This window comes from Calliphora vicina, chromosome 2 (assembly GCF_958450345.1).
Source record: "Calliphora vicina chromosome 2, idCalVici1.1, whole genome shotgun sequence".
Lineage (NCBI taxonomy): Eukaryota > Metazoa > Arthropoda > Insecta > Diptera > Calliphoridae > Calliphora > Calliphora vicina.
Window position 1 is genome coordinate 75,881,720 of NC_088781.1, and position 288,358 is coordinate 76,170,077.

At 31.8% G+C, this 288,358-nt stretch overlaps 1 protein-coding gene and 1 long non-coding RNA gene across 2 annotated transcripts; both read left to right on the forward strand.

The window, feature by feature from the left end:
• Positions 1-35,204: 35,204 nt before the first annotated feature.
• Positions 35,205-239,544, forward strand: LOC135950439 (probable transcriptional regulatory protein Nmul_A2722). Its single transcript, XM_065499983.1, has 4 exons — positions 35,205-35,699; positions 168,165-168,339; positions 234,472-234,567; positions 239,386-239,544. The coding sequence occupies exons 1-4, from the start codon at positions 35,233-35,235 to the stop codon at positions 239,494-239,496; spliced, it is 849 nt and encodes a 282-aa protein (XP_065356055.1). The 5' UTR covers positions 35,205-35,232; the 3' UTR covers positions 239,497-239,544.
• A 31,012-nt stretch (positions 239,545-270,556) lies between these two features.
• On the forward strand, positions 270,557-271,303 carry LOC135951112 (uncharacterized). The gene is made up of 2 exons (XR_010575954.1): positions 270,557-270,920; positions 271,025-271,303. It is a non-coding gene; the product is annotated as an uncharacterized LOC135951112 (long non-coding RNA).
• The last annotated feature ends 17,055 nt before the right edge of the window (positions 271,304-288,358 follow it).

Genomic DNA, 288,358 nt, shown 5'->3' on the forward strand with positions numbered 1-288,358 from the left:
TTTTCTATAGAAAAACACATTTTTGTATACAAAAATAATTTTTTCTATAGAAAAACACATTTTTGTATACAAAAATACATTTTTTCTATAGAAAAACACATTTTTGTATACAAAAATACATTTTTCTATACAAAAACACATTTTTCTATACAAAAATACATTTTCCTATAGAAAAATTTTTGTATACAAAAATGTGTTTTTCTATAGAAAAATGTGTTTTTGTATACAAAAATGTGTTTTTCTATAGAAAAATGTGTTTTTGTATACAAAAATGTGTTTTTCTATAGAAAAATGTGTTTTTGTATACAAAAATGTGTTTTTCTATAGAAAAATGTGTTTTTGTATACAAAAATGTGTTTTTCTATAGAAAAATGTGTTTTTGTATACAAAAATGTGTTTTTCTATAGAAAAATGTGTTTTTGTATTGTAACGATTTTTCCGATCTACCATTTATTCAACTCGACTTTGCTCAGGGAAATGGGGGGATCTTGGTAGACATTACACAATCTTAAAAAAAAAGTACCAGGAAGAATTTTACTGTTCAAGGAATCACATTTGTACCAAGATAGAATATTTTATACAATATGTGTTCCCATTATTACCTAAACATCAACCTTAATTTTCATCAAATTTAAAAATCAAAATTTATTTCATTATAAAAAAAATTGTAACATTTTATTAAAAAAAATTAATTAATTTTAAACAAAATTTTAATAATAAAAAAAAATTAATTAAAATTATATGAATTATGTTATTTATGTGTCATTAAATAAAAAAATTAGTGTAATTTTACTTACATACAACTAAGTGATCACTTCGCCGAATGTGTTTTATATGTTTTGTGGAAATATATATTGACAATCTATTAAATTAAAATTAAAAAAATTATAACACAATTAACAATATTTCAATTATTTAAATTAGTTAACAAACAACACATAGATTAAATTAATTATTTATTATTTAAATTATTGCAATTATATAGTTTACAATTCAAACATTTAGTTTTTAAAATTCAAAATTTGGTTTTTATTTTTGTTCGATTTTCTCTTTTTTTTATGGTAATATTAGAGTGTTAATTAATTATTATTATATATTTTTTTTTTTTGTTTGAAATTTTCTACATCGCACTTGATTTAAGCGTTTCTTATATGTAGTTGGAATTGATAGGAAACTTAGCGAACAATCACAAATTTAGTAACCACAAAAATGTTGACATTCTAGGAATTCCTCAATGATCCACCAATTATGATAAACTTTCTTGATTTTTATTTATTTAAATTTTCTTTTATAGAGTTTTGACTTATAATTTATATTCAAATAATTAGTTAATAAAATGTTTATCGTGTTAGATTTTTAATTCTTTTCAAAATTTTTCTTCGTTCTTTCAAAAATTAATTCTTTATTTTAATGTACAAAAAAAACAGATTTTATATTCTTTAATTCCAAATATAATTCACAAAATTATTTTTCGCCCACATTTTATTAAAATTTGTCCTTTTGTATAAGGATATATTTAAAATTATAAAATTCAATATATAAGTTTATTTTTCAAATTTAAAACAATTTTAATTTGTAAATTTAATTTTCAACTTCTTCCTTCCAAAAATTTTTCTCAACTGTCTCAAATTTTATTTTTCTATATCTTTTTTTTTTCAATTCTCTCAATGAAAACTAAATGTTTTCATTTTTACAAATTCAAAGTGAAAATTTTCAAAGTATATTCAATTTAAAGACAAAATTTGTTTAGTTCTTCCACACAGTATACAAAAATGTGTTTTTCTATAGAAAAATGTGTATTGTATACAAAAATGTGTTTTTCTATAGAAAAATGTGTTTTTGTATACAAAAATGTGTTTTTCTATAGAAAAATGTGTTTTTGTATACAAAAATGTGTTTTTGTATACAAAAAAGTGTTTTTGTATACAAAAAAGTGTTTTCGTATACAAAAATGTGTTTTTCTATAGAAAAATGTGTTTTTGTATACAAAAATGTGTTTTTGTATACAAAAATGTGTTTTTGTATACAAAAATGTGTTTTTGTATACAAAAATGTGTTTTTCTATAGAAAAATGTGTTTTTGTATACAAAAATGTGTTTTTCTATAGAAAAATGTGTTTTTGTATAGAAAAATGTGTTTTTGTACACAAAAATGTGTTTTTCTATAGAAAAATGTGTTTTTGTATACAAAAATGTGTTTTTGTATACAAAAATGTGTTTTTCTGTGTTTTTCTATAGAAAAATGTGTTTTTCTATAGAAAAATGTGTTTTTCTATAGAAAAATGTGTTTTTCTATAGAAAAATGTGTTTTTCTATAGAAAAATGTGTTTTTCTATAGAAAAATGTGTTTTTCTATAGAAAAATGTGTTTTTCTATAGAAAAATGTGTTTTTCTATAGAAAAATGTGTTTTTCTATAGAAAAATGTGTTTTTCTATAGAAAAATGTGTTTTTCTATAGAAAAATGTGTTTTTCTATAGAAAAATGTATTTTTGTATACAAAAATGTGTTTTTGTGTAGAAAAATGTATTTTTGTATACAAAAATGTATTTTTGTGTAGAAAAATGTATTTTTGTATACAAAAACAAATTTTAAAAATAGAAAAAAGTCGAAAAGTAGAGTTTTTGTTTCAACTATAGAACACTAATCGCCTTCATATATTTAATTTTTATTGGAAAAGGCTTATCAATAAATGTAGTAACCATAGAGAAATATACATAGAGCGGAAACTCTGCTGTCAAAGACCTAACTCAGTTGTCAAAAACCTAATTGGTGAGAATGTATTAGTAAATAAAATAATGTGAAAACAAAAACAACACTCGTATGTGTGATTATTTTGAGTAAAATTTTGGTTTGAGTTTTTTTTTAGTTTCCGCTCTTCTTGTTGTTTCTCTATGGTAGTAACCATGTATTTTTTATACCCGTGAAAAAAACAAACTTTTTTGTTTTCACTCATTTTGAAGAGAGTAAATAAAAAATACTCTGAGAATAATTTGAAGCAGAGACTTGAGTGGTTTCTGCTTTACAAACTGAATTTTCAGTGCTGCCAAGTTTAAATACACGAATTTACTATTTAATTTATATAAACCATCAATCAACATTGAATGCCCATTCTTCTTCATTTTTGTGCATGGGAGAGGATTTCGGCCTCTAACAAACTTTTATTCATTTTCTAACAAACTTTACAGTCACTTTAACTAAATTTTTAATTTATTTAAAAATTTATTTAAAATGATAATAAAAAATAAAATAAATTACATTTTTAATTTATATATTAAAAAAAATTTATTTTAAAAAACAATCATGTTATGTATCCTTCAAAAGCAAATAATAATGTTTATACAAAAAAATCACTCAAACGACTTTTTAGCCTATTGTTTAAAAATGGGGCCTTGTGCTAAAATTTGGAAAACGGGGCGTGATAGAGGAAGGTCTTGGCTACATTCCCCTATACTTGGTTTTTTCCTGTATGGATAGGCGTTCGAACAAATTTATCAAAAAACAGTTTTTTGAAAAATCACTCAAAGTTTTTGGGGACATATAGGGCAAGAATGGTTATTTGTGCCAAAATTTGGAAAACGGGCTGTGATAGGGGATGGTCTTGGCTACATTCCCCCATACCAAGTTTTTTCCTGTACGGATAGGCGTTCGAACAAATTTTTCAAAAAACTGTTTCTTGAAAAATCACTCAAACTATTTGGGGGCATATAGGGCAAAAATGGTTATTTGTGCCAAAATTTGGAAAACGGACTGTGATAGGGGATGGTCTTGGCTACATTCCCCCATACCAAGTTTTTTTCCTGTACGGATAGGCGTTCAAACAAATTTTTCAAAAAACTATTTTTTGAAAAATCACTCAAACTATTTGGGGACATATAGGGCAATGGTTGTTTGTGCCAAAATTTGGAAAACGGGCTGTGATAGGGGATGATCTTGGCTACATTTTCCCATACTTGGTTTTTTACTGTACGGATAGGCGTTCGAACAAATTTTTCAAAAAACTGTTTCTTGAAAAATCACTCAAACTATTTGGGGGCATATAGGGCAAAAATGGTTATTTGTGCCAAAATTTGAAAAACTGGCTGTGATAGGGGATGGTCTTGGCTACATTCCCCCATACCAAGTTTTTTCCTGTACGGATAGATTTTCTAAAGAAAATCTCATGTACAAGTAGAAAATCTAATGAACAACAAGATTTTCTTTATAAAATCTCATGTACAATGGGATTTTCTTTAGAAAATCTTGTACATGGGATTTTCTAGTTGTACATTAGATTTGCTTTAGAAAATCCCATGTACAACAAGATTTTCTATAGAAAGTCCCATTGTACATGAGATTTTATAAAGAAAATCTTGTTGTACATTAGATTTTCTACTTGTACATGAGATTTTCTTTAGAAAATCTTATTGTACATGGGATTTTCTAAAGAAAATCTAATGTACAACGAGAAAATCTAATGAACAACAAGATTTTCTTTATAAAATCTCATGTACAATAGGATTTTCTTTAGAAAATCTTGTTGTACATGGGATTTTCTCGTTGTACATTAGATTTTCTTTAGAAAATCCCATGTACAATAAGATTTTCTAAAGAAAATCTCATGTACAAGTAGAAAATCTAATGTACAACAAGATTTTCTTTATAAAATCTCATGTACAATGGGATTTTCTTTAGAAAATCTTATTGTACATGGGATTTTCTAAAGAAAATCTAATGTACAACGAGAAAATCTAATGAACAACAAGATTTTCTTTATAAAATCTCATGTACAATGGGACTTTCTTTAGAAAATCTTGTTGTACATGGGATTTTCTCGCTGTACGTTAGATTTTCTTTAGAAAATCTCATGTATAACAAGATTATCTAATGAAAATCCCATGTACAACAAGATTTTCTAAAGAAAATCCCATTGTACATTAGATTTTCTACTTGTACATGAGATTTTCTTTAGAAAATCTTGTTGTACATGGGATTTTCTAAAGAAAATATTGTTCTACACAAGATTTTCTATAGAAAATATTGTTCTACACAAGATTTTCTATAGAAAATATTGTTCTACACAAGATTTTCTATAGAAAATATTGTTCTATACAAGATTTTGTCATGTCGCCCCCTGAACAGTTTAAGGTTGCATTCAAAAGTAATGAAGGAAAATCAAAACATAGAATTATAATTGAATGCAACCTTGAAACAGCTGTTCAGGGGAACGATTGGTACGGGAAAAAGATGGAGAAAGGGCGGGAAAATGTTAGGAATGAGGGAACGGGTAGGATATGGAACAGGAGGAGGAAGAGGAAGATTTTTTTTTTGGGTTCGAGAGGTGATGAAGATGAGACGTGTTTTCTTTTTTATTTTTTTTGAGTGGTGTAGATTTTTTAATGATTTTTTGGTTTATGAAATTTAAAACACATACAACACAAATACACAAAATTTAAACAATTTTATACACAAAATACATAAAAAGAAATTTAAAACACATAAAACACAAATACACAAAATTTAAACAATTTTATACACAAAATACATAAAAAGAAATTTAAAACACATAAAACACAAATACACAAAATTTAAACAATTTTATACACAAAATACATAAAAAGAAATTTAAAACACATAAAACACAAATACACAAAATTTAAACAATTTAAAAAAAAAAAAAAAACAAAATACACAAAAAGAAATTTAAACACATAAAGCACAAATACACAAAATTTAAATATAAAAACACAAATTTAAAATACCACAGTCGCGAAAATCAACCCCCCTTAGAACACAAATACACAAAAAGGAAACATCACGATGACGGGAAGTTTTAGACGGACAGATTAGACCAAACCACAGACGGACATAAATCTCGCCCTGATTCTTAAAATTCCTTTGTGTGTTCCGGAGGACTGAAAATGAAGATGGAATAAACAACAAAAGGTAAGTGAGCTAATTTTAAGGCTGTAGGGTATATTTAGGGGCAAACCCATAATTATTGGGCCAAAGGTTTGCCATGGAAGAGGGTGGGCAGGCCAAGCAGCAAACATCCGCTGCGGCCAAGGAAGTAGGAAGTTGCGATGCCTAGGAATAAATCAGGGGGGAAAATTCAACAATAGGGAAATTTGAACATTGGATTTTTTTTATTTCTTTTTTTTTAAATATATATTATTATATTTAGAATTTTTTTTTGTTCAGAGGCTTGAGGGTGATTGGATGGTAGAATTTACGCCCTCTTTACCGGCTTAGCCAGGCATTGCCACCTTATTTTGAATAAGCGTTGCCATCCAGTCATCCTCCAAGGGATTTCCCAAAAAAGTCTCTGACAAAAAATGGTACCGCCCGGCATGTTTCACTGAGCACACGCCGACGGACGGCCATTGTTTGGTGATCAAAATTACAAAATAAGGGTAAGTATTATGGTTTTATTATTATAAGTTTTATTGTTTTATGTTTATTATGTGTGTTAAAATAGTGAGAAGTGAAAATAAAACAAAATATATAAAGGAGCGTGCTGAAGTTTAAATACAAATATTGTGTGTGTATGTACATATTAACATTGCGTGTTTACTATAATGTAGAGTGTCGGAATTCCTTGAATTTACGGAAGTGGACCATTAAAATGGAGTATAAACTCCAACGCAACAAGTGAGTATTAATTGGATCTAAATTGTGAACAAAATAGTGGAAAATTAATGAAATAAACAAAATAAAGGGTGTATGTTGGTATGTGTGTGACAGAGTCCTGTGTCGACTCATTCTAGTGGCGGCGTCTGATATAAAACGTTCGGCGGCGGCTCAGAATATTGTTTATATAGTTTAAATGTAGAAATTGAAATATACAATTACTCTATTTCCAAAAAGGAAAACAATATTCTTGGTTACTAACTCTCTTCCTTTCCTCCTTTTCAGATGGAAAAACCACTGCCTGACATAGGGAACAATAGAAGCTTGGCCATTCCCATCGACACTATAAGGTAAGTACCCAATAAATATTTCCTAAAGAATTTGTCTAATATAATTATATTTATTTCATAGGAATAGTAAGTGACCATTTTGACGTTTCAATAAAAACCCATACACGGTTTCCTAGCCTAATTCCAAGGGAATGGGTAAACATCAATCAAAGGCAAACATCAATTCTAAGAAAAAGAAATGCCCATGAAACTTGCCTATCCTCTGTTCCTTGACACCTCTTCATACTTGGTAAGCTTTCTACATCTCTATAAGAACATTAATTCATTTATTTATTTATTTAAACGGGATTTAAAAATTCCGTTTGTCGGGCCTGTCCTACAATTCGTCGGGAATTATTTCAACGCCTTAGTTATTAATCCGATCGATTTTGTTTTAGCTTCTTCAGGTTATATTTGAATTGGTACATTACGAAAATTTTTCAAAATTCTGTTTTACCAACTTTAATCTGACAACGTTTTGTGAATTAAAACAAAAGTCAAGTTATTGGTGAAGAAATTAACAGACAAATCTATAATTTAAATAATTAATTAATTCCACTTTTGTTTTTACTAAAAGTGTTTTTTCGTTCTACAAATAATGTTCATCTAACTTTTCCCGAATAAGCCAAATATGGAGTTATTTCCGTTTTCGATCGGGATGTGATCCCGTGACAGGGGGTCTAGTTCAAATTTTCGATATTAAAAATGTAGTTATTCCAAACTGTCATTCAACCAGGATTTTAGTTTCGAAGTATCTGAGGCATACACCTAAATTTAACATCTTTTGACCATAAATATTCGAGTACTCGGCTGTCACCTTTCATATACCCCTATATACGAATCTTATTTCATTCCCAATTTCTAATGCACAACTAGTCTAAAGTCTTACAAATACGTGATACAATCATATTACCAAATAGAGTCATTAGAATTATCGTCAATTTGTTTCTATTTTCTTTCCGAGATATTTTATAACCAATATTGAATTTATTGATTATGTTCTAGTTGCTATTCTATATTTCAGTTTGAAAATATATCATTACTTTCTGTACCTTTTTAATGAATCGACCTTATATCGTGATGGTGAGTTTGTATCATGTTATAAATCTAGATGTCAAAATACAACATTTTCAGAACTTTCCTTTTTCTTTTAAGACGAAAGAAATCTTATTACTTTTTCCTCTTTCCTTCAGAACTCAACAGCCATGCATTAGATTCCCACAACAGACATATATTCTTGGCTCTCAGTTACCTATCTAGTTGTCATCTATGTCAACAGCCCTCAGGAAATAAGATGGAGAATATATTCGGTAAGTGAAAAGTTTAATATACGTATCAATTAGTCAAAATTAGTGTTAATATAGGTCTAGACTCAGGTATTAGGGCAATTAGGAATTGTGTCATCTTCCTCCTATTTACCTTTTCTCTTATAAGAAAAAAAATATATATATATATTTACGCTCGTTTGAATACAACGCTTTTCCTAACTATTTCAATTGAGTAGCCCATCCATTAGTAGTATTCTTAAAAAGTAGTATTTAAACCTAGTGTTCGCTCAGCATTACTATGTGTACTATCTCGTCTACTTTATCCAGACTTGCTGTAAGATCGGACTCAGACTTCGTTATTGTGCTAGGTGACTAATGACTCCCAGTTACTTAATGGCATAGTTCCGATAGAACGTTAAAGGAGACGCACTTTTGGCACAATAACAGTTACTACGTAACTAGCTTAGAAACGTTAGCATCTGGTCTGGAAAAACGACGAAGTACATATATCGCAGTACATTATACTACTAATTGGGCCATTCAAATGAACGAGTTAGAATCTAGCGAATAGGAATTCAGATTTGGTTTGGTTCAAACTAAGCAAAATCTAATTCTATTCAATAAAACTAAAAATGAAAAAAAAAATCAATTCAATCAATATACTGCTAACTACTAAAAAAAATAAAAATAAACTTATTGTAATTCAGTAATTCATCTCCGCGAGATTTGTTTTTATAGCGTTGTAGTTCCAGATAACTAATACCTATAAGATTATACCCTAATGTCTAAATTCAATTTAGTGCTCTAATAGTAATAAAAAAAAGTACCTATATAGAAATTGAAAAAAAAAATGAATCCAAACTAAATAAAATATAAACAAAAAAAATTCATTTTTCCCTAATCTAATGTGAGGCTAATAATATAAAAAGAACTAAAAAGAAAAACTAAAACTACGAATATATATATATTTACAAATATATATATGAAATGTCTTAGGAGGCGACTACAGGGAGTATTATAAAGTATTAGAAAAACAAACTTTACAAATTCGAGTCAGATTATCAAGGTAGGTAGGCAAGACAATTTTCGCTAACGATGGCAAAAAAAACTCGGAAACGTCTAGATAAAGGTGGGTACTTATTGTTTGATGTCCTTTGCGTGGTAAACCCCGATTACTTTCCCCTGCAGGTCTTCTAGTTCATAGTAGCAATTCCCGACCGGACGAACAATACGACATTTCACGAATTTCTTTCCCATTTTGGCATTATATAGTTTACTGGAATCACTAAGAGTGAAATTGCGTCGATAAACTTCTTGACCTGCTCGGAAATTGACTTTGCGCGCGCGTTTATTGTAATCTTTTGCGCGGAGAGCGTAACTCTTTGACAAGTTTTCCCGTATTCTATCGCGTACTACTTCATTCTTCAATGGTTTCGGTAAGAAGTTTATGTCTGCATCTTCTAGCAATTCCAGTTTCTTCGCCAGCTTATACACGCTACCATGTGTGATCATATTCGTCCCAAACAATGCAAAGTAGGGAGTCATACCAATTGATGTGTGCACTGATGACCGGAGTGCACACTCTATTTCTGAGAGATGGTTGTCCCAATCTCTCTGGTCACTCTTTAAGTAGGATCTAATAGCTGCTAATATAGATTGGTTGACTCTCTCCGATGCGTTTGCCTGGGGCGAATATATCGCAGTTTTCATATGTATAACTCCGAACGAGTCTACCATATCCCTAAATTCCTTGGAAACAAATTGGCTACCATTATCGGACAAAATTACCTCTGGCACGCCGAATTTATGGAAAACTTCTGTCACTAAAAATCGAACGACATTTTTGTTATTAGCCTTCGACATGGCCTTCAGCAAAACGAATTTGGAGAAATGATCCAATACAATAAAAATAAAAGAATTACCGGTCTTGGACCTTACATATGGCCCCAAAAAGTCTATGTAAATCTTCTGAAACGGGCGAACTATTTGTACAACATTCTCGTCCATTGGTGGTCTCAAAATTTTGTTGGAAGGTTTATTTTCCTTACAGATCTGGCAGTTCATAACAAAATTTTTAACTTGGACTGTCATGTGTGGCCAATAAAAATATTCCCTTATACGTTTAAGGGTCTTATGATACCCTCCATGACTGGTGATTGGAGGGTTGTGAGCTTGGGCTATGATGTCGTTAGTTAAATCAGCCGGAACCCACAATTTCCACGAAAAATCTTCTGCAATATATGCTTCCGATGAAAATGATGGCGAGTCTAAATCGATGAACTGTGCGACTTCGGTAACTATCTCATCCATGTCGTAACGCGAGAGAGTGTCTGGTACGATATTCTTACTACCTTGGCGATGTTCTATATTGAATGTGTAAGATTGTAACAACAAACTCCATCGGGCTAATCTACCACTGAGCTCCTTGTTCGACATCAGCCATTTCAGGCTCGAGTGGTCAGTTATAACGGTAAATGGCATTAATTCAATATACGCCCGGAACTTTTTTATGGCCATTACCACTGCCAGACACTCTCGCTCTGTCACCGAATAGTTGCGTTGCGCGGGAGTTAGCTTTTGCGACATAAACGCGATTGGGTGTTCACCCTCGACCTCATCCTTCTGAAACAATACCGACCCGATGCCGATATCCGAAGCATCACATTGTACGAAAAAGTGTTTCGAAAAATCAGGATGACGTAAAACCGGAGTCGAGGTAAGTGCCGCTTTTAAATTATCGAATGCTTTCTTTGCCTCGTCCGGAAAAGTGAACGTTTTCGATTTCTTTAGGGTGTCGAAAATAGGGGTAGCGATCGTGGCGTAATCTTTAATAAAACGGCGATACCAGCCGGTAGTCCCCATAAAACCGCGCACTTGTTTGGGCGTCTTGGGATAAGGAAAATCGAGTATAGAGGATATCTTGGCTGGGTCAGGCTGTAATTTGCCTTCACCAACAATATATCCTAGATACCGAAGTTCCTTAAAACAAAACTGTGATTTGTCGACGTTTATTGTTAACTTAGCGTTAGATAGTAATTCCGCAACTCGCTCAAGTATGTTTAGGTGCGTGTGGTAGTCGGGAGAAACTATGAGCAAATCATCCAGATATACAAACACTCGATCTCGCAAGTCGGAAGGAATCACTTTATCCATTAAACGACATAGCCTTTGGGCTGCATTACACAGACCAAAAGGCATGACCGTAAAATGATAAAGTGGTCTCCCCGGCACTGTAAAGGCAGTTTTTTCACGGCTCTGCTTATCTAGTGGGATTTGCCAGAATGCATCTTTTAAATCCACACTAGATATGTAGTGCGTGTCACCCAGTCTGCTGAGCAATCCTTCAATATGCGGAAGTGGATAGGCGTCCTTTACTGTGAGTGAATTGAGCTTTCGTGCGTCTAAACAAAGCCTGTTTTTTGTACCTTTACGCACTAGCGTCACTGGATTATTCCAGGGGCTTTGACTCGACTCAATTACACCCATAGCGAGCATCCTATCCAATTCCGTATACATAAGTTTTTGCACAGCTGGTGAGACTGGATAATGTCTCTGCTTTACAGGCTCTGCGCCTTGTGTATCGATGTGATGTACTTCCAAATTAGTTTTCCCAAGTCCCTTTTCCACAAAAGATGGAAACTTGGCTATAGCTGCGTCTAATAACTTTCTGTCCTGATCACAAAGGTTATGCTTAGAAGGATTTACCGGATTTTCGCCCGATTCCTCGCTCCACAGCATATCATTTGTGGTCAGGCTATCTAAGTTAACAATAAGTCGGAATTCTTTCATAAAGTCGACGCCCAAAAACAACGCCCTCTTCAAGGTCGGTACCAGATAGAAGGTGATTTCCCTTTCTATTCTATTAAATCTAATCTTTGCTCTAAACCGACCTTGAATGGTATGGGACCTACCGTCTGCTGTCTTTACCGTCGCCGGATACCTACGTATCTCTACACCTGCCCTCTTCGCGACATCGAAGCAACCTTCCCCGAGAACCGTTACCGTAGCCCCGCTGTCTAGAAGACCCTCAATTTCTACCCCATTGATAGAAATACGGGTATATAACCGGGTATCATCGCCTTCGTACAGAGATACGTTTGCGATCTCACGTCTAAGTTCCCTTCTTTTTCTATACCGTTCCCTAGTCTTTTCTATCCGCGTTTTTCCGAAAATTCTCTTCCTAGTCTCTTCATACTCCTTAACTCTTAAATGTAATGGTTTAATCTCCCTAATTCTTGACTCTCCTGCCTTTTCGCTTAACCTAACTTTATTATTAACTAGAATATTAACGACCCCGTCATGATCTACTTTCCCTAGGCCATTAATATCCTCCAGTCTGCTCACTGGGCTGTTGGATTCGGACGCTGCTCCCCAGTTGTTAGCGGGTCCGATCGGCTGTTTCCCGTACAGCGTGGGCACTTCGGCGTTACTGTGTTGTCCATACCACACTTGAAACAGAATACCCGCCTGTTCGGGGATGGACAATCCATATAGCCATGGCCAGGTTGACGGCAATTCCAACAGACGTACCTCGAAGAGTGGTTCATAGCGTCTAGGTCCACTTCGGCGACTGGAGTCTCCTCATAGTCAATCTCATTCACCCTAGGCACATAAGCTCGGTTGCCATAAGTCTGTCTCTGGCTGTGTAGCAAGGACTCAGCTTTCTTGCATTCCGTCCGAAAATGACTTAACCCAAACATGCGGATGGGAAACACTAGCTGTGCCATCGAAGTCCGTAAATTGGTTTTCATTATATCCACCAGTTCGTTTTCACTGATGGGATTAGATTGTTGACTTCTTAGTCTGAGAACCGCATTATAGAAGTCCTCAAAGAGTTCTTGTGGGAGTTGTCGGCGGTCCATTATTTTGCGGTGAATTTCAATGTCGCTGTTGAATCGTCTGAAGCGATTGATGACTGCCTCTTTTAGTTCATCCCATGAGTGTATGGGCTGGAGACGCCTCTGCATCCAGTACCATTCAAGAGCATCACCAGATAGTAGTTGATGAAAATGCCTCAACACTTCCGACCAACTGTTCCCGTAGTCCTTACGCATTTCCTCCACTCTGAATACAAATTCTTGGGCACCCATAGTTTTTGCGGTGCCATCAAAGCTAACACCCCACTTATCTAACCCTGGTTTTCGTGAAACCTCTACGTTGCGTGGTGGTTGATAATATGGTGGTCTCGTCTCATATGGTTGGAAAGTGCTGTTGTTGTCTGGTGGCGGCAAATTTGACATATGTTGATTGGAATGTGACCGGTTAAACTGTCCATCAGGACGTATTGGTGGTGGTTGTGACGGAAAAATAGGCCTGACTGGAGTTTGAGTTGGGTAGATGTTTGGCGGTGGTCCTCTTGACAATGGTGTAGGTTGTTGGTTGAATTGAGGTTGTGTCGGTTGTAATGGAACCTGACTGCCCGAGCCCATAGATAATGACCTCAAACTTTCTGCCACTATCTGGGGCACGATCTCCCTAAGCCTATCTTCCATTGAACGCATTATCTCCACCTGCCTCAGTCCTACTGCTGACTCAATTATATTCCGGACATCTCCAGCTTGAGTTTGTATGTTTTGCTGGTTAGCTGCAGTATTGATACGGAACTCCTGTCGAACATTTTGAGCGGTGATGCTGCTATATTCGGGCGATGTGATGTTGCTTTCGACTTCTCTTTGGGGATTTGTGGAGTCATAAATCGGATTCAATTGCGCCGAGTTCGCGCTTAAAGCTGCTTGAGTTGCAGTGGCTGTTGTTATGGTGTTTATGCCCGTTGGTAATTCCGTGTTTCCAGCCCCGAGGATAGGCCTAGAGGAAGTCGAAGCAGAGTCGCGTTGCATCTTACTTGACCTAGTTTCTACCATTCTATAAAACTAAAAAAAATCAAAAGCTATTCGCAAACCGAATATAAAACTATTTCCTACTAACAGCAACCTGAAAAAGAATTTTATGTCTGTTACCGTAGAATTAGTTATAAAAAGAAAATGTATAAATTAAAATTTAAAGAAAAATATATGTAAAAAAAACAAATTCAAAATTTAAATATTTCTATAAAAAGAGAAATATTCAAACAAAATACAAAGAAAAATAAACCAATATAAAAAATGTATATATAAAAAGTAAGAAAGCCATGCAAATTCAAAATAATTTTATACAAAAATAAACTAATTTGAATAATTAGCAATTATATAAAAAAAAATACAAATTCTAAAAAAAATTTATATTCAAATTTAAAAACGTAAAAGCAAATTCAAAATATTTCAAAAAACAGAAACGAAAAAAAATATATATATATGTATATATGCAAAATTTAAATATTTCTAGCAAAAGAAAAACAATATTTAAACTAAATACAAATTTAAGTATTTAATAAGAATAATAAACCAATCTACATATATATAAATATATATATATATAGAAGGTATGAAAAAAAAATCAAACTCAAATTTAAAATAATTTGTAGAAAAATAGACCAATTTGAATATTTAGCGATTATATCAAAAATATAAAAATTTTGAAAATAACTTTGTATTTTAAATATTTTGTATTTTACAAAATGTTAAAACAATAAACAATTGAGATGAATACTTATCTTTTATATGTTAGTGAGCTTATTCTCAAACTGTAGGGATAAATTTTGCCACGGAAATATGATATTGACGACATCTAAGAATTTCCCAGGAGTCAAAACAACAACAAGAAAATATGAACGGGTGAACATGAACCGGGAGTTGAAGTCTTACATTTCCAGACTTTCCTGCGGATCGCTGTGTAACCACCCCTGAAAGAGTTAGTTAACACGACTTATCCACAAAAAGCCTGAAAATGCAAGTACTTCAACTTTATTCTATTGCTCTTTAATTTTTAATATATGTGTTTCTTGCATGTTGATCTTTCCTCCAGGACACTGTAGCTACCATTACTTGAATATTAATTCTATTGTAATGTGACTTACAAGTGCCCTTGAGAACAGACTAACAGCAAGCCTTTTTGTTTTTCTTCCAATAGGACCATCCTTTCCAACGTCGCAGATGCTGATTGACCATTATTGACCTTAGTCAGCATGACTTACGTTGAAAAAGATGACCACTATTCGACGAAAAGCAAAAAGTAAATTTATACTGTAAGGAACCCGAATTTCGGGCCCCCATTGTTGGGCGCCATTTTTTGTCAGAGACTTTTTTGGGAAATCCCTTGGAGGATGACTGGATGGCAACGCTTATTCAAAATAAGGTGGCAATGCCTGGCTAAGCCGGTAAAGAGGGCGTAAATTCTACCATCCAATCACCCTCAAGCCTCTGAACAAAAAAAATTCTAAATATAATAATATATATTTAAAAAAAAAGAAATAAAAAAAATCTAACGTTCAAATTTCCCTATTGTTGAATTTTCCCCCCTGATTTATTCCTAGGCATCGCAACTTCCTACTTCCTTGGCCGCAGCGGATGTTTGCTGCTTGGCCTGCCCACCCTCTTCCATGGCAAACCTTTGGCCCAATAATTATGGGTTTGCCCCTAAATATACCCTACAGCCTTAAAATTAGCTCACTTACCTTTTGTTGTTTATTCCATCTTCATTTTCAGTCCTCCGGAACACACAAAGGAATTTTAAGAATCAGGGCGAGATTTATGTCCGTCTGTGGTTTGGTCTAATCTGTCCGTCTAAAACTTCCCGTCATCGTGATGTTTCCTTTTTGTGTATTTGTGTTCTAAGGGGGGTTGATTTTCGCGACTGTGGTATTTTAAATTTGTGTTTTTATATTTAAATTTTGTGTATTTGTGCTTTATGTGTTTAAATTTCTTTTTGTGTATTTTGTTTTTTTTTTTTTTTAAATTGTTTAAATTTTGTGTATTTGTGTTTTATGTGTTTTAAATTTCTTTTTATGTATTTTGTGTATAAAATTGTTTAAATTTTGTGTATTTGTGTTTTATGTGTTTTAAATTTCTTTTTATGTATTTTGTGTATAAAATTGTTTAAATTTTGTGTATTTGTGTTTTATGTGTTTTAAATTTCTTTTTATGTATTTTGTGTATAAAATTGTTTAAATTTTGTGTATTTGTGTTGTATGTGTTTTAAATTTCATAAACCAAAAAATCATTAAAAAATCTACACCACTCAAAAAAAATAAAAAAGAAAACACGTCTCATCTTCATCACCTCTCGAACCCAAAAAAAAAATCTTCCTCTTCCTCCTCCTGTTCCATATCCTACCCGTTCCCTCATTCCTAACATTTTCCCGCCCTTTCTCCATCTTTTTCCCGTACCAATCGTTCCCCTGAACAGCTGTTTCAAGGTTGCATTCAATTATAATTCTATGTTTTGATTTTCCTTCATTACTTTTGAATGCAACCTTAAACTGTTCAGGGGGCGACATGACAAACCCCACCATTTCATTCTATATCCCTATAAACGAAATGGGAGGGGAATTTAATCCAACTTTTCTCTAAGTTTGTTAACTTCACATATTGAAACAAATATCCAAATAGTTTTGTTAACTTCACATCCATTTTAATTTTTCGATATGGCCACTCTTCTCTGTATTCACCATACCTCTTTAGGTAGGTTGGCAACACCTAATCAAGTCTTTGACAATTTTCTATAGAAAATATTGTTCTATACAAGATTTTCTTTAGAAAATATTGTTCTATACAAGATTTTCTATAGAAAATATTGTTCTATACAAGATTTTCTATAGAAAATATTGTTCTATACAAGATTTTCTATAGAAAATATCGTCATATACAAGATTTTCTATAGAAAATATCGTCATACACAAGATTTTCTATAGAAAATATTGTTATACTCAAGATTTTCTACAGAAAATATTTTCTATAGAAAATATTGTTCTACACAAGATTTTCTATAGAAAATATCGTCATACACAAGATTTTCTATAGATAATATTGTTATACTCAAGATTTTCTACAGAAAATATTTTCTATAGAAAATATTGTACTACACAAGATTTTCTATAGAAAATATCGTCATACACAAGATTTTCTATAGAAAATATCGTCATACACTAGATTTTCTATAGAAAATATCGTCATACACAAGATTTTCTATAGAAAATATTGTTCTACACAAGATTTTCTATAGAAAATATTGTTCTACACAAGATTTTCTATAGAAAATGTTGTTCTACACAAGATTTTCTATAGAAAATGTGAGATTTTCTAAAGAAAACCTTGTTGTTCATTAGATTTCTACTTGTACATTAGATTTTCTTTAGAAAATCTTGTTGTAGATGTGTTTTTCATTGTACATGGGATTTTCTAAAGAAAATCTAATGTACAACGAGGGATTTTCTAAAGAAAATCTAATGTACAACGAGAAAATCCCATGTACAACAAGATTTTCTAAAGAAAATCCCATTGTACATTAGATTTTCTACTTGTACATGAGATTTTCTTTAGAAAATCTTGTTGTACAACGAGATTTTTTAAAGAAAATCTTGTTGTTCATTAGATTTCTACTTGTACAACGAGATTTTCTAAAGAAAATCTTGTTGTACATTAGATTTCTACTTGTACATGGGATTTTCTTTAGAAAATCTTGTTGTACATGGGATTTTCATTGTACATGGGATTTTCTAAAGAAAATCTAATGTACAACGAGGGATTTTCTAAAGAAAATCTAATGTACAACGAGAAAATCCCATGTACAACAAGATTTTCTAAAGAAAATCTCATGTACAACAAGATTTTCTAAAGAAAATCCCATGTACAACGAGATTTTCTAAAGAAAATCTCATGTACAAGTAGAAAATGTAAGGAACAACAAGATTTTCTAATGAAAATCCCATGTATAACAAGATTTTCTAAGAAAATCGTGTTGTGCATGGGATTTTCATTAGAAAATCTTGTTGTTCATTAGATTTCTACTTGTACATTAGATTTTCTTTAGAAAATCTTGTTGTACATGGGATTTTCATTGTACATGGGATTTTCTAAAGAAAATCTAATGTACGAGGGATTTTCTAAAGAAAATCTAATATACAACGAGAAAATCCCATGTACAACAATATTTTCTAAAGAAAATCTCATGTACAACAAGATTTTCTAAAGAACAACGAGATTTTCTAAAGAAAATCTCATGTACAAGTAGAAAATGTAATGAACAACAAGATTTTCTAATGAAAATCCCATGTATAACAAGATTTTCTAATAAAAATCCCATGTACAACACGATTTTCTTAAGAAAATCCCATGTACAACGAGATTTTCTAAAGAAAATCTCATGTACAAGTAGAAAATCTTGTTGTTCATTAGATTTTCTACTTGTACATGAGATTTTCTTAAGAAAATCGTGTTGTGCATGGGATTTTCATTAGAAAATCTTGTTATACATGGGATTTTCATTAGAAAATTTTGTTGTACACCAGATTTCCTCAAGAAAATCTTGTACAACAGATTGTAAAAAAAAACAAAAACATTAATTAATTATTAGTCTTTAATAAAAATTCATCTTTCAGTTAAAAAAACACAACAAAAAATAACAAAAAATAACAAAAAAAATGAGATCATGGTGCTGCCCTTATTGCACCAACTGCCCCTGTTGCACCGGCTGCCCCTGTTGCACCGGCTGCCCCTGTTGCACCGACTGCCCCTGTTGCACCGACTGCCCCTGTTGCACCGGCTGCCCCTGTTGCACCGACTGCCCTTGTTGCACCGACTGCCCCTGTTGCACCGGCTGCTCTTATGGCCATTCCACAATGCGGGCACTTTGGAAAATTCTGCAATAAATAAAGTTAGAATAAAAATTCATTAAATAGGGTTTTAACAAACTTACCATTTTTTGTGCAAGCGGCCTTCCCCCTTCTTGTTTACACCATTCAATTAGAACTAACTGCCGCGTAAAATATTCTTGTGAAGTTACGCTCTTAACGTTGCCATACTTAATATTGCTATACTATTTATCAACTTGGCATAACTTTTATAAACTGGTTGCACAGAGTTGGATAACATGTGTTAAATGAGTCTTTATTCCCTGATTCAATATCATTGTCGAAAATTTAATTTTAAAATTATAAAGAACTGTTTTTAAGTATTTGTTTTGTCCAAACAATATTTAAAAATAATATTTAGGTATGGACGCCGAAGTAAAAAGAAGCTTCTGTAAATTTTGTTGCTATTAGGCTTCAATAGTTGAAACAAAAAGTCGACTTTTCGACCTTTTGACTATTATCGATTTTTAAAAGTCGACTTTTCGATCATATATTCCTAATATTTAGATTTAAATTTACAAAAAAGTAATCAAATTTAGATTACTAATTTGTCATGTTTATTATCAAGCACGATTCTAAAAGTTTCTACAATTCGAGTATATACCATATGTCTAAGGGCCTGATTCAGACACACGAAAGGAAAACAATTTTCAAATTTCTGTATGAAAATCACTGTTTTTAAATAATTTTTGAGTGATTTTCATACAGATTTATTTACATTTTAAAATTGTATTCCTTTCGTGTTTCTGAATCACGTCTTAACTTTTAGTTTTTATAGAAAAATGTTGGATTATTTGTCCAACTACATTTCAGTAAAATTTTCATCAACTGTATTTCAGATATTTCTAATTGTATTTCAAAAAATAGTTTTTTGAAAAATTTATTCTAACACCTATCCGTACAGGAATAAACCAAGTATGAGGAATTGTAGCCAAGACCTTCCTCTATCACAGCCGGTTTTCAAAATTTTGGCATAAATAACCAGTCTTGTCATATATGTCCACAAATAGTTAGAGTGATTTTTCAAAAAACAGTTTTTTGAAAAATTTGTTCGAACGCCTATCCGTACAGGAAAAAACCAAGTATGGAGGAATGTAGCCAAGACCATGCCCTATCACGTCCTGTTTTCCAAATTTTGGCACAAATAACCGTTTTTGCCCTATATGTCCCCAAAAACTTTGAGTGATTTTTCAAAAAACAGTTTTTTGTTCGAACGCCTATCCGTACAGGAAAAAACTTGGTTTGGGGGAATGTAGCCAAGACCATCCCCTATCACGTCCCGTTTTCCAAATTTTGGCACAAACAACCATTTTTGCCCTATATGTCCCCAAATAGTTTGAGTGATTTTTCAAAAAACAGTTTTTTTAAAAATTTTTTCGAACACCTATCCGTACAGGAAAAAACCAAGTATGGGAAAATGTAGCCAAGAACATGCCCTATCACGTCCCGTTTTCCAAATTTTGGCACAAATAACCATTCTTGCCATATATGTCCACAAATAGTTAGAGTGATTTTTCAAAAAACAGTTTTTTGAAAAATTTTTTCGAACGCATATCCGTACAGGAAAAAACCAAGTATAGCCAAGACCTTCCTCTATCACGCCCCGTTTTCCAAATTTTAGCACAAGGCCCCATTTTTAAACAATAGGCTAAAAAGTGGTTTGAGTGATTTTTTGTATAAACGTTATTAATTGTTTTTGAAGCATACATAACATGAGTGTTTTTTAAAATAAATTTTTTTTTAATATATTAATTAAAAATGTAATTTATTTTATTTTTTATTATCATTTTAAATAAATTTTTAAATAAATTAAAAATTTAGTTAAAGTGACTGTAAAGTTTGTTAGAAAATGAATAAAAGTTTGTTAGAGGCCGAAAATCCTCTCCCATGTACAAAAATGAAGAAGAACAGGCATTCACTGTTAATTGACTTTTATATAAATTAAGTAGTAAATTCGTGAATTTAAACTTGGCAGCACTTAAAATTCGGTTTGTAAAGCAGAAAACACTAAATTTTCTCTGCTGCAAATTATTCTCAGAGAGAATTTTTTATTTACTCTCTTAAAAATGAGTAAAACCAAAAAAGTTTGTTGGCCAGAGTTTGTTATCTTCTCGGGGGCGTATTTTTTTACACTCAGATATGGTTAAAAGTTGACTATATTCGAAAAGTCGAAAAAACTAGATATAAATAAAAAAGTCGAAAGATCGAAAAGTCGACTTTTTAGTATTTCGAGAAGTTCGACTAAATATTTTTAATATTGCAAAACATAAATAAAAAATAAGAAAAACCTTTCTAAAGCAAATAAATTTGTATGTTGAAAAAATTTTGCAGAAATAGTTTTTTGACAACTTTGTTCAACAAAAAACTGTAGACAAAAAAACTGGATATGCCAAAATGTAGGTATTATTGTCCACTATAACTGGCCATTGGCCAAACCCGGTCAGAAGTCCTAAATTTGGCCCCAGAGCCAAAAGAGTATATTGAGTGAAATTTTGAAGAAATAGTTTTTTGACAACTTTGTTCAACAAAAAACTATAGACGAAAAAACTGAATACATCAAAATGTAGGTATTGTTCTCCACTATATCAAGCCATATGCCAAACCCGGTCAGAGGTCCTAAATTTGGCCCCAGGGCCAAAAGAGTATATTGAGTGAAATATTGATGAAATAATTTTTTGACAACATTGTTCAACCAAAAACTATAGACGAAAAAACTGGATATGCCAAAATGTAGGTATTGTTGTAAACTATAACAGACCATTGGCCAAACTCGGTCAGAAGTCCTAAATTTGGCACCAGGGCCAAAAGAGTATATTGAGTGAAATTTTGAAGAAATAGATTTTTGACAACTTTGTTCAACAAAAAACTATAGACGAAAAAACTGAATATGACAAAATGTAGGTATTGTGGTCCACTATAACAAGCCATTGACCAAACCCGGTCAGAAGTCCTAAATTTGGCCCCAGGGCCAAAAGAGTGTATTCAGTAAAGTTTTTGAAATCTTTGTTCAACAAAAACCTATAAATGAATATAAATTAAATAGAAATAAAGAAGTGTAAATCTTTTTATATTATCTATTTTAATTTAATAAATATTTGAATAAATGTTTTTTTCACATTATCTTTTTATTTAGTTTGTTAAGTAGTTTGTTAACTCAAAAATCCTCTCCCATATATTAAAAAGAAGAAGAACAACACATTCACTGCAAATGATTAAATTTAAGGTGTTGCCATATAAATTACGTAAAATTATATGTACTAAGCATAAATAAACTTGGCTCCACTTCTGCAAAGCAAAAAACACTAATTTTTTTGGCCGCACAAAGTCTGCAAGAGAGGATTTTTGTGTTACTCTCTTCAAATTGAGTGAAACCAATTTAGTTTGATAAACTACTTTGTTATTTTCACGGCGATAGTAGATTACTGAATTCAGTGGTGTATGTTCATCCGATAAAGTGAAGTTGGCGGCAGTTACCTAGGGTTCTATAAGATGATTGTTCGAACAATCGACTTTTTGGTCGGAAAAAAGTCGAACAATCGATTATGTTATCTCAAAAGTCGAATAGTCGATAAAAGTCGAAAATAGTCGATAAAAGTCGAATAGTCGATAAAAGTCGAAAATAGTCGATAAAAGTCGAATAGTCGATAAAAGTCGACTTTTTAGATTGTTAAAAAAAATTTAATTGCAACATTATACTAAAACTATTGCAATTTGGTACACTTGCATTTTTTGTATTATATGCTAATATAAATAATAAATAAATGTTTATAAATTAAAGCTTTTTTCTACACAACATACATCTAACTATTATCGCCTTGATAAATTTCATTTTTGTTGCTAAACATTACAAAAGGCGCATCAATAAATGTAGAAACTATGTATTTTTTACAGGAAATGGTAAAAAGTTGAAAAAAGTCGAAAATAGTCGGAAAGTCGAAAATAGTCTAAAAAAGTCGAAAAGTCGAAAAAAAATCGATTTAACTAAAAAGTCGAAAGTTGGAAAAGTCGACTTTTATAAATTACCAAAAGTGGAAAGTTCGAAAAGTCGACCTTTTAAAAAACGAAAAAAGTCGAAAGTGCGAAAAGTCGACTTTTTGTTTCAGTTATAGAACCCTACAGTTACCAAGGCGAATTCATACAAGGTGGTGTTACAAAAACAACGATTGGTCTTAACAAATGTCAAAAAACCAAAATGAAAACTTAATATAGTGTAGATAATTTAATTATTTATGTAAACAATACATTTTTTGTTAATAAGCTTAGAATATATAGATATATAAAAACATGCTTTGACAGCTGTTAGAACCAAAAAGCGAAAAAACTCGACTTGGCAGTTACCAATATATGAAAAGGAGCCATTTTCAAAAATGGCTAACTTCCTTCTTTTTCGTTTGATCACTGGCAGGAGTTGGAAGGTTGAAAAATTCAGCCGCAGAAATCATATTGGAATTTACTTTTAAATTCAGCGTGGTGTAAAAAAATGTAAGTAGACAATCTAATAAGTGCTTTAACCTTCGCTTTATCAATACCCACCCGGGTGACCACTCGGTTTTTGTTAGCTTAATAATTTTTTTCATTTTGTTTCGATTTAAATAAAATTTTGATTCAATGGACAAATTTTAGAGTTCTATATTATTTAATAAAAACATTTTAAACTTTTTATAAGGTTTTTTCGATTTTTTAAAATTTTGTTCGTCGGATATATGTATAGAAGTGCAGTATCACCGGGGAGGGAATTGGTAAACCACGTACATAAAAAACCTTTGGTAAAGCCAAAGTTAATGAAGTTTGTTCGATGTTCTTATGGAATGAAAATTTTAAATCATTAAAGGTGCTGCATGTGTGTCTGATTTTCAAAGGGGAAATTGTAAGCAGACGTCAGCACTGGAATTTGTCGTGTGGCTAACAATTTTCATAGCCACTGGAATCTGTTACGTCGATAACAACGAATACAGCTGCTAGATCCATCTGTCGCTGAAAAAGTAAGAAGAAAAACGAATGCCAATATGCCATCAAATGACAAAACATGTGCTGCAGTATCACCACCATCAGTTGAAATAAAATATTCAAAGGCGTACAGGGAATATTCAAAATCGCAACACCAGCTAACAAATTTGCAGCAACACCCTTCGAAACTTTGTCAACAGTCCCTTTGAATCGAAAAACACCGGCGCATCAGCCTTTTTTGTTGAGACACACATCAGCCAAGAAGTTTAACATCAGTACATTCATCATCGCAGTACTTTTACATCAATGAATACACCAGAGCACATTTGTACCACCATTCCAACTTCAGTGGCATAACAACAAAGCCTTTAAATTTTAATAATCTTCCAACTACTACAATTCTAAATAAACACCATTTTCATAACATAGAATTTTTCGACCAACCAATTTACAAATTTCATCAATACACAATTGTCAACATCCCCATAACATAGAATTTTTCGATCATCAATATATAAATTTCATCAATTTTATCAACACACAAATTTCATCAATATAAATTATTGTCATCATTTTCATAACATCGAATTTTTCAACCAACATCTTTAACAAATTTCATCAATACACATACATAATTGTCACCATCTTCATAACATAGAATTTTTCAATCAGCAACCATAACAGAAGTCATCATCAATTTCAACAATATACAGATTTCATCAATTTCAACAATATACAGATTTCATCAATTTCAACAGCATATACAGATTTCATCAATTTCAATAGCATATACATCAATAATATTAAATTTTTGTGCACCATTTTTTTTTGGAATTCTTCATCCTCATCAGTAACATCTACAATAATATATCAACATACAACAATAGCGACATCTACATCCAAATATAAAAATTCATCATTCATCCATAGCCAGCTCTACAGTAAAGACCACAACCACCATTCAGATAAGTAATTTGTAGTGTAGTCGGTAGATTTATTAATTTTTGGGATTTTAGCAAATATTTTTTTTTTGAATTTTAAATAAAGTTTTTTTGTAAGTTTTTTTTAGCCTTTAAAAAAAAAACACACACTTATTGATTTTTTCCACGTATGTTTTGGGCATACAAGCCAAAAGTGAGTCTGTAGTAGACTCAGTACTACTTTTGATTTAGAGAAGATCTTAATCAAGGGAAGTATTGGAGACACTTTCAAAATTAAAATATATAACAACAAGATTAGACTACACAAAGATCTTACGGATTTTTAAGAACGTTTATGAAAAGTTTTGATTTAAAAGACATAAATTTTCTTAAAATTCTATAAAATCGTTGAACATATTTAAAATTACCTGATTTGTCGTAACATTTATTTAGATTTTCATAAAAATTACTCGATTTGTCCTAACATTTATATAATTTTCCATCAAATATACCTAAGCGATTCTAAAATATACTTGATTGTTTCTATATTTATCTGATTTTCCATAAATTTTAAATTATTTTATTACCTATTAAGACTCTCATTAATTTACAAGATATACTTATCTAAATTTAAACTTGAAAGAACAGAATCTCGAGATAAAATTTTGTAAACAGCAGAGACACAAACACTATATTCTTTCAAGCATAAAATTAGATATCAATTATATATATACATTTTATAAATATATTACAGTATTATATCATTATTTCATCATCTTATTTAAGAATACTTTTAATATCAACAATTTAAATATATATAAATAATTAAATGGCAGGTCCAGTTAATATTGTTAACAAATAGTTCGAACTTAGGGAATAGTTTGGTTAGCCTAATGGCTTAAGTCACCTGAATTGTAATTTTTTTTTAAAACTATAAAAAAATAATATTTTAATATATATCTTTGAATTTTCGATTGAAATTAAATATATGTTGCTAAGAATTTAAACAGGCTATAAAGGTAGGTATCGAGTGGTGATGCATTAAAGGGGTAGCCTTTAGAATTTTAATAGCTATCATGGATTAGGGAAGGGTATAATAATGGTAGGCGAATATTTCATTTTTAGAAACACTGGTACAAAATTTTATATCTTGTCGTTTTCTCTATTACTCCAACGTACCACCGCCCAAGCCCGACGAGCCTTAGCCGTGCACAATTACCAAAGTTGCCAGTGTGGTAGTAATAGCGAAAATAACACCAAAAGAATTCAAATAATCTGGCAATCTCCGTTGCTTGCTGGGGGAAAACAAAAATAAATTTTGAGAATTCTTGAAATCTTGGTTTGAAACGGGACAGTACAGGAAAAAAGAAAGAATGTAGCCAAGACCATGCCCTATCACGTCCCGTTTTCCAAATTTTGGCACAAATAACCATTCTTGCCCTATATGTCCCCAAATTTGTTCGAACACCTATCCGTACAGGAAAAAACCAAGTATGGGGAAATGTAGCCAAGACCTTCCTCTATCACGCCCCGTTTTCCAAATTTTATCACAAATAACCATTTTTAACCAATAGGCCAAAAAGTGGTTTGAGTGATTTTTCAAAAAATAGTTTTTTGAAAAATTTGTTCGAACACCTATCCGTACAGGATAAAACCAAGTATGGGGGAATGTAGCCAAGAACATGCCCTATCATGTCCCGTTTTCCAAATTTTGGCACAAATAACCATTTTTGCCCTATATGTCCCCAAATAGTTTGAGTGATTTTTCAAAAAACAGTTTTTTGAAAAATTTGTTCGAACACCTATCCGTACAGGAAAAAACCTGGTATGGGGGATTGTGGCCAAGAACTTTCTCTATCACTCCCTGTTTTCCAAATTTTGACACAATGCTCCATTTTTAAACAATATGCTAAAAATTGGTTTGAGTGATTTTTTTGTATAAACGTTATTTGCTTTTGAAGCATACATAACATGAGTGTTTTCTAACATAAACATTTTTTAATATAAAAATGTAATTTATTTAATTTTTTATTATCATTTTAAATAAATTATTAAATAAATTAAAAATTTCGTTAAAATGACTGTAAAGTTAGAAAATGTATAAAAGTTTGTTAGAGGCCGAAAATACTCTCCCATGCACAAAAATGAAGAAGAACAGGCATTCACTGTTAATTCATAAATATAAAAATTCAGTAGTAATGTGTGTATTTAAACTTGGCAGCACTGAAAATTCAGTCTGTAAAGCAGAAAACCAAGTCGAATTTATACAAGGTGGTGGTAGTTCTACAAAAACAACAAATGGTCTTTACAAATGTCAAAAAACAGAAATTAAAAATTAAACAAATATGTATTAAAACTAAATATAGTGTAGATAATTGAATAGCGAGGGCTTTACTTATTTATGCAAAATATAAATATTTTGTTAATTAGCTTAGAATATATAGATATTGAAGTATAAAAACAAGCTTTGACAGTTCATAGAACCAAACAAGCTGACTCCACCTTGTATAAATTCGCCATGGCAGAAAACACTAAATCAAGGTGCATTTAATAAGGTGCCATCGGCAGCACAGCTGATTATAGAAATAGCTCGCACAAATGTCAAACTACATATATAAAAAATATTCGCCCGTACGTCCGTATGTCAAACTCTATATATAAAAAATAAGTGAATTCGCCTGTATTTATTTCAATTCGCCACTGCTGCCACCTTGTTAAATACGCCTTGCACTAAATTTTCTCTGCTGCAAATTATTCTCAGAGAGTTTTTTTATTTACTCTCTTCAAAATGAGTAAAACCAAAGTAAATTAATAAAGTAGCGACCAAGGCGTATTTAACAAGGTGACAGCAGTGGCGAATTGAAATAAATACAGGCGAATTCACTTATTTTTTATATATAGAGTTTGACATACGGGCGTACGGGCGGATATTTTTTATATATGTAGTTTGACATTTGTGCGTGCTATTTCTATAATCAGCTGTGCTGCCGATGGCACCTTATTAAATGCACCTTGGTAGCGACCAAGGCGAATTCATACAAGGTGCTATCAGTTCTACAAATACAACAATTGGTCTTAACAAACGTCAAAAAACAAAAATGAAAAATTAAACAAATAAATATTAAAACTTAATGTAGTGTAGATAATTGTATAGTGAGGGCTTTACTTATTTATTTAAAAAATAAATATTTTGTTAATACGATTAGAATATGTAGATATTTAAATATAAAAACTAGCTTTGACAACTGTTAGAACCAAAAAGCGAAAAAAAAAATTATCAGCTGTTTGACTGACTCCACCTTGTATAAATTCGCCTTGGTAGCGACCAAAGCAAGGCGAATTCATATAAGGTGACCTCATTAGCCCAGCTGATCATCAGCTGTTTTGCCCAAACTGTCAAAATTGTTGGCTTGTTGTTTACTTTCTAGTGCGCGCCAAAAAATTTAAAAAGTGAGAAAAAGCATAAAGTTTAAAAAGTGATATTAATAATAATAAAATCAATTTTAAAATATGCGTGTGTGCACTTATTGTAAATTTAAATATCCAAAGGGAAGTGGAACTTTGTTCCGCGTACCTAAAGATGAACTAAGTCGGAAGAAGTGGATTGAAAGTTGCCGAGTAAATCTCTCGCCACACTCCCGTATTTGTTCCAAACACTTTTTGGCTTCCAGTATGGTGAAGGTTGGAGGCGGAATTAACCTCTTACCAAATGCGGAACCTTATATGGGAGAAATTCAAGAGTAAGTTAGACACCCACTTTAAAGTATACATATATGTTCATGATAACTTTCAGTCGATTAAGCGGTGTCCGTTCGTCCGTCCATAGCACAAGCTATTATATTGACCTAAGGACGAAGCCTATTGAATTTTGTTGTAATCGGACCATTATTTCTCCTAGCCCTAATAAATTACTTAATTATTCAGATAACCATACCAAATTTTGTGATGATCGGTACATAAATAGTTATAGCTCCCATATATGGCCCTGTTCCGTAAATCAGTTTAACAAGTAGTCAGCAGTTTAACGTTTTTTCCGTTTTTAAGGTGGTATCCTTATGAGTGGGAACATGGTATTAGGTATGATTTGTGCCTAAAGTCGGTATCCTTTCTCCTAATGTCGGAATTTTAAAGATAAATGAGTGTATGTTAAATTAAAGTTAAATCTTAATTTTGTATAAAATTGTCGTTATTCTTATTTATTAACCTTTTAACTCAAAAATGCCGACTACTGATTCATGCCGAACTTAGGAACACTTACCCAATAAATTCTTAAAAATGTTGGTATTCAAATAAGTATATACCTACATATATACAAAAGCCATGTCACCAAATTTTTTAACGATCGGTCCATAATTAGTCATAGCTCCCATATAAGGCACACTCCCGAAATTTTAATAACCTGTTTCACAATATCGAATGAAAGATTACGTTGGCATTCTAAGCTAAAGAAAACCGATTTTGGTTTTCCTAACTACACATTTATGTGCATGAATAAGTTTTCTTTCGATTAGAATACGAAAGCTTCTAGTTGTTTTTCCTCTGGCGGATTTGTCACGACGCTCCTTTCGTTGCTGGCGTGAGACATGCATAGAGCTTCTGGCTAAATTACATTGAGCCAATTCCGGCACAGCATTGGCCGTCGACATATCGGCTCCATACCGTTTATTTTAGGTTTTGAACGCCTTTGCTGCTTTGTTGTTGGGCCACTGCTGAAGTTGAAGGTCTATCAACAACGTGAACAGCACTTTTACTTCATTCAATACCCGATGATTCTATAAATTTGTCACTAGAAACTCCAAAATCTCGTCCACCACTCTGACCACTGACATATTTTTGACTTTGTTCTTTCATATTTCCGAGTAACATTTGGCGAAATGCTAAGAAATCATAGATTTTAAATTCGATGTTTCCGCTGTTTAATATTAAATTTCTTTTGTTCACCACGCGTTTGAACTCTTCATCGATAATATTACCATTCTCCACAAGAAATAAAACAATAAATAAAAATAAATATAAATCTTTCACTGGTTTGTTGTTAAATTCCAGTTTATTATTAAATTCGCCTTGCTTTATACACAGCTGTTTTTTTGACAGATTGGGCAAGAAATCAAAAACAAAATGTATGTTGTTTTTGTATTGTTGTACTTGTTGTAGGGATGAGGTCACCTTATATGAATTCGCCTTGGACCAAAGTAAATTAATAAAGTAGCGACCAAGGTGCATTTAATAAGGTGCCATCGGCAGCACAGCTGATTATAGAAATAGTACGCACAAATGTCAAACTACATATATAAAAAATATTCGCCCGTACGTCCGTATGTCAAACTCTATATATAAAAAATAAGTGAATTCGCCTGTATTTATTTCAATTCGCCAATGCTGTCACCTTGTTAAATACGCCTTGGTAGCGACCAAAGTAAATTAATAAAGTAGCGACAGTACTACAACAAATACAACATTTACAAAAACCACAAGCAATTTTGTGTTTGGTTTAAAAAAAATAGTCAGCTGTTCTACTGAGTCTACTTTATTAATTTACTTTGAGTCAGCTGTTCTACTGAGTCTACTTTATTAATTTACTTTGGTAGCGACAGTACTACAACAAATACAACATTTACAAAAACCACAAGCAATTTTGTTTTTGGTTTAAGGGGTGAGCCAGGGCACACTTAGTGACTGCATCACTACAACAATACAAAAACAACAGGTACTTTGTTTTTGTTAAAAAGTAGGTGAACTGTCAAAGTTGCCTGTTGTTGTTTTTGCTTTTGGGTTTGTTGTATTTTTCGCCACAACAACCACAAGTGAATTGACAATTCAAACTGAATAAAAAAAATTATCAGCTGTTTCATCGCAGTCACCTTTCTAAATGTGCCCTGGTGGTATCCAAGGTATATTAATTATAAGGTAGTGTTATCAGAACAGCTGATCGTTTTTTGCTACTATGTTCATTTTTCGCCGTAGTGCAGTATAAATGTCAAACATTGTTTTGCTGTTAAATTCGTTTATGTTTTAAAAACAATAATAATACTACACGAGATTAGTTTTATTTTTAAAAACATCAAATTAAATTACAAACAGATTCAAATTTATAAACATTTTTTGTTTAACAAAAATTCACTTTGATTTATTTGTGAGCTGTTTTTGACATTTTTCCCTGACAGCCAATTCGCCTTCAAATGCAGGCACAATGTCAAACTACATATAAAAAAAATATAACCAATTCGCTCGGTATTCTGAATTCGCCGATGACACTACCTTATAATTAATATACCTTGGTATTGCTTGTGGTTTTTGTAAATGTTCACCCCTATCGCGAATCAATATTTCACATGAAATATTTTCCCTTTTCCTTTTTTCGATCATCAACTTTGTTCACGTGAAAAAATTCCCCTTGTTGTGAAATTTTTAGATGGAATTTTGTAAACAATAAACAGCTGTTACGAACAAAATCAACTATTGTGAATGTAAAGTTCATCTTGATATTGCCGATAGCAATTTTCCCTTCGAGGGAAATGAATATTTCATGGGAACAAAATTTCACATGTTATTGCCGATAGGGGTGGTTGTATTTATTGTAGTACTGTCGCTACTTTATTTATTTACTTTGTTCGAAGCAATGAGAGAGTGGTTTTGAATGTCAAACTCCATATATAAAAAATGAATGAATTCGCTCGTATTTTCCTGAATTCGCCACCGACACCACCAATGCGTATTAAAAAGGTGAGTGCATAAAATCAGCTGTTTCTTAATTCGCTGTGGTTTTGTTTACATTTGTTATTGTAAATAACATAGTAATATTTTAATTCGCCTTGATTTTGACATTTACCGTACATTTTAACAAAAACAAATTGCCTGTTGTTTTTGCATTGTTGTATTTGTTGCCGGGACGCACTCACCTTGTTAATACGCCTTGGACACCACCTTGCAAGGTGCATTTAATAAGGTGCCATCGGCAGCACAGCTGATTATAGAAATAGCACGCACAAATGTCAAACTTCATATATAAAAAATATTCGCCCGTACGCCCGAATGTCAAACTCTATATATAAACAAGTAAGAGTGCTATATTCGGCTGTGCCGAATCTTAAATACCCTTCACCAAATTATACTTCAAAATTTTAAATATTTTTAGGTAAACAAATTTAATTTTTTTTCCAGTTGTTTTTTGAATTTTTTGGAAAAAAAAAATTTTTCGATTGTTATTTTAATTTTTTTTTTTTTAAATTAAAATTTTTTTTTTTTAAATTAAAATTTTTTTTTTTTAAATTAAAATTTTTTTTTTTTAAATTTAAAAATTTTTTTTTTTAAATTTTAAATTTTTTTTTTTTTTTTTAAATTTTAAAAAATTTTTTTTTGTTTTTTAATTTTTTTTTTTTTAAAAAAAAAAATCTGGTTCAAAATTTTTTTCCCGATTTTGACCCATTATAGGTCCAACTTTCTATGGTCTTATCTACATCGTTGCAAATGTCTTTGAAATATCTATCATTAGATATCCATATTGTCTATATTAATGTCTTAGTAATCCAGATATAGGTAAAAAAATAGGTCAAAAATCGAGGTTGTCTTGGTTTTTTCCTCATATCTCAGCCATTTGTGGACCGATTTTGCTGATTTTAAATAGCAAAATTCTCGAAAGCATGTCTGACAGAATTATTGAAGATTTGGATCCCGAAGATATCTGGGGTCTTCAGAAAACTGATTTCAACAGACAGACAGACGGACAGACAGACAGACAGACAGACAGACAGACAGACAGACAGACAGACAGACAGACAGACGGACATGGCTTAATCGACTCCGCTATCTATAAGGATCCAGAATATATATACTTTATAGGGTCGGAAATGAAAAATGTAGAAATTACAAACGGAATGACAAACTTATATATACCCTTCTCACGAAGCTGAAGGGTATAAAAATAAGTGAATTCGCCTGTATGTATTTCAATTCGCCACTGCTGTCACCTTGTTAAATACGCCTTGCCACCTTGTATATAAATTCGCCTTGGCCAGAGCATTCACTTGTGGTTGTTGTGGCGAAAAATACAACAAGCCCAAAAGCAAAAACAACAACAGGCAACTTTGACAGCTCAGACCAGGGCACACTTAGAAAGGTGACTGCATCACTACAACAATACAAAAACAACAGGTACTTTGTTTTTGTTAAAAAGTAGGTGAACTGTCAAAGTTGCCTGTTGTTGTTTTTGCTTTTGGGTTTGTTGTATTTTTCGCCACAACAACCACAAGTGAATTGACAATTCAAACTGAATAAAAAAAATAATCAGCTGTTTCATCGCAGTCACCTTTCTAAATGTGCCCTGGCTCAGACCCAAAGTAAATTAATAAAGTAGACTCAGTAGAACAGCTGACTATTTTTTTTACTTTGGTCTGAACTGTCAATTCACTTGTGGTTGTTGTGGCGAAAAATACAACAAGCCCAAAAGCAAAAACAACAACAGGCAACTTTGACAGCTCAGACCTTAAACCAAAAACAAAATTGCTTGTGGTTTTTGTAAATGTTGTATTTGTTGTAGTACTGTCGCTACTTTATTAATTTACTTTGCTCAGACCTTAAACAAAACACAAAATTGCTTGTGGTTTTTGTAAATGTTGTATTTGTTGTAGTACTGTCGCTACTTTATTAATTTACTTTGGGCCAGAGTTTGTTAACTTCTCGGGGGCAATATACTTTGCAAGGCGTATTTAAGGTGACAGCAGTGGCGAATTGAAATAAATACAGGCGAATTCACTTATTTTATATATATAGAGCAAAGTAAATTAATAAAGTAGCGACAGTACTACAACAAATACAACATTTACAAAAACCACAAGCAATTTTGTTTTTGGTTTAAGGTCTGAGCTGTCAAAGTCGCCTGTTGTTGTTTTTGCTTTTGGGCTTGTTGTATTTTTCGCCACAACAACCACAAGTAAATTGACAGTTCAGACCAAAGTAAAAAAAATAGTCAGCTGTTCTACTGAGTCTACTTTATTAATTTACTTTGATATAGAGTTTGACATACGGTCGTACGGGCGAATATTTTTTATATATGTAGTTTGACATTTGTGCGTGCTATTTCTATAATCAGCTGTGCTGCCGATGGCACCTTATTAAATGCACCTTGATACTTTGCTTAACTTGGGGGTTACACGATCAAGTTTTGCCTTTCAAGTTTTAATACACTCACACTTTTTTACTAATACACTCACACTTTTAAGAATTGAAACGAACTTGCATTCAATTTCACATTCAAGTTGGTGTTCAATTTTTCATTCAAGAAAACAGCTGATTACATTTGTATGTCCAATTTGTACTAAAATTGTTTTCAAGTTGCGTGCTGCCTACGTCACCGCTTTCAATTTTTATAAATTTTGACAAACAGTATATGTAAAAGACTATCAAGAAAAACTTGATCGTGTGGCTTCAGTGTAAAAGAAACAAAAGGTAGACCAAGGTGCATTTAATAAGGTGCCATCGGCAGCACAGCTGATTATAGAAATAGCTCGCACAAATGTCAAACTACATATATAAAAAATATTCGCCCGTACGTCCGTATGTCAAACTCTATATATAAAAAATAAGTGAATTCGCCTGTATTTATTTCAATTCGCCACTGCTGTCACCTTGTTAAATACGCCTTGAGGTAGACTTTGACAGATCAAACAACGTAAACAAAAACCAAATTGCAAGTGGTTTTTGTAAATGTTGTACTTGTTGTAGAATCGAAACCACCTGGTATATAAACTTACCTTGCCTCAAGGTGCATTTAATAAAGTGCCATCGGCAGCACAGCTGATTATAGAAATAGCACGCACAAATGTCAAACTACATATATAAAAAATATCTGCCCGTACGCCCGTATGTCAAACTCTATATATAAAAAATAAGTGAATTCGCCTGTATTTATTTCAATTCGCCACTGCTGTCACCTTGTTAAATACGCCTTGCCAAGGTGCATTTAATAAGGTGCCATCGGCAGCACAGCTGATTATAGAAATAGCTCGCACAAATGTCAAACTGCATATATAAAAAATATTCGCCCGTACGTCCGTATGTCAAACTCTATATATAAAAAATAAGTGAATTCGCCTGTATTTATTTCAATTCGCCACTGCTGTCACCTTGTTAAATACGCCTTGCGCCTTGCCTTGCCTCAAAGTAAATTAATAAAGTAGACTCAGTAGAACAGCTGACAATTTTTTTTATTCAGTCTGAACTGTCAATTCACTTGTGGTTGTTGTGGCGAAAAATACAACAAGCCCAAAAGCAAAACCAACAACAGGCAACTTTGACAGCTCAGACCTTAAACCAAAAACAAAATTGCTTGTGGTTTTTGTAAATGTTGTATTTGTTGTAGTACTGTCGCTACTTTATTAATTTACTTTGGCCTTGCCTGTTACATATATAAAACACTTCGTAGGGCGAATTTAATTGCGAAACATGTTGTCAATAGTTAGGATTTGTAGCGGTAATTTCTTGAAATTAAAGACGTTAAATATAGGACATTTATTGCCGGTAAAGAACGTCTCCACTGCTAAATATGCTCTTTTGGCTGGACATTCTAAATGGGCGAATATTCGTCATATTAAAGCTGCTAAAGACGGACAAAAAGCTACACTTTTTACAAAAATTTCTCGTCAGATAAGGCTTGCAATTCAGGACGGTGGAAGTGCGGATCCTTCTCTAAATTCACAATTAAAGAGCATTATTGATGAAGCACTTCGAAAGAATATGCCCATGGCCTCCATTCAAAATAGTATACAAAAATGTAAGCAGAGTAAAGATATATTAAAAAGATATAAATTGGATTTGCGATACAAGCAAAAGGTTTTTGCGGTGTGTATTATATATACAGACAATTACCCGGGTGTAAAAATGGATATGGCTACAGTACTAAGAAAATCAGGGTAAGTTTGAGAAATTGTATACATATATATTAAAGCATTGTGTTTTGGGAACAAATCAAGATCCCCGTAACAGTTTATATTTTCATAATTTTTTTTTCTGTTAATCACATTTTCTGTATTGCCGGCCTTCGGCCGGGTGAAGGGACTTTTAACTCTGGGGTTTATTGAACACCGGCTTCGCTAAAATCACTTCTTCTGTATATCAAAATTTTCTGAAGTACTGTCATATAAAATCAAAAAGGAATTTTTGGTTCACAATATTAATAAACTGCACCATATTATATATCATATTAAAGGTATTGTGAAGCACTATTCAATGATACCCATAACGATCAGTTTGTTTTCCAAATATATGAGAAATGTACTATTATATGTATTGACTTTAAATTCATATAACTCTTAAACTAAGAGAGAGCAGGCAAAAATATTAACGTTTCTGTGCTTCTAATTATGAGAGATATCAACACCAAAGAAATTATAAAAAGGCAAGCTGTTTCGCTGATCTTGATTTATACCGTGTTTTGTAACTCAATTAAAAATGTAAATATCTTCCATAATAAACTTCCGATTCATAATACGTATGGACAAAAACAAAATGCAATATTTGGTATGAAACATTTCGGAGCAAGAAAATGTTTCTCTTCCATACCTTTTTATAAACGTAAAGTTCGAATTATAATCAGTACATATTTGAAAAATAATATAAATATGTATATATTAAATTTCATTCATATAATCTTAGAAATACAACAAATTCTACTTTAATTTAACTTTAAGTCTGCACAACATTTTCTTATGATGGTTTTACATCAGTGTTCAGCACTCATGTCACAAAGTATGCTTATAGCCACCAGGGGACGAACGAGATCGCTTATTTATAATCAAAAAAGACACAAAAAATCAGAGTAAAAACCTGTTCAGGTTACAATAGAAGAATTAAAATTTTTTACTGATAATAGTAACTATTGTGGTATAATGGTTGACAAACGAACTAAACAAAGTTGTCAGTTTTATTGCCTTCTATTTCGGCTGCCATCGATAAACGACCCATACTATTTTAGAATTTATAGGCCAAGAAGAGAGAAATGTAAAAATAAAAATTTAAAATATTTCACTCTTCACACTAAAATATCGAAATATGTACAGTGACTTCCACAACTGTTCACAAAAATTTAATTTTTTGAATTTTCGCCCCTTATAAATTTCTCATGAATGATTAATGAAATGAATGAAATTTTAAATGGCAAATCAGTACGCGAAATTACCGAAAAACATAGTATTTCTATTGGATTTGTATCCAAACTTCGAAAAAAACTTGGCGTGTTTTATTAAAAAAAATAATGGTGGGCGAAAACAAAAATTGAATTGCCACACGAAGAGATTGGTGAGACGCCTTGTCGTATCAGGAGCTGTTGATAACGCTGTACAGGTCAATAAGGAAATTAAGGAGTCCCTTTAAATAAACGTATCCCATCAAACTGTACGTAGATGCCTCAAGGAATGCGGTATGAAGGCTAAAACCAAAATTAAGAAGCCGCTTATATCAGCAAAACACAGGGCTAATCGTTTAAAGTTTGCAAAAGATCATGTCAATTGGACTCCAGAGCAGTGGAAACTTGTAACATGGTCCGACGAAACAAAAATAAATAGATTATGTTCCGACGGTCGCATTTGGTTCTGGTATAACCCAAAAATAGGCATTACATCAAATAATATTCAAAACACATTAAAATATGGTGGAGGATCCCTAATGTTATGGGGTTGTTTTCAGGGTGAAAAATTAGGAATACTTAGGCAAATAAAAGGTATAATGAAAGCAGAGCATTATATAGACATTTTAAGTGACTCATATCTGCCTAGTTGGAAGTTTTTGGTTGTGAACCAGGCGATACGGTATTTATGCAAGATAATGACCCGAAACATAAGGCCAAGGTGACCATGAAATGGCTTAAGGATCATAATATTAAGTGCTTAGATTGTACCCCATATTCTAATTTAAATCCGATCGAAAATTTGTGGAATATTTTGAAAAAAAAAATTATGAGAAATCCAGTGCCACAAAATCTTGAAGAGCTATGGGCGGTTAATGAGGAATGGAGCAAAATAGAATCATTTATTTTAACAAATTTAAATAATAGTATGCCGAAAAGGATGCAGTTTGTCGTAAAAGCCAAAGATGGCCATATTAAATATTAAAATCAGGGTTGCGATATTCAGCTCTAGCAACATATTTCTTACATTTGACTATGCAATAAATATGAAATTATCTCATTTCATCACAATCAGCTAATATAAATATTCATACTGTTCGTTCGTATTACTATTAAAATTGCAATGCTAGTCTGCAATTTTTAGTAGCAAACACAATCTATTACATATCCACCAAAATATATGTTCGTGCTTTAGTAGCACACACAGTTTTTTGTCGTGCTAATATTGCACTCCATTCATTTTATTTTGTTGTGCTGGCAAACTTTTCTAGCAAAAATACACACTTCTGTAGTTGTGCTATAGCACAATTGACATTTCTGCAATTGATGCTATCAGTTGCTGTTCTTGATAAGTGCATAACAACATATCAGTAAACACACCCAATGTACAGTTGGGCAGAATCAAAATTTTTTTGAAATAAATCTGCCATTTCTAAACGGCTGCTCTGATCAGGATAAATTTTGACGCGGGCGTAGCCAAGGAGAATTCGAGTTTAAATTATTGAAATGGGCCCTACAAATGCCCCAGGGGCGGCGCTATGGGGGCTCAGAATAGGGTACCTTCGACATGCACAATTTTTAAACACGTCCCATTTTTTTGTTTCCCATTCGATTTCAAAGAGTTTTATATGTTTAGAAAGCGCTCGCCTATGTCTTGAAAAAAATGCTTGCGTGTGCTATTTATCTCTTATACTTTTCGAGTTATAGGTATTTCAAAATTGAAATTTTAAAATTTTGCCATACCTTGGTCCGCTTTTTTAAAAATATAGGTCGTACTTTTGTACCGAACGGGCTCGATTTTTTTTTGTTAGTTAGACAACTAATTATCAGTAATATACAAAATATTTCAGAGTAATATCGATTATAGATCCAAAAATAAACGATTGTCAATTTAAGAATTCAAAAAATAGTAGATTTTTGCTGCTTTTGTAACTCTTTTTTATTAAAAAAAAACTTTCTTTAAGAACATATAACAATTTTATGTTTTTTTGTAAGGTAGCTTTACAGAGAACATTTTGGTATAAAAAACATGTCCTATTTTTTGAACATGTTGCCCTTTCGTCCTGCGGAATTTGACCTATTTTTTGATAAAAATTTCAACTTTGGGCCACATGTTCTAAAATCCCAAAGTTGGGATCAAAAAACGGAAAGCAGCTTTAGAAACCTTGATGTGTTCCCCATTTATCCCCAAAGTATTTTCCCAGCCCCGAAGGAAATGTAGACCCTATGGTTAAAATTGTAAAAAATACCATTTTCGGGATTTTCGCTTAAATTTTTAGGAATTGTGGGATTCCTTTTGACCTTTTGAAAAGTTTTTTTACACTTTGTAATTTGGAATGACAAATTTAAAAAAACGTTGATAATTTCATTGAGTTTTGCTAATAAATAAAGATTTTATTACATATTACATATTTATTGAGTTTCTAAAACTTAAATTTTAATAGGATTGCAAATACATATTAGGAACAATTTGATCCACATTTTTTTTTCTTGTTTAGATATTTTATATATTTTTGGTCTTACAAAAAAAAATGCAAGTCAATATCTCAGTTAGATTCAAAAATATTTACACTAATGAATAATCGTAATTTCGTATTACATACTTGACAATAAAATAACTAGCAGCATCCAAATAGCCAAAAAACAAGAAATATCAATACAACCCTAGCAGAGCAACCAAAGAAATGTAAATTGCTGCCAGAGAAAATTACTAGCACAACAAAACAAAAACGAATGCTCACGCGCAATATTAGTTCGGCAAAAAAGTGTGTATGCTGCTATAGCACGAACATATATTTTGGTTGTTGTGCTACAATAACGAGTTGACAACTGGTTGTATCTGCTACTAGAAATTGCAAACTAACATTGCAATTTGTATAGTAATATATGAATAGTAACAGCAAATTTATATTAGCAGAGTTATACAAAATTATAATAGTAACTATATTTTTAGTATGCAGATTGATAAAAATGTATATTTACTGCAATTGACGGCTAATATAGTAGCAATTGTAAACCCTGATTAAAATATCCTTTAAAATATACATTTATGTTCAGTGTGACCATTTTGGCATTTTTGCAGCTAGATTTAGCATTTTTTTATTTTATTTAGCTGCAAATTTTCGATTTAGCATTTGGCATTTTTTTTAGCATATTTTAATAATTTGTTTAGCATTTTCTAGCTTCAATTTATTTTTCATTTTTACCCCTGTTACAATTAAAATTTGATTGATTGTAACCACAAATAAATGACGATATTACAACCCTTCTACAACAGACACGAAATGCTGTTAAAACATGATGTTTTAACAGCATTTCGAGATGTTAAAACACATGGCTTAATAACCTAGCCTAAAACGATGAGTTATACCCAACACTAACATCATTGAATTTTATTATTTATTTATTTTATTATTATTATTATTATTTATTTAGTAGTATTTTAAATACTTTATCTTATAACTATATAACATTTGATTAAAATTATTTTAGATTTTTATAGGCTCTGATATACATTATTTTTCACAAAAAATACACAATTTCTTTTAAATATGTTAATGTTTCGTTCATTTTTTACATCACTTGGTAATAAGTTGAATAACTGTAATCCTTTGTAGAATAGGCATCTCTTCATGGCATTATTTGTGGCTTTATGTATCCTAAAATCGCTGGCATTTCGCAGATTGTATGGTTGTACTTCGTTGACATATGTTAGTTGTTCTGTTAAATATCCTGGAGCACTTCCTATCTTCATTTTATATATAAAAGTTAATGTATTTAGTTGGAGTCTTTGTCTGATGTTTAGCCATTTTAGTGTTTCTAGCATAAATTGAATTGATGTAAACCTATTGCATTTAATTATAGTTCTCATATCTTTATTTTGTAGTTTCTGTAGTCTCTCTATTTGTGTATTTGTGCAGCATGTGTACAAGATTGTTGAACCGAATTCAAAATGTGGTTTGATTATTGTATTATATATATTTATAGCAGTTATTGTCGATATTTTGCTTCTTATTCTCCTAAAAAAACCAATCTTTTTTCCAATCTTTTTTCAAATATATTCTATATGATCTTTTAAGTTAATGTTTTTATCTATTATAAAACCTAAGTATTTTATCTTATCCACTTTCTCTATTATTTTATTATTAATTTTAAAAATTGTATTACTGTTCATGTTTATTTCCATTATTTTCGTCTTATTTTCGTTTAGTTTTAATTTATTCATTTTCAACCAGGTGTTTATATTTAATATGTCTTGCATTAGATTGTTTTGGCATTGTATTTCATTTTCGGATTCATTAAAAATTAGAGTATCGTCCGCGTATAGCACTATTTCACATCTGTTAAGTACGTTTGGCATATCATTTATGTAAATAATAAATAGTAGAGCTCCTAGGATCGATCCCTGTGGAACCCCATATTCATTATTTATTTCGTTCGATTTAATATTGTTTACTTTCGTTATTTGCTTTCTGTTGGTTAAATATGATTCAAACCAACTCAGTTCTTTATCTTCTATTCCGTATTTGTAAAGTTTTAGCACTAGAATGTTTCTATCTATAGTCTCAAAAGCTCTTTTAAAATCGAGAAAAATTGCCATAATTTTGTGGTTTTTGTTAATATTTTTCCATCTATTTATAACATAATTCACTGATGTTTCACACGAAAAACTTCTTCTAAACCCGGCTTGATATTTTGATAATATATTATTTTTTTCTAAGTAATCTTCTAGTTGTATCTTAACAGTTTTTTCCAGAATTTTTTCACATAGTTTTAATGCGTTTATCGGACGAAATTCTTCACATTTATTTGTTTTTGCCACCTTTTCAATTGGTGTTACCATTGATGTTTTCCAATTTTCTGGAAAAATTCCCGTTTCCAACGATGTATTTACTATTTTCAGTACAACATCTCCAATTAAATTCCAATTATCTAAGATAATATGAATATTAAATTTTTAAAATCTTGTTTCTTTTTTAGGCTTTTACACATATTTTTAAGTTCTATGTTTGATATTGCACGAAATTTAAATTTAACATTTATCACAGGTATTTCATTTAAATATTGAACATTTTCTATATTATCTCTAATTTCCTTAATACTGTTCACAAAATATTCGTTAAACTGGTTCGCTATATCACAATTGTTATTATATTCTATATTGTTAAATATCACAGATTGTATCACAGATCGGTTTTTCTTTAGGACTAAGTCTTTAATGTTTTTCCACATTTCTTTTTGATCTTTGGTTTTGCTTATATGCCTGTTAATATATGTATTTTTTTCATTTTCAAGCTTTATTTTATATATGTTTCTTGCCATTTTGTAGTTATTCCATGCTGCATATGTGTTTTCGGCTTTTGCGATATTATATTTTATTATTTTTTCATTTTTTAAACGTTGTAGTTGCCTATTAAACCATTTATTTTTTAAACTATTCTCATTTACTGTCTTCTTTACTGATAGTATTTTTATTGCGTTTTCAATAGTTTCATCAAAGATATTTACATTATTGTTCAGATCTTGGCTTTCATCATAATTTATTTCATTCACTTCTCTTTGAAATCTATTTTTGTTGTATTTAAAAAACTCTATCTCTTTTTTATTTGAATGTTTTCTTTTCTCATCGTTTATTGCGATTTCAATTATTTCGTGATCAGATATTTTATTTTTTTACTATTATTTACTTTCATATTTATTTTATTTGTTATAACATAGTCAATTATTGTTCTTGAATTACGTGTTATTCTTGTATATTCTGTTATCACTTGCTTTAATCCATTATCATTAATGATCTGTTCTAACTTCTTCTTATATGCGCTTTCTTTGGCCCAATCAATATTAAAATCTCCTGCAACAATTATATCCTTTGTTTTTTCACTTAGTTCTTCCATTGTTTCCTCGAATACACTCAAACCTCATTTTATGCGATTAATTCGTTTCGCAAAAAGTCGCATAATTCAAATTCGCATAAAAAAAAACACTAGCTCCATACAAAAACCACTAATTGGTTTTTCATTTAAAAAAAATCGCATAAATCCAAATTAAAGAAATAAAACTCATACAAAAACGCATATAAAAAATCAACAAAAATTTTATTAATTCACTAAAGTAATAAAAAAATAAAGCAAAAGAAAGAAAACAATGAATAAATAACACGAATTTCAAATAATGATTAAAATATATACATTTCTAAAAAATAAAAATTATATTACAAAGCAATTGAACTAGGATTTATAAATCAGAATCAGAATTGCTAAAAAATTCTAAAACGCTTGCATCACTAGATGTAAATGATATATTATTATCATCTGGAATATCATCATCTCCATCAATAGAAATATGTTCAATATGTTCAGGCGAAGAATTTTCAGGAGCTGTATTTTTTTCTTTAATTTGGAAATATTTTGTCACTAATGTTTGTGATTTCTTTTTTAATAGTTGTTTATACAACTCTTGGTATCCTGAAAAAAGATCGCCAAGTCCGCGTTGGAGCTTTATTGCTCTCTCCGTATCGGGGTCAATATTAAGAATTTCGTTTTCTAGAATAGCCACTTTGTTAAGAATTTGAAAAATTTTTTGGGAAGTAAGAGGTTCTACAGTTTCCTCAACATTATTTTCGCACGGATTTTCTTCAATATTGGTTGTTAAATTAATAATGTCTTCATCAGACAATGGTTCTTCTACAAGTAGTTCTTCTAAGTCCTGATTGTTAAGTGAATCAAATCCTTCACCTCCAATTTGATGAGCTAGGCTTAAAATTTCATTTGTTAAAGCAGATATTTCATTTTCATGACCGTTTCCAACGCAATTTGGCCATACTGCTTTCCAGCATGCATTAAGTGTTTTCGGCTTTATTTCTGATATGGCGGAAGCAACCTGAAGTATACAATCAAAAATAGAAAATTTCTTCCAAGCTTCGTTTAAAGTTAAGTCTTCCTTTTCAATTTTATTCAAAATGACTTTGTATGTGTTTTTAATGTAATGTTTTTTAAATGTAGAGATAATTCCCTGGTCCTGAGGCTGAAGAATGCTGGTAGTATTGGGGGGCAAAAATTCAATTCGAATGTTCGGATGTTCCAAATGAGGATGTCCAGGTGCGTTGTCTACAAGAAGCAAAATTTTGAATTCAATGTCCTTTTTTTTTGCATAAGATTCAACTTCAGGTACAAAACATTTGTAGAACCATTCAGAAAATATGGCGGATGTTACCCAAGCCTTATGGTTTGCCATCCAGTGAACAGGCAAACATTTTAAATCTTTGCCAATAAGAGCTCGTGGTTTTAAAAATTTATTTATAGCTAGCGGTTTTAACATTTTGTCTCCCGAAGCGTTGCTACATAGTAAAAGGGTTAATCTTTCTTTACTTGCTTTAAAACCTCTTGCTTGTTTTTCTAATTTTGCAATATACGTCCTACTTGGCATTTTTTTCCAAAAAAGGCCTGTCTCGTCAGCATTGAAAACTTGCTCTGGACTGTACCCTCCACTTTCAATAATGTTTTTAAATTGCTCGGGATAATTTGCGCAGGCCTCCTCATCGGCTGATGCTGATTCACCTCTAATCTGCACATTGTGTAGATTTGTTCTTTTTAAGAATAGTGTCAGCCAACCATTGCTTGCACCAAATTTGGAAGTAGAAGCCTCTGTCAGTTTTATTTTTTCATAAAATACTAAAGCCTTTTCTTTTATCATGTACCCACTGATTGGTACTCTTTTCCTTGTTAAATCATCAATCCAAAGGGCGATGCAAGATTCCATTTTTTCAATTGTCGTATCTCTGGAATAAAATGTATTTTTGGATGATAACTTTGTTCCACAAATGACCGACTTTCTGATGCTCTCTTCATTTTTTTTAATCGATCTTATTGTTGACTCCCCCAATTTGTATTCCTTCCCCAGCGCAGTGCATTTCGCTCCTTTTGATAAACGATCCAAAATTTCGATTTTTTTCTCTAATGAGATCGTTTGCCTCTTTTTATTTTTCTCCATAACTATAAATATGTATCTAAAAAAAGGTTGCAATTTTTACCATAAAAACGCTCTTTGTATTTTTTTTATAAACTTACATTGCTCAAATAATAAATAAAATCCAATTTGTTTTATTAATTTTCAGTTATATAAAAATATCACTTCTTTAAATATATGTATAATATTTTTCGTATTAAAAACGGTATTTCCCCACAAATATATATAAAAAACAGAGTTCTAAGTTCAAAATAGTTTTTCTAGCGCCGGCGCGTAATTTTTTCAGTGTTGCCATTTCACATAGAAATTGTAATGACTAAAATAAAAAAAAAATAATTGTGAATTTAAAAACCGCATAAATTCAAATTCGCATAAAAAAAAATCGCATAAAACGAGGTTTGAGTGTACTTCGTAAAATTCTGAATCTTGACTGCTAGGTGATCTATATACAGCAGCTATTATCATTGAGATTTTCTTGTATTTAACAGTGTATGCACTTATCCAGTATTTCGAATCACATACCCTTTCTTGTAATAAGTTCACTTGCCATTCTTTATTGAAATATATGATTAATCCACCTGTTCTCGTAGAGTTTGACAATGTTGCAAATTAATGATATCCTTCTAATTGTATTTCATCTTCATATACTCTTTCTGTTAAATGAGTTTCCGTTAATATAATAAAATCTAGTTTATCCGTATTTGCAATTGCTTCCAACTGATTAAAGTTGTTAGTTAGACCTTGTATGTTAGTGTAAATTCCATGTATACTCTTTAATTGTTAATCCATTAAACCCATTCTTCTCTTTTTTAACTTTAATTTATTTTGGTACACCGGACATTCTTTACTTATGGTTGCATGATTCTCGTCAAGTCCCAAATTCAGCCTCTTATTACTTCTGATACAGTTAATGCATTTATTTATATATTCTTTATTACATTCCTTTGTTTTATGGTTTCCATTACATCTAAAACATACTTCATCATTTTTACAGTCCACAGATTTATGATTGAAACCCTTGCATTTAAAACATTGTATTATTTCTGTTCCATCAAAAACTCTACATTTCTCCCATCCGACGTTGAGCTTTTGAGCCGATACTATTTTTGGGTATGTTTCACTATCAATTTTTAATTTTGCGTTAAATATGGTTCTATTATTTCTCTTAATTTCATACACTTTAATTAGTTCAATCTTGCTGTTTTCCAAAATCTGATTTTGTTTTTTTAATTTTTCAATCAGATCTCTATCTTCGTATTTAAAACTCATATCAGTTAAGACAATAGACATTTCGATCTCATTTGGGACTTTTATGTCATAACTTTCACTCATTTTGGTTTCAATCGCGGTTTTTATTTTTTCTCTTTCATCTATATTTTCACTTTGTATCACTAATGTACCATTTTTCCTATTTTCAATGTTTGTTATTTTAAAATTTACCGGATCTACTTTTTTATTTAAATCGTCTTTCGTTTTTTCAATTTTTTGTTTTTCTTTTGGTTTAATTATTAAAGGTACTTGATTTTTCACTTCTGGCAATGCCATGTTGGTTTTCAATGCGTCAGAGAATGATAACTTATTTTGTTTGACATTTGTTTCTTTTATCACCTTTTTTATTTCGTTACACATCCTTACATTTGTTTGTTCTATATTGTTACACATTTCTTGGCTTTTGTTTTCATTGTCTTTTATAGTACCGTAGAGTTTTTTAATTTCATATACGTTTTTTTCGCAAGCTTTTTGTGTATTATCAATTATTTTAAGTCTTTCTTCATATCGTTTTTCTATTGCCTGCAGTAATTGTTTGATTTCATTTTCATTTTGTCTCAGTGATGTTTCAAATTCCCTTTTATATTCTTTTAAGTTTTGTTTATTTATTCTTACACCATCTTGAATTTCACCCAAAACAAGATCAACATTTCTTATATACTGCATGCAATCCTCACAAATAAAACGTACAAAGTTATTGGATTCCAGCACCCCGATAGAATATTGATCTATACCCGAGCATTTCTTGGTGCAGTGATATATTTTTTCGCATACACCATTGCATCTTATTCCCGTTTCTCCTCTTATTACTGACTTGCATGCACTGCACTCAGTCATTATTAAGCATTAGTTTTTTGTTTTTTTATTCACCAGGAAATAAATTGTTTATTAAAATATATCTTCCACGTATATGTTTATGGTTATTTAAATGTTTAATAGTCTTTTTTCTATTTTTAAAACACTTGTATATATTTATTTTTATTATTTTCTTCAGAGCTTTCGTTTTTGCTTCTTATCGTTTCGATCGCTTTGTTCATATGTTTGTGTTAATGTTAAACATTTCATGCCAGTTGTAGAAGATTACCAAAAAATTTTTTAAGTTTAAAATATTAACTTTTTTGCTGTTGACAATAGTTTAAAAATAAATTATATGAAAATTTCAAAGAAAAAATTATAAATTTTTCAAATGATGAAATTACAACTTTAGAATTACAATGGCAAAAATTAACTTCATACGAGGGGCAAAATCAGAAGACAACTATTGAGTTTTGGATACAAGTTTATGAATGTTTATGAATGCTGTGAATGAAAATCCCTTCAAGGAATTGTCCAATTTTGTTATGAAATTTTTAGTTTTGCCATTTCGTAATGCAGAATTTGAACGGTTATTTGGCGGAATGAATCTTTTAAAAAATAAAATAAGAAATAGAATGATATTAAATACAATGAATTCACTCCTCTATATAAGATGTGGATTGAAAAGATTGAATAAATGCTGCCAAAATTTTCAAATAACTAAAGAATTAATCCAAAAATGTGATACAAATATATATACTATTATAACAGAGCCCTCAGAAAGTGAAGAATCCACTTTGATGAAGTATTTAATATGTAGCCAAAAGTTATTATTTTTGTTTAAACTAATTTATTTGTGAAGTCCAAATGCAACTAAATATATAAAAAAATATATCAAACATAATTTGTAGAAACAACGGTACAAATAGTGAAGAATTTCTTCATAACATTATTAAAACAAATTTTAGCATTTTTTTTGGCATTTAAAAATCCATTTAGCATTTTTTTAGCATTATTTTGGATAGGATTTAGCTGGAAAAATTTTTGAGACCTGTACCGCAATTCTGTAACTTTTTATACTTTCCTACCGATGTCGTTAAGTAACGAAAACTATCGGTTGCTTTAACGAATTTAATATTCACTATTTGAAGTTAACGATATCTCTCGGTAATAAATTTTAACGACGAATATAGTTAAAAATATAAATGTCAATATTTTTAAAATTAAAAAATTAAAAAATCATAAAAATATTTACTATTTTTTCGTGTTTGCAGATAAATTCGTAGTCGTGTGAATAAATAATCGCATTTATATATAAAAATCAAGCATCAGCTCACCCAAATATGTTCGCGAAACCTACTGAAAACAAAAGAACAAGAGTTTGTTTCTAAAAATAAAAGTAACCCAGTGTAATACATATGTCTATGCCACCACAAGTGACATTAATTCAGAATTAAGATATGTGTTGTTATAAGGACAGTCGACAAATTCAGATGAATTTCCTTCTTAGAATACTGTCTTAAAAACGATTTTATAACTTTTATATAAGTTTATAATCGTATCACATCGCCAAAAATGGAAATTGAATATAGGGATAAACATTATATACTCTACAGCAGCGAAATGCAATGAGCTCTCAAATGAGCTCTCTTGTTTTTATTTTCACATGTACGCAAGCACACACATTGTATAAAAACAGTCAGTCTCGCATGAGCATTGATAGAAGCAGGTTGTGTTACGCTTTTATGCTTGTTTATTTCATTATTTCAGCTAGTTGTTTTTGTTTTTGCCAGAGAATAATTCTCAACTCGTACAACTACAATATCTAAAAACTGTAGTGGTGTGAGTTTGCATTTCGCTGCTCTACAGAAATGTGTTAATTATGGATATTAGCCCCAAATAAAAGTTGCTCTTAAAATTCAAATATTATTTTCTAAAATTAATATAATTGGTCAATTCACAACGTATCTTATCATGTCATATTGTCCTAATATTTCACAGTGGTTTGTATTGCTTTTCAAAATAAATATAATTGGTCAATTCACAAGGTCTCATAATGTCCTAATATTTCACAGTGGTTTTTATTGCTTTTCAAGCTAAAAAAGTCCTAAAATAATACTACTATGTATGCTATGTTTATTGTGTTATCGTAACCAGCCAGCAGAGACCTGCGCCGAATGCCTAAGAGTCGGTTAAGCCGAGCCGCCAAGACGAGATATGTTAGGACATTATGACAATATGACTGATAAGAGACCTTGTGAATTGACCAAATATATGTCCAAATTTGTCTTAAAGAGATAATAAAAGCATGTTAATTTTTATATTAAAAACCCAAATCAGTCCGTATCTAACAAACACAAAAAAGTTGACCAACCGTACTTTCAAAAAACAACTTATTTCGAATATTTATGTTACAAAACTAACTCCTAAACAATTATCGTTATGGCTTAACTAGAACATTTTATTTGTCGTTAACCTACCGACAAATTTCGTTATCTACCGACTATTTTTAACGAAAATATTCGGTAAAATTTAATTCGGAATATCTCTTAACGATAAATATTTGGTTACTTAACGACAAAATTTTGTCGTTAAAAAGTTACAGAATTGCGGTACTGGTCACACTGTTTATGTTTAAGGTACAAAAATGTTCATAAAATATGTTATATGTTTCTTACAACACTTTGAATCAAATGTTGTTTAGTTCAATTTTTTATTATTTATTTTATTATTTAATATGTAATAATTTCAAAACACAATGAATAAAATTTTTAAGTTCCTACAAATATTTATAATTCAAAAAAGAGAATAATTTTGTATTTTTATGAACAATTGTGGAAGTCACTGTATGTACAGTCAAGGTGCATAAGTCTTCGTGCATACCCAAAATTTCAGATAACCGCGAATCAAAGTCTACTAGGTAAAAAGTTATTATACCAAAAATATTTAATTACATTTGAATTAATGTATCAAAACAAAAATGTTTAATATCTTCAGAATATAAAGGTAAATAAAAGTCCGGAGTACTAGATCTGTTTCCGATAACCGACCGATTAGTATTTTGCCCGTTTTTTCAAAAATATTGGTAATTTTAAGATTAAAGGTTATCAGTCTTTAGAGTAGTTGCAGTCATGTAGTTGCAGTCATGTTAAGTGTAACTGATAAAATTCGTGAGAACTATGATAGAGAAAAATTATCTTATAATTTTTGGATTTTTCAAAGGCGTATGACTACTTGTCATGATCCATTAATTAACAAATTATTTAACAAATTTAATTTTTCCACTTCAGCATGTCGTCTTCTCTCATTTTTAAATGGTCGTAGACAATTTACCTCTTTGTAATTTTTCCTTTACTATGAATTGCTTAGGGAAATACCGCAGGGATCCATTTTGGGACCAATGTCATTTATGGTATATATTAGCGATTTGTTCGATAATATAGATATTGAGACGACTCATATATTTGCTTATGATGTTCAGATCGTAAGTTCTTGTTGTCCTGGCAATGTCGATAGGTTTGTAATTTCTTTGAATAAGTGCCTTCAACGTATTAGTACATATTGTTTTCATAACTACCCAGCAGTTCGAGGAGACAGTACCGAACTAGTGATTTTACCCATCCTTTAGGGTGGGAGCTAGTTACTTTGATAGCCACGTGACTAGTCATTTTAACACTGGCATGTCCTAGGCAGGGGGTCAATTGTCTCTTTTTGATTATAATGGGACTGTCTAATAGCTGGCAACGCATTAGACTCACATACTGGTTACATAGCGTCAGTTACCTTACTAGCTTTGTAACTGGATACTTGATCAGCTACTTGACTAGTTATTTTAACACGTACATGTCCTAAGCAGGGGTTCAATTGACTCTTTCGATACAATGTGACTATCTGATAGCTGATCGAAAGTAGTCAAAGCTTCTGGTGGGTAAAATAAAGTGCAGTACAAAAAAAAAGTATGAAGTGACTTCTCCATAGGTTACTAAGAGACACTAAAGTGACTATTGACTTCATGCTATATTACAGATACTTAAGCAAAAATAAAAATAAACTGTATGAGAATTATATCAACACAATTTGTATAAAACCAGTTTGTACGAATTACTCACAAAACGTGTAAAGTGACTACACTCCAGATTACTTAGAGACACTTAAGTGTCAATTGTCTTCACGCTAGATTACTTGGGATGTATAAAGTAACCAATTGTCTTCTCTCTGCACTACAAAGTGCTCACACGTGTCAAATGACCAAAATATATAAATTGGAGTTAGCCAAGTGATAAGACATTTGTGACAATTACTGTCTTTAAGGGATACATTGACTACTTGCTTAACTGCTGGGTATATTTTACTTTCAACACACACATTTTTAAAATATCATACGATAAACAAAAACAAAATCTACATGGATGATCGCAGTCGTCAATGTTTACCAGCAAAGCATACGAAAGTGTTGTTGCTTTCAATATGCGTGTATTCAGTGAAGAACAACAAAAAAAATAATAAGACAAAGTTGTTTGTGTATTTTGTATTGCTAGTGCTGAGTGCTCTAGTGAGTATACAAAACACACAGCCTATAGCTAAGAGCAATTACAAAAGAGTACCAAGAGTATAGGGCTTGGGCATGACCAAAGTAAATTAATAAAGTAGCGACAGTACTACAACAAATACAACATTTACAAAAACCACAAGCAATTTTGTTTTTGGTTTAAGGTCTGAGCTGTCAAAGTTGCCTGTTTTTGCTTTTGGGCTTGTTGTATTTTTCGCCACAACAACCACAAGTGAATTGACAGTTCAGACCAAAGTAAAAAAAATAGTCAGCTGTTCTACTGAGTCTACTTTATTAATTTACTTTGGGCATGACTGGTTTAGGGCAGTGATCAGCGTTGCCACTCATAAAATATTTTTCCTACCAAATTTCTGATTAAAAACTACCAAAAACTACCACAACCCAAGGTATATTACAAGGCGTATTTAACAAGGTGACAGCAGTGGCGAATTGAAATAAATACAGGCGAATTCACTTATTTTTTATATTTAGAGTTTGACATACGGGCGAATATTTTTTATATATGAAGTTTGACATTTGTGCGTGCTATTTCTATAATCAGCTGTGCTGCCGATGGCACCTTATTAAATGCACCTTGGTATATTAATTATAAGGTAGTGTCATCGGCGAATTCAGAATACCGAGCGAATTGGTGATATTTTTTTTATATGTAGTTTGACATTGTGCCTGCATTTGAAGGCGAATTGGCTGGCAGGGAAAAATGTCAAAAACAGCTCACAAATAAATCAAAGCGAATTTTTGTCAAACAAAAAATGTTTATAAATTTGAATCTGTTTGTAATTTAATTTGATTCGTGTAGTATTATTATTGGTTTTAAAACATAAACGAATTTAACAGCAAAACAAAGTTTGACATTTACAAAATGTAAACAAAGTTTGACATTTATAATGCACCACGTCGGAAAATGAACATAGTAGCAAAAAACGATCAGCTGGTCTGATAACACTACCTTATAATTAATATACCTTGCCACAACCTACCAAATTTCAAATATTTGAGAAATTCTATTTGGATTCGTTTCAAAATTAATAGTTAAATTAAAATAATATTAATGCTGTTATAACATTACCCAGAGGATGAATATTATTTAATTACACTACAATCATAAATATGTCACACCTAAAAATTGAGTGTGAATCGTTTCATTATTCACCATAGCTCCCATATAGGGCCCACACCTAAAAATTACTTTAACTTCTAAAAGTGTTGGTATCCCGACAGAATTCAACACAAATTAGTTTCATACAGAAATAAATTACGCGTCTTAATTTCATGGCGATCGGTACATAATTGGTCATAGCTTCTTCTCAAAATCACTCACGAAAATAAATTATTGAAATTTTAAAAGAAAAATGTATTTGCCAGCACAGGCTATTACTTATTACTTCTTTTAACATGACTACGCACAATTTAAATAATATTTGTTATAATTTGGAAGATTTAGAATATGGGGCATTTCATGTCAAGTGAACCAACTTTTGAAATCGATGTCTTCCGATCGGGATGAAATTTGCACCAAGGTTAGCTCTATTGGATAGTAACTCAGACACAATTTTTCAACAACATCGGTCGAGAACTCTCTGAGTTATAGGGGGTAAAATTTTGACAATTTGGTCAAACAGGGGTTTTTTCTTATCCATGTAACTTATTACCTATTGTTCTTAGCAAAATGTGTCCCAAATAGTATAGATAGCTATTTCTTCGATCTTTCGAAAAAAAATATTTAAAAAAAAAAATAAAAAATTTTTAATATTTTTTTTCCGAAATCAAAAACTTTTTTGACTTTTTTTTAAAATGGGTCCTTTTATTTTGATATTTATTTTGATAGATATCCCACTCGCATCCCACTAAGCGACCAAAAGGGTCTTCAAGGATAATATCTAAGCTTTTGTTTGACCTAAAAAAAAAGATTAAAAAAGGGTCCATTTTGAAAAAAAAAGTCAACAAAGTTTTTGATTTTGCAAAAAAAGTCAAAAATTTTATGTTTTGAGTTACAAAATATTTATTTTGATAGATATCCCACTCGCATCCCACTAAGCGACCAAGTAGGTGTTCAAGGAAAATATCTAAACTTTATTTTAAGAAAAAAAAAAAAAAGGACCCATTTTAAAAAAAAGTCAAAAAAGTTTTTGATTTCGGAAAAAAAATATTAACATTTTTTTATTTTTTTTCGAAAGATCGAAGAAATAGCTATCTATACTATTTGGGACACATTTTGCTAAGAACAATAGGTAATAAGTTACATGGATAAGAAAAAAACCCCTGTTTGACCAAATTGTCAAAATTTTACCCCCTATAACTCAGAGAGTTCTCGACCGATGTTGTTGAAAAATTGTGTCTGAGTTACTATCCAATAGAGCTAACCTTGGTGCAAATTTCATCCCGATCGGAAGACATCGATTTCAAAAGTTGGTTCACTTGACATGAAATGCCCCATATGTAAATTAAATTGTTCAAGAAATCTTGAAGCAGCAGAACAAAAAATTTTAAGAAAAATAAAAGTATTGCGAGCCCTTTGGCATTTTTTGAACTGAACTCTACGAAATACGTACACATTTACCTGACTAAACTAAAAATTTAAGACAATTCTGTCTTCATATTCAATTTTTCATAAATAATTTTATTATTTTGGAGTAACATAGTTTTTTTGTTATGATTTTTATTATTTTGTTCTTAAAAATTCTTATTCAAAAACCTACCAAAATACGACAAAAATCGGAACAAACCAACCAATCTACCAAAAGTCAATTTATTAACTTAAAACTGCGAATTTTGGTCCAATTGGACCAAAGCGGCAGTGATGTTCATCCCATAGTCCCGGTCCACACTGTGAAACATTTGCTGCAAAACATTTTTAAATTCTCTTTTGAAACTGCATTCGTGTCCAAACAGTGAAGTTTTTGCTTTTCAGTTTTTGACATTTCTGTACAGTACGATACGAACGAATAAATATGGATGACATACTCAACAAAAACTTCATGTACATGAAACAAAGTTCCCTTTTTCATTCCTCTTTCCCCTTTCATCAACAAACTCAAATGTTTTGCAGCAAATGTTTCACAGTGTGGACCGGGACATACAACAATTGTTTAAAAAATTTAAACACATTTGTTACGCTCTTTTAAAGAGCATAATAAATGTCTCATTTATTTCAATTACAATTGAACACATAAAAACAAAGTTAAAAATAAATAAAAAATTTGAGAGTATTTCGGCCGTATAATGTATGTTTTTTCATTTCCTTAAAATTTAAATTATATTCATTTAATAAATTGGTTTTATTTGCCAAAAATTATAAATCAAAACTTTCTTCATTTTGTTATTATTTTAAGTGTTTGACATTATGTTTGCTGGGTAGCTCTCTCACAAATACATCTTCATTTTTATTTTTGAACACCATTGGTTTAGGGCATAGAATAAACGCATAGAACGGAAGGAGAGAGTAAAATATTACTCTCTTTTCACACATATGGGTGATACAAAATACATGCAATACATTCTCATGAATTAGGTTTCTGACAACAGATATAGGTTCTTGGTTCGCAGTTACCTATCTAGTTGTTGTCTATGGTTTAGGGATTGAATATATTGACAGCAGTTTGAACTTTGATAGTCATGTAGCTTTCGTGACTTACAGGGTGTATATTATATTGAGAAACTTGTATAGCGTTGGATTTGTTTGCCCTTTATTGTTTGAAAGAAAATAGCGCATTCACTTCTTATGTCATCTTGTGATAATTTGACAAAACTTCAAAAGTGTATCGTATTGTGAGATTTGGATATAATTTGGGTAGAACTGGTTTCTTCATATGTGCTTATTAGACCGTCTCACTTTTCATTTTTGTTCGAAATTCCTTTATGAACATCGATTTTGTTAATCTACTAAAGAACCAAGAATTTTGGTGTATAACACTTAAATATTGATGAACGGGAAGTGGTCTCTCAAATAGTTTTTTCGTGATTTAGGCAAAATGCATTTTTTCCAAAAAATTAAAAAATATTGCTTTAGTAATTTGCATCTAACTCAAGCGGTTCTTAATGGATTTAAACCTTATTACTTGTTAGAAAGCTAATTAAATTTCCTAAATGTTTCTTAAAGCAACATTGCTATTTTGTTAGATGGTTTTTTATTTATAGCATTACAAATTCAGATTTTCAAATACGAACTTATAATTTTTTTTAATTTTAGCTTTTCTTTTCTTATATAAAAATTTGACGGGGCAAAATTTGTATATTCTGTAAATGCAGTATGGTAGACAATTTTAAAATAAAGATTTTGGTGTAAATAACAGTAGCATTCTGTTAAGAAAAACTGCACTTTTAGTTGAAATGATGAAATGACTAAAGTTGTTTATTTGTAAATTTCCTTCAATTTCATAAATACATTAATATAAAGTAAGAAGATATTGAGGTTGGTTTTTTATTTTTTCAAATTTGCTAAAATTGTACTTTTGTTGGAGTTTAGATGCGTTTTGTGAAAATGCTCGATGACTTGAATCAAATCATTTTGCTCACTGTTTTCCATCACTAGTGTGTTGTTGACGATTTTTAGAAGGCCAATTGCGCGCTTGGACTATGTTAAGCCAATCGCCATTTCACTTAAATTTGAACCTTTACGAATACTTCGCCAGATGTCAAGAATTTCACCCGCAACACTGCGACTAATTTTCTTTATAGGCTAGTTTGACACATTTTTATTATGGTTCCTACATACAGTAGCGAGCACAAAAAATGCAACGTTGAGTAAAATTATCTTTAAGTGCGGTAATTTTAAAATAATGGCGGCCAATTCAAAATATTTCTTTGGTTTATTAATTCCTACAGTTATAGATGCCTATTATCAATAACATTATGTAAATATTTTTAATTAATGATATATTTTTTTGTCATTTATTAAAATGAGTGCGAATTTCATGGGAGCAATAAAAATGCAACAGCATAAATTTTAGTGTATTTATTTAAATTAAATAGTAATTCTTACAAAAAAAAATCTTAAAATTAATATTTAGTGGCGTAGCCCTTATTTTTTATGACCTCCTGCAACCTAGAAGGCATAGAGTCGACTAAAGCTATTAATGTGTTAATCGATATTTTCTCCCATTCACTTTTCAAAATTTCTTCTAATTGCGTCTTATTTGACGGATGTTTCCTCTTAACTTTCCGATCTAATAGCTCCCATAGATTTTCTATGGGGTTTAGATCGGGAGACTGTGATGGCCAATCCAAAACATTGACATCATTGTCGCTTAGAAAGTTTCGAGCTAAGCGACTTGAGTGCTTTGGATCGTTATCCTGTTGGAATATGCTACTAGGAGGCATTTTTTCCCGCAGATGAGGAAGCATGTGTTCTCCAAGGATTTCACAGTACTTCTTGGCGTCCATTTTTCCTTCGATTTGAGTTAAGGGACCTACACCATCACGGGAAAACGCACCTGTAAATACGTGACGTAAAATCAATTTTTTTTTTTTAACATATCTTTCCCTACCCCACACCATTATTGATCCACCGCCATGTTTTACGGTTGGAAGTTGATATCTTGGGGAATATCTCTGTCCAGGCGGTCTTCGAACAAAATTTATCCCATCGGAGCCAAACAAATTAAATTTGCTTTCATCGCTCCATAAGACTTTAGCCCATTGTTCATTTGACCAATCCTTGTAACGTTTTGCAAATTCCAGGCGCTTCTTTTTATTGATTGCACTGATAAGAGGTTTCTTTGCGGGTCGTCTCGCATGCAAATTAGCCTCTTTCAACCTACGGCTAACAGTGTGAACTCCTATAGAGACTCCCATTTGCTCATTTGCAAAATTAGCAACGTCTACTGCGGTCTTTCGTGGGTCTTTTTTAACCAGTGCAATCATCTGGCGGTCTTGGCGAGAGGTAGTTTTTCGAGGATTACCACTACCTGGTTTCCTTTCCACACTATTTCTCAAGGAAAATCGAGATTTAATCCGACATACGGTGGATTGATTTACACCAAAGAGGTGTCCAACTTCACGCATGGATTTTCCTTCCTCTAAGGCTTTAATGATTGCAGTTTTGCTGTCAGCTGACAGCTGCTTCTATTGCAAAACACATGTTGTATAACATATTTAAGAAATTTTCAATTATAATTAAATAATTAACTTACTTTAACTATTTTTTTATTATGTTGCATTTTTTTTGCTCGCTAAAAATTTGCACTTTTTTCACTAATTCAAAAATATTTAACTTTTTATAGCAGAATTTGAAACAAACTGTGGTTACTTTGAATACTTATAATTGAAAGAATAAACAGCAAAAGAAAATAGATAAATTAGTTACCGTTATTTTGAAACAGATGTTATTAAAGATCATATGGCCCGGTGTTGCATTTTTTGTGCTCGCTACTGTATTACACAATCTTGTTTTGATGAAGTGCAGACATATTTAACAAGTAAATATAGAATTCAAAATAATTACTTTTCATCATTTCAACTAAAAGTGCAGTTTTTCTTAAAAGAATGCTACTGTTATTTACACCAAAATCTTTATATTAAAAAGTCCTACCATACTGCATTTACAGAATATAAAAATTTTGCCTCATTCAATTTTTATATAAGAAAAGGTAAGCAAAAATTAAAAAAAAATTATAAGTTCGTATTTGAAAAACTGAATTTGTAATGTTATGAATAAAAAACCATTAAACAAAATAGGAATGTTGCTTTATGAAACATTTAGGAAATTTAATTAGCTTTCCAATGCATGTAATTAGATTCAAATCCGTTAAGAACTGCTTGAGTTAGAGGCAAATAGCTAAAGCAAGATTTTTTAATTTTTTGGAAAAAATGCATTTTGCCTAAAAAAATGAAAAAAACGATTTGAGAGACCACTTCCCGTTCATCAATATTTAAGTGTTATATACCAAAATTCTTGGTTTTTAGAGTAGAATAAGAAAATCGATGTTCATGGAGGAATTTCGAAAAAAGTGCAAAAACTGAGACGGTCTAGTGCTTATGTTTTAAGGTTGTAATTTTGATGATCTTATTAAAATGGAATGTTTAATACTTTTTTATAAATTGAATAAGCAAAATACACCATTTTACCACACTGAATATGCAGAGGTCATTTCAAGTTCGAGTTATTAATCTATGGAATAGTATTATACTGTAACGACGTGATTTTTCACCTTTAGCTGGGGTAAAGCTCTCGGCTTCCAGGGTTCGTTACAAAATTTATGTGAGAAAAAAAAACACCGTTTGTTTTTTTTGGTAAACGTTATAATACGTATTTTATTCTTATATTCAAATCTTAAACTAACTGTTTCCACACGCGACACTGACGGTAACACACTACACTCTCACAACAATTTGTCTCTACACCAGGGCAATAGTGGTGAGTATATGGGGGCTTGGGTAAAACCACAGAACGTCCCTTATATTCACAGGCCAATTTATACTAGAGCTGGCGGAAATAAAATGCCCTCCCAACCTAATATAAATATGCGACGACTGGGAATGCTCGAGGATCGGGTAAAACCTCTTGCACACTTTATTAGGTATTACCTAGTCGCTGGCCACTTGATTCGACGACAGGAGGTGCTTAAAGATTGGGTAAAACCTCTAATCTTCTTGCTCACTTTATTTATCTGACGGAAGTAAAACTCCACAACCAAATAAATAAGGTCTTACCTTGTCGCCGGCCACTGGCTAACTGACTTCTACTGTGCAAGTTCACTCCTTTTATAGTGCAGCAGACAACATAATACAATACACATACACACACACGTAACGTATACTATACATAGTTGTTTTAAATTATGATCATGGTAGAGTTGTATCTTATCGTATTATTTCTCTTATTATTACCCTACTGAACCATAGATGGCGCTTAACTAAAATGCAATAAAACTATGGCAGTGGTGGATAATAATTAGTGTTGAAAACAAAAAAATATAAATTAATTCTCATGTGAGCCAAAAACAAACACATGACTTTTGGTCGTCACATTACCTCCCTTCTTATCTTAGAAAAAATAAAATATCATTAGCTTATTAGAGTGCAGAGTTTGATTCAGCAGACTGTATTCGATTATTAATCCTTGGCATGTAACCATCAGGATCTTCTATCAACGCCGGAGTCTCCAGACGATGTTCTGTTGTTACTATAGATTTTATGGGTGTCGTTGATGAGAGACACTGCATAGACGTTGCTATTGATGAATATAGGTACTGTAGATGATGTGGGTGATGATATGGATGATTGGTGATATACCGTCGTCATCAAAGAAAATAATCCGCCATCTTTTGGCTTGTTGCATTGATGAAGGATTGATGACATTTTTTTTTCGGGACTCTTCAAATTTGTCAGTCATTCTCACCTTTTTTTCTTTTTATTTCTGGTGTTGGTCTAACAAAGAGAAGAAAATAAAAAAAAATTAAAAAAATATATATTACAACAAAAATTGATTTATAAATTTAATTTATATATGGTTTCAATTCACTGATGTGAGCTCTTCTATGTTCGTTATTCTTCCAGCCTTTGAGTTTTACTATAACAGGTGACACAAATTCTTCTACGAGATATGGACCTCCGAATTTTGGTGCGAGTTTTGCTGCAAAGTTTTCATTAGCTTTTGATAAAGGATGTTGTCGAACCAGTACCAGGTGTCCTATTTTTGGTTTCCACGATCGACGACGTAGATTGTAGTAGCGTTGTTGTTCTAGCGACGTATTCAACAAGTTTCTTCTAACTATGTCGAAAATCTCTTTCAGTTCCTGGGCACGATCATTTGGTTGAAGATTATTAGCTCCGGTTCCAACAGTGACTTCATCGTAGAAGGCATTTGGCAGTCGGGGTATTAATGGCTAACATGATTTCGGGCAAGAACTCATCCCATTTATTATGCTGATGATCAGCGAATTGTGCGAGCATCGTCTTGATTGTACGATTTGTGCGTTCGGTGGGGTTTTCTTGTGGTGTGTAAGGTGCTGTGAATTGTTGTAAGACGCCAAAGTCTGTAAGATATTTCCGGAAAATACGTGACGTGAATTGAGTGCCGTTGTCTGTGATTATCATTTTAGGCACTCCATATCTGGCGATGATTCTTTCTCGAAATGCTTTAACTAGACTTTCGGATGTCGCCTTTCTGAGTGGTACTAGCTCACTCCATTTTGAAAATCGGTCAACAAATACAAGCAATATTGTACATCCGTGTTTTGATCTGGGTAATGGACCCACAAAGTCGGCACAGATTGTGGCCCAAGGCTCTTCGTGAATCCGCGTTAACATCTCGCCAGCGGGGCGTTGTTGACTCACTTTATGCCGTTGACAGGATTCACATCTTCGTACATAACGACTCACGTCTCGGAACATTCCTGGCCAGTAGTATCGTGTGGCAATTCTATTGCTTGTCTTCCTTATGCCAAGGTGACCAGCCGCTGGTATGTCGTGGTTTTCTGCCAATATACGGTTTCTTATAGGACCTGCGACACAAAGTTTCCAGGGATTGGAATCATCATCGTTAACATTTCGTGGAAAATGTCGGTAGAGTTGACCATTAACGATGCTATACTCGGGATGTTTCTCTGGATGTTCGCGTACATCTTGCATCCGCCTGTCTAACCATGGACACGTTTTAGGGTCTTCTTCAACACTAGAAACGTTGAGGGTTTCACGAGGTTGTCGGGACAGGGCGTCAGCTACAACGTTTTGCTTCCCCTTCCTATATTGAACGGTAAAGTTGAACTGTTGGAGTTCTAATGCCCATCTGGCTAGACGTCCAGTAGGGCTGTCAATTGAGTTCAACCACTTAAGAGACAGATGATTCGTTATGATTATAAATTGATATCCCTCTAAATAGTGCCTCATTTTCCTAATGCCCCATATTATTGCTAGACATTCCTTTTCGGTGGCGGAGTAATTCTTTTCCGCGTTGTTGAGATGCCGACTAGCATAAGCAATAACTCTTTCTGTTCCATCCAGTTCCTGTGTTAGAACCGCTCCAATACCGTAATCGCTTGCGTCAGTTTGTAAGGTGAAAGTTTTGTTGAAGTCAGGACAGGCCAACACTGGTGCAGTTGTTAATCGTTCTTTAAGTTCCTCGAATGCTAACTGCTGTGCTTCTGTGCTTTTTGTAAAATCTGGCACAAATCTCCTATACCATGATGCTACTCCCAGGAAACGTCGAATTTCTCTTATGTTACGTGGAGGTTTCATTTCTTTTATGGCTGCTACTTTTTCGGGGTCGGTTCGAATACCATTTCCGCTGACAACATGGCCGAGGTATTTCGTTTCGCGTTTAAAGAATTCGCACTTTTCAGGGTTAATCCTTAGGTTTGCTAATAATAATCGACGAAAGACTTCTTTAAGATTTGATAAATGTTCCTCTAATGTTCTATCAGTCACTATGATGTCATCCAGGTATGCAAAGGCGTGTGGCTCCATATCTGGCCCAATAACACTAGCGATCTTTGAAATGTCGCTGGGGCGGAGTGAAGCCCAAATGGCATTACGCGCCATTGATAAAGCCCACGTCCAGTTACGGCAAAAGCAGTATACTTTTTACTGTTTCTTTCCGTAGGAATCTGCCAATATCCGTCTTTTAGGTCGAGGCTTGAGTTTAGTTGACGATAGTCCATACATACTCTCCAATCTCCATTTTTCATTTTCGCTAGGGTAATGGGAAAACTATAAGGGCTTTTTGATGGTTCTATGAATCCTCGGGAGATCAACTTATTTACCTCCGCATCAATAATAGCCTGCATGGCTGGGTTTCTTTGGGCGTATCTAATTTTTATGGTACGATCATCTTTCATGATTATTTTGTGTGTGGCAATATTTGATAAACCAGAGATACTATTGAATTTCGGGAGTTCGGTTTCCAAAAACGTTTTAATTAAACTTTGGGTCTCAGGGCTATGTTCTGGGATTGTTCGATGTCCACTTTCTTGTTGAGTTACAAATTCCGCTGGTTCTTCATTGGTTTTACACAAATCTTGTGATGAATTTTTGAACTCACAATTAAGGGATAATCCGGCGCAATTAATAGTGGTATTGAAGGTTCGTAGAAATTCTAACCCCAATAATATATCTTCGAAGAAATCAGGCATTAAATAAAAGGTACACTTTTTCGTTTTATTCCCAAAAGTGACATTGAACTGAACTCCCTCCGTTATTTGTTTTCGCGCTCCATCAGCTAAGATTACTTCTAGGTTTTTATTAACTTTCAATAATTCGCCTTTGAATTGATTCACGAATTCAGCTTTCATAAAATTTCGTGTAGCTCCAGTGTCGATTGTAGAGGTTATTAATTTATTCTCTATTATTACTGTTGCGGTTATTCGGGTTTCTTCACATTGTAATGATGTGTGGTTTACTGAGGATTGGTTATTAGGGAGGTCGGCGATCCTCAGTTCTGTCGTCCTCCGAAATGTTTTTCGAAATTTCTGGAATTGTTGATACCTCTATCAGTCTGACGGCCACTAGCTCCATGTGGTTGGCGGTTAAGGCGTTGGTGTTCGCTGGAGGTCGTAGAATTGGTTCTCACATAGGAATTATCGTGGTTCTGTTGGGATGTTGTTTTTATACTCTCTAAATCTTCGGCTAAGGTTATTAGTTCGTTCAATGTTGAGAAATATTTCCTTCGGACATACCATTGATAATCGGGGTGACTATTTCTAAAAACTCGTTCTAATTTCTGGGATTCGGTGAGTTTAGAATGTCTCATCAGATTCTGCAAGGATAAAACATAATCTTTAAAATTTTCATTCGGCCTTTGTGTACGATTTTTAATTTCATCGTCTAATTTTTCAAAGTATCTCGGAGGCAGGAAAAACTGACAAAAATCAGATTTAAATTCGTCCCATTTCGGCCATGCCTTATTATTATTCCGGAACCATACAAGTGCTCGACTGCATAAAAATTCAGGCATAATTTGGGGTAATTGGTCCAAAGTTATACAATACATTTGAGATAATTCTTCGATGCGTTCGATGAATTCCAAAGGGTCATGAGCCCCATCATATTTTACTCCCCACTTTCTTATCTTCTCGATTATAGCGGTTCTGGTCTCGGCTAGTGATGTTTCAAACGTTTGAGTGGCCACATAATTATTTTCACGTCTATGTTCTTCTTTCACGGGTGATTTACATTTGCTCGGCTCCAATGGTACAACTAAACTTGCAGCTGGTGAGGACACTGATGCTTCATGTTTCGTCTGAATCTCCATCAAACGTTTCAATTCCGCTTCGTTGTGTTCCATGCCAATAAATTTGGCCCATCGCCTTCGAAGCTCGTCTACACTACCGTTCGGATCGAGGTTAAATTCGTTTAAACACGACATTAAATCATCCCGTCTAAGGGTATATGCCCACGAAGCTTTTAGCATCACGATTAATTTTTTTATTTCAAGTTTTTTTATTATTTGACACGGAATGTCCACTTGTTTTTTTTTTATAAATTTTTTTATAAATTTTTTTCAGTTAGTTATTTTATAGTTATTTATTCTTTTTTTCACTTTATTGAGACAATTTTATATAGTCCCTACTCGGGCGCCATTGTAACGACGTGACTTTTCACCTTTAGCTGGGGTAAAGCTCTCGGCTTCCAGTGTTCGTTACAAAATTTATGTGAGAAAAAAAAACACCGTTTGTTTTTTTTCGGTAAACGTTATAATACGTATTTTATTCTTATATTCAAATCTTAAACTAACTGTTTCCACACGCGACACGACACTGACGGTAACACACTACAATCTCACAACAATTTATCTCTACACCAGGGCAATAGTGGTGAGTATATGGGGGCTTGGGCCAATTTATACTAGAGCTGGCGGAAATAAAATGCGACGACTGGGAATGCTCGAGGATCGGGTAAAACCTCTTGCACACTTTATTTACTTGACGGAAGTAAAACTCCACACCCAAATAAATAAGGTATTACCTAGTCGCTGGCCACTTGATTCGACGACAGGAGGTGCTTAAAGATTGGGTAAAACCTCTTAACTTCTTGCTCACTTTATTTATCTGACGGAAGTAAAACTCCACACCCAAATAAATAAGGTCTTACCTTGTCACCGGCCACTGGCTAACTGACTTCTACTGTGCAAGTTCACTCCTTTTATAGTGCAGCAGACAACATAATACAATACACAAACACACACACGTAACGTATACTATACATAGTTGTTTTAAATTATGATCATGGTAGAGTTGTATCTTATCGTATTATTTCTCTTATTATTACCCTACTGAACCATAGATGGCGCTTAACTAAAATACAATAAAACTATGACAGTGGTGGATAATAATTAGTGTTGAAAACAAAAAAATATAAATTAATTCTCATGTGAGCCAAAAACAAACACATGACTTTTGGTCGTCACAATACCTTATAATGAAAGAAATTTTTCTCATAGTTTATCTACAGTGGTGGTCAAAGCATATGCAACTAGCAACAGAATTTTACTAAAGTTGTAAAGCTTATAATATTTTTTTATTAATGCTTTAAAAATAAGAATATAAAATTTAATTCAGAATTTTTTGCATTAAAAAGAAAAAAATTAAAAAAACTACGTATGGGTTAATATATCATTGGCCAAAACATATGCAACTAATTGCTTCGAACATTTATGTCTATAAAACTTAATATTTGGTGTCAAATCCTCGGGGTCGTTATCGTACGGAATAACTCATCGAAGAGGCACATTATTATTATTATTATTATTATGTTTATTAGTATTATTAATACTTTTATTACAAAATTGTATTTCTCTTAACTCTATAAAAATCCAATTACATTATTTTTAACAAATTTAACACACTCTTTTCTAAATATATATTCATTTGTTTCAGATTTTACGTTATTCGGTAATGAGTTATAAAGTCTAAGTCCTTTGTAGAATAATGATAACTGCATATTTGTTCTCATGGCTCTCTGTAGTCTGAAATCATCGGCATTTCTCAGACTATATGGTTGTAACTCTCCCACATAATTTATTTGTTCGCATAGATATGCTGGTGCTTTCCCTCTTTTCATTTTGCGTATAAATAGCAATGTGTTTAACTCTAATCTGTTTTTTATATTTAGCCAATTTAGTGCGTTGATTTATATGATTTATAGATGTATATCTATTGCATTTTAAGATGGTTCTCATTGCCTTATTTAGTAATTTTTGTAGTCTTTCTATTTGTGTGGTTTTAAAGCACGTATATAAAATTGTGGAACCAAATTCAAAATGTGGTTTTATTATGGTATTGTAAATATTTATTGCTGTTATTGTTGATATTTTGTTTCTTTCGTTTGAAAAAACCAATTTTCTTGGCAATTTTTTTACATATATAGTCTATTTGCTCTTTGAATTTCATTTCTTTGTCTATTATGAAACCAAGGTATTTTATTTGTCTTACTTTTTCTATTGTTTCTCCATTTATTTGAAATATTGCACTACTGTTCATATTTATTTCTATTATCTTTGTTTTATTTTCATTGAGCTTCAATTTGTTCATTTTTAACCATTTAGAAATATTATTTATATCATGTTTTAAATTACTATGACAATTTTCTTCACTATCACTCTCAGTAAATATTAAGGTATCATCAGCATGTAAAATATATTCACTTCTCTCCAGTACATTTGGCATATCATTTATGTATATAATAAATAATAATGCACCTAGAATGGAACCTTGCGGAACACCAAAATCATTTTCAATTGGATATGATTTAACATTGTTAATTTTAGTTTTTTGTACTCTATTTGTTAAATATGATTGAAACCAGAGTTTAAAATTACTACTATATTAGTCAAAAAATTGCAAAAAAAATCATAATTTTACATGAAAACTGCAACAAATATTTAACAAGATAATATTTCATTGTATACATACTAAAAATATAAATACTATTTACGAATTCCATATATGCACAAGCTTCATGGTAGAAATATTTGTCGCAGTTTTTCCAAAAATATTTTGCCTTACACAATATTTTACGTTGCAGCTAGAAGACAAAATGAAAAATTTTCATTTTTAAAACTTTTGCTGCCTAAATATATGTATATTTTTGGTTAGCAAAAACAAATGAAATTGCTTGTGTATAATATACAAAAAATTACTACAAAAACATCATACATGCAAACAAATTGCAGCGTGAAAACCATAAACTGCAAACGATATGCGCAGTGAAAAATTCAAACAATGAAAATATGGAAGATGCTAAAAGTAGACTGCCAAACCATACGAAGTTGAAAAATGTAAAATACGAAATTGTGCAAAGTAAAAAATGTTTAAAGCGAAAATGTTTATTTTTAAAATATTTCCGCCGCATATATGGTTTTGTTTTGCCGCATATAGTCATTGAGTAGAAAAATGTGAAAAAAACTATGAAGTTGATTTGGGTGTACAAAATAAAAAATTGTATTGAAATGTGTGTTAATAAAGAATTTTAGTGCAATAAAATAGAAGTTTTATTTTTTGAGGTATGTAATTGTATGTATTGTGCAAGATAAATTAAATTAAATAAGATTCTGGACAAAGGATAGCTAGCGGAGAATTTTTTGATTGATTGGCTTTTTTAATACGAATTCAAATGTATTCATGCTGGTGGTAATAGGAGTCCAGAAAAATTAGTAAGAAAAAAAATAATTTTGTATGTAAAGCGGTTAAAAAAGGATATATAATGCAACAACAAAATGTGACAACAACAGCCAAATACCATAAATAACAGGATCATTCATTTTATGAATAAAATCTATCATAATAAAGTGTTGTACATTCAAATGTTTCCTTTCGTAAAATTTGTAACAGGAGAACAAACAAAAAAATAAGCAGCATAGAAAATAATTGTGGAAGAACAATTTTATGTGTAAGATATAATGCAAAAAAGGCACAGGTATAAGTACAACAGGAGCAAAAGGAAATTAACTGCAACAACATCAACTTATACACACAAGTAGGTAATTATGATATAAATTTGCTGTATGTGTGTACATACAACAACAATTTATGCAAAAATCATAAACAAATACATAAATAGGTTCAATCGTGATCGTGAGTGATTTTGTAGCAGGAGAAAAAAGAATAAAGAGGAATGATAGAAAATGTAAGCATCAACAAAAGAAAGGAAAAGAGTTAAAAAGGGATAGAAAATGCAACAACCAGATTATGGAAGGACACATGCATGAAAGCAAGAATAATTTATCACTACAAATGAATACAAAGAGGTTATAAATAACAGGAGATACGAAATTTAAGAAAGTTCCTGAAAATATAATTCTGCAATGAAGAAAATTTTACAAGTGAGAGCGTAAATGATCGACTTTGTTTGTATTTTTAAATGCTCATTCATATGTATCCATTCGTAGTATTTCTAACAGGAGAACAAAAAAACAAATAAGCAACAGAGAACAAATTATGCAACGAAGGCACAACACATTTTTTACATAGGCACGAGTGCAGCAGGAGAAAAAGGAAATACAACAACAACTACTTAACTACTACCTCAAGTAATTTCGAAATGCTACTGTTGTATGTGTGTCCTCTAGATGCATAAAGCAACAACAACACATTTAAAAAATAGGAACAAATACAAAGCAAAGGAATTTCTAGACATGTGGTGGAGTACCGTTGCAATTAATTGCATTTTGTTGTTTCTTTACTGTTAATGTAGAAAATTAAAAAGTCAACAACAACTTGTGCAATCTGAAATGCAAATGAGTATGATTGGCTGAGCGTTTGTAACAGGAGTAAAATAAAAAAAGTATAGAATGATAAAAAAATATGTATTGTGAAGGATAGGAATGCAGTGAAAGTACATTCAAGAAGGTTATGAGCAAAGGATAGCGGATGATATTATTATTGCATTGTTTGTGTAGAACTGATTATTGTTGAATACCGTTACAGATCATTTTTTATTACGCATTTTGGTTTATTTTTAGATTGAGGAATTTTTGTCATGTGCACTGAGTTGTTGTTTTTTGTAAAGGATTTTTGTGCGTATTTGTTTTTTATTAAAATAAACGGTATTTTTTTGTACACTTGTACAAATTTTGTTCCAAATTCTATTGTTTTAGGATACTCGTATACTGAAGAACTGAAATTCTTGTGGTCTAGAAAAATAAATGCTTCTAGAAAGAATGCTATTTTATACATATGTATGTTTATGTACAGTGTAACAAAAAACGAATTTTTAGGTGAAATTAGTTTTTCATTCATTACATTTTTTTTGCAAATGATAACACCAGGCATCAAAATTGATAAAAAATAAAAGATGAACAACTACTACTCTATTTTATGTTTATCAAACAAAAAACTAACATTTTGTGAAAATGAATTCACTTAATTGTAAATAAATTCGAAAGAATCCTCAAATTTTTATAACCAATATCTCATTTTGTTCCTATTACATGAGGCTTTGCGATAAAGCAATAAATCTGAACAATTTCATTCGTTTTCGATTTTTCATAATTTTTTTAAAAACCAAAAAATAGCTATTGTCACGTAAAAAATATATTTTTTGCTTCAATTTATTATTATAACTTCAAAACTACTGAGCCGATTGAAACACAATATATAAGCGGATATTAAAGGCTATGCAAATCTCAACTTTTCAAAGTTTATTATAATAATAACTAACCCTTTTTGAGTTATCATTATTTATGTGGAGAAACGTCTAACAAAATTTATAGTTTTACTTTAAAATTTTTTAAAAAAAATCTCTTTATAGAATTGAAAAATTTTACCATTTTTGTACATACATAGCCATGGTGCATCAAATTTATATAGGGGTTATTCAAGCCTTTTTATGCTGTTGACCTGGGTTATAGATGTTATATAAAATTGGAAAATCCCAAAACTATTTTATATATACATTTTTATTTAGTTTTTGTTGCATTTTATTACTTTGCATGTTTTTTTGCAGGCTTTTTTAAAATTCCAGTTAATTTGAGTTTTTGGGTATTTTTTTCAATTTTCTCAGAAATGATAAAATGCAAGAACAACTAAACAAAAGCGAATATTGTTAAATTTTTCCTATTTTATCAATTACACACAAATAATATGTTCTATGTTAATTTATCAAAAAAATCCTAAGTAAATAGTTTTGTGATACACTGTATGTAGATTTTGTTGAAAACTTTCAATTTATTAATGGTATTGTGGAAGTATATATCGCACTTGATAAATAATTTGTTCGATAATTCATTTTTTATAAGAAGACGAAGTTTCTCAACTACTTCAGACAATAATTTTTTTGCGTTGTCAGCGTTTAAAGAAAAAATTTTTTCGTCATTATTTTTTAAAACTGTGGAAATTGGTTTAAGAATATTTCGCATGTTTTCACTATTTAATACATCGAACGGCAAACCATTTTCAGTAACTAAACCAATATATGATCTTATTATTTCAATTTTATTGATTTCAATTTTTGATTTAACAAGCTTGTTTTTTTTATTGGATTTATTCACATTTTTTGTTACTTCTAATTTATGTATGTTTTTTAAATGCGATTTTAAATTATATTTTCTGACATTACTTCAAGTTTTCTTGCATATTTTACATAAAACTTTATCAGACACAGCACTGATATCGAAATAATTGTTCATATCTTCCATAATTGTTTCACTAAAAGTTTATAATTTTTACGGTTTTTTCTTTGTCAAAATGTTTATTAAATAAAAAAATACTTTTATCGTTGTTGGTAAAAAAAAATCAATGTCTAAAACTTCTTACATGTGAACTTCACTACATCTATTACACAAATATACTCGAACTATGCTCGAGGCTGCCTTTTATACTCCTACTCAATTATTTATTCATTACATCAATATTACAAATATTCGCGAAAAAAAATAACGGACACAATGACAAGTGTACAAATAATAAAAAACAAATACGCACAAAAATCCTTTACAAAAAACAACAACTCAGTGCACATGTCAAAAATTCCTCAATCTAAAAATAAACCAAAATGCGTAATAAAAAATGATCTGTAACGGTATTCAACAATAATCAGTTCTACACAAACAATGCAATAATAATATCATCCGCTATCCTTTGCTCATAACCTTCTTGAATGTACTTTCACTGCATTCCTATCCTTCACAATACATATTTTTTTTTATCATTCTATACTTTTTTTATTTTACTCCTGTTACAAACGCTCAGCCAATCATACTCATTTGCATTTCAGATTGCACAAGTTGTTGTTGACTTTTTAATTTTCTACATTAACAGTAAAGAAACAACAAAATGCAATTAATTGCAACGGTACTCCACCACATGTCTAGAAATTCCTTTGCTTTGTATTTGTTCCTATTTTTTGAATGTGTTGTTGTTGCTTTATGCATCTAGAGGACACACATACAACAGTAGCATTTCGAAATTACTTGAGGTAGTAGTTAAGTAGTTGTTGTTGTATTTCCTTTTTCTCCTGCTGCACTCGTGCCTATGTAAAAAATGTGTTGTGCCTTCGTTGCATAATTTGTTCTCTGTTGCTTATTTGTTTTTTTGTTCTCCTGTTAGAAATACTACGAATGGATACATATGAATGAGCATTTAAAAATACAAACAAAGTCGATCATTTACGCTCTCACTTGTAAAATTTTCTTCATTGCAGAATTATATTTTCAGGAACTTTCTTAAATTTCGTATCTCCTGTTATTTATAACCTCTTTGTATTCATTTGTAGTGATAAATTATTCTTGCTTTCATGCATGTGTCCTTCCATAATCTGGTTGTTGCATTTTCTATCCCTTTTTAACTCTTTTCCTTTCTTTTGTTGATGCTTACATTTTCTATCATTCCTCTTTATCCTTTTTTCTCCTGCTACAAAATCACTCACGATCACGATTGAACCTATTTATGTATTTGTTTATGATTTTTGCATAAATTGTTGTTGTATGTACACAAATACAGCAAATTTATATCATAATTACCTACTTGTGTGTATAAGTTGATGTTGTTGCAGTTAATTTCCTTTTGCTCCTGTTGTACTTATACCTGTGCCTTTTTTGCATTATATCTTACACATAAAATTGTTCTTCCACAATTATTTTCTATGCTGCTTATTTTTTTTGTTTGTTTTATTCATAAAATGAATGATCCTGTTATTTATGGTATTTGGCTGTTGTTGTCACATTTTGTTGTTGCATTATATATCCTTTTTTAACCGCTTTACATACAAAATTATTTTTTTTCTTACTAATTTTTCTGGACTCCTATTACCACCAGCATGAATACATTTGAATTCGTATTAAAAAAGCCAATCAATCAAAAAATTCTCCTTTGTCCAGAATCTTATTTAATTTATCTTGCACAATACATACCTCAAAAAATAAAACTTCTATTTTATTGCACTAAAATTCTTTATTAACACACATTTCAATACAATTTTTTATTTTGTACACCCAAATCAACTTCATAGTTTTTTTTCGCATTTTTCTACTCAATGACTATATGCGGCAAAACAAAACCATATATGCGGCGGAAATATTTTAAAAATAAACATTTTCGCTTTAAACATTTTTTACTTTGCACAATTTCGTATTTTACATTTTTCAACTTCGTATGGTTTGGCAGTCTACTTTTAGCATCTTCCACATTTGAATTCGTATTAAAAAAGCCAATCAATCAAAAAATTCTCCGCTAGCTATCCTTTGTCCAGAATCTTATTTAATTTAATTTATCTTGCACAATACATACAATTACATACCTCAAAAAATAAAACTTCTATTTTATTGCACTAAAATTCTTTATTAACACACATTTCAATACAATTTTTTATTTTGTACACCCAAATCAACTTCATAGTTTTTTTCACATTTTTCTACTCAATGACTATATGCGGCAAAACAAAACCATATATGCGGCGGAAATATTTTAAAAATAAACATTTTCGCTTTAAACATTTTTTACTTTGCACAATTTCGTATTTTACATTTTTCAACTTCGTATGGTTTGGCAGTCTACTTTTAGCATCTTCCATATTTTCATTGTTTGAATTTTTCACTGCGCATATCGTTTGCAGTTTATGGTTTTCACGCTGCAATTTGTTTGCATGTATGATGTTTTTGTAGTAATTTTTTGTATATTATACACAAGCAATTTCATTTGTTTTTGCTAACCAAAAATATACATATATTTAGGCAGCAAAAGTTTTAAAAATGAAAATTTTTCATTTTGTCTTCTAGCTGCAACGTAAAATGTTGTGTAAGGCAAAATATTTTTGGAAAAACTGCGACAAATATTTCTACCATGAAGCTTGTGCATATATGGCATTGGTTTATAGTTTGTATATTTTCAGTATTTGTGCACATTAATATGAAAACGATTCATATTTATTGCGCAGTCGGTAGTCAATTGTAAAAAACGTTTAACTAATTTTAAACCCTGATTGAAACCATCTTAGTTCAGTGTTCTGAATTCCATACATATAAAGTTTTTTTTTATCATTATTTCTCGGTCTATTGTCTCAAATGCTCTTTTAAAGTCTAAAAATATTGCCATTATTTTATTGCCTTTTTTTATATTTTTCCATCGATTTATTACGTAATTTACTGTTGTTTCACATGAGAAATTATTTCTGAATCCCGATTGATATTTTGATAATAATGAGTTTTCTTCCATATATTTTACTAATTGATCTTTAACCACTTTCTCTAAAATTTTTTCACATGTTTTTAATGCGTTTATTGGTCGAAATTCTTCACATCTTTTTGTATTTTTAATTTTTCCAATTGGAGTTACCATTGTTTCTTTCCAACTTTCTGGAAATTCACCACTCTCTAATGATTTATTTATTATATTTAATAGTGTATTACCCACTAAGTTCCAATTATCTATTATAATTTTACTCGATATTTTGTTATAATCTGGTTTATTATTCATTTTTTTTATTATATTACTTAATTCTAAAATATTTATTGCACGAAATTTGAATTTTTGTGTTACTGGTTGTATATTATTTATATATTGCACTTTTTCGATGTCTTCTCTTATATTTCTAATACTGCTTACAAAATAATTGTTGAAGTTGTCTGCTATTTTTTTATTATCCTTATATTCTACCTGGTTAAATATCACAGTTTGGTTTTTTCTAAGCACAAAATTTTTAATTTGGTTCCACATTTGTTTTTGGTCTTTGGCATTGTTTATTTTATTGTTTATGTATTTATTTTTTTCATTTTGCAGTTTCACTTTATATAAATTTCTAAACGATCTATACGTTAACCACGCTTCATTTGTATTTTGGAATTTAGCTATTTCATGTTGTCTGATTTTATGAATTCTCATTATTCTTAATTCCGTATTAAACCATTTATTGATGTTATTTTGTTGTACTATAGTTTTTGGTCTTTGGCATTGTTTATTTTATTGTTTATGTATTTATTTTTTTCATTTTGCAGTTTCACTTTATATAAATTTCTAAACGATCTATACGTTAACCACGCTTCATTTGTATTTTGGAATTTAGCTATTTCATGTTGTCTGATTTTATGAATTCTCATTATTCTTAATTCCGTATTAAACCATTTATTGATGTTATTTTGTTGTACTATACATCTTTTAATCGTACATTTGTTCACCGTTTCTTCAAAACATTTATCTAGCTGTAGGGCTTTCGTATTCAAGTTATCATGTTCATTTCTATCTATTATTGCACTTAAATGACTATAAAATAAGTTCTTATTATATTTAAATGTCTCTTTGTATTCAGTTTTTTCTTTTGGGTAGTTTTTTGATATTTTAATGTTTATATTTAATGACTCATGGTCCGCTATATTGTTTTCTTCGCTGTTTTCTACTGTAACATTTCCACTATTTGTCAACACGTAGTCTATAATTGTTTTTGATCTGTTTGTTACACGAGTATAATTATTTACTATTTGTCGAAGACCATTATCATTTATGCTATTTTCGATTTTGTGCTTATAGTAACTATTTTGTTTCCAGTCAATATTAAAGTCTCCACTAATTATAATATCACAGTTAAGAGCACAGATTTCTTCTAATATTGCATCAAACGCTGTACAAAATTCGGCCTCACTACAGCTAGGGGACCTGTATGTTGCACCAATTACTAAGTGTATGGTATGATATTCTACTTTGCAAATTAATATCCAGTATTTTGAGTCTTAGATTTTTTCAAGTATTTTGGTCATTCTCCACATTTTTTTAAAGTATATAATCACACCTCCAGTTCTTCGGGAATTTGATAGAGATATCATTTGTTCATAGTTTTGCAATATTATTTCACTAACTTCATTTTCTTCAGTAAAATGTGATCTGTAAATCAGTAAAATGCGAAACATCCAATTTCAGCCATTATTTCGATTAAATTAAAGTTATTTATTAATCCTTGAACATTTGTGTATATTCCACGTATATTCTTTGGTTGTTACATATATAAACCTAAATTCCTTCTCTTCATTTTCAATTTGTTCTGGTATACTGGACATTCTTTATTATTTGTTAGATGATTTTCATCTAAACCTATGTTTAGTCTGTTGTTCATTCTCACACAGTTTATACATTTGTTTATTTGTTCATTATTGCATTCCTTTGTTTTGTGATTCCCATGGCATTTCAAACAACTCTCTTGGTTCTTACAGTCTTTCGCTATATGGTTATATTCTTTACATTTTAGACATTGGACCACTTCTGTTCCATCGAAAACTCTACATCTTTCCCATCCCAAATTTACTTTTTGTGCAGTTATCAATTTGCTGTATGTATCATTGTCTACTATTAGTTTTACCGTGTATATTATTTTATTATTTATTTTATAATTATATTTTTGTATTATTTTTATTTCACCATTATTTATTATAGGATTTTGTTTTCTTAATTTTTCTATTATTTCCGATTCTGCATAATCAAATGTGATGTCCGTTATTTTAATTTTTAAATCTTTTTGACTGGGCACCTTAATTTCGTAATTTTCATTTAATTGATTTTGTATTGCATTTCTTATTTTCTCTCTTTCTTCAATATTTTCGCTTTGTATTACCACTGTCCCATTTTTTCTGTTTTCCACCCTAGTGATTTTTAAATTTACCGAATCAACTTTATTTAGTTCTTCTTTCGTTTTCTCTACACCCTGTCTTTCCTTTGGCCTTACAATAATTGGCACTTCTTTATTTTGATCTGGCAACACTATTCTTTTTTTTACTGATTCTGCATATGACAGTTTGTTTTGTTTATCGTTTGTTTGATCACTTTTTTTATTTCATTGCACATATTGACATTCTTTTCCTCAATTGATTTACATATTTCTTTGTTGTTTTTTTCTATTTCATTTACATATCCATATATTTTTTGTATTTCTGTAACATTTTTTTCACAAGATTTTTGAACATTTTCCATTTTTTTTATTCTTTCTCCAAACCGACTTTCAATAGCTTCCAATAATTGTTTAATTTCACCTTCATTTTGGTTTAATGATGACTCGAATTCATGCTTATAGTCAACCAAAGTTTGCTTATTTTTGATCACTTCATATTGTATTTCTTTTAAAACCAAGTCGACATTATGTATATATTGAACACAATCATCACACATAAAACGAATAAAGTTGTTTGCTTCTAAAATGTTTGATGAGTATTGGTCAATACCAGAACATTTAGTGAAGCTATGATATGATTTATTACATACTCCCATGCATCTTATTCCTGTTTCCCCACGAATTGTAGTTTTACATTTGCTGCATTCAGCCATTCTGAGTGGCTATAAAACAATTTATATAATTAAAGAAAATATATGATCTTCACTTAAAGTTTAATTATATTTCAGCACTTTTTGATATTTTTTATAGTTTTTAATAGTCCTATCTATTTTTTTAACTATTTTTTTATTAATTTTTTTATATTTTTAAGAGCTTATAAAATTTCGCTTTTTTCGCTTTTGACGTTTACACGCATTATCCTCAGAATTTGGAAGCATTACTCTTTCCAAGATGTCTCTATAGATAAATCCATTATTTCATTAATTTTGAGAGATGGGCCATGATACCATTACGTTGCATCCTGCATGCTTCACCGACGTTTTCCCTACGCGCAAAAAACCGCTTATATCTAAACGTAATCAAAAGAATCGTTTGAAGTTTCCTATTTAGCGACGAATCCGAATTTAATATCATCGGAAGTGATTTCATGTGTTACGTAAGACGACCAGTGAAACATGGAGGATGCAACGTAATGGTGGGCTGTTTTTCTGCTGCTGGAGTTGCAGAATTAGATACAAATTAGCTTATGCACTGTTGATGTCGCAGGTATTATATGGACTTGAAGTTGTTTGTGGTACTTGTGCTGTGTACTTGAATATAATCAGACGTTTAATTAATGCGGTTGTACGTTTTGTATACAATATTCGACGTCGTGAACATATCTCGTCCTATGTTCTACGTTTTCTTCACTGTTCTTTTCATGATAACTTATCGTAATTTGCTTTTCTTTTATAGAGTCATTAAAACTTGCAAACCACTTCCATTGTATAACTCTTTTATGTTTACAAGATCCACTAGGAACCAAACCCTCAAATTTTAATACCTAGAATATCATCTTCTTTTTTGGAAAAGTCTTTCTTAGTTCACATTGCTAGATGGTGGAACATTTTACCACATTATTTACGCACTTTTTCCCAATCTAATAATGTTTTTAGACTAAAACTCTTACCCCCATTTTCTCAATCTCTGGTTATTTTTTATCGTGATGATAAACTCACAGTTCTCATACAAAAAAATGTTAATTGAAGGTTTATCATTACGAAAAACGATAACCAGATATTGAGAAAATGGGGGTTACAATATTTTTTGAATTCTGGAATTTAATTTAACTTTCTTGGTACTATTTAATTATATAAATTTGTTGCTGAGTTGAAAAAAAACATTAATGTCTTTCATTATTTTTCAATTGGTATATATTTATTTTCGACTTCTGAAAAATTAAAATTTTGAGTTGTGTCACTTTTGAACTGGGTCACAGTGGGAGAAAACCCTAATTTAGTGGAATTAAATTCGTATCTTCTAAACGCTTGGCCAAATTTATTTCATTTATATGGAAATATTGCAGACAAGGAGGTAAGCTAATATAGTAATGCAAAATGGGTACTGCTACTTCAGTAGAATGAGTGGGAGAGGCTGCTAAACTACACTACCTCGGAAGAAATTCTATACAATTTTCAATTGTAAGAAATTATTTTAATACATCTTTCAAAAAATTTAAATTTTATAAGTAATTTTATTTATAGCAAGTAACTATTTAAATCTATAGATTTTGGAGATTTATCCTATTGCCGGCATAGGTCGAAATATACATTTAAAATTAAACTTTTTTTAGTTTTATTAATAAGTTTATTTTTAAATACGAATAACAATTATTAGTTATGAAATGATTTTATTTAATTATTATAAATAATTTAGTTATAATTAAACAATGAAATAAAGAGTAATTAAGCTAACTAAACCTTGTTACAATTTTGTGAATTTTTATTATGAGATTTTTAAAATTTATTTAAATTAGTCGTCTTCAGAGTCTGATGAATCACTAGAAAGTAATGGATCCAACAAAAGTTGCCTAACATCTTTCGATAACGGTTCCACTTTGTTATAGCTTGCAGATGAAGTTCTGGGGAATGTGGATATAACACAGCGTTAAAACAAATATATTAATATTGACATAAAACGCTTTGCAAATGTTATATTTTAATCTAAACAAAGCACTACCATATTTAAAAGGACTCATAATTTTATGTCGAATTTGGTATATGGGCAGTTGTTTTTAGCAACTTGTAAGTAGTTAGAATTACAAAAATTTAATTTTAATATAATGTAATTACCAATAACACTTCTTATATACAATCTTAAAAAAATAAGGAACAAATTTAGTACGAGATTTCTTAAAAGAATTATATAAATTCACCTCGCACTTTTTCGCAGCTTAATTTTTCACCATATGTAGTCTATAATATAGCCTTGATATTGGTAAATAAATTAGGACTGCATCTCACAGCATTAGTAACTGGCAACCTTCCGAAAATTCAAAAAAAAGGACGCTTTTATTTTAATAATATTATTAAATAAAAAAATCAAAACAACAACTAAAAGACAAATAAGCAAAGAAAATTCTTTGTATTTTTTTGAACCTTTTTTATGCATTGACTATTAAATAAAGATCAAGAGTGTTAACGAAAGTAATTACAAATACTCTTTAATGAGTCTCTTTAACGAAAACAGTGAGCGAAGGTTAAGTGTAAATGGCAGAAATGCATACGTTACAGTTAATGTAGATGAAAAAAATATAAACAAAACAAACAGAAGAATAGATGACAACTTGTGTTTAACCGCCAAACCTGTTAACCGTGCTCGTTCTTGTTCTCCCGCATTGACAACAACTAAAGGCCTAGTTAGTTTGTACGTTCCGTTCCGAATCAGCTGTTTTGTTTTTAGCATACGGAAAGTTGTGTATGTCGTTTGTTTTTCTGTAACGTTGCCGTTCTGTTGCGGATGAATCTGTTGAAAACAGAATTTTGTCCGCAACGTTAAGTGACAGCTAAAACAGCTGCCAACAATATGAAAGCAGTGGTGCCATTTTTGAAAGGGAAATATTTATTATTAACAAAAGAATAAAAAATATAACATTTTTTTATGTACTATGTATGTAAAAAAATTAGTTTAAATTAAATCATTAACAAAAAATATATGTATGTATGTATTTATAAAAATGTTCACAATAATATGTTGAAGGTCTAAATACAAAAAACACTAAAAATAGTAACAAAATCACCAAGATGGTTTTTTGGTTATTATTTTAAAAACAGCTGATACGATCTTACGGAAAAACTAACTACAATATAAAAGCATTCAGAACGGCACAGAACAGAAACGTTACAGAACGCAAAGACTAATGGAGCCTTAATGATTGTCAAACGAAAGAAAATTCAACAGCTATTATAGAAGAGTTACCAGAAAATAAAAATATTTTATCTATGCCTGAAAGTATGCTAGCTATATCAGCTTCAGATACTCTTTTTACGTAATCCCAATCAAGAAAGGCACGATTCATGAAACTAAAATACAGGTCAATAGTGAAAACGATTATAGAAATGTTGTAACATATTTTGAAACTCAAAAGAAAAGTTTTTACACTTATCAGCTGAAAGGAAGCCAAGGTCTACAAGTTGTAATAAAGGGTATTGACTGTAATGTTGAACCACTCGAAATAAAGCAAAGCTTAGAAGATAAAGGCTATAAGACAAAAAATGTGATAAATATTAGAAATTGCGAAAAAATACCCCAACCACTCTTCCGTGTTGAACTTGAACCCGGTGACATAAACCTGAAAAAAAATGAAACAAATCTCATATATAACCTGTAGTGCGATTCACTAACTTTTAACGAACCGACAATCGTAATGTTTATCGACATAAATAATCGCTTGCAGTAACGATAGTGTGATTCAGTAATTTATTTTTAACGATTGTTGGAGATATAACATTTCTGTCTACGTTATAAAAGTTAGTGAGTCGCAGTAAAGTACTGCGATTCACTAACTTTTATAACGATAATCGTATCGTTAAAATAAATATAACGAACATTTATCGAATTTGCTATTCAGTAACATTTTTAACGACATTCGCTGTCGGTTGAAGTCAGCTGTTACTTTCTGCAGTTTTTCTTTCGTTATGTTACCGACAATAATTTAAGTTGTGTTTATTTAATCGCTAAAGTGTATTTGCAATTTTTTCTTCGTCATCTTCATCTTTTGTAGCTGGAACTATCGTAAAAATAATGGAAACACATTTTTGTTTACTTAACTTATTAATATTTACAATAAAATATAAAAAATATGGGAATTTGACGATTATAGTACTACTAATTATTCAAGTACTTATTTTTGTTCGCGATGTCCCAAAAGTAATCCTTTACATTTTGGCAGGAAATAAGTTGTTTTGTTAGTAGAATTATTTATAAAATTATGTATTTACTAAAAAAAATAAATAAAAAAAATGCAAGTCGCAGCCAAGTGTCGAACCAACAACCTTCCGATTGCTAGTCAACGTTGTACTCACTACACCACTGGTTAATTATTTCATTATGTGTCAAATAATGGTTTTCTACTTTTAGCTTATTTTGATATTTTGTAGACAGAGATGTTATATCTTCAACAATCGTTAAAAATAAATTACTGAATCACACTATCGTTACTGCAAGCGATTATTTATGTCGATAAACATTACGATTGTCGGTTCGTTAAAAGTTAGTGAATCGCACTACTGAAGTACTTATTGCATCGTAAAATTACGGTAGAAGAACCACACAAACGATTTGGCCCCGTCCAATGTATGAATTGCCAAGAATATGGACACACAAAGGCATATTGCAAATTGCCACCAGTATGTGTCATTTGCGGGGAGTTGCATAACACATCCCAATGTAACAAATCCAAAGATGATCCTAAAATAAAAAATGCAGCAATTGCGGAGGTAATCACACAGCAAACTACAGGGGTTGTCCTGTCTACTGAATTGTTAAAAAATCACAAAGCCAGAAACCAAAGATTTTCCCCGCTCAGCCATTAAAAAACAACAATTTTAACTACCCCCCGTTGCAACAAACATATGACAACAAAGTAACATATGCAAATGTACTTAGAAACAACCAAACTCAGACGCAAGTCCGTCAACTCCAAAACGAAAATGTGAACCCAGAGGTAAGAGAGCAAACGCCAATTTTCAATTTTACCCGACTAGAATCTACAATAGAAACTCTTGTGCAATCGGTAAATAACTTTACAAACTCAATGAGTGACATGATGCAAGAAATGCTTAAGATGCAATCAATGTTATTGCAGGCTGTGCTTAACAGACCATGAACTGCCTAAGAACATGTTTTTGGAATGCAAACGGCATACGCCAACACAAAAACGAACTCGAATATTTTTTAAGAAACCAACAAATTGATGTAATGCTGGTTTCTGAAACTCATTTGACGTCCAGAAGTTCATTTCGAATAAATGGATATGTAATATATGACACCAAAGATCCCAGAGGTAGAGCATGCGGAGGCTTGGCAATTTTAATAAAAACTCGAATCAAACACTACTTTATGTGTGATTTTTGCGAAGATTATCTTCAAGATACTACAATCTCAAGATACTATACTCACCCCCTAGATTTTCAATTACAGAAAGTCAATATAATAGATTTTTTAAATCACTAGGCCCCGTTTCCTGGCTGCTGGCGATTATAATGCTAAACACACATTCTGGGGATCACGACTGATTACCCCTAAAGGTCGTGTTTTGTTCGATACAATTTCTAAAATGGATTTGAATGTGCTTTCGAGCGGCCAACCTACTTACTGGCCTACTGACCCACGAAAAATACCGGATATTATAGATTTTAGCGTGATGAAAAATATCCCTAGAGAAATGATTCAAATTGAATCCTCGCTGGAACTATCTTCAGATCACTCACGCACTATTGTTACTTTATTGAGCCCCCTAGAAATTGTATCCGCGACTGGTAATTTAGCGATGGCAGGCACAAGAATAAATTGGCTCAAATATAAAAAATACCTCAGTACACATTGCTCGGAAAACATACCGCTAAGAACACCAGAAAACATCGATCACTATCTTATCAATTTCGATAAAAATCTCAAACTGGCTGCTCAACATGCTACCCAAACCCCCAGACAAATCAGATATAATAGAATTAATTCTACAGATGTCGAACGGCTCTTAAATGAAAAAAGAAGATTTCGCAGAGAGTGGTAATTGCACAGATCCCCCCAACTAAAATCGAAGCTTAAAAGATTGTATAAAAAGACTTAAAAAGCTCTTGGAATTTCGAAAAATGGAATCATTGAATAAATATTTAGAAAGCCTGGACGCAACCCCGCAATCGGATTACTCATTATGGCGAGCAACAAAAAGTCTTAAAAGACCCGTTATATGTAAGTCCCCCTTGCGAAATTCAAGTGGTGGTTGGGCAAGAAATGATACTGAAAAAGGGAATCTGTTAATCATTTAAAAAAAGTATTTACACCGAACACATCAAACGAAGCAATTGAGTTACCACCTGTTGCAACCCCATTTTGGAGCAGCCGTGCCCGTACTACGTTTTGATATTCGAGAGATCGAAAATGCTATTGTTGATTTAAATCCCAAGAAAGCGCCTGGTATGGACAAGATCAGAAACAAGATGCTTATGGAGCTACCCCGGATAGCAATAACAATAATTCTTTTTATTTTTAATGCTATATTACGACTTGAATATTATCCTCCAGAATGGAAGGTTTCACTGGTTACCATGATACCCAAGCCGGGAAAAGATCACACAAAAGTAGAATCATACAGACCCATCAGCCTATTGTCTAATGTATCAAAGCTATTTGAGAAGATACTAATGAACAAGTTGTACCCGATGGTTACTGAAAACAATTGTATTCCGAATCATCAATTTGGATTTAGAAAAAAACACAATACTATCGAACAAACCCATAGACTTGTAAATATGGTGAGAAAAGCGTTTGAAGAAAAGAAATACTGTTCCGCACTCTTCATCGACATCTCTCAAGCGTTTGATAAGGTATGGCATGCTGGATTAATATACAAACTGAGTCAAAATTTACCCGCAAACACACATAAGCTGTTGGAAAGCTATTTAACTGGTCGAACTTTTAAGGTTAAAGAGGGAAACTTTTTAAGTACTGCACAACCCATTGAAGCTGGAGTCCCCCAAGGCAGTATCCTGGGACCTTTTTTATATTTGATATATTCGTCTGATATGCCAACTAACAATCGCATTCATACATCAACATTTGCTGATGATACTGCTATTCTAAGCATTCATTAAAACCCTAGCATTCATTAAAAAACAAGCGTCTCGATACTTACAAAACCACATATTTGAATTAGAAAAATGGTTAAAACAATGGAAAATTAAAGTCAACGAGCAAAAATGAACACACATAATATTTACATTGCGTAGAGAATCATGCCCCCCTATTCATATCAATAACCAAACAATAATTCAACAATCGGAAGTGAAATACCTCGGAATACATCTCGATCGTCGCCTTACATGGAAAAGTCATATAAATGCAAAGTTGACTCAAATGAAATTGAAATCAATTCAAATTAATTGGCTTATTGGCAGAAACTCTACGCATAGTTTAGATTGTAAACTTCTACTTTATAACATGATCATAAAACCGATATGGTGTTATGGCATACAGTTATGGGGCACGGCCTCAGCGTCAAATGTAGAAAAGATTCAAAGACGCCAAAACAAGTTTCTAAGAATGATTACAGTTAACCCCCTGGTATATCAAAAACGCGAATATACACAAAGATCTTAACGTGCCCATTGTAAAAACTGAAATCTCGAAAAATGTACAAAAATATTTAAAAAAACTTGAAGTTCACCCAAACCCGCTGGCCCGCAACTTATTAGATAACCATGGCCACACTCGATTAAGAAGGAGGGACACAGCAGACCTAATCTAGAAGGAAGAATGCCAATTTAACCAAAACAACCATGAATACAAAATTGTTTCGTCCGGCACTGGCTGGACTAATTAAATAATAATTATTAGATATAAGATTTGAACCACTTATTGTTAGTTCATTAAATAATGAAGATACAATAAATAAATGATGAAAAAAAAAATTTCTGATTTACCAAGCCTCATATTCCATTTACATAAAAAAACAACTTAAAGAAAACCTTGTACTATCCTGCTTAATAACAACTTTAAAAACAATTCTTCATAAAAAAATTTCTGAAAAATTTTATACATTTAAATAGTTGTCAATACCAAACTACTGAAGTTATTAATAAATGTTAAATGTTTTTAAGTAGAGCAACAACTATAGATTGAAACTACATAACAATAAATCAAATATGCGAAAGTTTTTTTTTTTTTTTTTTTTTTTTGCGATATATAATTTATGAAAATATTTGAATGAATTTATTTTTGTAGATACATTCTTGTATATGTACAGTTATGGATTTTTATATACAGTGTCGGTCAAAATAATAACACCACAGAAACTTAAAGCAATTAACATGGGAAATATTTTTATTTCCATAGTATTTATTTATTGGTTATCTTAAAGTTATAAGTAAAATTTTAAGAACTTATATGTAGTTATGACTACTATGGTCTTAAGCAAGTATTGCTTTATAAATAAAAGATAAATTAATACAAAATATAGATTATTACATATGTATGTTTAATTTTTAAATATGTTTCATATTTTCAAAAACTTTATAATTATAATTATGTTTTCCAATGATGGATTAGAAAGAATGGAAATTGGATCAGTATTGAAGAGGTTTCTTCGAATTGTTTCAAATTTAATACATGTTTTCAAAATGTGTTCTATTGATACAGGATCAATTTGACAGAATGGGCAGGTGTTTGAAATATCGGGTCGGATTATATGTATGTGTGTGCAGAAGGTGTGTCCAAGTCTTAGTCTTATAAATTTAGTACATTCCTGATAGCTGATATGTCTGGTTAGGTTGAAGTTTAGATATTTTTTAGATTTGTCCTTTCTTGGTTAATGGATTTGTACCAGTTGGAGGTTTTAGACCATGAATTTCATTGATGTGTCCAGGAATCCATATTAATTTTACATTTGGGTTTTTAGTCAGAAAGTCTCAGACATATTTGGAGTAGTAGTTTGTGTTGTGTAAATTACTATAGCCGATAATGAGTCTGAGCAAATCATAATTTTTGTTGTTGTATCTCCAATGTGTTTGATTGCCTCAAATATTGCTATTATTTCAGCAGAGAATATTGTCGAATATGAGGGGATTATGGAATTTCTTATAATGGAATCGGAGGTAGTAACACTGTAAGATGCATTACCATTATCTTTGGAACCATCTGTGAAAATAAGTTTGTAATCTTTATGTTTCGCTATTATACATTGGAAACATTTTCTGTAAGTAGAGGTAGGTGTGGACGATTTCTGATAATGTTGTATTTAGGTTATTCATATGTAGGTGCCATGGTGGGTGTGGAGATATTGGGCTTATTTTTTGTGGTTTAATTGGTATGTTATTTTCTCTAGCAAAGTTGAAAATGTGACTAAGTGTTGATTGGATTTTGATACGGTTTGGTTTAGTCGAAAGTTTAGAGCATATTTTGAATATGGAAGAATTTGAGCTATTAAGTATATTTTTCAGTAGATTGAATGTTATGATGTTTCTGTTTATTTCTTCAAAAAATATGTGAATTGGGGTGGTTTTAAAAGCTTTTAATGAGATTCTAAGTGCAGAATTTAGAATGGTATTGATTTTTTGAAAGGAGGATTTATGTGAGATGCCGTATAAAAAAACCGAAATTAATTTTAGATACAATGAATTGTTAACCGATATTAAGGAGTAAATATTACAGTTAAATTTTCTATTGGATATACATTTTATTATGTTCAATCTTTGTGTCAGATCTACCGCAATAAATTTTAAATGTTCATTCGAATTGTATCTATTATTAAAAATAATGCCTAATATCTTCATAGAATTACAATTTTCTATCGTAACAGATTTGGAAGAGATAATAGGTTTGCATGATTTTTTCCTACAAATGTGTAGATGTTTAGATTTTGACAGTGATAGTTTAGCACCTGAATATTTACACCAATCTTCTATTTGGGTTATCAAGGGATTAATGTCGATGGTTCCTTTTTTTTCTTTTCCAATTTTCTTAATTAAATAGAAATCATCTGCAAAAGCACAGAAGTTGTATTGTTTAATTGATAAACGATTGTTGCTTAGTCTATTATATGAGATTAGATAGAGAATGACTGAGAGTGGTGATCCTTGTGGGATCCCATTGTGCAGAGGGTATAATTTAGAATGATTATTATGTAATTTAACTCTAATTTGTCTTTTTGATAGAAAATTTAGAACGTGTTTTATTATTTTTGGACCCAGTAGCTCGTTTCTGTTGGTTTCTAATAGTTGGTGAATGACGGTGTGTATTCCTATTTTATCAAAAGCTTTTGCGAAATCTGGGGATAAAATTGAAGAGTGATTTGAGGATTTATTTCTGAAGCTAGGTACTCTGTTCAAAATTTCATGCAAAATGCTGTCAAACTACATATAAAATATTTGGAATGAAATACAGTAGTTTTGACTTACCTGCCTTTCACTTAAGAGCATTTTGCATATAAGTGCACAAAACTTGTGTTTTGTATATTTATTTACCAAACTCCATATAAATTCGTTAATTTAAGTGCATTGTTGATACCTGCACATTTAAGATAAGTGCATAATATTTTTGGAAGTTATAACTGGTTTTCATGAAAAAAATTTCATTTAGCTGCATAATACAAAATTAAATCAAAACAAAATAAGGAAAATAGGATTTTGAAAAAATGAGAAGTTTGCAACTTCTTAATAATTTGAAACGTAGCTAAAATAACAAATTTGTCGTTATGTTTAGACGGAAAAATCACAAAGCTTCATGTAAATTATTTGCCGTTAGCTTCTTTTTTGGGCAGTAAACTTAAATGCACTTACCAGCATCAATAAGCACGTAAGTGCATTAAGGTTAACTGCATTTTTATCTTACCTGCACAAAATATCGTGCATAGTTGGTTGTGCAGGTAAGTCAAAATTACTGTATATGCGAAATAATTTCGCAAAAGCAGTACTCTGTTTTTATTGTGGAAAACATGTGAAATACTCTGGCAACCTTATTTTTCCACACGAAATATGCAGCACTTCTTTCGCACGAAATTAAAACTAACAGCTGTCAAACAGCATATAAAATTTTTCGCAAATATGAACAGAGTACTAGGCTTGAGGTGAAGTTGAAAATAGATTTACTTTTAGATATTTTCAATTCTTTTCTGAACTTAGCAGCTGCTCTTTTATAATTAATTATGTTTTCTGTGTTAATATTTCTTTTTAATTTGTTGCATAGCTTATTTTTCTCCTTTTTTAATTCCTCTAGGTGTTTATTCCACCAGGGGGTTGTTTTTGTAATTGTAGGATTTATTTGGGGAATTGAAGAATTTGCACTTTGCAGAATTATTTTCTGTAGGTTAGAGGCTTCCTTATTGATATTATTGCAGAATGGACGTTCATTGTCGAATTTAAAAGAAAGCTCCTGAAATTTCTTCCAGTTGGCTTTATTAGTAATAAATTTAGGTCTGGGCTTAGAAATATTGGATTGGGATGCGATAAAAAGTTTAATAATGATTGGAAAATGATCACTTCCATATAGGTCGTTTTCAGTTTTCCAGTTAGATTGTATTTTTAAGTATGCTGAACCAAAAGAAATATCAACGTTTGTGAATGTGTTGTGTGCTGAAATGCGTTGGAGAACCATCATTGAAAATAACAAAGTTGGATTGGGTGATGTAATTTGCTAATACATTGCCTCTATGATTGTCAGTTGTAGAACCCCAAATAGTATTCCAACTATTGAAACCACCTACTATAAGTACGTTATTTTTAAAATTATCAAACATATTTCTTAATGCATATAAGTCAAAATTCTTGGATGGAGGAATATACGAGTTAATTATGGTAAATTTGGTTTTAGCTTGAATAGTGACACCAATTGAATCAAAAATGTTAGGTAGATTAAACGGGGAGAATTGAAGGAGTTATGTATTAGAAGGGCAACTCCGTAGGAGTGAGTTTCTGTATTTTTGAAAAAGATTTTATAGTTTAATGGGATCGGAATGCCAGAAAGGGAGTGGAAATGAGTTTCCTGAAGAGCTATTATTTTTGGATTGTGTTTTTTTTAGTAATAATTGCCGAGTAAATATGTTTTTCAAAAATATCGAATGCGATAAAAAAGTACTCAAAATGTTAAATAGGCATATGTGCGTAAAATTTTAAGACTTTTAATACTATTTTGCGAAAAAATACATTACTTACAGTAAATCTATAACTTCTATAAACATTTTGTTCATAATTTCTTTGTAAAAAATTATAATCGTGCATGAAAATTTGACAGTAAAAATTTCTCAAAAATGAGTTCTCTGAGGGATCTGGACACTGTGACCAAATCCTACTTCCTCAAGGAATAAAACCTAGTGGGGAATGAAGGTAATGAATAGTGCTATCAAACTGCATTAACTGTTTTTCCCAATTGTATTTGTGAAAAATTATATTCAAACAAAAAAAAGGGGAAATAGTACAAAATTCACATACATGAGTTCTGTGAGGGATGTGGCCACTGTGACCAAATCCTACTTCCTCAAGGAATAAAACCTAGTGGGGAATGAAGGTAATGAATAGTGCTATCAAACTGCATTAACTGTTTTTCCCAATTGTATTTGTGAAAAATTATATTCAAACAAAAAAAGGGAAATAGTACAAAATGATCATACATGAGTTCTTTGGGGGATGTGGACACTGTGACCAAATCCTACTTCCTCAAGGAATAAAACCTAGTGGGGAATGAATTGTATTTGTGAAAAATTATATTCAAACTAAAAAAAGTACTTTTTTTATCGCATGCGATATTCTTCACACACATATTTTCTGATAGGTAATAGCACACACAATATAAAAATTGCATTTTAAAATATTTCCAAAACATCAACTTTCTAAAACTAATGAATAAAATTTGACTACGATGGTGTACGATTTTAAGTGACATTCACTGTAGCTGCACCCGTATCTAACAGACCACTCAATTTTTCACCAAAAAGACTCACTTCAGCATAAGACATTATCTTTCTCAAAAATGCTTTCTATTATATCTCCGTTTCCGTTTTACATGTGACTAATAATTCCTCATACGCTTAGTTGACCTATTTGAAGTTATACTTATTTCTTGAACGAATTTTCTTATAATTACTCATACGTATATGGAATGGTATTATGGGTTTAAGTCTGCGTTCGTTATTGTTTTGAAAATTATGGTTATTATTAGAAAAAGATTCGTAAGGAGTAGATTTTAGTCTGTGCTTGTCGCACGATCTGTTTTCTTCACAATTATCTGTCTGCGTGCACTTGATTGTGCACTCGACGATAAGTTTTTTGATGGTTGGCATTTTGGACAAGTTTATAAACAAAACAAAAAATATTTCTTTCCGCCATACACTCCTGATACCTATGCCCTGTTTTCCTACAGTTCCAGCAGTTCAAACCCAATTCGGAAATGTCTACAACATCTTCCGGTTCTTCGTGTTCATCATCATATAGCTCTGATACCTATTTAGGAAAAACTAAGGGTCTGTGAGCCAAATTTCTTTTACGAATTTATTTTTCTTTATGATAACAGTTCCGACTTTCAGTGGGATATTATGAGGCGGTAATCGCTGTAACTCGGTTGGATACTTGACGACATCATCTTGGGAAGTAGCGAAATACACCGAATTATACGTCATCAATGCGACAGCAATTTCACTTTGAATATTAAACGTCAATTCGTCGACATCAATGTTTTTCGCAGTCTATATAGCACTTTTGCTCAACCAATCATGATTTTTGTAATTTTGTGCAATGTTTGGAAACACCTTTCGGATGAATTTTTATTTTGATTCGGTGAATGCGAAGGGAAATTGAATGCAGCCGGTCGAAATGTCAACCGGGATTTTGCCGTTGCCAATGTTCAGTAATTGTTTGGAAAATAATTCTTCAGATTGATCGTTTTGCAGCTCGACACTCATGTTCACATTCAATTCGAATTTCTTGACGTGTTTCCACAAAACGGATAACTTTAAACATGCTTTAAGTTCATCGGTTGGCGTTGACCGTGGAATCACTGGCTATGTTTGCCGAAAATCGCCTGCCAACAGATTTATAGCACCACTAAACCGGCTTTGATTGTTTTGTTAATCTTACAACATATTGTCTAATGTCTCCAAAGACTTTTTATGCGCCATTGTACACCCATACCAAACGATCAGTTTGCTTTGCTGCAAAACTTTGACCATCGCACTGTTCTTGGAAATGTTGCATGTGGGATTTCCAACAACGTAGCTGCAGTGCAATATCATTATGCGAGCGTATCGTTGCCAAAATTAACGACGCATCTGATGCAAAATATCATCACACATGGTATCTTTGTGTTTGCTCCACAAATCAGTTGGTTTGGATTGGAAGCATGTTGAGATAATTATCGAAAACAATATTCGTATTTGATGAGCATTTGTCGAAAGTACAGATTTTCCGAGGATGTATTCCCAGTGAGTATCATTCTCTAACAATTGTTTCACACAATTCACCATTTATAGTTCGCAAATCTTGGAATGATGTTAGGCCAAGAACGTTGAGTAATAGCAAACGCGAATAGAAACACTCATCGTTTCTTGGATGGACTGTGTAAATGCGACCTAATACATCGGTGACCAAAATGGGGGAAACCTGGAACTGAATTCCCTTGTTTCCTCCTTTGAAATTTCTTTGACGATTGATTCCAACTAAGTCATAATTTCGGCACAATTCAAAAAATCTGGTCAATGCTGTAGATGGCGGTCGATCAACAGGTTGTAATACATTCTCCTCAGTAAAGTACACTCTTTAACTATTTTCCAGATGTACGGCTAAATGAACAACACTAGGATGTTTTTCATGAATGACAAATTAAAAAATGCGCAAATTGCTTTTTTGCTGCTAACATAGCGGCCCATTTGAAATTGAGTGATTTCATCGTTGGAATTCTTAGCACTAACTCAGCCATGTCACTGCCTTTGGTTACATATTTGCAGATTTATTTGATAAGTGGGCGAATTAGTAGTCGTGAACAATTTTTCTTTCTGTAAAAAACTATTGTGGACTATTGAGAACATTAAAAAAAAAATTACCAAAATATGCGTTTTTAGATATATCGAAAAAAAGTGGGCGTGGTCAATTTTTCTTTCAGTAAAAACTTAAATTGGATTTCTACAAACCTTTCAACAAAAAATTAGGCATATCGGTGCAGTCGTTTTCCAATTTTATATAAATCGAAAAAAGTGGGCGTGGCCAATTTCCAGCCGTTCTCAACTGATGCAATTACCAACGAACGACACACAGTGGGGGATCTGAAAAAAAAGTGCAAATAAATCTGTACTTCTAAACGAATAGCCCGATTTTAATAAAATTTCCCATGGCTATAGAGTAGGTGTTGATAAGTTGGGCTTATATATATTTTTTATTCACCCACCTGGTCTGATTTTTGGCTAATAACGGATCTAATTCTTTCCCGATTTTCTTGAATAATAAATAATTAATTTTTTGAATTAACAAGACATTTATTAATAATAGTAAGAAAGAATTGTTTAAAAACCTCTACTGAGTCAAAAGTTATGTGCATTCAAACTCAAAAAAATAAAAATGTAGTTTTTTCGCCATTTTTTTCGAAAAAAGTACTTACATTAATTTTAAATTATACAGAAAATAAGTAAAAGATAAAGAGTGTATTTATATTTTTCTGAAAGACAACACTTCGGAAAATATTATAAAAGCATTTGGGGCATTGTGGCTCGGGCCCCATTGGTGTTATAAGCCTAAATTCAAAACTAAAACTCTATAGCCATGGGAAATTTTATTAAAATCGGGCTATTCGTTTAGAAGTTACAGATTTATTTCCATGTTTCTTTTCAAATCACCCACTGTGCGACATTTGATTTTTATTTATATAGATTAAATAAATAAAAACAAGTAACAGAGCTACAGTATCGGCCATAACTAAAGCACCCCCTCAGTGAATTTTTTTCATATTATATTTTCTACAATGGCCCATAATCATAGTCAGAAATAAAGAATACTTTAAGAGAATTAAACTCGACTTTACTCAAGAGTGGACTTTAGGTCTATCATAGACAAGTTATCTGATCTGAAAAAAGAAGTGGAAATAAATCTGTAACTTCTAAACGAATAGCCCGATTTTAATAAAATTTCCCATGGCTATAGAGGAGGTGTCGATAAGTTTAAGTTTTGAATTTGGGCTTAAACAACCAAGGGGGGGCCATATATAAAAATCTTTCAAATCGGATCGCAAACAAAAATTTGGCATCATTTTTAATTTTTGATATACCCGAGGTGCCCACTTTGGGGCATTATGGCTCGGCCCCCCCCCTTGGTTGTTTAAGCCCAAATTCAAAACTTAAACTTATCGACACCTCCTCTATAGCCATGGGAAATTTTATTAAAATCGGGCTATTCGTTTAGAAGTTACAGATTTATTTCCACTTTTTTTTTCAGATCCCCCACTGTGTGACGTTGAAGTCGACTTTAAATATAAAACTAGCTGAAGCTGTTATTAACTCGTTTAACAACAGCATCAGCTGTTCTTCACCAAGTAAAAAAGATCGGCATAAAGTAAAAAATGTTTAAGTTACAAGATATTGGTAGAGATTTTGCAATTATTGAACAGTTATCAATAGAATTAGTTCCAAAATATTCTAATTATGATATTCATCTTATATATTTCATTTTTCCACTACAAACAACTTTTTTTCTGTAGTTGTCCCGGTTACTTTTATTGTTTACGTTTTTTGGATTTTTTTTTAATTTTGTATGTCAGCTGTTCAGCGTTGCCACTTGTCTGTTTTTTGTTGTATATTGTATGAAAACATTTTCTACATTTGCGGTGGCACCCAGTTAAAGTCGGTTCAATTTAAAACATACTTTAATTTTGACTATAGATGCAAAATAATTAAAAGCAGGTTTTTATTTTAAAGTTGTTTCTAAAAAGAACCGACTTTAGTGTTTGGCTAATGTTTTAAATTTCGATTATGTATTATTTTCATTTGTTAATATGTTTATTACACTGTGCATCAAATTTCGGGTCATTAAATCTTTCCCGAATGAAACCAACGGGAAGTGATAGTAGAACATCAGTAGACCAAAACCCCCAAAGGGTTTTAAAAAGTTATATCGTATTTTAAAGTTATGCGCCTTTAAAGTTCAGCTTTTTTGAGTAAAAATTTTTCATATACATATATTTAATTTTTAAAATTTAATCACCCCTATCGGCAATAACATGTGAAATTTTGTTCCCATGAAATATCCATTTCCCTCGAAGGGAAAATTGCTATCGGGAATATCACGATGAACTTTACATTCACAATAGTTGATTTTGTTCGTAACAGCTGTTTATTGTTTACAAAATTCCATCTAAAAAATTCACAACAAGGGGAATTTTTTCACGTGAACAAAGTTGATGAACGAAAAAAGGAAAAGGGAAAATATTTCATGTGAAATATTGATTTGCGATAGGGGTGAATTTGTATTTTTTTTACATAGTTTATATAAAAATGAACTACATTATATATTTCGAGGTCTTTTCTGCTCTGGTGGACGCTCTGTAGAACCAGAATTTGAAGTAGACAAATTTTGTAGTTCACTTCCTGTGTTTTCTTCTCCTTCATCATCGTAATGCAAGTTCTTGCTCCACCAACAAATTTCCGCTAATACAGCATCGGGAGACTTTTTTCCTCGATATCTGCAAAATTTGTGTTAAAATGTATTGGGAGAAAAAAATATATGTATATTAAAAATTACCTCATTTCAAATGGCATTGCAAATTGGTGGTACTGTTCACCTTGTTCATCTGATTCGGTCGCTAGTTGCTGACCGAAGTAGTCTAGATGATGATGTAGGCATTCATCATTGCGTTAACAGATCTCTGATAGCTGTCAGACCTATTTTAACCCAACAACCCGCCAATAACCTCTTTGATTGATTGCCAAGCAATCAATTCGTTTTTATTTAAAATATCAAATTCCTGATCTTTGACCAGCCTGGACCATTCACAACACCTAAAGGAAGAAAAGTTATAAAAAAATATATATTTTAATCAAGAAAAATATATTTATTTTAAATGTTTTACCTTCTTTTAATTTACTTTCAGTGAGTCGGGGGAAAGTAGTGTAAACTTCATCCCTCTTAACCACAGTTTTCAGAAAACTTTTTACTATACCGAGTTTTATATGTAATGGTGGTAATAAAACTTTGTCTTGAGGTACCAGGGGATCTTTAATGGCGTTGGCATTCGCATGTTTGCTTAATTCCCTACACTTCCATTCATGATTTGCAGACATCACTCCTTTTTAGAAACATTTTAGGTTTACAAGATTATATCAATAAATATTTTAAACTTTTTAACTTTTATTCCAGTTTTTTTAATAATATTTTATTCTGATTTGAAAATTGTTTACGCTAAGAGTTGCATTTCTAATATTGATTTGAGTTGTGTTTATAGTAGAGATGCATTTTTTGCACCATAACCGTTAAATTTAAATAAATTAAATTGTAAAAATACAAGTCTAAAAGTATTGAGTAACTACTTTTGAGTATTGAGTACTCAAACAATATGGCAAATACTCGATACACGATACCCACTACTCAATACTTTTACAGCAATATTCAGCAATTCTCCAAAAATTGGTAATTGCGTATCTAAGTACCAAAAACTATAAAAATAAAAAAATAAATCTGCAAAAAGTGTTAAAATTAATGAATTTTAAGTATATTAGGACTAGAACATTCAACTAAAATTATTTTATATAAATATTGACTTACTTCAATAGATTATTCATAAAATATATATGAACAATTTTTACTCAAAAAAGCTGAACTTTAAAGGCGAATAACTTTAAAACACGAGCTAACTTTTAAAAACCCTTTGGGGGTTTTGGTATACTAATTATCTACTTTCATTTCCCGTTGGTCTCATTCGGGAAAGATGTTCTTGTTGCACAGTGTTATTGATAAACAAATACTTTTAAAGTTAATCTTTCAATAAGTGGGAACTTAAAATCAAAAAATATTTGAAGGTAGAAAATGAAACGGACAAAACTAAAACACCCCTTGATGGATATAATATAACACTAATTTTAATTACTATTTTGTTGCAAATCCTTTGCATTGAATGACACAAGCACATCACTTAGGCATAGAAGATATTAAATTTTTTAATCTGTCTTGCAGTATTCCTTCCCAGGCTATTTTAACGGCTTGAAATAAATCGTGAAAATTTCCGATCCTTGAGTGTAGTGTTCTGTCGTCCGTCGCGTCTACACGCATTTTTATTTTGTCCTCAAATAAATGTCGTGATCCGTCCAATATTGATAATATGTACTTATATTCGAATGTGTCTGCGTCGAGTGTCGTCTGAAAATAAATAAATTAAAATATAAAACAAATCTACATTAATTAATTACGAAAAAATAAATAAAACATCTTTAAAATATGCACAAACAAATAGAAACAAAATTAAATACAACAAAAAAAATAACAATAAACAACAAATGCTTTAAAACAATTACAAATAATCCAACATAAAATCAACGAAAATAAACCGCTAAAATACACAAACAACAACCACAGGAAAACAATCAACAAAAAAAAAATATCCTCTCAGAGAACAGTGTTGATACAACAGCAATAGTGTTGGCACTACGGGCCGTTTATCTGTCTCAATGACCAGATCAGGGCTTTTATGGCCTCTCGTCATTGTGTAATTATTTGCCCGTCCTAATTGTCCGTTTTTTCCTTAATCCTTAAATTTTTATGATATTTGTACAATTGTATTAATTGTTGTTTGACTGTTTGGTGACGAAGGTATAACACTGGTCATTAAACGAGTCTTAATAACAGCAATTAATATCATTGTTACTTATATCATAGAAATAGACACTTTATTTGAATTTTCTGAATATTGAAATGACAGGTAGCTTCCGGATTGACTTCTGCAATATACGGGGGTTACGATTGAATTTTTTCTCCGTTTACGCCCATGTTTGTTTCCATCGGCCGGATGTTTTCGCCTTATGTGAAACGCAGGTATCCGAGAATGCTAATCCACAGGATTTTCAGATACCTGGGTATCACTTTCTATCGCTTTTTAACTTTCATCGGGGTATTGCCATGTACATACGCAATGAAGTCGTGTACCAGTACCAGCAATCATTACGTGCGTATGATGTAGAATTTAACTGTCTCTGGGTTAAGTTCAAAATCAGGACACACTGTTTGCACTTCGGGTTTCTTTATAGAAGTCCAAATGCGGGAAGGGATATTACTATATCTAGCTTCGATGTCCTTTCCGATTCCATATCGAAGATTCTTGAGAGTTGTCCTAACAGTGAAATTGTTGTTGCTGGTGATTTTAATGTTCACAACTCTTGGCTTCTCCATTCAAGTCATACAACTACAGAAGGCCAATATGTTGAACTATTCGCGGCGCACAATCACCTTGCGCAATTAGTGAATGAACCAACGCATATTTCATGCGTTGATGGGCACCAAAATAAAACCCTCGACCTTTTTCTAACTTCACACCCTGACAAGTATGAAATAGATGTTTTTGCAGCTCTCGGCAATTCAGATCATTGCACCATTTCCGCCTCCTTTTCGCTCTCTGAACTTCGTATCGTTTCATGACCAGCTACGAAACGTTTAACTTTTATTTACGAAAAGGCTCGTTGGGCTGAGCTCAACGAGTTCTTTCGGCAGTTTAATTGGAAACTTTGTTTCTTAGACAATAGTGTCAATGCCACGGCGAAAATGGTGGAGAACATATTTATGATGGGGATGAAAAGCTTCATTCCATCTAAGAAAATTTCGATTAAAACTATGGAAAAATCCTGGTTTTATCAGAAGTGCAAAATTGCAATCAGATCTAGAGAGGAAGCATTCAGAATCTGGCGTAACAACAAAAATGCCGAAACTGATTCGCTATGCAAAAGGGCGAGATCTTCGTGTGCCAAAGTGCTGAGGCGTGAAAAATCTCTACACGAGCAGTGCCTTCGAGCCAAAGTTCTTACTGCTCCCCGGGGTAAGAGCTTTTGGTCATTCGTTAAAAGAATTAAGGATAATGCTAGTTCATCAATTCCTACACTTCCATTCACTGACCCGGTTGATAAAGCTAACCTTTTGGCTGAATTATTTTCAAATAATTCGAACTTACCGGAAAGCAATCAACCACTACCCGAGCTCGAAAGAGTATCAGTTACTATGCCGGATATATTCTTTCGCGCTCGCGCAGTTAAAAGGGTTTTAGCGGATCTCAACATAAATAAGTCTCCTGGGCCTGATGGTATACCAGCACTGGTTTTGAAGCAGTGTTCTTCGACGCTAGCTCGTCCATTAGCTAAACTTTTCAGCACTTTATACCGTGCCGGCAAATTTCCAGTATGTTGGAAGGTTGCTAATGTAACGCCAATTCCTAAAAAGGGAGAGGCTAACAACCCTGAAAATTATCGCCCAATAGCAATTTGTTCTGCACTTTCCAAAGTTATGGAGAGTATGGTTAACTACCATCTTGTGAAATATTTAGAGTCCAACAATTTATTCAGCGACCGGCATGCCGCGGCAGTATGGCTTTCGTAGAGGACGCTCTACGGGAGACTTGCTAGCCTTCCTATCGGAAAAATGGTGTCGTTCCATACACCGTTTTGGTGAAAGTAAAGTGGTGGCTCTAGATATTTCTAAAGCGTTTGATAGAGTATGGCATGGTGCGCTTTTAGCAAAACTTATTGCTTTTGGTAATAACTTCTGTCGATTTATATCGAGCTTTCTCAGAGATCGCACTATACGAGTTGTTATAGATGGAATTTCATCAAACGAGTTCAAGATCAATTCAGGGGTACCGCAAGGCTCCGTCCTTTCTCCTACTCTATTTCTATTCAATTATAGACCAAGCCTGTCGGAGATTGGGGCAATGAGGCAAAATATGAATGATACGCTCAACCAAGATCTTGTGACAATCTCTGAATGGGGTTGTGCGAATAGAGTCGATTTTAATGCGCGCAAGACTCAATGTTGTATGTTAACCCACAAAAGCACAACAGATCCTGTTGCTCCATCTGTTTTTATGGGTGGTGTAAATTAAGGTTGACCCCCAATGTATGAAAAAATTTAAAACTCATCTGTTTCAAAAACGAAGGGCAGTTTTGTGTGAGGTTAGGATAAAAAAAATCTGAAAAAAATTTCAGCTCGGTCGGTTAAAAATTGGCGTTCCGCACGGGGGTCAAAGTTCGTGAGAACGCAATTGGTGGTAAATGGATAGAAAAAGGTGCATAACTACTCAGGAGTCACCCCTAGGTAGGTAAAATGTATGAGCAACCATTATTTTTCTAGAACAAACATACCATTGACCTTTTAGTTGTTCTATGACTTTTATAAACATACAAACTGTGACAAAAAATTAAAAAATAACTGTAATTTTAAAGTAAATTTATGAGCTGTGAAAGTGAATAATTCTTCATTTAAATTAAAACTAACAGTAGTTCTGGAAAAAGTGAGTACAAAGAAATAAAACAATTAAAACTAAAACCTAAATTTTTCAATAGAACAGGTTCGCATTTGAATTGCAATGGCATCATCAACGACAAAAATTAATTTGAGATCGCAACAGCATTACATTTATTTGATTGAATATGTTATTCCGCAGCTGTTGGGATCAAAATTGCCGTCTAAAAAAGAAGTTCTTGGTGTATTTTTTTTTCACACTCGTACACTAAAATTGGAAGTGCGAAAAAGTACAACAATGGCTTCAAACGAAGTGCTCCTTTTCTGGAATAAAGCACGAATTCCGACCCGAGACAAGTCTTCGGTCATAAAGCAAATTGAGAAGCTGTACCAGAAGTGGAGGAAATTGAACAAGAGCTCAACAAGAGGAGGAACGTCGCATAAAGTAAAAGAGGATAAGTTTGTCGAAGAATTAGACGATCTCTTAGATATTGCTCATGTTAATGCACTCACCACGATTAAAATAGAGGAGGATAAAAAGTTTTTGCTTGCACAGAGGAAAAAAGGCCGCCCAGGCAGCATGATTGGCATTGACATGGCTCTTGTAGGCATTGAAAAACGAAAATTGGAACGAGAAGAGGCAGATGAACGGCGATTACGAGCAACTACTAAAATTAATACCTTAGCAATGGGTACAGTGCAATTTACATCATCTACCGAATCGTCAGGCAATGTTGGCGCTGGTGGAATGGAATTGGAAGTGGACGCTCTACCGTCGGGTTCGGAAGTTGTTGTTAAAAGAGGAACACAGTTATTTATCAATGAACGGATCGTTTCTGCTTTGGATAAATGCATGATATCTGACCGAAATGCAATGCATTTAATGGCTGCAGTAGCTGAAGGACTTGGTCACAACGTATCAAATTTGGTATTAAATCGCTCGTCAATTCGAAGATACCGTACTGCAAATCGACAAAAAATCGCTGATTTTGTAAAGGAGAACTTACATGTAAGGTTACTTTTCTTATACCAATTTAATTTCAATACTAATATAAATATTTTATTCCATAACAGTTGAAGGCAACAGCATTTTTTGTAGTGCACTGGGATGGCAAAATACTGGAAGACATTACAGGAATGAATAAGATTGATCGCCTTCCGGTTATTGTAACTAATGGCGAAATCGAACAAATATTAGGCGTTCCAAAACTAGATTGTGGAAAAGGCAAAAATATTGCAGCGGCCGTTTATCAACTACTGGTAGAATGGAACCTTTCGAAACGAGTTCAAGCCATGTCTTTTGACACGACATCATCAAACACCGGTGAATTTGCAGGAGCTGCAGTTTTACTTGAACAGTTATTAGAGAGAGATTTGATGCATCTTCCATGTAGACATCACATATATGAATTGGTGCTAAGAGCAGTGTTCGAATAAAAAATTGGAAAAACTTTTGCTCCAGATGTTTCTCTGTTTCGCCGTTTCCAGCAGAATTGGGAAAAAATCAATCAGAATGCATTCGAAACTGGAGTGAGCGATGAGATCGTTGCTTCGAAATTAATTACTGCTCCAGATGACATCATTACTTTTTGCATGGTCCAACTACAGAAAAGACAACGTCGTAACGACTATAAGGAACTATTGGAACTGGTTGTTTTATTCCTTGGAGGCGATTTTGGCGAATATAAGTTTAAAGAATTCATACCTATTCACCACGCACGATGGATGTCTAAAGCAATTTATTCACTGAAAATATTTATGTTCAGAGACCAAAGGCAAAGTCACAATTGGATGGAATTCGAGATGTCTGTGTGTTTATTGTTCGTATGTACGTGAAAGTCTGGTATCGCTGTACTGAAGCTGTCAAAGAGCACAATCAGGACTTCAACTTTTTGAAAGCACTTCACTCATATGCAGACTTGGATAAGAATTTGTCAAAAGTAATGGTAACAAAGTTTATCAGACATTTGTGGTATCTGGCGGAGGAGGCTATAGCTCTCGCCTACTTTGATTCAGATGTTTCGTGTGACATAAAACGAAAAATGTTGGCAATTATGTGCATATATGATGGAAAAGAAATCCTTGAAGAAAAAGACAAGGAAGTTCAACTTGAAAAAGATGAAGAAACTGATGAAGAAACTGGAGAAGAAACTGGAGAAGAAGATGATGATTGGGATGAAGATGATGAAGGACCTATCCGAAGCATGAAAAAAATTGCGGTTAATTTTGCAGAAGTAACTGAGCAATTTTTGCCGAATGACTTGAGCGCTTTCGTAACTGTGAAAACTATAAACTTTTTTCTACGCTTCAACTTGCCGCATTAATTTATACGATATCCGCCGGAAACGTGGCCACAGCGCGAAGATTATCAGCAAGCACTAAAAATTGTTGAAAAAATTCAGGTAGTAAACGACACCGCTGAAAGAGGCGTGAAAATGATGGAGGACTACAATAAAATATTGTGCAGGAACGAAGAGGAAAAGCAATATTTGATTCAAGTTGTCGGTGATTATAGCAAAAAATATCCGAGTTTTGAAAAAAGAAATTTAATATAGCATAACATAATTATTCATAAATAACATCAATAAACTAATTTATTTTATTTAATAGTAATTGTATATATTTTTTTTCTATATTGGAAAATTTTCGTGAAAATTCAGTGGTTTTGTATGGGGACCCCCTGAACGGTTGGAGATAGGGGGTATGTTTGTTCTAGAAAAATATTGGGGGTACGAAAATAATGGGGGTTGCTCATACATTTTACCTACCTACGGGTGACTCCTGAGTAGTTATGCACCTTTTTCTATCCATTTACCCATAATTTCGTTCTCACGAACTTTGACCCTCGTGCGGCACGCCAATTTTTAACCGATCGAGCTCAAATTTTTTTCAGATTTTTTTTTATCCTAACCTCACACAAAACTGCCCTTCGTTTTTGGAAAATCGAAAATAAATAATAAGGTCCACCTTAGTGTAAATATTAAGGAATCAGAAGCTCTTGATGTTCTAGGCCAGTAATGTTCACGCCATACAACAATTGTTTGAAAAATTTACACACATTTGTTACGCTCTTTTAAAAACTTTTGTTCATTCATCGTTTAGCTCTCGATGAAAACACATGCGACGGACTATCGTCATTTTTTTCAGACATTTACTAAGCATTGTTGTTGGTTGTTTTTGGACGAAGCATAGCAAACACAAGCGTTTCAATTGCAATTGAACACAAAATAACAAAGTCAAAAATAAATACAAAATTAAATAGAATTTAGGCCGTATAATGCATATTTTTTCTTTTCCTTAAAATTTAAATTACATTCATTAAATAAATTGGTTATATGTGACAAAAATTCTAAATCTAAACATTCATTATTTTGTTCTTATTTTAAATGTTTGACATTATGTTTGCTGGGTAGCTCTCTCACCAATACATCTTCATTTTTATTTTTGAACATCACTGTTCTAGGCATGAGTATTCAGTGCGATGTCCGCTGGACAAAACACATTTTTCGAGTGTCGAAAGAAGCATTCAAGTGCCTTGGTTTTCTAAAACGGTGTAAGAAATACTTCACTCCATCTGATCTCATTACTATTTACACCACTTATATCCGACCTAAAATGGAATACAACTCTCATGTGTGGGCCGGTGCTTCGAAGTCTATTTTGGAGTTACTCGACCGCGTACAGGAGAGGGCGAAGATGCTTATCGGTGACAGTAGGGTATCCAGCTCTATTGACTCACTGGAACATCGTCGCAATGTGGGTTGTGTTTCACTGTTCTACCGATACTACAATGGTATGTGCTCTGCTGAAATTAGGGAACTTGTTCCCGAAACCCGTAGATCTTTACGCAACACACGCTCTTCGGCAAGGGCACATCAATTCGTTGTCGACTGGACAGTAGATCGCACAACACTTTACAGGGAAAATTCGTTCTTTAGCCGTACTGTCCGTATGTGGAATAAGCTTCCTCCTGAAGTATTTCCTGTCACTTTCAATATAGGAAAATTCAAATCAAATGTTCACAAACACTACTCCCTCTATCCTCCCTACCATAACCTATTTTCCTAGTTCCAGTGCTGGTCCAAGAAAAAAAAAAGCTCCCTTTAAGTAGCATCTCTTCACTGGCATAAGGCAACATTACATCTTTCATTATATCACGGTACATAATATGATCCATAATCCCATTAATTTTATGAATTGGCCCAATTCCTTGACCAGAAAAGCAAGGAATTGGGCCAATGTTTAGTTGTTCCTTTGCAATACTTAGGATTCAGTCTTTCTCCTTTTGGTCTGCGTACACGCCTTATTCCATCGGAACTTTTTAAGTTGTATTTGGATTCTTCAGTGAACAGTACTGTCTTCCATTTTTGGACACTCTAGTCGATGTGCGCTTTGGCAAACTCCAGTCTAGCTTTCTTGTTCTTAGCTGATATAAAGGGTTTTTTGCTGGTCGTCAACTGAATAATCCGACGGATTGTTCTTTCGCTAACGCATAACCTTAAACTTGTTCATACTTGACTAGATTAAGCTGTAGGATCTTTTTGTATTGCTCTTTTGATCAAGGAATCATAATATCGTGTTTTTTTGGCGGAAGTACTCCAGAATGCACCGTTGATATGCGACCAGTCTGCAAAAACTTTAAAATGAGCCTGAAAAAAACTGATCTGTTAATTGAATATTATTTACTCAATTCATGTCGTGATAAGCCCGTCTTCAAGTCCTCAATAGCTTTAATTTTAAATTCACTGGAGTACTTTTTCCATGCCATGGTTTTTGTTATAAGAAACTGTATCAAACTTAAATTATACACACTACGCCTTCCATTATTTGTATCTTCTGGAATTTTTAAATCAGTCAGTCCCGTCAACTCAATGCAAATTTACAGTAGCGTAATCAAATTTTTAAACATCTTATAAAAAGGTGCTTTTGTTTTTTTTAAAATTAATTGTTCATAAAATTATCTTTTACTAAATGAATGTTATATGAATATTAACAATATAAGCTAATAATATTGCTACGTTTTAACCTTTTTAAAACGCTGGTTTATTTCCTTTAAATAAACCGGATACTTTTGATTGCAAATAAAAGCCGTTTAGTAGTTTAAAAATTGTAACAACTCTTTATTTCTTTAAAATGTACAACAACAACAGAATTAAATAGACACACAATGTTTTTTTATACACGTTTATAAATTCTCAGAATTACAGACACAATTTATAATGTACACGAATTTACTTGAAACAAACACAACACACTTTAAGGCACTTAGATGATGTTTCTTCGAAAAGCGTCTCTGATCAACTCAACTCACGACTGCAACCTCTGCCACTATTTATAACACTGCATTACCATCTAGAAAGCTCTTTAACTGTCAAAGTTCGAATATTCTAGATCATACGCCATCTGTGGTGTACTTTCTACAATGTTCTTTAACTGATTATTCGAACTCGAATACAGCGTTGCCAACTTACAATCAAATCAACTGAAAGCTTTTATTTAACAATGCCCACAGATATGTTACAGTTTTACAGCACTGTTACTTGAAAGCATTATGCTACTTTTAAATCAGCCGTTAAAATCGTTATATTTGAATTCAAGTACAATTTCGTAACACTGCCCCCCGCTTAAGCCTGTTCGTCCCGAATAGGCATACATTCACTTCTCCCATAAGCAGCTAGTCGTTTCAGATGTTAAACTTTAATTCCCGATATCGGTCTTCCACATTTCCGTATTCTATAAACCATGTCGTCCAATTTCTTAATTACCCTATGTGGTCCTTTGCAGTGATTCCTTAATTTGGATGACAAACCCTTATTACATTGTGAGCTATATCTGGTTTTCATTTGGTCATTTGTCATTTTAATTCGGCTCCGAACGAGTTCATGCATTTCTTTTTCTGCTGAAGCACCTTCACCCATCTTGGAACCCGGCCTGATGATCTTTTCTCTGCGGGACAGACCAAGCACTCCAACAGGAACCATTCCGTCGTTGCACTGTTCAACGAGGACCTCCATTGTTACATGGCCACTTCTCACATCCGCTGGTTCCAACACCAACAAACCATAATCCTCCACTTCCTCACGGGCCCATACCAAATCCTCTGACCGCGGTGGCAACCTTTTGTGCTCAACAAAAACTAACTTTCTTACTTGAGACTTGCTCTCATATCCGACGTCAAGGGGTATTTTAACATTTCGCCAATTCATGACTTTTTGTCCCATATCCAAAGTAATACTGTGACTAATCATGAAGTCTGCACCAATGATTACTTCGTCCACAATATCGGCAACAACAAAGACATGATTTGCGCTAATACCACCAATAGTTAGTTTTACATTAACTTTACCATGGACAGCGGCAGGCTCTCCAGTAGCGGTGCGTAGACTTACATTGCAAATTGGTTCCATCGATTTCTTTACTAAATCTGTTCTGATGATAGACTGCGACGCTCCCGTGTCCATAGTAAGGATGTGCTTCCGACCGTTGATGCACCCACTAGCAGTAAGATTGTTATTTTCCTGCTGCAGTACTGATATGGAGATGGTAGGGCCATCAGGTGTGGGTGTCAGATCCTGTCCCTCAGTGCTAGCTCGCTTTAAAGGTGGCTCCTGTAACACTTGATGATTCGCCAGCTGGTTATTTCTTGATGGTGAAACATATCTGATTCGCTTTCTTGGTGCTCTGCAGTCTCGCTGAATGTGACCCATTTTTCCACAGTTATAACATTTAACTTTGGCTTTAGTTTGTCTCTTACTTAAAGCCTTTAAAACTGCCTCTTTTAATTCCTTTAATTCGTTGACCATACTTCTATCCTTTTCAGCGACAACCTCGATTTTCCGCACATTACACACCTGGGGCTTTGAAATTACCTTTGCAGTTTCTTGTACCAGCGCGAATGAGACGGTTTCAAAGAATGATGACTTTGGTGTGGCACATACCGCATATTTTATCTCTGGATCGCGAATACCATTCACAAATGCCTCTATCTTCAAATGCTCCAAAATCGGATGGTTCTCCCCTGGATAAATAAGCTGTAGCAAACGCTCGATTTCCATCGCAAAATCTTGTAGCGTCTCATTGGCATTCTGCACTCTACCACGCAATTCCATTCGGTATAATTCTTTTTTATGTTCGCCACCGTACTTACGTTGTAGCGCATCCATTATGTCATCATAACAATTTCTGTTGCTTGCTGGCACGCTTTCAAGAACTACTGCTGCATTCCCTTTTAAGGCCAATATCAATTCTATAGCTTTTTCTTCATTGTTCCACATGTTTCTAATGGCAACTGTATCAAACTGGAACTTGAAAACATTAAATGGTGTGCTGCCATCAAAACTAGGGGCCTTTATTCTACTCGATGTTTCTGAAATAACTCGCACCGGTCCATCTTGGCATTGAAGATTATTAACCTTTGTTTCTAGGTCATGCAGTTTTTGATCAACACCATTTTCTAAATCTGACACCTTCTTGTCAATACCATCCACTCTGCTGTTAAAAGCTTCAGACATTTCCTGAATTTTCTCATCTGTGACTCTAGATGATTCTTGAAATTTCGCTTCCATTTCAGCTAGGAGTTTCTCGTTGTTGACTTGAACTTCAGCTAATAATCTTTCATTGTTGACTCTAGAAGTTTCTTCAAATTTCATTTCCATTATTTTATTTTCTTCTTTAACTTCAGCAAGAAGTTCAGTTTTAACCTCCGCAAGCTGTTTCGAATTTTTGTTCAATTTCGCTTCCAGGTTCTCGTTGTTTACTTTAGAAGTTTCTTGAACTTCTTGCTGCCATCATAGCAGCAAACATTGTGGATAAATCCATGCTGTTTGTTGTTGCACGGGTAGAAACTTCCATTTCTGCTTTATACTCAAATTCGTAGGCTCCGATGTCAATATCTCGCCGCTTGAATTCATCTATGAGCCTCTTCTGCAACTCTGCTTTGTTACCTGCAGTTGGTAGCTCCAACTTACTCAGTTCTTTCTTGAGTTGTTCAACTTTTAGTTCCTCAAACTTCATGCTTATTAATTTGCAATCCCACTTCTGACACCAATTGTTACGTTTTAACCTTTTTAAAACGCTGGTTTATTTCCTTTAAATAAACCGGATACTTTTGATTGCAAATAAAAGCCGTTTAGTAGTTTAAAAATTGTAACAACTCTTTATTTCTTTAAAATGTACAACAACAACAGAATTAAATAGCCACACAATGTTTTTTTATACACGTTTATAAATTCTCAGAATTACAGACACAATTTATAATGTACACGAATTTACTTGAAACAAACAACACACTTTAAGGCACTTAGATGATGTTTCTTCGAAAAGCGTCTCTGATCAACTCAACTCACGACTGCAACCTCTGCCACTATTTATAACACTGCATTACCATCTAGAAAGCTCTTTAACTGTCAAAGTTCGAATATTCTAGATCATACGCCATCTGTGGTGTACTTTCTACAATGTTCTTTAACTGATTATTCGAACTCGAATACAGCGTTGCCAACTTACAATCAAATCAACTGAAAGCTTTTATTTAACAATGCCCACAGATATGTTACAGTTTTACAGCACTGTTACTTGAAAGCATTATGCTACTTTTAAATCAGCCGTTAAAATCGTTATATTTGAATTCAAGTACAATTTCGTAACAATATATATACAAATCAGAATTCAAAAAAGCATTTTTTTTATCAAAAAAATTATGTTTTGAAAAAATCGGCTGTGCCGAATCTTATATACCCTTCACCAAAGTATACCTTAATATAAATACTAAATACAAGACCTACAGTGATGAAGGTTTGTGTATTGAAAAATAAAAAAACAACAACAAACAAATGTATTTATATACGTCTTTACTCATGCAAAACATTTCATATACCAACAACATGAAGAAAATCATAAAACCGGACAGTCATATGTATTTACACTACGACTGCTCAGTGAAAACTAACCAAATAAACAAAACAAGTCTTGCACAATTGTATGTTGAAAAAAAATAACAACAATAAAAATAAACGAAACGCACTCAAATACATACAAATTATGCATGCGTGTAGTGTGACCAGGTCTCAAACATTTTTGCAGCTAAATCCTATCCAAAATAATGCTAAAAAAATGCTAAATGGATTTTTAAATGCCAAAAAATTGCTAAAAAAAAATTTTAATAACATTATGAAGAAATTCTTCACTATTTGTACCGCTGTTTCTACAAATTATATTTGATTATATAAATAAAACCACATCGAACTCAAAAACAAAACATCATATATAAATACATAAAACAATTATGGACAAATGTAGCATATAACTGAAAAGAGAAACCTTTAACAATAGGATGCGTTTAAGTAAAGCATGCATATTTTCCTCCGGCTCTGGCTCGTCGGCTAACGGGTGTGGGTCAATGTACTTAACGCGAGTTGTAATGAAGACCACAGAGAAATATAATTTAATTGCATGCAAATAGTAGGGTAAATAACTTTTTTTAATTAAAGAGATAAGGGCAAAAAGTGAATAAAATTTTAAGAATTGAAACCATGATCATCAATAATGCATAATCCAATGTTATTTATTGCTGGATGATCCCTACTATATTCCATTGCTACTCAACTCCACTTTGCCTTTAGAATTAAAACATTTAAAATTTATAGATACATGATTTCAGTTTTTATTTTAGAATAAATAACAAATATACTTGTATATAAGAACTGTATCAGCATAATTTTTAAATTCAATATAATTTTCATGCAAAAACATTTTCAATATAGTAAATATATAACAACTAATTTTAATAACAGATTATTTAAAAAAAAATTGTAACAAATTGAATTCCAAGAAAAAATTAAAGACAAAATTGGTCTATGTACCCTGTATTATTTTTAAGATTCACGAATATGTATATAAAACAAAATTCGAATTAGGATAGGTCAGTTTAGAAGAATATAAAAAGAAAGGAAATGTGAAAGATCAGCAGACTAACAGAGTTGTAGACCAAAAAAAAAAAATAACAAATAGTATTACCCTTTTGTTATTTTTTTTTAGTGTGATTAATTAAACTTAAAGATATTGTAGAATTACAAAAAAAAAATAAATTTACCTTAACATTCTAAGTGTTGAATTATCAATTGTTTTTTACAAATTCACTAATTAACATAATAATTTTTTTTCTTTTGGTAGCATTTGATTTGGACCTTTCTATTAATATAAATTGAGTTTTCTACTTATTTTCTTATTATTTTATATTGATTAAATCTTTTAATTTTTGTTGCTTTTCGTATACAATTTCACTATAATTTAATTTATTTTTGTTTAATTTGTTTTAATTTTCATTCGCTTTTATTTTCTATTTATCATCTTTTCCTCAAATTTTTACATCTATCACATCACTTTAACTTTATAATTTTTAAATATATATATTTTCCACTTATAATAAGCGAATTAAAAAGGGTCGGGATATTTGTACTTTATAATTTTATTATTACACGTATTGTTCCTTCTAGCTCACATTTATAATTAGATTAAAACGAAAATGCCCAACCCAAACATGGTTGATTTTCTTAAAGCCTGTTTTCTAAACCAGGGTTGTTATTTATAAAAATGAGTATCATGCAGAGTTGTATTTTTAATTTTTATTTAATCTCGGCCGACCTGACAATACAATCGACCTCGATTGTCAATATTGTTCCAACAGTTCGTCATCTAAAAACTCATAATCCTGATATTGACTAGTGTTGCCTTCAGAGTTCCCTTCAATATTAAAATAATCCCTAGGTTCCAACCATTTTCTTAAACGGCTAGAATCAACAATGCCTTTATACGGCATTTGTGTAATTTGGCAATTTTCAGTATCAGTTATTTCATAACGGTCATTACCCAACTGTTTCTGAATTACATATGGCCCACGATATTTTGGTATTAACTTTTTGTTAACACCAACTGACGTATCGACATTCTTCAAGACTACTAAGTCTCCCACTTCGAATAACTTGGCTGGTTTGTGACGCTCATTAAAATATTTTAGGTTGTTTAATTGAGACTTCTCAATGGATTCGGATGCCTCTTTCCTAATTAAGCTCAGATCTTCTCTTTCAGTGTACATATCCTGCAAATGTTCCGTCAATTCATCGATAATTTCGCCCCTTTGTTCTACCCCAAACAACAACCTACTTGGTGAATGCCCTGTTGCACTGTGAACTGTGTTATTAATAGCAAATTCAACTTTTGACAATTTATCGACCCAATCGGAGTGTTCAATGTGTTCTGATAACTTAGCCAACATGGCCCTTAAATCTCTATTTACCCACTCCACTTGACCATTCGACTGAGGCGATGCTATAGAAGTTTTTACATGTGTTATGTTGTGTTCTGACAAATTGAATTCGATAGACGTAAAACATGTACCGCGATCACTTATTATTCGCCGTGGCCTACTATAATTTTCAAAATATTTGCGCAATGCACAGCACGCTTCCTTTGTTCCTGGGGCATTAACCGCATATAATATTGTAAATTTTGTAAATGCATCAACCACTACCAGAATATGCTTTCGTTTGGATTTTATTGATGGCAAAGGGCCAAAGTGGTCAATATGCAGTGTGTCAAAAGGAATAGGTTTTTTTTCGATATTATATAAATTTCTTTCATTTTTTCTGTGTGGAGTCGAGTTAAAAATGCACTTAAGGCAATTTCGTATAAATTTGTTTAACTTATCTCGCATATTTGGAAACCAATAGTATTTTTTTATTTGCTTTATACACTTCTCAATACCTACATGACCGTATTTCTCATGAGTTAACCGCATAATGTTTTCTTCTAGTTCAACAGGAACATATAATTGCATTTGTCCTTTAGGGCCTAATTTAAAGACTAAACCGTTGTCTAAAACATAATCAACCAAGTCTCCTGCTTCCAACTTGTTTCGAATAACTTGTATATTCGTGTCCCTCGTTTGCGTAACCTGTATATTCATATCAATATCATCTCCCTCAATAATAGCAATAACGGGTGTACGACTTAATGCATCAACGTGTGACATCAATTCGCCTCTACGGTGACGAATAGTGTAGTCATAATTTTCCAATTCTAACGCCCATCTTGCTATTCTTGGGTTAATCAGTTTTTTACTCAAAGTCGCTAAACGATGTAAATAAGAGTGTTTTTATGGTTATATCCGATGTCACAGGTCTAAAAGCCGATGTAACATCAGTAAAATCTGATATAAGCGACATAAAAACAACAATGATCGATTTAGCTAATAACATAAATCAAAACAACACACAAATAAACGCAAACATAGAAACTGCCCTCAACACAATAACAAATACCCTTACAAACCTTACTGCTCAAGTGAGCGAATTGTGCGAAAGCAATAAAGAAAAAGATAAACAAATACAAGACATGGATAAAAGAATAAACAACCTGGAACAACAACTATTAAACAAAAACATCGAAATAAAAAACATAACAAACCAAAATGTTCCCCCCACCGAAATTGTTAAAAAAATTGCAGCATCAGTAAATGTTGAAATCAATGATGTAGATATCAGTAACTCGTATAGCTAAAAAAAATCTCAAAAAGTTATAATAGAGTTCAACTCTTTAAATAAGAAAAGGGAATTGATGAGTAAGATTAAGCGCCATAGAGTAGAAAATCAAATAATAAATAATGACAGTAACGAAAACAACTATATCTACATTAATGATCATTTAACAACACACAAACGCCGTTTACTCTGGCAAGCAAAAACAAAAGCCAGAGAGTCTGATTGGAAATATGTGTGGGTGCGTGATGGAAATATTTTTGCCAAGAAAAATGAAATATCCAATCCTATTATAATCAACAATACTGCTGATATCGAGTTAATTACATTAACAATTTAAACCCAAAACTAAATTTTTATAATAAATACACTTTTGCTAATTTTTACTCTTTTTTTAATTAAAAAATGAACCAAACACAAAACCAAACACTTGAAAGTTTTTCTCACATTAACACATCTCTTTTAAGTTATCCCACAACGATCTTTTATATGAATATTCGTTCACTCCGTAAAAACTTTACACCCCTCATGGCAAGCATGCAAAACATAATTAAAAACATCAAATTTATTCTTTTAGTAGAGACCAACATAACCGATGCCGAAAATCATATTTATAATATAGATGGCTTTAACTCTTACTTCCTAAATAGAGATAGTAGAGGAGGAGGAATAGCTATATACGTAAGGGATAATATTATACACACAAATGTCTCTTCAACTAGAACTTGATCAAATAATAAACAAAATCAAAAACAAGCAAGACATCATTATTGTTGGAGATATGAACATCGATATACTCACACAAAATATCACAACAACAAAATACATGGAAATGATATCTTACGGACTAGAGAGCATTGTAAATAACTGCACAAGAGAAGATCTAAATAAAAAAACAAGTACATGTATAGATCATGCACATGTAAGAATAAACAAATCAACAACAACAACACATGCATCAATAGTGAGAACAAATATCTCTGATCACTACTCTTTGTTTTGTTGTGTAGATGAAGGTGTAGCAAAACAAAAAGAAAAAAACCAGGATACGGAAAACATAAATTTTCAGGATGCGCAAATAAACAGTTTTAAAGTAAACAAACATATTCAAAAAACAAACTCGAACCAAATTATTGAACAAAACTTAAGTGCACATGAATATTTTAATAAAATATATAAAACTTTCAATTATATTTATGAAAACTCAAAAACAATTAAAAAATATAATAAAAAAAGAAAATCAAATCCGTGGATTAACGAAGATTTAATAAAAGGTTGCGAAATACGGGATAAACTTTATAATAAATATCTTAATAATAAAAATAACAAAAAATATGAAATTGAGTACAAGAAATTCAGAAACTCTTTAAACAAAAAATTAATTTATGCTAAAAACAGCTATTACAGACAAAAATTTATAGAAAATAAAAACAATACACGAGTTACATGGCAATTAATTAATGAAATCACGGGTAAAAATGTAACCAACATAGATAAGACTATAATTACAAATTTTAATAATGAAAACGTGTACAACTTAACTAATAATTTTGCCAAAAGCTTTAATGAAAATGTTCAAAAAATACTCCACAATTGTAATATTAAAACAGAACTCCGCAAAACATCAGTACAAAATTCAATGTATATATCAGTTGTAATGAAGACCACAGAGAAATATAATTTAATTGCATGCAAATAGTAGGGTAAATAACTTTTTTTAATTAAAGAGATAAGGGCAAAAAGTGAATAAAATTTTAAGAATTGAAACCATGATCATCAATAATGCATAATCCAATGTTATTTATTGCTGGATGATCCCTACTATATTCCATTGCTACTCAACTCCACTTTGCCTTTAGAATTAAAACATTTAAAATTTATAGATACATGATTTCAGTTTTTATTTTAGAATAAATAACAAATATACTTGTATATAAGAACTGTATCAGCATAATTTTTAAATTCAATATAATTTTCATGCAAAAACATTTTCAATATAGTAAATATATAACAACTAATTTTAATAACAGATTATTTAAAAAAAAATTGTAACAAATTGAATTCCAAGAAAAAATTAAAGACAAAATTGGTCTATGTACCCTGTATTATTTTTAAGATTCACGAATATGTATATAAAACAAAATTCGAATTAGGATAGGTCAGTTTAGAAGAATATAAAAAGAAAGGAAATGTGAAAGATCAGCAGACTAACAGAGTTGTAGACCAAAAAAAAAAAATAACAAATAGTATTACCCTTTTGTTATTTTTTTTTAGTGTGATTAATTAAACTTAAAGATATTGTAGAATTACAAAAAAAAAAATAAATTTACCTTAACATTCTAAGTGTTGAATTATCAATTGTTTTTTACAAATTCACTAATTAACATAATAATTTTTTTTCTTTTGGTAGCATTTGATTTGGACCTTTCTATTAATATAAATTGAGTTTTCTACTTATTTTCTTATTATTTTATATTGATTAAATCTTTTAATTTTTGTTGCTTTTCGTATACAATTTCACTATAATTTAATTTATTTTTGTTTAATTTGTTTTAATTTTCATTCGCTTTTATTTTCTATTTATCATCTTTTCCTCAAATTTTTACATCTATCACATCACTTTAACTTTATAATTTTTAAATATATATATTTTCCACTTATAATAAGCGAATTAAAAAGGGTCGGGATATTTGTACTTTATAATTTTATTATTACACGTATTGTTCCTTCTAGCTCACATTTATAATTAGATTAAAACGAAAATGCCCAACCCAAACATGGTTGATTTTCTTAAAGCCTGTTTTCTAAACCAGGGTTGTTATTTATAAAAATGAGTATCATGCAGAGTTGTATTTTTAATTTTTATTTAATCTCGGCCGACCTGACAATACAATCGACCTCGATTGTCAATATTGTTCCAACAGTTCGTCATCTAAAAACTCATAATCCTCATATTGACTAGTGTTGCCTTCAGAGTTCCCTTCAATATTAAAATAATCCCTAGGTTCCAACCATTTTCTTAAACGGCTAGAATCAACAATGCCTTTATACGGCATTTGTGTAATTTGGCAATTTTCAGTATCAGTTATTTCATAACGGTTATTACCCAACTGTTTCTGAATTACATATGGCCCACGATATTTTGGTATTAACTTTTTGTTAACACCAACTGACGTATCGACATTCTTCAAGACTACTAAGTCTCCCACTTCGAATAACTTGGCTGGTTTGTGACGCTCATTAAAATATTTTAGGTTGTTTAATTGAGACTTCTCAATGGATTCGGATGCCTCTTTCCTAATTAAGCTCAGATCTTCTCTTTCAGTGTACATATCCTGCAAATGTTCCGTCAATTCATCGATAATTTCGCCCCTTTGTTCTACCCCAAACAACAACCTACTTGGTGAATGCCCTGTTGCACTGTGAACTGTGTTATTAATAGCAAATTCAACTTTTGACAATTTATCGACCCAATCGGAGTGTTCAATGTGTTCTGATAACTTAGCCAACATGGCCCTTAAATCTCTATTTACCCACTCCACTTGACCATTCGACTGAGGCGATGCTATAGAAGTTTTTACATGTGTTATGTTGTGTTCTGACAAATTGAATTCGATAGACGTAAAACATGTACCGCGATCACTTATTATTCGCCGTGGCCTACTATAATTTTCAAAATATTTGCGCAATGCACAGCACGCTTCCTTTGTTCCTGGGGCATTAACCGCATATAATATTGTAAATTTTGTAAATGCATCAACCACTACCAGAATATGCTTTCGTTTGGATTTTATTGATGGCAAAGGGCCAAAGTGGTCAATATGCAGTGTGTCAAAAGGAATAGGTTTTTTTTCGATATTATATAAATTTCTTTCATTTTTTCTGTGTGGAGTCGAGTTAAAAATGCACTTAAGGCAATTTCGTATAAATTTGTTTAACTTATCTCGCATATTTGGAAACCAATAGTATTTTTTTATTTGCTTTATACACTTCTCAATACCTACATGACCGTATTTCTCATGAGTTAACCGCATAATGTTTTCTTCTAGTTCAACAGGAACATATAATTGCATTTGTCCTTTAGGGCCTAATTTAAAGACTAAACCGTTGTCTAAAACATAATCAACCAAGTCTCCTGCTTCCAACTTGTTTCGAATAACTTGTATATTCGTGTCCCTCGTTTGCGTAACCTGTATATTCATATCAATATCATCTCCCTCAATAATAGCAATAACGGGTGCACGACTTAATGCATCAACGTGTGACATCAATTCGCCTCTACGGTGACGAATAGTGTAGTCATAATTTTCCAATTCTAACGCCCATCTTGCTATTCTTGGGTTAATCAGTTTTTTACTCAAAGTCGCTAAACGATGTAAATAAGAGTGTTTTTATGGTTATATCCGATGTCACAGGTCTAAAAGCCGATGTAACATCAGTAAAATCTGATATAAGCGACATAAAAACAACAATGATCGATTTAGCTAATAACATAAATCAAAACAACACACAAATAAACGCAAACATAGAAACTGCCCTCAACACAATAACAAATACCCTTACAAACCTTACTGCTCAAGTGAGCGAATTGTGCGAAAGCAATAAAGAAAAAGATAAACAAATACAGGACATGGATAAAAGAATAAACAACCTGGAACAACAACTATTAAACAAAAACATCGAAATAAAAAACATAACAAACCAAAATGTTCCCCCCACCGAAATTGTTAAAAAAATTGCAGCATCAGTAAATGTTGAAATCAATGATGTAGATATCAGTAACTCGTATAGCTAAAAAAAATCTCAAAAAGTTATAATAGAGTTCAACTCTTTAAATAAGAAAAGGGAATTGATGAGTAAGATTAAGCGCCATAGAGTAGAAAATCAAATAATAAATAATGACAGTAACGAAAACAACTATATCTACATTAATGATCATTTAACAACACACAAACGCCGTTTACTCTGGCAAGCAAAAACAAAAGCCAGAGAGTCTGATTGGAAATATGTGTGGGTGCGTGATGGAAATATTTTTGCCAAGAAAAATGAAATATCCAATCCTATTATAATCAACAATACTGCTGATATCGAGTTAATTACATTAACAATTTAAACCCAAAACTAAATTTTTATAATAAATACACTTTTGCTAATTTTTACTCTTTTTTTAATTAAAAAATGAACCAAACACAAAACCAAACACTTGAAAGTTTTTCTCACATTAACAAATCTCTTTTAAGTTATCCCACAACGATCTTTTATATGAATATTCGTTCACTCCGTAAAAACTTTACACCCCTCATGGCAAGCATGCAAAACATAATTAAAAACATCAAATTTATTCTTTTAGTAGAGACCAACATAACCGATGCCGAAAATCATATTTATAATATAGATGGCTTTAACTCTTACTTCCTAAATAGAGATAGTAGAGGAGGAGGAATAGCTATATACGTAAGGGATAATATTATACACACAAATGTCTCTTCAACTAGAACTTGATCAAATAATAAACAAAATCAAAAACAAGCAAGACATCATTATTGTTGGAGATATGAACATCGATATACTCACACAAAATATCACAACAACAAAATACATGGAAATGATATCTTACGGACTAGAGAGCATTGTAAATAACTGCACAAGAGAAGATCTAAATAAAAAAACAAGTACATGTATAGATCATGCACATGTAAGAATAAACAAATCAACAACAACAACACATGCATCAATAGTGAGAACAAATATCTCTGATCACTACTCTTTGTTTTGTTGTGTAGATGAAGGTGTAGCAAAACAAAAAGAAAAAAACCAGGATACGGAAAACATAAATTTTCAGGATGCGCAAATAAACAGTTTTAAAGTAAACAAACATATTCAAAAAACAAACTCGAACCAAATTATTGAACAAAACTTAAGTGCACATGAATATTTTAATAAAATATATAAAACTTTCAATTATATTTATGAAAACTCAAAAACAATTAAAAAATATAATAAAAAAAGAAAATCAAATCCGTGGATTAACGAAGATTTAATAAAAGGTTGCGAAATACGGGATAAACTTTATAATAAATATCTTAATAATAAAAATAACAAAAAATATGAAATTGAGTACAAGAAATTCAGAAACTCTTTAAACAAAAAATTAATTTATGCTAAAAACAGCTATTACAGACAAAAATTTATAGAAAATAAAAACAATACACGAGTTACATGGCAATTAATTAATGAAATCACGGGTAAAAATGTAACCAACATAGATAAGACTATAATTACAAATTTTAATAATGAAAACGTGTACAACTTAACTAATAATTTTGCCAAAAGCTTTAATGAAAATGTTCAAAAAATACTCCACAATTGTAATATTAAAACAGAACTCCGCAAAACATCAGTACAAAATTCAATGTATATATCAGTTGTAATGAAGACCACAGAGAAATATAATTTAATTGCATGCAAATAGTAGGGTAAATAACTTTTTTTAATTAAAGAGATAAGGGCAAAAAGTGAATAAAATTTTAAGAATTGAAACCATGATCATCAATAATGCATAATCCAATGTTATTTATTGCTGGATGATCCCTACTATATTCCATTGCTACTCAACTCCACTTTGCCTTTAGAATTAAAACATTTAAAATTTATAGATACATGATTTCAGTTTTTATTTTAGAATAAATAACAAATATACTTGTATATAAGAACTGTATCAGCATAATTTTTAAATTCAATATAATTTTCATGCAAAAACATTTTCAATATAGTAAATATATAACAACTAATTTTAATAACAGATTATTTAAAAAAAAATTGTAACAAATTGAATTCCAAGAAAAAATTAAAGACAAAATTGGTCTATGTACCCTGTATTATTTTTAAGATTCACGAATATGTATATAAAACAAAATTCGAATTAGGATAGGTCAGTTTAGAAGAATATAAAAAGAAAGGAAATGTGAAAGATCAGCAGACTAACAGAGTTGTAGACCAAAAAAAAAAAAATAACAAATATTCCCTTTTCTTATTTAAAGAGTTCAACTCTTTAAATAAGAAAAGGGAATTGATGAGTAAGATTAAGCGCCATAGAGTAGAAAATCAAATAATAAATAATGACAGTAACGAAAACAACTATATCTACATTAATGATCATTTAACAACACACAAACGCCGTTTACTCTGGCAAGCAAAAACAAAAGCCAGAGAGTCTGATTGGAAATATGTGTGGGTGCGTGATGGAAATATTTTTGCCAAGAAAAATGAAATATCCAATCCTATTATAATCAACAATACTGCTGATATCGAGTTAATTACATTAACAATTTAAACCCAAAACTAAATTTTTATAATAAATACACTTTTGCTAATTTTTACTCTTTTTTTAATTAAAAAATGAACCAAACACAAAACCAAACACTTGAAAGTTTTTCTCACATTAACAAATCTCTTTTAAGTTATCCCACAACGATCTTTTATATGAATATTCGTTCACTCCGTAAAAACTTTACACCCCTCATGGCAAGCATGCAAAACATAATTAAAAACATCAAATTTATTCTTTTAGTAGAGACCAACATAACCGATGCCGAAAATCATATTTATAATATAGATGGCTTTAACTCTTACTTCCTAAATAGAGATAGTAGAGGAGGAGGAATAGCTATATACGTAAGGGATAATATTATACACACAAATGTCTCTTCAACTAGAACTTGATCAAATAATAAACAAAATCAAAAACAAGCAAGACATCATTATTGTTGGAGATATGAACATCGATATACTCACACAAAATATCACAACAACAAAATACATGGAAATGATATCTTACGGACTAGAGAGCATTGTAAATAACTGCACAAGAGAAGATCTAAATAAAAAAACAAGTACATGTATAGATCATGCACATGTAAGAATAAACAAATCAACAACAACAACACATGCATCAATAGTGAGAACAAATATCTCTGATCACTACTCTTTGTTTTGTTGTGTAGATGAAGGTGTAGCAAAACAAAAAGAAAAAAACCAGGATACGGAAAACATAAATTTTCAGGATGCGCAAATAAACAGTTTTAAAGTAAACAAACATATTCAAAAAACAAACTCGAACCAAATTATTGAACAAAACTTAAGTGCACATGAATATTTTAATAAAATATATAAAACTTTCAATTATATTTATGAAAACTCAAAAACAATTAAAAAATATAATAAAAAAAGAAAATCAAATCCGTGGATTAACGAAGATTTAATAAAAGGTTGCGAAATACGGGATAAACTTTATAATAAATATCTTAATAATAAAAATAACAAAAAATATGAAATTGAGTACAAGAAATTCAGAAACTCTTTAAACAAAAAATTAATTTATGCTAAAAACAGCTATTACAGACAAAAATTTATAGAAAATAAAAACAATACACGAGTTACATGGCAATTAATTAATGAAATCACGGGTAAAAATGTAACCAACATAGATAAGACTATAATTACAAATTTTAATAATGAAAACGTGTACAACTTAACTAATAATTTTGCCAAAAGCTTTAATGAAAATGTTCAAAAAATACTCCACAATTGTAATATTAAAACAGAACTCCGCAAAACATCAGTACAAAATTCAATGTATATATCAGTTGTAATGAAGACCACAGAGAAATATAATTTAATTGCATGCAAATAGTAGGGTAAATAACTTTTTTTAATTAAAGAGATAAGGGCAAAAAGTGAATAAAATTTTAAGAATTGAAACCATGATCATCAATAATGCATAATCCAATGTTATTTATTGCTGGATGATCCCTACTATATTCCATTGCTACTCAACTCCACTTTGCCTTTAGAATTAAAACATTTAAAATTTATAGATACATGATTTCAGTTTTTATTTTAGAATAAATAACAAATATACTTGTATATAAGAACTGTATCAGCATAATTTTTAAATTCAATATAATTTTCATGCAAAAACATTTTCAATATAGTAAATATATAACAACTAATTTTAATAACAGATTATTTAAAAAAAAATTGTAACAAATTGAATTCCAAGAAAAAATTAAAGACAAAATTGGTCTATGTACCCTGTATTATTTTTAAGATTCACGAATATGTATATAAAACAAAATTCGAATTAGGATAGGTCAGTTTAGAAGAATATAAAAAGAAAGGAAATGTGAAAGATCAGCAGACTAACAGAGTTGTAGACCAAAAAAAAAAAATAAAATAAGGGTAATAATATTACCCTTTTGTTATTTTTTTTTAGTGTGATTAATTAAACTTAAAGATATTGTAGAATTACAAAAAAAAAAATAAATTTACCTTAACATTCTAAGTGTTGAATTATCAATTGTTTTTTACAAATTCACTAATTAACATAATAATTTTTTTTCTTTTGGTAGCATTTGATTTGGACCTTTCTATTAATATAAATTGAGTTTTCTACTTATTTTCTTATTATTTTATATTGATTAAATCTTTTAATTTTTGTTGCTTTTCGTATACAATTTCACTATAATTTAATTTATTTTTGTTTAATTTGTTTTAATTTTCATTCGCTTTTATTTTCTATTTATCATCTTTTCCTCAAATTTTTACATCTATCACATCACTTTAACTTTATAATTTTTAAATATATATATTTTCCACTTATAATAAGCGAATTAAAAAGGGTCGGGATATTTGTACTTTATAATTTTATTATTACACGTATTGTTCCTTCTAGCTCACATTTATAATTAGATTAAAACGAAAATGCCCAACCCAAACATGGTTGATTTTCTTAAAGCCTGTTTTCTAAACCAGGGTTGTTATTTATAAAAATGAGTATCATGCAGAGTTGTATTTTTAATTTTTATTTAATCTCGGCCGACCTGACAATACAATCGACCTCGATTGTCAATATTGTTCCAACAGTTCGTCATCTAAAAACTCATAATCCTCATATTGACTAGTGTTGCCTTCAGAGTTCCCTTCAATATTAAAATAATCCCTAGGTTCCAACCATTTTCTTAAACGGCTAGAATCAACAATGCCTTTATACGGCATTTGTGTAATTTGGCAATTTTCAGTATCAGTTATTTCATAACGGTTATTACCCAACTGTTTCTGAATTACATATGGCCCACGATATTTTGGTATTAACTTTTTGTTAACACCAACTGACGTATCGACATTCTTCAAGACTACTAAGTCTCCCACTTCGAATAACTTGGCTGGTTTGTGACGCTCATTAAAATATTTTAGGTTGTTTAATTGAGACTTCTCAATGGATTCGGATGCCTCTTTCCTAATTAAGCTCAGATCTTCTCTTTCAGTGTACATATCCTGCAAATGTTCCGTCAATTCATCGATAATTTCGCCCCTTTGTTCTACCCCAAACAACAACCTACTTGGTGAATGCCCTGTTGCACTGTGAACTGTGTTATTAATAGCAAATTCAACTTTTGACAATTTATCGACCCAATCGGAGTGTTCAATGTGTTCTGATAACTTAGCCAACATGGCCCTTAAATCTCTATTTACCCACTCCACTTGACCATTCGACTGAGGCGATGCTATAGAAGTTTTTACATGTGTTATGTTGTGTTCTGACAAATTGAATTCGATAGACGTAAAACATGTACCGCGATCACTTATTATTCGCCGTGGCCTACTATAATTTTCAAAATATTTGCGCAATGCACAGCACGCTTCCTTTGTTCCTGGGGCATTAACCGCATATAATATTGTAAATTTTGTAAATGCATCAACCACTACCAGAATATGCTTTTGTTTGGATTTTATTGATGGCAAAGGGCCAAAGTGGTCAATATGCAGTGTGTCAAAAGGAATAGGTTTTTTTTCGATATTATATAAATTTCTTTCATTTTTTCTGTGTGGAGTCGAGTTAAAAATGCACTTAAGGCAATTTCGTATAAATTTGTTTAACTTATCTCGCATATTTGGAAACCAATAGTATTTTTTTATTTGCTTTATACACTTCTCAATACCTACATGACCGTATTTCTCATGAGTTAACCGCATAATGTTTTCTTCTAGTTCAACAGGAACATATAATTGCATTTGTCCTTTAGGGCCTAATTTAAAGACTAAACCGTTGTCTAAAACATAATCAACCAAGTCTCCTGCTTCCAATAATAGCAATAACGGGTGCACGACTTAATGCATCAACGTGTGACATCAATTCGCCTCTACGGTGACGAATAGTGTAGTCATAATTTTCCAATTCTAACGCCCATCTTGCTATTCTTGGGTTAATCAGTTTTTTACTCAAAGTCGCTAAACGATGTAAATAAGAGTGTTTTTATGGTTATATCCGATGTCACAGGTCTAAAAGCCGATGTAACATCAGTAAAATCTGATATAAGCGACATAAAAACAACAATGATCGATTTAGCTAATAACATAAATCAAAACAACACACAAATAAACGCAAACATAGAAACTGCCCTCAACACAATAACAAATACCCTTACAAACCTTACTGCTCAAGTGAGCGAATTGTGCGAAAGCAATAAAGAAAAAGATAAACAAATACAGGACATGGATAAAAGAATAAACAACCTGGAACAACAACTATTAAACAAAAACATCGAAATAAAAAACATAACAAACCAAAATGTTCCCCCCACCGAAATTGTTAAAAAAATTGCAGCATCAGTAAATGTTGAAATCAATGATGTAGATATCAGTAACTCGTATAGCTAAAAAAAATCTCAAAAAGTTATAATAGAGTTCAACTCTTTAAATAAGAAAAGGGAATTGATGAGTAAGATTAAGCGCCATAGAGTAGAAAATCAAATAATAAATAATGACAGTAACGAAAACAACTATATCTACATTAATGATCATTTAACAACACACAAACGCCGTTTACTCTGGCAAGCAAAAACAAAAGCCAGAGAGTCTGATTGGAAATATGTGTGGGTGCGTGATGGAAATATTTTTGCCAAGAAAAATGAAATATCCAATCCTATTATAATCAACAATACTGCTGATATCGAGTTAATTACATTAACAATTTAAACCCAAAACTAAATTTTTATAATAAATACACTTTTGCTAATTTTTACTCTTTTTTTAATTAAAAAATGAACCAAACACAAAACCAAACACTTGAAAGTTTTTCTCACATTAACAAATCTCTTTTAAGTTATCCCACAACGATCTTTTATATGAATATTCGTTCACTCCGTAAAAACTTTACACCCCTCATGGCAAGCATGCAAAACATAATTAAAAACATCAAATTTATTCTTTTAGTAGAGACCAACATAACCGATGCCGAAAATCATATTTATAATATAGATGGCTTTAACTCTTACTTCCTAAATAGAGATAGTAGAGGAGGAGGAATAGCTATATACGTAAGGGATAATATTATACACACAAATGTCTCTTCAACTAGAACTTGATCAAATAATAAACAAAATCAAAAACAAGCAAGACATCATTATTGTTGGAGATATGAACATCGATATACTCACACAAAATATCACAACAACAAAATACATGGAAATGATATCTTACGGACTAGAGAGCATTGTAAATAACTGCACAAGAGAAGATCTAAATAAAAAAACAAGTACATGTATAGATCATGCACATGTAAGAATAAACAAATCAACAACAACAACACATGCATCAATAGTGAGAACAAATATCTCTGATCACTACTCTTTGTTTTGTTGTGTAGATGAAGGTGTAGCAAAACAAAAAGAAAAAAACCAGGATACGGAAAACATAAATTTTCAGGATGCGCAAATAAACAGTTTTAAAGTAAACAAACATATTCAAAAAACAAACTCGAACCAAATTATTGAACAAAACTTAAGTGCACATGAATATTTTAATAAAATATATAAAACTTTCAATTATATTTATGAAAACTCAAAAACAATTAAAAAATATAATAAAAAAAGAAAATCAAATCCGTGGATTAACGAAGATTTAATAAAAGGTTGCGAAATACGGGATAAACTTTATAATAAATATCTTAATAATAAAAATAACAAAAAATATGAAATTGAGTACAAGAAATTCAGAAACTCTTTAAACAAAAAATTAATTTATGCTAAAAACAGCTATTACAGACAAAAATTTATAGAAAATAAAAACAATACACGAGTTACATGGCAATTAATTAATGAAATCACGGGTAAAAATGTAACCAACATAGATAAGACTATAATTACAAATTTTAATAATGAAAACGTGTACAACTTAACTAATAATTTTGCCAAAAGCTTTAATGAAAATGTTCAAAAAATACTCCACAATTGTAATATTAAAACAGAACTCCGCAAAACATCAGTACAAAATTCAATGTATATATCAGTTGTAATGAAGACCACAGAGAAATATAATTTAATTGCATGCAAATAGTAGGGTAAATAACTTTTTTTAATTAAAGAGATAAGGGCAAAAAGTGAATAAAATTTTAAGAATTGAAACCATGATCATCAATAATGCATAATCCAATGTTATTTATTGCTGGATGATCCCTACTATATTCCATTGCTACTCAACTCCACTTTGCCTTTAGAATTAAAACATTTAAAATTTATAGATACATGATTTCAGTTTTTATTTTAGAATAAATAACAAATATACTTGTATATAAGAACTGTATCAGCATAATTTTTAAATTCAATATAATTTTCATGCAAAAACATTTTCAATATAGTAAATATATAACAACTAATTTTAATAACAGATTATTTAAAAAAAAATTGTAACAAATTGAATTCCAAGAAAAAATTAAAGACAAAATTGGTCTATGTACCCTGTATTATTTTTAAGATTCACGAATATGTATATAAAACAAAATTCGAATTAGGATAGGTCAGTTTAGAAGAATATAAAAAGAAAGGAAATGTGAAAGATCAGCAGACTAACAGAGTTGTAGACCAAAAAAAAAAAATAACAAATAGTATTACCCTTTTGTTATTTTTTTTTAGTGTGATTAATTAAACTTAAAGATATTGTAGAATTACAAAAAAAAAAATAAATTTACCTTAACATTCTAAGTGTTGAATTATCAATTGTTTTTTACAAATTCACTAATTAACATAATAATTTTTTTTCTTTTGGTAGCATTTGATTTGGACCTTTCTATTAATATAAATTGAGTTTTCTACTTATTTTCTTATTATTTTATATTGATTAAATCTTTTAATTTTTGTTGCTTTTCGTATACAATTTCACTATAATTTAATTTATTTTTGTTTAATTTGTTTTAATTTTCATTCGCTTTTATTTTCTATTTATCATCTTTTCCTCAAATTTTTACATCTATCACATCACTTTAACTTTATAATTTTTAAATATATATATTTTCCACTTATAATAAGCGAATTAAAAAGGGTCGGGATATTTGTACTTTATAATTTTATTATTACACGTATTGTTCCTTCTAGCTCACATTTATAATTAGATTAAAACGAAAATGCCCAACCCAAACATGGTTGATTTTCTTAAAGCCTGTTTTCTAAACCAGGGTTGTTATTTATAAAAATGAGTATCATGCAGAGTTGTATTTTTAATTTTTATTTAATCTCGGCCGACCTGACAATACAATCGACCTCGATTGTCAATATTGTTCCAACAGTTCGTCATCTAAAAACTCATAATCCTCATATTGACTAGTGTTGCCTTCAGAGTTCCCTTCAATATTAAAATAATCCCTAGGTTCCAACCATTTTCTTAAACGGCTAGAATCAACAATGCCTTTATACGGCATTTGTGTAATTTGGCAATTTTCAGTATCAGTTATTTCATAACGGTCATTACCCAACTGTTTCTGAATTACATATGGCCCACGATATTTTGGTATTAACTTTTTGTTAACACCAACTGACGTATCGACATTCTTCAAGACTACTAAGTCTCCCACTTCGAATAACTTGGCTGGTTTGTGACGCTCATTAAAATATTTTAGGTTGTTTAATTGAGACTTCTCAATGGATTCGGATGCCTCTTTCCTAATTAAGCTCAGATCTTCTCTTTCAGTGTACATATCCTGCAAATGTTCCGTCAATTCATCGATAATTTCGCCCCTTTGTTCTACCCCAAACAACAACCTACTTGGTGAATGCCCTGTTGCACTGTGAACTGTGTTATTAATAGCAAATTCAACTTTTGACAATTTATCGACCCAATCGGAGTGTTCAATGTGTTCTGATAACTTAGCCAACATGGCCCTTAAATCTCTATTTACCCACTCCACTTGACCATTCGACTGAGGCGATGCTATAGAAGTTTTTACATGTGTTATGTTGTGTTCTGACAAATTGAATTCGATAGACGTAAAACATGTACCGCGATCACTTATTATTCGCCGTGGCCTACTATAATTTTCAAAATATTTGCGCAATGCACAGCACGCTTCCTTTGTTCCTGGGGCATTAACCGCATATAATATTGTAAATTTTGTAAATGCATCAACCACTACCAGAATATGCTTTCGTTTGGATTTTATTGATGGCAAAGGGCCAAAGTGGTCAATATGCAGTGTGTCAAAAGGAATAGGTTTTTTTTCGATATTATATAAATTTCTTTCATTTTTTCTGTGTGGAGTCGAGTTAAAAATGCACTTAAGCCAATTTCGTATAAATTTGTTTAACTTATCTCGCATATTTGGAAACCAATAGTATTTTTTTATTTGCTTTATACACTTCTCAATACCTACATGACCGTATTTCTCATGAGTTAACCGCATAATGTTTTCTTCTAGTTCAACAGGAACATATAATTGCATTTGTCCTTTAGGGCCTAATTTAAAGACTAAACCGTTGTCTAAAATATAATCAACCAAGTCTCCTGCTTCCAACTTGTTTCGAATAACTTGTATATTCGTGTCCCTCGTTTGCGTAACCTGTATATTCATATCAATATCATCTCCCTCAATAATAGCAATAACGGGTGCACGACTTAATGCATCAACGTGTGACATCAATTCGCCTCTACGGTGACGAATAGTGTAGTCATAATTTTCCAATTCTAACGCCCATCTTGCTATTCTTGGGTTAATCAGTTTTTTACTCAAAGTCGCTAAACGATGTAAATAAGAGTGTTTTTATGGTTATATCCGATGTCACAGGTCTAAAAGCCGATGTAACATCAGTAAAATCTGATATAAGCGACATAAAAACAACAATGATCGATTTAGCTAATAACATAAATCAAAACAACACACAAATAAACGCAAACATAGAAACTGCCCTCAACACAATTACAAATACCCTTACAAACCTTACTGCTCAAGTGAGCGAATTGTGCGAAAGCAATAAAGAAAAAGATAAACAAATACAAGACATGGATAAAAGAATAAACAACCTGGAACAACAACTATTAAACAAAAACATCGAAATAAAAAACATAACAAACCAAAATGTTCCCCCCACCGAAATTGTTAAAAAAATTGCAGCATCAGTAAATGTTGAAATCAATGATGTAGATATCAGTAACTCGTATAGCTAAAAAAAATCTCAAAAAGTTATAATAGAGTTCAACTCTTTAAATAAGAAAAGGGAATTGATGAGTAAGATTAAGCGCCATAGAGTAGAAAATCAAATAATAAATAATGACAGTAACGAAAACAACTATATCTACATTAATGATCATTTAACAACACACAAACGCCGTTTACTCTGGCAAGCAAAAACAAAAGCCAGAGAGTCTGATTGGAAATATGTGTGGGTGCGTGATGGAAATATTTTTGCCAAGAAAAATGAAATATCCAATCCTATTATAATCAACAATACTGCTGATATCGAGTTAATTACATTAACAATTTAAACCCAAAACTAAATTTTTATAATAAATACACTTTTGCTAATTTTTACTCTTTTTTTAATTAAAAAATGAACCAAACACAAAACCAAACACAAAACCAAACACTTGAAAGTTTTTCTCACATTAACAAATCTCTTTTAAGTTATCCCACAACGATCTTTTATATGAATATTCGTTCACTCCGTAAAAACTTTACACCCCTCATGGCAAGCATGCAAAACATAATTAAAAACATCAAATTTATTCTTTTAGTAGAGACCAACATAACCGATGCCGAAAATCATATTTATAATATAGATGGCTTTAACTCTTACTTCCTAAATAGAGATAGTAGAGGAGGAGGAATAGCTATATACGTAAGGGATAATATTATACACACAAATGTCTCTTCAACTAGAACTTGATCAAATAATAAACAAAATCAAAAACAAGCAAGACATCATTATTGTTGGAGATATGAACATCGATATACTCACACAAAATATCACAACAACAAAATACATGGAAATGATATCTTACGGACTAGAGAGCATTGTAAATAACTGCACAAGAGAAGATCTAAATAAAAAAACAAGTACATGTATAGATCATGCACATGTAAGAATAAACAAATCAACAACAACAACACATGCATCAATAGTGAGAACAAATATCTCTGATCACTACTCTTTGTTTTGTTGTGTAGATGAAGGTGTAGCAAAACAAAAAGAAAAAAACCAGGATACGGAAAACATAAATTTTCAGGATGCGCAAATAAACAGTTTTAAAGTAAACAAACATATTCAAAAAACAAACTCGAACCAAATTATTGAACAAAACTTAAGTGCACATGAATATTTTAATAAAATATATAAAACTTTCAATTATATTTATGAAAACTCAAAAACAATTAAAAAATATAATAAAAAAAGAAAATCAAATCCGTGGATTAACGAAGATTTAATAAAAGGTTGCGAAATACGGGATAAACTTTATAATAAATATCTTAATAATAAAAATAACAAAAAATATGAAATTGAGTACAAGAAATTCAGAAACTCTTTAAACAAAAAATTAATTTATGCTAAAAACAGCTATTACAGACAAAAATTTATAGAAAATAAAAACAATACACGAGTTACATGGCAATTAATTAATGAAATCACGGGTAAAAATGTAACCAACATAGATAAGACTATAATTACAAATTTTAATAATGAAAACGTGTACAACTTAACTAATAATTTTGCCAAAAGCTTTAATGAAAATGTTCAAAAAATACTCCACAATTGTAATATTAAAACAGAACTCCGCAAAACATCAGTACAAAATTCAATGTATATATCAGTTGTAATGAAGACCACAGAGAAATATAATTTAATTGCATGCAAATAGTAGGGTAAATAACTTTTTTTAATTAAAGAGATAAGGGCAAAAAGTGAATAAAATTTTAAGAATTGAAACCATGATCATCAATAATGCATAATCCAATGTTATTTATTGCTGGATGATCCCTACTATATTCCATTGCTACTCAACTCCACTTTGCCTTTAGAATTAAAACATTTAAAATTTATAGATACATGATTTCAGTTTTTATTTTAGAATAAATAACAAATATACTTGTATATAAGAACTGTATCAGCATAATTTTTAAATTCAATATAATTTTCATGCAAAAACATTTTCAATATAGTAAATATATAACAACTAATTTTAATAACAGATTATTTAAAAAAAAATTGTAACAAATTGAATTCCAAGAAAAAATTAAAGACAAAATTGGTCTATGTACCCTGTATTATTTTTAAGATTCACGAATATGTATATAAAACAAAATTCGAATTAGGATAGGTCAGTTTAGAAGAATATAAAAAGAAAGGAAATGTGAAAGATCAGCAGACTAACAGAGTTGTAGACCAAAAAAAAAAAATAACAAATAGTATTACCCTTTTGTTATTTTTTTTTAGTGTGATTAATTAAACTTAAAGATATTGTAGAATTACAAAAAAAAAAAAAATTTACCTTAACATTCTAAGTGTTGAATTATCAATTGTTTTTTACAAATTCACTAATTAACATAATAATTTTTTTTCTTTTGGTAGCATTTGATTTGGACCTTTCTATTAATATAAATTGAGTTTTCTACTTATTTTCTTATTATTTTATATTGATTAAATCTTTTAATTTTTGTTGCTTTTCGTATACAATTTCACTATAATTTAATTTATTTTTGTTTAATTTGTTTTAATTTTCATTCGCTTTTATTTTCTATTTATCATCTTTTCCTCAAATTTTTACATCTATCACATCACTTTAACTTTATAATTTTTAAATATATATATTTTCCACTTATAATAAGCGAATTAAAAAGGGTCGGGATATTTGTACTTTATAATTTTATTATTACACGTATTGTTCCTTCTAGCTCACATTTATAATTAGATTAAAACGAAAATGCCCAACCCAAACATGGTTGATTTTCTTAAAGCCTGTTTTCTAAACCAGGGTTGTTATTTATAAAAATGAGTATCATGCAGAGTTGTATTTTTAATTTTTATTTAATCTCGGCCGACCTGACAATACAATCGACCTCGATTGTCAATATTGTTCCAACAGTTCGTCATCTAAAAACTCATAATCCTCATATTGACTAGTGTTGCCTTCAGAGTTCCCTTCAATATTAAAATAATCCCTAGGTTCCAACCATTTTCTTAAACGGCTAGAATCAACAATGCCTTTATACGGCATTTGTGTAATTTGGCAATTTTCAGTATCAGTTATTTCATAACGGTCATTACCCAACTGTTTCTGAATTACATATGGCCCACGATATTTTGGTATTAACTTTTTGTTAACACCAACTGACGTATCGACATTCTTCAAGACTACTAAGTCTCCCACTTCGAATAACTTGGCTGGTTTGTGACGCTCATTAAAATATTTTAGGTTGTTTAATTGAGACTTCTCAATGGATTCGGATGCCTCTTTCCTAATTAAGCTCAGATCTTCTCTTTCAGTGTACATATCCTGCAAATGTTCCGTCAATTCATCGATAATTTCGCCCCTTTGTTCTACCCCAAACAACAACCTACTTGGTGAATGCCCTGTTGCACTGTGAACTGTGTTATTAATAGCAAATTCAACTTTTGACAATTTATCGACCCAATCGCAGTGTTCAATGTGTTCTGATAACTTAGCCAACATGGCCCTTAAATCTCTATTTACCCACTCCACTTGACCATTCGACTGAGGCGATGCTATAGAAGTTTTTACATGTGTTATGTTGTGTTCTGACAAATTGAATTCGATAGACGTAAAACATGTACCGCGATCACTTATTATTCGCCGTGGCCTACTATAATTTTCAAAATATTTGCGCAATGCACAGCACGCTTCCTTTGTTCCTGGGGCATTAACCGCATATAATATTGTAAATTTTGTAAATGCATCAACCACTACCAGAATATGCTTTCGTTTGGATTTTATTGATGGCAAAGGGCCAAAGTGGTCAATATGCAGTGTGTCAAAAGGAATAGGTTTTTTTTCGATATTATATAAATTTCTTTCATTTTTTCTGTGTGGAGTCGAGTTAAAAATGCACTTAAGGCAATTTCGTATAAATTTGTTTAACTTATCTCGCATATTTGGAAACCAATAGTATTTTTTTATTTGCTTTATACACTTCTCAATACCTACATGACCGTATTTCTCATGAGTTAACCGCATAATGTTTTCTTCTAGTTCAACAGGAACATATAATTGCATTTGTCCTTTAGGGCCTAATTTAAAGACTAAACCGTTGTCTAAAATATAATCAACCAAGTCTCCTGCTTCCAACTTGTTTCGAATAACTTGTATATTCGTGTCCCTCGTTTGCGTAACCTGTATATTCATATCAATATCATCTCCCTCAATAATAGCAATAACGGGTGCACGACTTAATGCATCAACGTGTGACATCAATTCGCCTCTACGGTGACGAATAGTGTAGTCATAATTTTCCAATTCTAACGCCCATCTTGCTATTCTTGGGTTAATCAGTTTTTTACTCAAAGTCGCTAAACGATGTAAATAAGAGTGTTTTTATGGTTATATCCGATGTCACAGGTCTAAAAGCCGATGTAACATCAGTAAAATCTGATATAAGCGACATAAAAACAACAATGATCGATTTAGCTAATAACATAAATCAAAACAACACACAAATAAACGCAAACATAGAAACTGCCCTCAACACAATTACAAATACCCTTACAAACCTTACTGCTCAAGTGAGCGAATTGTGCGAAAGCAATAAAGAAAAAGATAAACAAATACAAGACATGGATAAAAGAATAAACAACCTGGAACAACAACTATTAAACAAAAACATCGAAATAAAAAACATAACAAACCAAAATGTTCCCCCCACCGAAATTGTTAAAAAAATTGCAGCATCAGTAAATGTTGAAATCAATGATGTAGATATCAGTAACTCGTATAGCTAAAAAAAATCTCAAAAAGTTATAATAGAGTTCAACTCTTTAAATAAGAAAAGGGAATTGATGAGTAAGATTAAGCGCCATAGAGTAGAAAATCAAATAATAAATAATGACAGTAACGAAAACAACTATATCTACATTAATGATCATTTAACAACACACAAACGCCGTTTACTCTGGCAAGCAAAAACAAAAGCCAGAGAGTCTGATTGGAAATATGTGTGGGTGCGTGATGGAAATATTTTTGCCAAGAAAAATGAAATATCCAATCCTATTATAATCAACAATACTGCTGATATCGAGTTAATTACATTAACAATTTAAACCCAAAACTAAATTTTTATAATAAATACACTTTTGCTAATTTTTACTCTTTTTTTAATTAAAAAATGAACCAAACACAAAACCAAACACTTGAAAGTTTTTCTCACATTAACAAATCTCTTTTAAGTTATCCCACAACGATCTTTTATATGAATATTCGTTCACTCCGTAAAAACTTTACACCCCTCATGGCAAGCATGCAAAACATAATTAAAAACATCAAATTTATTCTTTTAGTAGAGACCAACATAACCGATGCCGAAAATCATATTTATAATATAGATGGCTTTAACTCTTACTTCCTAAATAGAGATAGTAGAGGAGGAGGAATAGCTATATACGTAAGGGATAATATTATACACACAAATGTCTCTTCAACTAGAACTTGATCAAATAATAAACAAAATCAAAAACAAGCAAGACATCATTATTGTTGGAGATATGAACATCGATATACTCACACAAAATATCACAACAACAAAATACATGGAAATGATATCTTACGGACTAGAGAGCATTGTAAATAACTGCACAAGAGAAGATCTAAATAAAAAAACAAGTACATGTATAGATCATGCACATGTAAGAATAAACAAATCAACAACAACAACACATGCATCAATAGTGAGAACAAATATCTCTGATCACTACTCTTTGTTTTGTTGTGTAGATGAAGGTGTAGCAAAACAAAAAGAAAAAAACCAGGATACGGAAAACATAAATTTTCAGGATGCGCAAATAAACAGTTTTAAAGTAAACAAACATATTCAAAAAACAAACTCGAACCAAATTATTGAACAAAACTTAAGTGCACATGAATATTTTAATAAAATATATAAAACTTTCAATTATATTTATGAAAACTCAAAAACAATTAAAAAATATAATAAAAAAAGAAAATCAAATCCGTGGATTAACGAAGATTTAATAAAAGGTTGCGAAATACGGGATAAACTTTATAATAAATATCTTAATAATAAAAATAACAAAAAATATGAAATTGAGTACAAGAAATTCAGAAACTCTTTAAACAAAAAATTAATTTATGCTAAAAACAGCTATTACAGACAAAAATTTATAGAAAATAAAAACAATACACGAGTTACATGGCAATTAATTAATGAAATCACGGGTAAAAATGTAACCAACATAGATAAGACTATAATTACAAATTTTAATAATGAAAACGTGTACAACTTAACTAATAATTTTGCCAAAAGCTTTAATGAAAATGTTCAAAAAATACTCCACAATTGTAATATTAAAACAGAACTCCGCAAAACATCAGTACAAAATTCAATGTATATATCAGTTGTAATGAAGACCACAGAGAAATATAATTTAATTGCATGCAAATAGTAGGGTAAATAACTTTTTTTAATTAAAGAGATAAGGGCAAAAAGTGAATAAAATTTTAAGAATTGAAACCATGATCATCAATAATGCATAATCCAATGTTATTTATTGCTGGATGATCCCTACTATATTCCATTGCTACTCAACTCCACTTTGCCTTTAGAATTAAAACATTTAAAATTTATAGATACATGATTTCAGTTTTTATTTTAGAATAAATAACAAATATACTTGTATATAAGAACTGTATCAGCATAATTTTTAAATTCAATATAATTTTCATGCAAAAACATGTTCAATATAGTAAATATATAACAACTAATTTTAATAACAGATTATTTAAAAAAAAATTGTAACAAATTGAATTCCAAGAAAAAATTAAAGACAAAATTGGTCTATGTACCCTGTATTATTTTTAAGATTCACGAATATGTATATAAAACAAAATTCGAATTAGGATAGGTCAGTTTAGAAGAATATAAAAAGAAAGGAAATGTGAAAGATCAGCAGACTAACAGAGTTGTAGACCAAAAAAAAAATAACAAATAGTATTACCCTTTTGTTATTTTTTTTAGTGTGATTAATTAAACTTAAAGATATTGTAGAATTACAAAATAAAAATAAATTTACCTTAACATTCTAAGTGTTGAATTATCAATTGTTTTTTACAAATTCACTAATTAACATAATAATTTTTTTTCTTTTGGTAGCATTTGATTTGGACCTTTCTATTAATATAAATTGAGTTTTCTACTTATTTTCTTATTATTTTATATTGATTAAATCTTTTAATTTTTGTTGCTTTTCGTATACAATTTCACTATAATTTAATTTATTTTTGTTTAATTTGTTTTAATTTTCATTCGCTTTTATTTTCTATTTATCATCTTTTCCTCAAATTTTTACATCTATCACATCACTTTAACTTTATAATTTTTAAATATATATATTTTCCACTTATAATAAGCGAATTAAAAAGGGTCGGGATATTTGTACTTTATAATTTTATTATTACACGTATTGTTCCTTCTAGCTCACATTTATAATTAGATTAAAACGAAAATGCCCAACCCAAACATGGTTGATTTTCTTAAAGCCTGTTTTCTAAACCAGGGTTGTTATTTATAAAAATGAGTATCATGCAGAGTTGTATTTTTAATTTTTATTTAATCTCGGCCGACCTGACAATACAATCGACCTCGATTGTCAATATTGTTCCAACAGTTCGTCATCTAAAAACTCATAATCCTCATATTGACTAGTGTTGCCTTCAGAGTTCCCTTCAATATTAAAATAATCCCTAGGTTCCAACCATTTTCTTAAACGGCTAGAATCAACAATGCCTTTATACGGCATTTGTGTAATTTGGCAATTTTCAGTATCAGTTATTTCATAACGGTCATTACCCAACTGTTTCTGAATTACATATGGCCCACGATATTTTGGTATTAACTTTTTGTTAACACCAACTGACGTATCGACATTCTTCAAGACTACTAAGTCTCCCACTTCGAATAACTTGGCTGGTTTGTGACGCTCATTAAAATATTTTAGGTTGTTTAATTGAGACTTCTCAATGGATTCGGATGCCTCTTTCCTAATTAAGCTCAGATCTTCTCTTTCAGTGTACATATCCTGCAAATGTTCCGTCAATTCATCGATAATTTCGCCCCTTTGTTCTACCCCAAACAACAACCTACTTGGTGAATGCCCTGTTGCACTGTGAACTGTGTTATTAATAGCAAATTCAACTTTTGACAATTTATCGACCCAATCGGAGTGTTCAATGTGTTCTGATAACTTAGCCAACATGGCCCTTAAATCTCTATTTACCCACTCCACTTGACCATTCGACTGAGGCGATGCTATAGAAGTTTTTACATGTGTTATGTTGTGTTCTGACAAATTGAATTCGATAGACGTAAAACATGTACCGCGATCACTTATTATTCGCCGTGGCCTACTATAATTTTCAAAATATTTGCGCAATGCACAGCACGCTTCCTTTGTTCCTGGGGCATTAACCGCATATAATATTGTAAATTTTGTAAATGCATCAACCACTACCAGAATATGCTTTCGTTTGGATTTTATTGATGGCAAAGGGCCAAAGTGGTCAATATGCAGTGTGTCAAAAGGAATAGGTTTTTTTTCGATATTATATAAATTTCTTTCATTTTTTCTGTGTGGAGTCGAGTTAAAAATGCACTTAAGGCAATTTCGTATAAATTTGTTTAACTTATCTCGCATATTTGGAAACCAATAGTATTTTTTTATTTGCTTTATACACTTCTCAATACCTACATGACCGTATTTCTCATGAGTTAACCGCATAATGTTTTCTTCTAGTTCAACAGGAACATATAATTGCATTTGTCCTTTAGGGCCTAATTTAAAGACTAAACCGTTGTCTAAAACATAATCAACCAAGTCTCCTGCTTCCAACTTGTTTCGAATAACTTGTATATTCGTGTCCCTCGTTTGCGTAACCTGTATATTCATATCAATATCATCTCCCTCAATAATAGCAATAACGGGTGCACGACTTAATGCATCAACGTGTGACATCAATTCGCCTCTACGGTGACGAATAGTGTAGTCATAATTTTCCAATTCTAACGCCCATCTTGCTATTCTTGGGTTAATCAGTTTTTTACTCAAAGTCGCTAAACGATGTAAATAAGAGTGTTTTTATGGTTATATCCGATGTCACAGGTCTAAAAGCCGATGTAACATCAGTAAAATCTGATATAAGCGACATAAAAACAACAATGATCGATTTAGCTAATAACATAAATCAAAACAACACACAAATAAACGCAAACATAGAAACTGCCCTCAACACAATAACAAATACCCCTACAAACCTTACTGCTCAAGTGAGCGAATTGTGCGAAAGCAATAAAGAAAAAGATAAACAAATACAAGACATGGATAAAAGAATAAACAACCTGGAACAACAACTATTAAACAAAAACATCGAAATAAAAAACATAACAAACCAAAATGTTCCCCCCACCGAAATTGTTAAAAAAATTGCAGCATCAGTAAATGTTGAAATCAATGATGTAGATATCAGTAACTCGTATAGCTAAAAAAAATCTCAAAAAGTTATAATAGAGTTCAACTCTTTAAATAAGAAAAGGGAATTGATGAGTAAGATTAAGCGCCATAGAGTAGAAAATCAAATAATAAATAATGACAGTAACGAAAACAACTATATCTACATTAATGATCATTTAACAACACACAAACGCCGTTTACTCTGGCAAGCAAAAACAAAAGCCAGAGAGTCTGATTGGAAATATGTGTGGGTGCGTTATGGAAATATTTTTGCCAAGAAAAATGAAATATCCAATCCTATTATAATCAACAATACTGCTGATATCGAGTTAATTACATTAACAATTTAAACCCAAAACTAAATTTTTATAATAAATACACTTTTGCTAATTTTTACTCTTTTTTTAATTAAAAAATGAACCAAACACAAAACCAAACACTTGAAAGTTTTTCTCACATTAACAAATCTCTTTTAAGTTATCCCACAACGATCTTTTATATGAATATTCGTTCACTCCGTAAAAACTTTACACCCCTCATGGCAAGCATGCAAAACATAATTAAAAACATCAAATTTATTCTTTTAGTAGAGACCAACATAACCGATGCCGAAAATCATATTTATAATATAGATGGCTTTAACTCTTACTTCCTAAATAGAGATAGTAGAGGAGGAGGAATAGCTATATACGTAAGGGATAATATTATACACACAAATGTCTCTTCAACTAGAACTTGATCAAATAATAAACAAAATCAAAAACAAGCAAGACATCATTATTGTTGGAGATATGAACATCGATATACTCACACAAAATATCACAACAACAAAATACATGGAAATGATATCTTACGGACTAGAGAGCATTGTAAATAACTGCACAAGAGAAGATCTAAATAAAAAACAAGTACATGTATAGATCATGCACATGTAAGAATAAACAAATCAACAACAACAACACATGCATCAATAGTGAGAACAAATATCTCTGATCACTACTCTTTGTTTTGTTGTGTAGATGAAGGTGTAGCAAAACAAAAAGAAAAAAACCAGGATACGGAAAACATAAATTTTCAGGATGCGCAAATAAACAGTTTTAAAGTAAACAAACATATTCAAAAAACAAACTCGAACCAAATTATTGAACAAAACTTAAGTGCACATGAATATTTTAATAAAATATATAAAACTTTCAATTATATTTATGAAAACTCAAAAACAATTAAAAAATATAATAAAAAAAGAAAATCAAATCCGTGGATTAACGAAGATTTAATAAAAGGTTGCGAAATACGGGATAAACTTTATAATAAATATCTTAATAATAAAAATAACAAAAAATATGAAATTGAGTACAAGAAATTCAGAAACTCTTTAAACAAAAAATTAATTTATGCTAAAAACAGCTATTACAGACAAAAATTTATAGAAAATAAAAACAATACACGAGTTACATGGCAATTAATTAATGAAATCACGGGTAAAAATGTAACCAACATAGATAAGACTATAATTACAAATTTTAATAATGAAAACGTGTACAACTTAACTAATAATTTTGCCAAAAGCTTTAATGAAAATGTTCAAAAAATACTCCACAATTGTAATATTAAAACAGAACTCCGCAAAACATCAGTACAAAATTCAATGTATATATCACCTACAAACGAGATTGAAGTGTACGGTATTTTAAGAAGTCTAAATATCAATAAAGGCGCAGGAGCAGATGGGATCAGGCCAAAAGATTTAAAACACAATGCCAATATTATAACCACATTAGTAACATCATTTATTAATACTTGTATCTACAGCGCGACAATACCAGACCTACTAAAAACATCTATAATCCGTCCAATTTACAAAAACGGCACTAAAAACGATTATAACAACTATAGACCTATATCAATTCTCCCGGTTATCGAAAAAGTCTTAGAGGAAATAATAGAAAGTAATAGCATTAATAGAAGCAACAACATCAGCCCAAATAATAACATCGGTACCAAGCTAGGAATACTCAACGTCAAAAGTATATATTACACCACACTTTTTAATGAATTTTATAAAGACGACAGATTCCTAAAACCACTAGACCATATATACAGCACACGACTTCGTACTGAAGGAAGATACAAAGTTGAGCGCTACAGAAACAACTATGGCAAAAACACCTTAGCCGTTATATTACCTACAATTTTCAACAAGTTACCGTTATATCTACTTAATATAACTAATATTTATAAAAGAAAATCATTATTAAAATTACATTTTATATCCTCGCAATGAATTTAAACATTTTAATATCTAAACATAATATGTATATGGGGCATTTCACGTCAAGTGAACCAACTTTTGAAATCGATGTCTTCCGATCGCGATGAAATTTGCACCAATGTTAATGTTCTATTAATATTAATTAGTAATTCGGACACCATTTTTCAACAAGATCGGTCAAGAACTCTCTGAGTTATAGGAGGTCAAAATTTGACATTTTGGCCAAACAGGTGTTTTTTTTATCCATATAACTTATTACCTATTGTTCTTAGCAAAATGTGTCCCAAATAGTTTAGATAGCTATTTATGCAATCTTTCGAAAAAAAAAATTAAAAAAATTTAATAAAATATTTTTGATTTTTTTTTTAAATCAAAAATATTTTTGACTTTTTTTTTTCAAAATGGGCCCTTTTTATTTATTTTTTTTTATTTTTTTTAAGAAAGCTTAGGTCTTTTCCGAAGCGAATTTTGAATTTTTTTGCAAAATCAAAAACTTTGTTGACTTTTTTTAAAAAAATGGACCCATTTTTTAATTTTTTTTTTGCTCAGAAGAAAGCTTATGTGTTTTCCTTTAACACCCTTTTTGTCGCTTAGTGGGATGCGAGTGGGATATCTATAAAAAAAATGTTTTGTAACTCAAGACATACAATTTTTTACTTTTTTTTGAAAAATCAAAAACCTTTTTGACTTTTTTTTTCAAAATGGACTCTTTTTTTATTAATTTTTTTTTTCTCAAAAGAAAGCTTAGGTCTTTTCCTTTAAAACCTTTTTGGTCGCTTAATGGGATGCGAGTGGGATATCTATCAAAATAAATGTTTTGTAACTCAAGACAAATGTTTTCAAATTGAATTTTTTCATATTTGTGTGTAAGTGTTTCTAAAACCTTAAAAATAAAAACCACAACAACTGACCGATAATAGCCACTGGAGGGGTGCAATATGAGGCCGACCGCTATTAATTTTCCACCCCCAAAATTTGTCTGAGTTTTGTATCTTGCGGCTTTTTTAGTCAATCCTAGAGGTAGTTTTCAGCGCACGTGATTTTCATTGTTAAAATATCAGGTGCCCCAGAAACAAATTTTTGGAATCAAGTGGAAATATTTTATGGCCCTTCTCCGAAGTACCAGTTTATTTATTATTTTATGACATTTGACTTTAAGAAGTGGGTGGAGAGGTAGAAGTTGACAGGTAGGTTATTTATATGGTGGTTTATTTTTATTATTATTTGTAACATTTGGTTAAACTAGGTACTTTAGTATGTAAGCCCTTCTTGACCCTAATAAAAGATTTTAGACTCATTCATTAAAACGTACTACCTATATGATCTTAAAAAACTATTTATTGTCATTCTGAAGACATACGGAAATCAGTTTTTTAGAAACAGCGTTAAAGTTAAGACGTGTGTTATTTACATAAATACTTACAAAATTCAAAATGTCTACGACTTCTAAAAAGGCTAAGGTTGAAAATGAAATTTATTCGTCTTTTTGTTTTAATCCCTTTAACAAAATGAAGCACAGATCATCAGATATGCGAAATATTTCCGACGGCTTATTAAAAAAATTCCCTACGCTGTCAAAACGATTGAAAATTTGTGGATCATGCAGGAAAGAGCTCGGAAAGTTGAACGAATTACCGAATTTGAATAGTAATGAGCCTTGCGTTGAAGTTATTCCAGATGAAGACAAAAGTAATTCCGAGAATGAAGACAGAACTGTTGATGATGGTTATTCTAACTTTTCAAATTCAACGAATGAGTGTCGAAACCAATACCATAAGGATGCAGTAGAAGTTCTTGAACAAATAAAAGAGAAATACAAAACGTCACAGAGTGAAGCTGAAAGAATTCAACTTCTCACGCTTGCTCCAAGAACATGGAGTTCTGCAAAAACAATGACTGAGTTTGGAACGTCTCAACGAAAGCAAGAATTGCTAAACAATTGGTTGCTGAGCATGGGATTCTCACACTCCCAAACAAAAAGAAGGGAAAAACTTTGGAGTGCGATACTAAATCTCTAATAACTCAGTTTTATCAGCGAGATGATATGAGTCGCCTGATGCCAGGGATGAAAGACTGGATGTCTGTACGAATCGATGGCAAGAAAGTTCAAATGCCGAAGAGAATGGTTCTCTGTAACCTGAATGAATTATTCGCAACATTTCAATCTGAATACGAGGATGTCAAAATTGGATTCACAAAATTTACACAACTGAGGCCAAAACATTGCGTTTTGGCAGGAAGCAGCGGAACTCACACAGTATGTGTTTGTATTTACCATGAAAATGTTAAATTGATGTTGAAGGAAATCAACTTAAATTACTTAAAAGATGATTCATCAGAAGATTTACACCATTACCGCGATTGCCTTAAATTGACTATGTGCCCTAATGCTACAACTTCTTGCCACTTAGGTGAATGTTCGAATTGCCCGGAAACCACATCCATCAAAGAAAATTTAATCAACTCTTTTGATCGAGAATGTATTGAGGAGTTAAAATTTGAATCTTGGCTTCAGACTGAAAGATGCACACTGAGAACCATAATTTTAAATGTGGATGATTTTGTGGAAGAACTGTGTAGAGGATTGCTAAATTTGAGAACCCATGACTTTTTAGTCAAAGAGCAATGGTCATTCTTCAAGGACTTGAAAACACATTTGAAGTCTGGTGAATTCATTATTTCATTTGATTTCGCAGAGAACTATAAATATGTTCTTCAGGATTCCATACAAGCATTCCACTTCAATAACGACCAAGCAACTATATTCACAGTAGTTATTTACTACATGAAAGAAGAAAACCTGGAACACAAAAGTATGGCAATCATATCCGACGATTTAAAACATGACACCGTTGCAGTTTATGAGTACCAGAAGATAATACTAAATTATCTAAAATCAAAATTTACAGTAGAAAAGGTATACTACGTTTCGGACGGAGCTCGTCAACATTTTAAAAACAAAAGTAGCTTCGCAAATCTTACAGCTCATGAAAAAGATTTTGGAATGCCAGCTGAGTGACATTTTCATCCTACTGCTCATGGTAAAGGAGCATGTGATGGTATTGGAGCAAACCTCAAAAGAAATGCAGCGAAGTATAGCCTCCAGTGCTCTCATCAAGATCGCATCTTAGATGCGACTGCTTTATTCCATTGGGCAAAGAATTATTGTAAAGAAACTAAAATAGTTTTTAGTAGCAAAGAGGATCATGAGGAAACATTGAAAACACTAAAGAGCAGATTCGATGCTGCGGTAACCATCGATGGCACTGCTCAATACCATGCTTTCATACCGCTTGTCGATGGAAGACTCAAATTAAAAAAGTTTTCTGCATCTACTCAATGCGATTTCTTTCCAAAGCCAAAAAAGAAGCCAGCAGCGAAATCAGTAGCTGAATCTAATAACGCCAAGAAAGGATTGACAAAAAAAAAGCAGCTAATAAAGGTGACAAATAAGGAGGATAAAAGTATGGATATTTGAAAATTTAAAAACTTTATAAATTAAGTGTAAAAATAGTTATTATATAAATTGATCTATTGTGATTAAGATTAAATTTTACTAAATTATTCTTTTTATTATTATTATTATATATTAAATTAATTATTATTACAAATAAATAACAAAATTAAATTATTCAACATTTCCATAGAAAAAAAGTGATTTTTATTCTTGAGGATAACATATTATGGGTATTACAGTATCGAGGCTATGAAATTTTAGTTGGGTATGTTACATACCATCGGAAAGGCTAATGTGTCTAGTTTCTCTGCGTAAGTTTAATTTTTAAGGTTTACACACAAATATGAAAAAAAATAAAATAGTGCAAATTTAAAAACCTTTGTCTTGAGTTACAAAACATTTATTTTGATAGATATCCCACTCGCATCCCACTAAGCGACCAAAAAGGTTTTAAAGGAAAAGACCTAAGCTTTCTTTTGAGAAAAAAAATTAATAAAAAAAAATTCCATTTTGGAAAAAAAAAGTCAAAAAGGTTTTTGATTTTTCAAAAAAAAGTAAAAAATTGTATGTCTTGAGTTACAAAACATTTTTTTTATAGATATCCCACTCGCATCCCACTAAGCGACAAAAAGGGTGTTAAAGGAAAACACATAAGCTTTCTTCTGAGCAAAAAAAAAAATTAAAAAATGGGTCCATTTTTTTAAAAAAAGTCAACAAAGTTTTTGATTTTGCAAAAAAATTCAAAAATTTTAAATCTTGAGTTACAAAATATTTTTTTTGATAGATATCCCACTCGCATCCCACTAAGCGACCATATAGGTCGCTTAGGAAAAGACCTAAGCTTTCTTAAAAAAAATAAAAAAAAGGGCCCATTTTGAAAAAAAAAGTCAAAAATATTTTTGATTTAAAAAAAAAAAATCAAAAATATTTTATTAAATTTTTTTAATTTTTTTTTTCGAAAGATTGCATAAATAGCTATCTAAACTATTTGGGACACATTTTGCTAAGAACAATAGGTAATAAGTTATATGGATAAAAAAAACACCTGTTTGGCCAAAATGTCAAATTTTGACCTCCTATAACTCAGAGAGTTCTTGACCGATCTTGTTGAAAAATGGTGTCCGAATTACTATCCAATAGAACTAACATTGGTGCAAATTTCATCGCGATCGGAAGACATCGATTTCAAAAGTTGGTGCACTTGACGTGAAATGCCCCATATATATTTTTTAATAAAATTATTTGAGTCCATATTTTTATTTTTGTATCCTGCAGACAAGCCGAATGGCTTCGCGGGATTAGAACTAAGTTAAATATGTAAACTAATTTTTTTAAATGAAATAAAATATTGAGCCCTCGTTTGGCGTTATTAAAAAAAAAAAATTGAGTTGCAGTCAGTTACTATTGTAAATGAAATTCCCTCCAAATATAGTCGAAAACGCTTCAAGCTATATATAATCGCAAGAGTTTCTAGTTCGAAACTATGATATTTAGATTCAGCCTCCGAAGTACACTTTGAATAGTATGCAACCGGATGAAACTTTGTCTTGCTGTCTTTGCATCAGTACAGCTCCAAAGCCCTTTGCACTGGCATCATTATGTAGCTCTGTATCGCGAAGGGGGCTATATACAGCCAACACAGGCCCACTAACTAATTTATGTTTTAAAGTAAGAAACGCTTTCTCACATTCATCCGTCCAAGTAAAAACTGTATTCTTCTTTAAATCTGTTAACGGTCTTGCTATTCTAGAGAAATCAAAAACAAATCGACGGAAGAATGAAAACAACCCTAATCATCTTTCTACTTCGTCATGATCTGCTGGTATTGGAAACTCCTGGATTGTTCTTATATGGTCATTATTAGGGCGTATACCGTTTTCATTTACTCGATAACCCAAATAGTCCAGTTCGCGATACGCGAATTTGCATTTTCTTAAGTTTAATTTTAACCCAGCCTCCTTTAATGCCAGTGTTGCCAATTCATGGTGAGCAAAAAGGGCTAAATACTTAGAAAAAAAAGGCTAAAAAGGGCTAAAAAAAGGCTAAAAAAGGGCTAAAATTTTTAATTAAAAAAATACATACATTTGACACAAAAAACAACTTAGAATGTTACATTTGCCCATGCCGAATAGACAAACAAAAATGTATGAATATAACACACGTTCAAATGCAAGAAAATAAGAATATTTATTCCTGTATGTTGATCCTTAACTTTAAAATAACTTAATATGGGGCCACACGTATATCATATGCCGATGTTTTTAAAGCCTCGTATTTATCACCTGACCTGCAAATTGCTCCTAGGCAATTTTTTTTATATGAAAGACAAATTATGTATAAAGTAATCCTTTGTGATAACTTCGATGGAGAATATTTTGATAAGTGAATATATGGCAAATATGCCTCTCATGTAATGCAGAAAAAAAATATTCTAAAAATTATACACGTCGCCGGACAGAAATGATTTTCATTGGCAATAACATAAATTTTGCCATTAGTTAGTAAACATATCAAAACTAAGGTAGCCAAAATATGTAAACATAAATATTTAATTTAAATTTGGAAAAAGTTAATTTTCTATATTTGATCAGATACAAATGATCATACCTAAATTATTATCGATAATGAACTGAATTTTTCTTTCTAAATTGTTTGGATTGTAGTCTTTGAAAACGGTATACTACATGTCATGTGTTATAAAATATTTGTTAAAGTACTATATTTACCTCAATAAATCGCCCAGATAAAGTAAAAAGTATTCTCTTTAACCCTATATATGATTTTATAAACGCCCGGACTCGAGCGTAAAACATTAACATATTTATTAACAATTTTTATTTAAATAACGTACATTTTCTCTATATTAGTTATGGCATGTTTTTAATGTATGGAAGGTCCAACCATTTGTATGTGCTTAAATTGTTTACTGGTTCAACATTTTTAGTTAATTTTTGACATAATATCCCTGCCAATTTTTTTGAACTGATTTTACTAATTTTCAACAGCAAAAATTTCAGATCATTAGAGTAAATATATAATTTTCATTAGAGTAAATATATATGGCTAAATGAAAATAAAAAAGGCTAGAAAAAAGGCTAAAGGCTAAATTAATTTTTTTGTGGCTAAACAAGATTGAAAAGGGCTAAATTGGCAACACTGTTTAATGCACTTAACACCTCAGTGCTTTCACCGGCACTTGGTGAAAGCTATTTTCTAGGTCAAGAGTTGAAAAAAAATTTGTATTACCTAAATAATCCAAACAGTCTTCGATAATGGGCAAAGGGTAATTATCCTTCAACGTAAGTTTATGTAATGACCGGTAATCGACGCACATTCTCAAATCTCCGTTCTTCCTCTTCACCAATACAATCGGGGATGCGTATGGAGAGTCACTAGGGCGGATTATGCCATCTTGCAATAATTGCTCTAATTTAAGTTTTACCTCGCATTTCTCGCGATATGAAAGTCGACGAGGTCCGCAATATACCGGTACGTCATTAACTAATCTGATTTCCATATAATAATCTGTCGGTTTCCTAATGTTATATATTTAAATAGTTACTCTTAATAACCGACTTTAAAGAAAAAGCATCCACTGAGCTTAATTTAAAATCGACATATAATTCATTTTCAGTCTCTACCACACAAACTATTTGCGTTAATTCTTCATATTCTCCGTTTTCTTCAATAATTTCTAAATCACTTATAACACAACCGGACCCTGCCACTTCAGAAACAATTGTTTTATTCCCATTTGAAAATTCTGTTAAGCATTTACAATTACTTTTGTCACATTCATTAAATTTGTCGTATTCGTTTTCACCACTTTTTACATAAAACGGTAATATACTTAATAAATTAATATCATCTTTTTTGATTGGAACCTTTACTACTTCCTGGGGAACTCTGTACAAATTAAACATCATAAGCGCACTGATAGTTTTCTGCGTTGGATTTTTATTTACATTTTTTAAATTAATTTTTACATGTTTATCTTTAGAGTAACATAGCCTTATTTGGCATAATTGTATATTTAATTTTGATAAAAGGTCACGCCCAATTAAAAACGGCACAACAGCTTCATCATCTGGCAAAATAAAAAAATTATGATTTACTTTTTTATTTCCGAAAAAAATTTCACATTGAACACAACCAAACATACTTATATTCTTATTTCCTATACCTCGATATGACGTCAAAATTTTTACATCATCAATTAAAAACGGTACAAGAGATTTTCTTACGCAGCTAATAGGGCTACTAGTGTCAAACAAAGAAAAAAAATGTATTACCTCAGTGCGCTTATCTTGTTTAATGAAGGCAACACTTACCATTTGGAATGTATCTACAGCCCCATCTGGATCGGCATCGTTTATTGCGGCAGTCAACCCCTTCTTTTTTGGACAGTTCTGATGGAAATGCCCTACCTCAGAACAGACAAAACATGAGTTAGCTGGACGCTTTGGTTTTGGGCATCTGGTAGTGCCCGAACTGGGTGCAGTTGTAGCAGCGGACTTCAACTTCAGGTATTTTAACAGCAGCCGTTTTCGGTTTGTAGATCGCAGTAGCACTGACCGCTCTAGTCGCTGCGGCCCGAGCCTGTTGACGTTTTGGTTCGTAGCTGTCCATCCGGTCAATCAATTCATTGATAGTTCTGGCTCCATAGAGGCGAGTAATTGCATTCGAATTATCCGGTATGCCATCGATTATAAAGTCGACTAATTCCCTCTCCTCTATCTCAGCTTTCGCAGCAATAGACTGCATCGCCACTACGTAACTAATACATGACTCATTCTGTTTTATTGTTCTTAACCGCAGTTGTTCATATATTTCGTGTTTTGATACCTTGCGGTCAAACAACGCCTCCAAACTTGCCTTCAAGTTTTTGTAGTCTTGCAGTCCGATGTTGCTTGGCCGTCCCTCCCAACCGGCGACGAACTCCAACACACTTTTCTTTCTCAGTATACGCAGCAGAGTTTGTGTAGTCTTCGAACACAATGAACCATTTTTTTATATTATAATGGTCATCCCCAGTAAACAGCGGAACAGCAGCGTCAAGCTCTGCTAAATGGATGACCGGAGGGTGCTGATTGTAAATTTTCCTCCAATGCCCGTATCTGTTCTTGCACTTTCAACATTTCCAAGCGCAGTTGTAAATTTTTTAGTTCGTCCTCGGCAGCAACCCTAGTAGCGGAAGCGCCATCATTTGTGGTTTCAGGCACGTTTGTAGAAAAACTTCTGGCATTGGGCACGTTTACGGCAGACACGAATGTAGAATAACATTTAACAGCTGGTAAGTTGGCAGCAGGCGCATCAACATCAGGAACATTGACAGCAGGTAGTTCAATAGCCGCGGCTTGATTGGCAAACGTGTTTACGGAGAGCACGTTGGCATCAGAAACTTGTAAATCGTTTAAAAATTTACCGGCAACTTAGGCATCATTGGCTATTTGATTTTCTGCCAGGCCATTATCATCAGCCAAGTATTCATCATCCTCCTTAGCAATTGTCTCATATAGGGCTTTGAGTTGGCTCAACGTGGCAGACTCGGGGAAATCGACGCCGGCTGCAGCAAGCGCACTCATAAGTGCTTGGCGACTTGGTCGCAAATCCATTTTTATTTTGTCCATCCTTTAATTTTTTCACTGGTACAACAGTTGTATCCCACACCTGATTTTATAATAAGCGAATTGAAAAGAGTCGGGATATTTGTACTTTATAATTTTATTATTACACGTATTGTTCCTTCTAGCACACATTTATAATTAGATTAAAACGGAAATGCCCAACCCAAACATGGTTGCATTTCTTAAAGCCTGTTTTCTAAACCAGGGTTGTTATTTATAAATAGGAGTATCATACAGAGTTGTATTTTTAAGGTATGAGTAGCTAGATGACAGATCACTACACACTATAAATTATAATTTTTTTTACTACTTTTTATTTATTCTTTTAGCATTATTTAAATTTTTAATTTTTTTATCAAACGAATAACAATTTTTTTTCCTTCTTCAAAACTAACTGTCAAAAATATAATAAAGAAATTTTCAACTTACTTTTGTTACAGTTTAGTCCATCGATGAATGGCTATTCAGCAATGCATAGCTTTATGTGATGAAGGGTGGCAAATTATAAAATATATTCTGATGTGATTGATGATTGATTTTTGTTTTCTACTTATTCCTTATTTTACATATACTGCCAGCAACATGTTTTTTTTTTTATTTATTTATAATAATTCACAGTTTACAATCGAGCCCATAAGTTGGCCATATATGATCGCTTAGACTAACAATTGATGATTATACTCAGTGTAGATTAGAGAATTTTTAAGGAAAAGAAAGTAAAAAAAAAGGAAATAAAAGTGAAGGTAAAAGGATTTAGCAGCATTTCTTATTGATAACCGTCTGCAACATTTTTGGTAATTCTAAATTTTTTTTAAAAAAATAATATTGGAAAATATTTAAATCAATTTCACCATGGAGTTTTAATAAAAAATGACAATAAGATACTTTATACTGTAAAAGTACACTGAATCAATTAAGTCTCCGTACAGAAATACTTGTAATATAAACTAGCAATTTATGGTCACTTTTCAATACATATTTAAAAATTTTTATACCATTCAGCTTCGTGAGAAGGGTATATATAAGTTTGTCATTCCGTTTGTAATTTCTACATTTTTCATTTCCGACCCTATAAAGTATATATATTCTGGATCCTTATAGATAGCGGAGTCGATTAAGCCATGTCCGTCTGTCTGTCTGTCTGTCTGTTGAAATCAATTTTCTGAAGGCCCCAGATATCTCCGGGATCCAAATCTTCAACAATTCTGTCAGACATACTTTCGAGAATTTTGCTATTTAAAATCAGCAAAATCCGTCCATAAATAACGGAGATATGAGCAAAAATCCGAGACAACCTCTGAAAATTTCATCAAAAAACACAATGTATTGCATGCTTTGACAAAAAAGCAACAAAACGTATGGTTGGATGTGCAAGCTTTGCGTATTTTGTTTTATTTTTGTGTTTTGTTTCTTTTGGCGTTGTTGTTGTTTTTTATACAACTAAACGTTTGTTTGGTTGTGTGTTGGTTTTTTAACAAAAAAACAACAAAACGTATGTTTGGATGTGCAAGCTTTGCGTATTTTGTTTTATTTTTGTGTTTTGTTTCTTTTGGCGTTGTTGTTGTTTTTTATACAACTAAACTTTTGTTTGGTTGTGTGTTGGTTTTTTTGACAAAAAATCAACAAATCGTATGTTTGAATGTGCATGCTTTGCGTATTTTGTTTTTCTTTTGTGTTTTGTTTCTTTTGGCGTTGTTGTTGTTTTTTATACAATTAAACGTATGTTTGGATGTGTGTTGGTTTCATTGCCTTGCGTATTTTGTTTTTGTTTTTTCTTTTGGTGTTCTGTTTCGTTTGGCGTTGTTGTTGTTTTTTGTGTTCTTGATAAATTTAGGATGCTGTAAGCTGAAAGTGGGCAATGTACATACATACCTATATACTAATTATAAAAATAATAATGCATCCACAACAAAGGTGAAGGGTATATAAGATTCGGCATAGCCGAATATAGCACTCTTACTTGTTTTAATTAATTTTATAAAAAATTTTATAAACTAGAAATCAATATAAAAAAATACAAACATTTTCATTAAAAACATAAAAATTTACATAAATTCAATAATTGTACTAAAAGTATCACCAAAAAAGTCTCCGTACAGTTGACCGTTTTAAGGCAAGGAACCCCAATATTAAAATTAATTGCATTTAATATGTGGTAGGTCCTCCTTTCTGAGCAATTGCAGCATTTAAATGGCAGTGCATGGAATGGACCAGCATTGTTATCTTCCATTATAACGGTTTTTAGCTGATCTTTACTCGATATATTGTGCTGCCGAATCTTTCTTTCCTGTGTTATATTTACCATCAGTTGAAAAGTAACTGCGGGACAAGAACTTTTTTTAATATTTATACAGAAAATACACACTACATATCAAGTGTGTTTCGTTTACTCAATATTCTTTACTAGTTTTACTGTTTTTTAGTAGTTTTTTCAAATTCGCATTTTCACAAATATAGTAAAATGAAACATGTTTTTTTTTAGTAACATTTAGTTTTTATGTGCTAAATTCCCAATTTAATAATTGATAAATTCACTTAAATCTATTCTTGGTGAATAAGCTAGTTCCAATGCGCATTTAACTGGTTGCTTAGGCCAGATCATCTGTAAACCTTTTCCCAAAAGATTTTAGGTAAACTAATGATATTATACAAAACACAAACACACTATTAATAAAAATATCGAATCTTAGACAAAACATTTACAAGTAACAGTGATGAATAAATGTTAGTGCTTTTATTACTAACTTTATTATAATTCACTAATAGAGATTTAATTAATGAATAATTATTAATTACGGATAATTAACTGTATGAGATATACAATTAGATTTATAGGAAAAAGATCAGAGGCGATATTTTCCTAAAATAAACGAGAGAAACCAGGGATTGGTTGTAGAGGAGATATTTGGGATAAATTGTTTCTTGGGAAACACGAGATGGGGAATTTTGTTTCTTAGGAAACACGAGATGGGGATAAATTGTTTCTTAGGAAACACGAGATTTGGAGAAGTTGTTTCTTAGGAAACACGAGATGGGAATAAATCTTATAGGGCAAGATAAATAAAATGATTCCAATTGTAGTTAGATTTCAATAACTTACATGTTATTTAATACTTTATTTAAAAGTTCTGAGTTATGATGAGTGTGGAGTCTTCTGGTTGAGATGTCCTTGCTTGTTCAGCGGCTAATCGGCAATAGTTATAAGAACTTAACTTAATTCAAATGGAAGTTCTCAACCAAAAGACACGTTTAAATATGATGAAAAATTCATTTTACATTGTGGAATATGAATACAAAAAAAATCACATTAATTCACAATAATTCCAAGGCTGGGATTACTATATAATTTTATAATAAAACAAGTAAGAAAGTATTGTCGGTCAAGACCGACCATATAATACCCTACACCAACTAAATGAACAACAACATTTTTCTTTTAAAATATCAATAATTTATATCCGTGACTGATTTTCGGAAGTGGGCCTTCTATGGGAGCTATGACCAATTATGGACCGAAATTAGGTCATGTGATTTATGTCTATATGAAAGTTAATTTTGTTTAATTTTGTGTGTATAGCAACATTTTAAGAGATTTATGTACATTAAAGTGATTTTTGGAAGCGGGTCTATATGAGAGCTATGACTAATTATGGACCGATCGTAACAAAATTTGGTGATATGAATTTCGTATATATTAAACTTATTTGGAGCGAAATTTCTGGAGATACATACAGTGTTGGAAAAAATAATATGAACGAATGCTTTTTTTCAAACTTTTTAAGTATGTTAGTCAAATTTAGTTTTGTGTAAAAAAATTTATATGCAGTTTTGTTTATCAGACATACAGCATAAGAAAAAACATAATCATTGCTATTTTCATCTATATATTAATTTATTATATGAATAACAATCTATTGAGTCAATATTTTTACTGGAAAAAATAATAGAAACGCGTAAAAGGATTCAACTTTTCGAGGCACATCTTTATATTTTTTGTTAAAAACTATCTTATCTTAATATTTAGTTGCTCTACCTTTGTTTTTCACAAGTTTATTGCATCTGCTGCTCATGGAATCAGCCAATTTCTATGCAAACGTCCTTGTCAATGTCAAATCACACTTCCTGGATTTGTTCCCATAATTCGTGCTTATTTTTCGGACTGAAACCCTCTAGCTTCCTCTTGAGCACTCCCCAAAGGTGTTTCATTGGGTTAAGGTCCGGTGACTGCGAAGGCCATTCCATGAGAGGTACTTTGTTGACAGCAAACAAGTATTTTGCCAATTTTGAGGAGTGCTTGTGACGGCGACATGAAATAACACCCAATGAAATAACGTCCAATTAGGAAAATGAAATAAGTCCCAATAAATTAAAACCTAAAAAAATGAAATAACTCCCAAATGAAAAAAAATTAATAAACACCCAATTTCAATGAACTAACTCCCAATTAAAATTACAACGTAATTCCCAATATTTGTCAATTCTGCGATTTTTTTTACAAACTATTTCTCGCCTGCGGCACTATTCTTTTTTCCATTACAAAACTTGTCTCTGTAAAGTAGTAAACCTTCTTTTCGTAGTACATGTAGAGCACTGTATTTTTGTATAATGATTTTTTAAGCTTAATTGTTGTTCAGTAATAAAATTAGTTTGAAGTCAAAGTTCAAAGGTTTTTTTAAAAAAAAAAAACACAAACTGCGAAGCGTTTTGCTTGTCTGCAGATACACCCAGAGTCTATGGCGGGAATCGATCCCGCAACCCTCAGATTGATAGCCCAACACTCTATCGTCTAGTAGTCCAATTCTAATGCTATTCTAGTTGTAACACAAGTTTTAAAACTCTTAAAAATTTGTCAACAAAGCATTTTTATGAAAATGAAATAAGGCCCAAATAAATTGAAATAAAGCCCAAAAATATTTTATATGAAGTAAACTCCAATTTTTTTTCGTTTTGAATTTACTTCATTTGGGAGTTATTTCATAATGAAATAATTCCCAACTTAAAAATGAAATAAAGCCCAATTTTAAATGTTTCCAATTTTATTGGAACTTATTTCATTTTCCTAATTGGGCGTTATTTCATTGGGTGTTATTTCATGTCGCCGCTTCTGACTTCTTCTTATGCTGTATGTCTGATAAACAAAACTGCATGTACATTTTTTTAAACAAAACTAAATTCGACTAACATACTTAAAAAGTTTGAAAAAAAAGCATTCGTTCCTATTATTTTTTCCAACACTGTATATAAATTAAGCATTTATGACCGATAAACTCCAATTTTGGGAGGACATTTGTATGGGGGATAGGTGAAATAATGGACCGATTTCAGCCAGTTTCAATAGACTTGGTCCTTGGGCCGAAAAAATTATATGTACCAAAATTGATCGAAATATCATCCAAATTGCAACATGTACTCTGCGCACAAGGTTAGGTTAGGTTCCATGGGTAGCCACTCTTCAAGCAGCTCACTTGGATCCATTCTAAACTGATCCCGTTGTGATACCCAGGGGGTAAACATCTTGGTATTAATTATACGTCCGTTGTTTCCAGGCTAAACCAACCAGATTTTCTGATGAAAGAGTAGATTCGACTAAGACTTATCCTTGATAGCTCATCTAAGCATGATAGGAATGGTATTCCGAAGATGCGTTCCCTCAGGTTTATCAGAGCCGGGCATTGGCAGAATAGGTGTGACACCGTCTCATCCTCTTCTTCATTATGGCAGCTCCTACAGTAGTCATCTCCTAGCATGTGTCCCAATTATACAGTGTCCTGTAATGAAGGAGACAATTAGCCTTATTTGCTCACGACGAAATTCCATAAGTAGATTCGTCCTGCTGGCATCATATACGGGCCAAGTAGACCTCGTTATAACACAGGAAGACTCATTGGCCCACCTGCTTTGTGCAGATTCATATAGTGTCCGCTGAACAGCCATCTTGCATATAGCAAGGGAGATACCAGAAAAGGGGTCGATCTCATCATCATCCATCATCGCACCCATTTTGGCCAGTTCGTCAGCTATACAATTACCCTGATTACCATATAAGCGTTATCCTAGAATGTCTCGCTATCTCATTAAGGGATACCCGGCATTCCTCGGTTAACCTAGATGTCGTAAAGACACCCGCTATTCCGTTAACGGCAGCCTTGCTATCGGTAAATATACATATATCACCAGATATTTGATAAAACCTCAGCCAGTTGGATGCACGTTTAATGGCCGTAATTTTCGCCTGAAGAGCCGTACAAAAGTTAGGTAGCCTGAAATAGGATTTAATCCCATAGTTCTCAATAAAGAAACCACCACCGACCCTATTGCCCTGCTTTGAGCCATCAGTAAATACCCTTATGACATCATCAGGGGGTAAGAGTCCGCGCTGCCATGAATCCCTATTCGGGATCTTAATATGGAAATGCCTATCGAAAAATGGTTTTGCGATGCAGTAATCGACATTACTATGTAAGTACCCATAGTAGTTCAGTATCTTAGAGTGCCCATGATCTTTACCAGACCACGAACATCCAGCATTCAGTCTCACAGCAGAGTTGAGAGCCATTTGTATCACCATCAAATCAACTGGTAACCAGTTTAGGATAGTAAAAAGTGCCTTAGAGGGGGTAGTCCTTATAGCGCTTGTAATCAGTATCGCAATAGTCCTGAGAACTCGTTCGACAGCCTTACGGTGAGTAGCATTATCCAAGGCGTGCCACCACACCAACACTCCATAGAACAAGATGGGTTTAACAACTGCTTTGAAGATCCAATTGATACCCTTCGGCATAATACCCCAGTTTGTACCAATTGCCTTCTTACAGGAGTAGATGGCTACATAAGCCTTGTTAATCCTGTTTTGAATATTCAAATTCCAGGACAGTCTTTTATCTAGAATGATGCCAAGATACTTCGCATTATCTCTAATCTCAAGACGGATTCCATTCAGTCTAGGTGGTCTGAAGTCATCGATCTTATACCTCCTAGTGAAGAGAACCAATTCCGTTTTTTGTGGGTTCACACTAAGTCCACTTGAAATACTCCACTCACTCAGTGTACTTAATGCTGATTCCATACAACTAGATATTGTATCCAGAAATTTTCCAGATATAAAAACTGCAACATCGTCAGCATATGCGACTGCCTTGATCCTTCTGTTGTCCATCCTGTGTAAAGTACGCTTTGTTTGTAGATCTTTGTCTTAGACCGGCATCCAGGTGCCTATGGTCTTCAATACGCCAATTTCCGAATTTCTTCGAAGAGCGTAAAGTCCCTATACAATAAAAGACGAGTCTTTGTATATGGTTTAACAAAGTCTGATTTTATTTATATAATTTCGGGGTTTATATACTATATTTTAGTATCCCCTCTCTTATTCTAATTAATAATCTATCTTAGTCTAATCATAATTCTATTTTCCTATTGGCTATTACATTTGAGTGATATTTAGTGCATGTGAGTGTTTTGTGTGTAACATATGTGCAACATGACACATTGCACTCAAATGTACTTTACATTGTTTATATTATTATTATTATTATGTAGGTGTATAGCGAAGTGTGTTGGTACACTACACCTGATCAACAGGGAATTCATAGCCAAATTCCACAGAAGTGGTGATAATACACCCCCCTGCGGGGTTCCACGATTGGCCACTTTTAAAACACTTACACCACCTAAAGTAGCACAAATGACTCTATAACCAAGTATCTTTTCGACTAGTCGGCGAACACATAGATCAATTCCCAGTTCATCCATCGCAGATAGGATGGCATCGGGCCTAACATTGTTAAAAGCTCCTTCAATATCGAGAAAGGCAACAAGTGAATACTCCTTATGTATTAGCGACTCCTCAATGGAGCCAACTAGCGAATGTAGAGCTGTTTCCACAGATCTGCCTTTGGTGTAGTCATGTTGGGATTTAGAGATGAGTTCCGACGGAATGGTCATACGTCAATCACCCTTTCTAGGGTTTTCAGCAGGAAGGATGCAAGACTAATTGGCCTATAATCCTTTGGTTTAGTGTGAGTCGCCTTACCACCTTTAGGAATGAAGACTACTCTACATCTCGTCCACCATGTGGGGATATAGGTCCATCTAATACATGCTGTGTATATGCTAATGAGCCATGGTACAACTATTTCTTCGTTCTTTTGAAGATCAGCAGGAATAATGCCATCCGGCCCAGGAGATTTAAACGGGTCGAAGCTTTTGATTGCCCATTGGATTCTATCCCTGTTTATCGGAACAGAGTTATCACCCGGAGCAGCAGAATCGACAGCCCCATTCACAGTCTCATCATCGACTGGAAGGCAACCTGGAAAATGAGTATCTAATAGGACCTCAAGTGTTTCCTTACTATTCAGAGTCCATCTACCACAGGGTTTATGAATATAGCTTGGTACAACCGGAGAGATTGATACAATTTTACGTAATCGGTTAGTCTTAGAGGATCCTTCCACGCCGCTACAGAAGTCCCTCCAGGCTTTCCTTTTCGCATTCCTCGTAAGGTTCTTAAAGTGGTTCACTGAGGACTTATATTCCGGCCAGTTACCCAGCCTCTTTGCCTCGTTGAACAATTTACGACACGCCCTTCTTGCGTGTGCAATCTCAGGGTTCCACCAGGGAGGCTTATTCCTACCCCTGCAGATATTCGGCTTACAGGCCAAATTAGTAGCTGATTGGAACGCTTCTGTAAGTGGCTCAACTGCTACCTCAATATCGTCCCTATTTTCAATAGTGGGCGGGTTTGGTAGAGACCGAGAGAGTACATCACTCTGCAACTCCCAATTGGTCTTTCTCCTATTTAGAATGGTATTATCACTCCTATATGTTACACTAATATTGAAATCAATATATAGATGATCAGAAAAAGAGCAGTCGCCGGAGACAGCACAATTATTAATCTTGTGTTGGTGTCGCTGCTACCCCATACAATGTGGTGCGAGTTAGCGTCAGCACAGATAACCAAAGGTATCCTGGACTCATTCGCCTTTTTCACAACACTACGGACATCATCGTTTGGTGGATGCTCCCCGTGGTCATGCGCCATGTAGCTGGATTTCAGCCATAACAAACAGCCTTCATTAGTTTCCCATGAGACTGCTACTGTATCTTCATTGCTGTAATCAGACAGAATGAAGATTTTCAAAGAGCTTTTAGCCATTATACAGGATCTAATTTTACCTGCGCCTTTAGCGAAGTAGAGCTTATAGCCCTTCAGACATAGTCCACAGATGCGATCCTGATGGGCCCAAGGTTCCTGGACCATGACTAGCTCCTCCCCGTTCTGAGCAATTCGGAGGAGCAGTGCAGCTGATGCTGCTTTAGAGTGGTGAAGGTTTATCTGTGTCACCCTCACCATGCTCCATTTTTACAATAGTGACGTCGGCGTCCTCCTGGTCAGAATTCAGGAGGGCGTCCTCGTCCACCACCTCATCCATCCGTTCAAAGAATGTACCAACTAGTTCGGAGACTGAGTTGGTATCTTCAGTGACGGTTGGATCAGTGGCGTCATTGCAATCCATGCCCTCTTCCGAGAGCATGGGCTTTACATCACCTGAGGAGGTATCGCCTTTGTTGTCGCTACGGTAGACACGCAGGATGATCGTACCAAATCCATAGTAAACCTTCCCTTGTGCCTTCCTTAGCGGCCCCAAGGAGTCCTTATTCAGGACAACGATCGCTTTTCTTGAAGAGCCCTCAGCGTCCGTAACCTTAACAACTTTCCAGTCTTGAGTTGGAAGCTGTGGGTTACAGCACTGAAGGATCTCCAAGATCTCCTCCGGGCTAGATGGCTCAGCTGGTATTTTAGCTATGGATCTAGGCTTTCGGGGTATCTCACTCACAGATAACACCTCAAGCCTAGGCCAAACCTCACCCAGTGATGCGACGGCAGTCTTTAGTAGCAACGATGAGCGTTCATCTACGCAAGACATAAGTTTTACGTGACCCTGGTACCAACCAGCGTCATCGCATTGTGGAGGAGTGCCTTGGTTCTCTTTGAGAACTTTCCAAAACACCCCTACCAGTTTTTGCTTCACCATATCCCAATTCAATTGAGATATGGATCCGTCATTGGCACTCCGGTCGATAACCGCCCTGACAAGACTGTCTTTGACAATCTCGCTAAAGGACTTAGCTAACGACCTTTGTGTCGCTTTGGGCCGTTTAGGTCCCGGTTGCTGGCTCTTGGCTGCTGTATCCTCCTCTGAACGTTGCCGTTTAGGCCCCGCTGGTAATTCAGCAGAAGGAGGAGCGGTCTTGAGACCAGCAATATAGGCTTTCGCCCAGGAAAGTGAAGCTTGTTGCTCCTTAGTGAGATCCTCGACTTTTTTAGAGCCAAGTGCCTCAACAATGCGGTAAGCGGAACGCCTGGTGGTAGCAGCCCTTCTAGCAGGGTTTTTATGCCTGGGGTTAATTTCAGAGCCGGAATTGGCCAGGGGTGATGCGTCTTCAGGACAGGAGAATTCCTTCACAAGACCTGAGCGCACAGTTGGCATATGGGAAGCATCCGTGAGGGGCGACTTAGTCGCTTCCCCCTTAGATGCACCCGAAACAGGGGGTTTAGCCGCCTTGGGCTTTAGCGGCTTTGGAGGTACTTGGAGAGAAGTCCAGAGGTACCTCGCCGCTTAGGTCACTACCACCTATTGCTTTAGATTTTTTACAATCAGCCAATCTGGGTATGCCAGATTGACCTCTTGCGACACCAGTAGCATGCAGACTAGTCTGGCCCGGTGTGATCACCTGACTAGCCTGAGTTGCAGTAGCATTCGACTCACCACAGCCCGAAACCATCGCTGTGGGAGTAGGGTCCCCGGAGATTATGAAGCCCCCGACCGGGTACATGGGGCATGGCTTTCTTTCCTCCATGTGTCCTGATGGACAATTAATTGCATTTTATACCTGCTGCCAGGTGTTGAATTAACTGCCGCCCCATTGGAGAAACAGACGTAGACCACCAGCCGCCCAATATGGGAAACAGACGCTGGTGGATTTCGGACGGACATTAAAGAGTCCTTACGGACCAGCCAGACTATCCACCTTAACCACCCCTCTCAATGAGGGGAAAATGGTTCGATGGAAAAAGCGTCTGATAGCCGCCCCAGAGGAGAACAGACGCTATCAGACAAAGGGGGGAGGGTAGTTCTTAGTATCATGCTCAACGCGTGCCCTTCTGGAATGGGAGACCCTGCCAACTCAAGTTAAACTCTCCCCTCCAGCATGGCCAACACGAATCATCGCACTTAAGCTTCTACATCGCGTCAAGATGACTACCCATCGTAGAGGAAACTACCCATCGTAAAGGTTTACATGGACAGCCAGCCAGACGGACGGACATCGTTTAATCGACTCAGAAAGTTATTCTAAGTCGATCGGTATACTTTAACCCAGATATGCCGACTGTACTACATGTAGTACATGTAGTTCTTGTTTACAGGATACGTCACGTTTATCAAAATACCATTTTTTGTTGTTCACATACTTAGTACTCACCATTATTTTTTGCTACTATTTTTGAGTTATTGAATTTTTAGTTTGTGATATTTTCAAAATGCCCATATTTAGTCATTATGGACATATCTCGTTTATACTGAAAGTAAAATTTTGTACATTTACAAGTGAATAAATACTATATTTTTTTGGAATTTATATTTATGAAGATTAGCTTGATTGTTATATGCATTAATGTTTCATTATTGCGTTTTAGCTTTTTTCAATAAATTTTTAAAAAACTTTAATTGCACTGTTTTTTATTTATCATTTGCTTACAAAATAATATAAAAGTACTTTTAAAATTATCAAGCTCAAGCCGTCGGCATATCTGGGTTAAGGTGGGTGTTAGACCAATATTTTTGCGCGTTACAAACATCTGCACAAACGCATAATACCCTCCCCATTGTGGTGGTGTAGGGTATAAATATCAAAATTAAAATAATGCTTAAAGTGTTACTACCATAGACAACAACTAGATAGGTAACTGAGAGCCAAAAACCTAAGGCCCGTTTTCTCAAAGTATCGACAAAGTGCCTGTTACTAAATGTCGACATAAATTTATTAGGTCCGTTAACAATTTTGGTTTTCTCAATATACCGTCATTTTCTTTTGTTTGACGTTATAGGGAATGTATAATAGAGAACATACTTTCTAGTAATTGTGCCTTGTTCTGCCATGACTTTCAATATAATATTGCTATTGAATTTCAACAACTGAAATTGTTAATAAATATCTAAAAGAAATTGCTGATATGAGTATTAAAAAAACATATTCAATTAAAAAATTATTGAAAATTAAAATCATATTTCAAACAAATTTTTTCAATTGCTTAATAACTGTTACCATTTTTTTCTGTGTAGGAAGAAACATTTTTTTTTACTTTTTTTAGAATAACTTCCAGGGTCTCCTAATTTTTCAATAACAATATTTTGCAAAGTTGTAGCTTCGGTAAATCTGAATAACTCTTGTGAACATATCAATGCAATCCGAACATATCTAGGCATACTAAATAGCTGTCAAAAATCACTTTGTAGCTTAAAAATTTTAGTTTTTTACTAGTTTTTAACTCTTAAACAAAAATTGTTTGTTAAAAATGTATGTTCGAGTGTATACTTCTCTATTCTGCTGGAATAACGAAGAATGGGCAAATCATTATCGGTATGACCCGGGCGCATCACTTTATCCAATCTTGATCACGCAAGACCGGCTTGATGCAAGATATGAAAAAACATTAAAATTTTTTAAAGTGGGCAAGGTTTGTGGAGCTTCTGAAGAGTAAATATAAGCTTTTTATATAAGTTTTTGATATCGGTGGAAATTTGACTTGGAGATTGACATTTTAGTGAAATGAATTAATTTTGTGTTTTCTCGGACGTCATTTACCTTAAAAACTAACAATATTTTAAAATGGTGATTTTCCATCAAGAAAAATAAAAACTTTGAATTAATGTAAAATTTGAACAGTTACAGACATCGCAATACAATTTGGAAGTAATATAGATCTAAATGTTCTTAAGTCAATGGCATCATTATTTTTGCCATTCTTTGTATTTAGTATTAGTATTGCCATTCTAAAACGGGGAAAAGGTGTTCCAAAAACTGATTTTTTTTTAGAAAATAGCCCACTTTAACGTTATTTGCAGTATGATAGTATGTATAGTTTTGTATGTATATAAACAACATATAGAGCTATACAAATATGATGATTCTTTGAGGATCGGTGCTTTGGGTTTTTAGAATTTTTACTCAAACCTAAAATTTTGTTTCAAAATTGCCCAAGTTTGAATAGGGCTGGGGGTTACAATGTCCGCATAAGTTAGTCAAATTTTACTTTATACGTTTTTGCATTAAGTTCTCTTTCCAGATCATAAAAAATTTATATAGCCACGAAGAAAATTAGTTTTTTATAACAGAAAAAATATGGGGACTTTTTGGGAAAAAACTTAAAAAACACACGCATACAAAGTTGAAATATATAAAAAGAAGCTCCAAATTTGGATGCGTGTAACTCTTTATAGAGACGAAATAATTGTTATCAGGTTTGTTTTATTTTCTTTAAAATTTTGTCACAAATATACGTCGTATAAAAAAACAAATTTCGACCTTTCGTGGGCCCATCATATATAAAATACAAAAAAATATCGAGCTAAATTTAAAAAAACATTCTCAAGGACTTTCTATATTCTAAATTTCAGCTTATTCGGATAATAAATGGCTTTTTGGCGATTTTTTTTTAAATGTGTGACATTGAGGGTCCACCCAATGATCGCCATTCCGAACACCTCAGCCGAGTAAATAATACAACACAACATAGAAGTGTGGACTTGATCATACTATTTAAACAAAAAATCATTGTTATAGCGTCAAAAAAAGTAGAAACGAAAATTGTTAAGGTACATAGTGATCTTTATGTGCTATTTAGAGTGACTAGACACGTTCAGAATGTATTGATATGTTCTCAAGAGTTGTTCAACTTTACCGTAGCTACAACTTTGCTAAATATTGTTAGTGAAAAATTAGGAGACCCTGGAAATTATTCTAAAAAAGTAAAAAAAAAATTTTCTTCCTATATTTTTTCAACAAAAGTGCATGAAAAAGCTATTTTTTGGAAAAAAAATTTAATGAAATTTATTTGGCGGACTCTTATATTATTGGCATATAAAGTTAAGCCGTACCACACAGTCTGAATTAGCTGTTAACCAAAAACTGATGACACCTTTTTTAGTCGCCCCACTGATTTTCAGAAACTTTGGGGTCCCATAAAATAAAATCGGTCACCAAAATGGACAAACTGAGTATAGGGTTTTACTACCCTTTGGTAGTAGAGTCGAACCTATATAGTCATGATCGTGTGTTTTGTTCACTGTTGCACTGTGTACATTTTAACGTGCATAATGTGTAGATTATGGATGGCAACCGAACTTCAGTTGCGTTGCCAGAGGGCAACCACAAAATTTCTTGTTGCCATTTAACAACAGAAAATTATGCTGCCAGTTGCGAAGACAAAAACTCAAACACAAGTAAATACGGATACATTTTAAATAAAAATTAGCTTTTATTTTAATTTTTCTCAAAATATGTTAATTTTTTTCCCTAAATTTCTTGTTCAAGTGGCCTGATACACATTAATGGTCTGGCGAATTTTTAATAACTTTAACATTTTTTAACCAAATTTTGTCATTTATATCTCATTACAGCGATAATTACGTACACATTTCGATTATTTTGCATTCAATTGCAAAAGAATTTATATAGAATTTTTTTTCCAAATTTTGGCGATAACACAGTTTTTGGGTCATTTTGACCCAAAGGAGATACAGGGTTAATTTCCAATTTTTTTTTAATGTAATATTCATTAATATAAATAAATCTACATATTTCCCCAGCAAACATTTTGTGAATTTTTGTAATGACAACTAGTTATTTCATGCATTATTTTGTGGTGGTTACCCAGCACATTATTTTATTTATTAGAATAAGTACTTATTTTTATACAGGCTGCTAATGAACTTTTGCATTTAGCACAGCTATCTAGTGTGTTTGACTGGAAAACAGGAGGTTAGTGGTTCGCCACCTGTCAAAGCCATTATTTTTTTTGTTCATATCATATTCATTTATATGCTGATGTTAAAACTATTGTTAACTTACAGTAAAATAACTCGTACATGGAGCAGTGAGTTAGCAGCTTGACTATCAAACATAAACAAATAATGTGACTGTTCGATTCCCACACAAGGCAATATTTTTTGTGTTTTTTTTTAGCTACATATTCTTGTTGCGAATTTACTACTTATTTCTCAACTGATTGAAAGTACATTTGTAAGCTTGACCCATGAAATTTTTAAAAATCTCGAACAAAGATAAGTAGTGTTTCAGTCAAATAATAAGTAGTTATGCCTTGGCTCCAATATTACTTGCTGGCTTACTAAGTAAGTAAAGTTTTTGCTGGGTCTAGAAAACAATGCAGAAAGTTAACGAGTTTCACCTATTTATTTCAAATACATAAATAGTAAAATTTTTGAAATTTCAGAAATCGTTGTCCGATTTGGCTCAAATTTTCAGCACTTAACTTTCAGGCCTAGTGTCACAATCTAAAAAAAAATCGTCTGTCACTCTAATATACATACAACTAAACCTTTGTTATACCCTTCACCTTCGTGAGAAGGGTATATATAAGTTTGTCATTCCGTTTGCATATATATATATACTGGATTCTTATAGATAGCGGAGACGATTAAGCCATGTCCGTCTGTCTGTCTGTCCGTCTGTTGAAATCAATTTTCTGAAGGACCCAGATATCTCCGGGATCCAAATCTTCAACAATTCCGTCAGACATTTTGGTATAAAAAACATGTCCTATTTTTCGAACATGTCGGCCCTACGCCCTTTAGTTTTAGAAACTCAATGAATATGTAATAAAATCTTTATTTATTAATGAAACTGAATGAAATTTCAGCGTTTTTTAAGTTTCTCATTCTAAATAACAAGGTGTAAACTTGTCAAAAGGTCAAAGGGAATCCCGCAATTCCTAAAAATTGGAGCGAAAATCCCAAAAATGGTATTTTTTACAATTTTAGGGATAAATAGGGAACACATCAGGGTTTCCAAAACTGCTTTCCATTTTCTGATCCCAGCTTTGGGATTTTAGAACATGAGGCCCAAAGTTGAAATTTTGATAAAAAATAGGTCAATTTCCAAGGGGCGTAGGGCCGAAATGTTCGAAAAATAGGACATGTTTTTTATACCAAAATGTTCTCCGCAAAGAAACTTTATAGAAAAACATAAAATTGTTATATGTTCTTAAAGAAAGTTGTTTTTTAATAAAAAAAAGAGTTATGTCACCTTTTTGTCCAAAAAACAGCAAAAATATACTATTTTTTGAATTTTTAAATTGAAAATCTGTTATTTTTGGATTCGTAATTGACATTGCTCTGAAATCTTTTGCATGTTGTTGGTAATTTAGTTGTCTAACTAACAAAAAAATTCGAGTCCATTCGGTCAAAAAGTGCGCCCTATATTTTTAAAAAAGCGGACCAAGGTATGGCAAAATTTTAAAATTTCAATTTTGAAATGCCTATAACTAGAAAATTATAAGAGATAAATAGCACACACAAGCATGTTTTTTAAAGATCTAGCCGAGCGCTTTCCAAAAATATAAAATTCTTTGAAATCGGATGGGAAACAAAAAATGGCACGTGTTTAAAAATTTTACATGTCGAAGGTACCCTATTTTGAGCCCCCATAGCGCGGCTTCGTGGATTATTTGCAGGGCTCATTTTAATAACTTAAACTCGAAAAATTCTTGGCTACACCCAACTCAAATTTTATCCCGATCGGACCAGCCGTTTAGAAATTCCAGATTTATTTCAAAAAAATTTCGATTCTGCCCCACTGTGTGTTGTGTGTTGAAATCAACTTTCCAAATCCCCTAAACAACTTACAAACATGATTGATACATCAAAATCTCCGGAATTTTATTAAAATCGAGAAAATTGGTCCACAAATGGCCGAGATATAAGCAAAAACCCCAAAAACCCATGTATTTTGTTAGTGTTTCATGAAATCATGTACATATATAATCTTATATATAAAAATAAGTGTACATTTTGATGTCACCACTAACTGCGAAAACGGGTCGACCGATTTCAACTAAAATTTCAGGGTACGTTGGGGTTGTAGATGGTTTATTTGAAGTTTGCACGAAATCGGCATAGTGATTCCGGAGATATGGCTGGACCGATTTTTATCAAATTTTCAGTGAATCTTCAGATTTTTGATATTCGGTCTGTGGGCGGAGGGGCGTGGTAAAATCAAATTTTTACACTATACCGCTAATGACACTATACATAATGATTTCAAGATCATTAATTGTGGCCAAACTTTTGCAAATAAAAAAAAAGTTAAAAAAAAAATTGCCAAAAAATTATTTTTATTTTTTCATTCGAGAAATAAATGCTTTTTTTCATTCCCAACGTCAAACAATGCTAAATTTAATTTCGTTGCTTAACATCATTCTAAAAATTTTAATTCACAGTGGTATACTCTTAAACGAATGATTTCGTGTAACATGTCCGGTACATACCAAATTTTCATATCGTTCGATAAAACAAGTAGGCCGCTGTTAACATTGTACTATAAATGTGCTTTTATATTATCAACCAATGATAAACAAAATTTCCGAAAGTACAACTAATATGGTAAACAACGTCGACAAATCAGATTTCGTTCCCGCCGAACTTCTGCCAAATGCAAATGAATATTCAATCCGTTGTCGACAAGTCTTACAACCAACTACAAACATTCGGATTGGCTGTGGGAACGTGCAATTTTGGTACCAAAAAATGATGATGTCAACAAGCTCAATGAGCAAATTAATTGAAACTGACTGGCGAAACAACATACAAATTGATTGACACAGTAATGAACGAAGAACAAGCCTCAATTATGCTACTGAAACATTGAAGGCGCCAAAATTATGCAAAGGAACACGATTGACCATCAAAAAATGTTCACCAAATTTAATTGAGGCAACAATCATCGGTGGCAGATTAAAATTCGAAGACGTAATGATTTCACGCATACCAAAGATTTCCAACGACAAAGCATTAGGCCAATCGTTGACTATTGCTGGCTTACATTTGGAAAATTCATGTTTTGTATGTGGTTTGCTCCCGAGTAAATAAAATAAAGAAACGTATATCCCCTGTCCTTAAGATGAATTCATAAATATAATATCCCATTTGCCTTAAATACATCCGTTTCTTTTTTAAGTGCATATCATGCCACTGTACTTATTACAACTTTGTCAAATGACCACCTCAGTGTTTCGGATGCGATGTCAGGTCGGGGAAGTCCGTGCTGTTTTTTGTCCGACACTGTATATTCAAATCGAGATGCAATATAAAACAGAATTATTGTAAGGGCCAGCAACGCGGACCGGGTTCAGCTTGTAGCATAATAAAAAGAAAACAAAACTTTAGTTGTGTGTATATATGTATGTATGTAGATGTGTGTAATACACATTGAGTATATTCACCAATTACATTTTGTTTCTTTGTAAATCTTATTCTCTAACAAAATAGAGAGAGTTTTTTATAATGAGTTCTCATATGAGCAACTCTATCATACGTAAACAGCACAAACACCCAAATATTGTTGTTGGGTAGAATCTACAATGTGGAATGAAATGAGAATTACAAATCAAACGCACGCGTGCATAATTTGTATGTATTTGAGTGCGTTTGGTTTATTTTTTTTTATTATTTTTGTTGTTATTTTTTTTCAACATAAAATTAAGGTATACTTTGGTGAAGGGTATATAAGATTCGGCACAGCCGAATATAGCTCTGTTACTTGTTTTCTTTTTATTATGTTATTATATACATATGTACATGATTTCATAAAACACTAACAAAATACATGGTCTATTGGGTTTTTTGCTTATGCCATTTGTGGACCGATTTTCTCGATTTTAGCAACCGAGCCGGAAGAATTATTGAGATTTTGATGTATAAATCATGTTCGTAAGTTATTTATGGGATTTGGAAAGTTGATTTCAACATACACACGGACAGACGGACATGGCTATATCGACTCCGCTATCTATAACGATCCAGAATATATATACTTTATGGGGTCGCAAATGAAAAATGTAGAAATTACAAACGGAATGACAAACTTATATATACCCTTGCCACTCATGGTGAAGGGTATAAAAATAGATATTTTGATCAGTAAAGGGAATTCATGGTCTAAAACCTTTAACTGGTACAAATACATTAACCAAGAAAGGATAAATCTAAAAAAATACATAAAGTTCAACCTAACCAAACATTTCAGCTATCTGGAATGTACTACATTTATAAGACTAAGAGCTAGTTTCTGGGATAAAGATAATCTACATTACTCGTTTAAACCTAGTTAAACTAAAAATTGTGTTTCTCACTTACTGTCTGTCTGATTAAACTAAAAATTGTGTTTCTCATTACTGTCTGTCTGTCTGTCTAATAATATAAAATTCACAAATTGAAGAGAGGAAAGCAATTAGGAATTATGAATTCCCGTATATTACGCTAACCTATAAATTACAATAATTAATAATTACATTAAATAAAATTCCGATGATCATAATATTAATAAAATTATTTTAGTGCTACTATTTTAGATGCCAATCACCTTTTTGAGGAAATTGGGCTTGTGCAAGCAGTAATTGATAAATCACGATTGCAACATGTTAATGACCTTGAAGATGTAATTACGGAAGACGCTATTAAGTTTGGTGCTGAAGAAATTGAAATTTTGGATAAAGAAAATGGTGTTGTTAATGTAAGTATAATTAAATAATTGTTGATAAATTTACGACTATATTAGGAACATAAAAAAAATCGGTATACAACTGGTCTGTAAGGAGATTACCGTTCTGTTTGGCCAGTATCGTCAGTATGGTTTCCACCGGTCTTACGGGAGATAGAACCCACACTGTCACTATTGACCTTAAGGGCAACCCAAGGGTGTATATCACTTCCAGGACTAAGTTCGACAAGCTTGCAATTGAGACCCTTAAGTATTAGAAGGAAAAAACGACCAACCCAAAACTGTATTTACAGGACCGTAAATTCTTTAAAATTTAACGAAACTGACAATAACAAGCAAACGGCGCACAGTGGCTCATTGTCGTTTTTCATCGGCCAAAACTCTGTAACTTTTGAACCGATAGAGATATTTTAGAAATTTTTTTTTGATGGACAGATAACTTCTTGAATTTTTCTCCAGTTTTAATTTCATTAAAATCGGTTCAGCAGTTGATAAGCATAAGTTGAACTTTTAATTTTTTTATAGCATTTAGTATGAAAATGCGGATTTTTTTATTTTTAGCATCAGCTTTACTTATAAAAAAGTTGTAAGCTGATAAAAACAAGTAAGGAAGTATGTTCGGTCAAGCTCGACCATATAATACCCTACACTAGAATATATTTTCGTGAATGATTTTCGGAAGAGGGCATTATATTGGAGCTATGACTAATTATGGACCTATCGCCATGAAATTAGGTAGTGTGATTTATGTCTATATGGAAGTTATTTCTGTTGAATTTTGTGTTTATAACATTTTTAAGAGATTTAGCTCGTTAAAGTGATTTTCGGAAGCGGGTCTTATATGGGAGCTATGACTGATTATGTACCGATCGCCATGAAGTTAGGTCGTGTGATTTATGTCTATATGAATGTTATTTCTGTTGAATTTTATATTTATACCAACATTTTTAAGAGATTTATGCTCGTTAAAGAGATTTTCGGAAGAGGGCGTTATATGGGAGCTAGGACTAATTATGTACCGATCGCCATGAAATTAGGCTGTGTGATTTATGTCCATTATACATGCCCTTAAAAAATATATTTGCTTTGGATGGGTCTTATTTTGTTCATTAGTAGCTAAAACTAACTACAGTACGGCTCAACCGAAAGGAAATCGAGGTTGTTGCGATATTCGAAATGTTGCAATAAGCAACCACTAATACGCTATTATTTTTCATTCTTTTTTTTTACAAAAACATGCAATTTAATTAACAAAAAGTAATTAAGTCATTTATTAAACATAACAAAGTAAAAATAAATGGTGTATATATTTTTTTGGTAAATAATATTTTTTTTTTTTTATTAATTCTTCAATTACATAACCGAGCCCTTAAGGGCCTTATATGGTTAATAAAAGCTACTAACTATATAAAAAACTACAATTAACAAAAATATATACATTTAAATTTAAAGTACTATACATAGTAAATAAAGTACAAAATAAGTAATCATTAAGATTTGAGATCAATAAATAGTAAAAGTGAAAACAAGCCATAATGAATGCTGGATAAGATTCTTATTGTTTTTCATTGCTTAACAGTACATAGTATAGTTTTAAATAATCTTTATAAATCTGTTACGCGTTAAGATAAACATGCGATTCTGCAAGTTCTAATAATTTTAATTTTAATTGAGGAAGTGTATAAGAAAATTTTCTCAATTCTCTCGGTAAGGCATTCCAAATTTTAGATAAACGAATTTGAAACGATTTCTGAAAGCAGTTCAAGTGTCTAATGGGAAAAATTATCTGAGTGTTTCTGATCGAACGAGAAAAATTAAACATGCCAACAATATACCCAGGGTAACCTTTAACAATTGATTTATAAAAAAATAATAGCATCCTAATACCAATAAAATCATCAAAAGATGATCCAAGGACCTTATATATATGCTGAGTAACATGATCTCGTATTTTCAAACCAAAAACGTAACGGATAATCCTGTTAAAAATCTGTCTATATTTTCTTAGTATCTGGGCCCCTGTACCCGAAAATACTTCGGCGCAATATAATATATGTGGCATTAAGACAGCCGAAGCAACTCGTCTTCTGATTGAGCAAGGTAAATGAATATTTAGTGAATATAATCTTTTTAATATAAATGATATTCGGGAGGATAACAAATTGAGATGTGGAGAAAATATTTTATTTTAAAAAATAACTGTGAATAAACAGCCAAAATTCATTATGAGAGCAGTGTCGTCGTGAAAGTATTTTTTAGGTGCCTATGATTTGGTAAATAGTTTTGAATTACGCTTCTGATTAAAAAAACAACCAGAATAAATAGAGAATAGAATAACTTCTGAATAATATTACATATGAAAAAAAAATAAAGTTGCACTTAAAGACTCTAATGTTAAAAAATAGGCTGTTGCGCTAGTCGGTCAGTTGCAATAATAGGTAGTTGCACAAATCGAGCCCGTACTGTACTGGAAAATTTAAGTGCATTCGGGTAATAATGGTACTTTTTTCAATGTGTTTACTATTGAATGGCATTAAAATTTTTGAAATCGGAGTTAACAAAAAGTTGGACTATTGATCGATGAAATTGAGAATGAGCCACCGTGCGGCGGTTAACTAAGTCTCTTAATATGCACCAGCATAAAAAATTGAATATTGAAACGAACCCAGCACTTCTAGAAATAACCAATTTCAATTACTTGGCGACGACAATTCAATAAATTTGAGAAACTGAAAGTTGGACACAGAAACGAACTAGGGATAGTGAGGAATGAAAAGTGTTTTATTAATAAGACAAATAAAACCATCCGAAGACGTACAATGGCTTCTATCGTTGGGAAAAAAATGTGCAATACCGACGAAGAAGGAAAAAATTCCCTATGTTTAAATACATTGCTGATGGAGAGGAACAGCAGGAGATGGACAGATCAAAATTCACATGGATGGTGGAAAATCATGTGAACAAAGGGACATTAGGAAAAAGAGAAAGATGTATATGCAAGAAACCTTATGAATAAAAATAAGACCATCTACATATATTCTGAATGCCGATAAGGGAAATGTCACAGTGGCCATAGAGAAGGACGATTACGAAACGAGGATGAATAATATTATTGGTGACATGATGACATCCAAAAGAATGAGTAAGGATCAAACATCTTCACTACAGAAGAAAAATAATGACTTGGTAGAAGAACTCCGTAAATGTAATATTATAACATTTATAGAGAAGAAAATACTGAAAACTGACACGGTAATTGCTCCAAGAATATATGGGTTACCGAAAATTCATAAAGTAAGCTTTCCTCTAAGACCATTATGTTCTATACAGAAACTCACAGAAAATTTCTGTGATATGAGATATGAATAAAATACAAAAAATACTTAAGAATAATGCATTTCCAGGTAATATTGCAAGAAATTTAATTAATAACATTAAAATGGACGAACATAATAACTCTGATAAAAAAACGATAATATACAAATCAATGATATATGTACAGTGGCTCACAGCTTATTTCGTGCATATTACTTTTTATAAAAGATATCGTTATATTTTAATAATTATCTTACATACTAAAAAAAGAACACCGACAAATATTTCAAAATATGGTATTATTTATTGTATTTACAAAAAAAAAATTAAAAACAATTCATTTATTAAAAATATTTAACATAAAAACTAAATTTCCAGAAAAATAACCTCACAGCTTATTTCGAGCACATATTAAATTACTAAATTTTTAGTGAAAAAACCAATTTTTTTAAAAAATTGTAACTCGAATTCAGGGTGCTTTCAGACATATACGATATAGTTTTTGAATCTACTAGTCCCAGGCTACTTCCACTCTGGCGGTGACCCGATACATGTCTTCTCTAAATTTCCCAAAAATTCAATTGAAAATTACACATTCTTGATAAATGGAAATTTCAAGTGAATTTTTGGGAAATTTAGAGAAGACAATCGGCTCACCGCACAGTGTATTATATAAGGTGTATTCATCTCATAAATGATTTTTGCAAATGATTGAAATTAACCATACAACAACTTGTATCGTAAAGTTAAGATGTCAAGCAATAATTATTTGCAGAAATTATAGTTCTTATATCAACAGAAGTATTCGAAAATGGCGACAGAATAAACAACTTTCCACTTCAAAGATTTGGGGAGTTAAAATTATACCTTATTCAAGGGCGTATTTTTAATATTTATAATTAATTTTTTCAAAATTGTTATACCTTGTTGGAAATAATATCTTGTCCAGATTCTATATTTGTAAAGAGTTTTGTATATATTGTTAGCAGATTTGAAATTTATTCATTTAAAATATATAATGTTTTTTGGCTTACATACGCATCTTTGACTAGGATTTTAACTATTGGCGCCGTTTGCCGCCGATCTAGTTTTACCATAGAATTAAAGCTCAACTTATTAGCTAAAACATATATCAAAATTAGCTGCCTTTTGCTGCCTATAAACAAATGGCATGCAAAAATGTTGAGCAACTCAGAAATTTAAGAAAAAAAATTATAAACTTTTTTTGATTTTAGTTGCTTTTCATAGCTTATTTTGTTATGATAGGTTATACAAATTTATAACTATATATAAAGTAAATTTAGTTCTTAACAAAACAGTCTTCTAATTTTTTTAACCGGATGAAAATTGTAAGTTATTCAACTTTTAATTAACACCTTTTATAGTATTTTCTCTCTCAGCGCATATGTATAAAAAAACAAAAAACTAAGTATAAAAAAAAAAATTTGTACAATTTTTAATTTACAAGGTAAATTTTTTCGAAATACTTTAATAACTATTTCTCATTTTTGTCTATATAACATTATCTTTAAAACACTGTGCAAAAAAAATAGGTTTTCATAGAAGAAAATTAAAATAACTATTGTTGAATTTGAAAAATTTCGAAAAAAAATAAAAAATTGCGAAACTTTTTATAAAAATATACATAATTTCATGAAATATTCAGACATTTATGAAGGATTAATTCTCCATAATTGTTATAATTTGAAATCGGTCTAAATGGACTCCAAAAGTATGTGAGTTAGAGGTACTATAGTACTATTACTTTTATACAAAAACTCCAAAAAAAATCAAAAATGTATTTTTAACCTTTCATATATTAAAGCTTAAAGTTCCACCTATTTAACAACAGATAAATCTTACTAAAATCCTCATTCATTCAAGTGTTAGAAATTTTTGATCCGAAAATTAACAAAATTTTCCACTGTGCACCGCCAGAGTGGAAGTAGCCTGGGACTAGTAGATTCCAAAACTATATTGTATATGTCTGGAACCAGCCCTGTATTCCAGATAGAATTTTTTGAAAAAATTGGGTTTTCACCAAAAATTTATGAAATATATTGAAATTTCAAGTGAATTTTGAAGAAATTTAGAGAAGACATGAATTGGGTCACCGCCAGAATGAAAGTAGCCTGGGACTAGTAGATTCCAAAACTATATCGTATATGTCTAAAACCAGCCCTGTATTCGAGTTAAAATTTTTGATGTTGGTGTTTTTTGTATGGAATTTTCAAGTGAATTAAATTACACATAATGCATTTATGTAATTATCATTATAATGAGATATAAAAGACATAAATTGGTTTAAAAAATGGTATGTTATTAATTCCACAGGCCATTAACGTGCATTAGGTCACATAAATATGAAATGTTGAAAATCGTAACATATTTTTAGAAATCTATATATATAACGTTACTCTTTTATATATATATAAAAGAGTAACGTTACTGACTGACTGACTGATTCATCATCGCACAGCCCAAACGGCTGAAGCTAGAATCCCGAAATTTTAACTGTGGGTTCCTCCCTCCCCAAAACGATCCGATAAGAAGGGATTTTTGGAAATTCGAACGTTTAGGGGGTAAAAAAGGGTAAAAACGGGTAAATTCGGTAACCTTATATCTTCAAAACTAATAAAGATACAAAAAAACTTAAAATAGCATGTTACTCCATTTCAAAAATAAGCTGACAGGTGTTTCGTACTTTTTGGAAATTCGAAACTTTTAGGGGAGAAAACGGGTAAAAACTGTATTTTGGTACTTTTTTTTGCACCCTATGTATCTTTTAAACTAATAAACATAGAAACAAATTTTAAATCGTATTCTTTAACTAACAAAAAATAAAAAATATAACTTTGGTACTTTTTGGAAATTCGAACCTTTAAGGGATAAAAATTGTGTTAATTTTTGGTACTTTTTCATAAAATATGTTTTTCTATAATTTGACATAGACATACGAATATTTTATTATGAAATTTATTTTATTACATAAATTTATTTGAATGAAATTGTACCACCTCAATGGGGATAAAAAAGGTACCAAAAAGGGGATAAAATCGGGAAAATACATTATATTTGAAATTAAGCCAATATTGATAATTTTTTTAACGTTGGTTCCTGGATTCATACAAAAATTAACTAACAGGGTGTTATTTGGAACTCGAGTACCAAGGTGTATATTGGGCCAAATCCGGGTAAACAGTTTGGTACTTTTTTTAAAACATATTTATTCTTGGGCACATTAACACAGATTTTAATATTTTGATACATGCCTATAGCATAAACAATTTTGGCAAAATGGAATATTTTTAAATTTCAAACTTGAGGGGTGTTCAAGTAAGAAAAGGAAAATTGGTACTTTTCTCCTAATGGTACTTTTTTAACATTTTAAATTATTTCAGTTATCGAGATTAAAGTTAGCTGATATGTATTTGAGTGAAGTTAGTGTTAGGAATAGGGGATAATATTTAGGTACCAAAATGTGTGAACTGTACTATAGGTACTTTTTTGTTCTTCTAATGGTACTTTTTTGAAATTTCTATAATAATGGACTTAGAAACATGAAATTAAACATATATGGTACTAAGTGAGTGAGAATTCTAGGGGGAGACTTTTTGGTACTTTTTCTTTATTGGAATGGTACTTTTTGTAATTTCTTCACCAATGAACCTAGAAACATGAAATAAAGCTTATATATAAACCGAGTGAGTGGGAAACCACAAGTGTGGGTTTTTTGGTACTTTTTCTATATTCTAATGGTACTTTTTTGAATTTTCTATAACTATGGACTTAGAAACATGAAATTAAGCATATATAGTCATAAGTGAGTGAGAATTCTAGGGGGAGACTTTTTGGTACTTTTTCTTTATTCTAATGGTACTTTTTGAATTTTCTATAACTATGGACTTAGAAACATGAAATTAAGCATATATGGCCCTAAGTAATGATAATTCTAGGGGGAGACTTTTTGGTACGTTTTCTTTATTCGATTGGTACTTTTTGTAATTTCTTCACCAATGAACCTAGAAACATGAAATAAAGCTTATATTGAACCGAGTGAGTGGGAAACTACAAGTGGGTGCTTTTTGGTACTTTTTCTATATTCTAATGGTACTTTTTGAATTTTCTATAATATAATGGACCTAGAAATATGAAATTAAGCGTATATGGTCCTAAGTTACTGAAAATTCAAGCGGAACTTCATGGTACTTTTTGTTTATTCTAATGATACTTTTTTAATTTTCTATAGCAATGGACTTAAAAACATGAAATTAAGCATATATGGTCTAAGTGAGTGAGAATTCTAAGGGGTGACTTTTTGGTACTTTTTCTTTATTCGAATGGTACCTTTTTTAATTTCTTCACCAATGAACGTAGAATCATGAAATAAAGCTTATATGAACCCGAGTGACTGGAAAACCACAAGTGTATACTTTTTAGTACTTTTTCTATATTATAATGGTACTTTTTTGAATTTTCTATAACAATGGACTTAGAAACACGAAATTAAACATATATGGTCCTAAGTGAGTGAGAAGTCTAGGGGGAGACTTTTTGGTACTTATTCTTTATTCAAATGGTACTTTTTGTAATTTCTTCACCAATGAACCTATAAACATTAAATAAAGGTTATACGGACCCGAGTGGGTGGTCAACTACAAGTGGGTGCTTTTTGGTACTTCTTCTATATTCTAATGGTACTTTTTGAATTTTCAGTAATATAATGGACCTAGAAATATGAAATTAAGCGTATATGGTCCTAAGTGATTGAAAATTCAAGCGGATACCTCATGGTACCTTTTGTTTATTCTAATGGTACTTTTTTTTAATTTTCTATAGCAATGGACTTAAAAACATGAAATTAAGCATACATGGTCCTAAGTGAGTTAGAATTCTAGGGGAGACTATTTGGTACTTTTTCTTTATTCGAATGGTACTTTTTGTAATTTCTTCACCAATGAACCTAAAGCCATGAAATTAAGCTTATATGGACCCGAGTGAGTAGGAAACCACAAGTGGGGGATTTTTGGTACTTTTTATATATTCTAATGGTACTTTTTTGAATTTCCTATAATAATGGACCTAGAGTTTCCAAAAAATCGAAGAATTTCAAAACCGCGGTTTCGGTTTTAAAAAATTAAAAACCGATCGGTTTCGTTTTTGTGATAATTTATTAAATCTTAAGTATTATAGAAACAAAATTAGTTGATAATATATGAAATGATATACAAATCTAAATTTCAAACTTGACGGGTTATGGTTTAGTGAATGCGAATTTAAAAGTGATAATCAATGGTACTATTTCCTTATTGCAATGGTACTTTTTGAATATTTTATAATAATAAACCTAAAAATTTAAAATTAGGAACACATTTTGCATTTTCTATAATAATGGACCCAGAAATATGAAGTTAGACATTTACAATTAGATTCACAAAGTGGGACTTGATAGTACTATTTCTTTCTTCTAATTGGGGTGGCGAAGCGCACCGGGTCAGCTAGTATTCCAATAAATGCATATTTTTACTTTAAAAATATCCGAATTTACTTGTATATGAATTCTGGTAGCATAACGTTAACTACCCAGGAAAAATTTTGTGGATTTTTGTAATGACCACTAGTTATTTCATGCATTCTTTTGTAAGGAGTGGTGGTTACCCAGCACATTATTTTATTTACTAGAATAAGTACTTATTTTTATGCAGGCTGGTAATGAACTTTTGCATTTAGCACAGCTATCTAGTGTGTTTGACTGGAAAACGGGAGGTTAGTGGTTCGCCACCTGTCAAAGCCATTCATTTTTTTGTTCATATCATATTCATTTATATGTTGATGTTAAAACTATTGTTAACTTACAATAAAATAACTCGTACATGGAGCAGTGAGTTAGCAGCTTGACTATCAAACACAAGCAAATAATGTGACTGTTCGATTCCCACACAAGGCAATATTTTTTGTGTTTTTTTTTTAGCTACATATTCTTGTTGTGAATTTACTACTTATTTCTCAACTGATTGTAAGTACATTTGTAAGCTTGACCCCTGAATTTTTTAAAAATCTCGAACAACGGTAAGTAGTGTTTCAGTCAAATAATAAGTAGTTATCGCTTTGCTCCAATTATACTTGCTGGCTTACTAGGTAAGCAAAGTTTTTGCTGGGTAACTAATTGTATTTAAATTCTTTATAAATTTTGTTAAACAAATTTTATTTTTTAAATGTTGAAATTAAAAAAATAAATAAATTTTGTTTACCTAAAAATAAATCCAATTTTTATTTAAAAGTATAATATGGTGAAGGGTATATAAGATTCGGCCCAGCCGAATTAGCTCCCTTACTTGTTCTTGGCATCTTTATTAAAAATATTTACATATAATTGTTTTTTTATTTTATCAGCTGACTCAAATTTGAAATAATAGCTTATGAGAGTTGCCCACAGCAGTCATATTTTTTCGTGTTATTATTTTATGACATACGACTATATGACTACCGTGTGAATACTCTAATTAAATACTTTTGGGTTGATTTTTATGAAATTTAAGCAAAATATACACATATGGGCAATTCCACGAGAATAGCTACAACGACTGAAAAACAAAAACCCTTGAAACTTTTTTTCAAGATGATTTGAATAGAAGAAAATAATAAAATGTTAAAATGTGAAAGTATTTAGATCACATTACAACATTTTAAATACAAAAATAATAGTTTAAACTGATTATATTTAATTTTTTAAGTTTTAGGTATGTTTTAGGCTAAAATTGCGGCGAAAACTAGGCTCCCAATTAGCTTGTAGTATGAAATGAATTTGACTCTGATTGTTTTTTTGCTATTGTCAAATTGTTTATTGAAACCGAATGTATATTTTTTTTTTTTTTTTAATAAATATTTTATTTATTTTTCTTCAATTTATATAACCAAGCCTTAGGGGCCATTAATGGCTAATAAAAGCTACTAAATAAAATAATTAAATAAACAATACTGTATTAACTCAAAATTTTAAAATTTTCAGTAGAGGGCAAAAACTGTTTGTAATTACATTTTAAGAGAATTTGAAAATCCGTATACATCATAGTAAGCAAATTCCATTTGAAAATATATTTACATTGTTTTTCTTTAAAATTTTTGCAATTATTGCAAAATATTTTTTGAGTTAATACCATTTTTCAGGAACTTCTCGATATTTTTTTGTATTACACAGTACAACATTTTTCAGTTCATTGCTTTGGGACTCAATTCCTACAATTGCACGTGAAAATAGCCCCAAAAATAAGAACTTCTGCATCATTAGTTTTGTCAAGTTGGCTGCCGTAATAATTTAATGGCCATACGAATTTTTTTCCTCAAGGTGGATTTTTATCACTTTTTCTATATTTTAGCACGGTTATATCTCGTATACCGTACGGAATATCACTTTTGTGGCTGAAGCAAAGTTATAGATATTGAATAGTAGAAAATAAGTACGGAACATATCTACCCGAAAAAGGTGCATCCAGTGCGTTAAAAATCGCAAAAATGCCCATTTTTTTAATTTTTTTTAAAAAATTTTTCACCATTTTTGTTCAATAACTGGATTACAAATCCAATTATGGACCGATCACCATGAAATTAGGTCGTGTGATTTTTGTCTATATGAAAGTTATTTATCATGAATTTTGTATGTATACCATCATTTTTAACAGATTTATTCACATTAAAGTGATTTTCGGAAGCGGGTATTATATGGGAGCTATGAATAATTATGGACCCATCCACCTTGAGGAAAAAAAATTCGTATGGCCATTAAATTATTACGGCAGCCAACTTGACAAAACTAATGATGCAGAAGTTCTTATTTTTGGGGCTACTTTCACGTGCAATTGTCGGAATTGAGTTCCAAAATCATGTGTTGTACTGTGTTATTTTATCAACAAAACAGTATAAACTCAAAATACAACCAAATTTAAATAAAACAAATTGATTATTTTTAACTTGAAAAAAGTCTCAATTCAAAATAATACAGTTTTTTATGAAAATATACGATGTATTTCTGAATTTTTGAATTAACTCAAAATAATACCTTTTTGTTGATACAAGGTAGTCACTAATTATCACGAAAATGGTCTCAAATGTGATTTTCGAGATGAAAGAGTAATCGGAATACTTTGAAATTTTTACAGTAGATAGATATTGATGTTGTTAGTTGATTTCTTGCAAAAAGTGAATTTTTAACAATTTTGAATTAATACAGTATTGTTGAACGAGTGCGATATATTGTTTTATTATAAGAATAAAATAATAATAAATTTCATTTATTATAAAATCATCCAAAGATTGTTTTTATTTAAATATGACGGATTATAAAAGAAAAATATTTCGTTTAGTGCCATGGTAGGCATTCATATTGTTCAGGTTACGATGATTTTCGTCAAAAAACCCAAATGTGAACAAAAGAGCGTAATAGAGCGTAAAAATACACACAATTCATTCAGTTTCTTGATGTTGTTGTTGTTTTTTACCCAAAAGAGCACACAAATTAAATGCCTCTTTTTGCTTACCAATGGTTTAGTGTAAGAAATTAAAAGAAAACATTACGCCTCTCAGGATATGAACATTTTCACATATGTATTTCTACATGTACCTCAAAATGACTTCCGTTTTATGTCACGTACGATATACCCTTATTTCGCTCAATATTTTGGACAACAATATTTAGAAAGAACTTTTTATTATTTTAAAATATAGTACCCTCTGAATGGAACATAAAAACCAAATTATTTTTCAGATACTCTTATTTTTGCAAAATCTATTCCACTATATATGCGTACAAATGTCACGTACGATGATATGGAATTGCCTATATGTAAATATAGTTTTCGAAATAAACCCCTAGCCCAAAATTAAAAAAGTAAAAATTACTCCAAACTTTTAATATCATAAAAAAAACATTGCAAATTTTATTATTTTTACTAAATTTTGACATTTGATCTGGCAACGCTATGCCTGGATAGAAGTGTGTAAATATTTGCTGTCATTGAAAATAAACTCTTAACCACAAAGTATACAGAGGCGTCAAATTTGACAGTTCAAAAACACTAAAATCAGCTTCTTTTGAAATTGATAGAAAGAGAAAACAAATTTGCGGTTTAATACAGACAGTGCGTTAAAACAAACAACTATATAAATAAGCACAAAACCAAACCAGTTGAAATTGTTTCGAGCGAAAGAGACAAATATATTTTTTTTGCCGTGTCGCCTCTGTATACTTTGTGCTCTTAACTATAACATAAATGAGAATTTTATTAATTATTCGGATATTAACAATAATTATTGGATTGCTTTTAATCTTTCGTTAATTTTAACAACCTGGTTCTTTTTAAATATTGCTGATTGAAGTTGTTGCTGAAGTTGCTGTTGTTGTAGCTGCTTATTGCTGTATACATATATTTTTGGTGCCATTTTACCTATTATTACCTGTTATTGTCAATATGCCTGCCCAGAGAACCAAGCCGATCGGCTGAAAATCGGCGGCTAGCCGCCGCTGGTAAATTTTTCATTATCACGCCGCCGCCGACTTGAATCGGCTTAAAAACTGAGCCGGCTCAAAGAAAGCCGCCGATTATCATCTGCGCCGCTGAAACCAATTATGTGTTTTATTTTACACATGAATATTTTTGGAACAAATCAAGATCCGCGTAACAGTTTATATTTTCATAATTTTTTTTCTGTTAATATTCACATTTTCTGTATTGCCGGCTTTCGGCCGGGTGAAGGGACTTTTAACTCTGGAGTGTATCGAACACCGGCTTCGCTAAAATCACTTTTTCTGTATATCAAAATTTTATGAAGTACTGTCATATACTGCGAACATTGCCGTTTCTACCGATAATAATATTATTGATTTCAGTACATATAACAATGCTATTGATTCTTTTTCGTTCTCTTGTATTAATCAAGATGAACTATTTGATGCAATTTGTAAGATTAAATTAACATCTGTTGGTACTGATTCTATTCCTATTCGCTTCATAAAATCTATTTATCCTCATATTTCTGATATTCTTATCCATCACGTCAATACGATCTTGACCACATCAAAATTCCCTTCCATTTGGAAGACTGCTCGAGTCGTCCCAATTCCGAAATCTAGAACAATCCATTCACTTGATGATTTAAGACCTATATCAATTCTACCAGCTTTATCTAAAGCTGTAGAACACATATTAAAAGACCAGATACTGTTTTCTGTACGTGAATTTATTACTCCATCGCAATATGCTTTCCGTTTTGGTCATAACACTACCTCTCTTTTAAGCCTAGTACTCTGTTCATATTTGCGAAAAATTATGGTTTTTTCATGCGAAAAATTTTATATGCTGTTTGACAGTTTTAATTTCGTGCGAAAGAAGTGCTGCTTATGTTATTTCGTGTGGAAAAATAAGGTTGCCAGATGTATTTCACATGTTTTCCACTATAAAAACAGAGTACTGCTTTTGCGAAATTATTTCGCATATATTTCATTCCAAATATTTTATATGTAGTTTGACAGCATTTCGCACGGAATTTTTAACAGCGTACCTAGCTTTACTTGATATGACAGATGATATTAGGCAGAATTTTAACAATAACACTGTATCTACACTTGTGTCTCTTGATTTGGCTAAGGCTTTTAACTCTATAAATTATTCTAATATGATACGTAAATTGAGAGATATATTTAGGTTTTCCACTACTGCTTGTAAGCTAATTTTTTCGTACCTTACATGTAGATATCAGTTTGTTGAAGTTAATGGCAACTCTTCGAATTTACTTCCCCTTAGTTCTGGTGTTCCCCAGGGCTCAGTATTGGGTCCACTTCTGTTTATCTTATATATAAATGATTTACCAATCTGTATTGATTCAAATAGTTGCAAATCTTTTTTATATGCAGATGATGTTATGCTCTTATTCAGTGGCAGTAAAAATGATTTAAATAAACACTCTTCTGATATTAATTATACTCTTAATCGTTTTTTACTTTGGTCATCTGAGAACTCCTTGTCCATTAATTCATCAAAAACTAAGGCTCTAGCATTTGGAAGTAATGGTGAAGATATAAATATTTCTATTGCAGGCTCCACTGTATTTTTTGTTGACCAGCTAAGATGTTTGGGGATTTATATTGATAATCGTTTAACATTTGCAAATCATATCGATAATGTATCTTGTAAGATTACATATACTTTGCGTAAGCTTTATTCTGCTAGTATTTATTTACCTTTTCAAATTAGATGGCGTTTGGCACATTCACTTTTAATGTCAATTATATTATATGGTCTTGAGATTGTATCGGGAACTTTTTCTTATATAATAACAAGATTAAATAGGATTGTCAATATGATTGTTAGATATATATTTAATCTTCGGAGGCGGGAACATATTTCTGATTGTGTCAAACGTTTTCTTGGTTGCTCTTTTCTAAATTTCATTCGATATCGTAACTTATTATTTTTTTACAGTCATTAAATGTGGGTTACCTGCTTTACTTTGTTCTAAATTTTCATTTATACATTCTATTAGGAACCCACAGATTTTGATACCAAGGATTCATTTGGTAATATTTGAACAGTCATTTTTAGTTAGGATTGCTAGGTATTGGAATTATTTGCCTTTAGAACTTAGGGTCTTCTCCCATTCTAATAATGCTTTTCGGCTCAAACTGATGGCATTATTTTCCTAATAAACTTATTGCCCATACCAAAATTTAAAATTTATTAGCTTATTAGCTTTTATATTCTTTTTATATATTTAATTCATATTTTTTAAAAAAAAAGAAACATATATAATAAATCTTTTTTACAATTACTAATAATTATCTTGTTAAATTGTGTGTTTAAAGTTTTACTAAACTCATGTTTTATTCATACCTAATCACTGCTGGGATCAGTTCCTTTCTTTTCTTTCGTTAATTACCTTTTGGTTTGGGAACCAATAACTCAATGAAGCTCATTAAAAATAGTATTAATATATAATCAATATATTTAATTTTTACATACTTATATATTTTTATTTAGGATTACTGCTTTGTAATATATATATTTATTGGCCAAGAATGGCTTTTTATATTACTATGAATGAAATAAAAAAAATAAAAAAGGAATTTTTGGTTCACAATCAGCGTTGCCACTGAACAAATTTTATTCCTACCAAATTTTTGTCAAAAAACTACCAAAATCGTTTTAAACCTACCATTTTTTTTAAAATCATATACTACATATTTTTTTTTTTGGAGAAAATTATGATTTTTTTATTTAAAAAGTATTTACATATCGTCCCCTCAATAAAACAATAGTGTATACGAATATACAGCATTATTTTTATTGCATAATACGAATCTACACAACTGATTCTATATGTGGTCAAAATTTGGTGAAATTCTACTTCCACAAAGTGATTCAAAAGATCAATTGAAATATTACTTTTGTTAAGATGACCATACGTCCTTTTTTTAGAGGACAAGCATCTATTTGATTTCTTGCCGGTCACCGGTTTTTTTGTCAAGTCGAATATTTCTGTTCATTGTTCTGTTCATACTCTTCTGAAATTTGTTAAACAAAATTTGGTATTTGTATAAGCTTTGATATTTTTACAAATAAAGCGTCTGTAATTCTCATTCACTCTATAGTATTATTTGTATAATATCTTTAGTTTTTCTAAAGCCTTTTGGGAAAAGGTTTCATGATGATCTGGCCTAAGCAACCAGTGAAGTGTGCATAGGAACTAGCTTATCCCCAACAATAAATTTTATGAATTTATCAATAATTGGGAATTCAGCACAATTCTTACCAAAGTTTTTTTTTTGAAATGGAGATTTGACACTGCCGTTAAAAAAAATTAAATTTTGTGGGTCATACCTCCGAATAGGTTAACGGTATCGTACGAAGACAAAAATTCAAATAAAAGTAAATATGGATATCTTTTAAGTAAAATATCTTTTATTTTAATATTTCTCAGAATATGTTAATTCTGTTCCTACATTTCTAGTTCTAATGGCCTGAAACACGTTAATGGCGTGTCTCTAAAATTTTGTAACCAGTTTTTGTCCTTTATATCTCATTAGAACTACAGATATGCACACATTTCGATTCGTTTAAATTTTAATTATGATTAACTTCAAATATTTCATCCGAGCTAAGATTGTTTTCAATATACATTTCTGCTTTTATGTATGCCTATACAATTTTTTTGAACTTCAATATGATTATTTTTATTTTTGAAATAAATTTCAATATTATTGTTAATCAGTTCTTTTTTTTATAAAATTACTTAAAATTAGTAAAAAGTTAGTTTTATACTGGTATATAAATATGGCAAACGTGAACTTTCAGAATGAAATTCTATATTGAGATTATTAATAATAGGCAATATGTATATACATATATGTATGTCTATACATATATGTATGTCAAGAATAAAAAATAAGTTTTGACTTTATTAGACATACTTTCGGCCAGTTCTGCTGCTCTTATACCATTTACGTCTTAAAAACGTGATATAAAATACAATTTTAAACTGTCCCATTGTTCTATAATTCTTGCAATAACACCTTCTAAAGATAACCATCTTGTTTGGCAAACACCTAATATTTTATGAGATTTCACAGAACAGTATTCCTGAAATTCTTTAAGCTCGTTAATTCTTTTGGGACTATGAGAGAAAAAGTATATATATTACCACAAAGAAGCTCAATATGTTTTGGCAACAAGTTACATGCATAACTAGAGCAGAGTTGGAGTGAGTGGCATATGCACTTAATGTAAAACAAGTCAGTTTCATTAGTAAGTAACGTCACCAGCCATAACGTTAGCACCGTCTGTTGCCAATCCGATCAAGTTTTTTAAAGGAACGTTATGTGCCGAAAAGAAATCTGTTATAAGTTGGAAAATTGAAACTGCATCTGCCTTACTGATTTCTAACAATGCGATAAATCTATCTTGTAAATAAATACTTTTTGATCCAACCTACCAAAAATCAATTTAAACTACCTTCCTACCAAACGAAAAAAATCCTACCAAATTTGGTAGGAAAAGCCCAAAACGGCAACGCTGTTCACAATATTAATAAACTGTACCATATTATATATCATATTAAAGGTATTGTGAAGCACTATTCAATGATACCCATAACGATCAGTTTGTTTTCCAAATATATGAGAAATTTACTATTATATGTATTGACTTTAAATTCATATAACTCTTAAACTAAGAGAGAGCAGGGAAAAATATTAACGTTTTTGTGCTTCTAATTATGAGAGCTATCAACACCAAAGAAATTATAAAAATGCAAGCTGTTTCGCTGATCTTGATTTATACCATATTTTTTTAGAAATAACACATGGAAAAGTATGTATTATTTTTCCAGTGTTTTAGAAAAAAAAATTAATAATATTTATTAATATTATCGGCTGCTTTTGTTATGTATCGGCTGCTTTTTTACATTTTATGGAGAAAAAAAATAATTGATTTGTGTTTCAGTAGATTAATCAAAAGCATGATGATCAGTTGTAAATTTATTTTGTTAGGATTTTATGTTGCAACATTTTTAAAAATAATACAACTTTCAAATGAAATACAGTAATTTTGACTTACCTGCTCATTGATGCTGGTAAGTGCATTTACAGTTTACTGCCCAAAAAAGCAGCTAACGACAAATAATTCATGTGATGCTTTGTGATTTTTCCGTCTAAAAATAACGTCAAATTGCTATTTTAGTTACTTTTAAAATTATTAAGAAGTTTACAACATATCTTTTTATTCAAAATCCTATTTTTCTTATTTTGTTTTGATTTAATTTTGTATTAGGCCGCTAAATGAAATTTTTTTCATGAAAACCAGCTATAGCTTGCAAAAGTATTATGCACTTATCTTAAATGTGCAGGTATGAACAATGCACTTAAATTAACTAATTTATATGGAGTTTGGTAAATAAATATACAAAACACAAGTTTTGTGCACTTATATGCAAAATGCTCTTAAGTGAAAGGCAGGTAAGTCAAAACAACTGTATTTATATCACCTTCTACAAAAAGTTTTTTGTGGAATTTTGCATGAAAACATCATCAAATATTGACGACTAAGTTCTTTCAACATCGAAAAATTTTGCAGTAACTCTTCGTCGTTTCTTTATCAGAAACTGAAAATTTTCATTTCAAGAAATGTTGTACAAAAAAGTTTAGAGATATTTTTAAAGTATTAAAAATTTATTAATGGTATCAAAAACATACATATTTATACCCTACACCACCATAGTGGGGAGGGTATTATGCGTTTGTGCAGATGTTTGTAACGCCCAAAAATATTAGTCTAACAACCACCTTAAAGTATACTGATCGATTAAACGATGTCCGCCTGGCTGGCTGTCCATGTAAACCTTGTGCGCAGAGTACAGGTCGCAAGTTTCAATATTGTTACGTTTCAACCTTTTCAAAACGTTGGTTTATTTCCTTTAAATAAACCGGATACTTTTGATTGCAAATAAAAGCCGTTTAGTAGTTTGCAAATTGTAACAACTCTTTATTTATTTAAAATGTACAACAGCAGAATTAAATAGTCACTCAATGTTTTTTATACACGTTTATAAATTCGCAGAAATACAGACTCACTTTATAATGTACACGAATTCACTTGAAAAGTACAGCAGTCAGTTGATGTTTATTCGAAAAGCGTCTCTGATAAACTGACTAACAACTGCAACCTCTGCCACTATTTATAACACTGCCATCTGCACTCTAGATTGCTCTTTAACTGTCTAGAGTTTTCTAATGCATACGCCATCTGTGGTGTACTTTCTACAATGTTCTTTAACTGAATATTCGAATTCGAATATACGGTCGCAGCAAACAGCATTGACATACTTACGATCAATGGTCAACTGAAAGCTTTTATTCAATGTTAATAATGCCCACAGATATGTTACAGTTTGCTATTAAAGCACTGCTATTTGAAAGCATTATGCATTATACAATTTCGTTACAATATATTTCGATAAAATATATTGTTACGATAGAGAGTTTTGAATATAGGCCCTCGATATATTGAATTATAAAAATACACCTGTTTCAATAAGAAAATATTATTATTTTTGTACAAAACTTTGGATACGGTAATTTTACCTAAAAAACGGTAATTTTTTTTTGGGCTGTACGGTAATCGAAATTAAAAAGTTAACATCACTGGTGCTTTGTTGTTAAGAGTCAGAGTGACCATGATGCGTTTAAAGATTCCATGGCCCAGATTTTATCAGACTTCAAAAACGAAGTTTCATCTGTTGTAAAAGAGATTAAATCTGATATTATGGATTGCAGGAAACTAATTAATCATGTTGATTCATCTACTAATATGAAAATTTCTGCGTTGGAGTCTGAAAATAATATTCTTCACAGAAGACTCAATCGTGGTGACTTTGTAATCAGTGGATTGCCTTCTGGCCTTAATTATTTGGATTCGGCTGTCATTTCCCTGGGTTCTTTTTATAATGTTACCCTATCTAATTCCGATATTAACCATTTATGCTATATGCACAGTAGGAGACTTATTTTGGTGAAACTAAATAATGTTGGTATGAGGGACAAAATAATGAAGGAATATTTTAAGCAACGTTCCCTTACTGTGAAAGATGTTATTGGAGGTGAGATTGAGAGTCGTGTGTATATTAATGACCACTATTCCCCAGCTGCTTCTAATTTGAATACTCTTTGCCGGAAAATGCTGCATCAAAAAATCATTTTGAAGTATAGGATTGTTAATGCGGATCATTTAAAAGCAAAGCTTACTCTTAGTGATGCAAAAGAATGTGGAATAAAGTATGGCGGAATGTGCTGAACTTTCTAATGTTAATTCCATTAGTTAGTTACACCTTTTTTATTAATTTAAATTATATTCATTTGATTTAATGTAATGTATTACATATTAAAACACGTGTTGTTTCTTTAAACTCCAAATAACAGCTTCACTTCTTATTTATTTGAATATAATCTTCAGCTAAATGTGCTATAATATAATAACGGTAATCACGAACTAGTACGTTTTGACCTTTTGTGAATACTATATTTCGGCCACCATTATGATATTTTATATTTTTCTCTTGTGATTCCAAAATCTTTTCCATTGTAGTGGGTGGTTTGAGAGCACTGAATCGAGTTTTTAATGTTCTGCCAAAAAATATTTTAGCTGGTGATTCACCTGTTGTACAATGAACTGTATTGCGGTAGTCCACTAAAAATCAAGATTGACATTTTTTGTTTATCTTTCAAGTTGGCAATAACAGATTTTTTTAAAAGTTTTTACGAAGTTTTCAGCTTGGCCATTGGTTGCAGAGTGTCCGGGTGCAGTTAAAATGTGTTTAATTCCATTAAGAGAAATTGTTGAAAGTCATGGGAGGTAAATTGTCGACCGTTGTCGCTTACAAGGGTATCGAGCAATCCGTATCTAGCAAATAATTCTCTTAGCTTTGCAATTTTGAATGTTGTTGTGATTTCTTTTGTTTTAAAAACGTCTACAAACTTTGAAAATGAAAATGAACTGAATAACTCCTTTCAGGGCTAGGCAACAATTCTTGGCACGATTTACAATTACGAACAATATTCTCAATGTGCTTATTAAGACATGGCCACCAAATATAAGATCTTGCTAAAGCTTTTGTTTTCACTATTCCTAGGTGGGAGCTATGTCATCGAGTATTTTTGTTCTTAGTTTTTCTTGAACAACTGTTCTGTATCCCCATAGAATGCAACTGTATTCAACAGTAAGCTGTGTGTGTGTTTCACGATAAGGTGCAAATTCATCTCCTTTCATGTTTTTTAATGTCCCATTTGAAATAGCTTCGCTCACTTTTAATAAAATTGGATCTCTTTTTGTTTCACGAGCAATATCTTTAAAACTTAAATTTAATCCATTTTCAGATTCAATAAAATTTACGTATGAATTTTCCTTTTTTTCGGATTCAAAATCTACTTGGGGCATACGAGAAATGCTATCGGCTTCATTTAAACATCCTTTTATATATTCAACGGTGTAATCAAAACCAGAAAGTATCAATGCCCATCTCTGCATTCTAGCTGAGGCCATTAAAGGTAAACCTTTATTATTACCAAAAATAGTAAGTAACGGTCGGTGGTCCGTTCTCAAAATAAAATGATTTCCAAGTAAATACTGTTTGAGTTTTGTAACACAAAACACGATTGCTAACGCTTCTTTTTCTAGAGTGCTGTCATTTCTCTCGCACGAAGTTAGTGCTCTTGAAACAAAAGCAATGGGCTTTAAGCCACCAGGAAATTTGTGAGATAATACTCCAGCAACGGCATTGTTCGAAGCATCAGTGGTTAATATTATTGGCATTTCAGCATTAAAGTGAACTAAGATTTGATCGGATGTGATAGCACTTTTTATAAAATTACTAGCTGAATCCGGTCCGCGTTGCTGGCCCTTACAATAATTCTGTTTTATATTGCATCTCGATTTGAATATACAGTGCATGATATGCCCTTAAAAAAATGAAACGGATGTATTTATGGCAAATGGGATATTATATTTATGAATTCATCTTAAGGACAGGGGATATAAGTTTCTTTTTTTTATTTACTCGGGAGCAAACCACATACAAAACATGAATTTTCCAAATGTAAGCCAGCAATAGTCAACGATTGGCCTTATGCTTTGTCATTGGAAATCTTTGGTATGTGTGAAATCATTACGTCATTTTAATCTGCCACCGACGATTCTTGCCTCAATTAAATTTGATGAACGTTTTTTGATGGTCAATAGTGTTCCGTTGCATAATTTTGCCGCGTTTATGTTGCGGAGAAACATTATCTGTGATCCAACCTTCAATGTTTCAGTAGCATAATTGAGGCATGTTCTTCGTTCATTACTGTGTCAATCGATTTGTATTTCATTGTTTCGCCAGTCAGTGTCATTAGCGGTATAGTGTAAAAATTTGATTTTACCACGCCTCTCCGCCCACAGACCGAAAATTAAAAATCTGAAGATTCACTGAAAATTTGATAAAAATCGGTCCAGCCATATCTCCGGAACCACTATGCCGATTTACATAAACCATCTTCAGACCATCCCCAACGTACCCTGACATTTTGGTTGAAATCGGTCGACCCGTTTTCGCAGTTAGTGGTGACATCAAAATGTACACTTCTTTTTATATATAAGATATGCCTGTTGACATTTTTCTGACCACAGAAATTTTACATTTTTACGTAAAAGCTCATATAAAGGTGACATTTTTTCTGCAAAATTTTGAATAAATTTGGAATAATAATTTGCCATACCAATAAGGGCTCTGAGTTCCGAAATATTTTGGGGTATTGGAGCTGTTAATACACTTGAGATACGGTCATTATATTTACTCAAGCCATTTTTGTCAATATTGAAACCAAGATATGAAGTTTTTTGTTGAAAGAAAACACTTTTTTTGATATTTAACTTAAGTCCAGCTGATTTAAATTTCTGAAGTACTAACCTTAATGTGTTAACATGATCATCCATATTTTTGCCAGTTACCGTGATATCGTCTTGATACACGACAACATAATTAATAAATTTTCCATGGTTTTCTGGAAGATGCTGCAGCTGTCTTTACACCAAATGGTAACCGTTTCACTTTTAGAGTACCAATATGTGTACTCCATGCACACAATAGTTGAGAATCTTCATCCAAAACTAGTTGATTATATGCATTGGATAAATCTAATTTTGTAAAAATTTGTCCACCCTCTAACGACGCAAAAATTTCTTCAATACGTGGCAATGGGTATTTAAAATCCACTAGAAACTTATTTATGGTTACCTTGTAATCTCCACAGATTCTTAAATCGCCGTTGGGCTTTAAAATGGGTACTAAGGGCGTTCCCCATTGAGAATTGTCAACAGGTTCAAGAACGTCACTTTTTATTAAATCACGGAGCTGCTTTTCTATTTTTTCTTTCCAAGCCAGTGGTTAAGGCCTTGGCTTAAAAAATACAGGTTTTCCACCATTGTTTATTTGTAACGATATTTTGTTTATCTTATATTCACCTAGCCGGTTATCAAAAACATAAGCAAACTCATTTTTTAACTGATCAATAATATTTGCTTTTTTATCTCCATTGCCTATATTATTTACTTGTAGCAACTCGAATCCAAACGCTCTTAAAAATGAACGGGGGGTTTTTTGAATCAGGAACCACAACAACAATGGTCTTAATTAAAACAAGCATCATATTCACCTATAATATTCAGCCGGTCTCCATTATAATCCATATATGGAACTTTGCAATGTCTCAAATTTGTTGTGATATTGTTTGCTTTTAAAAACCACTCTGGAACTAAAGTACAAGGAGCACCAGAGTCGCATAATACTGTAACTTCAACACCATCTATTTTAACGGGGAGAGAGTACACATCACTAGAAATTTTGTCAGACACACTGAAAATTCAATAATTAAAAAAATCATCATCATTATCATACGGTTCGTTAGTTGATACATAATTTACACCTTTTTTACATCTACAAATTGAAGCTAAGTGTCCAATTCTACCACACGAATGACATTTGCTCTATTTAAATTTGCAATTATGAGAACTATGATTACGCCAGCCACAATTAGAACACGGAGTCTTCTGTCTCTTTTCAGCACTGCCTCTGCCGGCATCACTGCTACTACCTCTGTTGTTGTTTGTTTTTTTTACCCACGATTTCTTTTTGACGAAGTTTACATTGGAATCTGCGATATCTTTAGTTTTAGATGAATTTTTCGTTTCCATGATTAGTGCCTTTTTTAGAGCAGTTTCAATAGTCAAGTTTTCGTCTTCTTCGCAAAGCCTCTCATAAATGTAGTTTGGCAAACCCACAATAAATTGATTTAAAACGAATGCATCCAAATGAGTAGTATAAATATGGGGTTTCTGGCGTGATTTAGAGGAATTTTTTTCCTCTAAACTGGCAGTGAAGAGGAATATTGAAAAATTGTTATGAGGAATTTTTGGCAGAGAAGAGGAATATTGAAAAATTGTTATGAGGAATTTTTGGCAGAGAAAAAGGCAGCGAAAATTTGATGACGTGGAATTGTTGGCAGAGAAAAAGGCAGCGACAATTTGTAAATTTTTGTTTTCTTGCTTCAGGTAATTTGAGTAATGTATAAAAATGCTTTGTGTGTTGTATTGTGTGGAATTGATTTTGTTTTTTTATTTCATTAGTTTTGTTGTACTATTGTGTAGAGGCTTTTAATGCAGTTTTAATAGGAAGGTTTATTTTCTTTTAATTAGTCTACATTAGGGTATACAATTTTTAATGGGATAATTTTTTTGTTTTTATTCACATTTAACATATTCATATCTAGAATACTTTTAAAATTAGTATATGGCTCAATATTTACACAACGAATGTAAATTAACATTCTTCTCAATTTGAAATTACAAAATGAAAATAGAATTTTAAAGCATACGCCACTTAAATTGTACATCATAATGGCAAATATAACCACAAAAATTAAAAATCTCCTCAATATAACATAAAATCTAAACAATTTTCATAGAAGCAAATATAACCACGAAAAATCACTTTATTCAAATAAAAATTTAAATAACTATAACAGGTCTCACTAAGCCTTTAATTCACAAGTCTCCACTAAATATAACTTTAAAACGAAAATAAAATGTTAATAAAAGTCTTTACTTTAACCAAATTTTAAGAAAAAAAATATGAATTACCTACTTAAAACAATATAAAATAAATCCCTACACCTGTTTTACAAATTTCAAACATTTTAATCTCAGAACAAGGTCTCAGATATAAAAATAAATTCACAAAATAAATATTTTAATCCAAATTTCATCCAAAATTTAAGAAACAAATACCAATTATTTAACTGCTACAAATCAATAATAAATTATATTCAAACTTAGTTTTCAGTCTTTATTTGGGAATTGAACTTTCAACCTCCTAATTGATAGATTAGCTCATTACCAAATAGCCTGTCGAGTCATCTCAACTATATAGTAATAACTTAATAAAATTCTGGTTATTGAAATTACTTTTTAAACCCTAAACAACAATACTAGATGTATAACAAGGTCTCATTAAAAATAATTACAAGTCTCCACTAAAACATAATTTTAACAATCAATGAAATCCCCTATAAAGTAAATAAAATTATCAATTAATGAAATGAAGAATAATAAAAATAGATTAATAATTTTTAATTCAAAATCAAATAAAGATTTCAAAATACAAAAATATAAATTTTAATATTAAACTACCTCAAGAGCATTAATGATCGAAATAATAATAAGGATTCAAAAAGAATTTTCCAGAATTTTCAACACAACATCTATTATAAAATTCTCCACTCAAACCTAACTTTGTCAAACAAATTTTAATCTCACATTTCTAACACAATATTTTAGATTCAAAAAGATAATTAAGCAGATAATAAAATTTATCATTTTTAAAACATAAAATTAAATCAACAACAACTTTAACCACAACTTCAAAAATCCAATATTTTCAAAGTTTACATCAAGTCTACATAAAATAATATGGTCTACAAAATATTTCAAACTATAAATATTAAAAATTTCTACAATTGCATAACAACTAATGAATAATATATTCAGTTCAAGTTAAAAAATTTTCTACTTTTTACATTTCTACTTTTATAATTTTTTACATTTCTAGTTTTATAATTTTTTGCTTTTCTACTTTTTACTTTTTTACATTTCTACTTTTTATATTTTTACTTTTATAATTTTTTACATTTCTACTTTTATAATTTTTTACTTTTCTACTTTTTTACATTTCTACTTTTATAATTTTTTGCTTTTCTACTTTTTTTACTTTTATAATTTTTACTTTTTTCTTTTCTATTTTTTACATTTCTACTTTTTTTTACTTTTCTACTTTTATAATTTTTACTTTTCTACTTTTTTACATTTCTACTTTTATAATATTTTGCTTTTCTACTTTTTACTTTTTTACATTTCTGCTTTTATAATTTTTTGCTTTTCTACCTTTTTTACTTTTTTACATTTCTACTTTTATAATTTTTTGCTTTTCAACTTTTTTTTTACATTTCTACTTCTACTTTTATAATTTTTACTTTTATAATTTTTTACATTTCTACTTTTATAATTTTTTAATTTTCTACTTTTTTACATTTCTACTTTTATAATTTTTTGCTTTTCTACTTTTTTTACTTTTCTACTTTTTTACATTTCTACTTTTATAATTTTTTGCTTTTCAACTTTTTTTACATTTCTACTTCTACTTTTATAATTTTTACTTTTTTACATTTTTACATTTTTACTTTTATAATTTTTTACATTTCTACTTTTATAATTTTTTAATTTTCTACTTTTATAATTTTTTGCTTTTCTACTTTTTTACTTTTATAATTTTTTACTTTTTTACTTTTCTACTTTTTTTTACTTTTCTACTTTTACAATTTTTACTTTTTTCTTTTCTACTTTTTTACATTTCTACTTTTATAATATTTTGCTTTTCTACTTTTTACTTTTTTTACATTTCTACTTTTATAATTTTTTACATTTCTACTTTTATAATTTTTTGCTTTTCTACTTTTATAATTTTTACATTTTTATTTTTATAATTTTTTACATTTCTACTTTTATAATTTTTTACATTTCTACTTTTATAATTTTTTGCTTTTCTACTTTTCATACTTTTGTACTTTTTTACATTTCTACTTTTATAATTTTTTGCTTTTCTACTTTTTTTTACTTTTCTGCTTCTACTTTTATAATTTTTACTTTTCTACTTTTTTACTTTTATAATTTTTTACATTTCTACTTTTATAATTTTTTACTTTTCTACCTTTTTACTATTCTACTTTTTTACATTTCTACTTTCATAATTTTTTGCTTTTCTACTTTTTTAATTTTATAATTTTTTGCTTTTCTACTTTTATAATTTTTAGTTTTTTCTTTTATACTTTTTTACATTTCTACTTTCATAATTTTTTGCTTTTCTACTTTTATAATTTTTTGCTTTTCTACTTTATACTTTTTTTACATTTCTACTTTTATAATTTTTTACTTTTCTACTTTTTTACATTTTTACTTTTATAATTTTTTACATTTCTACTTTTATAATTTTTTGCTTTTCTACTTTTTTACATTTCAGAACACATTAATCATAATGAAATAATCCAGACACTTCGATTACATGAAAAATTAGGTTTTACATATAAATTTACATATAAAAACATGGGTTTTTATAATACATATTGCTTAACAATTTCTATATTACATATGTATGTACTTATTTGAATTGAAATAATTTTTTTATTTTAGAAAACTCGGTCAAGCCCGACCATATAATACCCTACACTAAGTAAATGACCAAAAAAATTGGGTAACATGACGTATATCTAAAACTTTTTCCAGAGAAATTTGTGTAGATACCTATAAAAATTAAACATTTATGATCGATAAAGTCCAATTTCTGGTGGACATTTGTATGGGGGCTAGGTAAAATAATGGACCGATTTCAGCCAGTTTCAATAGGATTCGTCATTGGGTGAAAAAAAATGCATTTACCAAATTTTATAGAAATATCTTCAAAATTGCGACCTGTACTTTGCGCACAAGGTTTACATGGATAGCCAGCCAGCCATGAAAACTGAATTCAATAAATGAATCAACCACCAGATCAGTCCACCAGAAATTGGACTTTATCGATCAAAAATGTTTAATTTTTATAGGTATCTACACAAATTTCTCTGCAAATAAGTTTTATATATACGGAAGTCATATCACCCAATTTTTTTGGTCATTTACTTAGTGTAGGGTATTATATGGTCGGGCTTGACCGAGTTTTCTAAAATAAAAAAATTATTTTAATTCAAATACGTACATACATATGTAATATAGCGGTCGACCTCATATGCACCCCTCCAGTGGCTATTATCGGTCAGTTGTTGTGGTTTTTATTTTTAAGGTTTTAGAAACACTTACACACAAATATGAAAAAAATCAATTTAAAACAAGTAAGAAAGTATGGTCGGTCAAGCCCGACCATATAATACCCTACACCAAGTAAATGAGTAAAAATATTTTTCTTTTAAAATATCAATAATTTATATTTTTGAGTGATTTTTGGAAGTGGGCCTTATGTGGGAGCTATGACCAATTATGGACCGATCACCATAAAATTAGGTCGTGTGATTTATGTCTATATTAAAGTTAACTATGTTGAATTTTGTGTGTATACCAACATTTTTAAGCGATTTATGCACGTTAAAGTGATTTTCGGAAGCGGGTCTTATATGGGAGCTATGACTAATTATGGACCGATCGTAATAAAATTTGGTGACATGAATTTCGTATGTATAAAAGTTATTTGGAGCGAAATTTGTGTAGATACATATATAAATAAACATTTATGACCGATAAAGTCCAATTTCGGGAGGACATTTGTATGGGGGCTATATGAAATAATGGACCGATTTCAGCCAGTTTCAATAGGGTTCGTCCTTGGGCCGAAAAAATTATATGTACCAAATTTTATCGAAATATATTCAAAATTGCGACCTGTACTTTGCGCACAAGGTTTACATGGACAGCCAGCCAGCCAACCAGACGGACGGACGGACGGACGGACATCGTTTAATCGACTCAGAAAGTGATTCTAAGTCGATCGGTATACTTTAAGGTGGGTGCTAGACTAATATTTTTGGACGTTACAAACATCTGCACAAACGCATAATACCCTCCCCACTATGGTGGTGTAGGGTATAAAAAACATTTGTCTTGAGTTACAAAACATTTATTTTGATAGATATCCCACTCGCATCCCACTAAGCGACCAAAAAGGTTTTAAAGGAAAAGACCTAAGCTTTCTTTTGAGAAAAAAAAATTAATAAAAAAAGTGTCCATTTTGGAAAAAAAAAGTCAAAAAGGTTTTTGATTTTTCAAAAAAAAGTAAAAAATTGTATGTCTTGAGTTACAAAACATTTTTTTATAGATATCCCACTCGCATCCCACTAAGCGACAAAAAGGATGTTAAAGGAAAACACATAAGCTTTCTTCTGAGCAAAAAAAAAATTAAAAATGGGTCCATTTTTTTAAAAAAAGTCAACAAAGTTTTTGATTTTGCAAAAAAATTCAAAAATTTTAAATCTTGAGTTACAAAATATTTTTTTTGATAGATATCCCACTCGCATCCCACTAAGCGACCATATAGGTCGCTTAGGAAAAGACCTAAGCTTTCTTAAAAAAAATAAAAAGGGCCCATTTTGAAAAAAAAAGTCAAAAATATTTTTGATTAAAAAAAAAATCAAAAATATTTTATTAAATTTTTTTAATTTTTTTTTTCGAAAGATTGCATAAATAGCTATCTAAACTATTTGGGACACATTTTGCTAAGAACAATAGGTAATAAGTTATATGGATAAAAAAAAACACCTGTTTGGCCAAAATGTCAAATTTTGACCTCCTATAACTCAGAGAGTTCTTTACCGATCTTGTTGAAAAATGGTGTCCGAATTACTATCCAATAGAACTAACATTGGTGCAAATTTCATCGCGATCGGAAGACATCGATTTCAAAAGTTGGTTCACTTGACGTGAAATGCCCCATATATAAAAAAACTGTTTTTAAATTAAAAACTTTATATTTGTTGTTTTATCCTCGTCGCCAATTATATGTAATGTATTACATATTAAAACACGTGTGGTTTCTTTTAACTCCAAATAACAACTTCACTTCTTATTTATTTGAATATTATCTTAAGCTAAATGTACATAGGTTTTGTGCTATAATATAATAACGGTTGCGTTAAAATAAATAATGCAAGAGGAGAACAATATAAAGTTTAGAGTATGATACGAGATGATATACTTTACATTTAATAACAATGGAATTTCCTAATTAATATTTTTTATATACTTATTTTCCATGTGTTATTAAATCAAATGTTAATTTAGTTTAATTTATCATGCATGGAATATGTTAACAGGGATTTATTGACCCAAATTTGTGCCTTATTTTACCTCACATATATTTTTCTAAAAATCTATGTACATTTTCTTTTTCAATTTAGTATGTGTTAATACTAATTTTGCTATTGGTACATTGTACAATTGAGGCCAGCTGAATATATATTTTCTTATATGTTATTTCCATGCATGATATTTTGAATACCTTATTTTGCACTTTATTTATACCTTATCATGTGGATCTCTTAACATTCCAGGATACAGGCTCGTAAGGAATGATCGTTTACATGCTAGGGGTGGAGGTGAAGATATTTATGTATCGGATAGAATACGGTTTTCGGTTGTTTCTTGAGTCTCCCTTCCTAGCTGTGAATCTATATTTATTGTACTTAGGCCCCGATTACCGTTTACAACAGTTGTTATTTTAGTGTTGTATTTTTTAAAATGCGATCATGATTTACAACTGTTGTCGGCACTCAAGGCGAATTTATACAAGGTGGTGGTAGTTCTACAAAAACAACAAATGGTCTTAACAAATGTCAAAAAACAGAAATTATAAATTAAACAAATATGTATTAAAACTAAATATAGTATAGATAATTGAATAGTGAGGGCTTTACTTATTTAGGCAAAATATAAATATTTTATTAATTAGCTTAGAATATGTAGATATTGAAGTATAAAAACAAGCTTTGACAGGTGTTAGAACCAAACAAGCGAAAAAAGAGTAATCAGCTGATTGACTGAGTCCACCTTGTATAAATTCGCCTTGGTCGGCACTGTTGTATTTGGAGTTGTTTGTGTTTTGTAACATTGATTATCGTTTACAACATGTGTAATTATATGTTGTCAGCACTGTCAAAAACTTAAGGTACGGTCACACACAGCTAATATTTGACGTTTATCGTCAAATATTTCATTGCCTGAATCTGACCACAAATAAAATTTTGAGCTAACAACAAAACAGATGATTTTAGTCAAAGAAAATTATTTGTCGGCAAACAAAATATTTTCTTAATGTGAACAAAGTGTGACCACTAGCTACACAAATACCTAAAAAATATATAATTTGATCTTGCAAATATTTTTAAGGTTAAAACACTTATTTCGAATTGTAAAGTAATCATTTTATTAGAGATTTATTGAATTTTGTTATCATATATTGAATTTAATTTTTCACTTTTTGTTTGACCAAACTGCTGCGAAAAAGAATCAGTAAATATATTTGCCGTGTGGTCACACTATATCAAACACTTTCATAAAATAATTGTTTGATCAAATAGAAAAAAACAGAAAATTATTTGCTCAGCATGGCGGAAAAATAAGAGGAGATTATTTAAATATTTTTCGTACTAAATTAAAGACACAAATTCACTATTTTTTTTTTAAACATAAATACATATTCAATATTTCTTGAATATTTGTTATTTAAATTATTTTCACTAAATAATTGCATCAATAAATGAAGTCTTCTTCTTCACATAAAAGTCATTCAGCCTAGGATGAAATACTGGGAGAAAAACTAATTGAAGACATGAAGTCTATGTTGCGATTTTTGGAATTTTATGCGATTTATATTTTTATACGTTTAACATAGTCTGATGTTTGATTATTTTTTATTTATACATGAAGTTTGTCTATTTTCAAAATTTAAAATTGCTCATATGTACATATGGAATATTAACTGAAATTTTATACAGATTGAATTTAAAATCAAAGAAAATTTTTTATACATACATAAATAGTATGAATTGATTGTAATTAAAAAATAATTCTTAAACAATATGATCTGTTTAATTTTTTTTTACTGCAGAAGAAGAATATGTCTAATAGCATTTTTCACTTTTCTGATTTTAGTATCATACAAAAATTTTTATTATAAATTTTTAGATAATGCGATTGAATTGGAATTAATTAAAAATTTATGTAAAAAAGGTAAACATTTACATAAAATTTAACAATATTTGTGAACATGTTCTTATTCTGAATGAAAAAAGTTTGGAAAAAGTCGTGTTCGATTAATAATATGTATTAAAAAACCAATAAGCATTTTTACTGTAATTCAAGCCTTGAGTTATAGTCAAGCAATTGAATTACAGTTGTATTACACTTTATTTCAATAGCATTCTCCAGTAAAAAGGAAACATAAATTCAAGCCATATGTTTTTTGTTTGAAAAATATTTAATATTTCAAATATTTTTCAAGTATAAAACATGATTACATTTCCATTCAATTGCAATTATGAATTGTGATAGTAATATAATTTAATAAATAAACATTTAATAACTATATTATTAAATTGTTCAAGCTTGTGTTCTTTTAGCGATTTGTTTTCATTATTTAGCGATTTTTAATTTAAGATATAGCAACACTACTTTTGCGATAACACATGATGCAACAGCTGTTATTTGACGCTGTTTGATCTTGCAAATGAATTGCAAGATCAAATAAAAAAATACCCAAAATGCAGGAAAATATTTGCTGTTTAGTTGTCACACATTGGTCACATTACAAGAATGTTTTCATATTGGCAAATAAATTTGTTTGACCAAATTCAGCTGTTTTCTTGTTTGCAGTGCAAAAATATTTTCTGTTCAAACTAGAAACATAAAATATTTGATGCTTAAATAAAAGTACTGAAATTTCATAATTCTTTCAAATGTAAAGCAAAATCTGGTAATATTTTACTTTCTAGAAATGTCTTTTTTATTGATGAAAGAAATTAAAGTTGTTTTGCAGCTTTATTTAATAATTATTTAGAACAAATATTACCATAAATGTGACCACAAGTCAAATATATTTTCCCCTTTGTGTGTTTGATAGTATTTCGGTGTAGTTTGATTAAACAAATATGGCAAATAAATGTGTACAGTGTGAACACAAAATCAACCCATGAATTATTTGATGTAGTTTTGATCAAACACATGAAACATCTTGTGTCAAATAATTTGTGTAGTCTGACCCTACCTTTACAACTGATTGTTTGGTGTTGCTTTTGAACGTTACAAGTTGAAAAACGAAAATGGAGACAAATTTGTAAGTATGCATATACAATTTTCTTTGCAAAACATAAATAACTGTAAAAAATACTAAATTATAAATATTTCTTAGTAAAATTACAAATAAAAAACAAATGGAGAAGATGGTTGAGCTGATGCAAATTCATCCAGGTATTGGGCGAGGCAAGTTACCATTTGGATTTAGCAAAATGCAACTTAAGGCCACATGGGATACTTTTACGGAGCAATTAAATAGCTTGGGACCGCCGATTAAAAACACCAAAGAATGGCAAAGAGTTAGTAGTATATGTACTATCTAATTTGTATTATATTACTTAAAATTAATTTGTATTTTATAATAGGTATGGACTCACTATAAGGCAAATTTGAAAAGAAAATTGGCAGCAAATAAAAAAAATGTTCAAGCTACTGGTGGTGGTCCGTCCACAGAAATAAGTTTGAGCTCATTAGAACAGAGCACTGTGGAACTCATCTCAATGCAAACCCAAGTTAATCCAAATGGTTCTGCAATGGGTATGCATAGTCAAGAAGATTCCGATGGGGCGGAAATAACATTGACACCTGAGGAGCCTTCACAGACTGCTGAATCTGCCGAACCACAATTGCCAAAAAATCGCAGAAAGAAGTCGGGGGACGAACGTTTGCAAATATTAAAAATGAAATCAAAGAATCAAGAGAAGATCTTAGAGACTTCGAAAAGGTTGGAGAGTAATTCATATAAAAATTACCAAATAAATAAAAAATGTATGAATTAAAAAAAAAGAAGGCTGACCTACAAATGAAATTGATAGTAGCCAAACTTCAATTAACAAATAAAAGAATACAGGACTGTGATAAATAGCTTTTATTTTAGTATACTTATTATTTATTTTTACTTTATATTCTTTTTACTTTTTATTTTTTTACATATGAATAAGTTTTTAAGTTTGTTTTTTTATATTATTTTTAAGGTCAAGTGAATTAAAACAATAAATATGTTAACAAAATTTTTATTCATTTAAAATAGCAAGCATTAAATTATTTCTAATTTGTTGTGCGGACTCTTCAATGTTTGTTACTGTAGGTTCTCCGCCTTCTACTTCTGGGTCTAATGGAAAAGGCAATTCTTCAATAAATTCAGTTTTAAAATGTTTGCTTAAATTGTGCATGCGCAACAAACATTTGTAATTTGAGTCGCTTTTTCGGGAGTGTAGTGCAAACCTCTCGCAGAGAGTAAACAACGGAATCTGCTTTTAAGAACTCCAATTGTTCTTTCAACTACGTTTCTTGCTTTTGCATGGACTGTATTAAAACGGCTTTCGTGTGATTCCTCAGCAGCACTTCGAAATGGAGTTATTAAAAATGGTTCCAACGGATACCCAGCATCACCTAAAAATTTGTGAATTTAAAGAAATACGAAAATAAAATTTCCTACCTAAAATCCAATTCTTTGCAGGCGCTACAATTCGTACGTGTGTTCCATCTACACAGCCAATTACACCTGGAAATCGCGTTTTTGAGAAAAATGACATTTTGTTGGAATTTTTTTCTTCTTCAGTCATCCGGGAGCTTATCCATTTTTTGCAAATTTTTTTTTTAAAGAATTCTATTATATCCTTCAAAATCATGCAGACTGTTGGTTGCGAAACTCCAATACTAAGTCGCTTAATTTTGGCAGCAAATACAAAAAACCATCTTTATTTATTCGGAAAATTTTATAAAACGGAAATATATGTGTTAATATAGCTAATGATTTCAGACAAATTATACGTACTCAGCATTTGGTAGCTCCAAGGGGTTGGCACTATCCCGAATCATCTTCCGTAAACGTGCCATATGTGTATTCGTCCTACTATCATCGTCATCTTCAAAAAATAATTCGGTGTTTATATCCATTATTTCACTTTTAATTTAAAAAATATTGCGCGTTACAAATTTTCTTGAAACTTTTTTTTTCCAACTTGACAGTTTTTTATACGCAGCGATGTAATTTTACGGGCTAGGTGACATCAGGGTTTTGTTTGGTGTTGTTTATCTACCCTATGGTGACTTAGATTTGTTTGAATCTTCTCATTATGAACTGTTATCAAGATATACAAATATTATTATTGTTGGTGATTTTAACTACAATATGTTTGAAATTGTTAAAGCTTGTAGATTGAGGACTATGTGTATTAGATGCAATTTATGTGTTTCTCATAATAATAGACCTACTTATCTTGATGTGGCTCATGGCACAACTTCCTTGTTGGATATTTGGTTAGTGAGTAATTCTTCGTGTATGACGTATTCTAATCAGGCACAGTGCAATATCTCACCATGCGTTTATATTTGCTATTTTTAATTTTGCTGTAGGGTGTCCCTATACATGTTTAGAATATAGGGATTTTAACAGAATTGATTGGAATGTTTTTTTTTTTCTTGTATTGAAATGTTTGATTTGGCATACTTTTACAACTCAGGGAATATTGAGATTCAAAGTTCTTTAATTAATTCCTTGGTAGGTTCTTTATACTGCTTTGTTCCAAAGGTTAGGAAGAAGGTTTGGAGTAATGACACATCTTGGATGAAGTCAAGTGAAATTCAATTGGCAACATCTCTTAGGGATCTAGCATATAAAGTATTTCGTTCCACTAGATCTTCTGCCTCTTGTCTTATATATTGTAGATATAGGAATAAAGCAAAAAGTGTTATTCGTAAAGTTAGAAAGAAGTATTACTCAAAATTATTTTCTGGTCTGAATTCCTCTAGAATGTGGAGAATTTTAAAGGGTCATGGTGTTTGTGGTGATATTGGGTACACCTCCGATTTTAATATTGATGATGTTAATGATTATTTTGTGAATGCTACTAATTCTGGATCTAGTGATATAGTTGACATTGATACTTTTATTGATGCTTCTGAATCCTTTTCTTTCTCTTGTGTGACGGAAATGGAAATATTTGATGCTATGAATCGGATAAGGTCGAAATCTATTGGCACTGATGGAATACCTATACGGTTTCTTAAGATAATTTATCCTCATGTGTCGCATATTCTTATGCATCATATTAATTTCATTTTAACATCGTCAACATTTCCTTCCGCCTGGAAAATTGCTCGGGTAGTACCAATTCCAAAGTCTAGGATTATACATGGTCTTAATGACTTAAGACCTATTTCTATTATTCCATCTTTGTCGAAAGTTGTTGAGCATTTAATGAAGAATCAGATACTTTCCTTCGTCCAGAAACAGATTTCTACCTCCCAGTATGCTTTTCGTCGTGGACATAGTTCTTCTTTACTACTTCTTAACTTAACAGATGATGTTCGTCATTCATTGAATAACGGGGGTTTTGCGGCAATGGTGTCTTTAGATTTGGCTAAGGCTTTTAATTCTGTAAATTTTTGTGCCTTGATTAGGAAGTTCAAAGATTTATTTTGCTTTTCAAAATCGGCTTGTAAGCTTATTTTCTGCTACTTATGTGATAGGTCTCAATTTGTTGATAAGAATGGTACTTATTCTAGCGTTCTTTCTCTTTCGTCCGGTGTTCCGCAAGGTTCTGTATTAGGTCCTCTTCTTTTTATACTATACATTAATGATCTTCCTAATGTTGTTGATACGTCTGTTTGCAAATCATTTTTGTTTGCTGATGACATCATGCTTTTATTTCGTTGTGGCTCTGATAATGGTGATGTGCTCCAATGCAATATTGATTATTCCATTGATCGATTCCTACAGTGGTCTGTTGATAACTATTTGGCTGTCAACAATTATAAAACTAAAGCAATTTTATTTAGCTCTATTGATTTTCCTTTGAGAATTGTTGTTGGCAATACGAGTATTGGTTTTTCTGACAGAATAAAGTGTTTAGAAATTTATATTGACAGGCGCTTATGTTTTGATTATCATATTGATCAATTGAGCTACAAAGTTATTGGTATAATACGAAGGCTTCATTCCGTTGGTATTTATCTGCCTTGTCGTATTAAGTATGCACTTTTAATGACTCATGTGAATTATGGACTGGAAGTTATTTCTGGTACTCTATCATATAATTTAGCTAAACTTAATCGTATCACTAATATGATTGTTCGTTATGTATATAATGTTCCTCGTCGTATGCATATCTCGGAGTATGTCAAGAGCTTTTTGGGTTCATTCATGAACTTTATTTCTAACCGTATTTTGTTTATGTTCTACAAGATTATTAAAACAGTACGACCAACTCGACTTCGGTCTGAGTTTACCTTTTCGCGTTCAAGTAGGAACCCGCAAATTATTATTCCTAGGATTAGAAACTCTGTTTTTGAGCGATCGTTTATTGTTAGAGTTGCACGTTGCTGGAACTCTTTGCCTCTTGAGCTTCGTGTGTTTTCTCAGTCGAATAATGTATTTCGCTTGAAACTTATGCGGTATTTAGTTACTCTTTAGTTTGTTGTAATCTTCATAAACTGTTTAATTTGTTTTATGCTAAATTTAGTTTCATGATGTTTGCTACTACTTTTGGGATTTTTTAACTATGGTCATTATTATTTTTTTTCTCTTATTTTGGCTGGGGAGCCATTAACTAGAAGTATTGAGTATGAATTGAAATAATTTGTTGTTTTTTTTTAATTTTAGATATCTTTATTCAGGAATAAATCTTGTAATATATGTTAATTGGCCTAGGAAGGCTTTTTTATATTACTGTGAATAAATAAATAAAAAAATAAGAAAAAAACACTGTATCAGTGTATTACTTACATCGAAAGTAGCAATGAAATGTCGCACAGTGGGGGATCTGAAAAAAAAGTGGAAATAAATCTGTAACTTCTAAACGAATAGCCCGATTTTAATAAAATCCCATGGCTATGGAGGAGGTTTCGATAAGTTTAAGTTTTGAATTTGGGCTTAAACAACCAAGGGGGGCCGAGCCGCAATGCCACAAAGTAGGGCACCTCGGGTATATCAAAAATTAAAAATTATGCCAAATTTTTTTTTTCCGATCCGATTTGAAAGATTTTTATATATATGGAATGTACTAGACGAGATCTACAAAAAACATTGCTCTAGCCATATATTATCTCTTACAGTTTACGAGTTATTCGCATTTGAAAAGTAAAATTTTATTTTTTTTGCCTACCTTGGTCTGCCATTTTGCTAATAACGGATCCAATTCTTTCCCGATTTTCTTGAAGTATCTTTTTTTGAATTTATTAATAATCTTAAGAAAGAATTGTTAAAAAATATCTACTGAGTCAAAAGTTATGTGCATTCAAACTTAAAAAAAATAAAAAAGTCGTTTTTTCGCCATTTTTTTTTTCGAAAAAGTACCTACATTAATTTTAAATTATACAGAAAATGAGAAAAAATAAATAATGTGTTTATATTTTTCTGAAAGATAACATTTCGGGAAATATTATAAAAGCAAAATAATATCAAAATTCGTATTATTGCGTGGTCCAGAGCCTTCCGAAGTAGACCTATTTTTTATATAAATTTCAACTTAAGACAACATATTCTAAGTTTTTTGGGAATTGTGGGATTCTCAATAACAAATCTAAATCCAAATTTTCACTTTTGCATTCCGACAAAAAATGTATATATAATTGTAAAATTTAATTAAAAAATATTCATAAACCAAAAAGTTATAGCAGTTTAAAAATTTAAATTTTCAACAAAAAATAAAAAAAAAAAATTAATCTTTTTTTTGCAAAAACTCTTCTATGAAGTTTTTAATTTTCAATATATTTAAACATTTTTGAAAAGAAGATGCAATTTCCAAAATATTGATGTATAATACGTCTACCTTATTTTGTCCACGTGTCACAGTAATGAACGAATGATTAACATGTCTAGTGAAATTTCATCACCAAGTTATTTTCTTCCATAACAACTTCAATGTTAGGTACTTATATAATACATAAGTACAAACATTAAGCGATTGCAACTCTTTTTTAACAATGAATCCCAGGTATAATATGAAATACCTGGGATATCCCTAAAACATATTTCATGCATAATACTATTTTTTTACTACAGGTAATAGAACAGGTAAATTTCCAAATATACCTTCAACGATGACTACAGGTAACCTATTATATGAAACTCATGAAGAATAATTAATATATTGTTACGAAATTGTACTTGAATTCAAATATAACGATTTTAACGGCTGATTTAGAAGTAGCATAATGATTTCAAGTAACAGTGCTGTAAAACTGTAACATATCTGTGGGCATTGTTAAATAAAAGCTTTCAGTTGATTTGATTGTAAGTTGGCAACGCTGTATTCGAGTTCGAATAATCAGTTAAAGAACATTGTAGAAAGTACACCACAGACGGCGTATGATCTAGAATATTCGAACTTTGACAGTTAAAGAGCTTTCTAGATGGTAATGCAGTGTTATAAATAGTGGCAGAGGTTGCAGTCGTTAGTGAGTTGATCAGAGACGCTTTTCGAATAAACATCATCTGAGTACCTTAAAGTGTGTTGTGTTTTTTTCAAGTAAATTCGTGTACATTATAAATTGTGTCTGTAATTCTGAGAATTTATAAACCTGTATAAAAAACATTGAGTGGCTATTTAATTCTGTGGTTGTTGTACATTTTAAATAAATAAAGAGTTGTTACAATTTTTAAACTACTAAACGGCTTTTATTTGCAATCAAAAGTATCCGGTTTATTTAAAGGAAATAAACCAGCGTTTTAAAAAGGTTAAAACGTAACAATTGGTGTCAGAAGTGGGATTGCAAATTAATAAGCATGAAGTTTGAAGAACTGAAAGTTGAACAACTCAAGAAAGAATTGAGTAAGTTGGAGCTACCAACAGCAGGTAACAAGGCAGAATTGCAAAAAAGGCTAATAGATGAATTCAAGCTGCGTGATATTGACATCGGTACTTACGAATTTGAGTACAAAGAAGAAGCTGAGATATGTACCCGTTCAACAACGAGCAACATGGACTTAAACACAATGTTTGCCGCCATGATGGAGAAAATGAACGAAAATTCGAAACAGCTTGCGGAGGTTAAAACTGAACTTCTAGCTGAAGTCAAAAAAGAATTTAAAGAAACTTCTAGAGTCAACAATGAAAAATTATTAGCTGAAGTTCAAGTCAACAACGAGAAACTCCTAGCTGAAATGGAAGCGAAATTTCAAGAATCATCTAGAGTCACAGACGAGAAAATTCAGGAAATGTCTGAAGCTTTTAACAGCAGAGTGGATGGTATTGACCAGAAGGTGTCAGATTTAGAAAATGGTGTTGATCAAAAACAGCATGACCTAGAAACAAAGGTTAATAATCTTCAATGCCAAGATGGACCGGTACGAATTATTCCAGAATCCTCTAGTAGAATAAAGGCCCCTAGTTTTGATGGCACCATACCATTTAATGTTTTCAAGTTCCAGTTTGATACTGTTGCCATTAGAAACATGTGGAACAATGAAGAAAAAGCTATAGAATTGATATTGGCCTTAAAAGGGAATGCAGCAGTAGTTCTTGAAAGCGTGCCAGCAAGCAACAGAAATTGTTATGATGGAGGCGCTACAACGTAAGTACGGTGGCGAACATAAAAAAGAATTATACCGAATGGAATTGCGTGGTAGAGTGCAGAAACCCAATGAGACGCTACAAGATTTTGCGTTGGAAATCGAGCGTTTGCTACAGCTTACTTATCCAGGGGAGAACAACCCATTTTTGGACCATATCAAGATAGAGGCATTCGTCAATGGCATTCGCGATCCTGAAATAAAACATGCGGTTTGTGCTACACCTAAACCATCATTTGCTGAAACAGTCTCATTTGCACTGGCGCAAGAAACGGCGAAAATAATTTCAAAGCCGCAAATATGCAAGGTGCGCAATATCGAAGTTGTTGCTGAAGACGAGAGAAATATAGTCGATGAATTAAAAAAGGTCTTGGAGGCGTTTAATGATAAGCATAGCAAAGCCACAGTAAAATGTTATAATTGCGGTAAATCTGGTCATATTCAGCGAAACTGCAAAGCACCGAGAAAACGAACCAGATCTGTTTCGCCTCCAAGAAACAACCAGCCGTCAAATCATCAATCGTCACAAGAATCACCTTTAAACTAAAACGAGCTAGCACTATGGGGCAAGAGCTAGCTCCCACATCTGAGGGCCCCACAATCTCCATATCAGTAATGCAGCAGAAAAATAGCAATCTTACGGCTAGTGGATACATCAACGGTCAGAAGCACATTTTTACTATAGACACAGGAGCGTCGCAGTCCATAGTCAAGCCCGATTTAGTCAAAAACACAATTGAACCATTACGTGGGGTAAGTCTGCGCACAGCTACTGGGGAGCCAGCCACTGTCTATGGTAAATTAAATGTGAAAGTAACCATTGCCAATGTTAGCGTCAATCATGTATTTATTGTTGCCGATATTGTGGACAAAGTAATCATTGGTGCTGATTTCATGATTACTCACGGCATTACTTTGGATATGGGACAAAAAGTTATGATTTGGCGAAATGTGGAAATACCCCTTGACGTCGGATATGAAAATAGGACTCAAGTAAGAAAGCTAGTTACCGTCGAGCATCAGAGACTACCACCACAGTCAGAAACTTTAGTATGGGCCTGTATGGAGGGAGATTGTGAGGACAACAGTTTGTGGGTGGTAGAACCAGCAGAAATAAAAAGTGATCTTATAACAGCAAAAGCCCTCGTTAAACCCTGCAACAACAAAATAGTTCCTGTAAGAGTGCTTAAGCTGTCCAGCTCTGTAAAAATCGTTAAGCCAAATTCCGAAATAGGTCGATGCACTTCAGCAGATTGCGAGAAAAACCCGGAACATGCAAATAAATCCACCAAGGAACACGAGCTACTAGCGGAATATGTGGGGAAATGGGTAGGAGGATTAGCGCCGCCCGATAGAAATAAGGCCAAACAGCTTCTGAAGAAACATACCTCGGTCTTCGCCTTAAAAAGTCAAAGCCAAGGTAGAACGGCAATTGTAAAGCATCAAATAAATACTGGCGAAGCGAGGCCCATAAAGCAGGCGCCCAGATGTATTCCTCTAGCAAAACGAAGTGAGGTGAAGGAGTTGGTTAACGAAATGGAGCGGGATGGGGTAATCGAACCATCATCAAGTCCTTGGAGCTCGCCTGTTGTGTTAGTTAAAAAGAAAGACGGCAGCACGATTATAGAAAGCTGAACGACGTTACCAAAAAAGACAACTTTCCGCTACCAAGAATTGACGAGACCCTGGACACATTAGCTGGAACAAAATGGTTCTCCACATTGGACTTGCAAAGTGGTTATTGACAGGTAGAGATTGCAGAAAAAGACAAAGAGAAAACTGCGTTTAGTGCCAGTGATGGATTATGGCAGTTTAATGTGATGCCTTTTAGACTCTGCAATGCTCCAGCCACATTCGAGCGTTTAATGGAACATGTGTTGAAAGGACTTCACTGGAAGACATGCTTGGTGTACCTCGATGACATAATTGTCATGGGGAAGTCTTTCGATGAACACTTGAAAAACCTTGAAGAAGTCTTTAAACGAATAGCAGCGGCTGGACTAAAACTTAGCGTAAAGAAATGTGCATTGTTCCAGAAAGAAGTTAAGTATTTAGGGCATCGCGTAACAGCAGACGGCATATCAACAGATGAGGATAAAATACGAGCCGTAAAGGACTGGCCTCGTCCGAGAAATCTTCACGAATTGCGCAGTTTTCTAGGCCTTTGCATGTACTACCGACGATTTGTACCGAATTTTGCCAATGTTGCCGTAAGCCTACATGAGCTAACGCAGAAGTCGCGAGCGTTCCTGTGGAGTGAATCTCAAGAACAGGCATTCCTTCAGTTAAAGGAATTGTTGTGTACAGCAATCCCAGGGGCGAAGTTTGTGCTAGACAGCGATGCGAGTGGATACGGAATAGGCGGTGTGCTTTCGCAGGTGATCAACGGGACGGAAAAGGTAATATGCTACTACAGCCGAATACTTTCCAAGCCTGAGAGAAATTACTGCGTAACGCGACGTGAACTCCTGGCAGTATTGGAGTGTGTGAAGCATTTCCACAAGTATTTGTATGGTCAGCACTTCCAACTGAGAACCGATCATTCTGCCCTCAGGTGTTTGTTGCAATTTAAACAACCTGAAGGGCAACTGGCTCGTTGGATTGAGCGGCTTCAGAGCTATGACTTTAGCATCGAGCACCGGAAGGGTTTGAAACACGGCAATGCGGACGCGCTCTCAAGACGGCCTTGCAACGTGGAATGCAAGCATTGCGCAAAAGCCGAGAGAAAGGAATGTGTCATTGACGTTCGACTAATGCATATAGAGTCCAGTGCAGATTGGTCTGTATCGCAGAGAAATTACCCCATACTGTCAAAAATAATATCGGCAAAAGAAGAAGGCAGAAGGCCAGCCCGCAATGAAATATCGGCCGAAAGTCCACTGATGAAATCATATTGGGCCCTATGGAATAGTCTACAATTGTTAAATGGCTGCTTATACCGCATATGGGAAAGTGCTGACGGTAAAACAGTGACAAATCTAATTGTTGTACCATCCTCTAAAATAAACGAAGTAATGAAAGAGTTTCATGACGGTACCAGTCGTGGTCATCTTGGTGTGACAAAAACCTTAGAGAAGCTAAAACAACGTTTTTATTGGGTGGGTTGTCAGCAAGCAGTAGCCGATTGGGTAGCCAATTGTCCACAATGCATAGCAGCGAAGGGCCCAGTAAGAAGAAGTCGTGGACAACTTCAGCAGTATAACTCAGGTGCGCCATTCGAGCGGATTGCGATGGATGTAGCAGGCCCTTTCCCTGTCAGTGATGCTGGAAACCGTTACGTTCTAGTGGTTATGGATTATTTCAGCAAATGCCCAGAGGTATATGCAATACCCAATCAGGAAGCTAAAACGGTTATAAGCGTATTTGTGAACAACTGGGTGTGTCGCTATGGTGTTCCACTGGAGTTGCACTCGGATCAGGGTAGAAATTTTGAATCCGTCGTATTCAAGGAAATGTGCGACTTATACGGAATAAGAAAAACCAGAACAACGCCACTGCATCCTCAATCTGATGGCATGGTCGAAAGATTCAATCGCACCCTGGAGGAATATTTAAGAAAAGTGGTCAGTGCACACCAGAAGGACCGGGATGAACACATACCAAAATTTCTATTGGCATACAGGTCAGCTGTTCATGACTCAACCTCTCGAGCACCTGCAAAAATTGTCTTCGGGACAGAACTTAAGTTACCTGGTGATTTAGAATTCGGTATTAAGCCCTCATCAAATAATGAAAACACTTCCCAAGAGCAAGATGACCTTAACGAACTTCACGAATTCGTACGCAGACGAATAAATGACCAGCGACAAAATGAAAGCCAGATACGATCGAGCAGCGAATTCTGAGGGATTTAATGAAGGCCAACTTGTACTGCTGTATAACCCACAACGCAAGAAAGGACTGTCTCCCAAACTACAAACCCATTGGGATGGACCATACAAGGTGATTAAGAAATTAAACGACGTGGTGTACAGAATACAGAAAGAAAAGAGCCCGAGATCTAAAATGAAGGTCGTACATCTAGAACGACTAGCTGCCTATGGGAGAAGTGAATCTATGCCTATTCGGGACGAACAGGCTTAAGCGGGGGGCAGTGTTACGAAATTGTACTTGAATTCAAATATAACGATTTTAACGGCTGATTTAAAAGTAGCATAATGCTTTCAAGTAACAGTGCTGTAAAACTGTAACATATCTGTGGGCATTGTTAAATAAAAGCTTTCAGTTGATTTGATTGTAAGTTGGCAACGCTGTATTCGAGTTCGAATAATCAGTTAAAGAACATTGTAGAAAGTACACCACAGATGGCGTATGATCTAGAATATTCGAACTTTGACAGTTAAAGAGCTTTCTAGATGATAATGCAGTGTTATAAATAGTGGCAGAGGTTGCAGTCGTTAGTGAGTTGATCAGAGACGCTTTTCGAATAAACATCATCTAAGTGCCTTAAAGTGTGTTGTGTTTTTTTCAAGTAAATTCGTGTACATTATAAATTGTGTCTGTAATTCTGAGAATTTATAAACCTGTATAAAAAACATTGAGTGGCTATTTAATTCTGTGGTTGTTGTACATTTTAAATAAATAAAGAGTTGTTACAATTTTTAAACTACTAAACGGCTTTTATTTGCAATCAAAAGTATCAGGTTTATTTAAAGGAAATAAACCAGCGTTTTAAAAAGGTTAAAACGTAACAATATAATCATACTCAATCCACAATTGACATTAGTTATAATTAGCTAAAGATGACGATCACATTAAAAAAAACTTTGTCCTCCATTTTACTTCAACATAAAACTGATCAAGATAAAGTCAACCTCATATTGAAATTTATTTATTTATATTATGGTTGGATGAAAATATAGAATTTTATGTGTCCACGTCTGCCTTTGGTGCTCCCCGTAAGGAATACATGGAATTGTGCCCAAAATCCAAGAAAAAGCGGTTATTGGATTCACTATCAACCCTGTCTACTGAGGAAGTTTCGGATACATTTAAGGCTATGTTAAAGCAAGAAAAACAGCCTTTGGAAGCTGTTAAAATCGCTGATATTCTTCTGAATGCATCGCCTAGACGATTAAAACGAATTGTTAAGAAGAGGCTATTGCGCTTATGTTGCAGCTGGGACTAAGCCGTGATAATTATATAACTTTAAGAAAGGCATTGTTGGGAAAAGGAGTTGAAGTGTTACCATCATATGGCTCAATTCAGGAAAAGAAAAAGAGTATTATACCATCACCTATTGAAGTTACTGATCGGAAAGCTAGAATTGGACTCTCCACTCTACTCGAAAATACAGCATTAAGGATTGCTTGCGACTTTTCTACAGAACAGCTAAACAAAATAAATACTTATGATCTGCAACTAATCTGTAAGTGGGGATGTGATGGCTTATCATCACTTTCGGAATATAAGCAAACTACATCAAGTCAAACATCATCAGAGTATAAAAGTGTATTTATGTCATCATTGCACAGTGGATCCGCCCATAGGCCAAAAATAAATAAAACGATGACAAAATATTTAGACAAAATGCATAACAATTGTCTCTTAGATATCCAATCTTTTAAATGGCAAACCGGTTTTTGCTGGAAATCTAACGGGACTTTTTAAAAATAAAATTAAAAGCATGAGCAAATATTCATTTGCAAAGCGCAGCTGAACGCTGGATTTGCAAACGTGCACTTCAAAACGGTCTTGCAATGGCTGTAGTCTACAAAATTAAATTATTTTCAATGAATTTTGAAGTTAAAGGTATTTATTTTATCTTTAGAAAATAATAAAACTAACTTGTGTTGTAATTCTTGTGAAATTAATGTTTTAGTTAACCTATATATTTGTTACTTTTTTGTATAACTTCATTATGTTTACTTAAAGTTTTAGATGTGTTCCCCCCAATATTCCCCCGTGGGGTTTTTTTCATTGTATTTATCAGATTCTTAAGATAATAAAAGTGCTGAAGTTAGTTGCGGAAATTTGCGGATGGGCGTGTAATCTTTAATATACTAACTCGCCCCACAGAGGGATGGCTTCATACATTTTTTTTGCAAAAATTATAAGCTATGGTCGTAGAGCGCTGAAATTTGGCACAGAGAATTATATGGACTAAGTTAAGAAAAAAATGAAATTTTATCAAAATCGTCCACGCCCACTGCCCATACAATCCAAATTGATTTTTTCGCATAAAATTGTTTATATCCAAGCAAAAGTCTAGAAATTTGGTACATACATTTATTGAAACCAAAAAGGAACTCATGCTGAATTTCAATAAAATCGGTTACGCCCACCGCCCACGAAACTCATTCATAGATTAGAATTTTTTGGATATTTCGTTTATTATTCGACAAAAAATTTTTAGTTTTCATCCTGTCCCGAAAACTTCCGAAAACAATTATTTTTTTAATCGAAACAAGACACTCCCACCTTTCATTTTTTTCTACATTTTTTTCTCCATGGAAAATCAAAAATACAATAATTATTAGAGACTTATAGATTTGGGCATATCTTTTTAACTGTTTATGGTATCCCCATAATTTTTTTTTATTGATGTGGAAATGTTATATTTTTCAAATATGTTAAAGGTAAATGGTATATAAACCACTGAATTGCGTGAAAATATAAGTACATTTTTGCTTAACACCCTTGAGGACTTTACTAGCATGGACTTTTTTAAAAATAAAATAAATTTTTTCTTAAAACTATAAGTGTACATTTCATCTTTAAACATTTCTCTACAAAACTGCATCATTTGATTGTTGAAATTAAGTGTTTGAAAAATTGACTTTTTGACACCAAAATCCCTCTGTGCGCCGTCTTATTTTTGCATCGGTACATAAAAATCTGATCCATGGAGCTGAGGTAAGCAAGCATGTAGTAGTGTCAATAGGTGAATTGTCGGAGGAAGATGCTGAAGCGAAAAATAAGCATATAAAACAGTTTAGATTGCAACATACCCGAAAAATATCGCGCATATAACTTTGTATAACTTTTTAATTTAGTTTTTTTTTTCAGTGTATAATTCAAATGGAATAAAAATTAACTAAAATTGTTTAAAACAAACGAATTTTCATACTGAAATATTTTATTTCAAAAATTCATAAAACAAATCTAAAAGCCAATTAACCCTTGAAAAATCAAAGGGCTACTGTGGCTACAGTTGTTAATATTTTTTCTAAAAAATTTGCGGACTTTAAGTTCTTCGGGCATGCTATGAGGTGATAAATTTTGAAGACCCTACCTTTTTTACTTTTGAAGATATTGATTATTGACCGCTTGTTCATATAAGGAAAACCACTGTGCATTGGTTCCATTAAGAATTTGGAAGTATGCTGCCAGTGATTCTCCATCAACTAGTTTTGAGGATATATGGCCAATATGTTTATAGGCCAATATGTTTCGAATATACAAAAGAAACAAAGATTACGACACAAGATTTGATCAACTTAATTGAATCTGAAATTAAAGACTTGGTACCGGTTACAATCCAAATAGCTCAATATTCCTTCAACGTTTCTTTTAATATGAAACTAACGATGATCGATGGAAAAGTCAGCAACGCCATAACAGGAACATCATCTACTTGGAACTGTTCCATATGTGGTGAAAAAAAATCGGAATTTTCGTATATATCCAAGGAAAGAACAATTAACGAGGAAGTGCTCAAATTCGGAATATCTCCTCTACATGCCCGTATAAGATTTCTTGAACATTTTCTACATCTGGCATATGATTTAAAATATAGAAGCATATAAGAAAATATCAATAAATCAGTAAATACAAATGAAGAACTGATGGAAATGAGAGCCACGGAGAAAAGAAGAATTCAAAAAGCAGATTGGATTAAACATTGATAAACCACTCGTAGGACATGGAAGCACAAATGATGGAAACACAGCTAGACGATTTTTCAAAGATTTTGAAACAACCTCAGATATAACGGGAATTAATATGGAATTACTGAAAAAGTCAATATTATTTTAATGGCAATAAATAGTAAGCACAAAGTGAATGCAACAAAATTTGGCGAGTATTCCACAGAAATTTCAAAACTTCTATTATCGTTGTACCCTTGGAAAGAAATTACACCAACAGTACATAAAGTATTATGTCATGGAAAAATCATAATTGAACATAATATTTTGCCCTTAGGAGAACTTACAGAAGAACCTGTAGTCAACGTTTATATAGGTGAAGGTATATTTGGAAATTTACCTGTTATATTACCTGTAGTAAAAAAATAGTATTATGTATGAAATATGTTTTAGGGATATCCCAGGTATTTCATATTATACCTGGGATTCATTGTTAAAAAAGAGTTGCAATCGCTTAATGTTTGTACTTATGTATTATATAAGTACCAAACATTGAAGTTGTTATGGAAGAAAATAACTTGGTGATGAAATTTCACTAGACATGTTAATCATTCGTTCATTACTGTGACACGTGGACAAAATAAGGTAGACATATTATACATCAATATTTTGGAAATTGCATCTTCTTTTCAAAAATGTTTAAATATATTGAAAATTAAAAACTTCATAGAAGAGTTTTTGCAAAAAAAAAGATAATTTTTTTTTTTATTTTTTGTTGAAAATTTAAATTTTTAAACTGCTATAACTTTTTGGTTTATGAATATTTTTTAATTAAATTTTACAATTATATAGACATTTTTTGTCGGAATGCAAAAGTGAAAATTTGGATTTAGATTTGTTATTGAGAATCCCACAATTCCCAAAAAACTTCAAAAATCCCAAAATTGGAATTTTTTTGATTTTTGGATGTATTGAAGGTACCAAGCTCGGGGCTATGAAATCCCTTTGCATGATATTGAAGAACAGATTGGGACATACAAAACTGGTCTTAATTTTTTGAAAGCAGCTATGCGATTTTTGAATATGTTGTCTAAAATTGAAATTTACATAAAAAATAGGTCTACTTCGGAAGGCTCTGGACCACGCAATAATACGAATTTTGATATTATTTTGCTTTTATAATATTTCCCGAAATGTTATCTTTCAGAAAAATATAAACACATTATTTATTTTTTCCACATTTTCTGTATAATTTAAAATTAATGTAGGTACTTTTTTCGAAAAAAATGGCGAAAAAACGATTTTTTATTTTTTTTTAAGTTTGAATGTACATAACTTTTGACTCAGTAGACATTTTTTAACAATTCTTTCTTAAGATTATTAATAAATTTGTTGTTAATTCAAAAAAAGATACTTTAAGAAAATCGGGAAAGAATTGGATCCGTTATTAGCAAAATGGCAGACCAAGGTAGGCAAAAAAAATAAAATTTTACTTTTCAAATGCAAACAAAAATTTGGCATTTAATTTTTGATATACCCGAGGTGCCCCACTTTGGGGCATTGTGGCTCGGCCCCCCTTGGTTGTTTAAGCCCAAATTCAAAATTTAAACTTATCGACACCTCCTCTATAGCCATGGGAAATTTTATTAAAATCGGGCTATTCGTTTAGAAGTTACAGATACCTCACAAAAGTATTTTTTTGATAAAACTTTCATTTAACTTCAGAACACGTGTTTTTTATTGTAACACATTGCATCGCGTTGTTTTTTATATTATTATGCGTTCGATTAATTGTATGAAGATAAAATGCGAATCAATTTGTGCGGACAATTCAAACAAACATATTTAAAATAAAGTAAAATAGAAAACTCTTGTTTTGAATTTCTAAAATGCTTAAATCAAAGCCGTTCTTGGTAAAAAATTGACGTCTGGATTATTATTTACGGTGATCAACACAAATTCATAAGTGTTTGCAAAGTCAGTCGTATATGGTGTACTGCAAGCCTGAATCCTGGTTATTTTTTTTATATACATATAGATTTGTTTTCATCAAAAACATTTGCCAAAGATACTACTGTACAATGTACATAGTTGTATATTTCTTCAAATATTTTTTAATATGTCTAAAGTTTTGTAAATATTTATGTAGGCAAAATGTCAATAGCAAATTTCTACTTAAAAGATGGGCATCGTGTTGACCTTAAAAATAATTTCCCTTTATTTTAAGAAATAACTTTTATAACTGAGAGGAAGAAAAAAGGCAGACAATAATAAAAAGAACACATCTGACAGTTCTACCTGAACATTTTTATGACTGAATAAAAAATTGAACTTGTATGTATTACACATACATCACTTATACACAAAACAAAATAAAATCTTTTTCATTCATAAAATGCCTGTTTTCATAAAAAATCAATTTTTTTTTACTTTTCACACATTTTTCATGTCAGGCTGTATATTCAAAATTCAAATCTTGAGTGCAGTTATAATGTATTATTTATGAATTAAATGTATTTTTAGTGAAAAAACTATTTAAAAAAAAAATTATATCGAATATAGGGCTGGTTCCAGACATATACGATATAGTTTTGGAATCTACTAGTCCCAAGCTACTTCCACTCTGGCGGTGACCTGATTCATGTCTTCTCTAAGTTTCCCAAAAATTCACATGAAAATTACACATTTTTGAAAAATTTTTGATGAAAAACCCATTTTTTCTAAAAATGTTATCTCCAATACAGGGCTGATTCCTGGCATATACAATATAGTTTTGGAATCTACTAGTCCCAGCCTACTCCCACTCTGGCGCTGACCCGATTCATTTCTTCTCTAAATTTGGGAAAAATTCACTTGAAAATTTCACATTTTCCATAAATTTTTGTTGAAAAACCAATTTTTTTCACCAAAAAATTATATAATTAATTAATTTTTTAAAATTAAATTTGTTGTTGTAGCAGCAGTGTTTGCTGAGTTGACAGCCTTGGCCGAGTGAACTCGGGTCATTCCGGTGCGTGGAACCGGCTGCCGTGGGAATGATTAAATTTGTTTATGTTTTTTTATTGATTTCTTTCCATAAAATTCAATGAGTTTATAATATTTATTGAAAAAATCTATTTTTACCGATTTAAAAACTAGTTTAACAGTGTTTGAAAGTATTTAACATAAATGTGGGACGTATTTAACTGACGTATTTAACTTCACACCCTTCAATATCTATATAAATAAAAACCAAATGTCGTTCATTGGTAATTGCATCAGCTGAGAACCGCTGGACCGATTTGGAACTTAGGTTTTTACGGAAAGAACAATTGACCATGCCTACTTTTACGGGCACTTTTAAATTGGAAAACAGCTGCACCGATATGGCAAATTTTTTTTTTTAAATGTTCGTAATAATCCAATTTAAGATTTTACTGAAAGAAAAATTGACCACGCCTACTTTTACGCCAACTTTTTACGACTTATCGGAATATACATCGGCAAATACATCTGCAAAAATGTATCCAAACGCAGTGACTTGGCTGAGTTAGTGCGGATAAGTTCAACGATGAAGTCAATCAACTTCAAATGGGCCGCTATGTTAGCAGTAACGAAGCAATTTGCGCATTTTTCATTTGCCATTCATGAAAGACATCCAACTGTTCTTCATTTAGCTGTACATCTGGAAAATGGCCAAAAAGTGTACTTTACTGAGGAGAATGTATTACGAGTTGATTGAAAGGCATCTACAATATTGACCAGATGTGCAGAAATGACGAATTTGCCCGAACGTTGCTATACTCCGAAATGCCAAGATATTACTTGGAATCATTCGACAAAGAAATTTCAACGGCGGAAACAAGGAATCCGGTTCCAGGTTTCCCCCATTTGTTTTTATACGCCGCATTAGGTCTCATTTACACAGTCCATCCAAGAAACGATGAGTGTCGGAATGACCCAACATCATTCCGAGATTTACGAACTATAAATCTGTGGTCACAAGCAATAACCGCCTAATTCAAAAAACATGTTTTTGAGAAAAAGCTATTTATAGTTATAAAAGCAATTCTGAAAAAAATAAAAGATTGCATTAGAAAAAGTAGAATGCAGAATCAAGGATTCTTACCCCCACAATGCTAAAATGAAAAATTATAACAAAAGCTTTATTTATTAGAGAAATATTTAATAAAAACAAATATCATCGCTTAATGCAACTCAGAAATACTAAATTGAAAGTGCTAATGTCTGATTAGGCGTTTGTTGAAAATAAGTGTTTTGATTGTTGCTTGGCATATATTGAGTTAAGCTGTTATTACATATTTTAATATTGACATGTCAAGTAATTAAGTCAATTTGCAATAATCGCTTATCCTTAGTTTGGCACTTATAACAGCACTCTTATTTATGAAAATTTATTTTGTGAAAAATAACAATAACAACTAAAGTCATTATAAGCTATTTAAACAAAATAAAATATAATTGAACGTTTTCTTAAGTATATTTTGGCGCTTATTGTAAATGCGATAGTCTTCCTTAGGACTTAAGCCAATATGTTTCTAATTAATAACTTTTTAAATAAGAAAGTTAGGAAGGTAGGGATTTCACGTATACATACAGTTCTATGAAGAGAATAATGTAGCATTATAACTCAAATCTTTCTTAAGTCGACTTATGTGGTTATTGCTTATGACCATAGAAATGTTGAATTGTGTAACGTATAGAGAAGCGTATCAACGCTTGCGATTGTTAGATAATGACTAGGGTATTCGAATTATTCGATTTTTCTCTTGTTCGAATAAAACGAATAATTCGAATAAGAGATTTTAACTTGTTCGAATAATTCGATCACACGTTTAAAATTAATCGAATTATTCGAATAATTTAAATTTTTTTAAAAAAGTAAAGAATGAAGTTTTGATGTCGGTTTTTTAATATTTTGTTGTTAAAGATAACGTTAAAGTTAACAATTCAAGTATTGATAATGTTAAATAACATTCGAAAACAAAGTCCATCATTAAATTTTCAACAGAAATATTCTGATCAGATTACCTGCCGAACAATCTACAAAACAATTGACTAGTGTTGGGGTGAGGAATCCGCCTCGCTAATGATTTGCACAGGACTTTGAATAAAGAGACACTGGATTTCATTTTAATACAAATTTATTTATCCAATGTTTCTTATATTAAAATTCCTACAAACAAATACACATATTTATTTAGTAGGGGAAATTATGTAAATTACAAACAAAAATTTAATTAAAAACTAGCTTACTTTTTGTTATGGAAACCACTAGAGTTAAATATTGAAGATATTCTAAATTAGTCTTCCGCACTGAAGACTAACCACCACGCTAGCCAATTTAGTGTTAAAAATATATAAAATGTAGTTGTAACTATTGTAATAAATGATAATATAAGACAAACAAAATGACAGACAAAAAAAACTTGAGATAGTTGGACAGGATCCTGAATTCAAATACAATATAAACGTATTAAGAACTCTTTTATGTCGTTCATTAATTCGGGTTTTAAATTGAGTAACTAATTCTATAGTAAATTAATTATTCACAATTTTTAATTATTTACAACAAATTGTATTATACATCAAGCTCTATCAACGTTACCGAATCTTTGCTTAATAACGTGGTCTTAGGGAATTAAACAATACAGGGGATCTGTCCAATGTTTGATATCATTGTCAGTGAACGTGGCTAATTTGAAGTAAAGAATGATTGACGCATTTACAAATACGCAAAAAGTTTATTACCATCTTACACAAAGAAGTTCAACGATGTTCAAAATCATGTATAAGAAGAACTCCATGCTTTTCTTGCTACAAAACGTTAGTTTTCTTCTATTTCTATGTAATCATTATAAATGTCATCCTCAATATCACTTTCAACGACCGTTTCTAAATCACATTCTCCATCACATTCAACTCCATTTTAATCTATGTTAAAATTTTGATTATTAATTTCGATTGTTCTAATATTTTGCCAGCTGAATAACAAATATTTTATTCCGTACATTTTATTTTCATTGGTTCAAGTCATAAGTTAAAAATTTTAAAAGATTTGTTTTTAGAATTGTAACTTCTTGCAGTAATATTTATATATTTATAGAAGTAGCTATTGGAACACTCATCTACAGTGATCGAAAGTCCCTTTGTCTTTAGTTATTTGTCGAATTTCAGAAACAATACAATTTTTGTGAGTCATTATTACTTATTTAAATTTGAAATTATGAAATTTTTAAGAAATTTAAATATATAAGAACATTTATTCGTTTATTTCGATTATTCTACATAAAATTGTTCGAATTATTCGTTATTCGAAAATGGCCATTTTTAAATTGTTCGAATAATTATTCGTAAGAAATTATTCGATTAATCGATCGATCATTATTCGAATGAATACCCTAATAATGACACTCATTGGAAATATTCCCTCGGAGATGCAGTGCTTTCGTCAAATGCTCATCAAATACGTATGTTCATCTTAACATATGGGAAGCATATTGAGATAAACCGACTGATTTATGAAGTAAGTACAAAGATGCCATGTGTGATGATATTTTGCATCAGATGCGTATTAGAACATCAAATCCAAATTTGCAACTGGGCGAGGAAATTTTTCAACAAGGCTTTGATATTAACTGAGGACATGTGATTGATGACAGCTCCCAATCGTCCGATGCACGACGCATTTAATCAAGTATGCGACGCGAAAAACAATGTGATTGCGATGCCTTATGGGAATCAGTTCGAACAAACATTCCACTGTTGGAACGTCAACAAAAATATACGCACGAAACTCTTATGAACGTTTTGAAAGATGGAACTGGAAGGATTTTTTGCACGCTCCCGGTTGAACTGGAAAAACTTTTTGATTCTCAGCAGGAATTGCAGCTACGTTGTTGAAAGGCGGTATAACTGCTCATTCAGCACTCAAGTTGCCAATGAAAATCCAACATGCAACATTTCCAAGAACAGTGCGATGGCCAAAGTTTTGCAGCAAGCAAACTGATCGCTTAGGATGACGTTGCAATATTTACGAAACAATCAAACCGGGTTTTGAGGTGCTATGATTCTGTTGGCAGGTGATTGCCAGTGATTCCACGGTCAACGCAAACCGATGAACTTAATGGCTACATTTAATTTCCCATCGTTTTCTGCCAGTTTACCGAATCAAAATCCGAACTCATCCGAAAGGTGTTTCCAAACATTGCACAAAATTACAAAAATCATGATTGGTTGAGCTAACATGCTGTGCAATATTGGCTGCGAAAAACATTGATGTCGACGAATTGATTTTTAAGATTGAAAGTGATATTGCTCTCGAATATATCGAATGATGACATATAAATCGGTAGATTCTGTTACTTCCCAAGGTGATGTCGTCAACTATCCAACTCGTTGGAATTACCAGGATTACCGCCTCACAACCTCCACCTGAAAGTCTGACCGGACCACGTCTTTGTAATGGCACCTGAATTGCTATAAAAAACCTGATGCATAACGTCATCGAAGCAACAATACTTAAAGGAAGTACAAAGGACAAGACGTTTTGCTATCACGTTAGAACACCATAAGCATTATTTGTTTACGTGCCAGACAACAACAAAAAAATGTCGTGAATCATAGAGCATTGCAATGAACTAAATTATGATATCACAGCAAAGCAATCGAAAAAAAGTATTTCTTTATTTTAATTGGTTACCTGAACATCGATATTTCAATCAAAATATAAATAGAACACCATAGGATTCGTTGTACATACATACATATGTGCATTAGAGTTAATTTCAAAAATTTGATTTGCGGGTATCATAATTTTTCTGAAGGTTTTTGCGTAAATAAAAATAATGGCGTCCTTTTTTTTGGAAAAATTTCACTCCTAAAGATGCGGATTTTGAGCACATTTTTCTGTTGAGCAAAAATGGTTGAATATATTGCAAATCTGATTTCACCAATGGATTCTGCATCAAAATTTAATACAATTGATGTTTTTTGAATCCTTAAAATAGTTCCACTAACACACAACAGGGGGCGCAAATCTCGATCTGACCGCAATATCCTGAACTTTAAGATATTGGTCTCTAGAATTCAGATCGAGAGAAAGAGCTCTATACTGCACGGAGTTGTGTATAATAAATGCGATGCCTCCACCGTTGCCTCTGGTGCAGTCTTTTCGGATAACGTTGTATCCGTTGCAACTTTGCAGACTGGAATTACTCGTAAGTTTTGTCTCCTGGACCGCAGCGACCACGATGTTGTGTTGGCGCATAAATAGGCTTATCTCAGAAATTTTCCCTTGGAGGCCATTGCAGTTGAACTGCAATATGGATATCACCCCAGGTCTACGGACTGCAATCGATGGTGTGAGTGGCGATGGTTGTTACTGCTGCTGTTGTTGTACTTGCTATTGTTGTGATTGCGGTGGGGAGGGTGGAGTTGTGGCGTAGGATGACGACGATGATGCCGAAGACGCCGATGAACTACGTCGCTGGCAGCATGGGGCAACGTAATTCTCCGACCACTCCCTTTCATGATTAAGTCCGGAACAATTCCTAAGGTTACACCTTGATTGTATTGACATGTGGAGCATTCGGTTCTCGCAAACCGTGCAGAACCATGGTCCGGGATTTACTTCAACTCCGGCACGGACCAGTAGGATGCGGAGCAGCAACGCCGGAAGGTGCAGCTCCGAGATCAAAAATTGTATAGTTGTTGTTGCTGGGTTGACAGCCCTTGGCCGAAAATCTTCAGGTCATTCCGGTACGTAGAACCGGCTGTCGTGGGAACGTATGTGCTTGTGCAGCCCTTTAGTTTATACAGCCATAGTGCCCATGCATACTAGGCATATAACTAATTTTGACGAAATATTTGGCATACCACTACGTGATGGCCAATGTTGTATAAGTAATGAAAATCATTTTATCATTTTAGGTCATTTTGAATCAAAAACATCACGCACCAACACCAATTTCTAAAATAAACCAACCTTTATTTTCTCTGAAAAATTATATAAATAATTTCATAATTTTATTTGCAAATGAGAGGAATACTTCCCTTATTTAAAAATTATATTTTGAAGTATGTCCGCAGTTATTATTAAAATAAAATATGTATTTCAAAATAATTGAAAATAATTCATGAAAAACTTTATTGCGTTTGGTGCGTGAACTTTTTTAACAACCGCGAAAAAATAATACCGTGGTTTTTTATACTTTTTAATGCTCTATTCGACTATGCTATGCCAATTTGCATATTTGCAAAAATTGTCGATAGTTATATCCCTAATGCATACTAGTAGTAGTGCACAGGGAATATACATACTGGTGTTAACAGCCTTTTATCACAGTCGTAGTGGTACTAAGTAAATACACTAACAACCTCATACAAAAATTTTACACAAAACCTCTGTCGAGAGGAAGAATGGGTTGTTTTGGTCGACACGTGAAGCATAAAACACGTTGTACGGATACTCTGCGCCACTCAGTTCTCGGTTTCTCTGGTTATATCCTTTTTTGCAGTAATTATCCTAAAGAAAACTAATTATTTTAAATAAAATAAAAATTGTTAATTTATGAGTAGGTGAGATGCAAAACTCGTTTGTTTTTAGACTGGCATTCCTTTTGGAGCTTTATGGTAAGCAATATAGAGATTGTATGGATGTACGTTATTTTCTATATTTTTACATGACTTAAAATTGCAGTTACCAGCAAAACTTTTTCGTTCCATTCATCAGTCATTTTCAAAACTCTCTCCTTACACATTCCGTAGCAAAACTCACTGGTTCAATGTTCTATTACTGAACTTTTCCTACTGGGTTATTTACCATAAAAAAATAAAAACATCAGATATCCATGAAATTCAACTGTTCTGTGATGGTTGCCCAGTAGCTCGTCTCTGTATTTCTCGCATCGTAAAATATCTTGCATGAAGTGTGAAACAAAAAATTCCATCGTTTCTCGATGTGTGAGAAGAATGTGTTTCTGTATTTGAATGCGAAAACAAACAATACAGATTCTGTTCTTACTGGAATATTTCCAGTAATTAAGTGTCAAATGCAAGACAAACGTCAACGAAAGAAAGAAATTATAATAAAACCACAACAGTGAAAGGCTAAACAAATTTAAAATGTCAAAATATAACAATTGTGTTTTATTAATTGTCGCTTATAACTGCTGAATTTAAAAAAAAAAAATTACAAACACATTCTTGTGTACATACATGTGTATATATAATTATTTTATTCAATCTCTTTGCTACTTATACATACGAAATTAAAAACATCTATTATTTTTAAAATTTTGTTTTTCACGCATCAATTTGAAATGTGACTTGTTTTGACAGTTCTTGTGAGAAACTTTTCGCAAAATATTGTTACAGAAACACTTTTTCTCACTTCTTTCCAAAAAATGGAAAATTTTTTAAATGACAGATAATTCTCGCAAAGTAAATATACAGAAACACTTGTGTGAGAAAAAACATTTTTTGTTTCATTTTACACTGTTTTTGTTGCAATTCAATCGTTTCATGCGGAAAATTTTACGAGAAATACAGAACAAAATTGATCCAGAACTACTTCCCACCAGTGCACAGTGGGAAATATCACCAATCTAGCTTATAAAAAATCATATCTTTTAAACTATTGATCTGAGGAGTAAGAAATGTATGATGAAGCGATTGTAGCTAATAGAGTGATCTTTAAATATATTGTATTTGCAGACACCCTGTTTCATTACAGGGTGCACCAAAAGGCAGGTTTTAGTGGAAATTACAATTTTTCTTGATATTAAAGTTCAACAAAATAAATCAGATTTTTTTGTTAAATAAAACTCAACAAAAAATCTTTTTATATGTTAATTAAATCATAGCAATAGTTGTTTGCAATAAAAATTATTTAAAAAATTAATTTTCATTGAAAAATTTTGAAAAAAACCTCTTGTTTATAATGGGGTTTTTTTAAAAAAAAAACAAACACAAACTGCGAAGCGTTTTGCTTGTCTGCAGATACACCCAGAGTCTCTGGCGGGAATCGAACCCGCAACCCCCAGATTGATAGTCAAGCACACTATCGTCTAGTCTAACGGGGCACTCACGGGGTTTCGCGCGTTTTGTAACCTAGAAGAATTATTTAAAAATATGAATTTTCATTGAAAAATTTTGAAAAAAAACCTCTTGTTTATAATGGGGTTTCTCTCGTTTTGTTATCTGTAAGAAACAAACAGCCTTATTAGACAGTAAAAGACCATAAAATGTTGGAAAACCATGCTTAAAAATCAGATTCACAATAATTCCACTGCCTGTTTTAGAAAATAAAAATTTCCATTTGGGAATTTATATTGAAAACAAAAACAAATTTTAGTTTTTTATTGTCGTTTCAATATAAATTCCGAAACGAACATTTTTATTTTACTTTCAAAAAACAGGCAAAAAACCCATAAAAAAAACACTTGAAAAACACGAAAATTTTTATTTTACTTTCAAAAAACAGGCAAAAAACCCATAAAAAAAACACTTGAAAATCGCCAAGTTATATTTGTTTAACCCTATTTATTAGGGTGGATCGATTTTTTTTCATAAAAAAAATAGCAGAAACGCATTATACGGAAAATTCTATCTTGCGCATTTCGAATTTTATCCAAAAAAAAAATTTATTAAAAAAAATATATATACTGAAATATCATTGAATAAAAGTCGAAATGCGCAAGATAGGATTTCATTTTAGACCTATGGTTTCTTGAGGAAACTTTCTTAGAATTTTTGCGTTTCTGCTATAAGACTTCTTACTTTTTTATCGTCCATACAATTCGACCCGGCCTACTATTTATATATGTGAATATCTCAATTTTAAACACTGTTTTGGTACTAGTTATTTGAAGTCTGGTCCTATTGTGGTAAAATTAAGGACGACTACACCAGTATCCCTAATGGTTGAGTATCCCTAACAATATGATTATATAGGAAATTAAATGGATTATACAATAAATTAAACGTATTTACAAAAGTAAATAGTGCCAGGGTTCGTAGAAAAATATTACAATTGCTTAAAATTATACTTTGTGGCAGCCAATTTTTTGTCCAGACTTACTTTATTAGGTCTAGTTTCAAATTCAAAAATTAGTTTGGCGGCAATTAGGGGTACTTTTTTCTAATCCCTTTTCACATTAAGAAATTTTGACATAAATAAAGTGTAGGTTCAATAGCGCAATAAAACTTTTGATAATACATTGGGTGAAACATGAACCAAAATCCCTCATGAACGTACTACTTATTCATTGCATACATTTACGGCCCTGTATTTTCATAATTAACATATCAATCGAAAAATGTTGAATGCATTTTTTAGTAGCAACTATCATAGAATTATTCTATGCTATAGATTTATAAATTAAAAAAAAAATATATATTTTTTATAAGCTAGATTGGTCATTTTTCCAACAGTGCAGTGTGTAGATTAAAAATAAAAAGAAAAAAGATGTTGAAACCCTTTTATCAAATCACCTTGGGAAAAAATTGGATAAGCAATAATGACTTGCAATTTTATGCTATGATCTTGGATAATAATAAAAATATTCATCATGGTAAGGAGGAACTTAATGAAGAATACAGAATAAATCAGTTTAAAAATTTACTTTAATTACAGTTTTACTACTGTTACCATAACTAATAACCAGGGAAACCGGAAATATGCTCTAAAAAAGCGTTTTAAGCGCTTTAAATATGCAGTAAAAACTTTAAAATATGCTCTTAAAATTTTAAACCAAAAAAATTGACTTAAATTTTTAAATAAAAATCGTTGTCTATTGGATCTGAAAACATGTTTATACATAGAAAATGTTCTTTCGACATCAACTGATGTTACATGAGCAAATTTAAAAGACAATATATCTTTAACACTTAGAACGGTTAAGTTTGAATTATAACTAAAATTTGATATTTTGATGGCGCTATTTTTAAAATAGTGCTTATTTTATATTAAAACAAGTGCCGAATCTTATATACCCTTCACCAAATTAATCTTCAAAATAAAAAATCCAAATATTTTTAGGTGAACAAAATTTTTTTTTTCAGTTTTTTTCATTTTTTGGAAAAAAAATTTTCGAATTGTTTTTTTAAATTAAAATTTTTTTTTTAAATTTGTTTTTGATAAAGTCGAAATATGCAATTAAACAGTTAAATATGCTCTTAAAACAAATATATGCAAAAATTTTAAGGGTAAAATATGCAAAAATATGCACTAACAAATCGATGCCAAAATTCTTAAATAGTTCTGAAACGTGTAAATATCTTATCTATGTGCTCATTAGACTCACCAGAAAAAACATGCATTTGCATATTTTGGTTTCCCTGCTAATAACACTATGCAACAAATTTTGGGTTATCGTCACCAGCCATTGGAAAATGAAAGTTCGCCATTAACTTACCAAAACTGCCAAAGGGTTTTAAAAAGTTCGCTCGAGTTTCATTTTTATGGCCTCTTGAAGTTGGGGCCATTTTGATCATTTTTTACACTATGAGTGAAAAAACGTATAAATATATAAACATATTTAATGGACTGTAATTGTGTGTACTTATTGTTGCCTTGAATCCAATGTGGAAAAATATCTTTTTTCTTTATTTCCTTTATGGTGGGCGGTATAGACGTGATCAAATAACTTATAAATTTTGGATGGATTGGATTAAAAAGCACTACAAGTCTTCATTGTATTTTTTTAGAAAAATTTAAAAACTGTTCTAGATCAAATGAATCTGATTCTATTGAATACTAAAATTTATTTTCAGAATGTGATCTGAATATTTTGAAAAAAAAAACATTTTTTAAAATTTATTGTTTTATAAAAAAAAATGTGTTTAAAAGTTTTATTTCTATAACGAACTCAGTGTTGCCATTTTGTTCACTGGAACCAATATAAATATTTTAAACTATATGGTTCGAAGTCTTTTTAATGTTGATGGAAGCTGTAAATTCTGGGTATCGTCACTCATATTTCGAGGCCGAATCCATTTCGGCTACACTCTCTAAATTAGCTTCATTATCACCTACATTTATTTCTTCATTGTCTATAAATAAGTTTTTATTCCACCAACAAATTTCCGCTAGAATCGCTAGGCGATTTTTCCCTCGTTATCTGTAATTTATTTCACAAATATATGTATGTCATGATCAAAAATTTCCCAACTTGAAGAGGCCATAAAAATTAAATTCGAGCTAACTTTTCAAAACCCTTTGGCAGTTCTGTTTACTTAATGGCAGTGACTTTCATTTCCCATTGGAATTGTTGAGGCTGTTTTTTCTTGCTGCACAGTGAAATCTATGTATATAAATAAAACTCAAATGTCGATCGTTGGTAATTGCATCAGTTGACAACAGCTGGACCGATTTGGACAATTTTTTTGTCAAATATTCGTCATGGTCCAACTTAGATTTTTACGGAAAGACAAATTGACCATGCCTACTTTTACGCCCACTTTTTTCGATTTATCTAAAATTCGAAAACGGCTACACCAATATCGCAAATTTTTTTTAAATGTTCGTAATAATCCAAGAAAAATTGACCACGTCTACTTTTACGCCTACTTTTTACGATTTATCGGAAAACGGCTTTTGTTTTATTTATTACACGATTATTGTTAAATAATCGTGTAATCCAATTTAAGTTTTTACTACAACAAAAATTGACTACGACCACTTTTTTCGATATATCTAAAATCGCACAACGCGATGGGTAATTTTTTGTTTAAATGTTCGCAATAGTGCACAAAAGTGTTTTACAGAAAGAAAAATTGTCCACGCCCACTTATCAAATACATCTGCAAATATGTAACCAAAGGCAGTGACTTGGCTGAGTTAGTGCGGAGAATTCCAACGATGAAGTCAATCAACTTCAAATGGGCTGCTATGTTAGCAGTAACGAAGCAATTTGGCGCATTTTTCATTTACCATTCATGAAAGACATCCAATTGTTGTTCATTTAGCCGTACATCTGGAAAATGGCCAAAAAGTGTACTTTACTGAGGAGAATGTATCACAACGAATTGATAGAACGCCATTTACAACATTGACCAGATGTTTAGAAATGTGCCGAAATGATGAATTTGGCGGAACGCTGTTATACTCCGAAATGCCAAGATATTACTTGGAATCATTCGACAAAGAAATTTCAACGGCGGAAACAAGGAAATCCATTTCCAGGTTTCCCCCATTTATTTTTATACAACGCATTAGGTCTCATTGACACAGTCCATCAAAGACACTATGAGTGTTTCTATTTGCGTTTGCTATTAGTCAATGTTCGTGTCCCAACATCATTCCGAGATTTACGAACTATAAATGTTGAATTGTGTAACTTGTAGAGAAGCGTGTCAACGCTTGCGATTGTTAGATAATTACACTGATTGGAAATACTCCCTCGGAGATGCAGTGCTTTCGTGAAATGCTCATCGTATTTGATGTACATCTCAATCATATTTGATATACATCTCAACATATGGGAAGCATGTTGAGATAAACCGACTGATTTGTGAAGTAAGTACAAAGATGCCATGTGTGATGATATTTTGCATCAGATGCGTATTAGAACATCAAATCCAAATTTGCAACTGGACGAGGAAATTTTTCAACGAGGCTTTGATATTAACTGAGGACATGTGATTGATGACAGCTCCCAATCGTCCGATGCACGACGCATTTAATCAAGTATGCGACGAGAAAAACAATGTGATTGCGATGCCTTATGGGAATCAGTTCGAACAAACATTCCACTGTTGGATCGTCAACAAAAATATGCGCACGAAACTCTTTAAACGTTTTGAAAGATCGAACTGGAAGGATTTTTTTGCACGCTCCCGGTTGAACTGGAAAAACTTTTTGATTCTCATCAGGAATTGCAGCTACGTTGTTGAAAGGCGGTCTAACTGCTCATTCAGCACTCAAGTTGCCATTGAATATGCAAATCAATGAAAATCCAAAATGCAACATTTCCAAGAACAGTGCGATGGCCAAAGTTTTGCAGCAAGCAAAACTTAGGATGACGTTGCAATATTTACGAAACAATCAAAGCGGGTTTTGAGGTGCTATGATTCTGTTGGCAGGTGATTTTCGGAAAACATTGCCAGTGATTCCACGGTCAACGCAAACCGATGAACTTAATGGCTGCATTTAATTTCCCATCGTTTTCTGCCAGTTTATCGAATCAAAATCCGAACTCATCCGAAAGGTGTTTCCAAACATTGCACAAAATTAGAAAAATCATGATTGGTTGAGCTAACATGCTGTGCAATATTGGCTGCGAAAAACATTGATGTCGACGAATTGATTTTTAAGATTGAAAGTGATATTGCTCTCGAATATGTCGAATGATGACATATAAATCGGTAGATTCTGTTACTTCCCAAGGTGATGTCGTCAACTATCCAACTCGCTGGAATTACCAGGATTACCTCCTCACAACCTCCACCTGAAAGTCTGACCGGACCACGTCTTTGTAATGGCACCTGAATTGCGATAAAAAACCTGATGCATAACGTCATCGAAGCAACAATACTTAAAGGAAGTACAAAGGACAAGACGTTTTGCTATCACGGATCTCTATGGCTCCTTATGCCGCCTGTTTCCATGTTAGAACACCATCAGCATTATTTGTTCACGTGCCATGCAGAATCCATTGGTGAAATCGGATTTGCAATATATTCAACCATTTTTGCTCAACAGAAAAATGTGCTCAAAATCCGCATCTTTATGTGCGTTGAACCACCACAAGGAGTGAACATTTTCCAAAAAAAGGACGCCATTATTTTTATTTACGCAAAAACCTTCAGAAAAATTATGATACCCGAAAAACAAATGAAGTGACCTGGTCACAAACGAACTCTAATGTACATATATTAAAATCAAATGTAAGTCGAACATTATCATTAAAAAATACGGGTCAGCTCGTAACAAATAAGAACTAATGTGAGGCAAAACAAATGCCTACGACTTTTGCTCGTCTCAGTAGTTTCGGAGTTATAATAACAAATTGGTTTTTCACAATATTTATTAATTGTCATTGAATTAAACTCTCTGCTGACCTGATTGAATTTAATTTTATTCACTGTTTTATGTATTTTATTAAATTTATTTGCAAAATTATTTGTCACAAACACAATTTAAAAATGTTCTGTGTTACAAATAATATAAAGAAAGTTTCTCAGTTAGCCAAACTGAAAGTTTGTTTACTTTTTAGTTAAATATCTGTATATATATAATTCTTCTGTACGTGTGTTAGTAACTAAACTCCTCCTTAACGGCTGGGCCGATTTCGATGAAATTTGTTGTGTGTATTTGAGTGGGTCCCTGGATGGTTTAGATTCACAATTGACCTATCTAGGAACAATGGGCATGGCACCTCCCATACACAGTACAAATGTATTATTGCATATGTGGAGTACTATTATAATGGGAGTCTTCAAACTTAGTGTGAGCTATGGCAGAACAACGTTTGCCGGGACAGCTAGTATAAAATACATTTTGATCAAAATGGCCGCGATAGTATTAATGTTGTTATATTTTTAGTTTATTTGCAGACCTTTTGAAATAATGGCACTTCGGAAATCTCTTGAAGCTAATGGCTATGTAACTGACAACACAGAGCACATTTATATTCCACTGGTAAGTACCACCAAAAACTATGTGCAACGTTCATAAGAATATGATAGCGAAACAAACACTACCCATCAGTTAAGCAAGTAGTCAATCATTTAATAGTAATTGTCATTAATGTCTTATCGCATGGCTGACTCAAATTTATATATTTTGGGCAATTTGACACGTATGTGCTATTTCTAGTGCAAAGATAATTGGTTACTTTATACATCCGTGAAGATTACGTCATTGGTGACATGGGTCTTGAATTCAAAATATCTTCTATTTTGACTAGAATTGTTGTAAATTCTTCAAAACAGAAATTGAGGTTACTTGCGAGCTTTTTAAAATAGCTTTTCATACTTTTAACTGCGGTCTCCGAGAGTCCACCCATGTGGGGTGCATATGGTGGAATAAATGAAAAGTTAAATCCATGTATGCTATATCTTTCAACTAAGGCCTTTTCAGCAGATTGCAAAATTTCGTTATGCATTTTCAATAGTGCATAACTTGCTCCTACAAAGTTGCGACCATTATCAGTAAATACGGATTTTGGAAGGCCCCTCAAATCAAACGAAACATGCCAGAAACGATTCTGTTGAGATGTCGGAACATGTTTCCAAATGAACTGCTGTGGTAGAGAAACATATGAATACCGTAGTATATCCTTTTATGAGTTTCGCAAAGTAGATAATTTTATTAAGAATGGACACGCGAAGTCCACACCAGTGTATATAAATGGCAACGAAAATTTAACTCGTTCTGGGGGAAGGGAAGCCATAATTTGTTGTTGTGTCTTGTGGTTATAGATTGTGCAAGCTTTACAATTTCTGCAGAGTGCGATGAGAATATTCAACAAAAAGATTCGCAAATCTAGATATAATCGGATGGTTTTCATCATAGTTTATGCATTGGTTAATCTACCTTTTTAGCGGAATTTTTTCTTGCAGATGTACGTATTAGGGTAATCATTCGAGTAATGATCGTTCGATTAATCGAATAATTTCTTACGAATAATTATTCGAACAATTTAAAAATTACCATTTTCGAATAAAGAATAATTCGAACAATTTTATGTAGAATAATCGAATAAAACGACTAAATGTACATATATATTTAAATTTATTAAATTGGCTTAAATTTTTCAAATTTTTACAAATTTAAGTAAGTAATAATGACATAAAAAAATTGTATTGTTTCTGAAATTCGACAAATTTGAAATTAGTAAAAAAAAAGGCTGAATGATTTCGAAACAGAAATTTTAGCGTCTAAACATGAACGTATGCTAGCGAAATATTAGCAGAATAGCAATTAATAATAAAAATATTGAAACGGTCGTCGAAAGTGATATTGGTGATGAAATTTATAATGATTAACCGCGTACGTAAGTGTTGCAAAATCTATATATCACGAATTCCACAGAAAAGTCATCCGTATGGGTAAAAAATCAAATTGTAAAGAGAGAATTATGTAGGTATCTACACAAATTTCACTCCAAATAAGTTTTATATATACAAAAATCATGTCACCAACTTTTATGATGATCGGTCTATAATTAGTCATAGCTCCCATATAAGGCCTGCTTCCGAAAATCACTTCAACGAGCATATAAGGCCCGCTTTCGAAAATCACTAGCATAAATCTCTTAAAAATGTTGGAATACACATAAAATTAAACAGGAATAACTTTCATATAGACATAAATCACATGACCTAATTTCATGGCGATCGGTCCATAATTGGTCATAGCTCCCATATAAGACCCTCTTTCGAAAATCATTCACGAAAATAAATAATTGAAATTTAAAAAAAAAAAATATTTTGCTCATTTACTTAGTGTAGGGTATTATATGGTCGGGCTTGACGGATGTTCGAAACAACCAAGTATGTATTATAAAAGTACTGCGTGACAAATGTAACATGTGCGTGACGATGTTAGAAGTTAAAAAATATTAATATAAATATATTTTTCCCAGATAACATATTGTTACGTTTTAACCTTTTCAAAACGCTGGTTTATTTCCTTTAAATAAACCGGATACTTTTGATTGCAAATAAAAGCCGTTTAGTAGTTTGAAAATTGTAACGACTCTTTATTTCTTTAAAATGTGCAACAACAACAGAATTAAATAGCCACTCAATGTTTTTTATACACGTTTATAAATTCTCAGAATTACAGACACAATTTATAATGTACACGAATTTACTTTGAAAACACAACACACTTTAAGGCACTTAGATGATGTTTATTCGAAAAGCGTTTCTGATAAAACTCACTCACGACTGCAACCTCTGCCGCTATTTATAACACTGCATTACCATCTAGAAAGCTCTTTAACTGTCAAAGTTCGAATATTCTAGATCATACGCCATCTGTGGTGTATTTTATACAATGTTCTTTAACTGAATATTCGAATACAGCGTTACCAACTTACGATCAAATCAACTGAAAGCTTTTATTTAATAATGCCCACAGATATGTAACAGTCTGCCATTACAGCACTGTTATTTGAAAGCATTGTGCTACTTTTAAATCAGCCCTTAAAATCGTTATATTTGAATTCAAGTACAATTTCGTAACAATATTTATTTATATAATCTAGGATCAGGGACCCGAAATAACTGTTATTTTTTTTTAAATAAGCAATTGGTTATAGAAAAAATAACTGCAAAAAAAATAGGTCTCGTAATAACAATTATAAATTACTCCAAAAAATTTTAGTCTATAATAACCATTATGAAAAATTTAAATTTTTTTAGGTCTTTGATAACCATTATGAAAGATTTTTATTTATTTCGGTCTCTGATAACCATTATGAAAGATTTTTATTTTTTTTGGTCTTCAATAACCATTATGAATGAATTTAATTTTTTTGGTCTTTGATAACCATTATAAAAAAAATTTATTTTTTTGGTCTTCGATAGACTACAGCCATTACAAATATTTTTACACTACACCACCATAGTGATATAGCGTATAGTGCCCCAAGGACGAAGTCTATTGATTTTGGTTAGAATCGGTCTATTATTTCTCCTAGCCCCCATACGATTGTCCTATCTGAAAATAGATAATCCCTCATAAATATCTTAGTTATATAGATATTCAATCCAAACTCAGCACAAATAACTTTTATGTAAGTCGAACTCTCACTACTAAATTTTGTGACGATTGGTCCATAATTAGTCATAGCTCCCATACAAGGCCCACTTCCGAAAACCATTTTAACGAGTATAGGTTTCTTAAAAAAGTTGGTATTCAAATAAAATTTAGCACAAATATGTTTCATATATACAGAAGACATGTCACTTAATTTTATGCCGATTGGTCCATAATTAGTCATAGCTCGCATATATTGCACATTTTAAAAGAAAACTGTTTATAATCATAAATATTCTTGATTCTTATTAAATTCTGAACCGATTTATCTTTCTCTGTCTATTTTAAAATACAAGAAAACCAGGTCCATGCGAACAAAAAGCTTTGTTGGTACTCATAATGTTTACGGAAGACCAAAAAAAATAAAAATCTTTTATAATAGTTATCAAAGACCTAAAAAAATAAAAATATTTTATAATGGTTATTAAAGACCTAAAAAAATAAAAATCTTTCATAATGGTTATTGAAGACCAAATAAAATAAAAATCGTTTATAATGGTTATCAAAGACCAAAATAATATTGGTTATTTTTAACTGTTATTCAGAGACCATTTTTAGAAAATTCTTGATAAACAATTATTTCAGGATTTTTTCCAATATTGGTTATAACAGTTATGTCCCTGTCTAGGATAGCTACTTATAGCTGTAAAAAAATATGAAAATTCTACCTGAAGTAATTTCGCAGAAATTTTTGATTGAAACTGACATTAAATTTTAAAGAGATAAATTTTGTAACGCGTGCGTACTATACATTTTATCAAAAAACCGTGAAAATTTTATCAAAATCGGTCCAGCGTTTTTTATATATATATGGCATTAGAGGTATAATGTAAAAATTTGATTTTGCCACACCCCTCCGCCCACAGGCCGAAAATCAAAAATCTGACTTTAGAGTGTTACCCGCTAGGCTATTCTGAATATTCCCTGAAAATTTCATTAAAATCGGTCCAGCCGTTTTTGAGTTCATTCGGAACATACATCCATTTTTATATATATAGATAAAAAATGTTTGTATGAGAAAATTCGAAAATCTTCTTTACGAAAGCACCGAATGGACCTAATCTAGTATTTTAGGTGTCTAAAACCATATTCAGAAAATTTCCTTTCCAATGATACCAGTTTGGAGCTAATCGGTTGGATGGTCGGTCTCAGAGTCTATAACGGACATAGGTAGAAACATCTTTTGTATTTTATATATAGATGTATATAGATAGATAGATAGATAGATAGATAGATAGATAGATAGATAGATAGATAGATAGATAGATAGATAGATAGATAGATAGATAGATAGATAGATAGATAGATAGATAGATAGATAGATAGATAGATAGATAGATAGATAGATAGATAGATAGATAGATAGATAGATAGATAGATAGATAGATAGATAGATAGATAGATAGATAGATAGATAGATAGATAGATAGATAGATAGATAGATAGATAGATAGATAGATAGATAGATAGATAGATATATAGATAGATAGATAGATAGATAGATAGATTTCATAACATTTTTCAATAAAATTTTGGGTTCTGTTATCACGAAAATTCAGTTTTCGCGACACGTCTGGTTTTTAATTAGTCGCGAATGACGAGCTTGCACTGTACTAATAAAGAATTAACAAAATTTGCACATTATTTAAAAAATTTTTTATTTTAATGATATTTCTTATTTATTTACAGAACATTGTGGAACTGCATCCAGATGAATCTATAGAATATCAAAAGTTTGTTACAAAACTAAAAGAAATACCTGGAGTTGAAGAAATATATGACAATATTAATGCAATATAACAAATAAAATCATATTATTTTAGATAAATAATTATATCTAAATCAAGACTGTCAAGAATTTTTATATATGTACTTTACTGAAGTGTAGTGGCGAAAAACAACACAGCAGTTAAGCATGACAGTAATTGTTACTAATGTCTGATCGTTTATCAGACTACAATTTATATATTTTGGGTCATTCGACACATATGTACTCTTTGTAGTGCAGAGATAATTGGGGACAATTATAGTCACTTTAAACGTTTATTTTTTGCTGCAATTTTTTATGAGTAATTGGTTCAAACCGCATTTATAGAAATTGTGTTGATATAATTCTCATACAGTGTATTTTATTTTTTCTTAAGTATCAATTGTCACTTTAGTGTATCTAATTAATGGGTCGATTATGGATGGCAACCATAAATTTCTGGTTTTTGTTGTTGTTGTAGCAGCGTGAACAATTTTACAATATTTAATCTTGGGGTTCTGCAATATCAAGTCCAAGAAATTGTGCTACTTCTGCTGGATGGGTCCATAAATCTACTGGACGTAGTGAAGTAGGGCTGGCTGGACAGTTGAAAATATGGAGGGTATCATGAGAACCCTGACCACATGATGGGCATAAGTTGTGGACGGCACGGTGTATGTGGGACCAGAAGGCATTAAGCCTGTTGCTCCATCCTGATCTTAGTTGTGCCAGAACGAATCTTCTCTGTGTCTGCTGTGGGTGGTTCCGCTACCGCGGAATTGATGGCGTCTCTATGAATGTCGTTCAAAGCTGTCATATATGAGCTACGATAAAAACCATCAACAACAACTATAAATTTCTGGTTGTAAATTTTGTCAGTTGCCATCTGTAATAACATTTAGACTGAATTTACACATGCAAGTAAATTGATGAAAGTTGACAATACATATTAGTTGTGTTCGCGTACTTGATAATTTGTACAAATTATCACTGGAAGTTACGGGATTCCGTTCGTTTACTTTTAAAAACTTGTAACGAGAGAGCAAGAGAGTGTTAAAAGTGACAGTTCGTAGATAGAGAACATGATATTTTTTGTCCAGTAAAAAATATCAACATAAAAAATAGGTTTAAAACATACGGTTAACATAAGAAAATATGTAAAATAACACAAACAAACGTTTTAAATTGATTTATAATAAAATACAACTTATTTTTAGAAATTGTTGTTCGCGTACTTTTTGGATATTTTTTTAGATTGAGCGTAAATGTATTTTTACGCTCTAAATTAAAATTTTTTTCTTTTCAAACTTTTTTTTTGTTGAATTTAAATAAAGTTGATAAAAATCACCTATTTTATCTTATTTTTTTATACCGTTGCGCCAACGTACCACTCACCTATTCGATCCCACCGCAAAAAGATCAGGCTCAAGCCAAACCTCTAGCTCGTCACCTCGGTTACCTTTAATTTTTTTCCAGGCAAAATAGATTGTCAGCAATCTATTTTGCCTGGCGCCTGCAATTTTGTTTGTTTTTGTTCATCCTTCTAGTCTGTTTCCTCTTTCGTCTTGTCAAAACCTCTTTGACATCTGTCATAATTTTTTTGCGTTGCCAACCTCTTCTCATCATTCACAGGGTGCACACGACAAAGCAGATGTAGAGAAACCTAACTTGCTATTTAGTTTTTTAACCAAACACGAATGATCAACCAGATCGAACGCCTTTGATAGGTCAACAGAGACTAATACACTAACTTTTCCCTCATTTAAATATTTGCGAATAGAATCAGTAAGATCAGTCAAGAGAAAACTAGTATTTCGGCAGCGGCGAAAACCATATTGACATTCATTAAACATATCTCTAGAATCAATCCACCTCGTTATTTGCTCCTTCATAACTATTTCAACAATTTTTGATAAAGTGGGTAAAATACTAATTGGTCGCATGTTATTTATAGATAGTTTGCGTCCACTTTTTGGAATTGGAATAACACGCGATATTTTCCAATTTTTAGGATATTTAGAAGAAGTTAAAACTCAATTAATGAGGTTTAGCAAATGCCTACTAATAAAAATATTAACTATCTTTAGTAATTTAACAGAAACACCATCAACTCCAGTCGATGCAGATTTTATTTTAAACAAAGCAATATAAAGTTCTGTCTCAGTTATATTAGAAAAGGAAAAATAGTCAGTCAAATTAGTAAAATATGCGAAATTGGGTTCCTCAACAATACAGCTTAATTGACTACTGATAAATTGTTCATTTATTTCATTAACATCAACATCCGAATTAACATTAATTTCTTCTGTAACACCAGCGTTTCGCAAATTGTTCCACATCTTTTTAGTATCACTTGAACTAAATATATTTTGATTATACGTTCTTTTAAATTTCCTAATTTTTGATTTGTTTGCATTTGTTATTTTTAAGTCCATTTGCGGTTTGAATACAAATTTTATTATTTTTATTAATAACAATAAAGTGTTACCATGCTATTCAAATAAACATTTCAGTTGGAAATGTTAGAGTTAAAAATTTTTATAGATATTGTTGAAATTTGGCAACCCTTTTATATTGCAACATATACGTTCTCTATTTTCTTTTTACATGTTCATTCTTATATTGTAGTAACATTAGTATTACTTTCAACTTTGTATTTTAGTCTTAATATAAAATTCTGATAATAAACTTCAACAGGTTATGGGTTAAAATTAGAGGCGAAACTGAGAGTAAAAATTATTACTCTGTCCCAAATTTTATGGCTGACATCAGCGCTGCCAACTTTGACGATTTATCGTCATTTTGATGATTTTTTAAGTCAAATTTTTTTAAAATGACGATTGACGATTTTTCATTTTTCTCGCGAACAAAAATGACGATTTTTTAAAAGGGTACGTCTAAAGCACATCTAGGAAATATAAGCATAGTATTTGAATTATTAATACTTTATAGAAAATACCAATGACTCTTAGTATTTTACAATGGAACATGAATGGCTATTTTAATAACTATAACCAACTCCAATTACTAATTAAAAATCATAGTCCGAAGATAATCTGCATTCAGGAAACACATCTTCATTCCAACCTTAACATCCCTATACCTATTAACTATTCCTACTACGTTATTAACACATCCACTACCAGATATGGTGGGGTTGCAATATTAGCCCATAAATCATTAGAACAAAGACAAATTACGATTGCAAACGACTTTGACTCAATCTGTGTTGAAATAATATCAAAAATAAAATTCAATATTTTCAATGCCTATATTACGCCTCCAGCTAGATTTAATAATACAAATCTTACCAACGTTTTCAAATCAGATATACCGACTATTGTATTGGGGGATTTTAATAGTGCACATAAAAATTGGGGTTCAAACGTTAACAGTCCTACAGGTATCATATTGTCAAATTTCATAAATGATTCTAATCTAGTTTTGCTAAACGACAAATCTCCGACACATCTGAATACACACGGTACTTTTTCACACATCGATATTTCCTTTTGTTCGCCTAACTTGGTTCCTCAAGGTGAATGGAAAACAGAAGACAACCTTTATTGCAGTGATCATTATCCCATAGTTATTTCTGTATTTCCTCCAAAGTCAACTCACAGTACAATAAGTAAACCGAAATTTAACACACAATATGCCAATTGGCCAAAATTCCAAAGTCAATGCAATATGTTAGAAATTAATAGACCTGTTTCTACAAATATAAATAATGAAACTGCAAATATCTGCAAAACTATAATACAAGCAGCCAATGTTTGTATTCCTCAGTCTCGAAACAAATCAAAAAAAACTCTATGGTGGAATAGCGAACTAGAGAAATTAAAGTTAATAAAAAATAGATTTTGGCATTTATTTAAAAAACAAATTAATCAAACAAACTTACTTAAATATAAAAAAGCAAATGCACTATATAAAAGAAAAATAAAATTATCTAAACAAGAATCCATCAACGCCTTTACATCAACTATAAATCCAAACACCCAACTGACAAAATATGGAAAAATATTCGCAATTTTACTGGCTACAAAGCAACACAAAATATCCACTGTATAACGTCATTAGATCAACCAAACGTTATGATCACTGATAGAGCCGAAATGGCACAAGAGTTTGCAAGGTTCTGGTCCGACAAATCATCAGATTCTAATTTTTCAAATAATTTTAAAACAAACAAAATGTAACCTCTATGTTATATACGGGTGCCCCTTGCGCGGATGCTCTAAAGATAGAAGACACCATAAATTTCGTAGAGTTTAGCTCTACTCTAAGTAAATTAAAAGGGAAAACCCCCGGAATGGATAGGATTTCATATCCGATGTTGAAAATGTTACATAGTAAAATCAAAGTAAGAATTCTCAACCTCTATAATAATATATTTTCTAACTACATCCCTCAGCAATTTAACAGTTTGGTTATAGCCATTCCAAAACACGGAACGGACAAAACTATGGTGAAGTCATATCGCCCTATCTCTTTAAACCCTTGCCTGTCTAAAGTATTAGATAAAATTATTGCCAATAGGTTATGGTGGTTTGTTACCTCAAACAAACTACTCGATAACTGACAATTCGGGTTCAAAAAGGGAAGCGGTACAATTGATACTTTACGTAGACTACCAAATTGCGAATTGCATCTCGTTACGTAAACATGCGACTATCGTGTCGCTTGACTTCGAACGTGCATTTGATAAGGTAGGAATACATTCAATATTGCATCAATTAATGGATTGGCAAGTTGGACCAAAAATCATCCGATATGTATCTAACTTTATGTCTAAGAGACGATTAACAGTCCGAATAAATAATATTCACTCTAAGTCTTTTCCACTGCATAACGGAATACCGCAGGGTTCACCCCTATCCGTTATGCTTTTTATTATCGCTTATAATAAATTATACTCTATAATATCTCTATATAAGGATATCGATTTCTGTGCGTACGCTGACGATTTCAATTTAATAATCCGTACAGACAGTGCGAAAAACGTAGTTTTGAATCTAGCACCACTTGTCAATGATATCAACAACTGGTGTGATATAACAGGAGCTACGCTATCAACAACAAAGTGTAAATACATACACATATGTAGGCTAAAAAATTGCGCTTGCGATATTCTTTCATCAAATATAGTAACATCAAAAACTAATACCTTGAAGGTGCTAGGATTAATTATTAATACAAAATACAAATGGAACGATCATATAGACAGTTTATTAGCCTCCTTAACACGACTCAACATACTAAAATGTTTATCTAGTACAAAGTTTAACTGCAATACAATCTCATATCAATCACCAAAGCTCTCTTAATCTCAAAAATAAACTACGGTCTTCCACTTTATGGGTCAGCCCCAGATCCCAAATCATAAAAATCGATTCAATAATTAACTCAGCGGTTAGAATATCCCTAGGTGCTTTCCGCACAACACCAATAGCCAATATGTTATTTGAAGCTAACATTAAATCATTAAACACACAAAAAGAAATTCTAACTACAAAACTTTTTCGGGTATTATTATATAATTCCAACACACCGCTAAAAGAGATTGGGAAAAAAATCATGAAGTTCAAAAAATCACCTAAGGTACCTTCAGTTATTTATAGGACAATTAAAAACAGTAATCATTTAGACATTCCCCTACATATTCCTAATATCAAACTAAAACTATTACCACCTTGGTCTTTAGATACTAGATCTATAGATACATCTTTGCACGAACTGTCAAAATCCACTACTGACACGTCTCAATTCAGAACAATGTTTGCTATGGTCAAAGATAAGCAAAAAGACTTTAAATTTTTATTTACTGATGGTTCCAAAACATATTGTTCAGTCACATTTAGTGTTACAACAGATAACAGTGTTATACGTACTTTCAATTTACCCACCCACACCTCCATATTTTCGGCGGAATTGATAGCAATTCATGAAGCGATGACATACGTGAAAAACAAACCAGGACAATTTGCAATATGCTCAGATTCTCTTTCTTCATTACAAGCAATACAGAATGTCTCAAATAATGGACATTACATTTCCAATATTAGGAACATTCTTGCTGCTAAATTTCCAAATGTTGCATTGATTTGGGTACCTGGTCACAGCAAAATAAAAGGAAATGAATATGCAGATTTTACAGCACGGAATGCCGTAAAATATCCATTACATTCAGCACAAAACTTCAATCGTAAAGACATACAATCGCTAATTGAACAAAAATATCTCCAAATTGAACAGGACCAAATGTTTAACTCAACATCTACCTGGTACAGAAACATTAATCAAAACATGGTAAATATTTACAATTTTATGAATGACAACATGACTAATGTTAATAGATTGGATTGTACAAAATTTGAACGTCTTCGGCTAGGCCATACCAGGGTCACCCATAGTTACCTATTTAATACTAATACCACACCTTTCTGTACATGTAACATCTCATTTCCCACAACCCCATCCCACTTTCTTTGTGATTGTCCAAAAATTAGGAACACTCGTACAGCAATATTTCATAATTCAGATCCACTATATCCTTTGTCCCACCCTACTATAGATAATATTGCATTATTAACAAAATTTCTTAAAATTTCAAACCTTTATAATGTAATATAGTTACAGTTTTTATACATATAAGTAATTATTAAATTTACTCTAGTATACTGTAAAGATCTGAAGGCCTCTGATGCTATTGCTCATAATAATGTTAGTTTATAATTTGTAATTATAAGTTAATAGATCAATAAATAAATAAATAAATAAAAAGTTAATAAAAAAATTATTTTGGTATTTTTAACGTATTTTTGTCTTGACGATTTCTTGACGATTTTTTCTTTTTAACTTGACGATTTTGACGATTTTTTTTTAAAATTGACGATTTCTCCAAAAAAAAGTTGGCAGCACTGGCTGACATAACAACAAAATCATTGATTTACATCAGAGAAGCGCATTTCATAGCACAATTGTGCAAGCTAACAACACACATATTCTTAAGGCCCAACTATAATATGCATAAGCTAGCTTAAGGTAATGTCAAAACCGAACGAAAAGTCTGTCAAATGCTTAAGGAAATTCAAAGAAACTTTTAGGTGGCTATAATGTACTTACGTGCATTCAAAACTATTTAGCCCCATTTGAACATTTATGTGCAACTTGCACTTAAAAAAATACGTATTTCTTATTATTTTATCAAAATATATAAATTTTCTTCATCCTTTTCATTTATTTCTTTATTTTCTTTGTATAAAATAAATAAACAGCTGATTCCGTACGGAATGTGCGACCAGCTTCGCACTTTGCTTAAGCAAATAAAATTCGACGAAACTTGACGAAACTCTCTTAAGTACATTATAGTTTGTCACATACGTTTTATATGTATTCGCACATTTGCTTAAGCTGACTTAAGCTAGTGTATGCATATTATAGTTGGGCCTTTATTCTCTTTGATTTAGTAGTCACTGAGACAGCGACGAATGAACATACTAAGCGGTTGTATTACTATTTTTTATTTTTTTTTAAATTTTTGTTCATGATCACTGAAAGAAATATTTGGATTGTTTAATATATTTCGAACTTTATTGAAGATTTGTCTGGTTTTTCACCTCAATGAACAATTTTTTTCAGATTTGAAATGATTTTAATCAAAACAAAGTAATAAAATAACAAAAACAAATATTTTACATATTTTAAATATTTACAAATTTGTGGAAAATGATTAATATCGAACTTTCCATTAATGAGCTATGATAATATGTCGCCGACAATTTGTTGACTTGATTATTATTAACAAATAAAGCCTTAAAAATATTGGCATATTTTATTTAGTTCACTAAACTTTTCTCATTACACTGCGTATAGTTAAGCTAAACGGACGTGTTTTTTTCTATCTCCGCAAATATCTCGTTTTTTTTTTGATGATATTGACGACAAAAATAAATTAAATATAAAAAAAGAATATATATATCTTTAACGCGAATGGACGCGAAATTATATTTAAATATACAATCGTTTTTTGATTAAGTCATAAAATATAATATTAAAAGTGCCAATTAAAGTTATCTTTTATTATTTTCGTTCTGGTGTTTGTTTTCTTTTTTCCACCAATAAAGAGAACAAGTGCAAAAAAATAAACAGAGAATACTCTTTATGAGTTTCTCAAGTGGTAATCATAGTGAGCGCAGGCTTAGCATGAACGGCAGAAAAAGCATATGTGTTTGTGAATGTTGAAAAAAATTCGAAAGAAAACAAAAATACAAGAGTTGATGACAGCTTGTATTTGACCGCCAAACAAAGTGATCGAGCTCGTTCATTATCCCCCGATTTGTTTACGAAAGGTGTTTGTACAACAAAAGAAAATTTACCGTTGACAGCTGTTGATGGAAATATGGTAACCAAAAGTAAACTTTTAGTAGCGCCTGAAGGTATGCTAAATAATTCACCCCTAAAACAAAAACCTGCACAGTAAGTACAAACCCAATTAACCATAGTACGGGAGCAATACCTAAAAATGTTCAGCCCAAATATAGTGCACAAAAACCACAAATCCAAGTGGGAATTGATAGGTACATTACCGTACTGAAACGAGGACGCAGCCCAAGATCCTCAAAAATTGCATCAACCGCAAAAGTTCCTAAAGATAGGGAAATTGATAGGAAAACTACCGAAAACAGATTTTCTATTTTGCAAGATGAAACAGCTGACCACCCAACATTACCCAAGTCGCCCAAACCCCCTCCTATTTATTTGAGAGAGCAAAATTCGAATGCTCCAATTAAGAATTTAATCTCGTTGGTCGGAGAAAATTCTTTTTACGTTGTACCTTTTAAGCGAGGTAACATAAGCGAGACTAAGATACAGGGAAATCATGAAAATGATTTCCGTAAGGTTGTTACCGAATTTGAAAACAATAAACAAAGTTTTTACACATACCAATTGAAGAGTAGCAAAGGGCTTCAAATTGTTATTAAGGGTATTGACTCTTGTGTAGATCCTGAAGATATAAAGGCTGCTTTGGAACATAACAAGTTTAAAATAAAAAATGTAGTCAACATTAGAAATCGCGAGAAAATTCCCCAACCAATGTTTAGAGTTGAACTAGAACCAGGTGATGTTAATCTCAAGAAAAATGAAACACACCCAATTTACAATTTAAAATATTTATTGCTTCGTAAAATTACGATAGAAGAGTCACATAAGAGATCGGGAACCGTCCAGTGTTTAAACTGTCAAGAATATGGTCATACTAGGGCATATTGCAAACTACCCCCTGTTTGCGTGGTGTGTGGAGAATTGCACGGTTCTACCCAATGCGATAAATCCAAAAACGACTCAAAAGTAAAAAAATGCAGCAATTGTGGCGGAAATCACACAGCAAATTACAGAGGATGCCCAGTATATTCTATAGTTAAAAGAACATTAACACAGAAACCTAGTATTTATCCTGTGCAATCAAAGAACCTAGTTGATACTCATTACCCCCAAATCTCGCAAACCATGAATAATAAAGGTTCATACGCTAGTGTTCTAAGAACGAATCCAACTTTTGCTCAAAACCCACCAATAGGAAAAGAAAATAACCCTAATATCAATGTGGAATTTGCAGACCAACATCCCACTTCTAATTTTAGTCGACTGGAAGCTACAATAGAGACCCTAGTGAAATCGGTTAATTTTACCAACTCTATGAGTAATATGATGCAGGAAATGCTTAAAATGCAATCAATGTTATTAAAAGCTATCCTAAATAAGCCATGAACTGTTTGAAAATATGTTTCTGGAATGCAAACGGCATACGCCAACACAAAAACGAACTCGAATATTTTTTAAGAAACCAACAAGTTGATGTAATGCTGGTTTCTGAAACTCATTTGACGTCCAGAAGTTCATTTCGAATAAATGGATACGTAATATATGATACCAAAGATCCCAGAGGTAAAGCATGCGGAGGCTCGGCAATTTTAATAAAAGCTCGAATCAAACACTACTTAATGTGTGATCTTTGCGAAGATTATCTTCAAGCTACTACAATCTGTCTTGAAGATTATCATCGAAACTTGGTGATTTCATCGATATACTCACCCCCTAGATTTTCAATTACAGAAAGTCAATATAATAGATTTTTTAAATCACTAGGCCCCCTTTTCCTGGCTGCTGGCGATTATAATGCTAAGCACACATTCTGGGGATCACGACTGATTACCCCTAAAGGTCGTGTTTTGTTTGATACAATTTCTAAAATGGGTTTGAATGTGATTTCGAGCGGCCAACCTACCTACTGGCCTACTGATCCACGAAAAATACCGGATGTTACTGATTTTAGCGTGATGAAAAATATACCTGGAGAAATGATTCAAGTTGAATCCTCGATGGAACTATCTTCAGATCACTCACCCACTATTGTTACTTTATTGAGCCCCCGAGAAATTGTATCCCCGAATGGTAATTTAGCGATGACGGGCACAAAAATTGATTGGCTCAAATATAAAAAATACCTCAGTACACATTGTTCGGAAAACATATCGCTAAGAACACCAGAAAACAGATCACTCTCTTATCAATTTCGATAAAAATCTCAAACTGGCTGCTCACATTCTACCCAAACCCCCCGACAAATCATATATAATAGAATTAATTCTGCAGATGTCGAACGGCTCTTAAATGAAAAAAGAAGATTTCGAAGAGAGTGGCAATTGCACAGATCCCCCAACTCAAATCGAAGCTTAAAGATTGTATAAAAAGACTTAAAAAGCTCTTGAAATTTCGAAAAATGGAATCATTCAATAAATATTTAGAAAGCCTGGACGCAACCCCGCAATCGGATTACTCATTATGGCTAGCAACAAAAAGTCTTAAAAGACCTGTCATATGTAAGCCCCCCTTGCGAAATTCAAGTGGTGGTTGGGCAAGAAATGATACTGAAAAAGGGAATCTGTTTGTTAATCATTTGAAAAGCGTATTTACACCGAACACATCAAATGAAGCAATTGAGTTGCCACCTGTTGTACCCCATTTTGGAGCAGTCGTACACCTACGTTTTGAGATTCGAGAGATCGAAAAGGCTATTGTTGATTTAAACTCCAAGAAAGCACCTGGTATTGACAAAATCAGTAACATGATGCTTATGGAGCTACCCCGGATAGCAATAAAAATAATTCTTTTTATTTTTAATGCTATATTACGACTTGAATATTATCCTCCAGAATGGAAGGTTTCACTGGTTACCATGATACCTAAGCCGGGAAAAGATCACACAAAAGTAGAATCATACAGACCAATAAGCCTATTGTCTAATATATCAAAGCTATTTGAGAAGATACTCATGAACAAGTTGTACCCGATGTTAATTGAAAACAATTGTATTCCGAATCATCATTTTGGTTTTAGAAGAAAACACAGTACAACGAACAAACCCATAGACTTGTAAATATTGTAAGAAAAGCGTTTGAGGAAAAGAAATATTGTTCCGCTCTCTTTATTGACATTTCTCAAGCATTTGATAAAGAATGGCATGAGGTTTAATATACAAACTGAGTCAAAATTTACTCGCAAACACACATAAGCTATTGGAAAGCTATTTAACTGGTCGAACATTTAAGGTTAAAGAAGGAGACTTTTTAAGTAGTCCCCAACCCATTGAAGCTGGAGTCCCCCAAGGCAGTATCCTGGGACCCTTTTTATATTTGATATATTCGTCTGCTATGCCAACTAACAATCGCACTCATACATCAACATTTGCTGATGATACTGCTATTCTAAACATTCATGAAAACCCTCAAGAAGCGTCTCGTTACTTACAAAATCACATATTTGAATTAGAAAAATTGTTAAAACAATGGAAAATTAAAGTCAATGAGCAAAAATGGACCCATATAACATTTACATTGCGTAGAGAATCATGCCCCCCTATTCATATCAATAACCAAACAACAATTCAACAATCGGAAGTGAAATACCTCGGAATACATCTCGATCGTCGCCTTACATGGAAAAGTCATATAGATGCAAAGTTGATTCAAATGAAATTGAAATCAATTCAAATTAATTGGCTTATTGTTAGAAACTCTACGCTTAGTTTACATTGTAAACTTCTACTTTACAACATGATCATAAAACCGATATGGTGTTATGGCAGCTATGGGGCACGGCCTCAGCGTCAAATGTAGAAAAGATCCAAAGACGCCAAAACAAGTTTTTAAGAATGATCACAGTTGCCCCCTGGTATATCAAAAACCCGAATATACACAAAGATCTAAACGTTGAATGATAAACATAGGTTTATCATTCAAAAATACTTTTTTTTCTGTTTTTAATTATTTTTACACATTTGAAACAGCTTCTCACAGATTGAACACAATCGCCCATAATAGTCAAAAATAAAGTACATTTTAAGAGAATTAAACTCGACTTTACTTAAGAGTGGACTTTAGGTCTATCATAGACAAGTTAAAGTATACTTCTGACGCTGAAGTCGACTCTAAATATAAAACTAGCTAAAGTTGTTTTTAACTCGTTTAACAGCTGTTCTTCGCCGAGTAAAAAAGTTCGTCACAAAGTAAAAAATGTTTATGTTACAAGATATTGGTAGAGATTTTGCAATTATTTAACAGTTATCAATAAAATTAGTACCAAAATATCGTAATTAGCAGGGAAACCAAAATATGCAAATGCATGTTTTTTCTGGTGAGTCTAATGAGCACATGGATAAGATATTTACACGTTTCAGAAATATTTAAGAATTTTGGCATCGATTTGTTAGTGCATATTTTTGCATATTTTACCCTTAAATGCATATTTTTGCATATATTTGTTTTAAGGGCATATTTATGTCATATTTTTGCGTTTTTAGAGCATTTTTTACTGTTTAATAGCATATTTTGACTTTATTAAAAACAAATTTTGTATTACTTATTTTTCGCTGTTCTGTTACAGGTTTTTACTTCCTTTGTTTAAAATTCAAAATTGAAAAATAGATGGCTTTTTTTAATATAAAATAAAAGCGCCATCTAAATATCAAATTTTAGTTCTAATTCAAACTTAACCGTTCTAAGTGTTAAGGAAATATTGTCTTTTAAATTTCCTCCTGTAACATCAGTTGATGTCGAAAGAACATTTTCTATGTATAAAAATGTTTTCAGATCCAATAGACAACGATTTTTATTTGAAAATTTAAGTCAATTTGTTTGGTTAAAAATTATGACAGAGCATATTTTTAAAATTTTAAGAGCAATTTTAACACTAAAATTTTTTTCAAAATTCAAGCTGTTTCGCAGGTCTTGATTTATACATAATTACCAGGGAAATCGGAAATATGCTCTAAAAAAGTGTTTTAAGCGCTTTAAATATGCAGTAAAAACTTTAAAATATGCTCTTAAAATTTAAAAAATATGCTCTTAAAAAAACAAACTTTTACATAATTTTTAACCAAAAAATATACTTTTATTTAAAAAATAAACAAAAATAACATGAACTAAAACAAGTCTAACAAAAAATATAATAAAACATACATCAAGTAAATGAGTAAAAATATTTTTCTTTTAAAATATCAATAATTTATATTCGTGAGTGATTTTCGGAAGTGGGCCTTATATGGGAGCTATGACCAATTACGGACCGATCACCTTGAAATTAGGTCGTGTGATTTATGTCTATATGTAAGTTATTTATGTTGAATTTTCTGTATATACCAACATTTTTAAGAGATTTATGCATGTTAAAGTGATTTTCGGAAGCGGGTCTATATGGGAGCTATGACTAATTATGGACCGATCGTAACAAAATTTGGTGACATGAATTTTGTACATATAAAACTTATTTGGAGTGAAATTTGTGTAGAAACCAAATGACGCAGTTATATGGTTAACAATCATAAAATTGTAAAAAGTACATATTTAAAAAATACAGCCCTAGGCTCGCAAAGGGTTAATGGATTTGGTCATATTATATATCCATTGATAGGCCTTACCGAGCTCTTTCAAATGATACCTATATTAATAAAATTTCCTTTCATATAACAAAGCCATGTAAGTTTTTGGGTTAATTATTAACAAAAATATGTACTTTTTATAATTTTATGATTTTTAACCTCATATAACTGAGTCATTTAAAGGGATAGGTTTAAAACTTATATATAACATTTTTTTTTTTTTTTTTTAACTCTTTCATCATTTATTTATTGTATCTTCATTATTTAATGAACTAACAATAAGTGGTTCAAATCTTATATCTAATATTATTATTTAATTAGTCCAGCCAGTGCCGGACGAAAAAATTTTGTGTTCATGGTTGTTTTGGTTAAATTGGTATTCTTCCTTCTAGATTAGGTCTGCTGTGTCCCTCCTTCTTAATCGAGTGTGGCCACGGTTATCTAATATGTTGCGGGCCAGCGGGTTTGGGTGAACTTCAAGTTTTTTTAAATATTTTTGTACGTTTTTCGAGATTTCAGTTTTTACAATGGGCACGTTTAGATCTTTGTGTATATTCGCGTTTTTGATATACCAGGGGGCAACTGTGATCATTCTTAGAAACTTGTTTTGGCGTCTTTGGATCTTTTCTACATTTGACGCTGAGGCCGTGCCCCATAACTGTATGCCATAACACCATATCGGTTTTATGATCATGTTATAAAGTAGAAGTTTACAATCTAAACTAAGCGTGGAGATTCTGCCAATAAGCCAATTAATTTGAATTGATTTCAATTTCATTTGAGTCAACTTTGCATCTATATGACTTTTCCATGTAAGGCGACGATCGAGATGTATTCCGAGGTATTTCACTTCCGATTGTTGAATTATTGTTTGGTTATTGATATGAATAGGGGGGCATGATTCTCTACGCAATGTAAATGTAATGTGTGTACATTTTTGCTCGTTGACTTTAATTTTCCATTGTTTTAACCATTTTTCTAATTCAAATATGTGGTTTTGTAAGTGACGAGACGCTTCTTGAGGGTTTTCATGAATGCTTAGAATAGCAGTATCATCAGCAAATGTTGATGTATGAGTGCGATTGTTAGTTGGCATATCAGACGAATACATCAAATATAAAAAAGGTCCCAGGATACTGCCTTGGGGGACTCCAGCTTCAATGGGTTGTGCAGTACTTAAAAAGTTTCCCTCTTTAACCTTAAATGTTCGACCAGTTAAATAGCTTTCCAACAGCTTATGTGTGTTTGCCGGTAAATTTTGACTCAATTTGTATATTAATCCAGCATGCCATACCTTATCAAACGCTTGAGAGATGTCGATGAAGAGTGCAGAACAGTATTTCTTTTCTTCAAACGCTTTTCTCACCATATTTACAAGTCTATGGGTTTGTTCGATAGTACTGTGTTTTCTTCTAAATCCAAATTGATGATTCGGAATACAATTGTTTTCAGTTAACATCGGGTACAACTTGTTCATAAGTATCTTCTCAAATAGCTTTGATATATTAGACAATAGGCTGATGGGTCTGTATGATTCTACTTTTGTGTGATCTTTTCCCGGCTTGGGTATCATGGTAACCAGTGAAACCTTCCATTCTGGAGGATAATATTCAAGTCGTAATATAGCATTAAAAATAAAAAGAATTATTTTTATTGCTATCCGGGGTAGCTCCATAAGCATCTTGTTGCTGATCTTATCCATACCAGGCGCTTTCTTGGGATTTAAATCAGCAATAGCATTTTCGATCTCTCGAATCTCAAAACGTAGGGGTACGGCTGCTGCAAAATAGGGTGCAACAGGTGGCAACTCAATTGCTTCGTTTGATGTGTTCGGTGTAAATACTTTTTTTAAATGATTAACAAACAGATTCCCTTTTTCAGTATCATTTCTTGCCCAACCACCACTTGAATTTCGCAAGGGGGACTTACATATAACGGGTCTTTTAAGATTTTTTGTTGCTCGCCATAATGAGTAATCCGATTGTGGGGTTGCGTCCAGGCTTTCTAAATATTTATTCAATGATTCCATTTTTCGAAATTCCAAGAGCTTTTTAAGTCTTTTTATACAATCTTTAAGCTTCGATTTTAGTTGGGGGGATCTGTGCAATTGCCACTCTCTTCGAAATCTTCTTTTTTCATTTAAGAGCCGTTCGACATCTGCAGAATTAATTCTATTATATCTGAATTTTCGGGGTGTTTGGGTAGCATGTTGAGCTGCCATTCTGAGATTTTTATCGAAATTGATAAGAGAGTGATCGATATTTTCTGGTGTTCTTAGCGGTATGTTTTCCGAGCAATGTGTACTGAGGTATTTTTTATATTTGAGCCAATTTATTCTTGTGCCTGCCATCGCTAAATTACCAGTCGGGGATACAATTTCTAGGGGGCTCAATAAAGTAATAATAGTGGGTGAGTGATCTGAAGATAGTTCCAGCGAGGATTCAATTTGAATCATTTCTCTAGGGATATTTTTCATCACGCTAAAATCAATAACATCCGGTATTTTTCGTGGGTCAGTAGGCCAGTAAGTAGGTTGGCCGCTCGAAAGCACATGCAAACCCATTTTAGAGATTGAGTCGAACAAAACACGACCTTTAGGGGTAATCAGTCGTGATCCCCAGAATGTGTGCTTAGCATTATAATCGCCAGCAGCCAGGAAACGGGGGCCTAGTGATTTAAAAAATCTATTATATTGACTTTCTGTAATTGAGAATCTTGGGGGTGAGTATATCGATGAAATCACTAAGTTTCGATGAAAATCTTCAAGACAAATTGTAGTAGCTTGAAGATAATCTTCGCAAAAATCACACATTAAGTAGTGTTTTATTCGAGCTTTTATTAAAATTGCCGAGCCTCCGCATGCTCTACCTCTGGGATCTTTGGTGTCATATATTACATATCCATTTATTCGAAAGGAACTTCTGGACGTCAAATGAGTTTCAGAAACCAGCATTACATCAATTTGTTGGTTTCTTAAAAAATATTCGAGTTCGTTTTTGTGTTGGCGTATGCCGTTTGCATTCCAAAAACATATTCTTAGGCAGTTCATGGTCCGTTAAGCACAGCCTGCAATAACATTGATTGCATCTTAAGCATTTCTTGCATCATGTTACTCATTGAGTTTGTAAAGTTATTTACCGATTGCACAAGAGTTTCTATTGTAGATTCTAGTCGGGTAAAATTGAAAATTGGCGTTTGCTCTCTTACCTCTGGGTTCATATTTTCGTTTTGGGGTTGACGGACTTGCGGCTGAGTTTGGTTGTTTCTAAGTACATTTGCATATGTTACTTTGTTGTCATATGTCTGTTGCAACGGGGGGTAGTTCAAATTGATGTTATTTAATGGCTGAGCGGGGAAAATCTTTGGTTTCTGGCTTTGTGATTTTTTAACAATTGAGTAGACAGGACAACCCCTGTAGTTTGCTGTGTGGTTACCTCCGCAATTGCTGCATTTTTTTATTTTAGGATCATCTTTAGATTTGTTACATTGGGATGTGTTATGCAACTCCCCGCAAATGACACATACTGGTGGCAATTTGCAATATGCCTTGGTGTGTCCATATTCTTGGCAATTCATACATTGAACGGGGCCAAATCGTTTGTGTGGTTCTTCTACCGTAATTTTACGATGCAATAAGTACTTCAAGTTATATATGGGATGTGTTTCATTTTTTTTCAGGTTTATGTCACCGGGTTCAAGTTCAACACGGAAGAGTGGTTGGGGTATTTTTTCGCGATTTCTAATATTTATCACATTTTTTGTCTTATAGCCTTTATCTTCTAAGCTTTGCTTTATTTCGAGTGGTTCAACATTACAGTCAATACCCTTTATTACAACTTGTAGACCCTTGCTTCCTTTCAGCTGATAAGTGTAAAAACTTTTCTTTTGAGTTTCAAAATATGTTACAACCTTTCTATAATCGTTTTCACTATTGACCTGTATTTTAGTTTCATGAATCGTGCCTTTCTTGATTGGGATTACGTAAAAAGAGTTCTCTCCTATTAATGAGATCAGGCTCTGAACCAGTGGATTCGAATTATTTTCTCTCAAGTAAATGGGGGGTGGTTTTGTAGAATGGATTTTATTTACTGGTTCATTAGTTTCACATTCCAGAATAGAAAAACGATTTTCATTGTTTAGTCTATGAGGTTCACTATCCTTATATAATTTGGCCAAGGGTGCCGCTTTCGAGGACTTGGGACTTCGTGCCCGTTTTAAAACTGTAATATACCGGTCCATTCCAACCTGTATTTGGGATTTATTTTCATTATTTAATGGTTGACTAATCTTGGGTACAGCGCCGCTTAATGGGTTAATTTTATTTGTAGTTAGTGTGGTGGATTTCGTATCTGAAGCTGATATAGCTAGCATACTTTCAGGCATAGATAAAATATTTTTATTTTCTGATTGAGTTGAATTTTCATTTGTTTGACAATCATTAGTTGTTGTCAATGCGGGGGAACAAGAACGAGCGCGGTTAACAGGTTTGGCTGTTAAAAACAAGTTGTCATCTATTCTTCTGTTTGTTTTGTTTATATTTTTTTCGTCTACATTAACTGTAACGTATGCATTTCTGCCGTTTACACTTAACCTTCGCTCACTGTTTTCGTTGAAGAGACTCATTTAAGAGTATTTGTAATTACTTTCGTTAACACTCTTGATCTTTATTTAATAGTCATGCACAAAAAAGGTTCAAAAAAAGAAAAAAAAATATAAAGAATTTTTTTTTTACTTATTTGTCTTTTAGTTGTTGTTTTGATTTTTTTATTTAATAATATTATTAAAAAAAAAAGCGTCCTTTCGCGTAAATAATAAACAGGTGATATTTATATTTGTTTTCCGATAGATACATTAAAATAACGAGTTAACTCGGAGTAAAAATAAACACGTCCGAACTGAACTAGAACTGAACTAGAACTGATATATGGGGCATTTCATGTCAAGTGAACCAACTTTTGAAATCGATGTCTTCCGATCGGGATGAAATTTGCACCAAGGTTAGCTCTATTGGATAGTAACTCAGACACAATTTTTCAACAACATCGGTCGAGAACTCTCTGAGTTATAGGGGGTAAAATTTTGACAATTTGGTCAAACAGGGGTTTGTTCTTATCCATGTAACTTATTACCTATTGTTCTTAGCAAAATGTGTCCCAAATAGTATAGATAGCATTTCTTCGATCTTTCGAAAAAAAATATTTAAAAAAAAAAAATAAAAAATTTTTAATATTTTTTTTCCGAAATCAAAAACTTTTTTGACTTTTTTTTAAAATACGCCCTTTTTTTTTTTTTTTTTTTTTTCTTAAAATAAAGTTTAGATATTTTCCTTGAACACCTACTTGGTCGCTTAGTGGGATGCAAGTGGGATATCTATCAAAATAAATATTTTGCAACTCAAAACATAAAATTTTTGACTTTTTTTGCAAAATCAAAAACTTTGTTGACTTTTTTTTTTCAAAATGGACCCTTTTTTAATCTTTTTTTTTAGGTCAAACAAAAGCTTAGATATTATCCTTGAAGACCCTTTTGGTCGCTTAGTGGGATGCGAGTGGGATATCTATCAAAATAAATATTTTTTAACTCAAGACTTACAATTTTTGACTTTTTTTTTTGCAAATACTATTTTTTTTCCAAATGGGCCCTTTTTTTAAAATTTTTTTTGTAGTCAAAAGAAAGCTTAGGTCCATTCCTTTAAGATATTTTTAGTCCCTTAGTGGGATGCGAATGGGATATCTATCAAAATAAATATTTTGTAACGCAAGACATACAATTTTTTAATTTTTTTTTGCAAAATCAAAATTTTTTTCCAATATGGGCCCTTTTTTAATTTTTTTTTTTGCTCAAAAGAAAGCCTAGGTCCATTCCTTTAAGATATTTTTAGTCCCTTAGTGGGATGCGAGTGGGATATCTATCAAAATAAATGTTTTAACACAAAAATTGTATGTCTTGAGTTACAAAACATTTATTTTGATATATATCCCACTCGCATCCCACTAAGCGATCAAAACCATCTTTTGCTTTCTTTATAGCAAAAAAAAAAATTACAAAAAGGGCCCATTTTAAAAAAAAGTCAAAAAAGTTTTTGATTTTGCCTAAAAATCAAAAATTGTATATCTTGAGTTACAAAATATTTATTTTGATAGATATCCCACTCGTATCCCACTAAGGGACCTAAAATATCTTAAAGGAATGGACCTAAGCTTTCTTTTGACTAAAAAAAAATTTTTAAAAAAGGGCCCATTTTGAAAAAAAATTCGAATTTGCAAAAAAAAAGTCAATAATTGAATGTCTTGAGTTACAACATTTTTATTTTAATAGATATCCTACTCACATCTTCCTAAGTGACAAAATAGGTCTTAAAGGAAAAGACCTAAGCTTTCTTTTGAGCAAAAAAAAATTTTTAAAAAAAAGTCCCATATTGGAAAAAAATTTCGATTTTGCAAAAAAAAATTAAAAAATTGTTACAAAATATTTATTTTGATAGATATCCCACTCGCATCCCACTAAGGGACTAAAAATATCTTAAAGGAATGGACCTAGGCTTTCTTTTGAGCAAAAAAAAAAAATTAAAAAAGGGCCCATATTGGAAAAAAATTTTGATTTTGCAAAAAAAAATTAAAAAATTGTATGTCTTGCGTTACAAAATATTTATTTTGATAGATATCCTACTCGCATCCCTCTAAGGGACTAAAAATATCTTAAAGGAATGGACCTAAGCTTTCTTTTGACTACAAAAAAAATTTTAAAAAAAGGGCCCATTTGGAAAAAAAATCGTATTTGCAAAAAAAAAAGTCAAAAATTGTAAGTCTTGAGTTAAAAAATATTTATTTTGATAGATATCCCACTCGCATCCCACTAAGCGACCAAAAGGGTCTTCAAGGATAATATCTAAGCTTTTATTTGACCTAAAAAAAAAGATTAAAAAAGGGTCCATTTTGAAAAAAAAAAGTCAACAAAGTTTTTGATTTTGCAAAAAAAGTCAAAAATTTTATGTTTTGAGTTACAAAATATTTATTTTGATAGATATCCCACTCGCATCCCACTAAGCGACCAAGTAGGTGTTCAAGGAAAATATCTAAACTTTATTTTAAGAAAAAAAAAAAAAAAAAAAAAAAAGGGCGTATTTTAAAAAAAAGTCAAAAAAGTTTTTGATTTCGGAAAAAAAATATTAAAAATTTTTTATTTTTTTTTTTAAATATTTTTTTTCGAAAGATCGAAGAAATAGCTATCTATACTATTTGGGACACATTTTGCTAAGAACAATAGGTAATAAGTTACATGGATAAGAAAAAACCCCTCTTTGACCAAATTGTCAAAATTTTACCCCCTATAACTCAGAGAGTTCTCGACCGATGTTGTTGAAAAATTGTGTCTGAGTTACTATCCAATAGAGCTAACCTTGGTGCAAATTTCATCCCGATCGGAAGACATCGATTTCAAAAGTTGGTTCACTTGACATGAAATGCCCCATATATATAACATGAAAGCCTGAAAGGTTCTCTACAAAAATATATATAACATAAATACATGGGTACTGATGAGTGAAGGTGGTGCTTCAATTTTAAATATTGCAAAAAAAATAAAAATTATTTTAAAAAAATCGCGCGATTTTTTTAAAATAATTTTTCGCCTTCGGCGCTTTGTGAATTTTAAAACGAAAAAAAAATAATAATACTGTTTGTAATGTTATTTAAGTATCGAACAGAAACAAATTTAAAAAACTTATTTTTATTAACATTTACATATTTCCAAATCTCGAAAGTAAACACTGTCAAACATGGTGGAGGAGGTGTCATGTTGTGGGGTTGTATGGCTGCATTTAGTGTAGGAAACTTAGTTTTCATCGACGGTTCAATGGACAAAACAGTGTACCTTAATATTTTAAAAGAAAACCTACTGCAATGCGCTCTAAAGTTAAAGATTGGGAACATTTCTATTTTCAACAGTAGACCAAACACACAGCCCATGACGTCCGAATATGGATAGTGCATCATGTTCCCCACAATTTAACAACTAATAATAATTTCAGATACGATACAAGTATATCTATTAGAGATGGTAACCTACAAAAATTTAATACCAAAAAATGTTGGTGGATATCTAATTAAATTGAAATTTATTTGCTTTTAACCTTAGTTTTAATTTTCATCAAATTATAAAAAGTAATGTTTTTATAACTTTTTTTCATTACAACAATTATTAACATATTTCAAATGAAATTATCAAACCATTAATAGTTTGTAAATAAAAACTACTATTAAATTAATTGTACTTGAGAGCCTGTGTATATAATGTAAATTATTGTTAACTATTGTTTATTATAGTTTAAGAGTGTTATGAATTATACTTCAATAAACATTAAAAAAAAAATTCGTCGATGTTGTCATCAGGACATTTGATAACACTGTACAACACAAAAAAAAATACAAGGTCCGATTAATAAATTTTGATAGAGTAGACAAAAAAAGACACATGTATCGGCGTTTTGAAAGTTTACATCTGAATTTCATTTGAGGGGGGGTTAAAGTATCCCAGCTCTGGCACATTCTTATTGTTAATCGGCATAAGAAACCACGTGATACTTACATTTTAGGTATAAAAAGTGTTCAGCAAATTTATGTAAAAAGTTACGGAGAACATTTTTGTAGAATATGTTAACCCTCTAAATCCTCAAGGCATGGGTCTTTTTTGTTCTTTTAAAAAAGAGCAAAAAACATCATTAAAATAGGGATTTAAGGCGATAAAATGTTCCGCAAAAATATTGTCCGTGAAATTTTACTGTAAGTCCCTGAATACACCAAAACGGAAAATTCAACCAGAAAGTCAGAAATAAAGGAGAGCTTAGGGTTAATTTCGCATTTATTAAGAATTTTATTTTAAAGTACCCCAAAAATTTAGCATGAAAAAAAAATAGTTCAAATTTAACTAAAAATCACTAATCTCTATTATTTTACCTTCGATAGCAAATTTGGATAGGAAGTATTTATTATTTACATTTTTTTAGTTCTAGGCAATTCCACTTCATTACCATACAATGTAATGAATGAATAAATATATAGCCCAAATCAGCCGAAAAAGTAAGTAGCAAAGAGTTTGAATAAAATAATTATTTTTTTTAAAATTCAGCTGTTATAAGCGCTACTCTATACATTATGTTTATAATCGGGGCGACTTTTATAAGTGGGAAGTATAAAGGGACAGATGTATTGCTGCACGTATTTCGATTATAACTTCGGAAATGCCATTGATTTTAATCGATTGCAGTTTCCTATTTGCTTAGCAATTGCAATGTCAATTGATAAAGCTCTTTGCAAGCTTGCGGACTAAGTCTAGACAATTCATGCTTTTCACATGAAAAGTTTTCAGTTGCATGTTCGCGAGTAGGAAAACCCAACATTAAATTCAAATATTTTTGGTTCTAAACGTTTGTATTTTATTACAATTCACATAAAGGTTAGAAAATATAAAATAAATAACGTACTTTTTATTACATTAGAAACTAATTGTAATCATTACTTTACGGGTAGCGAAGCACACCGGGTTTTAGCTAGTTTTCTATAAAATAAAACAATAAATGAGCCTTAGAAAATATATTTCATTAAAACCGGTTAACCATTTTACAAAAACCTGTTTCTCAAAAAACCGAAATGTTAAAGAAACCCGAAATCGGTCGAGTTTACAAAGATAAAAAAACAGGTTGACCGGTTTTCGGTTTCGGTTTTGGGCTAAATTGGCAACACTGCATCTAAGTACTCATAACACTTTCACACACATTGACCTTTAATTTTTTTAATATAATACAAACTGTTTTTATTAAATTTTGTCGTTATCTAGTGGTACTCCGGCAGCAATTGATGAAACTATAAATTCATTTAACAAGACTTTGTTTGATTACATTGATGATTGTGTACCTAAATATGCAGTTGTTAATAAATCTATCGAGATTAAAAAATATAAAAAATAAGTTTTATAGGAAGTATAAACAAACTGGATTGCTGAATGATTACACTAAATATTCTCTATACCGTGCTAAATATAATTTACTCAATCTTCACCTTTATAAAAATTATTTAAATATGATGAAACTGAACTTTAAACGTGACCCTAAAACATTTTATAAATTTCGTCGGATTTCCGTCATTAATGAAATACCTTGCAATAAATAATTTGTTTGCGGATTGATTTTCTTTAACTTACTCTAAAGCTGAATATGATACATCAAAAACTTATCCATTTTATATCCAAGAACAACAACCCATTCCATTCCAATTTATCACTACTGCCGATATAACCACTCTATTAAACTAACTTATAGATTTTTATGAGATTTATGAACGTTAAAGTAATTTACGAAAGCGGGTCTTATATGGGAGCTATGACTAATTATGGACGAACATAATAAAATTTGGTGACATGAATTCAGTATATATAAAACTTAGACCCCTTTCACACTAGGCAATTTAGTGGTCAGAGGTAATGTCGGGTTAAGGAGAAGAAAATTGTACATGCTGTTTTGTTGTTGGGCAAGAGACTTGCGCAACTAAATTGCCTAGTGTGAAATGGGACTTATTTGGAGCGAATTTCTGTAGATCCCTACATAAATTAAACATTTATGACAGATACAGTCCAATTTCGGGAGGACATATGGGGGCTAGGTGAAATAATGGACTGATTTCAGCCAGTTTCAATAGGCTTCGTCCTTGGGCCGACAAAATTATATGTACCAACATTTTATTTTTCGATCCTGGTTGAATAATCGTAGGAAATGTCCATATAGCTCTTGTAAGACGTATAACCGAATATGGATCAATCATTTGGGATCCATATTATAACATCAATAGTGATCGTATTGAGTCTGTCCAAAAACAATTTCTAATATTTGTTTTAAGGAGCTCTTACCTAAATCCATCTATATATCTTCCTCCATACATAACCAGGTTATTGGAACTCAATTTATCAACTTTAAAAAATCGTCGAACAATGTCGAATGCGATGTTTCTTATCAACCTTATTAATGGCAATATTAGCTCAGAGTTCCTTTAAGCAACTTACATTTTAATGTCCATCAACGCCCCACACGTTATAACCAAACTTTAACAATTCAATATTTCAAAATTATGGTAATGCAGGCTCATTTCGTCGAATATGTTTAAATTTTAATGATTTGTATTGAAGACAGCAGGCTTCCGACTGCAATTTATCAAAAATAAAATACACACGAAAGATTGAAGAAATAGCTATCTAAACTATTTGGAACACATTTTGCTAAGAACAATAGGTAATAAGTTACATGGATGAGAAAAATCACATGTTTGGCCAAAATGTTAAATTTTGACCCCCTCTAACTCAGAGTTCTGAAAAAATTTTGAAAAATTGTGTCTGAATTACTATCCAATAGGTCTAACCTTGGTGTAAATTTCAACCCGATCGGAAGACATCGATTTTAAAAGTTGGTTCACTTGACGTGAAATCCCCCATATATTTAGTTAGTTTATGTTATGTTTAACATAATACACAATCACTTATCCCCTAATAACATAAACTAAATTTTTTATGAATTGAAAAATAAAAAAACATCATAAAATTGGTGGACAAAATAATAAGTACATTGTGTAAATCCTTAAATTAAAAGTTACAGTTGAATATTATTTGTTTTATATATGTTAGTTTTATTAATATCTTTTAACCCGACAAAGTCGGATTTTCTAGATATTTGTGTACAATTTTATTTCTAGCATCATTTTCCATTATGTCTACACTTTTTAAAACTAAACTAAACATAATGACTTGCAATTCATTGTAGAATAACGGTAGATTTGTTGTTAAAACGTATGTAAATCATTTTCCATTTTGTTATGATTACAGTGCGTACGGATTTTAAGTGGCCACTTCTTTACAAGTCTGGGAATTATTCTTACAAATAAATTTATTACATCCCGAATATTTATTTAAATATTTCTAGCTATTTGGACGATTTTTTTTTTGCTTGGACCAGCACTCAAGGGATGACCCCTACTCATCCAATGCATTGTGTTGGAACTAGGAAAATAGGTTATGGGAAGGAGGATAGAGGGAGTAGTGTTTGTGGGCATTTGATTTGAATTTTCCTACATTGAAAGGGATAGGAAATATTTCGACAGGAAGCTTATTCCACATACGGACGGTACGGCTAAAAAATGAATTTTCTCTGTAGTGTGTTGTGCGATCCACTGACCAATCGATCACGAATGGATGAGCCCCCGCTGTTGAACGCGTATTTCGTAAGAAACTACGGGTATCGAAACAAGTTCCCTAATTTCATCAGAACACATTCCATTGTAGTACCGATAGAACAGTGAAACACAAACCCCATTGCGACGATGCTCCAGAGAATCAATCCAGCTGGATACCCTAATGTCACCGATAAGCACCATCGCCCTCTCCTGTACGCGGTCAAGTAACTCCAAAATAGACTTCGAAGCACCGACCATTTTGGGTTGGATATAAGTGGTTTAAATAGTAAGAAGATCAGATGAAGTGAAGTATTTCTTAGCACTTGAGTGCTTCTTTCGACTCTTGAAAAATATGTTTTGTCCAGCGAATATCACACTGAATTCTCATGCCTAGAATATCTAGAGCTTCTGATTCCTTAATATTTACACCACCCATAGAAACAGATGAAGCAACATGATCTGTCGTGCGATTGTGTGTTAGCGTACAACATTGAGTCTTACGTGCATTAAAATCGACTCTTGTTTAATGGTGTTTTCTTTTCTGACATAAATGATGCATTTATTCTGCCTTTTACCCTTCTTTATGTTCTTTTCTGAAAAAAATTTAGATTGGTCGTGTTCTTTTCTAATAATGTTACCATAAAACCCTGAATATATTAGAGTTGGGTTTATTAGCTCAGCTCACTGAAATGAACTAAGTCGCTCTTTTAGCTCATTAGCTCAGTATGTTGTATAAGGACCATTTCATTTTGAGAATTGCTTGTAGTGAATTAAATCAATTATTTCTGTTGTTAGTTGTAAAAACACACAGTCTTTTGACAATTAGAGATTTATGCGTGAAATAATTGATTAAAATTTTAAAAAATTAAATTGTATTTTATTTAAACTAATATTTTTGCGGAAGAAAGAGTTAATTTTTTATTATTTCTAATTTCCGATGCTAACCAAATGTTTAGACAATATTTGTTAAGCAGAACATTCACTAACTACAAGGTATTCTTTTACCACAAAATAATAAAATTACCAAAAAGCTCAAGATATTAACTGGAATTTGAAAAAGGCAAACTATTTTGATGATCTGATAATTGCGATCCAAAATAAAAATGTGACAATAACTAAACCAAAATGAATATTGTTGCAATTTTTTGGAGGTTTTCCCATTTACATAATGTTAGTTATCAATTGGCAAAATATATATTATTTACCTGACTTTTACAACTTATATATACAGTGACGGACAATACAATAGAATCACTACATATGAATTCGATTAAAGCGGTAAAACTACAAAATTTGATTTAAAAATTTAAAATTTTTTCATTATCAGCCCAATTATGAATAAAAAATTCCCCGGGAGTTTGTTCCCAGGGAGTTTTTCCCATTGAATTTGAATAGGAAAAATGCGAAAAGGGGAAAAATTCCCGCGGAATTTTTATTCATAATTGGCTGTATATATTAATGCTCATAACGTAAACAATAAATAGAAAAAAATAAAATAAAAAAATAACACATTCTTATGTTAAAAACGATGTTAAATCTAAAAGACTAAATAAAATATGCGACATTCAAATAGAATCAATCAGTCTTAAAATGATTAAAAATAAAAAATCATCATAAGAATTCGTTGTTTTCTTAATATTTTGTTGCATATCAATTATTTCTAATAACAGCATCAAATCTTTTGGGGATTGAATTTAACAAACTTTCGCATGTATATCGGGAAATTGCATACCATATTTCCTGAATTTTCTGCCAAAGTTCTTCCTTGATTTAAGTCTGGTTATTGAGACGGCCATTCCATAACATGAATTTTGTTATATAAAAACCATTTTTTGGAAAGACCTGACGTGTGCTTTGGGTCATTATCAGGAAGAGCCATTTTAAGGGCATATTCCATTCTGCATGTGGCTTTATAACATTCTCCAAAATACAAGTGCTTATCCATATTTTCTTTAATCCAATAAATTGGACCAACGCAATAACAAGAAAAGCATCCCCATATTATAATATTTCCCCAATCATGTTTAAACGTTTTTGGTTTTTGCCATTTTTTGGACGTCTAACCCATGTCTTATCATCACTACCAATTAAATTAATGGTCGTTTCGTCCGTCCACTACACATTTTGCCACTTTTTTATATTTTCTGACCCACACCAATCCTTATGATTGCTCCTGGTTTTAAATGAAATATTGGTAGTGATTCTATTGCAATGTCCGTCACTGTATATGATCAACAACATTTCTACTAAAAATACGAAAGCAAAATAGTTTTGTGATACAATGTATAAAAATATTTTCAACATTAACTTAATTATTTTATGATATAACAATATATAAATAGAATTTCTGAATTTAAGGAATACGATTTTATTGTTTTACGAAATAAAAAATAACGTAAAACTGTCATTCCAAAAAACAGCGGAAACCCACGATAGGTCGCTCATGGCAGCTGACAAATGTTCTGTTGAAGAAGCAGTATAGTAAACAAGTGCATAAGATATATGTTTTCTAAAAAAAGTGATTGAAATAATATTGCTAATTTAATTAAGAATATTAGTACTTTATATTTTTTAATTATGTTTTTTGGTAGATATAATCCCACTAATGTATTTTCGAAATAGTATTTTTTTTACTAATTACATACTTTCAATTACAATTATTATTTTAACAATAACAATTATGTATTTCCCTTTTTCATTATTATTTTATGAAATTTACTTAAAAACTGTAGCAATACTCTTTCTTTATTTCTTTCTACATCACCATACCATAAATAAATTCACATTCATTTAATAGCACACATATAAAAATTCCTTCATGAAAACAAAAACAATTTGAATAACTCCAATAATTCTTGAAACCAAAATATATACGCGGCAGCATACGATCATATACATACATAACAAACCTACATTCGAATGATCGTTTTATTTTTGTAGGACACAATACTCACTCACTTTTCAATGTCAGTGAGCGAAAGAATGTTACAGAATTGACGAGTAAAGTGAAACATGTGAAACATTGAAGATGACAAATGAATGTGTGAATATTTTTGTCCCCTTAAAATCGAACTTCGAAACATTAGTTATTTTTTTTTTCCGAAATGTGCCAACTTATGTTTAGTTTTTCCATATATTTCAATAAGTTATATGTAAATAAATATTAATAATATCTAGAAGTATCATTTAGTATAGTAGATATTTACAAATATATATCAAAATTTTAAAGGTGTATAACTCGTAAAACTTAAGAGAGCAGACAAATTTTTTGACATTTTTACATTTAGGCTTTCATAGGTCTTCAAAACTAAAATCTTTTCAAAATTCAACCTGTTTCGTTCCTCATTTAAATATAATTATGGATGGCAACCGAACTTCAGTTGCGTTGTCATTTTCCTAAATGGTATTGCAGATGGCAACTGGCAGCATCATTTTCTGTTGCCATTTGGCAACCAAAAATTTGTGGTTAACCTCTGGCAACGCAACTGAAGTTCGGTTGCCATCCATAATCGACACATAAAACAGAATGTATAGAGTAGCGCTTATAACAGCTGAATTTTAAAAAAATATTTACAAACACATTCTTGTGTACATACATGTGTAATAATTATTTTATTCAAACTCTTTGCTACACACATTTTATACCTAAAATGTAAGTATCACATGGTTTCTTATGCCGATTAACAATAAGAATGTGCCAGAGCTGGGATACTTTAACCCCCCCTCAAATGAAATTCAGCTGTAAACTTTCAAAAAGCCGATACATGTGTCTTTTTTTGTCTACTCTATCAGAATTTATTAATCGGACCTTGTATTTTTTTTTGTGTTGTACAGTGTTATCAAATGTCCTGATGACAACATCGACGAATTTTTTTTTTAATGTTTATTGAAGTATAATTCATAACACTCTTAAACTATAATAAACAATAGTTAACAATAATTTACATTATATACACAGGCTCTAAAACGGGCTCTCAAGTACAATTAATTTAATAGTAGTTTTTATTTACAAACTATGAATGGTTTGATAATTTCATTTGAAATATGTTAATAATTGTTGTAATGAAAAAAAGTTATAAAAACATTACTTTTTATAATTTGATGAAAATTAAAACTAAGGTTAAAAGCAAATAAATTTCAATTTAATTAGATATCCACCAACATTTTTTGGTATTAAATTTTTGTAGGGTACCATCTTGTAGTGGTGTGGTGGTCAGCTGTTTGTTTAAAAGAAAACAAACAGAAAACAAAATAAACGAAAAGGGACTGAGTGGCCAGATTGCTAGCGGCGCGGCTAAAGCTCGCCGGATGGGGTGGTTCTTGCCGGCAATCTGGACCACGGACACACACTGACACAAAATTCATACCAGCATTTGGGGTATTTAATAGAAAAAAGGGCCAAAAGTAGTCCTGCATCTCCATACGGTCATTCCTATACACAAATTATGACCCTCCCTCTCGAGGATTCATCCTCGCCATGACGTCATCTTACTCGACGTCCCAGATCTTCCCTGCAAACATTTAGTCACCCTACTTACCGCCGATTATTAAAAATTTACCACCTCATAATAATGACAACACTTTACAAATTCATTTAAACATTATAAAAGGTTTTGTTTATTTAAAATAAGAGATTTAACAAAGTTTCATTAGGATTTAATTTTAAGGTTAGCAAATTTTAAGTTTTAATTATTCACAAATTTTAGTTTTAAGTTTTAGCAAATTTAGTTTTCTTTTTGTTATATTTGCAAAATTTAATTCCAAGATTTTAGCAAACTTTAGTTTTATGATTTTAGATTTAAGATTTTAACAACATTTAGTTTTCAAATTTTAACAAAATTTAGTTTTTAGCTTTTGGCAAATTTAGTTTTTAGTAACTTTAGTTTTTAGCAAATTTAGTTTTTTAGTTTTAAGATTTTAACAAACTTTAGTTTTTTAAATTTTGTGTTTCAAGTTCCATTTAAGTTTTTTTTTTTCTTCTATTTCAAGTTTTCCCTTTTATTTCAGGTTCACGATATATAGCTAGCTGGACTGATCTCCCAAGGATGGAAGTTTCTCGACGACAGGTGGTTGCAGGATGGCTTTCTGTCCGTCCGTTTTATAGTCTGTTCGGGTATTTCAGGTGAGTAACAAAAAAATATATTATAATTACCTTTTAAATAATTTGTTATTTTTTTTCTCTGTATATACTGGTTTCCGGCAACCTATGAGTTCAAATCTACCTCGGGATTATTCTTAACTAGGCCTGAGCTCAATCCTATCTTTCTCGCGCACGCTTGGACCAATTTCATCCAGCGGACTGGCTTCGAGCAACTAACGTAAGGTATGCCTATAAACGAATATATAGCTAGATATATATTTCCCTTTTTTTTTTTGTTTACTAAATTTTTTTTTATTTTTTTTTTATATATAGAAATTATCTAAAAGGACTGGTTCTGTTCGTCCTGTCGTTCGGGTAAGAGGTACACTTACTAGGTCGAAAACCTTAATACCTGGACACCACAGGACTGATGGTGCGGATCTGCCAAAGTAGTCCCACGATGGATGGAGCTGGCGATGGCGTGGCTCAGCGTTGGCTGATTTAGTTTTAAGTTTCTGTTTTATTTAGCTTTAAGTTTAACTTTATTTAGTTTTAAGTTTTATTTTAAGTTTTGTTTTAAATTTGTAAGTTATTAAATGAATAAAAAAAAAAATATTCAATTTAAATTCAGATTTTGCTTTTGCTGACGGCCACGGGCTCCACCTTCTTCTTAGGCAGGGAAAAATGAAAAAGGACCGGCATTTTAGCTTTTAGGGACCGAGAAACCTCGGTTGGCAATATTGTTCCCAATATATTCTTTTAACTTCAGCCATTTGCAGTGTAGTTCTTTGTTTTTGTTTATATTTTCCAGCTGTCAAATTGTTTACATCCCCGCGTTGCCAACTTTCTTTTCGTCTTCTTCTTTTTAAATTTTGCCCTACTACAGGGTGCACACGACAATCTCTAATAGATATACTAGTATCGTATCTAAAATTATTATTAGTTGTTAAATTGTAATTTACCGCTATTATATTAGCACGTTTAAAATTATGATAAAAAATAGGCGTGCCATTTTCATTTTGAATAATATTTAATTTATCTAAATACGAAAAGGCCTCCGGTGGTACAAATCCTTTTTTTAAGGTGTGAGATATAAACTCTTCATTTGTATAGTATTGAGCCATTATTAAATTGTTTTCTTTACATAACGACGCTGGTTTATTTCCTTTAAATAAACCGGATACTTTTGATTGCAAATAAAAGCCGTTTAGTAGTTTGAAAATTGTAACAACTCTTTATTTATTTAAATGTACAACAACAGAATTAAATAGTCACTCAATGTTTTTTATACACGTTTGCAAATTCACAGAAATACAGACACAATTTATAATGCACACGAATTTACTTGAAAAACACAACACACTTTAAGGCTCTAGTTGATGTTTATTCGAAAAGCGTCTCTGATAAACTCACTAACGACTGCAACCTCTGCCACTATTTATAACACTGCATTACCATCTAGAAAGCTCTTTAACTGTCAAAGTTTGAATATTCTAGATCATACGCCATCTGTGGTGTACTTTCTACAATGTTCTTTAACTGATTATTCGAACTCAAATACAGCGTTGCAATCAAATCAACTGAAAGCTTTTATTTAACAATGCCCACAGATATGTTACAGTTTTACAGCATTGTTACTTGAAAGCATTATGCTACTTTTAAATCAGCCGTTAAAATCGTTATATTTGAATTCAAGTACTGCCCCCCGCTTAAGCCTGTTCGTCCCGAATAGGCATAGATTCACTTCTCCCATAGGCAGCTAGTCGTTCTAGATGTACGACCTTCATTTTAGATCTCGGGCTCTTTTCTTTCTGTATTCTGTACACCACGTCGTTTAATTTCTTAATCACCTTGTATGGTCCATCCCAATGGGTTTGTAGTTTGGGAGACAGTCCTTTCTTGCGTTGTGGGTTATACAGCAGTACAAGTTGGCCTTCATTAAATCCCTCAGAATTCGCTGCTCGATCGTATCTGGCTTTCATTTCTGCTGGTCATTTTTATTCGTCTGCGTACGAATTCGTGAAGTTCGTTAAGGTCATCTTGCTCTTGGGAAGTGTTTTCATTATTTGATGAGGGCTTAATACCGAATTCTAAATCACCAGTCAACTTGAGTTCTGTCCCGAATACAATTTTTGCAGGTGTTCGAGAGGTTGAGTCATGAACAGCTGACCTGTATGCCAATAGAAATTTTGGTATGTGTTCATCCCAGTCCTTCTGGTGTGCACTGACCACTTTTCTTAAATATTCCTCCAGGGTGCGATTGAATCTTTCGACCATGCCATCAGATTGAGGATGCAGTGGCGTTGTTCTGGTTTTTCTTATTCCGTATAAGTCGCACATTTCCTTGAATACGACGGATTCAAAATTTCTACCCTGATCCGAGTGCAACTCCAGTGGAACACCATAGCGACACACCCAGTTGTTCACAAATACGCTTATAACCGTTTTAGCTTCCTGATTGGGTATTGCATATACCTCTGGCCATTTGCTGAAATAATCCATAACCACTAGAACGTAACGGTTTCCAGCATCACTGACAGGGAAAGGGCCTGCTACATCCATCGCAATCCGCTCGAATGGCGCACCTGAGTTATACTGCTGAAGTTGTCCACGACTTCTTCTTACTGGGCCCTTCGCTGCTATGCATTGTGGACAATTGGCTACCCAATCGGCTACTGCTTTCTGACAACCCACCCAATAAAAACGTTGTTTTAGCTTCTCTAAGGTTTTTGTCACACCAAGATGACCACCACTGGTACCGTCATGAAACTCTTTCATTACTTCGTTTATTTTAGAGGATGGTACAACAATTAGATTTGTCACTGTTTTACCGTCAGCACTTTCCCATATGCGGTATAAGCAGCCATTTAACAATTGTAGACTATTCCATAGGGCCCAATATGATTTCATCAGTGGACTTTCGGCCGATATTTCATTGCGGGCTGGCCTTCTGCCTTCTTCTTTTGCCGATATTATTTTTGACAGTACGGGGTCATTTCTCTGCGATACAGACCAATCTGCACTGGACTCTATATGCATTAGTCGAACGTCAATGACACATTCCTTTCTCTCGGCTTTTGCGCAATGCTTGCATTCCACGTTGCAAGGCCGTCTTGAGAGCGCGTCCGCATTGCCGTGTTTCAAACCCTTCCGGTGCTCGATGCTAAAGTCATAGCTCTGAAGCCGCTCAATCCAACGAGCCAGTTGCCCTTCAGGTTGTTTAAATTGCAACAACCACCTGAGGGCAGAATGATCGGTTCTCAGTTGGAAGTGCTGACCATACAAATACTTGTGGAAATGCTTCACACACTCCAATACTGCCAGGAGTTCACGTCGCGTTACGCAGTAATTTCTCTCAGGCTTGGAAAGTATTCGGCTGTAGTAGCATATTACCTTTTCCGTCCCGTTGATCACCTGCGAAAGCACACCGCCTATTCCGTATCCACTCGCATCGCTGTCTAGCATAAAACTTCGCCCCTGGGATGGGATATGCCAAAATTGGGGCTGTACACAACAATTCCTTTAACTGAAGGAATGCCTGTTCTTGAGATTCACTCCACAGGAACGCTCGCGACTTCTGCGTTAGCTCATGTAGGCTTGCGGCAACACTGGCAAAATTCGTCGGTAGTACGTGCAAAGGCCTAGAAAACTGCGCAATTCGTGAAGATTTCTCGGACGAGGCCAGTCCTTTACGGCTCGTATTTTATCCTCATCTGTTGATATGCCGTCTGCTGTTACGCGATGCCCTAAATACTTAACTTCTTTCTGGAACAATGCACATTTCTTTACGCTAAGTTTTAGTCCAGCCGCTGCTATTCGTTTAAGGACTTCTTCAAGGTTTTTCAAGTGTTCATCGAAAGACTTCCCCATGACAATTATGTCATCGAGGTACACCAAACATGTCTTCCAGTGAAGTCCTTTCAACACATGTTCCATTAAACTCTCGAATGTGGCTGGAGCATTGCAGAGTCCAAAGGGCATCACATTAAACTGCCATAATCCATCACTAGCACTAAACGCAGTTTTCTCTTTGTCTTTTTCTGCAATCTCTACCTGAAAATAACCACTTTGCAAGTCTAATGTGGAGAACCATTTTGTTCCAGCTAATGTGTCCAGGGTGTCGTCAATTCTTGGTAGCGAGTAGCTGTCTTTTTTAGTAACGTCGTTCAGCTTTCTATAATCGACGCAAAACCTAGTGCTGCCGTCTTTCTTTTTAACTAACACAACAGGCGAGCTCCAAGGACTTGAAGATGGTTCGATTACTCCATCCCGCTCCATTTCGTTAACCAACTCCTTCACCTCACTTCGTTTTGCTAGAGGAATACTTCTGGGCGCCTGCTTTGCAATTGCCGTTCTACCTTGGCTTTGACTTTTTAAGGCGAAGACCGAGGTATGTTTCTTCAGAAGCTGTTTGGCCTTATTTCTATCTGGCGGTTCTAATCCTCCTACCCATTTCCCCACATATTCCGCTAGTAGCTCGTGTTCCTTGGTGGATTTATTGGCATGTTCCGGGTTTTTCTCGCAATTGATTACTGCCTCTGCTGAAGTGCATCGACCTATTTCGGAATTTGGCTTAACGACTTTTACAGAGCTGGACAGGTTAAGCACATACTAAAGTTTCTGACTGTGGTGGTAGTCTCTGATGCTCGACGGTAACTAGCTTTCTTACTTGAGTCCTATTTTCATATTCGACGTCAAGGGGTATTTCCACATTTCGCCAAATCATAACTTTTTGTCCCATATCCAAAGTAATGCCGTGAGTAATCATGAAATCAGCACCAATGATTACTTTGTCCACAATATCGGCAACAATAAATACATGATTGACGCTAACATTGGCAATGGTTACTTTCACATTTACTTTACCATAGACAGTGGCTGGCTCCCCAGTAGCTGTGCGCAGACTTACCCCACGTAATGGTTCAATTGTGTTTTTGACTAAATCGGGCTTGACTATGGACTGCGACGCTCCTGTGTCTATAGTAAAAATGTGCTTTTGACCGTTGATGTATCCACTAGCCGTAAGATTGCTATTTTTCTGCTGCATTACTGATATGGAGATTGTGGGGCCCTCAGATGTGGGAGCTAGCTCTTGCCCCATAAAGCTAGCTCGTTTTAGTTTAAAGGTGATTCTTGTGACGATTGATGATTTGACGGCTGGTTGTTTCTTGGAGGCGAAACAGATCTGGTTCGTTTTCTCGGTGCTTTGCAGTTTCGTTGAATATGACCAGATTTACCGCAATTATAACATTTTACTCTGGCTTTGATATGCTTATCATTAAACGCCTACAAGACCTTTTTTAATTCATCGACTATATTTCTATCGTCTTCAGCAACAACCTCGATATTGCGCACCTTGCATATTTGCGGCTTTGAAATTATTTTCGCCGTTTCTTGCGCCAGTGCAAATGAGACTGTTTCAGCAAATGATAGTTTAGGTGTAGCACAAACCGCATGTTTTATTTCAGGATCGCGAATGACATTGACGAATGCCTCTATCTTGATATGGTCCAAAACTGGGTTGTTCTCCCCTGGATAAGTAAGCTGTAGCAAACGCTCGATTTCCAACGCAAAATCTTGTAGCGTCTCATTGGGTTTCTGCACTCTACCACGCAATTCCATTCGGTATAATTCTTTTTTATGTTCGCCACCGTACTTACGTTGTAGCGCCTCCATTATGTCATCATAACAATTTCTGTTGCTTGCTGGCACGCTTTCAAGAACTACTGCTGCATTCCCTTTTAAGGCCAAAATCAATTCTATAGGTTTTTTCTTCATTGTTCCACATGTTTCTAATGGCAACTGTATCAAACTGGAATTTGAACACATTAAATGGTGTAGTGCCATCAAAACTAGGGGCCTTTATTCTACTAGAGGATTCTGGAATAATTTGTACCGCACCTTCTTGATACTGATGACTATTCACTTTTGTTACCAAGTCGGACACCTTTTTGTCAATTTCATCCATTCTGTTGTTAATAACTGCTCCTTCTTGACATTGAACATTATTCACTTTTGTTTCTAAGTCCGAAACCTTTTTATCAATGACATCCACTATGCAGTTAATAACCTCAGACATTTCCTGAATTTTCTCATCTGTTACTCTAGAAGATTCTTGAAGTTTCGCTTCCATTTCCGCTAAGTGTTTAATAGTTTCTTTGACTTCAGCTTTAACCTCAGAACGAAGTTTCTCATTGTCGGCAAGAAGTTTCTCATTGTTGACTCTAGATGTTTCTTGAAATTCTTCTTTGACTTCGGCTAGAAGTTCAGTTTTAACCTCCGCAAGCTGTTTCGAATTTTCGTTCAATTTTGCTTCCAGGTTCTTGTTGGCTGTTTCCATTTTGTCCATCATAGCCGCGAACATTGTGCTTAAATCCATGCTGCTTGTTGTTGAACGTGTAGAAACTTCCATTTCTTCCTTATACTCGAATTCGTAAGCACCGATGTCAATATCACGCCGTTTGAATTCGTCTATAAGCCTCTTTTGCAATTCTGCCTTGTTACCTGCTGTTTGTAGCTCCAACTTACTCAATTCCTTCTTGAGTTGTTCAACTTTCAGTTCCTCAAACTTCATGCTTAATACTTAGCAATCCCACTTCTGACACCAATTGTTACGTTTTAACCTTTTCAAAACGCTGGTTTATTTCCATTAAATAAACCGGATACTTTTGATTGCAAATAAAAGCCGTTTAGTAGTTTGAAAATTGTAACAACTCTTTATTTATTTAAATGTACAACAACAGAATTAAATAGTCACTCAATGTTTTTTATACACGTTTGCAAATTCACAGAAATACAGACACAATTTATAATGTACACGAATTTACTTGAAAAACAAATTCGTGTAGGTCTCCACGTAGCAATTTTTATTGCCAAGCTCAAGCAATAACGTCGGCAGAGCTACAGCAGAGTGATTGCTGATTGCTTTAGGTGGAGAAAACGTTCGTCACAAATACAAAATTTTCAAAGCGAGAAGTTCTATGAAAAACTGTGGTTTATTTTACGTTAAATGATTTTTTCAATAATTTCTTTGTTTTTTTGTTTGTTTTGGTTCTTAAATAAATTAAATATGGATGAATTAATCGCATCGAATCATAGAAAGAAGAAATTTTACATTAATGACAACTGAACTGACAGCTTATTGCTTAGCAATAATTGCTCAGACAATCAGCAGAGCAATCATTGCGCAATGGATTGCTACATATGGCAATTTGCTGTCTACACTCGCAAATTTCATTGACGCAATCAAATTTGACAATTGCAGCAATAAATATTGCTACGTGGAGACCTAGGGTAAGGCTCTAGTTGATGTTTATTCGAAAAGCGTCTCTGATAAACTCACTAACGACTGCAACCTCTGCCACTATTTATAACACTGCATTACCATCTAGAAAGCTCTTTAACTGTCCAAGTTCGAATATTCTAGATCATACGCCATCTGTGGTGTACTTTCTACAATGTTCTTTAACTGATTATTCGAACTCGAATACAGCGTTGCCAACTTACAATCAATTCAACTGAAAGCTTTTATTTAACAATGCCCACAGATATGTTACAGTTTTACAGCACTGTTACTTGAAAGCATTATGCTACTTTTAAATCAGCCGTTAAAATCGTTATATTTGAATTCAAGTACAATTTCGTAACAATATTATTTCTTATTAAATTTATGATACAGTTATCAATTCTAATAACATTTGAAGTATTATATAATTTCTTTTTTGATATATATTTTGTGTAATTGCTTTGAGGTGTTAATGACATACAAGCCCTTAAACATTTTCTTTCGAATACTCGTAACTTTTCCATGTATGAGGGTGAAATATTAAACCATTGGTACATTATAATTTTAATTCTGTTATCAATGTATTTTGAATAAAATAGAGCTTTATACATAATAAATGCATTTTTGGCTTTTAATATTGATTTGTTAACATGATTGTTAAAATATAGGAACTTATCTAAATAAACACCTAGGTATTTCACCATAGGTTTATTTGTTATATTGGTATTATTCAATGTAGATTTAATACCAAATGATTTTTCTTGATGTTATTATTACTGGAGGTCTAAATAAAATTGTTTCACATTTCTCTATTCCAATCAATAGTATATTTTTCTACGATATTAAATGATTTTTGTAAGTTTTCATTAATTTTTTCAATGGTGTTATTGGCGTGATATATAATTATATCATCTGCAAACGAAATAATATTATCTATTTTATTTAGTAACTCCAGTAAAAATAAATTAAATAGAATAGGTGAATTAACAGTTCCCTGTTGTAATCCATTGATAATTTTAAATGTCTTTTTGCTTTTATTATTTTGATGTGATATTAGGTCTATTTATTTACTTTCCCAGTAAATACTTGCAACGAGAGAATAAAATCAAAATTTACAAAATTACTCTCTTAATTTCTCAAAAATAGTAAAAAGTTAATGGACGCTTTTCCAGTAACAATTGTTTTATACGCACAATTTTCTTATTTTATTCCTTTTAAAATGTATAAATACTCACATTTTCTTCAATTTGATTGAAAATTCTTTTGTTTTGACATTTTTTCACCACAAAAATAAACTTTTAAATAAATAAACAATAACACAAAACATATAAAAGATAAGCTGCTAACTATTACGAGTTCAAAATAGAGGCCCAACTATAATATGCATACACTAGCTTAAGTCAGTTTAAGCAAATGTGCGAATACATATAAAACGTATGTGACAAACTATAATGTACTTAAGAGAGTTTCGTCAAGTTTCGTCGAATTTTATTTGCTTAAGCAAAGTGCGAAGCTGGTCGCACATTCCGTACGGAATCAGCTGTTTATTTATTTTATACAAAGAAAATAAAGAAATAAATGAAAAGGATGAAGAAAATTTATATATTTTGATAAAATAATAAGAAATACGTATTTTTTTAATTGCAAGTTGCACATAAATGTTCAAATGGGGCTAAATAGTTTTGAATGCACATAAGTACATTATAGCCACCTAAAAGTTTCTTTGAATTTCCTTAAGCATTTGACAGACTTTTCGTTCGGGTTTGACATTACCTTAAGCTAGCTTATGCATATTATAGTTGGGCCTTAGAACTTGTAATAGTTTGCAACGAGAGAACACTCTCTAAAATTTATACGCTCTTGATTTTTTATACGCTCTTGATTTTTTCTCTACTTGCAAGTTTTTGAGTTAATGAACGCTTTTCCAGTAACAATTGTTACTAACTAGTAACAACTTTTAGTTATTGAACATAGCTATTATAAAAGTTTTATTACTAATCATATTATAAATGAGTACTATTTGATATAATGGAAATTTGTAGTTGATTAATTTAAATATTAAGCCCGGAATCCATATGTTATCAAACGCTTTCTCCATATCAATTAGACATGCTCCTGTACATAAATTATTGTTCCAATTCCAATTAATATTCGATGTAAGTAAATGTATTGCATCGATGGTCGAATGTTTGTGTTTAAATCCAAATTGTTTTTCTGAAATTAAATTTTATCTTCTCAAAATTTCATATTAGTTGTGTTCGCGTACTTTATAATTTGTACAAATTATTACTGGAAGTTACGGGATTCCGTTCGTTTACTTTTAAAAACTTGTAATGAGCAAGAGAGTGTTAAAAGTGACAGTTCGTAGATAGAGAACATGATATTTTTTACTGGACATGTTTTCTCCAGTAAAAAATATCAACATAAAAAGTATGTTTAAAACATATTGTTGCAAATGTAAACAAAACAAAAAAGTTGAAAATTAACACAATTTACAAGTCTTGCAAAGAAAGAAGTAAAATAACATAAAACAAACGTTTTAAATTGATTTATAATAAAATACAATTTATTTTTACAAATTGTTGTTTGCGTACTTTTTTGGATATTTTTTTAGATTGAGAGTAAATGTATTTTTCGCTCTAAATTAAAGTTACTGGATAATTTTTACTGGAAAATACGCGAACACACTTTTTGTTGTTAATGCACATTTCGAAAACTTAGCTTATGTTAGGGAGTAAACTTATGGCACGCAAATTTTTGGATTACTTAAATCTTTATTTTTTTTTGGTAAAATAACCACTTTTGCTTTTTTCCATTGATTGGAGAAATATGCATTGTTAAGCATATTATAAAATAGGCTACAGTAACCTAAAATCATTAACTCTGGTAAAATTTTTAATACGAAGACAATTTCCCTTTTAGATTTGAAAAAATGTATATTATATTGTCTCTCGTTATAAAATAATTTTCGAACTGTGTTTCATTTAGATTGTTGGACATTTTTCTATCGTTAAATTTTGTTATAGTATTTTGATTATTTTCGAACATAACTTTAGAATCTAAAAAGCGGTTGAAGGTATTATTAACCTGCATTTGTAAATTGTTTGCTGGGTTAGTTTGTTTAGAAGCGTGCACAGACTCAAAAAAAGAACCAATAGTATCAAGCATTTGGTCCTGATCCTCTACGATAAAATTGTTTAAGTTATCCCTTTCTAAACTATCTATTAGAACTATCTATTCCTAAATTGTCAAATATGAATCTAAAATTGTCTGGAATTTTGATGTTTTGGAGATTTAATGGTTTAAATTTCTTAAAATTCTTATTTATTTCACCAAACATTTGTTTGGAATCCTTTTAATCTAAATTTGTTAATTTATCTCTAATAATTTTATTAAGAGCTATCGTAAAATTTTCATTAATAAGTTTTCTAATCATTTTTAGTTTTACCTCTAATATATTGAGTGATTCTTCTGATAAAGTATGTTCTAATCGATTATGTCTTTTTATTATTGTAACGATTTTACTATTTTCGCAACATAATTTGTTTATAATTGTATTTTTCATTTTAGAAAAAATATTTTCTTTTTTATACTTAGGTGTCAGTTCATTAATGGTTTCAATAAATACATTGTTCAATCTATTAATGTGTGTATCTATTTCTAGATTTGTGAGATTTCGATTTGTACATATTTGTAAATTATCATCCAATTTTTGATTAATCCTGTTCTTAAATTTTTTCCAGTTTGTATTTTTATACCCTTCACCTTCGTGAGAAGGGTATATATAAGTTTGTCATTCCGTTTGTAATTTCTACATTTTTCATTTCCGACCCTATAAAGTACATATATTCTGGATCCTTATAGATAGCGGAGTCGATTAAGCCATGTCCGTCTGTCTGTCCGTCTGTCTGTCCGTCTGTCTGTTGAAATCAATTTTCTGAAGGCCCCAGATATCTCCGGGATCCAAATCTTCAACAATTCTGTCAGACATACTTTCGAGAATTTTGCTATTTAAAATCAGCAAAATCCGTCCATAAATAACGGAGATATGAGCAAAAATCCGAGACAACCTCTGAAAATTTCATCAAAAAACACAATGTATTGCATGCTTTGACAAAAAAGCAACAAAACGTATGTTTTTGGATGTGCATGCTTTGCGTATTTTGTTTTTTTTGTGTTTTGTTTCTTTTGGCGTTGTTGTTGTTTTTTATACAACTAAACGTTTGTTTGGTTGTGTGTTGGTTTTTTTGACAAAAAAGCAACAAATCGTATGCTTGGATGTGCATGCTTTGCGTATTTTGTTTTTTTTTTGTGTTTTGTTTCTTTTGGCGTTGTTGTTGTTTTTTATACAACTAAACGTTTGTTTGGATGTGTGTTGGTTTCATTGGCTTGCGTATTTTGTTTTTTCTTTTGGTGTTTGGTTTAGTTTGGCGTTGTTGTTGTTTTTTGTGTTCTTGATAAATTTAGGATGCTGTACGCTGAAAGTGGGCAATGTACATACATATATACTAATTATAAAAAATAATAATGCATCCACAACAAAGGTGAAGGGTATATAAGATTCGGCATAGCCGAATATAGCACTCTTACTTGTTATAATTGTATTTAATGAGTTGAGCTTCTAAGAAGCAAAATTTTTGTTTTTCATTGTTCATATATGCATTAATCTGTAAAGCATTATGATCGCTGTCATAATCTAAAGTTTCAAGACAGTTTAGTGTATTATTTTCTGTTTGAATATGCAATCTACAGTCAGATATACATATATCTAAATATGAATTTCCTTGAAAAAATTTAAATTTATTTCGTTATCATTAATCCATTCTTTGAGTTTGAGACCTTTATAGTAGAGTTACCCCAATCTACATGTTTGCAGTTTAAATCTTGTAAATTTAAAGTTTCAAAAAGTTTATGAAATTCATTCTTGAAACTAGAATCATTATTTCCTGAAGGATAATATGCAGAAATAATAACGATTTCCCCGTTTGCAATCATGGGAATTTTTACTATGCAAGTTTCCAAAAATTTTAGAGAATTTATTGTGTTGTTAGAATAACCCCCATTTTCTCAATATCTGGTTATCGTTTTTCGTAACGATAAACCTCCAATTAACATTTTTTTTGTATGAGAACTGTCAGTTTATCGTCGCGATAAAAAATAACCAGAGATTGAGAAAATGGGGGTAAGTGTTATATTTTAGACAGTTTTTTATTAGTATGGTGGTTCCTCTCCACGTGAAGCATTTTTTCTATCTTTCCTAATCATATTATAGTCTATGTTTTGGGTTAAGTTGTGTTTCGTTTAGAAGAACGATATCAGGATTGTGTTTAATTAATAATTTATTTATTGTGTTGTTAGAATAACCCCCATTTTATCAATATCTGGTTATCGTTTTTCGTAACGATAAACCTCCAATTAACATTTTTTTGTATGAGAACTGTCAGTTTATCGTCGCGATAAAAAATAACCAGAGATTGAGAAAATGGGGGTGAGTGTTATATTTTAGACAGTTTTTTATTAGTATGGCGGTTCCTCTCCACGTGAAGCATTTTTTCTATCTTTCCTAATCATATTATAGTTTTCAAATTGTAGTCTATGTTTTGGGTTATGTTGTGTTTCGTTTAGAAGAACGATATCAGGATTGCGTTTAATTAAAAATTCTTGAAGGTCATTTCTTCTACTTATGCGTATTAATGAATTTACATTAATACGTATTATTTTAAGATTTTTAGACATTGTATTCATTTGACTATTTGCCATATTTACACACCTACTATGGAAAAGATTGCATCTATTCCAGAAGCTTGTATATTTAACTGTTTTTGTAGGTTTGTCATTTGAATATTTAGGTTCACCATCATATTTTTTTAATTCTAACAAGAAAGTGTTATTATTTGTATTCTTTAAATTGTTAGTATTAATGTTTCCATTATTATTACTATTTAATACATCAGCAAAACTTATTCCAGGTTTAGTAAATAAATTATTTCAATTTGTTTTACTTTCTAATAAGGTTTTTTGTTTTTTTTTCAGTTTTAGCTGAAGTTGTTTATATTTTTCACAGCCTTTGTAAGAAGCTGAATGACCATATTTATTACATACAACACAATATAACTTTTCTTTTTCATCACCTGGTACAATGTTTACGGGACATTTTCCTTTTTCATTTAACACACTTTGCTGCAAAAAAACAGTTTGCTGCGCTATGAAAAAAGCCTTGACAATTTCGGCACTGAGGTATTTCAGGACGTCTAATTTTATGCAACGATAGAAAAGTTTTATATTTTTTAGTTTATTTACGTTACTTTCAGGTGATATTTGCACTAAAAATATTGGCAAAACGTAACCTTAATGAAATGTAAATCATTGGTTTCATATTGGCATAGTTCATTCAAGATTTCTTCATTAGATAGGTTTGTATCTAATCTTTTTAGTAGATATGTTTTGGTTTTAATACCTTTAGGGGTAAATGTAAAAAATTTGGCTTTTGATTTTTCTAAATGAAAATTTAGAAAATCATCTAAAGTATTTAAGAACAAGGATTTTTTATTTCTGAACTCTTTAATATTGAATTCTTTGATTTTTAAAAATGTTTTTATTAATTCGATTAGTTCTTTTGTTTCCATATCAACAATATTAATCGGTGGTACTTTTTTGTTTTTATTTTGTTCATTACACACAAAAAAATAATCGAGGCTTAATTAGTTAATTTCTTTTTATATGAAAACTAAAAACTAAGTTTTATTATCTATGCCAATAGGTAATTCAAACAATACACTTCACCTAAAAACTATGTTAATATAACTATTGGAATTAGTTATTTGATGTTTGGTATCTTTTTCGATGTTGTTTTTGTTTATTTTATTGTCAATTGAAAATATTTTTGGTGCAAAAGGGTATGTATGAAATTATCTAAAATTTTTGTTATATTAACTAAGAAACTTTGTAAATGCCATTCTACCCTTGCGCTTAGTTAAATTTATACTATATTCTTAGGAAATATAACCTATGGATTTTTTTGTGTGTAGTAATCATTGTTTTATTTTTTTTATTTACACTTGGTGTTAAATTGTTTTTTTTTTGCATTCTGCACTTCTTCAATAGCTGGATTTCCTTTTTGTGTTTTTTCTTGGTTTTTTTTTTTACATGATTCTGAATTTTTTTAAATAGTTCTTGGTCACATTCTTTATCATTATCAAGCAAAGCATAATAATTATGTTTGGCTTGTTTAGATGTTGATGGTAAATTAATATTGTTGTTTTTTCTTTTTCTGTGGATTATGATATCATTATTGTTTAATATATTATTTTTAATATTTTCTGAGTTTTGAGCATTACGCTCACTCATCTCAGTGAGGTTTAACAGTTTTAAGTTATTGTATTTTATTTATTATTTGATGTTTTTAACAACCGAAATAAATAAAACGACTTTTTGGAATTTTGAAAAAAAGAAAGCACTAATGTTTTAGTATAGAACCAAAAATTAATTTTATTCTCCGCAATGCGTCTTTCGCTCATGACGATCACGATCGGACTCCACATCGACGAAAATTTCATCTATGACTGTCTGGCATATTAGGTCTTCCGTTAAAGCCCTGTAGACCGCGTAGAATGTCTACATATTAACATCTATTGAAATATTAACATCGATTTAAAAAATCCGATTTTTAAATCGATGTCTTCCGATCGGGATGAAATGCACCAAGGTTAGTTCTATTGGATAGTAACTCAGACACAATTTTTCAACAAGATCGGTCGAGAACTCTCTGAGTTATAGGGGGTCAAATTTTGACATTTTGGTCAAACAGGTGTTTTTTCTTATCCATGTAATTTATTAACTATTGTTCTTAGCAAAATGTGTCCCAAATAGTTTAGATAGCTCTTTCTTCAATCTTTCGAAAAAAATATTTAAAAAAAATAAAACATTTTTAATATTTTTTTCCGAAATCATATCATATGAACAAATTTAATACAATTAAAAATGGAAAATAAAAGAAATGAATCAAATTAATAATAACATTAAAGATTATTAGTAAATATGATACGGTGACCTAACATTCCGGCCCCATTGAAAGGACACTTTCAAGAAGATAGTAAAGCCAGTCTGTGGATAGGGCGACGTATAATTCCTTTTGTTGTTTTGATGTCGACAACTCGAACTCGATCATCTCTACTACGATTGATGATTTTACCCATGAGCCAACGCTGCGGTGGTAAATTATCTTCTTTAATGATTACTAGGGAGCCAGTAGAAATTTTTGAGTTGGTGCTAGTCCATTTGTTGCGGGTCTGGAGCTCGCTTATGTAGTCGTGGGACCACTTCTTCCAAAATTGTTGTTTTATGGCGCTTATTCGGGCCCAGTACTCAAGTTTATTTATTTCATTTGCAGGGACATCACGTTCTGGCAAACTGCGAAAGGGAGCGCCTATCAGGATATGGCCTGGTGTAAGGGCTATCATATGTGAGCCTTGTGTTGTCGAGGGTCCTGGTTAGGTGACCTTTGGCCGATTTGACGGCCGCCTCCCACAATCCGCCAAAATGTGGTGCCCTAGGGGGAATAAAGTGAAAATTATTAAATTGATTTGAGCAATAATTAATTATAAAATTTGAATTTTTCGAATCAAAAAGGAACGACTTTAATTGAGCCAACTTAGAATTTGCACCAACAAAATTTGTTGCATTATCACAGAATATATCTGTGGGCAGACGTCTTCGACCTATCACTCTTTTTAGGGCAGCAATGAAGGCATATGTTGATAAGTCTGATACAACTTCTAGATGGACGGCTTTAGTTGCGAGACAAAAAAAACAGCAATGTATGTCTTGTATGGTACTTACCCTCTGATTCTTAGGTAAGTGTTTAGTGGGCCACAAAAATCAACGGCACATCTGGCGAAGGGCCTTGAAGGGTTGAGTCGTTCTACGGGCAAATTGCCCATCATTTGTTGAAGCAACCTTGGGCGATAACGAATGCATTGTGGGCACGAATTAACGATGCGACGATATAGGTTTCTTGAATTGATGATCCAAAATCTCTGGCGGATTAACGACATTAAAGCTTTAGGTCCTGCGTGGTAGTTGCTGATGTGTGATGGCGCACGTAACAGTCGACGAAATGATTTTTGCTGGGCAAGATTATAGGGTGCTTTTGACCTTCAGAAATTGCTGCGAATTCCAAGAACACAGTAGTGTTCTGTCGTCCGTCGCGTCTACACGCATTTTTATTTTGTCCTCAAATAAATGTCGTGATCCGTCCAATATTGATAATATGTACTTATATTCTAATGTGTCCGCGTCGAGTGTCGTCTGAAAATAAATTAATTAAAATATAAACAAAACTACATTAATTAATTACGAAAAAATAAATAAAACATCTTTAAAATATGCACAAACAAATATAAACAAAATTAAATACAACAAAAAAATAACAATAAACAACAAATGCTTTAAAACAATTACAAATAATCCAACATAAAATCAACGAAAATAAACCGCTAAAATACACAAACAACAACCACAGCAAAACAATAAACAATCAACAAAAAAAAAATATCCTCTCAGAGAACAGTGTTGATACAACAGCAATAGTGTTGGCACTACGGGCCGTTTCTCTGTCTCAATGACCAGATCAGGGCTTTTATGGCCTCTCCTCATTGTGTAATTATTTCCCTGTCCTAATTGTCCGTTTTTTTCCTTAATCCTTAAATTTTTATGATATTTGTACAATTGTATTAATTGTTGTTTGACTGTTTGGTGACGAAGGTATAACACTGGTCACTAAACGAGTCTTAATAACAGCAATTAATATCATTGTTACTTATATCATAGAAATAGACACTTTATTTGAATTTTCTGAATATTGAAATGACAGGTAGCTTCCGGATAGACTTCTGCAATATACGGGGGTTACGATCGAATCCACAGGATTTTCAGATACCTGGGTATCACTTTCTATCGCTTTTTAACTTTCATCGGAGCATTGCCATGTACATACGCAATGAAGTCGTGTACCAGTACCAGCAATCATTAGGTACGTATGATGTAGAATTTAACTGTCTCTGGGTTAAGTTCAAAATCAGGACACACTGTTTGCACTTCGGGTTTCTTTATAGAAGTCCAAATGCGGGAAGGGATATTACTATATCTAGCTTCGATGCCCTTTCCGATTCCATATCGAAGATTCTTGAGAGTTGTCCTAACAGTGAAATTGTTGTTGCTGGTGATTTTAATATTCACAACTCCTCTTGGCTTCGCCATTCAAGTCATACAACTACAGAAGGCCAATATGTTGAACTATTCGCGGCGCACAATCACCTTGCGCAATTAGTGAATGAACCAACGCATATTTCATGCGTTGATGGGCACCAAAATAACACCCTCGACCTTTTTCTAACTT

What these genes read in the sequence shown, in the direction of transcription:
- LOC135950439 (XM_065499983.1), top strand. Translation starts at nt 35,233, where the DNA reads ATGTTGTCAATAGTTAGGATTTGTAGCGGTAATTTCTTGAAATTAAAG. An exon ending in ACAGTACTAAGAAAATCAGG is followed by an intron (nt 35,700 to 168,164) that starts GTAAGTTTGAGA and finishes AAATTATTTTAG; the next exon opens with TGCTACTATTTTAGATGCCA. An exon ending in AAGAAAATGGTGTTGTTAAT is followed by an intron (nt 168,340 to 234,471) that starts GTAAGTATAATT and finishes TTATATTTTTAG; the next exon opens with TTTATTTGCAGACCTTTTGA.